At 53.3% G+C, this 223,053-nt stretch overlaps 8 protein-coding genes across 18 annotated transcripts; 3 read left to right on the forward strand and 5 right to left on the reverse strand.

The window, feature by feature from the left end:
• Positions 1-4,943: 4,943 nt before the first annotated feature.
• On the reverse strand, positions 4,944-48,966 carry GJC1 (gap junction protein gamma 1). 7 transcript variants are annotated; one of them, XR_009868483.1, is made up of 5 exons: positions 48,896-48,966; positions 13,142-13,217; positions 9,167-10,656; positions 7,840-8,947; positions 4,944-7,674 (listed from the first exon to the last, which is right to left on the reverse strand). XR_009868483.1 is itself a non-coding variant. In XM_062216515.1 (3 exons), exon 3 carries the CDS (start codon positions 10,634-10,636, stop codon positions 9,446-9,448), a length of 1,191 nt encoding a protein of 396 aa, XP_062072499.1. In that variant the 5' UTR covers positions 10,637-10,656; positions 13,142-13,217; positions 48,896-48,966; the 3' UTR covers positions 4,944-9,445. The 7 variants fall into 7 exon arrangements, 1 of the variants encoding a protein (XP_062072499.1); XR_009868484.1 differs by having other exon boundaries at positions 7,840-7,905; positions 8,791-10,656; XR_009868479.1 differs by having other exon boundaries at positions 7,840-10,656.
• A 12,204-nt stretch (positions 48,967-61,170) lies between these two features.
• HIGD1B (HIG1 hypoxia inducible domain family member 1B) lies at positions 61,171-62,599 on the forward strand. Its single transcript, XM_062175416.1, has 3 exons — positions 61,171-61,270; positions 61,775-61,909; positions 62,535-62,599. Exons 1-3 carry the CDS (start codon positions 61,171-61,173, stop codon positions 62,597-62,599), a joined length of 300 nt encoding a protein of 99 aa, XP_062031400.1.
• A 347-nt stretch (positions 62,600-62,946) lies between these two features.
• Positions 62,947-109,616, reverse strand: EFTUD2 (elongation factor Tu GTP binding domain containing 2). Of its 2 annotated transcripts, none has more exons than XM_062175412.1 (28): positions 109,219-109,301; positions 105,360-105,468; positions 91,226-91,391; positions 88,681-88,759; positions 85,788-85,863; positions 85,264-85,329; positions 84,513-84,548; positions 83,111-83,201; positions 80,989-81,071; positions 78,747-78,913; positions 77,171-77,295; positions 74,998-75,061; positions 74,309-74,399; positions 72,887-73,022; positions 71,630-71,757; positions 70,736-70,929; positions 69,744-69,855; positions 69,223-69,363; positions 68,180-68,281; positions 67,146-67,228; positions 66,144-66,230; positions 65,823-65,949; positions 65,573-65,660; positions 64,888-65,006; positions 64,684-64,778; positions 64,097-64,250; positions 63,822-63,929; positions 62,947-63,501 (listed from the first exon to the last, which is right to left on the reverse strand). In XM_062175412.1, exons 2-28 carry the CDS (start codon positions 105,462-105,464, stop codon positions 63,406-63,408), a joined length of 2,919 nt encoding a protein of 972 aa, XP_062031396.1. In that variant the 5' UTR covers positions 105,465-105,468; positions 109,219-109,301; the 3' UTR covers positions 62,947-63,405. The 2 variants fall into 2 exon arrangements, with proteins under 2 accessions (XP_062031396.1, XP_062031393.1); XM_062175409.1 differs by lacking the exon at positions 109,219-109,301 and adding an exon at positions 109,524-109,616 and having other exon boundaries at positions 62,948-63,501.
• Positions 109,617-109,629: 13 nt separating this feature from the next.
• CCDC103 (coiled-coil domain containing 103) lies at positions 109,630-117,320 on the forward strand. Of its 3 annotated transcripts, none has more exons than XM_062175415.1 (4): positions 109,630-109,725; positions 114,576-114,727; positions 115,036-115,168; positions 115,653-117,320. In XM_062175415.1, exons 2-4 carry the CDS (start codon positions 114,585-114,587, stop codon positions 116,091-116,093), a joined length of 717 nt encoding a protein of 238 aa, XP_062031399.1. In that variant the 5' UTR covers positions 109,630-109,725; positions 114,576-114,584; the 3' UTR covers positions 116,094-117,320. The 3 variants fall into 3 exon arrangements, with proteins under 3 accessions (XP_062031399.1, XP_062031397.1, XP_062031398.1); XM_062175413.1 differs by lacking the exon at positions 109,630-109,725 and adding an exon at positions 109,895-109,971; XM_062175414.1 differs by lacking the exon at positions 109,630-109,725 and adding an exon at positions 109,898-110,002.
• A 36-nt stretch (positions 117,321-117,356) lies between these two features.
• FAM187A (family with sequence similarity 187 member A) lies at positions 117,357-118,630 on the forward strand. Its single transcript, XM_062175761.1, has one exon. It carries the CDS (start codon positions 117,357-117,359, stop codon positions 118,599-118,601), a length of 1,245 nt encoding a protein of 414 aa, XP_062031745.1. The 3' UTR covers positions 118,602-118,630.
• Positions 118,631-119,197: 567 nt separating this feature from the next.
• GFAP (glial fibrillary acidic protein) lies at positions 119,198-127,658 on the reverse strand. Of its 2 annotated transcripts, XM_062215846.1 has the most exons (10): positions 127,198-127,658; positions 126,260-126,320; positions 125,964-126,059; positions 125,213-125,374; positions 124,154-124,279; positions 123,740-123,960; positions 123,169-123,212; positions 122,760-122,882; positions 121,221-121,306; positions 119,198-120,670 (listed from the first exon to the last, which is right to left on the reverse strand). In XM_062215846.1, exons 1-10 carry the CDS (start codon positions 127,656-127,658, stop codon positions 120,629-120,631), a joined length of 1,422 nt encoding a protein of 473 aa, XP_062071830.1. In that variant the 3' UTR covers positions 119,198-120,628. The 2 variants fall into 2 exon arrangements, with proteins under 2 accessions (XP_062071830.1, XP_062071832.1); XM_062215848.1 differs by lacking the exon at positions 122,760-122,882.
• A 3,887-nt stretch (positions 127,659-131,545) lies between these two features.
• KIF18B (kinesin family member 18B) lies at positions 131,546-157,700 on the reverse strand. The gene is made up of 16 exons (XM_062216179.1): positions 157,588-157,700; positions 146,294-146,620; positions 145,648-145,805; positions 145,250-145,354; positions 144,961-145,071; positions 144,686-144,883; positions 144,359-144,535; positions 143,766-143,840; positions 143,563-143,660; positions 143,039-143,204; positions 142,593-142,720; positions 138,998-139,203; positions 138,209-138,734; positions 136,875-136,964; positions 136,009-136,094; positions 131,546-135,795 (listed from the first exon to the last, which is right to left on the reverse strand). The coding sequence occupies exons 2-16, from the start codon at positions 146,604-146,606 to the stop codon at positions 135,689-135,691; spliced, it is 2,544 nt and encodes an 847-aa protein (XP_062072163.1). The 5' UTR covers positions 146,607-146,620; positions 157,588-157,700; the 3' UTR covers positions 131,546-135,688.
• An 18,001-nt stretch (positions 157,701-175,701) lies between these two features.
• On the reverse strand, positions 175,702-182,008 carry C1QL1 (complement C1q like 1). The gene is made up of 2 exons (XM_062216329.1): positions 181,378-182,008; positions 175,702-175,947 (listed from the first exon to the last, which is right to left on the reverse strand). The coding sequence occupies exons 1-2, from the start codon at positions 181,972-181,974 to the stop codon at positions 175,768-175,770; spliced, it is 777 nt and encodes a 258-aa protein (XP_062072313.1). The 5' UTR covers positions 181,975-182,008; the 3' UTR covers positions 175,702-175,767.
• Positions 182,009-223,053: the final 41,045 nt, after the last annotated feature.

The raw sequence follows: 223,053 nt of genomic DNA on the forward strand, positions 1-223,053 counted from the left end.
CCCATATGGTCACTGGTTCGAATCCTAGCTGCTCCACTTCTGATCTCTCTCCCTGCTTATGGCCTGGAAAGCAGCAGCAGATGGCCCAAGTGCTTGGACCCCTGCACCCATGTGGGAGATCCAGAAGAAGCTCCTGGCTCCTGGCTTCCAATCAGCCCAGCTCTGGCCATTGCAGCCATTTAGAAAGTGAATGAATAGATGGAAGAGCTCTCTAACTCTGCCTTTCAAATAAATAAACAAAAAAAAAAGTGGAACAGCCAAGACTTGAACTGGTGCCCATATGGGATGCCAGCATTGCAGGCAGCAGCTTAACCTGCTATGCCACAGAGCTGACTCCTGAATTTTCTTTTGAAAAAGGAGAATGTTAACAATGTCTTCATAACCAGAAAAAGTCATTAAAGTAAGAATAACCTCCCAAGGAGCTAACAGTTTGTATATTAAAAAACAAAAAGTCATTGAATTACATATACTGAAAACAGGTACATTTACTGTCTGTAAATTATGCCCTCGTAAAGCGAATGTTAAAAGCTACCAAAATCCAGGGTGGGCACTGGCCTAGTTATTAAGAGGTCCACATCCCATCGGGGCGCTCCAGGGCTGGATTCACAGTGTGGGCTCCCGACTCCGGCTCCTGCTAACACAGACCTGGGAGGCAGCAGAGATGGCTCAAGTGGCTGGGTTCCTGCCCCCTACGTGGGAGACCTGGATTGGCCCAGGCCTGGCCTTAGACCCTTGTAGGAATTTGGGGAGTGAACTAGGAGATAGAGCTAATAAATAAAAGTTTTAAAAGCTACAAAAGCCTTGAGATCTCTTACGTTCCACTTAAAGCCTCCATTTACGGTGCCTCAGTTACAATCTTTATGGAAATCTAACTCATGTGCTCTAGCAAACGTTCTTGTTAATTTTCTGAGTTTCAAGATAAAGTTTTCTAAATTTGGTCCCACCAGTTTTGGATTTGGGGTCTTGTAGCCTGCTTGTGCTAAAGATAACTATTTTAATTCTGTCGAACAAATGGTTTGCTATGGGAAGATCAGACGTACATATACCTCTGTAAGCACGTAAGTATTTCTGGAAAGAAATGGTAAACAGTGGCTACCTCAGGGGACAAGGGAGGGCACGTGGGGCACCTCTACTTTTGTGTATCTCTAGTATTGGCCAAAGCTCTTTCTAAAATAAACTTACCTTTTGATTCCATTTTCCACAAACCTTTAAAAATTATTCTCACTTCATTGGAAGGCAGAGAGACAGAGACCTTCCAGCCGCTGGTTCATTCCCCAAACACCTGCAACAGCCTGGGCTGGGCCAGGCCAAGTCAGGAACCTGGAGCTCCATTCAGGTCTCCCACGGGGCAGCGAGGGCTGAAGCACTTGAGATATCCCTGCTGCTTCCCAGGGTGTGCGTTAGCAGAGCTGGGAGCGGGGCCTCGATATGTGAGGTGGCCATTCCACGCACCACCCAAGCTGCTCTACCAAAAGCCTGCCCCAGTACAGCCCAAAGTTCTTTCATTATTGCTTTCATATCTTTTTAAAAAATCGAATAGTCATGAGAGAAAAACCAAAATTCCCCATTCATATCCAGGGGTGTGCAACCATCTGGGATTCTGCACACCCAGGAGTGGGATGCGGGGTTAAGGTGTGTAGAAGGCAGGCTGCTGCTGGCCCGAGTGTGGGTGGACAGGACATTAAGTTGCCAATGAACTCATGGGAGCAAAGTGTTTCCCACCAGACAGGGCTGCCATCAGCTGTGACGTGAGCATCTCCCTGGCGGCCTGGCCCCCGAAGCGGCTAAGTCAGCAGGAGGCGAGTGCCAGTGCTTACTGTCTAAGATTTGGCTACAGCCTGTCTCAGCCCCGCTGTGGCCCAGCCTTGGATTGCTGTCTGAGTCATCTGAAGACAGGGTTGCCAATCCTGGCAAATAAAAATAGGATACCCAGTTATGCTTGAATTTCGAATAAATTTTTGATGTTTCATGTAATACATTAAAAATGTCATTGTTGGGGTCAGTGCTGTGGCAGTGGGTTAACGCCCTGGCCTGAAGCACTGGCATCTCATATGGGTGCCGGTTCGAGACCCGGCTGCTCCTCTTCCCATACAGCTCTCTGCTATGGCCTGGGAAAGCAGTGGAAGATGTCCCAAGTCCTTGGGCTCCTGCCTCCTCCTGGCCATTTCTGAATACCCAGCAGGCTTGAGTGGTCGCTCACTACTGGCATTAAGCTGAGTCTGCACCCAACACCAGTCTTCCAGGCCACTGACCCCTACAAAACCACCACTGGACTCCACCAACACAGTCATGAGCTGGTACATAACCTGGTCCAGACCCTGCAGAGCTCTGCTGTCGTCTCCCACGTCTCCATCACTCCCCAGTCCCAATGTGAAGGAGCCACGGACAGCTCCCACTCAGTTTCCTGGGCTTTTGTGGATAAAGCATCTACAGGCACCGGGGTCCTCCTGCATACCCCTCCCACGGCCCTGAACAGCACCTGGGTACAGGACCCAGGGCAGTCGCCTCTGCCTGCCGGGCACAAGCCACAGCTGCAGCGTGCCGTCAGAAAAATGGGCCAGGCAGCCACAGCTCCTGTCAGTGCTTTTCAATGTTCCCGGCGCAGAAGATAACATTTCAGTTTCACAGGACTGCACATACTAAAAATAAAATGCTACAACAGCTATCTGGTTCTGTATCGCTTTCCCCATGGCCAGGTCCCATTCAGGTCACTGGCCACGTGCCGAGATGGGTTATGAACAGCCGCGTGGTTCCGCCTTGCCTGGAGTTCAAGGCTGTCAGCCTCCCAGGCCCTCCGGGGCAGGCCCAGGAGAGCAGAGTGGACAAGGATCCCGGTGGGCGGCTTGGCGGAGGTGGGAGAGTGGCCAGTTTTCCTCCAGATGCTAGCAGGGGGCCTCATTAGGTTCTCCTTCACGACTCCCGACTCCAGCTTCAAGCAGACTCAGCGAGTCAAGGACAGGGCAAGGAAGCGCTGTGCCACTTCCTCAGGACCACGGGGACTCAGGAAAGCAAGCGCTGTCCTGGCCGCCTCCCGTTTCTAACACGCCAGGGCTCACTCGCCCGCCAGCCGGGATGCTGCTTCTCACCTGGGGCCAGGGTCAGCTGTTAACCACAGCTCGCACCTGGAACTCCGGCGTCTACAGTTAGGGACGGCACACTCCTCCCAACCCCCAAATCACTCAGGGGTAATCTGGCTGTGCACTCTGCCCCCGTCACCCCCCGCCAGGCTGTCATCAACCATTCTGAGCTGGCAGAGGAGACGAAGCTCATGGGCTGTGCAAAGCCTAAACCTCCGCCAACCGAGCGTGAATCCCCAACACTTCCTTCCCCCCGCGTCCAGGCTCACGTTTCACAAATGGCCTTTTTCCCTGAGCGCAGTCTTCACACCGGAATGTAGTCGAGGTCTACCTAGAGAATGTTTGGGTAATGCAATTATTCTTTATCTTCTGCTGGTGGTTACTCAACTGCATGCATTTGTCACGATATGCTAATTAGGGTAGAATTTAATTATACCTCAATGAAAAACATGCTGCTTTTCAACTCAGCCACAGAAATTACTTCTGATTATGCAGGCCTCAGATGGGCGCAAGGAACTTGCATTTTCCCGTTACTTTTTAAATGATTTATTTTAAAGGCAGAGTGACAGGGAGCGGGGCAGCGGAGCACACAGATGAGATCTCTCACACACTGGTTCACTCCCCAAATGGCTTCAACGGCCGGGGCTGGGCCAGGTGGAAGCCAAGAGCTTGGAATTCCATCTGGGTCTCCCACATCAGTGGCAGGGGTCCGCTGTTTTCCCAAGCCCACTAATAGGGAGACGGATGAGAAGTAGAGTGGCAGGGACCGGAACGGGTGGGAAGCCGGCATAACAGCTCAACCTACCACGCCACAGCACCGGCCCCAGCCCTGTCACTTCTAACACAGGTGGTCTGGTGGCTACAATTCTGGAAAGATGCTCCTGACAGGTGCACCCAGCAAAGATGCCCCCAAACAGCTGCTTCTGGCCAGACCTCTCGGGCAAGCACCAAGGGTACTGGACTGAGCCCCAGGCAACGTGCAGGGCTGGCTTCCGTTCTCAGCTCTGCCTCTGCCTCCACGTTCTTTCTAGAATTGCTTCTGCCGTGAGACATCCGAAGGCAGCGAGCCCGGGAAGTACTGTATTGCATACAAGTCCTAAAGACCTGAAAAATAATTTTAAACTAAATAGCAGGAAAACACAGACTTAACTTCTGTGTGGATACTTTCTCCAGGTGTCACTCTGTTCTGAAAGCAAATGTGCCGAAGTATCAGCTCCCACATCCAGCAGAATTAGAGTAACCCAGTGCTCCAAAGGCTTACAGACAGCTCCCAAGTTTATGACCAAATATGGCCGCTGACCAGTCCACAATTCCTGCTGCTGAGGGTGGAGCCTGTGTGTGACCTGCCAGTCAGCCGTCCTTGTCTGTGGTAATGGGGTGGAGGGAAGTGGGAGCACTGGCCTGAGAACCGCTCGCCCTCCCCTCCCCTGGAGGCAGACATGGCTCTGTGATGCTCCACCCCTGCATCGAGCTTCCCTCCCACAAGACACAGCTCCAAAGCCTGGAGAAGCAGAGGGAGCCAGTGGCACGGGGGTGCTCCCAGCTTCTCAGTGTGAGACCCCAGCGTCACCCACAGGTCCTGGACTGTGGCACCATGAACATGCCATCCCACTGAGTCGCAGCAGTCCCAGAGGACCTGCAGGCCAGCTGTAAGACAGGGTCCTTCTGAGTCAAAGCTCTAGTGGGAAATGTTTCTGCCCATGGATTCCCGCGAAGAACGAGCGAGAAGAGCTTCCTATCACCAGTCCTGTGTGAGCCACTGAGCTCTTGGTGCTGTTTTATACAAAGGATGGGGTAACATCCTCAATGAACATTTCCTGGCAGCCACATTTCCAGCGGGTTTCGAGTTTTGGGAAAGGAGGCACAGAACACAGATGAATCTTCTAAACTGTATTTGGAACTGACAAAACCTTGCTGGAGACGAGGCCCTGAGCACAGAGTCTGACTCCACCACGAACGTTTGACACAAACCGTGCAGAACACAATCGGCAGTGAGTGGTCTTTGGCACTGAACAGGTGATTCCTTAACTGCTTCATGCAATAGCCAAACTGCACACCACGTGACATCGGATTGCTGGTTAACAGTTGACTCTTACATTTGAATTCTTTAAAAAAAAAAAAGTCGGAAGCCCTGGCTAAGTTTTTCAGTATCAATATGCTGACCATGTCGTAACGTTTAGTGCCTGAGGTAGAGACTTCTGTAAAAGATTTAGTAACAAAAACGCAATTCAAAGTAAGGAGAACCAGTCCCAACCTGGGAAGCAACCCTGAGCCACACAGCTCTGGCTTCACTTTCCCCAGACCGCGCTGCAGTGCCTCAGCCGTCTTCCACTCAGACTTCTGGGTGTTGGAATACCCAGGACTGCTGTTTTAAGAAGTATGAGTCTGTGGAATGCCCACGAACCAAACCCACTCAATAGCATTATTACAAACAACGGAACTACAACATCAGGGACAACAGCCAGTAAAAGTCTTCACACTCCGCATGATGTGTGGCTGGAATGAGCGGCCAATACGTGATGCGACCTTAAGATTCTAACACTCAGTGGTGGCAATGAACTATCACACGTCTATGACACAGAGCTGCGGCGGAATTTTACTTCCGGACTGCACCACACAGGCGCAGCTGTTTTCTTGCTTTGAGGTTGTCAGATTTTGCGAGATTACATGATTTTATGAAGATAAAATAACCTGGTACCCGGAACCTTCCAATCAGAATGACCTTCAACTGTGTATCTTTGACTCAAAAGTGTTTTTTCTGTTTTGTTTTTTATTACATTACAGCCAGGAGAGGCTCCGATTTATAAAAAGGTATTTCTTAAAGTAGATTCTAGAATAACCTACTTGCCTTTTACCAAAAGCTAACACAAAAAATTTATCAACTAGAGATGTTATTTTTAGAACTGCACTGTCTCTTAAAGGAGACAGAAAGCATAAAGCATGGACATCCTGAAGCCAAACGGCTAAGTCACAGGTGTGACTAATGGGAATGGCATTGAAGTCCCCGCCTGGGACCCAGCGCTGGGGCCGGAGTCTCACACCACCACAGAGGCCTATGCTGAGAGCACCGGAGGGAAGTGCCTCTTAGCACTGCCGGGGGTTCAACTGTTCCTGAAGCCCTAAGCCCAGACAAGTGCCCGACAGCAACAGGTGGGTCTCTAACACCTCTACCAGGGCTCTGTGACCTGGCACTTCTGAGAGGAGACTGGCTCCTCACACTTAGAAAAACAGCAGTGGTTTTACCCCCTAATCTCATACCATGAAGAAATGCTAGCATTGGGTACTAACTGCTGATTTTCCCCCTTTAAAGACACACTCACATAAGACCCAAATGTGGAACTCCTGGGCTGTGAGAACCAATTTGGATGGCAAAATTCATTTTTATCAATAGTAAATAATTCTAGACATTAATCAAGGAAAATCTCAGGGAAGGGGAGGTGCAAATGAATAATATACTTGTGGTTTTAAATGAACAAATACAGAAACAGGCAAACCTAGGTCACCAGTGAAGACAGAGCCACAAAATGAACACTAACGTCTCCTTAGGGGAAAAATGCCGTCTAGTTCTGCCCTCAGATTCAGACTAAGAGAAAAAGGCCTGAGCCTTCTGCAATCCTCCCCAGAATCATAGGACTCAACAAAGCAGCCCAAAGGACAGGGCACAGCTGAACGGACGCAAGAGGCTGCGCAGGAGCCCGGAGCGTAAGGGACTAAGCACTCACCCTCCGCGTGCAGGACAAGCAAGCATCATGCTGAAGCGCGCCTCACAGGGCGAGGCAAAACAAGGGGATTTGCTCAGGAGACAAAGCCTGGTGACATGCTTTCTACATATTCCAGAGCGGCGTCTACAGATTCCAAGCAGAGCCAATGAACAGGCGGACACTCTCAACGCGGCCCCTGATGGTCGTTAGGGGAAAATGGCTCTGGCACAATCATGTGTTCAAAGGCTGAAAAGAAGTGAGTTAGGGAGGCAGTGAAAGCTGGGAAGTTCTTGTCCTGATTCAACCTAAGAGAATGAAACAGACTTTAAAACTGTGTGCACGTGGGGAGGTGACAGGAGTATCTTTCTACATAATTTAAGAAGCTGAAGAACTGTCCAAAGATACCAGTCTCATGTCTGCAGAAGCCACGCAGATGCTTCGGGGCCTGACGCCGCGGCCTGGTTCTCTGGTATTTCTGCTCGAGTCCTTCCCTCTGCATCACTCTCAAGTCTCCATCTTTCCCGCCAGCAAAGTCACTCCTACCCACCAGGCTTGGAAAGGCCAGCAAAGTCACTCCTACCCACCAGGCTTGGAAAGGCCACGGGGGTGCACGTATTCTCTGTCCTTTCAGAAATCTGCTTGAAGCTCTGACGGAAGGATTGCGGCTCTGGGGCAGGCGTAGTGTCCCACCGCCGGGGCCCGGCCTGGCTCCTGACTCCAGCTTTCTGCTAATGTGGACTCTGCGAGACGACAGTGAAGGTGCCACCTACGACGAGACCTGCACTGGGTTCCCAGCTCCTGGCTCCAGCCTGGCCCAGGCTTGGCCATTGTGGGCATTCGGGGAGTGAACAGCAAACAGGAACTCAATATTTCTCATTCCTCCTCTCAATATCCATCTGTTAAAAAAAAAAAAGTTCTTTATCTTAGCTAGGCTGAAATGTTAAGGTCTTGTCTCATCTGTTTCCTTACTAGACACTTGGTAAGAAGGAAACTGTGCGTGTCTATTAATCATTCACAACACACACACACAGCATTTTCTGATGCTTCCCGTTCAGTCTCACCTGAGGTTTTCTTTCTTTCTTTTTTTTTGCTTAAGATGTTTAGGAATCCTGAGGAGCTTCTCTAGGCTAAAATTTAAAGATACAAAAGGAACAAACAAACAAAAAAGCAAAATGAACCGCTAAGAAGATAAGGTTACATCTCTGCTGTCTTCTTTTGTTCTCGGAGAGGAAAGGAACGCAGTGGACAAACTACACAGAGGTGCTAGCCTATTTTTCTAAATAATGACAAACAGATTTACAAATCGAGACACACAACATGATACTCTAGGAGTTTCAAAGTCCAGAGGCAGCTTGCATTCGTCTCCTGTTAGAAAAGAGCAAGACCCCCAACGCAAGGCTCCCTGGCCGAGCAGAGGCCCCTTACCCCTCTCCTGAGCTCTCACTCAGAGGCGCGTAAACTTTAAGACGAGCAGAGAGCAGAGCTCTCCGACGACGTAAGACTGAAAACGGCAGTGCAACACCGCAGATTACGGGTGTTATGAACGTTAATGCTTGTCACAAACGTCTGCCCACAGGTAACAAATACCGGCACCGGAGAAGGAAGGTAAATCACAGCCGTCCATGGTAAATTATAAAAATCCAGGAATTCAGACTTAGGCTCTCTGCCCTTTGCAGTACAAGTAGCCTTGAGTAGTCTAAGTCCACCGGGAAATTTTTGTATTTCTAATGTTACTTAATAAAGAAAATACTCATTTCTGGCTTCTTATGAAACCTGAGAGGGGCAGTTTCTGGATTGAGGCTTAAGGCAAATTAAACAGGTTCACAAACTAAACATCCTATCAGGGCTTATTCCTCAGGCGTGGCTTTGCTTTCTGACAGAAGCAGCTTGGCATCAGCACTGGCCAGGTTCTCTGGGCTGCCACTGGGTTGGGGGCTCCTTTGCAGATCAATCTTTAGAAAGATCAGAGCACACACTGGCAACACTCGATATGTAAAAGCATTCTACAGTACCGTACATACGCTTTCGAAGATTGGCTACAGCTCTGATCAGGCGATTTAAAGATTCCTCATGTAAACCAGAGATGACCTTAACATCCCTCTAGTGTGGACTCTCCTTCCAGCACTGAAAACTGATACTTCCTCCTCAGTCTCTCACCTCTGAACTCTCCTGCAACATGAGAGGCACTTTTATTAAGTGGAGTATCTATTTAAAACTGTAAACCCAGGGTAGAATTTGCTGAACAAATAACACTAGCTTAATAGTCATAACTTACAAGGATTTTTCCCCCTTTAATATAAAAAGTGTAACTACAGCAGTTCAATGTACAAATACAAAAAAAGTTCTCATACTAAAAAAAAAAAAAAAGTACCATAATACTGTACATACAAAAACTGTTCAACAAGGATGATTTAAATATATCTGTTTTTCTCCAGATCTGGAAGACACAAATGTAAGCTTCTGCAACTGTATTATTGCTGAGAACATGTGCCCGGGAACACTGTGTTTCCCTCTCTCCCCTCCATCCCAGCTCCGCCTTCAGTCCCCTGAGCTTGGACCGTGAGCCAACAGCACCCCTGAAGATAACCAGAGCCAAATGTTTACTCAGTGGAAGTCGTTACTCAGTGAGCCGTTGCTCACCATAAACTATGAAAAGCCCAGCCAAGATTAAATCCAGACGGAGGTCTTCCCCTCCCCTGATTTGCTACTCGCACTGCTTTTGTTGGACCCAGCTTTGGACCCCACTTTGGCCCTCTTGTCCCGGGGACCATGGGGGTTGTTCTGGTGGCTGTAGGCCTGGATTGCTAGATCCAGGCGCTCCTGAGCCATCCTGATCTCCCGCTGCAGGGTCTCCAGGTCGGCAGGGAGGTGCTCCTCGTGGCTGCCGTACTGCTGCTCCTGGGCGATGTTGGCCTTGTTTTGCTTGTAGGCGATCTTAGCGTTGGACAACTCGGTGTACTGGATCTGATCTGGTTTGACGGCAATGTTATAGCCAGGGGGAGCGGATGGTGTATTCCAAGTGAAAGGATAATTGTAAGCACCCGGATCCTCAAGCTCCCTCCTTTTACTGTTTAGTGAGTCTCGAATGGTCCCAAACCCTAAATGAAGCATCTCCCAAATGTTGAGCAACAGGCAGAGGCCTGTAACACCATACATTATCAGAAGGAAGATGGTCTTTTCCGTGGGTCTAGAAATGAAGCAGTCTATCTTATGGGGGCAGGGAAGCCTGCTGCACACATAAAACGGGTGGACCTGGAAGCCATACAGAAAGTACTGTCCGACCAGAAAGCCCACCTCAAACACGGTCCTTGCCAGCAACTGCAGCACGTAGATTTTCATGAGCCCGTCCTCCCGGATCCGTCGGCGGCCGTCATGCTTGGGTTTAGGTTGAGTCTGTTCTTTATTTTCTTTTTCACTTTCCAGCTCCATTTCTGGATACATCATGGGGTCCTCTTCATGGTCCTCTTCTGTTTCTTCCAGAGCCCGGTGCTGCTTCCAGCGCATTGTGTAGGGCTTGCTCCGGGCTGCCTTCTTGTCTGCTTCACCGTGCTCCATTTTGGCAATCTTGTGAATGGCATAGCCCAGGTACATCACCGATGGTGTGGCCACCAGGATGATCTGGAACACCCAGAAGCGCACATGGGAGAGGGGGGCAAAGGCGTCATAGCAGACATTCTCGCAGCCCGGCTGCTCCGTGTTGCACACAAACTTGCTTTGCTCATCGTAGTAGATGGACTCCCCGCCCACGGCTGTGAGCACTATGCGGAAGACGATGAGCACAGTGAGCCAGATCTTCCCTACAAAGGTGGAGTGGTTGTGGATCTCCTCTAGCAGGCGAGTCAGGAAGCTCCAACTCATGGTGATCGAGCTGGTTGGCCCTGATGAGTGGGAAAACGCCAAAGCAAAAATCAACAAACAGCAAAATCCGAACAACTTTAGTTTATGAGACCTCTAGGAACTAGTCCTCCGCATACCTAAATCTAACTTCAAGACTCAGACTGGAACAGATGTTAAGCAGCATTTTACACTCCACTCCCCAAACTGGGACAATTCCTCCTCAGCCCAGGAGAGTTAGTTTGGGCACACAACGTCCTCAGGGGCCTGCCTTGTTCCCACGTTTTGTTTGTTCACAGAGTATAACTGTAGTTGGCACTGGGATATAGTTCTGAGAAGCCATACACTGGTGTTTTACATAAGCCATTATTTTATGAGACTTCCGAACCCTGTGAGATGCAGATCAGATGGGTGTAGTCATTGAGACCACCACTGAGACACAGAGGAGACCCATGGGCTGAACTCCTTTGTGAAAAAGTGTTTTAGGAAATTTAAATGCTGGACCAGGTGACCAAATGTTGAAAGGAATTAAGGAGGGCACAGCTGATCAATTTCTGTTCACAACTGATCATAATGATAGGACTAAGAATCAAAGGGATCACATAATCAAGACTAGTGTCTGAAAATACTAACCAATAGAACAAAAAAGGGAGAGAACGATCCAACATGGGAAGCAGGATACACAGCAGACTCAGAATGGCGGATGTCCTAAACAGCACTCTGGCCTCAGAATCAGCCCTAAAGGCATTCAGATCTGGTTGAAAAGCCCATGAGAGTATTTCAGGCATGGAAAGCCAAGATATTCTGTCAAAAAAAAAAAAAAAAAAATGACCTAAATGAGAGATCTCCGTGAGTGAGATCCCAATGGAAAGAACAGGTCATCAAAGAAGGAGGTACCTTTCTCTGAGGGGAGGAGAGAACTTCCACTTTGACTATGACCTTGTCTAAATATGATAAGAGTCGGTGAACTCAAAAGGCTTCCATAGCTTTGGCAACTCATGACTGGAGCCTAGGGAGATTACTGATGCCAAAAACAAGAGTGCCAATTTGTTAAATCAACAACAGGAGTCACTGTGCACTTACTCCTCATGTAGGATCTCTGTCCTTAATGTGCTGTACATTGTGATTTAATGCTATAACTAGTACTCAAACAGTATTTTTCACTTTGTTTCTATGTGGGTGCAAACTGTTGAAATCTTTACTTAATATATACTAAACTGATCTTCTGTATATAAAGAGAATTGAAAATGAATCTTTTTTTTTTTTTTTTTTTTTTTTTTTTGACAGGCAGAGTGGACAGTGAGAGAGAGAGACAGAGAGAAAGGTCTTCCTTTGCCGTTGGTTCACCCTCCAATGGCCGCCGCGGTAGCGCGCTGCGGCCGGCGCACCGCGCTGTTCCGATGGCAGGAGCCAGGTGCTTCTCCTGGTCTCCCATGGGGTGCAGAGCCCAAACACTTGGGCCATCCTCCACTGCACTCCCTGGCCACAGCAGAGAGCTGGCCTGGAAGAGGGGCAACCGGGACAGGGTCGGTGCCCCGACCGGGACTAGAACCCGGTGTGCCGGCGCCGCAAGGCGGAGGATTAGCCTGTTGAGCCACGGCGCCGGCCTGAAAATGAATCTTGAAGTGAATGGAAGGGGAGAGGGAGCGGGAAAGGGGAGGGTTGCGGGTGGGAGGGAAGTTATGGGGGGGGAAAGCCATTGTAATACATAAAACTGTACTTTGGAAATTTATATTAAATAAAAGTTAAAAAAAAGGGCATAGCTACAAGCAACAGGCAATAATCACGAATTAAAATGAGAAGGCTGGCGCCGCGGCTCACTAGGCTAATCCTCCCCCCTGTGGCGCCGGCACCCCGGGTTCTAGTCCAGTCGGGGCACCGGATTCTGTCCCAGTTTCTCCTCTTCCAGGCCAGCTCTCTGCTGTGGCCCGGGAGTGCAGTGGAGGATGGCCCAAGTGCTTGGGCCCTGCACCCCATGGGAGACCAGGAAAAGCACCTGGCTCCTGGCTTCGGATCAGCGAGGTGTGCCGGCCGCAGCGCACTGGCCGCGGCGGCCAATGGAGGGTGAACCAACGGCAAAAGAAGACCTTTCTCTCTGTCTCTCTCTCACTGTCCACTCTGCCTGTCAAAAAAAAAAAAAGAGAGAAAGAGAGAGAGAGAAAAGGGGACGGGGAAGAGACTTTCATCTGCCTAAGCAGCTCACAGTGGATGCCTTGCAGCAGATAGGAAAACCTGCTTTCCACGAAACAGATTCTCTACTAGGCTACGGCAGATGTCAGCGAGGCTTGCTCAACTAATTGTGAGAGCATGAACTCCAATCAGCAGGCAGGTCCGCTGTAGCACAGTTTTTAATTTTGAGATTTCTTAGGTCCATGTCCAGAATCTGGGTGAAAACTACCTAAACAAGACAATCCACGTGAAATCTCAGCACAGCCCCTGACACAAAGCACGCCTGGCTTTCACCGGCCCTCCTCCCCCAGGTCCCCCTACAAATCACAGCACCTCCAAAGAAGTTTAAGTACACGTTACCTGTTATCCAGAACTGCTGCTACCCAAAACTTTCTTAGAGAAATGGTGTTGCGCTTGCGACTTTTCCAGATTTCCTCTGGAAGGGAAAAAGAAAGGAGCAGGTTGTAAGCTTCCTCCCGCAGAGGAAATGAATCACGAAAATGCCATTTCCAGAAAGAAGATGTGCTGTGCACCACAGGACTCAACCAGAACGCGAAGGACACAGGCTTGAGATTCAACACCACTGCTTTCTCCTCCCAGCACATGTGGAGACCAACAAGGCGACAGCGACTCAGAGACTCTTAAGTCACGGCAGCCTAAGAAAACCTGACGGCAAGATGTGTCACCTGGAGCAACCGGACGCAGACGGTCTGTGGCACTAGGGGAAAGAGCCCAACAGAAGAATCCCAGCAAATCTAACCGGGGTCACTGAAGGCCTTGGGACAGTCTCACCCTCTGTGCTCCACTCCTGGGAGCGGCCAGCACCTCTCGCTGGGGCTGAGAGCAAGCTGTTTAGCTCAACACCCGGCAGCTGGCTGTCACTGGGACACCTGCCTCCCCAGGAGGCAATTTACAGACTCACTGCTCAGTCGCAGAGAGGAAACAGCTGCATCTGCACTGTGACCGAGACACAAACTCCAGGCTGAGTTCTCGTTCATCACCAACTTCTGCCAACGCTGAACATTACAGCGGAAAGTCATCCCCGGGGGGCCAACTGTGTTCACCACTGTAATTTAACAAATAAATCCAAGGCAATCTCTTTGTGTTGTGTGTTCACAGTATCTTAAGATGCAGTTCTTTTTAATTTTTTCCCCTAAAGGACACAGGAGAAAAAACTGGAACAATTCCCAAAATCTCAATGAAGAAAAAAAAGTGCAGGCATGCAGGCGTCAAGATTTATATGAAGAGTCTGCCAAAGACTTTGCTTTAGGACTCCAAGTGCCACTCTCATTTCTAGCCCTGATCCATCTGAAGTCACTTCTCTCACTGAATTACACAAGTTTTATCAAACTAAAAAAACAGAGGCTGGCACTGTGGTACAGTGGGTAAAGCGGCCATCTGTGGTACTGGCATCCCATACAGGTGCTGGTTCAAGTCCCAGCTGCTCCACTTCTCATCCAGCTCCCTGCTAATGGCCTGGGAAAGCAGTGGAAGATGGCCCCAGTGCTTGGGCCCCTGCACCTGAATGAGAGACTGGAAGAAGCTCCTGGCTCCTGGCTTCCATGGTGCAGTCCCAGCTGTTGTAGCCATTTAAGGAGTGAACCAGCAGATAGAAGACTCTTCCTCTGTCTCTCCCTTTCAAATAAATAAATCTTTAAAAAATAAAAAAAAGAAAGAAAAACCAATATACAAAACCTCATAATTGCAGCTTCTTTGGTTTTCCACATGAACATGCTTTCCAAGTGTAAAACACCACTAATTTACAAAGGGACTTGGTACTAAAAATGAACTTGTCTATTTACCTTCATCTTTTTCGAAATCAACAGTGAAAAAAATGGGTGACGGCCAATTTTCTTTCTAAAATAAAGAACCACAAGCCTCCTAAAATGAATGGCAACATCCGTGCTGCCTTCATCTACAGAGGAGTCAGGAGGTTTTTCTTGGATTTGCTTTTCTCAAATCTCTTTCCTCTCCTTCCAAGTATCCATTCTTGCCTTCTGAGGAATGTCAAATAAACCCTGGGTGATGAGTGCGCCTGGGAAGCGCTCTGCAATGCTGCAGTCCTCATTTCTATTATGGGTCACTCATTCTCTAGGCAACGCTCCCCTCCCCACAGCTCTGCATGAACAAAAGCATAAAGGGAATGGCTCTCACTACTCCAACAGATAAAGAACAAAGTCTGTTCAAGAATGACTAGAATGGCGGGTTCCGGAATTAACATTGCTAAGCAGAACGATGTGTCACTGCCAAGTGTAATCTCTTTGTGGAAAAAAGTGCTCTTGGTCCACACTCCAGTCTCTTTTCCCTGAACTATTACTCTGGCCTCCATCAGATGCCTGTGAGCCAGGGCGCGGTCCTCGCTGACTCCCTGCTCTGCACAGACGTGGTGACAGCATCCACCTATGGGAGGCTCTCATGAAGAAGTGAACGAGTAAGTCCACATCCCATCTAGTAATGGACGATGACACGGAAGATAAGATCCTGACAAGTGGTGCTAGAGACAAGACGGGGGAGGCCAAACATCTCCAGGTTTGTTCGCTCATCAGCGGAGACTTAGCTGATTTATGTGTTTTAATATCGTCTCGAATGTATCCTTTACGCTTTGGTGGAGTTTGTATCTATACAGTCTATAAAAGGTGACATTATTGTTACAGGCAATATAAATATCCATGGTTTTTCACCTTGTACTATCATTTGATTTCCTAGTCACTAGCAATTTACAATGCCTGAGGAAGAATAATCTCACCATTCCCACCTCAACCTCACTATGCCCGTTACGCTGCTTTACTAGAAGAAAACAAGACTCCAGAATTAGGTGGCTCCGCACGGTTCCCACTTCCCTCCAACTCACCCGGTCACGGGGCTTCCAAGGTTTGTCCTGTACCTGCAGAATGCACTCTTGAAAGAGTACAGACACTAACCACATCACGTCTAACAAACAGCGTCTGTTTACTGTCTTCCTCCAAATTTCACTGTTTTTAATAGAATCACATCAGTAAATTTCTTTTTTTTTTTTTTTAAGATTTTTAAAAATTTATTTGAGAGTTAGAGTTACAGAGAGAGAAAGGTCTTCCTTCAGTTGCTTCACTCCCCAAGGGTGCTTCTCGGTCTCCTACGTGGGCGCAGGGACAGTAAATTTCTTGAATAAATTAAAATGTGAGAAAGTTCTTTTTTTTTTTCTAAAGAGGTTTAAAAACAAGCAACTGCAGTACATGGTAGCCCATAATTCAAAAGGACTCAAACATCCCCCAAAATCCCCACATTCTGAGGAAAATCATGTTTGTTTATGTAACATTTATTGGACACAAATCAAATATGCTATTTCTAGTCTATTTTCCAAATAGCGAAAGATACAGATCTACCTCATCTTGCACTAGAAAACAGAATTTTAAAAACTAGTTGGCATCAACACAGTAATAAATTATGCATTTCCCTCCCACATTCTTTTTATTTCATGTGTTTTCTATCATTTACTTCCTAACAAAATCAAATAAACACTGAGGCTAGTGTTGAGCCGCAGTGGGTAAGGCTATCACCTGCGACACTGGCATCCCATATCGGAGCACCAGCTTGAATCCTGGCTGCTCCACTTCCGATCCAGCTCCCTGCTAATGCACCTGGGAAAGCAGCAAAAAAATGGCCCCAATATTTGGGCACCTGTACCCACATGAGAGAAGCTCCTGGCTTCAGCGTAGCCAAGCCCTGGCTGCTGTGGCTATTTGGGAAGTGAACCAGCAGATGGAAGACCTTTCTCTCTGTCTCTCCTTCTCTTTCTTTGTAACTCTGCCTTTCAAATAAATAAAAAAAAATCAACTACACACACAAAAAAGCCCACAGATTTTTCTATAAAATACAATTCAGGAATTTTGAAGATTAAATGTAAAGTGCATTACTTGCATTATCAAAGTATATTCTATTATTAGAGCCATTGTGAAGATGAGGAAATTTTATATAATTCGCCTATGATGATTCAATGGCTAAGCGGTGAAGTCAGAATTTGAAGAGAGCCGGCCAGCGCCGCAGCTCAATAGGTTAATCCTCCACCTGCCGCGCCGGCACACTGGGTTCTAGTCCCGGTCGGGGCACCGATCCTGTCCCGGTTGCCCCTCTTCCAGGCCAGCTCTCTGCTGTGGCCAGGGAGTGCAGTGGAGGATGGCCCAAGTGCTTGGGCCCTGCACCCCATGGGAGACCAGGAGAAGCACCTGGTTCCTGCGGCGGCCATTGGAGGGTGAACCAACAGCAAAAGGAAGACCTTTCTCTCTGTCTCTCACTGTCCACTCTGCCTGTCAAAAAAAAAAAAAAAGAATTTGAAGAGACCCAGCCCTGGCTCTGAGACTCTACGTGAAGAGAGGGAAGGACCTTATTCCAACCTTTGGGGTCAAGAGTTGTAAAAGAAACAAACACCAGAGTGGGAGACTCCATAAATATTGAAGGAATTAAAAGTTTAAAAGCAAAAAACAAACACACAGAAAACAACCACCTCCAGGTGTCTCGGTGGCTGGGAAGGAAGGAACCAATGGCACCTCTAATAACAATGACAACTTAGGAGGAGAACTTACAGAGACACTGAGACAGGGACTGGAGAAGCTGATACACCCTATGAAGGGATGAGGAAGCTGAGGGGAACACTGGGATGACGCACGTCTGAAGGGCCGAGAGGTCTGCCTTGCCTCAAGACAAACACCTCTGCTACCAGGACAGCTAGTGCTGCTGCAACTCTGCCGGTCACTTCAGCTACGCTGGGAGCGCCCACAGGCCACACAGAACCTGGTCCAGGGACTCACACCCAAGTGCTAACTAGATGTTCCGCAAGCAAATGAAGAAATGCCCCCTAGAGAGTTTCACACCCTTTCTCACTCCTTTCCTCCCAGACTCTCCCGACATCAGCCTGTACCACCTAAGAATGAGCAGCCCAGGGGCACGGTCCCGGTTCACAGGACAGTTTAAGCAGGAGACAGGATGTTAAAGGGAGTCAGATGGGAAGCAAAGCACTGGCATTTCCTCTTTGCAGTTTTATTTTCAGGAATCCACTTGCTTCCTTTTCCCTAGTGGTTTCACTTTTCCATTTCCCATAACGGCTCTTTAACATCTACACCTCAAATCGCAGTCCAGCCCTTAGTGTTGCAGACGCTGCTCCCACATTCTTCCTCACTAGAGAAAATACAAGCAGGCAGAAATGCCCTCACATTTCCTCTCTGCTTAAAACTCAGACACAAAAGCCACCACTTGGGACACTGGCGTTCCGTACAGGACACAGGAGGGCCTGATTCCTCAGCACTTCCAATCCCGCTTCCTGCCTGTGTGCCTGGGAGAGCTCAAGGACTTGAGTTTCTGCCACCCATGTGGAAGACCCCAGCGGAACTCCTGTCTCCTGGCTTCAGCCTAGCCTCGGCCCGGCTGTTTCAGGCATCTGGGGAGTGTTATCAGCAGAAGGAAGATCTCTCTCCTCCTCTCAAATTCTGCCTTTCAAATAAACCTTAAAAAAATAAATAATCAGGGGCCGGTACTGTGGCATAGTGGGTAAAGCCACAGCCTGCAGTGCCTGCATCCCATAGCGGTGCTGGTTCAAGTCCCAGATGCTTCTCTTCTGATCTAGATCTCTGTTATGGCCTGGGAAAGCAATAAGATGGCTCAAATCCTTGGGCCCCTGGCACCTGTGTGGAAGCTCCTAGCTCCTGGCTTCAGACTGACATAGCTCCATCAGCTCCCGTTGTGGCCATCTGGGGAGTGAACCAGCAGATGGAAGACCTCTCTCTCTGCCTCTGCCTCACTGTAACACTGCCTTTCAAATAAAAAATCATTAAAAACAAAAACAAAAACAAAAAAAAAAAAACATGTAAGGAATATAAGGAACCATGGTTAAAATAATGATCACATCTAGTGCTAGCGAGGACACAGAGGAAATGGCATAATCCTGTACCACGTGGGAAGACAAAATGGCACAACCATTTTTGGAAAATGTTTTCACAATTACTTAAGAGTTAATGCTATATGCTACAGCCATTATCACGCATAAATGTTCATAAGTTTTTTTTTTTTTTTTTTTTGACAGGCAGAGTGGACAGTGAGAGAGACAGAGAGAAAGAAAGGTCTTCCTTTGCCGTTGGTTCACCCTCCAATGGCCGCTGCGGCTGGCGCACTGCGGCCAGCGCACTGCGCTGATCCGAAGCCAGGAGCCAGGTTCTCATCCTGGTCTCCCATGGTGTGCAGGGCCCAAGCACTTGGGCCATCCTCCACTGCACTCCCTGGCCACAGCAGAGAGCTGGCCTGGAAGAGGGGCAACCGGGACAGAATCCGGCGCCCTGACCAGGACTAGAACCTGGTGTACCGGCGCCGCAAGGCGGAGGATTAGCCTATTGAGCCGCGGCGCCGGCCTCATAACAGTTTTATGTATAATAGCCAAAACCTGAAAACAACACAAATGCCCACCAGCAGGCTGATGAATAAGCAAAACTGGTATATCCACACAACGGAATATTGCTACTTCACAATAAAAATTAAACTACTGATACATACAATATGGATGAATCTCAAAATAATTAGCCTGAAGTAAAGAAGCCAGGCCAAAAAAAAATTTTTTATGACTCCCTTTGTATAAAATTCTAGAAAATGCAAAGTAATCTATTGTGTCAGAAAGCAGATCAGTGGTTCTTTATTTCTGGATTGGAGGTGAGGTTCCGGGAAAGGCAGGAAGGATTATAAGGGGGTCGGAGGAAACTTCTGGATAAGATAGGTGAGATCATGCATTTAGTTGCGATGATGGTTCCACAGTATACACACATGTCCAGAGTCATTTTATATTTTCAATATGCACAGGGGTAGGCATTTGGCACGTAGTTAAGACACCACTTGGGACACTTGTACCCCACAGAGTACCTGGGTTCACGTCCTGGCTCTGCTTCAGAGTCTAGCTTCCTGCTAATGTGCACCCTGGGAGAGCCAGTAATGGTCTGTTGGGTTCCTGCCATCCACGTGAGAGACCTGGGTTGAGTTCTAGCTCTTGACTTCCATCTGACCCAGTCCTAGCTACAGCAGAAATGTGGGGAGTGAACCAGAAGAAGGAAGAGCTTTCTTTGTCTGCCTTTCAAATAAATTTGTAAAAGGTGGCACAGTGAGTTAAACCACCCCCTGCAACACTGTAACCCATATCCGAGGGCTAGTTTGAATCCTGGCTCCTCTACTTCCCATGCAGCTTCTTTTTTTATGTGTTTAAAAAAAAAAAAAAAGATTTATTTTTATTTATTTGAAAGACAGAGTTACAGATAGAGGTAGAGACAGAGAGAGTTCTTCCATCCGTTGGTTCACTCCCCAAATGGCTGCAATGGCCAGAGCTTAGCTGATCTGAAGTCAGGAGCCCAAGAGCTTCTTCCTGGTCTCCCACATGGGTCCAGTGGCCCATGCACTTGAGTCATCCTCTACTGCTTTCCCAGGCCACAGCAGAGAGCTGGCCTGGAAGAGGGGTAACCGGGACAGAATCTGGTGCCCCGACCGGGACTAGAACCCGGTGTGCCGGCACCACAGGTGGAGGATTAGCCTAGTGAGCTGCGGCGCTGGCCAAGTCCATTTATTTTTAATTCTCACAAAAGTTTATCTTATACATAAGAAATGAGTTATGAAAGGTTAAATTACTTTGTCAAAGTCACAGCTTCTGACTGGCAGAGATTATTCAACAGGTTGATTTAACTCCAAAATTCTCTATTTTCACGATGCCATATTTTATTAACTTCAATATCCAGTAAGCCATCAACCTATGCATTATTACTGCATAAAGCCTTCAAATATGTATACACGAAATACCTGAAGAACTGAAAACTACCTCAATGACATAACAACTGGTGATGAGTGCTGACAAACTGTAAATCCACATGTCGGAACACAACACACTTCTAAAGTCCCTCACGTGGCCATACAGCAAGACTGTCACTGGTAACCTCCGTACTGCTCATCACTGCCTAAGCCAGGACTGACACAGCTGCTAGCTCTGTCCCCCATAAGGTATGCCTAGCTCGATGTGGCGTCCTCTCCTGGGCGCCGTATTTCAGCCTCACTCCTCCTTGTCATGACTTGTATCCCATCTTACTAGCTTATCCTTTTCAGCATTCTTTCCTGGTTCCTCTATCACTAGTGAAACTGTAAATGATGTCTCCCCTTCATGAGTCCCCCCAAAAATTTATGTCTCTAGTTCCAACATCTCCTTTAAACTTCGGACCTGAAATTCAATGGCTATCTTCTTGCATGTCTCATAAGCATATGAAACCTGCTGTGCCCAAAACAAACATTCTTACCCTCCAAAGACCTAAGCTGTCTAGTTTTCCCAATCTCAGTAAATGGCTCTACATCCATACAGTTCTTCACACCAACCATCTACAAGTCAACCTCACTTCTCTTTGTCACTCCACAGTCAAAAGCATCAGCAAATCCCAACATATCTATCTGTAAACAGTCACCCACAATTCAGGGTGACTGGCACAGCAGTAATTTGCTCCTTAGTATGCCTGCACCCAACACCAGAGTTGCCTGGTTCAAGTCCTAGCTCCCCTCTAATGCACACTAGGGGAGGCCAAAGGTGATGGTGGCTCAAGTAGCTGGATCCCTTTCACCCACAAGGGACTTGGATTTGAGTTCCCAAATCCTAGCTTTGGCCTAGCCTAGCCCCGGCTGTTGCAGGCATTTGAGGAAAATGTATCTGTCTCTCTGCCTTTCAAGAAGAACAGCAGTAAATTCCATAATTCCATCATTTTTCCCACCTCAAATGCCACCAGTCTGATCCAAGCCAATTCTATCTCAGCAAGGTTATTGTAATAACAAATGCCTCTCACTGGTTCTGTAGCTTATGTTCTTATCCTCTCAACCTGCTCTCCGAACAGCAGAGTAAAGGTTTTAGAAGGTAAAGCAGACCATCTCCCTCCTCTCAAAACCCTCCAGTGGTAGCTTCCCATCACACTTGGGAAGAAGTCTCAGTCTTCCCAGGCTACAACTTCCTCTATCAGCTGTTTCTAACCTCATCCACCCCACCCCACCCCCGCCTCATCCTGATTCAGGAACACTGGCTTTGCCTCTGTTCCTCAGGCCATGATAAACACGCCATCCTTTTTGTCTCAGGACTTCTGCACCTGCTACTTGCATGGCTTGAAGCCCTTTACCTCACAGACAGGGGCAGGACTCTCTCCCTTCACTCCAGCCTTTCCCACGTCCTCTCCGTAACGCGGCTCCCCTGAGATGACTTCTATCCGGCTCCTGTCATTCTCTGCCCCTTCACTCAGCTCTAACTTCGGTCATAATCTGTAACCTCACATTGCTACATGTACCTATGTACACGTCTAACTTTGTTTTTTTGATTTTATGTTTTTAATGCCTAAATTCTGCCACTGAACTGGAAGCTTCCTGCGGGCAGAGACTTTGCTCTTTCATCCCTAGTATTTAAAACCCCAGAGCCTGGCAAATGGTTGCGAGTTCTCAGTAAATATTTGTTAAATAAACTCCATCATTTAGAAAAATGTTTACAAGGTATTAATTGAAAAACACAGGAGACAAAACAGAGGTATCCCAATTTTCCAAAAACAGATAAAATACATGCATAAAAAAACTAAAAGGAAACCAAAACTGAAAATCCTGAAAACCTGTAAACCAATACCTGCTCTACTTTCTCCCTTCTCCAGCCTGTCTTCTCCATTTCCACCAGAACCCTCTCTCTACAACAGATGTATTACTCCAGGCTGAAAAGCCACCAGTGGAGGTGGCTCCTCAAATCAGAGGGGGCAGGGCAAACATGGAATTTTTAATTAATGGTGTTTGGACAACAGGATTACCACCTAGAAAGAAAGATAAAAGGAAAATTCACATCTCAATGTGAGATATCTGGAAAACCCTAAATTAGGTATTTAAACAAAAAAATTAAAGCCAAAGAAGTACTACAACTGGCAAAACTGAAAAGTAAATATTTTTTATAAATGAGTTTTTATATTTTTGGTTTAAAAAAATAGAAAACACTGAAAAAACAAACACGGGGGTGGTGCAGGGGCACTGTGGCACAGCAGGGACAAGCTGCTGCCTGTGATGCTGGCCCCCCACCAGAGTGCTAGCTGCTCCACTTCTGACCAAGCTCCTTGCTAACGTGACTGGGAAGCAGCAGAGAATGGCCCGAGTACTTGGGCCCCTTTTGCCATGCATGTGAGAGACCAAGATGGAGTTCCTGGCTCCCGGCTTCAGCCTGTCTCAGCCCTAGCTATTGTGTCATTTGAGGAGTGGACCAGTAGGTAGATGGGAGATCTTTCTTTCTGTCCTTCCTTCTCTGACACTCTGCCTTTCAAATAAATAATTTTAAAACAAATAAACAATAAACTGGAGGAAAAGTTTCTGGTAATTCTTTTATAGGCAGAAAGCCAATCTCCTTACTATATAAAAAAGCTTCAGGCCAGCGCCGCAGCTCACTCGGCTAATCCTCCGCCTTGCGGCGCCGGCACACCGGGTTCTAGTCCCGGTCGGGGCACCGGATTCTGTCCCAGTTGCCCCTCTTCCAGGCCAGCTCTCTGCTGTGGCCAGGGAGTGCAGTGGAGGATGGCCCAAGTGCTTGGGCCCTGCACCCCATGGGAGACCAGGAGAAGCACCTGGCTCCTGCCATCGCATCAGCGCGGTGCGCCGGCCGCAGCGCGCCAGCAGCGGCGGCCATTGGAGGGTGAACCAACGGCAAAGGAAGACCTTTCTCTCTCTCTCACTGTCCACTCTGCCTGTCAATAAATAAATAAATTAATTTTTTAAAAAAAGCTTCAAATGTACAAGGAAGGGGGGCAGCACTGTGGTGCTGCCTGTAAAGCTGACATCCCATGTGGGCACCACTTTGAGTCCTGGCTGCTCCACTGCCAATCCAGCTCCCTGCTAACATGCCTGATGGAGCAGCAGAATATGGCCCAGGTGCCTGAGCCCCTGCCACCTACATCAGAGACTCAGAAGCAGCTCCTGGCTCCTGGCTTTGGCCTGGCTCAGCCATGGTCATTGTGGCCATCTGGGGAGTGAACTAGCAGACGGAAGCTCTGTCTCTTCCCCTCTCTCTCTGAATACTTCACATAAATTTAAAACACAAACACACACACACACACACACACTCTATAAGAAAATACACAAAAAACACCAGGCAACAATTCAACAGAAAACCAACAGGAGATAGGCCACAGGAAAAGAAACATAAACTCCCCCAAATATTTTGTACAACATAGGTGAATTATGAAAACCTAATGCTGCATGAAAGAAGACAGAAACATAAAAACAGCAATGATGATTACACTTTCATGAAATGTTCAGAACAGGCAAATCCATAGGCACAGAGAGCACATTCATGGTTGCCAGGAATTTAAGGGGATGAGGAATGACCGCTAATGGGTACAGGGCTTCTTTTTGGGGCCATGAAAGTGTTTCAGAATGAGAGTGATGATTATACAACTTTGTGAATATCTGACAGTACCTCAAAAAGTTTGTGGGAAAATAGAATTATCTTAAAAGAAATAGTTACTTTGATGCAAAAAAATTTTGAAATCCATACATAGTTTAACAATATCAATTTTCAGTGAACTTTCTGAAGACCCCTTTATACTAAAATCCAATTTATTGTATATTTTAAAAGGGTGAATGTTAAAGTATGTGACTTAAATCTCAAGAACAAGAAAGTAAAGTGCTTTGAGATTCAATTTTCCTCATACCACATTAGCAAAATTCCAAAATCCGGGTAAGCTATGGAGAAAGATACTCTAATACAATGCTGCTGGGAATAGCAGAACTTTTAAACACTGCTTTTAAAATGTTTATTTCTTTTTCTTTTATTTGAAGGAGAGGGAAAGAGAAAGAGGGAGAAATCAATCTTCCATCCACTGGCTCACTCCCCAAATATCTGCGACAGCCAGGATGGAGCCAGGTCGAAGCCAGGACCCCAGCAGGGTCTCCCACGTGGGTTACTGGTGGTGCTCAAGCACTAGCTGCTGCCTCTGGGGTGTGCATTAGCAGGAAGCTGGGTGGGAAGCAGAGCCCAGACGCAACCCAAGCACTCAGATGGGAGATGCAGGTGTCCCAGGCAGCATCGTAACTGCTGCACCAAGACCCTGCCACAGGGAGTGGTACAACTTTGATGGCAATTTGGCCACATCTAACCCAGTAATCTCCCCTCCGAGAATTGCATCAATAAATAGTCACACATGCATAAAGTCAGTCACCATAGCACTTTTTCTATAAACACTTCAAATGGCTACTGTCAAGGGAACAATTAAATGTACTACTTAATATCTATACCACAGGACGTCATGTGACTGAAAAACTGGGGACAAGCATTGTGAAACAGCGGACTGAACTGCTGATTGTGACGCCTGCATCCCACATCAGTGCCAGTTGGAGCCCTGGTTAATCCATCCCAGGGGGCAGCAGTGCCCGGGCTCCTTCCACCCACAAGGGAGATCCAGATGGAGCTCTCAGCTCCTGGCTTCAGCCTGACCCAGAACTGGCTGTTACAGGCATTTGGAGAGTGAACCACTGGGTGGAAGATCTCTTTTATGACACTCTCTTTCAAGTATATGATAATGTTTTCACTGTATATCCAAGATAATTAAGTAAAAATATCAACATAGTATATAAATGTATACAGCATGCATCTACCATGTAAGGAAAAAGTGTTTTTGATTATACTTCCATAATTATACACAGGAAAACATTTAAAAAATTTTTAAAAAGTGGCCGGCGCCGTGGCTCAACAGACTAATCCTCCGCCTTGCGGCACTGGCACACCGGGTTCTAGTCCCGGTTGGGGCGCTGGATTCTATCCCGGTTGCCCCTCTTCCAGGCCAGCTCTCTGCTATGGCCCGGGAAGGCAGTGGAGGATGGCCCAAGTGCTTGGGCCCTGCACCCGCATGGGAGACCAGGAGAAGCACTTGGCTCCTGGCTTCGGATCAGCGCATGGCGGCCATTGGAGGGTGAACCAACAGCAAAAAGGAAGACCTTTCTCTCTGTCTCTCACTGTCCACTCTGCCTGTCAAGAAAAAAAAAAAATTTTTTTTTTCAAAGTGATGCATGAAATGAAGGAGGATGGGACAGGACCAGATCTGATTCAGTATCTTTGTAGATGGTCTCTGTTTTTGAGCCAAATGAATACTATCTTCCTTTTTTAAAAAAAGGAATTTGGCCAGCGCTGCGGCACACTTGGCTAATCCTCTGCCTGCAGCGCCGGCACACCGGTTCTGTCCTGGTTGCTCCTCTTCCACTCCAGCTCTCTGCTGTGGCCCAAGAAGGCAGTGGAGGATGGCCCAAGTGCTTGGGCCCTGCACCCGAATGGGAGACCAGGAGGAAGCACCTGGCTCCTTGCTTCGGATGGGTGTGGTGCACCGGCCGTGGCAGCCATTTGGGGGGTGAACCAATGGTAAAAGGAAGACCTTTCTCTCTGTCTCTCTCTCTCACTGTCTAACTCTGCCTATCAAAAAAAAATTATTTTATTTATTTGAAAGACAGAGTTACAGATAGAGATAGAGCCAGAAAGAGAGAGGTCTTCCATCCACTCGTTCACTCTCTAAATGGCCGCACATTCAGAGCTGAGCTGATACGAAGCCAGGAGCCAAGAGCTTCATCTGGGTCTCCCATGTGGGTACAGGGGCCAAAGGACTTGGGCCATCTTCTACTGCTTTCCCAGGCCACAGCAGAGAGCTGGATCAGAAATGGAGCAGCTGGGTCTGGAACTGGCACCTATATGGGATGCTGGCACTGCAGGTGGCAGCTTTACCCACTATGCACAGCGCCAGCCCCTAAAGATTTTTTTTAAAGTTAAACATTGGGGCTGGCATTATAGTATAGCAGGTAAAGCTGCCGCCTGTGACGTCAGCATCCTATATGGGTGTTGGTTCCAGACCCAGCTGCTCCACTTCCTATCCAGCTCCTTCCTAATGCACCTGGGAAAGCAGCCGAAAAAAAAACAGTCCAAGTGTTTGGGTCCTTGAACACATGTGGGAGACTTGGAAGAAGCTCCTGACTCCTAGCTTCAGCCTACCCCAGGCCCAGCTGTTTGGCCATCTGGGGAGTGAACCAGTGGATGGAAGATCTCTCTCTCCTTCTCTGCAACTCTGCCTTTCAAATAAAGAAATATTAAAAAAAAAAAAAGTTAAATGTTTTATTATGAAAAGTATCTTAATTTGTTTTACGTCAAGGTTTTTTAAAAAAATTTATTTTATCTGAAAGGCAGTTAGAGAGAGAGAGAGAGAGAGAGCATAAAAGAGGTATTCCATCTGCTGGATAACTTTCCAAATGATCAAAATGCCTGATGCTGGGTCAGGTGGAAGCCAGGAGCCTAGAACTCCTTCAGTATCTCCCATCTGGGTGGCAGGGCAGCAGGTTAACTTTCTGTGCTACAATGCCAGCCCCAGCACTTACTCTACTAAATCAAAGTTAGTGGCAGCGGTTTCTTCTGCTAGAATATACGGTCCTTGAGGGTAAAGCCCATGTTCTTAATTTTTTGGGCTCCAGGCATCCATTATACTGTTCAGGACACTTAATAAACGTAGTGAATTTAAGACTGGGATGACTTTGTAAAAAGTAGAAAACATAAAACATGTTCACCAAAACAACTGTATTACAGGAGAGAACACAATGAATGGTTGAACAGCACAAGGGAAACAGACTGCCATGGATTAAACAGTGTAGGCTTACAGCAGGAGGTCTCTCTGAAGGAAGTGGTAAGGTTTCACCAGGCGGAGCTGGGGTGGGAAGTAGGAGCCAGGCAGGTGGAGAAAATGCTATGAGGGCAAAGCTGCGCAAGAAGTCTCTTTGAATGGAACATGATGGAGATGTTTGGGAAGCGGCTGCAGAGGTTAACAGAGGGTTAAAGACCAGTCTGCAGGGGACCTTAGCACACTGTGGAACCTGAAATCAAAGCATGTAAGTAACAGTAAGCAGACACTCCACAAATGTGTCCACAGATCACCTTCTTCAGAACTATCCAGAGTGTATGTAGAAATGCTGATGCCCAGGTCCTGCTTACCCAACGCCCATTCCCAGGCTGACTGAATCAGAATTTTACCAACCTTCTGTGCTTTGACATTTAACTTATTTACAACAGCCTGTTATACTGTTATACACACCCCCGATTACAGATACTGGTACATTTCTAAAAGGATTGCTGGGTCAACACTTGTATGAATTGTGACTTTATTTTTTGTGCTTGAAATAAGGTAAACTTCTTTGCTAATTAACTCTCCAAAGATCCAAAAGCTTTTCATATCTATTACCAAATCCCAAAAGCTAATATTGTACTTGCACTGACAGAGTGAGAATGCTGTCGTTCTCACTGTCTCGCTAACACCAACTCTGTTTTTGGAGGAAAAAAGGCATAGGTTATCTGGAACTTTAGATTATCATTAGGGAAACAGAAATAAACAACACAATGAGATGTCACTTGACACCCATTTGGACAAAAAACAAGAAGTGGTGGCAAACACACAAATTAGAACTCCTGTGCAATGTTGGTAGGCAAGTAGAATGGTACAGCTAATATGGGAAATGGTATGGCAACTCCTCAAAATATGAAATTACCAAATTATACAGCAATTCCACTTCTAGACATATGGTGGAAAGAATTAACAGTAGATTTTTTTAAAGAATATATTTGAGGGCCGGCGCCGCGGCTCAGTAGGCTAATCCTCCGCCTTGCGGCGCCGGCACACCGGGTTCTAGTCCCGGTCGGGGCACCGGATTCTGTCCCGGTTGCCCCTCTTCCAGGCCAGCTCTCTGCTGTGGCCAGGGAGTGCAGTGGAGGATGGCCCAAGTGCTTGGGCCCTGCACCCCATGGGAGACCAGGAGAAGCACCTGGCTTCTGCCATCGGAACAGCGCGGTGCGCGGGCTGCAGCGCGCCTACCGCGGCGGCCATTGGAGGGTGAACCAACGGCAAAAAGGAAGACCTTTCTCTCTGTCTCCCTCTACTGTCCACTCTGCCTGTCTAAAAAAAAAAAAAAAAGAATATATTTGAAGGGGCCAATGCTGTGGCGTAGGGGGTAAAGCCACCGCCTGCAGTGCTGTCATCCCATATGGGCACCAGTGCGAGTCCCGGCTGCTCCACTTCCCATCCAGTTTTCTGCTATGGCCTGGGAAAGCAGTAGAGGATGAGTCCCAAGTCCTTGGGCCCCTGCACCCACATGGGAAGACCCAGATGAAGCTCCTGGCTCCTGGCTTCAGATCGGCGCAGCTCCAGCTGTTGTGGCCAATTGGGGAGTGAACCAATGGATGGAAGACCTCTCTCTGCCTCTCCTTCTCTCTCTGTGTAACTCTGACTTTCAAATAAAAAAATAAATCTTTTTTTTTTTTTTTTTGACAGGCAGAGTGGACAGTGAGAGAGAGAGACAGAGAGAAAGGTCTTCCTTTTTGCCATTGGTTCACCCTCCAATGGCCGCTTCGGCCGGCGCATCTCACTGATCCGAAGCCAGGAGCCAGGTGCTTCTCCTGGTCTCCCATGCGGGTGCAGGGCCCAAGGACTTGGGCCATCCTCCACTGCTTTCCTGGGCCATAGCAGAGAGCTGGCCTGGAAGAGGGGCAACCGGGATAGAATTCGGCACCTCAACCAGGACTAGAAACCGGTGCGCCGGCGCCACAAGGTGGAGGATTAGCCTGTTAAGCCACAGCACCAGCCCCCAAAAAATAAATCTTTACAAAAAAAGAATATATTTGAGGGGCCAGTGCTGTGGTTCAGTGGTTTAAGCTGTTGTCTCCGCAGTCAGCATCCTGTATGGGTACCAGTTTGAGTCCTGGCTCTAGCCAGCTCCCCACTAATGGGCCTGAGAAAGCAGCAGATGATGTCCAAATGCTTGGGCCCCTGCACCCCCACAGGAGACCAAGGAAGAAGCTCCTAGCACCTGGCTTTGGCCTGGCCCACCCCAAGCCGTTTGTTGCAGCCATCTAAGGAGTGAACCGCCAGGTGGAAGATCTGTCTAATTCTGACTTTCAAATAAGTAAATAAATAAATCTTAAAAAAAAATATTTGAAAGGCAGAGTTGCAAAAGGGGTAGGAGAGGAGAGAGAAAAAGATAAGAGAGAGAGAGAGAGAGAGAGAGAGAGAGAGAGAGAGAGAGAGAGAAAGAGAAAGAGAAAGAGAAAGAGAAAGAGAAAGAGAAAGAGAAAGAGAAAGACCAAGACCTTCCATCCACTGGTTTACTTCCTCAAATGATCGCAACAGCCAGGGCTGGGCCAGGCCAAAGCCAGGACCCTGGAACTCCATCCAGGTCTCTCACATAGTGAAAGGGGCCCAAGCACTTGGGCCATTCTCAGCTGCTTTCCCAGGCACATTAGCAGGGAGCTGATTCAGAAGTGGAGCAGCTGGAACTCCAGTGCTCACATGGAAGCTAGCATCACAGTTGGCCTCCTAACCCCTGTGTTACCACACCACCCTTAAGAGCAGATATCTGGGATGGCACTGTGGCATAGCAGGTAAGGCCACTACTTGCAGTACCAGGATCCCATATGGGCACTGGTTCGAGTCCTGGCTGATCCACTTCTGATCCAGCTCCCTGCTGGGAAAAGCAGTGGAAGATGGCCCAAGTGCGTGGGCACCTACACCCAGAAGTTCTGGCTTTCGACTGGCCCAGCTCTGGCCATTGTGGCCATCTGAGGAGTGAACCAGTGGATGAACACTTCTCTCTCTCTCTTTGCCTCTCTGTAACTCTGCCTTTCAAATAAATAAATAAATCTTAAAAAAAAAAAAAAGCAGCAGATATTTGTACACCTAAATTAACAACAGCATTATTCATAACAGATGGTTAAACAAAATGTAGTAAATATAGTCCATGGAATATTACTCAGACTTTATAAGGAAGGAAATTCTGAAATATTCGACAAGGATGAACCTCAATAACCTGTGCTAAGTGATATAAGCCAGCCACAAAAGGACAAACATATGATTTCACTCCACTTCCAATCCAGCTTCCTACTAATGTGCCTAGGAAGACAGCAGTTGATGCTCCAAGTACTTGAGTTCCTGCCATCCATGTGGGAGACCTGGATGGAGTTCCTGGCTCCTGGCTTCAGCCTGGCCTAACCCTGGCTATTGAGGGCATTTGGGGAGTGAACCAGTGGATGAAAGATGCTGTGTGTGTATACTCGTGACTCTTTCAAATAAGTAAATCTGTGATAAATTATAAAATAGGGTACAGCACTGTGGTGCACTGGGTTAAGCTACCGCCTTGTACACCAGCATTCTGATACAGAATGCTGGTTCAAGCCCTGGATGCTCCACTTTTTTTTTTTTTTTTTTTTTTTAATTTTTGACAGGCAGAGTGGACAGTGAGAGAGAGAGACAGAGAGAAAGGTCTTCCTTTTGCCGTTGGTTCACCCTCCAATGGCCGCCGCGGTAGCGCGCTGCGGCCGGCGCACCGCGCTGTTCCGATTGCTCCACTTCTAATCCAACTTCCTGTGAATGCACCTGGGAAAGCAGCAGAGCATGGCCCAAGTACTTGGGACCCTGCCACCCACACAGTAGACCAGGATGGAATATCTGGCTCCTGGCTTGGGCCTGACCTAGCCCTGGCTATTGTGGCATATGGGGAGTAAAACAGCAAATGGAAGATCTGCGTGTGTGTGTGTGTGTTACTGCCTTTCAAGTAAATAAAATCTTTTTTAAAAATAATAAGCATTGGGGCTGGCGCTGTGGTGCAGTGGGTTAACGCCCAGGCCTGAAGCACCGGCATCCCACATGGGCGCTGGTTTGAGCCTCGGCTGCTCCACTTCCGATCTAGCTCTTTGCTATGGCCTGGGAAAGCAGTAGAAAATGGCCCAAGTCCTTGGGCCCCTGCATCCACGTGGGAAGACCCAGATGAAGCTCCTGGCTCCGGGTCGGCACAGCTCTAGCTGTTGCAGCCAACTGGGGAGTGAACCATTGGAGGAAGACCTCTCTCTCACTCTGCCTCTCCTCCTTCTGTGTAACTCTTTCAAATAAATAAATAAATCTTTAAAAAATGAATTAATAAGTATTGAATACCTATTGATTTATTTGAGACAGAGAAGGTACAGGGTATGTGTGAGTGAGCTCCATCTACTAGTTCACTCTCCAAACCTTGAAACTGTACTGTGAGATGGGAACTCAAATCAGGCTACCCTCCTGGATGGCAGGAACCCAAGTTCCTCAACCACTATCTGTTGCCTCCTGGAGTACCCCATTAGTAACAGCCAGGATTCAAACCCCATCACTCCTACACGGGATGCGGGTGCCCCAAGTGATGGCTTTAACAATGAACCAAGTGTCCAATCCCTCTGCTTGCTTCTAACTACTGCTCACATGTATTACCTCCTCCCATCTTCTTACTTTCACATGACTTTTGATCTCTAGAGAGTCTCTTGTACACAGCGCATGGTTGGATCACGGGTTGTCATTCATTCTGCTAGTCTCTGTTTTCTGGTCAAAGTTCACTCTATTACATTACACTTAAAATAATTACTGATAAAGGACATATTTCTGCCATTTTGTCATTTTCTGGTCCCTTGCTTCCTATATTACTCTCTTCTTTTGTTGACTTTTTGTATACATTCTAATTATTTTCTTTTTTTTTTAAAGATTTATTTTATTTGAAATGCAGAGTTACGGCGGCGGGGGGGGGGGGGGTGTCTTCCATCCACTGGTTCACTCCCCAGATGACCACAATGGTTGGAACTGCGCCTATCTGAAGCCAGGAGCTTTTCCACATCTCCCATGTGGGTGCAGGGGCCCAAGGACTTGGGCCATCCTCTTCTGCTTTCCCAGGCCACAGCAGAGAGCTGGATCAGAAGTAGAGCAGCCAAGATTCGAACCAGCACCCATATGGGATGCTGGTCCTGCAGGTGGCGGCTTTACCCGCTATACCACAGTGCCGGCCCCTATTCTAGTTATTTTCTTTGTAGCTAACATTATGATTACATTTAACACCCTTCAATTTATTTAACTTCCTAATTAGGATTTGTAACTGTTTAACTTCAGTAACATAAAAATCTGCTCCTTTAAAGCTCTATTCTCACCCTTTTTTTTTTTTTTAATTTGACAGGTAGAGTTATAGAGACAGAGAGAAAGGTCTTCCTTCCATTGGTTCACACACCAAATGGCCACTAAGGCCGGTGCTGCGCTGATCTGAAGCCAGGAGCCAGGTGCTTCCTCCTGGTCTCCCATGCGAGTGCAGGGCCCAAGCATTTGGGCCATTCCTCCACTGCCCTCCGGGGCCACAGCAGAGAGCTAGACTGGAAGAGGAGCAACCAGGACTAGAACTCGGCGCCCATATCGGATGCCGGCGCTGCAGGCAGAGGATTAACCAAGTGAGCCATGGTGATGTCTCCAACTCTTTCATTTGTTAGTGGTACAAAAACCACACCTTGTCTGGCGCCATGGCTCACCAGGCTAATCCTCCGCCTGAGGCACCGGCACCCCAGGTTCTAGTCCCAGTCAGGGAGCCGGTTCTTTCCTGGTTGCTCCTCTTCCAGTCCAGCTCTCTGCTGTGGCCCGGGAGTGCAGTGGAGGATGGCCCAGGTCCTTGGGCCCTGCACCCACATGGGAGACCAGGAGGAAGCTCCTGGCTCCTGGCTTCGGATCGGCGCAGCATGCCAGCTGTAGCAGCCATTTGGGGGGGTGAACCAAAGGAAGGAAGACCTTTCTCTCTGTCTCTCTCACTGTCTAACTCTGCCTATCAAAAAACAAAACAAAACAAAACAAAAAACACACAAAACTCAGGGACAGGGCAGGTGATGTGGCACAGCAGGTTAAAGCCCCATATGGGTGCTGGTTTAAATCCCGGTTGCTCCACTTCCCATCCAGCTCCCTGTTAATATACCTGGGAAAGCACAAGTCCTTGGGTCCTCTGCACCCACATTGGAGATCTGGAAGAAGCTCCTGGCTCCTGCCTTCGAATCGGCTCAGCTTCAGCCATTGTGGTCATTTGGGAAGCAAACCAGCGGATGGAAGACTTCATTCTCTCTCTGTCTCTACCTCTCTCTGTAACTCTCTTTCAAACAAACAAAACAAATCTTTAAAAGCAAAAACAAAAACTCGGGGGCAAGCATTCAACCTAGTGGTTAAGATGCCTGTGTTGGGGCCAGCACTGGGGTAAAACTACCACCTGCTGTGCCAGCATCCCATATGGGCGCCAGTTCAAGTCCAACTGCTCCACTTCAATCCAGCTCTCTGCTATGGCCTGGGAAAGCCCAAGCCCTTGGGTCCCCTGCACTCTTGTGGGAGAACCAGAAGCTCCTGGCTCCTGGCTTCAGCCTGGCTCACCTCCAGCTGTAGCAGCCATTTGGGGAGTGAACCAGCATGTAGAAAAGCACACGCACCCTCGCACTCTCTGTGTCTCTGCCTTTCAAATAAAAATAAATAAATCTTTAAGAACAATTAGGCAGAGTAAAATTCCCAAGACAACTGACAATTTCTGAGAATTTTAGAACTCTAGGAACAGGAAGGAAGCAAAGCAGTGAGGGTAAGCAAAAACAAGATGCCAAAATTTGAAAGGGGCATTTCCAAAGCATTCACCCCAGAAAACTTGCAGTTGCACTAAAGGAAAAAATGTGAGCGCTGACTCATCGTCATTCTAGTATTTACTATCTCAGCACCCGCTCACGGGCTCGGCAATCCACTGAGAATCACGCTAGTGACTCACATCCCTGAATGAGACTGCTTTATGCTCAGAGACAAGGAACCAATTAAAGGGTTTACAATGAACTTTTGTTTAACTGGAACGTTTTAAGTGGAAGTTAATTCCACACGAGTGATAATAGATGTTTAATAACTAGCTGGTGACAATTTTGAAGCAAAAGCACTATGGCAGTTAACTACAAACAGTAATCTTCCTGCTATAAACATGAAAACAACTTGTTTTCAAAAGAGCTCCTGGCTGTGGACAATATGCGAAAAAACATAATATAACTTGCTGTGAATCAAATTATAAAACCTTGTAGAAAGAGAGTAATTTGAAATCTTGGCTCTACCAACCAATGAGGAAATAAAACACAGTGCTGTGGGCTGAAGTGCCAATTTGTGCTGGCAGAGAGCCATTCTCCTTGAGTGTACGAACACTCAGGAACCAGCTGGAGACGGATGGGGAACCTGGGACAAGGCACTCACTCACCACGCATCACGAGTGGCACTGCTCTTGACGCAACAAGTGCTGGTGCATTGGCCCCAGACAGCCTAAGCGTAGGTCAAACCAACTGTTTGAAACAATGTTCAGTCTAGAAAATGAACATGTTTAAGGCAAAATAAAAAATAAATTTCCAGTATGACTAGGTTTACAATACAAATTCTCTAAAAAATATCATCATACACTGATGGCAAGTATGATTTGATACAACCTTTCTGGAATGTATTTCAACAAAATGTATTGAGAACTTTAAAATGCTGATATACAGGGCTGGTGTTGTGGCACAGGCCATCTGTGATACCAACATTCCATAGTGGAGCACTGGTTCAAGTCCTGATTGCTCTGCTTCTAATCCAGCTCCCTGCTAATGAGCCAGGGAAAGCAGGAAATACGAAAGGAGTCCCAGGTTCTGGGCTTTGGCCTGTCCTAACACTGGGTGCTGCAGCCATTTGGGGAGTGAACCAGTGATGGATGATCTCTCTCTCACTCTGCCTTTCAAATAAATAAAATAAAAATAAAATGTTTATATCCTTTGACTAGTAATTCCACAAGTAGTACTTTATCTTCAATAAGTGCAGAGTGTTGTTTACCCTCTATAATGAAATTCTGCATAATCATTATACATTTTGTTTTAGAACAGAGATCTCAAAATTCAAATTTTAAGGCAAGTACTGTGGCACCGTCGGTTAAGTGAGATGCGGGCTTCTTAACCACTAAACAGCAGTCCTCAAATTGATAGTTTTAAAATGAATCTGTAGTTGATCACAACAGCACTGCCACAACATTTTTTAATTTTTTTTTTCACAAAGATTTATTTATTTTTTTTTATTTGAAAGACAGAGTTACAGAGAGAGGTAGAGAGAGAGGTCTTCCATCTGCTGGTTCACTCCCCAGATGGTTGCAACAGCTGGAGCTGTGCCGATCCGAAGCTAGGAGTTTCTTCCAGGTCTCCCACGCGGGTGCAGGGGCCCAAGGACTTGGGCTATCTTCTACTGCTAACCCAGGTCATAGCGTACAGCTGAAATGGAAGAGGAACAACCGGGACTAGAACCCGTGCCCATGTGGGATGCCGGCACTCCAGGCCAGGGCTTTAACCCCCTGTGCCACAGCGCTGGCCCCCGCCACTATAGTTTAAAAGGTCATGCATAGGGGCCAGTTCTGTGGGTCAGCAGGTAAAGCCACTGCATGCAGTGCCAGCATCCCATAAAGGCACCAGTTCAAGTCCCAGCTGCTCTACTTCCGATCCAGCTCCCTGCTAATGCACCTAGGAAAGCAGCAGAAGATAGCTCAGGGATCCTGTACCTACATGGGAGAACCAGAAGAAGCTCCTGGCTTCAGTCTGGCTCAGCCCCGGCCATTTCAACCATTTGGGAAATGAACCAGCAGATGGAAATCTCTCTGTAACTCTGCCTTTCAAATAAATAAAGCTTTTTAAAAAAAATGAAGGTACTGGCCGGCGCCGCGGCTCACTAGACTAATCCTCCGCCTTGCGGCGCCAGCACACCGGGTTCTAGTCCTGGTCAGGGCACCGGATTCTGTCCCGGTTGCCCCTCTTCCAGGCCAGCTCTCTGCTGTGGCCCAGGAGTGCAGTGGAGGATGGCCCAAGTGCTTGGGCCCTGCACCCCATGGGAGACCAGGAGAAGCACCTGGCTCCTGCCATCGGATCAGCGCAGTGCGCCGGCCACAGCACGCCAGCCGCGGCGGCCATTGGAGGGTGAACCAATGGCAAAGGAAGACCTTTCTCTCTGTCTCTCTCTCTCACTGTCCACTCTGCCTGTCAAAAAATAAATAAATAATTAATTTAAAAAAAATGAAGCTAACAGAAAAAGTCCATGGAAAATGGAATTAAAAGTTTAGCAGCAGGTGTTCTGGCACAGTGGATTAAGCACCACTTGGGTTGCCCACATTCCACACTGAACTGCCAGTTCAAGTCTCACATTCTCTGCTTCGGATCCAGCTTCCTGGGAGGCAGTGAATCATGGTTCATGTGCGTGGGCCCTTATCACCCACATGGGTGGCAGTGACCCAAGTACCTGAGTCATCATCATTTGCTGCTTCCCTAGGTGCACATTAGCCAGAAGCTGATATTACGAGCACAGCTGGGACTTGAACCTAGGCATTCCAATATGGGATGTGGGTGTCCTTAGACAGCCCACCCCTATACACATCCTTTAATATAAAAATTCTTTTTTTTTTTTGACTGGCAGAGTGGACAGTGAGAGAGAGAGACAGAGAGAAAGGTCTTCCTTTGCCATTGGTTCACCCTCCAATGGCCACCGCGGCCAGCACATTGTGGCCGGCGCACCGCGCTGATCCCAAGGCAGGAGCCAGGTGCTTCTCCTGGTCTCCCATGGGGTGCAGGGCCCAAACACATGGGCCATCCTCCACTGCACTCCCGGGCCACAGCAGAGAGCTGGCCTGGAAGAGGGGCAACTGGGATAGAATCCGGCGCCCCGACCGGGACTAGAACCCGGTGTGCTGGCGCCACAAGGCGGAGGATTAGCCTGTTGAGCCACGGCGCCAGCCTGATGTATCAATTCTAATTCTCAACTTTTACCCAACAAATATGCTCAAAGACACACAGAGTAATACAAGAGAACATTCACGGCAGTATTGTTTTTTTTTTAATTATTTATTTATTTGAAAGTCTGAGTTACAGAGAGAGAGAGGTCTTCCATCCACTGGTTCACTCCCCTATTAGCCACGACAGCCAGAGCTGTGTTGATCTGAAGCCAGGAGCTAGGAACTTCTTCCAGGTCTTCCACATGGGTGCAGGGGCCCAAGGACTTGGGCCATCTTCTACTGCTTTCCCAGGCCATAGCAGAGAGCTGGATTGGAAGTGGAGCAGTTGAGTATCAAACCGGCACCTATATGGGATGCTGGAGCTTCAGACCAGGACATTAACCCACTGCACCACAGCGCCGGCCCCATGCAGTACTGTTGATAATGGGGCCAGCATTGTGGTGTAGTGGGTAAAGCTATCACTTGCAATGTCAACATCCCATAAGGGCACCAGTTTGTGTCCTGGCTACTTCACTTCCTATGCAGCTTCTTGCTAATGGCCTGGGAAAGCAGTAGAAGATGGCCCAAGTGCTTGGGCCCCTGCTTACTCACATGGGAGACCCAGATGAAGATCCTGGTTCCTGGCTTCTGCCTGTCCCAGCCCTGGCCGTGTGGCCATCTGGGGAGTGAACCAGCAGATTAAAAGATCTCTCCTCCTCCTCTCTTCAAATAAATAAATAAGTCTTAAAAAAAAAAAAAAAACTAACAGTAAGGAATTGGATAACTGGATAAAACTTACGGAGCATTAAGTAATCAAAAAGGAGAAGGAGGGGCAGGCATTTGGCACACAAATGAAGATGCCACCTGGGATGCTCGTATCTCATCAGAGGTACCTGGCTCAAGTCTTGGCTCAGCTTTTAACCCAACTTTCTGCTAATGTGAACCCTGGGAGGCAGAGATGATGGCTCAAGTGCTTGGGTCCCTGCCACCCAAATGAGAGACCCAGATTGAGTTCCTGGCTCCTGACTTCAGCTTGGCCCAGCACTGGCCATAGTGGCATTCGGGGAGTGCATTTGCAGACAGAAGATCTCTCTCAAATAAAATGAAAAGCAAAACCTTAAAAACTAATCAACAAAGATAATGAGGCAGCTCCATCTGTACTGATAAGAAACAAAATGTGATGTAAGGGGCTGGCGCTGTGGCGTGGTGGGTAAAGCCGCTGCCTGCAGTGCCGGCATCCCATATGGGCTCCGGTTCAAGTCCTGGCTGCTCCTATTCCGATTCTGCTCTCTGCTGTGGCCTGGGAAAGCAGCAGAACATGGCCCAAGTACTTGGGCCCCTGCACCTGTGTGGGAGACCCGGCAAAGCTCCTGGCTTCAGGTCGGCGCAGCTCCAGCCAATGCAGCCAACTGGAGAATGAACCAGCGAATGGAAGACCTCTCTCTCTCTCTCTCTGCCTCTCCTCTCTCTGTGTAACTCTTTCAAGTAAAATAAATAAATCTTTTAAAAAAAAATGTGATGTAAAGTACCAGTAAAGGGGCAGGTGTCATGGCACAGAGGTTAGGCTGTTGCTCGGGATGTCTGCATCCCATACTGAAGTGCCTGGCTCAAATCCCAGCTCTACTAATCCAGCTTCCTGCTAATGTGCATCCTGGGAAGCAGCAGATGATGGCCTGAGTACGGGAGACCTGGACTGAGTTCCAGCCTCCTGGCTTTGGCCTTGCCTAGCCCTGGCTATTGCAAACATTTGGGAAGTAAACCCGCAGATGGAAGATCTGTGTACTCCACCTTTCAAATAAATAATAATTTTTTAAAAAGATATCAGTTGGCCGGTGCCGCAGCTCAATAGGTTAATCCTATTGCGTCGGCACCCCGGGTTCTAGTCCTGATTGGGGCGCCGGATTCTGTCCCGGTTGCTCCTCTTTTAGGCCAGCTCTCTGCTGTGGCCCGGGAGTGCAGTGGAGGATGGCCCAAGTGCTTGGGCCCTGCATCCACAAGGGAGACCAGGAGGAAGCCCCTGGCTCCTGGCTTTGGATCAGCGGCCGCGGCGGCCATTGGAAGGTGAACCAACGGCAAAAGAAGACCTTTCTCTCTCTCTCTCTCTCATTGTCCACTCTGCCTGTCAAAAAAAAAAAAAAAAAAAAAAAGATATCAGTTAAAAAGGTAGGCTGAGGTGTGCGTATGATGCAGTGAATAAGATATAAGATACCGGTTATGGGCCAAGTGTTTGACCTAGCAATTAAAACACCGCTTGAGAAGCCTGCATACCATCCTGGAGTGCTTGATTTGAATTTGAACTTCCTGCTAATGCATATGTTAGGAGGCAATGCATGATAGCTCAAGTGTTTGGGTACCTGCCATACATATGGGAGACCTGGATTGAGCTCTTGGGCATTTGGGGATTGGGCCACTGGATAGCTGTGTTCTGTCTTGTAGGAACTAAGCAAAAAAAAAAAAAAATTTAGAAAGCAGGCTATAGAACAGTTTGTATAATATAGGCACTGTGGCACAGTAGGTTAAGCCTCCAACTCTGGTGCTGGAATGCCATATGGGTGTCGTTTTGTGTCCAGGCTGCTCCTCTTCCATTCCAGCTCTCTGCTTATGGCCTGGGAAAGCAATGAAAGATGGCCCACGCACTTGGGTTCCTGCACCCACGTGAGAGACCCAGAAGAAGCTCCTGGCTTCAGATCAGCCCAGCTCTGGCCTTTGCATACATCTAGGAAGCAAACCAGCAGATGGAAGACCTCTCTCTCTCTCTCTGTCTCTCCCTCTGTCTTTAACTCTGCCTCTCAATAAATAAGCCTTTAAAAAAAAAAAAGAAAAAGAAGACAGTATGTATAGTGTGCCACTATTTATGTGTTGGGGTTGGGGAAGAGAATGAAAAACAAGGGATATCACACAAAACAGAAAATAGAATTTGCCTCTGTAGGGAAAAAACGTGCAGTTAAGACAGCTGTTTTCTGCATCCCAGCACCTGGGTCTGAGCCCCAGCTTCTGCTAGTGCAGACCTCAGTGCAGCAGTGGTGGCTCGAGTAGTCGGTTCCTTCAACCCATGTGGCAGACCTGGACTGAGTGCCGGGCTTCCAGCCATCATGGGCATTTGCAGAGTAAACCAGAGGATGGCAATTCTCTCTGCAAATTTCTCAAGTAAAAATTTTAAAATGAGTAATTAAATTCTGTAAGGCAAGTGTATCATTTAAAAAAAAACTGTAATTTTTAAAAAGTCAATGAAGTGGAATTCTTAAGTACAAAACCATCACCTTCAGCCTCAAAGTACAAAAATCCCTTTCTTTTTTTTTTTTTAATTTTTTTTATTTTTGACAGGCAGAGTGGACAGTGAGAGAGAGACAGAGAGAAAGGTCTTCCTTTTGCCGTTGGTTCACCCTCCAATGGCCGCCGCGGTAGCGCGCTGCGGCCGGCGCACCGCGCTGTTACGATGGCAGGAGCCAGGTGCTTCTCCTGGTCTCCCCTGGGGTGCAGAGCCCAAACACTTGGGCCATCCTCCACTGCACTCCCTGGCCACAGCAGAGAGCTGGCCTGGAAGAGGCGCAACCGGGACAGGATCGGTGCCCCGACCGGGACTAGAACCTGGTGTGCCGGCGCCGCAAGGCGGAGGATTAGCCTGTTGAGCCACGGCGCCGGCAAAAATCCCTTTCTTGGGACATTATAATGTCCCTTGGCCCAGCAAATGGCAAGAAATCAATTATTACAGCTAGATACAGTGTGTCAAAGAAAAAGCCTCATCTTCAATTACTTTATTTCATCAATAGTCTGCCTGAACACCGCAGAGATAATCTTCCTAGGAGATAAGATTCACCAATATTGTGTATCTTATATATAGGTGATCATGTATTTTGGACTATTGAAACTACTGAAGATTGATCCAGTTAAAGCTAGCTAGTAGTAAGTTTACAATAATGAGGTTTCCACTAAAAGACACTACAAGGGCCAGCGTTGTGGTTCTGCAGGTTAAGCTGCTGCCTGCAATGCCAGCATCTCACATGGATTCTGGTTCAAGTCCCAGCTACTCCATTTCAGGTCCAGCTCCCTGCTAATGTGCCTAGGAAAGCAGCAGGTGTTCCAAGTAGTTGGGCCCCTGCCACCCACATGGAGTTCCAGGCTCCTGGCTTTGGCCAGGCAGCCTGGCACCAGCTGCTGTGGCCATCCGGGGAGTCAACTGGTGAATGAGAGCTCTCTCTCCCTCTCTGTAACTCGGCCTTTCAAATAAATATTCTTAAAAAAAAAAAAAAAAAAAAACTTCACTATGGGGCTAGTGCTGTGGCATAATGGGTAAACCCATCGCCTACAGTGCTGGCATCCCATATGGCTGCTCTACTTCCAATCCAGCTCTCTGCTATGGCCTGGGAAAGCAGTTGAAGATGGCCCATGTCCTTGGGCCCCTGCACCCACGTGGGAGTCCTGAAAAAAGCTCCTGGCTCCTGGCTTCGGATGGGCGCAGCTCCAGCTGTTGCAGCCATCTGGGGAGTGAGCCAGTAAATAGAAGACCTCTCTCTCTCTCTCTGCCTCTCCTCTCTCTGTGTAACTCTGACTTTCAAATAAATAAATAAAATCTTTAAAAAAAAAAAAACATTTCACTACAATCGGGAGCTTCAACTAAAAAGTAACCACACATATAAATGAATGACTGAATACACAGATGAACTACGAGCCAGATGCTGGGGGCACCAGGCTATTCGAGACAGACATCACTGCTCACTTTACAGAGTTTATAGTCAAATGTGAAATAGGGATTTCAGAAATGCCGAAAGAAAACTGTGATAAACACTATGAGAGGAAACTGCGAGGTACTAGAGGAGCATGCTGATCTGGGAGGATCAGCAGGGCTTCTCTGTAGAAGTGACATTTAAGCAGGTTCCAAAGACTACAGAGTTGCCTCCCAGGCAGAGGGATTAGAAGCATGCAGCATGTGCAAGGGCCCTGGGGTGAGCTTTGAACTTTCCAGGAATAGAAAAAAGATCAGTATGACTGAACCAAAGAAAATAAGAAAGAACGTATAAACAGATGGTTGTGGAGAAGTAGGCAACGCCAGATCACACCTTGTTAAGGGAAGATACCAGGCTTTCAAGGTAAACAATGCAAGTTTTCTGATAACTGACTTAATCAACATCCTTAAAAAGGTAATTCTAATGGCTATGAAAAGAACAGATGAGGGTGCACTGCTTAGGGATATGTACATATGCAGTAAAGTACTAAAAAATGCAAAGGGGGAAATAAATCAAGTTCACGATCTGGGAGGGGGTGCCATCAGACAGATCAAGACTCAACCGTAAGGGCACTATTTTATTTCTGAAACTGCAACGAGGGTACACGGGCATTTATGGTAGTATGACATTACTTTCTGTATTTCAAAGTTCTCATTTCTACATTTTCTCTTTTTAGTAAAAGAAAGTTAGAAACAACTATGATGATCTCAGGAAGCAGTGGCCTGGATCAGGAAGGGGAGAGGCGTGGTGGGGAGTTATTTTAGCAGTCTGATATTAGACTGTTTGAAACTAAGATTGAGAGCTCAGTTTGGACAACTAAATTCAAATTACCTGAATCTCAGTGGAGTCGCTGAGCAAGGAGCTGAGATCAACAAAGGGACCTGGAGCAGGCATTTAGGCTAGTGGTTGACTTCCGCAAACCACACTGGAGTACCTGGTTCCACGCTCAGCCCCAGCTCCCGACAATGCAGACTCGGTGATGGCTTAAGTAACTGAGCTCCTGCCAACCGACTCAACTGCAGGCCTCGGTGCCAACCCCAGTGCAGGCCCAGCACTGGTCACCACAGGTGTGGAGAAGCAACAAGCACATGGGAGCTCTGTCTCTCTGCCTCTCAAATGCAAAAATCAAAAAAACCAAAAAGGAGTCTCCAAATCATTACACACTGCACTCATGTATCCAGTATTAAAGTCAATTACACAGACATATATGTGGGCAGACATTTGGCCTAACAGTTATGATGCTAGTTAGGATGCCTGCATCCCACGCTGCACTACTGGGTTTGATCTCTGGCAATGGCTTAAGTAGCTGAGTTCCTGTCAGCCACGTGGAAGGCCTGGACTGTGTTCTTTGCTCCTGGGCAAGGCAGGCATTTGGTGAGTGAACCAACCAGTGCGTGACTGCACTCTCCTATGTTTCTCTCTGCCTCTCAAACACACACACACACACACACACACACACACTGGATCTAGGCTACAGATACTCAAAATATATATGGTAACTGAAGCCACAAAATGAATAAGATTAGAGTAAGAAAAGATCTTGTAGAATTCTTAAGACAGCTGGTGGGGCTCTAAGGAAACAGTCAGAGAAAGACGGAAAATTAGAACCCAGAAGAAAATAGAGTATTTCAGGAAGGAAAACTCTGAATCCAAATAAAAATCTACTCTGCCTTGATAACTAGGAATCCTAGGTCCAAGAATGAGTCAAAGGGCATTACTCAAAAATAAAATCCAGCTCTGCTTTCCCCTGAGTTAAAAGGAGTATTATAACTCATTAATGAGGAAACAATAAATTCAGCCACAACTAATAAATCCTACAAAGATGCGGATGAAAGCTATCTTTATTTAACTATCTGGGAGCTGGATGTAGTCTAGAAGAGTGGGATGCGTGTGGGGGTTGTGGTGCAGTAGGTTAAGCTGTCCCTTGGGACCCCTGCATCCCATACTGGAGTAGCTGGTTCAAGTTCTAGCTGTTCTGCATTTCAAATCCAGCTTCTTTTTTAAAGATTTATTTATTTATTTATTTGTAAGAGTGACAAAGAGAGATCTTCCAAATGGCCATCTTCCATCTGCTTCCACCTCCCCAAATGGCCATGACAGCCAGGTCTGGGCCAGGCTGAAGACAGGAGCCAGGAACTTCATCTAGGTCTCCCATGTGGGTGGCAGGAGCCCAAGTACTTGGGCCATCTTTCACTGTCTTCTCAAATGAATTAGCAGGGAGCTGGATCAGAGGCAGAGCAGCCAGGACTCAACACAGCACACGAGCAGCAGCTTAACCTACTGCACCACAACGCCAGCCCCAGACTAAGCTTACCAACGCACCTGGGAGGCAGCAAATGACGGCCCAGGTGGGCCCCGGCCACCCACATGGGAAACAAGGATGGAGTTCCTGGCTCCTGGCTTTGGCCTGGCTCAGCCCACGATACTGTGGGCATCTGGGGGAGTGAACTACTGGATGGAAGAGCTCTCTGAATCTCCCTCTCTTTGTCACTGTGCTTTTCACATAAACAAATATATCTTTAAAAAAAAATGGGGTATATGAAATTTATTCACTTTCTATAAAGGAAAAACAAACTTACTCAAAAACCCTATATGTCATTTGTTTCAAAGATCTGCAAGAACTTCCAATGGTTAAGCCTTTTTTAAAAATTTGAGGGGCAGAGAGCTAAGAGACAGAGAGACAACCCATCTGCTGGTTCACTGCCCAAAGGCCAGCTATGGCCAGGCTGAAGCTGAGAATGGAAGCCAAATTTATGTCTCCCACAGGGATCCAAGTGTTCGAGCCACCACAACTCCAAATAATTTTTAAAATGACATCATCCTTGGGGCTGGCGTTGTGGCACAGCATATTAAGCCATCGCTTGCAGTGCTAGCATCCCATAGGGACGCAGGTTCCAGTCCCATCCACTCCACTTCCAATCCAGCTCCCTGGTAATGTGCCTGGGAAAGCAGCAGAAGGTGGCCCAAGTGCTTGGGCCTCTGTCCCAATGTGGGAGATCCAGATGAAGCTCCTGGTTCCTGGCTTCAGCCTGGCCCAGCCTCAGCTCCAGCCATTGTGGCCATTTTGGGAGTGAACCAGTGGATGAAAGATATCTCTCTGTAACTCTTTCAAATAAACAAATCTTTAAAAAAAAAAAAAAGTATTTATTTATTCAAAAGGCAACATTACAGAGACAGAAGGAGACAGAGATCTTCCACTCGCTGGTTCACTCCCAGGTTGAAGCCAAGTGGCAGGAGCCCACCTTGAGCCAAGCACTTGGGCCTAACTTCTGCTGCTTTTCCCAGGCCATTAGCAGGAAGCTGGATTGAAAGTGGAGCAGCTGGGACTCCAAGCTGTGCCCGTATTGGATGTCAGTGTTGCAGGCAGCAGTTTTACCTGCTAGGCCACAATGCTGGGCGCCAAGAACAGGTGTCTTAATCACTAGGTTAAATGCCTGTCCCCAGACTTTTTTTAAAGTCTGTCAAAAATCACTCTGAGAGCCAAAAAACATGCAGTATTCATCTCTGTCTTCAGCATCTGAGTGCCAGACATAAATACTTAATTAAAAAAAGTACACTGAATGAGTGGACACTCGATACTTCTGTGCAAACTGCACTGGAGCTACAGCAATGCAGCCTCAAAAACAAGCTTCGACTGAGCGCTCCACTCATGAGTTCCTCACAAGACTTTATTTCTCTGGAAATAATACGCTCTCTGTAAAGACATTATCTCATGCTTGTCACAGGAAAACCCTCTAGGCAGCACATTCTACAGGTACGAGAAAGAAAATAAACCTCAAGGAGTGCGTGCTGTCAGCCAACCACACTCTGCAAAACTGTACGCCAGCCAGGATTGACGATCTGGTCATTCATGCTTGAGATCTGTAGAATATAGTGTTAATAGGTGCTTACTTCCACTCATGCTAAACTTAACAGCTGTAGCAACACATTCGAAGAGCAACTGCTGACACTTAACTGATACTAACAGTTCAGAACTGTTTTCTATGTCTGAATTTCAATCAAAATCTACCTTCTCATACCTGTTCTTAAAGAAATGGTCTTATAATCAAAAGAACAATCCTTTTATTTGCCTAATTTCTATCAGATTTTTTAAAACAGGAGCAACACGTTACTACAAGCATGAGTTCAGAAACACATAATTATATTCAGTTGCATTTAATTATCCAGATTAAAAAAAAAAAAAAGTAGGGAAAGGCGGCATTTTGGCATAGTGGGGTTAAGCTACCACCTGTGTTGCCATCGTCCCATATGGGCTATGGTTCAAGCCCCAGCTGCTCCACTTTTGATCTAGCACCCTGCTAATGTGCCTGGGAAAGCAATAAGAGATGGTGGAAGACTTGTATGAAGTTTCAGGCTCCTGGCTTCAACCTGGTCCAGCCCTGGCTACTGCATCCATTTGAGAAATGAACCAGAAGATGGCAGATATCTCTCTCTCACAGTGTCTCTCCTCTCCCTGTAATTCTGCTTCTCAAATAAAGCAAATCTTAAAAAGGGGGAGCAGGTAGGTAGCAGGGATTGGCACTCATTCCATGCAGAAGACCTGACCACATCCCATACTGGAATGTCTGGGTGTGAGTTCCTGCTCTGCTTCCAATTCAAATTCCTGCTAACGCCCACCACAGGAGGCAGCAGGTGATAACTCAAGTACCTTTGTCCCTGCCACCCACGTGGGAGACGCAGATGGAGCTCCTGGCTGCTGGCTTTGGTCTGCCCAGGCCCAGCTGTTGCTGGAATTTGGGGAGTGAACCAGTAGATGAAGAACTCTCTCTCTGTGTTGCTCTTTCAAATAAAAGCAAACAACAACAAAGAACACATCTCATTAATTTTGAAATGAGAACATACTTCACATACAGCAACAGTTATTTCAGACTTGTCACTCTGCACTGAATTAGGCATAGAACACTGTATTTATTAAGAGAATGATCTTCTGCATTTTAATTACATATATATATATATATATATATATATAAAATATTCCATGACCCCAATAACAGAATTGAGTCTGGAACTGGGGGCTAATCAAAGATAAAACTACACTCCACTCCTTTGGCTGCTTTATACAAATATGAGAACAAAAATTAACAAAGGATAACACCACTTATTGGCTTATGATTGATAAATCCTCTGAATTAAAGGCTAAAACTCAATTCTACCTTCATGCACAGAGAAAATTATTGGCTCCTTTTTTTTTTTTTTTAAAGAGAGAATTGAGGCTCTTTAGAGCCAAGTATTGATAGAAAACCAATTCTGAATTCAAACAATTTAAAAAGTTAAAAGTGCTGTCTGAAAAGCTCTGGAAAAAAATGCACAATGGTTTAGTACAATTAGTACATGATATCAAGTCATGACGAATCAGGACAAATATTAACAGTATTTCTGTATAACTTCTATGTCGTCTCTTGCTACAGCACTCTGTGGACAAAGATCCGGCAGAATTAAAGGCAGATTTGTTTACCAGAGCTTTTTACCTTTTACCCAAAGGAGTTTAGTTCATGTTTCTTTAATTCTGCTACTCTACAGCACCTACAAAATCCAAAGCAACTGCAATATACGTACAAGCTCAAAAACGAAATGAGCAAAGTTAACCACAATTCATGTATTTTTATAGTCATGGGCTCTGGAATTAAGTTTTTTTAATGGGGGAGGGGTATTTCAACCTTGTTCTGAGTTAACACCTCCGTCCCGCTTAGAGGGTTCCTCAATCTGTGATTCCAGTTATTTATGCTTTCTCCCTGCGGATTCTAATGCACTCGACAGTTTTCTGCTGAGCAGGAAATGAACAGCCCCGTTCATCTGTGTAGTTTTACGGCGCTTTCTCAGACATGCTCACCCGAATGTCCACACAACACCGACCTAACGATGCTAGATGCACCGGCACACCAGCTAACACGGCCCTGGAGCTCACCCTAGCCCGACGCACTCCACTCCACAGCCGCCGCTAACAAAATAAAGCACAATGAAGTCAACACCACCGCCAGTCCTCAAGCAACAAAGATTCCTTCAAACGATAAAACCACGCTCGCCCCAGGAAAAGCAACCCCAATCAAGACTCTGAGACAAAATCGCAAAAAAAAAAAAAAAAAAGGAAACACCACCCAAACTCAGGAGCGCACAGCGCCGTCAATCTTTTCGATCCGAAGCTCCAAGCGCAGCCGCCAAGCACAACTGCCCGCAATCGCCGCGTTAGCGCCTTTTCTGAATTTCGAATGCGGAGACTCGGGAGGAAACCACACAACAGTCCCCCAAAGTTTCACCAAGTCGGGGGGAAAAGTCCTTCCAAGTGGAGAAAACGCCGTCCAGCAAGGGGCGCCGAGCCAGCCCTCCGGCCCCCAGCCCGCCCACCTCCAGGGCGGCGGGCGTCCGGGCCCGGAGGTGATGGAGAGGGCGTCGGAGGAGCCGGCGCGCTCCGAGGTGCCGGGGGCCGAGGCCGGGCAGACAAAGAGCAGCCCGCGAAGCGCCCCTAACCGCCCGGAGTTGCTGAGAGCGCCGCCCCGGTGCGCGCCGCCGGAGCCGCCCCCCGAGCCGTTTCCCTCCCAATTTGGGAGCCGCGCGCCCGCGGACAAAGAGGGAGGGCGCGCCGGGGGCCGGGCCGGGACGCGGGCGGCGACGCCCCTCCAGGCGCGGCGGGAAGCCCTCGGCGGCGCCCCCCGTGGCTCCCCCAGCCCCGGCCGCGCTCGCCCCGCGCCCCGCGGCCCCTCGGCGGGCTCCCCCCACGAGTTCGCCCGCCGCCGCCCCCCGGGACCCCGCCCCGGTCGCTTCTCCTCAGCCGGCCCCGCGCTGCCCCCCTCACCGGGCGGCGAGTTTCCGCGGAGCCGCCTCCTCCGCCGGGCCTCGGCCCGTCCCGCCGGCCGCCGCCTCATGTGCCCCGCGTCGCCATCGCCGTCGCCGCCACCTTCGCTCCTCCTCCACCCGGCTTCGCGGCCGCCGCCTTCGCCTCAGTCTCCAGCCGAGGCTGAAGCCGCTCCCGCCGCCTCCACCTCCCGCTCCCGCCGCCGGGACCCGCGGAGAGGCGCCTGCGCACTACACGCCGCGGTGGGGGCGGGGGCGTCCCGCCGCGGCCTGGGAGCAGGGGGCGCGCGGCACGCGGCGCTCGGGTGGGAGGGGGCGCCCGGGGCGCGCGGGCGGCGGCGCGGACTGCAACTTTGTGCGGCGGGGTCCGCGCGCTCCCGGGCGGTCCCCGCGGTGCCTGTCGCGGTCGAGGCGCGGCGCGCGTGGCTCCCACCGGCGCGGAGACTGCACCCGGGATGGGAGCCGACCGCTCCCGGGCAGTCCATCCCTCCAGCGAGACTTGGGGGACAGGCGTCCCGACGGCGGAGCCTCAGCGTGAGCTAACGGGCTAACACGCCTCGCCTGGGGTGCCCTGGGTTGGTTCCTGGAGCCCTGGAGTTGCCGTGTGCGCTCAGCCTCTCCGTGGTCCAGCGGAACGTGGGATGCTGATGCCGCGACCTGGGCTCCGGTGTGCAGCTGCTGCACGACCCCACGGGCCCTGCGTGGGGCAATCGTCCTAGTTTCCGACGTCGTGGCTTTTAGAGGCATTCTAGGTACTTTTGAGGTCCTGGACTTCTGGAACTAGCAAGACCCTAATAGGCCATTTCCTCTTAACTCCTCGCATCCCAGCAGAAAACATTTCAAAGGGTTGTCTCAAAGTCTTCACGAATAAAATCTCCATTTTTAAACTGCCGATTAAGAAGCCGAAAACGACCCAAAGGCTTTAAGTAGAGCGGAAACCTGCGTTAACAAAGGAAGACTGAGGCGATGGAGCCGGTACCTGGTGCCCTCCGGGTCTGGCTGGAGCATCGCGATGCAGATGGGTAGGCTCTTGTGAGGCCCTTTGGATCTGACAGGGGCTGGCTCCCTGCGGGTCCGACTCGCCCGCGGAAGCCAAGCCTCCGGCCACTTCAGAGGTGGAAAACTCGAAGGCTGGGCATCTGGCCTGCTGACAAGTTTTGTTTGGCCAGAAGAATGTTTTCCAAAACTATGAGTTGTACGCCAAAATTTTTAAAATCTGGACTTCTGGCTTCTGTCTAAAAAAGCCAAAAAGTGTGCTCGGGCGGGCTGAGCCCCTGTGTCCCCGGGGGCAGCTACTTGGGGTAATGTTTGTTTATTCAGGGCGGACACCTGTCATTCTGTTGCTTGAGTCTTTGGTCATTTGTTTGGCCTGAGTATTTGTTACTTCTCTTTGTGCTTGCTGTGGTTCTGCCCCACCCCCACCCCCACCCCATCCCATTGCTCCTTTACTGATGTATTTAACTTGGCAGATATGGGACCAGGCATTGTGGAGCGATTGGTTAATCCCCCATATCGGAGTGCCTGGGTTCTGGTTCAAGTTCGGACGGATGGAATTCGTGGCTCCTGGCTTCAGCCTGCCCCAGCCAGGCTGCTGTTGGCATCTGGAAGTTTTCTAACACTCTGCTTTTCAAGTAAGTTAAAAATTTTTAAAATGACAAGTGTGAAGACCCTATAGATACATGAAAATACTAAGAACGTAATAACGAAAATAAACATGACATCTTTTTTACTAAAAAAAAAAAAGTGTATTTTCATTTATTTGAAACAGCAACAGAGACAGAGAATCTTCCATCAACTGGTTCACTCCCCCCAAATGCCTACAACAGCCGGTCGCAGGCCAATTCCTAACCAAGAGCCCAGAACTCAATCCAGCTCTCCCTGCGGGTTGCAGAGACCCGAGTACTTGAGTCATCATCCACCTGCTGCCTCCACTGTGTGTATTAGCGGGAAGCTGGAATTGGAAGCCAAGCCAGTACTCAAATGCAGGCACTCAGATATGGGATGCAGATGTCCCAAGGGTCGTCTTAACCAACTGCACCATTTGCCCACCCCAAGCTGGACACTTTTTTTTTTTTTTTTGGTCTGAAAACATTTATTTGACAGGCAGAGTGACAGGAGAGATCTTCCATCCACTGGTTCATTCCTCAAATGTCCTCAATGGCCATAGCTGGATCAGGCCAAAGCAGGGGAGCCAGGAACTCTATCTGGATGTCCCATTTGTGTGTCAGTGGCCCAAGCACTTGGACCATCTTCTGCTGCTTTTCCAGGTGTGTTAGCAGGGAGCTGGAATGGAAGTGGAGCAGCTGGGACTTGAACCTGTGCCCACATGAGATGCAGGCGGTAGCTTAAGTCACTATGCCACAATGCCAGCCCCAAGGACAATGTCATTTTCAAAGTTATATGGAGTTGTGATGGCTCAAACAGCTGGGTTCCTGTAGGAGATGTGGACTTAGCAACTGGTGCTCCTATGGGATGCCCAACATTGCAAGCAAGAGCTTAACCTGCTGCTGCCGCAAGCTGTATGCTATTAAAAATGAACTTTTTTTAAAAATTTATTTGAAAGTCAGAGTTAGAAAGAAAGAGAGAGAGAAGTTCTCCATCTGCTGGTTCACTCCCCTATTGGCCACAACAGCTGGAGCTGTGCCGATCCGAAGCCAGGAGACAGGAGCTTCCTTTGGGTCTCCCACGTGGGTGCAGGGGCCCAAGCGCTTGGGCCATCTTCAACTACTTTCCCAGGCCATAGCAGAGAGCTGGATCAGAAGTGGAGCAGCTGGGTCTTGAGCTGGTGCCCATGTGGGATGCTGGCACTGCAGGTGGCAGCTTTACCCACTACGCCACAGCGCCGGCCCCGACCTTTTATTTAAAGATGTATTTATTTATTTGAAAGGCAGAGGTAGAGGAAGGGAGCGGCAGAGGCAGAGAGAGATCATGAATACACTGTTCCACTTCCCAAACGGCTACAGGGGCCAGGGCTGGGCCAGGTCAAATCCAGGAGCCAGGAGCTTCATCCCAGTATCCAAGCAGGGGCCTGAGTAATTGGTGCCCATTTCTGCTGCCCTCCCAGGTATATTAGCAGGGAGCTGGGTTGGAAGTGGAGCAGCCAGGACTTGAACCAGACAGAGCCCATATAGGATGTTGGCACTGCAGGCAGAGGCTTAACCCATTGTGCCACAGTACCAGCCCCAGATAGTCCACTTAAAAAAAATTTATTTATTTATTTGAAAGGCAGAGTTAGAGAGAGAGAGAGAAGGAGAGAAAGAGATAAATCTTCCATCTACTACTTCACTCCCCAAATGGTCACAACTCTGGGCTGGGCCAGGTGGAAGTTGGGAGCCAGGAGCTTCCTCCAGATCTCCCACATAAATGCAGGGGCACAAGGACTTGGTCCATCCTCTGCAACTTTCCCAGGCACACCAGCAGAGAGCTGGATTGGAAGTGGAAGAGCCCGGACTCTAACCGACACCCCTATGAGATGCCAGCACTGCAGGCAGTGCCTTAACCTGCTGCACTACAGTAGCAGCCCCAGATAATGCACTTTTAAGTGGCATATTAAGACTTCAATTTCTCGTTAGGTATTATCTTCCTATAAATTCCTGGATGAACCTGCGGGGAAGACTTCCCATCTTTTGTCATTGCCCATTCTTTTTTTTTTTTTTTTTTTTTTATTTCTTATTTTATTTGTTTCTTTTTCGTGATTGCCCATTCATCATGGAGGTTAGGGGCAAACAATTTCTTTGTTTCTTTTTTTGGACAGGCAGAGTAGACAGTGAGAGAGAGAGACAGAGAGAAAGGTCTTCCTTTTGCCGTTGGTTCACCCTCCAATGGCCGCTGCGGCCAGCGCATCTCGCTGATCCGAAGCCAGGAGCCAGGTGCTTCTCCTGGTCTCCCATGGGGTGCAGGGCCCAAGCACTTGGGCCATCCTCCATTGCCTTCCCGGGCCATAGCAGAAAGCTGGCCTGGAAGAGGGGCAACCGGGACAGAATCCGGTGCCCCAACCAGGACTAGAACCCGGTGTGCCGGCACCGCAAGGTGGAGGATTAGCCTAGTGAGCTGCGGCGCCGGCTCAGGGGCAAACAATTTCTAAATTGTCACTACTGAGGCTGGCGCTGTAGCACAGTGGGTTAAAGCCCCTGTCTGCAGCGCCAGCATCCCATATGGACGCAAGTTCAAGTCCCGGCTGTTCCATTTCCGATCCAACTTCCTAATGTGCCTGGGAAAGCAGCAGAAGATGGCCCAAGCACATGGACCCCTTGAACCCACATGGGAGACCTGGATGAAGCCCTGGCCATTGCAGCCATTTGAGAAGTGAATCAGCAGATGGAAGACCTCTCTGTCTCTATCTCTTTAACACTGTCTTTCAAATAAATAAAATAATTCTTAAGAAAAAAATAAAGTCACTACCAAGTTCACCGCAATGTCTCTTCTAGCAGGAAAGCATTTAAAGAGGGTAAAAGTGCGACCCTAGGAAGCAGCTAAATTGTTTTACCTGTAGGTCGTTCAAGAAACAGAATCTCAAGAAACAGGTCAGAACCCAAGGCCAGAGGCCCTTGGGCCAGGTGGTCACCAGGAACAGAAGCAGACCTGGTTATCCACTGGAATGAGAGCTCCCAGAAGGCAGGAACGCCGCGTGCCTGCTCCCAGGACACAGCCGGCACGTAGCAGGTAACTAGGAAGCATATACATATGGAATGAATGAGTGAATGGAAAGCGTGCCATTTCTGGAACAAAAAAGGCAGGCTATAGGAGGGAAAGAAAGAAAAAAAAAAGGCCCAGTTTTAAACAAGGAAATGGGTCTTTCCAGCGCTTGGCAGGCAGCAGCACAGTCGGGAGCTATGAGAACCACACCACTTCGTATTCACATGGGACCCAAGCAGGAAAGGATCAAAACCCTGTTTGGGAACTCGAGAGTCGCCCTGGGGCTCTGTGGTTTTGGGGACAGTAGGGTCAACTTGAAGGCTGCAGTGTGTCACTGTTTCCATTACACGTTTTCCAGGGTCCCCACTTGGTGGCAAATGTAGAGCAGACTCCGTCTTGGAGGATGGGAGCAGAGGCCCGGGATGGTAGGATCTGGGAATGTTCCCTGTTGGCAACAGGCGTCCTGTCCGCCCCAGACTGGCTGGCTGGTGAGGAAGAATGGGTAGCAAGTTCCTGATTTCGCCCGCAAGTGGGAGGGGTATTAGCAGCTGAACAAAGCGCTCTCCGTCTCCATCTCCACTAATCCTCAGTGTCGGTTACCCAGTCTGATTCTCCCGGCCTTTGCCTATAGGAATGTGGGCTGGGGCAGATTTTTTTTTTTTTTTTTGAATAGGTAATACAAGGAGTACAGAAGAAGCAGTCCTCCCTCCCCCCATTCAGGTATCTCCTGGTTAGCAGTTTCTTTTCTTTTCTTTTCTTTTTTGACAGGCAGAGTGGATAGTGTGAGAGAGAGACAGAGAAAAAGGTCTTCCTTTTTGCCGTTGGTTCACCCTCCAATGGCCGCTGCGGCCAGCGCATCTTGCTGATCCGAAGCCAGGAGCCAGGTGCTTCTCCTGGTCTCCCATGGGGTGCAGGGCCCAAGGACTTGGGCCATCCTCCATTGCCTTCCCGGGCCATAGCAGAGAGCTGGCCTGGAAGAGGGGCAACCGGGATAGAATCCGGCGCCCCAACCGGGACTAGAACCCGGTGTGCCGGCGCCACAAGGAGGAGGATTAGCCTGTTAAGCCACGGCGCAGGCCCCGGTTAGCAGTTTCTTGTGCATTAATACTGGATTTTAAATTAAGGTTGGGAGCAGGCATTTAGACTGTTGGCGCCAGCTGGGATGCAAGCATCCTATATTGCAGTGTGTGGGTTCAAGTCCTGCTTCTGCTCCCAATTCCACTCCTGCTTCCTGCTAATGCAAACCCTGGGAGGCAGTAGTGATGGCTCAAGTTCTTGGGTCTCTGTCATCCACATGGTACACTTAGGTTATGTTCCTGGCCTCCACCCTGCTCAGATCCCATCATTAGAGGAATTTGGGGAGTGAATCAGCAGATGGGGGTTCTCTTTGGCTTTCCTTCTCTCTCTGCCTCTCAAATAAATAAATACTTAAATTAAGACTGGTTTCCTATGACCAGCACTGTGGCGTAGCAGGTAAAGCTGACGCCTGCACTGCTGATATCCCATATGGGCACCGGTTCGAGTCCTGACTGCTTCACTTCCCATCCAGCTCTCCAATATGGCCTGGGAAAGCAGTAGAAGATGTCCCAAGTCCTTGGGCCCCTGCACCTACATGGGAGACCCTAAAGAAATTCCTAGCTCCTGGCTTCAGATTGCCCCAGCTCCAGCCATTGTAGCCATCTAGGGAGTGTATCAGTGGATGGAGGACCTCCCTCTCTCTGCCTCTGCCTCTCTGTCACTCTGCCTTTCAAGTAAATAAATAAATCTTTTTTTTTTTTAAAAGATGGTTGTGGGAATGAGATGATGAAATATATGTGAATCATATGTAAATTTTAAAGAATTTTTATTTAAACATTTTATTTACTCACTTTCATTTATTTTTGAAAGGCAGAGTGAGAGAGAGAGAACATCCTCTATTGGCTGGTTCACTCTCCAAATGGCTGCAACAGCCAGGGCTGGGCCAGGAGGAAACCAGGAGCCAGAACTGTATCTGCTCTCCCACGTGGGTGGCAGGGGCGCAACTGCCTGAGCCATCATCTGCGGCCTCCCAGAGTGAGCGCTAGCAGGATGCTGAATCAGAAATGGGCCAGGACTCGAACCCTAGGAGTTTGACTCTGGGATGTGGGCATTCCAAGTGGGGGCTTAATCTGCTACGCCAAAACACCCACCACACACTGTAGGCGGTCATACATTAGTTTTGCATTATAAAGTGGTATATGGTTGTCACCACTTTTGAGTAGATGGTTTGTTTATTTGCTGTGTGATCTGGGTGTATTAACCTCTCTGAGCCTGGATTTCGTATAAAATGGAAATTGTGAGATGGACCTGTTGGGGCTGTGTGAGGATTAAATAAAACCTGTAAAGTGCCTGAACCTTGTAGGCTCTGCAGACAGTAGTCCCCTCCTGTGGTGCGCTCTAGAGGAAGCTGGGTAACTGGGATGTTCAAAAGCAACCAACTCAAGGACCTTCACAAACATTTCTTGTTTTCTTTTTTTAAAGGTTTATTTATTTATTTGAAAGGCAGAGTTACAGAGAGGCAGAGGCATAGAGAGAGAAAGACAGAGGTCTTCCATCTGCTGATTCATTCCCCGGATGGCCGCAAGGGCTGGAGCTGCTCTGATCTGAAGCCAGGAGACAGGAGCTTCTTCTGGGTCTCCCACATGGGTGCAGGGGCCCGAGCGCTTGGGCCATCTTCTACTGCTTTCCCAGGCCATAGCAGAGAGCTGGATCGGAAGTGGAGCAGCCAGGTCTTGAACCAGCACCCATGCGGGATGCTGGCACTGCAGGTGGCCTCCACAAACAGGTCACATTTGTCATCTAATACAGTAGTCCCTACTGTTTTCCTGTGTGGCTCAGAACTGCTCCTTCAAAGACATGATTCTGTAACATCAGTGACCACAGCCCAATTCTGTCTCCCACCACCCTACTCGTGCCCTCTTTTTTTTTTTTTAAAAGATTTATTTATTTATTTGAAAGAGAGAGAGAGAGAGAGAGTCTTCCATCTGCTGGTTCACTCCCCAATTGGCTGCAGCAGCACAGCTGCGCCGATCTGAAGCCAGGAGCCAGGAGCTTCTTCCACCCATATGGCATGCCGGCACTGCTGCTATACCACAGCGCCAGCCCCTACTCGTGTCCTCTTGACATGTTTTGTACAAATTTTTAATTTCTTGAAAAAGCCCTTGCTCCCAGCCACTGGTTCACTCCTCAAATGCCCTGCCTGTTGGCAGACACCAGGAATTCAATCCAGGTCTTCTCCCATGTGAGTGGCAAGGACCCAATCACTTCAGCCATCACTACTGCCTCCTAGGGTGAACAGTAGCCACTAGGCCAAACACTGGCCCTCAAGATTTGTGGGCACTGAAAGCACTTTCCTGGCCCTCAGGCTGCCCTTGGACAAATGCTACAAGGTCCTTGGAACCCAATGTCTTTAAAGAGAGGGAGTGATGGCCGGCGCCGTGGCTTAACAGGCTAATCCTCTGCCTTGCGGCGCCAGCACACCGGGTTCTAGTCCCAGCTGGGACACCAGATTCTATCCCAGTTGCCCCTCTTCCAGGCCAGCTCTCTGCTGTGGCCCGGGAAGGCAGTGGAGGATGGCCCAAGTGCTTGGGCCCTGCACCCACATGGGAGACCAGGATCAGCGCGATGCGCCGGCCGCAGCGGCCATTGGAGGGTGAACCAATGGCAAAAGGAAGACCTTTCTCCCTGTCTCTCTCTCTCTCACTATCCACTCTGCCTGTCCAAAAAAAAAAAAAAAATTAAAAAAATTAAAGAGAGGGAGTGTTGACACCCTCCCCACCCCAGGTACCTCCTAGAGGCTGCCTCAGCCTAGCCATGTTACCTAGAAACTTCCACTGCCCCCGCCTGTCCCTGTTACCCTGCTCTTTGTCCCTCAGATTCCCCTGGACAGGACACTCTGGCCTACTGTGTTCTCCAGCCCTTCTCACTCCAGCTGGGAGCACCCTCTGTGCTGCTAGTTCATTCTCCATCATCCCCAGGTGCAGCTCAGGGTAGACGCTCCGGGTCAATTCCCTCCTCTCTGGTGACTCAGCTCCCGTAGGCTATGCGGAACAGAACTGGGCCTTAGATTGTGTTCAGAGCCTCAAGAGTTAGTGTCCCCTTCCTGTCCCTTCCCCTTCAGTGCAAGAGGGAGAACAGGCCTGAAGCTTCCGGCTAGGATGCAGAGGCCCAAACCTGGGGCAGGGTGGCCAGGGAGGGATGGGAAGGGTGTGAATTTGGTAACGTTCCTGTATGCTGTCGGGGCTTTCTGCTTCTTTCCCAGCCTCCAGCCAGTGGACAGGGAATTCTAACAGCCATCCCTTGAGCCCTTACAGTAAGCACCCCCCTCCCCGGGGTAGAGCCTACCTTCAGCTTAACAGACACACTCACAGCTTCAGTGGCATAACCAGTATTTGGAGTGATTGGTCTAATCAATTCCACAGCTGACTCTGGCCTATGCTAGTCTTTCTGCGTCATTCATTTAGACCCCTCAAAACCGGAATTTCTTTTAATGTGACCTGATCTGGAAGAAAAAGAGATTTTCTAAGCAAATCACTAAATGTAGAAATATTTAAATGGAAACCATTATTGAAGACTTGGCATATTAACAAAAATGATGCTATCCCCATGTTATCTTATCTGTTTGCTAAAACAGGACTCTGGAAGTTTTAGTCACTGTATGTTCTCACAAGGTTTGAAATAGAAAGTAATCTTATTTCTCCAGTTTCAACACTTGCTCTCCACTTTGCATACAGTCCAACAGTCCAGAGTGGTTAGATTAGCCTTGGGGAATGGTTCGAAGTCAGGTCCTAGGGCACATGTTCGGTGCAATGGTTAAGATGCCACCTGGGAGACCAGCCTCCCGTACTGGAGTGTTTGAGTGTTCGAGCTTCTTGCTAACACACACCCTGGAGGCAGCAGGTGATAGCTCAAGTGGTTGGGATCCTGCCAACTCCATGGAAGATGCGGATTGAGTACTAGGCTCCTGGCCCAGCCCTGGCTGTTCTGGGCATTTGGGGAGTGAACCAGCAGACAGATCTGTGTGTCCTGCCTGTCCTTCTTCGCTTTAACTAAGAATAATTTGTTTTTGAAAAGTCTTGTCCTTTTTCTATCACTTACTGTAACTGAACCTCAGTTTTTTTTTTTTGTCTGTGAAATGGGGATAAAATAAGCAGTCTACATAAAGCAGTTAGCACACTGCTTGGCCCATATAAAGTGTAAGTCATAGAACTATAATGGTTTTCTCAGCCCTAGACTGATGGGAGAACCAACCTAGTCTCAACAGGGAGAAGTGGAACTTCGCTCTCCAGAGCCTGCTCCATTTTGGTTTTTTAATTAAAGATTTTTATTTATTTATTTGAGAGGTAGAGTTGCAGACAGTGAAAGGGAGAGACAGAGAGAAAGGTCTTCCCTCTGTTGGTTCACTCCCCAGAGGGCTGCAACTGTGCCGATCCGAAGCCAGGAGCCAGGTGCCTCTTCCCGGTCTCCCACATGGGTGCAGGGGCCCAAGGACCTGGGCCATCCTCCACTGCTTTCCCAGGCCATAGCAGAGAGCTGGACTGGAAGAGGAGCAACCAGGACTAGAACCGGTGCCCATATGGGATGCCGGCGCTGCAGGCGGAGGATTAACCTACTGCACCGTGGCGCCGGCCCCCGCCTGCTCCTTTCTTCAAAGGGCTTGGGAGTCTGCCACCCCTCAGTCTCTGGCCTGGACCCGTAAGCCCACGGATCACCCAGGTCCTGAGAATTCAGGCTCCGGCTGGGACCTGGTGTGTGTGAAAGGCTGGGAGGAGAGTTCCCATGGACAGCGGGGCTACGTGACGGCCCTGGGGAATCACTGTGACCCTGGGACTCTGCCTAGAGCCATGAGGGCTGGGGAGAGAAAGAGGCTCATCAGCTGCTGGACAAATCCCCCCTGCCAAAAAAGCCCGTGCAGCATGGACACATGGGCTGAGAGTCATCGGGGAAAGGACAAAGGCCTGGGATGGAGCGGGACTCTCCACAGGGCACCCCGATTGCTCCCCGCTCGCGTAGTAAGTACTCTTCTCCCGGCCTCCTCAGGGGAGCCATGATTGGCCAGCCCCGCGGAGGTGACGGTTGCAGTTGGCCAGATCTGAGTTCAGAGCACGGCGCTGTCACTTTCCTGCCGCGTGTTCTTGGGTGTGCCACGCAGCCTGCTTTGTGAACTACTTACCAAAGATAAGAGTTGAGGGATCTGAAATACAAATATTGACACCAGCCCAATGCTAATGCCAGTCACTGTCATCCTGTCACCAGAGTGGGCACTGCCCCCATAGGCGGGACAGAGCTCTGGAGCCCCAAGGGATTTCCCAGTGGTTTTTTTTTTTTTTTTTGACAGGCAGAGTGGACAGTGAGAGAGAGAGACAGAGAGAAAGGTCTTCCTTTTTGCTGTTGGTTCACCCTTCAATGGCTACTGCAGACGGCACATCTCGCTGATCCGAAGCCAGGAGCCAGGTGCTTCTCCTGGTCTCCCTTGTGGGTGCAGGGCCCAAACACTTGAGCCATCCTCCACTGCCTTCCTGGGCCATAGCAGAGCTGGCCTGGAAGAGGCGCAACCGGGATAGAGTCCGGTGCCCCAACCGGGACTAGAACCCGGTGTGCTGGCGCCGCAAGGCGAAGGATTAGCCTGTTAAGCCACGTCGCCGGCCCCCAGTGGTTTCTAATGCTGGAGCTCCCCGCCATCTGGTCTAATATGCCTTCCCAGGGCCCAGAGCTCAGCAGACGGGGGGTTAAGACGAATGTCCTGTCCTATCTCCTCCCCTTGCCTCTCTCACTTCAAAGTCTCCATAAAGTCCAAGCTGCTGCTTCCTTGACCCCATAGTGGCAGCTCCCACAACAGCTCTTGACCGGTTCAGAACAGCAGACGCTCGGTCCTGGCCTGGCTGTGCACTCTCCACTTTCTAGCCTCTCCTAGGGTAAGAACCAGCATGCTAGGACTGGGGGCCACTGGGACAGGAGGGGCAACCAGAAAAAGTTGACTCAAGCAGGATGGGTCTCAGAGGACCTCCCACTGGTATAACTCCTGGTCTCAGTCTAGTCTGAGCGAGAAGAGCACACGAGTTCCCAGCCCAGCGAGGGAGGTAGAGGACTGATAACCAGGGGGCTGGCAAGGAACAGGGAAGCAGTTCAAGGACTGAAGTGTGTCCCTTTAGTATCCATGTGCAGAAACAAGGCAGCTTATAACGAATCAATGTCCGGTCACTGGAATCTGTGGCTCTGGCTCCCTGGGGACAGAGCCTGCTCTGCAGCCCTCTTAGAAGCAGCTGTCACAGACCCGACTACGGGGACTCCAGGATTCAGGCCCTGTGCCTCCTGCTCTCATCTGTGGATTTTTCCAGCTGTTTTTCTTGGCTCAAGGATTACACCGAAGTGTAAAGTCAGAACAAGCAGGGAAGAGGCAGATGTTAGGAAGGAGACATGGAGAAAGTGGCTGCTGGTGGCCCAGCACCTGACACAGGACACCTGGGAGGGGCATCTTTTCAAGGAGAGGCTGAGTTGGGCACAGTATGGGTCGCAGCAATTAACCCCCTCCTTCCCACTCTGGAATTTTTACTGTGGGGTGCCTCCTTCCAGGACTGGGCTGAAACCTAGGGATCCCAGCTGTCGGCATCGGGGTCCACAATCATGTCTGCTAACAAAGGCTGGTGGGTGCCACCTGAGGGCGAGGAGAGTGTTTCTGGAAAGTTCCTGAGGAAGACCAAGGAGTCTCCGCTGGTGCCTATAGGTAAGCAGGGAAGGGAAAGGGGGCAAGGCGTTCATGCATCTTAGTCTTTTCAAATAAAGCAGAAGTCAGAGAACTCATTTGGTCCTACACACTGAGCAAGGCTACAGCAGAGGTGCCAGGGACAAGCCTGACAATGACATGAGGGAATCTGGATGGGCAGAGGTGGTGGCCGGCTGAGTGCATGGGACACAGGGGCCCCAACACCAGCCTCAGCATGGGCAGGCTCAGGTCCATACCAGGATGTGGGTGCCAGCAGAGGGTGAGGGCCCAGAGCAGAGCTAGGTGGGGACGTTGCATGACAATGATGGGCTATCTGTACATGGAGGGGGGAGTCACTTTGAAAATGCCAAGGGGAAGCTCATCTTCCAGGGGTGCTCCCCCACCCCGAACCTGCAGGAGAGTGGCTGTTTACCTCGATGGCCTGCCTACCTAGTGCCGCATTTCTCATCAGGGGAGCACTGTGCCTGGTGGTTGAGGCCAGGAGGTCTTGTGCTCTGCCCACAGGCTTAGGAGGCTGCTTGCTGGTGGCAACTTACAGGATTTATCGGCTGAAGGCTCGGGGTTCCACCAAGATGTCCATACACCTGATCCACACCAGAGTAGCAGCACAGGCCTGCGCTGTGGGTGCCATTATGCTAGGTGAGTAGGTTGGTGGGGTCCCAGGAGAATGAGGGCAAAATAGATGAGGCAAAGTCTGGCTCTGAGTCCTGACAGTGGAAGGGACTGCGACTTCAGTTCCTGCTCCTTGTACATCAGGCCTGTGGGGACAACCTGTACACAGAGCCATTTCCAGGGTTCCCTGTTCAACCTCCTATCCCTGGCCTAAGGTAAGGGTATGCAGCCTGTTCTGACAAGATGCCCCAGAGGGAGAGAGTCACGCAGCAGGATGTATACATTCCAATTCTCTTCCTCCTGGGATCAGAGAGAGAGAGCTACTCGTTGAGTGACAGTGGACAAATCCCGCTCACCAAGCCTTGGTTTTCCCACGTAAACCCTAACTGTGGTCACCCCTCGCCTGCCTGCTTCACAGGTTGCTGTGAGGTTCCCCCAGACAATACGCAGGAGCGCTCTGTCAGGTGGGCTGTTTGCCCGGGCTGCCTGGTCAGATGTTGGAGCAGCTGCTGGGACCTGGGGCAGAAAGACAAGTGAGGCAGCTGGACTCTTAAGGGAACGGCTGTAGACCGAACCCCAGGGACACCTGGGAGAACCAGAGCACAGGTGCAGGGCTCCATGCCAAGGGGCCTTTCTCCTTCTCCCTACACAGGCGCTGTGTACACAATGTACCGAGATTACAGCAAGAGGACAGCATCGGATGCTGGGGAGAAGTAGACTCACGGGCCTGGGGTAGTCAGACTCCTGCGGCAATCCCTGTGTGCTAATAAAGAAGTCTTGCGGAAAAGCAACAGTCTCTTCTTCATGGGCAGAGAACAGAGTAAGGGACCAATGGTGGTGGCTGGTGAGGACCTAGAAAAATGGCCACAAATCAAAGTGCTCTGGCCCCTAACTCCAGGGCAAGAGAGATTCTTAAGGGGTAGCAGTATCCTGAGGAGGTGCAGCAGGCCTCGGAACCCAGCAACCCAACCAGCTCATACACCTCAGGTCCCACCAGAGCAGCATGGCGTGGGGTGGGAGGGTGGGGGCATGCTCAGGGGACCATGGAGTTCGGAGGCAGGAAGGAGGCTACAGCTGGGAGCAGAGGCAGTGAGGCCTCAAGGGAGATGACGTACATCCAGAATGTAAGGGCCAGGACTGGACGGGACGAGGGGGTGGGGATGAAAGAGGCACAAGAAGGCAGAAGTCGGAATGTTCTGTTCACTTACAAACCATGGCTAAGGTTGAACTTGTAAAAATAAATTCCATGTTATCCAAAGACAGGGCCCCTTGGAGTTAAACACTTTCATCCTTCTTTTTCCTTGAGCCCAAGTTCCTCTTTTTCTTGGAAATGGAGCCAGGTGGAGGCCACAGAAGAAACCATGAAGGAAAAATGCTCCTCCCCTACTGGGGCTTGGGATGGAAGTCCGTGGGCACAGTGTTTCCAGGACACTTTCTGACAAGGTGAAGGTCAGGGCCCACCAGGCCTCAGCTTCAAGCCCAGGAGCTGCACCTGCGGCAAGCGGTGCCAGCAGTCCCCACACTCACATGGGGTAATTGAGCACAACATCCTGTTTGGCAAGCTCCAGCAACATAGGGTCGTCGAAGAACTTGCTGATGCTCACATCTTCACTCAGGCCCTGCAGAGAGTGGGAGTGAACGTGAGAATGAGGTCTACGGGGGCTGACTGGCTGGGGGCCATCCACGACCTATGCTTGCAGGGGAGGCTGCAGGGCTACAAGGGCTCATCACAGCTGAGGAGAAGGCCCTCCTTTCCTGGCCAGACTGGGCCCCAGGTCTGGCCACATGAGGAGTTTCCAGAACGCACCTGTCTACATGCAATAAACTGTTGTCAGTCTACAGGCCCTCAGGAAAGGGCTCAAGGGAAAAATGAAGAGACCCAGCTCCTGCTGAGCCCCAGGGGAGTTGAGGGTTGGCAATGGGCCTGAGGGACACACACCTTCCTCCGACGGGTTTTGATCATGAATTCTCGGGCCAGGTGAGGTGCTGGCTGGGGCTCCAAGGGGCGGATGACAATGCTCTTGTCCAGGGGATCACCGGGTACAATCTGAAAGGCAAGGGGGATTCAGGTGGTGTCCAGGCAGCCTTCCCAGAGAAGTCAAGCCCCAGAATTAGGGCTCTTCTCTAGGAAGGCAGGGCTTGCAAGGGGAACAGGGCAAAGGTTAGCCTTGCGGGGTGGGAGGCCACACCTGCTGGCCTGAACAGCTTTCTCACCTGCCAGTGGTGGAAGACAGACAGGGAAAAGGCCTGTCCCTGGGTATGCGTCCGGAGATCAGTTTCAAACCCAAAAGAATCAATGGCCGGGATGAAAGCTTTGATGGTGTAGAGTGGGGAGCCTGGGATGGGTGCATCCTGAGTCACGTGTCCCCTGTGATGGAAAAACAAAGGCTGAGGCCTTGGCTGTGCAGAAACCAAAAGCCAAACTGCAGTGTGGCTTCTGCTGCCCCAAATGCATTCCAGCTTGGAGCTCCCATAGTAATTCTCTGTGGAAGTCAAAGGGACAGCAACCTCTAGGCAGAACACGGGAGTGGGGACACTGAAGAGACAGGGTGCTACAGACTTGCTTCAGCACCCAGCACTCCCCACCAGGGACTCTCTGGGAGTGGGGGTGGGGGCTCAGAAGAAATCTCAAATTGTAACCTGGAGTAAAGCTCATCGCTTTCCTACTTTCTCCTAGAAAGTACACTCACTGGGTTTTTGGAGAGGGGAGTGGAGTTCCATCTCTCCCCCAGCACAGTAGCTGCTGTTTCCTGTGCCCTCTGGCTCCCAGCACTCCCCCTAAGACATCCAGAGCTACTGACCTGCGCCTGGCCAGGACAGTGTAGACAGCAGAGACACAGTCTGCAGGGGCCTGGACCTCTACAAAGTAGTAAGGCTCCATCAGACGAGGAGTGGCCTGCAGCAGAGCGAGAGATGGCTCTTCAGCTTGGGGGGTGTAGGCTTGAGGCCGCACCAAACTCGGTCCTCCACTTAATCCACTGTCCAGGAAAGCCCCAGTCTCTTACCATGAGGAAGGCGGAGTAGACGACTCTCCTGGCCGTGGGGATGATCTGGCCCCCACCCCGGTGCAGGGGCTCCTGGGCAACCACTGCATCCAGGATCTTAAACTTGACATTCCGAATCACTGAAAAGGAGATGCAGACAGCTGCCTGAGGAGGGCTCTGGGGCGAGTCTCCAGGACATCTAGACCAACAGTCTTGCTACATCACAGCTGTCTCACAGACACAGCACAAAGAGCAGGCCGTTCCAAAGAGACAGGCAAGGCCTGGCAAAGAGGTCTGAAGGTGAACCGTGCTCCTAGTGTTTGCCTCAGGCCATGCTCAGACATGCGGGGCTTTCCTAGACAGCACAAGACACTGAAATTTTTGGATAAAGAGTATTTATCCAATTGCTAACTTGGTCCTACAGTCTAATCTTTGTCAATAAACCACTCCAACCTCACTGCCCTCTTGGTATCTCTCCTCAAGCACACTCTGAGTCAAAGCCTTCCCAGGAAGGAGGAGCAAATGTCAGTCAGGATGCATCCTAACCGTGGCACCAGGGCAGGGAGAGGAAGGGAGGAAGCTGGCCAGCACATGGGATGGCCCTGGGTGCCCCACACTGCTTCACCTGCCAGGCCTCAAAGCTGGCGGGCCCACCCCAGCTGCAAGGTCCCTGAGAACTGGGGCGGGGAGGTGCTGACAGACTTACACTCATCACAGAGGGGCCCCTCTCGGGTTCCCCACTGGAAACCTTGGACGATGCTGTCCTTCACTGAGCCAAGAAGAGCCTTGTCCACCTGCACAGAAACACGGGAGCTCCTTAGCATGCTCCTTGTCAACAGCTCGGGATTTGAGGGAGAAGACATGCACACCTACTAAGAGGATCCCCTCCATCACCAGAGGACACAAAAAGCTTCTGGGAAGACAGCACCCCTAGGTTCCCATCAGTTCTGCTGTACCTCCGAGGGCAGGGTGTCATCCACCAGGATGTTGGGGCCGGTGGCATCAGGGCCGAAAGCCCAGATGGAACGGGCAGCCAGCAGATCCCAGTCGTACTTGGTCTGGAAGAACTCGCCCAGCTTCTTCCTGGGGGAAGGAGGGAAATGGGGGAAACTCAGCGACAGACAGCTCTGTGACTGTTGGCTCCTGGGGACCTTCCCTCTCTGCAGTCACCTCGTCCCACCCACGCCGTGCTGAGCAAACAGCAAAGGGGGGGTACGCGTGGCTTTGCAGAGGAGCTCGTGGGACTCGAGACCAGGCAGGTAAGCTGCATTCCCCACCTGTTCCACGTGATCTGGACCACCTCGTTCTCTATGTCCTCGGCAAGGCCCTTCTCCAGAGGCTCGGCTATCATGGTGATCTTGTTCCTGGCAGGAAGGACACGGGTAATGAGGGGTCATAGGACTGGCGCGAGGGGTAGCTAAAGGGTGGCAAAGTAGACAGCCGGGCAGGGATGTTCGTGAAAGCCAAAGGGGCAGGGAAGAGCAAAAAGGGCTCATCTTCTCTTTTCATTTGAATCTTTTTTATTTATTTACTTGAAAGGCAGAGTTAGAGAGAGAGGTGGGGCGGGGGAGAGACATCCATTCACTGGTTCATTCCCCAAATGGCTGCAACAACTGGAGCTGGGCCGATCCGAAGCCAGGAGCCAGAAGCCTCCTCCGGGTCTCCCACATAGGTGCAGGGGCCCAAAGACTTGGGTCATCTTCCACTGTTTTCCCAAGCTATCAGCAGGGAGCTGGATCAGAAAGTGGAGCCTCAAATTGGTGCCCATATGGGATGCTGGCGCTGTAAGTCAGGGCTTTAACCCGCTGCGCCACAGTGCTGCACCCCCTATCCGTTTTTAAAAGCCAAGTTTGGGGGCCAGTGCTGTGGCATAGTGGGCAGAACTGCTGCCTACAGTACTGGCATCCCATATGGGCACTGGTTCAAGTCCCAGCTGCTCCACTTCTGATCCAGCTCTCTGCTGTGGCCTGGGAAAGCAGTAGAAGATGGCCCAAGTCCTTGGGCCCCTGCACCCGTGTGGGAGACCCAGAAGCTCCTGGCTCCTGGCTCCCGATCAGTCCAGCTCCATCATTGCTGTGCATTCTTAGGTGAAGAATGCCACAGCATCCTGTCCAAAGGCACAAGCAGGCAGCAGGGGTGTGAGACACATGTACCCCAAATGTCTGCCCATCCCAAGACTCAGACGGCTCTGCCTCCACAGCCCTGTGCTGGGGTGGAGCTGGGGGGGAGGGTGTGCCCGTTAAGCCATCAGTCCCAGGGACGCTGAGCCCCCAGCTTACTTTTTATTGGGCGTTTCAGCAAAGCACTTGAGGGAGGATGTTTCCACCACTGTCTCACAAAATGTGACGACGGGGTCGGCCACCTGGGAAACAAGACAAAGCAGGGAGGTGAGGCCTATGTGTTGGAAAGACAACCACCCACCCTGGGGATTCTGAAGCTCCCGGCACTCCCTGTGAGAACCACTTCCTCCCACCCCCTGCCTTCATCAGCACGAGTGACAAGTAGTACAACAGCAGCTCAAACACTCATCTGCACTTTGCTGAAAGGTCTGAGAAAACCTAGTGTAACCAAGAAGTGATATTCCCATGCCAAGAGTAATTAGGGGACCAGCAGGGGCCTTCATTATAGTCTTCTGGGGGTAGCTCTCAATATCCATTTACCAGTCCTCCACCAGCACTGAATGACCCCTGTGGGTCTGACAGGACTGGTGCTGGGGACCCACTGGCAAGCACCCACTCCATGTTCACCCATCTTAATGCCTGTGTGCATAGCACCCCTAACACTCCCACATGATCTGCTGCCAGGAAACCCTCTGGCCAACGGCCTCAGCCCAGGGCACACCATTATGAAAGGGGTGTTAAGGGCATGCGTCCCCAGCACCACAGGGCCTTGGAGAGAACACGCATCTCAAAGCAGCAGATGGAGGCCAGCCAGTGCGTGTTTTCACTGCAAGGCTATGTCAGGACTGGACTCTGAATCCAGGGGAGCCAGTCCCCACTCTCTCCTAACCCACTGAGCTCTGATCACCAGACTGTGCAATGAATTTCCCAACAAAGCACCAAGAGTAACTCTGCCTTGGGAACCTTGACTTTAAACTTGTATGACACTGAGACCAAGCCAGCAGGAGGCAGCAAACCTTCTGACAACTTCCCACAGAAGGAGCTGCAGACCATGCTTTTCACCATTAGAGCTGCTCCGGTGGACCCCTCTCCTCTCCCTTGGAGCTTCCAGGGAGACTGATGGTTTGGTTATGGTGAAGTAGTCTGGATCTGTGAGCCCACCAGCTCCTGGCCAGGCGTGGGGACTACTGTACCTTGATGTCAATCTCTGAATACATCTTCCGCAAGTCATGCATCACACAGTCCAGGTAGAGCTCCCCAGTGCCCAGGATCACATGCTCACCAGACTCTTCCACCTGCAACACAGCAGCCCTGGTGGTTACAGCAGGAACTCTTTAGACCAGCAACAGCAGACACACCAGCATCAAGGCCAGGACCCAGAAGAGGAGGAGCCCACGCGACCGTCAATCACTGCTCAGCGTCAGTTCCACCCTCTTCAAGGCTTGGGGGGAAACATCTATCAGTCGGCCGTCAAGACTCCAGCACCACTCGGTGCGAGGTCACTCATTTAATTCCCATCTTACCTATTTAGGGAAAACCTTACCCTATGTCCATGGATACAATCTACTCCTTTAGTCCTGATCAACTACTCAAAACATATGCTGGCGGGCTTAAAGCTGTAGGATCAGAGGATCAGAGTAACTAATTTTCCTGTCTATCTTTTCTGGAAAATTAGTTCAAAAAGCAGTGTCCAATAAAGTTATTTTTCCTACGTAAAGATATTTGGGGGGACTGACATTGTGGTAGATGGGTTAAGCTGCTGCATGTGATGCTGGCACCCCATATAAGCACCGGTTTGTGTCCCAGCTGCTCCATTTTTTTTTTATCCCATTAGCTCCCTGCTAATGCATGTGGGAAGGCAGAGGAAAATGGCCCAAGTAGTTGGGCCCCTGCACCCACATGTGAGACCTGGATAGAGTTCCTGGTTCCTGGCTTTGGCCTGGCTGAGTTCCGGCTGTTGCAGCCATTTGAGGAGTGAATGAGCAGATGGAAGATCTCTCTAACTGCTTTTCAAGTAAATAAATAAATCTTTTTAAAAAAAAAATTATTTGGGGAAAACACACACACACACACACACATATACAGAGTCCTTGTCCTTCCTTTAAATGATGGTAAAAGGCACGGTCTGCTTCTGGTATAGGTGGCAGGAAGCAGTGGATCAGAAATACCTGACGACAGGGAAGTCGGGGACGGCACAGGCCAGTTAGCCAGGTAAGGAGTGCTCGTGCAGACCTACCTTGGTGGTGAGGGATGGATAGCTCTTGTTGACTTTGCGCAGGCCGTCGAGCATCTTAGGGAGCTCTGATGGGTTGACGGGCTCCACGGCAATCTTAATAACAGATGTAGTATTGAACTTCAAGGGCCGGAAAATCTGAGCCTGAAATCAAAATGCAGAGGAGTGAAGGCATCTGCCTGCACAGGCCCAGCAGGTGCAGACCTGAAGACTTGCTGAAGGCCAGACTGTTCCCCAGCCAGGAGTCACGATGCTGAGGGCAACCTGAAAGGCATTTATCCGCATGTATTTCAGCAGGAAGAAGAGAAGAAGAAAAGAACAAAGGCCACTCCTCCTAATCCCCAACATCTGAGCCGAGTACAGGGAAAATTCAGCAGGGTCAGATCTAGAATGCTGGGGCCTGGCACCAGGAAGCAGCAGTGACTCTGGCTTGGGCCCCTGTGAGTTCTGGTGCTCACGTGTGCCATGGTTCCTTGGGACATGACAGCTTAAGCCAGTCCAGCTGGACTTTTGAGAAACTCTACCTCCTCATTGCCTCGGGGTTCAGTTATGGTTGCCGTCTTCACAATTGGCTGATCAACACCTTCAATCAGAACCCAGTTGCCTGCAGGAACACGGTTCACCTCAATGTGGTACCTGGAGTAAAACCCAATAGTTAGCAACAGCATTCATTCCACCAAAACACACCGAGCACTTGTCACGTGCCAGCCACAAGTCAGGAGCAGGGGTCAACAAAACAGACACATTCCTGCAAGGGAGAGAACAAAAACTACATAGCTACACAGGTGCAGTAACAAACCCATACATGCTATGAGAGAAGACGGCAAAGTATCGAAGAGGATGCAACAGGGAACTCTAGTTCCAACTGGAAGTTCATGGTTAAGAGCTGCTGCCCAAGGTGATGGAGATGCTGAGAGCACGGCAGAAGGCTCTGTAACCGCCCCAGCTCTGCCTTCCAGGGAACAGGTGGACTCGGAGGAGGAACAGGTGGCCATGCTGGAGGCACAGCACCACATCAGGCAACAGGACTGCCTGGGTTCTGCCTGCCAACTGAGATGCCAACCGCAAACTGACAAGCTGCGCAGAGGCCCAAGCTAAGCTCAACTCTGCAGACTGGGATGCTCAAGGCATCCAGCAAAGACTTCTAATTTGGTCAAAGAATAAACAACGGAGGGTGGGAAACAATTTCTTTTGGGAATAAGCATGAAGGTTATAATAAGCCACATAAAAAAGGAAATGAGAGGATTAAGAAGGAAATCCTGCTACAAAGTTCACACAGTCACTTAAATCACAGAGGTAAAGCTTTTGGCATTATCCCAATAGTGGCTGCCTTTTAACCTAGCTAACTGGAGTAGTGACAGTCGAAGTCAAGTGGCCGGACGAAGGTGGGTCACCTCCTCCCCTAACTGTATGGAGCCAGGAAGCTCTTGTTTCCAAGGAGGACCACCCCGCGCAGCTCCCTGGAGCAGTCCCGGGACAGACTGAAGCCTGCTCTGTAGGTTCTGAATGGCAGTACCTGGCCACGGAGATCCACAGGCGGCCCACAGTGCATATCTGAGAGTCCTCCTCATCCTCCAGGGTATAGTTCTCCCCCAGCACCTTCACAGGCTGCCCAGCATGGATGGTGCCACTCAGCACCCGGCCAAAGGCGTGAAACTGAACTCCATCATCTGTGCTGTACATCTTGGTTGTGTGGCACATCAGCGGACCCTAGAGGAGGCGAAGGAGTGTAGCTTCACCACATACACACACACAAAGCCCTCTGAGTGGGCACCACCCTCTCATTCCCCTCGACAGTGATGACATGAGCTCTGAGACAGCAGCCCAGACCTATAGAGGAAGATGTGAGCTCCCAGGAAAATTCTAAACGTAGAAGACACAGGCATAGTAAAAAAGTATTTTTTCTCCCCGGGAAATGAGGCGATGAAGCAGGTTTAGGATGGCAGATTGGCACCACTGGCAAGATAATTTGCCCTAAATCCCCTCTGAAGGCGTAACTCCCAATTCTACACTGGCTGCATGATTATGATGAGTGACTTAAATTCACTAAGGAATGTCTCGGAAAGGGTTTTAGAAGCCATGGCTGATGAGATTATCTACTGCTGGTCGGGTATTCACTATCTGCCAGGCACCATGCTACACACAACTATAACCCTCCCTCAATCTGCTTAATTCTCCTAGCAAGCGCTCATTATCATTACCCTCACTTTACAGCACAAGACCTTGAGATGCAGGAAGTTCCAGCAGCACTCCCTAGGCTGCAGCACTGGGCTTGAATTCAGGCCTGACTATGCTCATGGCAAGGGGCAGGAAGGCTGAGAAAGAGGGCATTCATTATTCCTGTGACCAGAAATCAGCATTTCCATGAACGTGGGGGAAAAGCAGAGAACTAGGGGCCAGGTTCCCTTACGTCAGGGTCACAGTCACTCATGGCCTCGCCGAGGTCAGAATCCACACCCCCAGTATAGGTGTGCTCGATCTTGGGCTTGGCGCCCACTTTTGGAGAAGGGATATGCTGTACACACATGTCCACGAAGCCTGTGGAGGGAGAAGAGACAGCAGTTACTACACACTCTCACAGGGGAGTGAGCAAGAGCTACAGATCCACGCTGGATGGTGCAGCTCCAGAAACTATGAAACTACTAGGATTCCAGGAAGAAGTGATGTCTCTTTCCTGGGAATATGCTGCTGAGAGCTGGAGGCGTACTGATGACAGTGAACCGCCAGGGACCCCTCAGTTGTATATGGCTCCCAGAACCCAGCTTGCAAAAATCTTCAAGTATCTACATCACCCTGTGAGACTGGGCGTGAGCACTTCCACTGAGCTCACTAAGCACATTTGGTCTTCCCAGGCCTACTTAGATCAACCAATTCCTCCCCTCTGAGAAATACTACACACACTTCTGTTCAGCAGGTCACCCTGCCTTCCTAATGGATTATTCGAATAACCCAGGTAAGAGGGAGGCCTTGTTAGCAAACCAGAATAGGTATCCGATGTGTCACACTGATGACCAGGCCAGAATAAGTTTTAAAAACTAAACACCTGGGGGTCCAGATACCTAATTCCCACCAGACCTAGAATGAGACACAGCTGAGAGGACCCCATCACCTCTTCCCTCTCCCTGGTGTACAGATGAGAAATCGGAGCTGCAGAAGAATGCAGTGGCTGCTCTGGGTCACTCCAGACGGGCCGCAGCTGGGACTAGGGCTTTTTCCCGGCAATGCAGCACTCTTTCTACCCCAGCGCCTGTCTTCTGTGTCTATGATACTGGAGAGCAGTGAGGAGTGCAGGCAAAGAGAAACCTGGATTTGTAACCCAAGTCTCTGAGCCCCAGCCCAGTGCTTTCTCCACTATTCCACACACCCAGGCATCCTTTCCTGCTGCCCCTTGGAGACACGCAGAGCCTCTGAGACTCCCACCCCTTCTCTTTCACTTGTATATTCCTCCTGGTAGGGGAATTTAATTGCTCCTGGCTCCGAAGACAGAATTTTTGACACTATCTGCTAAGTAGAGGAAGTGGGAGAGGGTACAGATGTCTTGTCTCCTCAGCGTGGTTTGTGTAAAAGAGCCTCAGATCTCTGACTTTCACTGCAGGGTAAGAAAAAATCCCCCATGATCCGCACAGCAGGACACGAGGTGGGAAGCGAGGGGCCCTGCGCTCTTTACCTGTGAACTCGCCGAAGAACTTTTTGCAGACCAGCCTGAGCAGCGGGCGGATATTCAGCTTCAGCTCCTCCTTGGTCAGATGGATGCCAAGCTCGTCCAGGGTCCTTGGGAGGCTGGTGTCCACATCGCCCACGACCTGTGAGGGTGGCAGACACCATGCCAGCTATAGTGATACCCCAGTGAGGGGCTACAAAGGACAAGGGGAGGCTGGGGGCAATCCGAAAAGCCACAATACTCGGTTCTCTTCTACAGGGAGAAGACTATTGGCAACGACAACAGTTTGGCTTAGGGGAGTCTTTGATACCCACACTTCAACCCCTGGTGAAGCCAGCTTGGTGAAATCCGTCAGCCAACTGGCACTCAGCTTCCCTGCTGTCAGTGCTGCCCCCTGGTGTCTGAAGGGCAGCAATGCCTCTTACTCAGGAAATCCCCCCCACACCCACTACTTAGACTGCAGATTTAGAGGGTGACTTCGCTGGAAGGAACCAAAAAAGGTCACCTCGCAGTCCACCCTGTGGGGACAGGGCCAAGCTAAACCAGCAGCAGCAGCCTCGAGGTCTCCAGGGAGCAGAGCCCATAAACTTATTTTATTAATCCATTCCAGTCTGACAGGAGATACTAAATACTTTTTAGCACTAATAAATTTTAATTGCTATTTGTCTTGTTGCTATGCTTTGGTATTGTGTCCACTGGAACGGCCACACACATCCTGTGTAGGTTTGTGTGTGTCCACTGTGCACGGTGCTTATTAGATACCTGCATATTTCATTACTGTCTTGGGACAAGGTCTGTATGAAAATCCCCACATCACATTTCCACCCGTTTAGTGCCACATTCACGCTGCACAAACTCACATGTGCGTGTAACACCTCACTCTTCTCTTCTGGCACCCCACATGTTTAACTGACTGCATCCTTACATTCCTGCTCTGCCCTTCCAACTGATAAACACAGCTCCCACCGTGCCCAGAACAGGCACAACATTCACGCAGCCATTATTCCCATTACTTTCTTTTCTACACACTTCATTTCATGGGACAGTCAGCTTCTCACTGATGAACACAACTTGTTTCTTCCTGCAGTTATAATGTTATAAGCACACACGCACACACACACACACGTAAAAATAACCTGAAGACTGCCACAACGACACCTGTACATAAATCCCGACAACTGCAATGATTAGGCCTGAAGTGGCACATTCTGAATGGTTCAAATCTGCCACACACTTTCTCCAGGCTACGTCTTTTCTTTTGTACCCCTCCTTTTTTTGTGATTTGAACAGGCTTTGCAGAATTCTTAATAAGCAACCAGTGAGCCACTACCCTCCTATTCAGCAGGCTGGGGGCCAAGGGAAGTCCACACCCACCTGCTTTTCCACCTCACGCTTAGAACAGACTGAAGCTCAGAGCCTGCCACTCACCTGAGCAAGGATCTTATAAAGAGGTTCCAAGATGAACTCCACAAAGCTCCTCTGGGAGCTGCTGGTCGGGGCCTTCTTAGTGAATTTCCGCCTAAAAAGAAGAGGGATGGGCATTTGGCCAATGGTTAAGACCTCAGTTGAGAAATCTGTTTCCCTTACAGGAGTTCTTGGGTTCGAGTCCCAGCTCTGGTTCCCACAGTTGGCTCCCTGCTACCCCCATGAGACCAGGACTGAGTTCCTGGCTCCTGGTTCTAGCCCAGCCCAGCTCTACCATTGCAGACGGTTGGGTAATGGACCAGCAGATAAGGGCTCTGCCTGACCATCTCTGCCTCTCAAGTAAAAATGTTAAGAACAACAACAGAGTGGTGAGAGACCAGGAGGGAGAAGGCAGTGTCACTGAGTCCAGTGTATTGTGAATTCTGAATCTGAGCAGGAGCCAAGGGGAGGAATGTGTGTGCGACTGTAAAGTTCCCCAAGAGAGATTCCTGAGAGGACTCGTGGCTATGACTCCCCTGCACGCCTGTGCGGGGCCAGGGGCCCTGGGGAGAGACGGCCTCCTACTCAGTTACGCTCGTGAAGCCAACTCTGAGCAGGAGAGATGGTGCTTTGTCTTGGGAGTTCTTACATCTGACTGCTCTTACTGGGAACACAGATGAGCCCACCAGAGTCATATCCCATACTTTACTTACGTCTTAGGGTTGAAGTAGATGTCACCCCAGAGTCTCTTAGCGAATTCCTGGTAATTAATATCACCTATATGAGAAGCCAGAAAATTATAATCTATCTAGCAAAGTACTGTTCAAAATTCTGTTTCAGATGCCATAAATGGCTCACAGCTGAGGAATTCTAGCCCTTCCTTTCCAGGGTCCAGAAATCACCCTCTAACCAGGGAAGAAATGTGGACACTGAGGTACCAAGGATGGGAACGGCCCACGATTGCCAAGGCTGCGCTGTAGCCAAAACGGGAACTCAGCATCTCATTTCCAGCAGGCACTAGGATGCACTACGGACAAGGGCACAGTTCCCAGCCTTTCCTCGATGGGACAGGCTCGACTGCCCGTGCTCATCCTCTATCTACATCTGAACACATCCCTTCCAGCAGCGAAGCCTGTGGGCTCCTTCATTCTTTCCTGATCTACAGAGAAGCTCTCCTCTGCAGCCAGTAGGTGCCACCTTCCTGCTGCAGCCTCACCATCAGGCTCTGGCTTTAAGCTTCTTGTAAGCAATCACCCGTCCTCTAAAGAGAAAATACCAAAGCCACTCTTGGTCTCGTTTCTCACTTTTCTGTTTGCCTGCAACTGTTAATCCTGGTCAAGCTGAACCAGCCAACAGTGGCTTAAGTCAAGCTGTTCTGAGTGAAGAGCTCTTGATGCAGACCCTGAGAGGCAGCAATGATGGCTCAAGTAATTGAGTTGCTGCCACTCGTGGGAGATCTGGACTGTGATTCCAGCTCCCAGCTCCAGGCCTAGCCCAGCCCTGACCCAGCCCTGGCTGTTGCAGGTATTTGGGGAGTGAACCAGTGGATGAAAGTTCTCTATCTCTGCTTTTCAAGAAAATAAAAGAATAAAAAGGAGTAGGTGTTTGGTGCAGCTGTTAAGATGCCGCTTGGGAAACCTACATCCCATCCAGGAGTGCCAGGGTTTGAGTCCTGGTGGTTCTGCTTCTTATGCAGCTTCCTACTAATAAACACTCTAGGAGGCAGCAGATGATGGCTTAAGTCCCTGGGTCCTTGCCACTCATATGAAAGATATGGACTGAGTTCTGGGCTCTTAGCTTTAGCCTGGGCCAGCTCTGACGGTTGTGGGCATTTAGGGAGCAAACCAGAGGACAGAGGTCTATTTTGGTGTAAAGTATTTTGAAATCCATACATATTTTTTCATAATGTACATGTTCCATGAACTTTTAAGATCCCTTATATCAATCTAAGTAATATGATCTAATTTACATAAAACAACAGAGGAAATTATAACAAAGTACTAAAATTTGTTATGGTAATGAAGTTAGGTATGAATTTTGATTTTTTTCAACTAGGCTTTAATATATTTCCTACAATGCACATATAATTAAATAGCTACTTGTTTTTAAAATGACCCAGGTTTACCCACCCTTTCTCTCATGAGAGCAAAGGTGTCCACCTGCAGGGGAGGCAGGCTAACCAATGGGCAAGCAGCAGTGCTGGTGCTCCAGGCCTTACCAGCTGGGAGACCCTGCAGGGCCTGGCCTCTCAGCTCGGTAAACGGGTACCAGGGATCCCGCTCTAAGGCAGAACAGCACCTGACACACAACAGACTCTCTGTACGGGGTTTTTGTTGAAATCTGTGGTAACTGGGAGGCACAGGGATAGATAGCCAGGAAGCGGCACTGGGACTGGGGGTCACGGTTGCAGAAACCTGGGAAATCATTCAGCTGGGTCTGCAGCGGAGGCTCACACATGCTGACTGCACGTCCAACCTGAGTTCTCAACCAGGCCTTGCAAATGTGCATGTGCCTAGATAGGGCTGGAGAGTCACTGGCAGCACACACGGTGAGGGAGAGTCCACTTGTGAGCAGGAAGCCTGGGGGGCCTCTGTACGCATGGGAAACTTGTACTTCTCAGAATCTGTCTTGCTCTAAGACGTTTATGCTTAAGACAAGCCCCTTGTCCTCCTATTCGCTCCCAGTCACGTTCATCTTACTACTGTTCAGAAACCACTCAGCCCGTTTTGGTCTGGAGGCCAAAAAGAGGCTCATATGTAACTATAAAAGGCAGCAAAATGCTCTCCCCAGCAGGACACTGTGATGCGAAGTCACCTGTGAGGCATTCAGGGGAGAGGCACACAGGACTCTGGGGAGGCTGGCAAGACAGTGCCAGGCTGAGCTCACCAAAGGTGTCGGCGTAGATCTTGGCAAAGGAGCCCAGCGTGAAGCAGATGCTGTACTGGGAGCTGGAGAAGCAGACGTTGCCCAGGAGCGGGGAGAGGATCAGGTTCTCATCGGTGGAATACATGCTGCAACAGACACAGGGTGAGCGTGCCGCAGGCCCTGACCCTCTGCCACGGGGGACAGGCAGGGACGCCTACACAGCCGCTCGCCAGCCCTCAGGAGGAGCTTGCATAAGACACTCAGTCTGGCCAACAGCCTGGTCCAAGGAAGTGACATGATGGAGCTGTCCCCTAACTCTCAGTAACAAGCTGGCTTCTCAGAGCCGGGAACGTTCTGCACAACCTTGGAGAAGCTAACCACATCAGACAGACAAGGGCAAATGTGGAGGACAGAGACAAAGACCTTGGAAGGCAGGAAATGAATCTAATGTGATAAGAAATGAATACATTTGAGAGAAATCTCAATTTCACAAACACAAACATAAGAGAAAGAGTGAGAGAGACAGGGAGGTAATTTATCCTTCTACTCTTCTTTGTCCTGCAGGCTTTGGTTTTCTTTTAAACATCAATGCTAAACCGCAAGCACCTCAGAAGGTCACAAGCATTTGTAAGAAAATCAGCTGTACACAGGGATCAAACCCACAACTCCATCCTGACTGGCACATTATTTCATGGGATCCTCTCACTTGGAAACGAAAGCATTAGCTTATAAAGAACGGCCCCTTACCCATCCCCCTGCACCCCCCACTCTGCTCCCCAGCGGCAAGCGGCTTCACTCCGGTTTATAGCTGCCTGGAGTACTTACCTCCATATCCCTAAACACTGTTTTGCTACTTTCTGATTTCGAGGTCTCAAACATGCCCTCTTGATTTTCTATTCTGGTAGATGAGGATTTAGTTCCATCCCACCCCCAGCCTTCCTTTTAAAAAGCAGTGCTAACACTTCATCTTGTGGACCCATGACGCTGGGCTGGGCTCCAGGGATGAGGAGGAGACACTCCCGGCAGGCATCAGTGCTGCAGGCTGGGGCAGCTGTGGGCGGCGGTGCTATCACTGGCCCCCAGCCGTCAGACAAGCTCCCAGTGGCCGTGTCCTCGCCCACTTAGGGGTCTCAGGAGTCATCCAGTACACTTCAGCCTGCAGATAAGACTGGCTTTATTTAATTTCTTGTAACATCCCTCTAGGCAAATATTACCATCATTCCATTTTTTATAGACATGGAAACTGAGCTTATGTAATTTGCCTGACTCTATAAGAGAGCTTAAGTTATTTTCCCTACTTCATGTAGTTGGTATGCAGCTAGGATGAGACCAATCCTAGAGCTCAAGGTATTGCCCATGACAATAAATTAAAGATGCACGAAGGTCACAACCAGCTAAGGCACAGGTACTGAGGTCAAGGCCGTGGAGAAAATCTCTGTAGAGACCTGAGACGTACCTCCAGTCTTGCCCAACAAGCTCATCCACACACGTCAAGAAGTAAATCAGAGTTGCTCCCAAAGGTATTCAAGGGTAAAATTAAGATTTATAAAAACCAGCATCCCTGAGGACAGGAAATCCACTCCCAGCAGTTTCATACCTTATTAATCCATTGACCTCGTCCACAATGTGGCGCAGCTTGTAATAGGCATCGGTTGGAGGCAGCTTCAGCTCCAGGATCAGTCGGTCAATCTTGTTGATGCACACGGTGACCGCCAGCCTCTCCTGCACCGCGTGCTTGATCAGCCGCTCAGTGTTCAGCATCACCTGAGAAACACAGGCTCTGAAGGTGGTGATACAGCAAAGAGGACAGAAAGTCCAGAGCAGAGCCAAGAGGGAACCGCTTCCAAACATGAAGCAAGAGGGCAAACAAGAACCTGGGGAAACACACGGCTGGGCAGCAGCAGACAGCATCTCACCAAAGGCAGATGCGGGCACTTTAAGAGGACACCCTGTAGGACTAAGAAATGAATAAACACTCTCAGTGCTAGAGAAAGCACAGGGCAGGCCGGCAACAACTGTGGCGCTGGAAGGGAACTGGGGGATGTTAGGATGGACACATGATTTCTAAAAAACATTTATGTATATATTTATTTGCTTGTTTTATTTGAAAGGCAGAGGGACTGAGAGAGAGAGAGAGAGAGAAACAGAGAGCACTTCCATCTACTGATTCACTCTCCAGATGCCTGTGATAGCCAGGAGCGGAACTCAATCTGAGTCTCCCATGTGGCTGGCAGGGACCCAAGTGCTCAGTCCTCACCACTGCCTCCCAGCGTCCACACTAGTAGGTTGCTAAATCAGGAGTGGAGCTAGAACTCAAAGCCAAGCACTCTGAAACAGGTTGCAGGCATCTCAAGCAGTATCTTAACCAAGGTGCCAAATGCCTGCCTGTGGACAAATGATTTTGCATACACACGTGTAGAAATAGTTACACACATCCGTATGCATGTGTGCATGGATATTATCTAGTTGTACTCTGTGAAAGAACCTATAGGCATAGGCAATGTACCCCAGCAGCAATGAGCACACTCAGATACTTGTCTCTAAATACCAGTCGTCATTATAAGAAGTCAGAGCTAGGGCTGGCACTGTGGCACAGCAGATTAGGCTGCTGTTTGCGATGCCAGCATCCCATGATGGGGTGCCAGTTCAAGTCCCAGCTGCAGTGCTTCCAATCCAGTTTCCTGGTAATGTGCCTGGGAAGGCAGATGGTGACGGCCCAAGTACTTGGGTCCCTGTTGCTTATGTGGGAAAGCTGGAGGAGTTATCTGGCTCCTGGCTTTGCCCTGGCCCAGCCCTGGCTGTTCCAGGCATTTGGAGAGTGAACTAGCAGATGGAAGATCTCTTTCTCTATCACTCTGCCTTCTGAATGAATGAACAAATAAATAAATAAATAAAATCTTTTTTAAAGAAGAGGAGGAGGCAGCCAGAGCTCCTTGAAGAAGTGGCCGACCCAAGACTGAGGCTGGGATGGTACAAGAGGAGTCCAGAGCACCTTGTTATGCCTGAAAGTAAGGGCGTGCTCACAAAAAGATGGGACAGGTAAAGGAAGGAGCCAGCTGGAAGAGGAACCAGCCAATTCTGAGACAACTAGCGCATCACAATATAGAACACTAGTAATAGATTACAACCCTCTGAATAAAACAGAAATCCACATATCCACACTGATAATATAAGCCCGATGATGAGTGGAAGGGAAAGCTCTTTCTGACAACAGAATTCCGACCAATAAGTACAGGGGGGATGAGATTGAGAAACCACTTGGAACTACTGTAGAAATAAGCCGAGAATCATCAATGGATAATAAATCCAGCAGGTAAACTTTGATAAGAAGAGAATGACACCCCCCACCTCTGCCTCTTTGTAACTCTGCCTTTCAAATAAATAAATAAATCTTGAAAAAATTACTTCAAAATGAAGTCCAATTAAAAAAAGGACAACTCTGGCTCCCCCTGCTGGCCATCTCCTCAATGACAACAGGAACAAGGTCAGCCAATCTATCAATTCACAAATATAAAAGACATTCTGGCCTTTTAACAACAATCTCTTAGAAAAACTCATTAACATTTAAAATCCAATTATAGGAATGTACTCTCCTCCGCCCTTTATTTACATTTGTCATCTCATTTATGTTTCCTGAATCACAATGGATCCGATTATTTTGAGCCTTTCTAGGCAGGGAACAAGGAGACCAGCAATGAGAATTAATTTCGAACTTCAATTGCTGCCCTAACTTTAGAGCAAACCTAATCCCACAGCCTTTCCTGTCCTCTGCAACCAGCTCACTGAGTGCGCAGAGCACAGTGTGGGGCAACATGACGGGGCGGCGAGGGGAGACTCACCCCCTCAGCAGCGTCGATGAAAAGGACCACTCCGTCTGAGATGCGCAAGCCAGCTGTGACCTCGTCAGAGAAATTCACATGTCCTGAAAAAACAAAACACCAAGGAAGTCCCTACTGTGACACACAGGGAACGTGAAAGGCACTGAAAGCCTGTGAACCCCAGGTACCCGCCCCTCCTCCCCACAGCTCCCTGCGGTGTACAAAAGTCTCCCCTCAGAGTCACATCGCGGGACCCAGCTTTGATGCGAGGCCCCAGTGCATGAGAAGAGCTAAGTAGTTTACCTAGGAGAGCAGAGTGCGTTCACATTCACATCCCAACTCAGTCTAACCAGCGGCGAGCAAAGCTCCGCGGCCAGAAGACATCCAGGAGCAGAGAAGGGCAGAGAAGGCCTTTCTCAAGAAAGATGGCTCGTGGAGGGGCTGCGGGGCTGAGGGGCCAGGGCATTGGGCGCTGAGGCTGCGATGGAGGCAAATCCAGCAAAGTCCCACATTGTTCAGTTTCTTTTTTGTTTCTTTTTAAAGACTCATTTATCCGTTTGAAAGGCAGTCACAGACAGGATGAGGCAGAGAGAAAGAGAGGTCCTCACCCGCTGCTCCACTCCCCAAATGGCCACAATGGGCAAAGCTGGGCCAATTCGAAGCCAGGAGTCAGAAGCCTCCTTTAGGTCTCCCACGTGGTGGCAGGGGCCCAGTCCCGGGGCCATCCTCCATTGCCTTCCCAGGCCACAGCAAAGAGCTGGATCAGAAGTGGAGCAGCCGAGACTCAAACTGGGATGCTGGCACTGCAGGTGGTGGCTCCGCCTACCACGCCACAGCACATGCCCCAATTTTTCAGTTTATTTTTGCATGGGAGACCAGGAGGAAGCATCTGGCTCCTGGCTTCGGATCGGCATGGTGCGCCGGCCATAGCGGCCATTTGGGGGGTTAAACCCACGGAAGGAAGACCTTTGTCTCTGTCTCTCTCTCTCTCACTGTCTAACTGCCTGTCAAAAAAAAAAAAAAAAAAAAAAAGATTCATTTATTTAAAAGGTAGATTTACAGAGAGGCAAAGGCAGACAGAGAAGTCTTCCATTTGCTGATTCTCTCTCCAAATGGTTGCAATGGCTGGAGCTGTGCCAACCTGAAGCCAGGGAGTCAGGATCTTCTGGATCACCCACATGGGTGCAGAGGCCCAAGGACTTGGGTCATCCTCTACTGCTTTCCCAGGCCAAAGCAGAGAGCTGGATTGGAAGTGGAGCAGCAAGGACTTGAACCGACGCCCATACGGATGCCAGCACTGCAGGCGGCTTTACCCACTAAGTCAGCATCGGCCCCCCCAATTTTTCAGTTTGTAAACACTCTGTTCCAAATTGGTCCTTTCCATAAAGAGTCAAGAAAAAAAAAAGGTGGGGGTGGGGGTGGGTGGGCAGTATTGTGGCACAGTAAGTTAAACCTCCGCCTGCAATTCCAGCATCCCATAGGGCGCCAGTTGGAGTCCGGCTGCTCCACCTCCAATCCAGCTCCCTGCTGATGTGCCTGGGAAAGCAGAAGATGACCCAAGTCCTTAGGACCCTGCACCCATGTGGGATTGGCCCAGCTCCAGCTGTTGTGGTCCTTTGGGGAGTGAAACAGCAGATGGACAATCTCTCTCTTTCTCTGCATCTCTGCTTTTCAAATAAATCGATCTTTAAAAAACAATAAGAATAAAAAGAGGTCTCTTCCTCTGTTTCTCTGTAACTCTGCTTTTCAAATAAATGAATCCTAAAAAAAAAAAAAAAACAACCCACAAGGAGCGCAGGTGCTGCTCCCATGGCAGCCTGTAGGTGCAGCCTCCTGACGGGGGCCAGGGCAGCTGCACCTCTACCTCGCCAGCAGGCAGTACCAGGCCTGACACAGTCGAAATGAATAAACAGAACAGATTTCCTCAAATCTGCAGTCTAGAGGAGAGTGAAGAGAGGAGGGAAACAGAAGGCCTGCAGCACAGTGCTTGCTAATTAACTGGTCAGAAGCAAAGAAGATAGTTAAAAATGAAAATTAGCTCTAGGGAGGTGAAGAGAATGTAAAACAGGCACACTAATCCATTATGCTCTGGAAAGTGTGAGCAAAACCCACACAGGACAAGGTTCCCACAGCAGTGTCCTACCTGGGGTGTCCATGATGTTGAAGAGGTAAGATTTGCCTTTGGTATCTGGCAGGACCACCGTCACAGGAGTGCTTTTAATGCCAACGCCTCTCTGCAAGTCGCAAACAGAAAGTGCTCAGATGCCTTCATTCTGCTCTTAGGGGTGGCCACCTGCTGTGAATCACACGGACATTTCTCCTGGTCATACTCACTTTCTACCTTGGCTTCTAACCTGAGTGACCTTTAAGATGAAATATCTTGGTGGAAAAAACACTGTGTGTGTGTGTGTGTGGCAGTGGCGTTGGGGGCAGGGAGTCTGGTACAAATACAAAGTAATAAAAACGAACAAGCAAGCAAAGCAGTCTTAAATGTTAAGAATCCAGTGTCCTAGAATCGTATCCCCCTCATAAACTGGAAGCAAAAGTAACAGCTGACCATCTCAAAAGCAAAAAGAAACAATTTATAGTTTTTGAAGAAGAGAAGTAATCTGAAGTGCCAGCTGAAGCCCTGGCTACTCTGCTTCTGATCCAGCTTCCTGCTAGCGCACCTGCAATAAGGAGCAGAAGGTGGCCCAAGTACCTGGGATGTTGCCTCCCATGTGGGGGACCCAGATGGACTTCCTGGCTCCTGGCTTTGTCCTGGCCTAGCCCTGACTGTTGCAGTCATCTGGGGAGTGAACCAGTCGATAGACAATATCTACCACTTTCTCTTTCTCTTTGTCACTCTGCCTTTCAAATGAAAAATAAGCCTTTTAAAAAACAAATATTTTTGGGCCAGCACCGTGATGTAGTGGGTAAATGCCACAATGCTGGCATCCCATATGGGCACTGGCTTGAGTCCTGGCTGTTCCACTTAAAATCCAGCTCCCTGCTAATACACCTGAGAAAGCAGCAGAAGATGGCCCAACTCCTTGGGCACCTGACCCATCTGGGAGACCCGGGTGAAGCTCCTGGCTCCTGGCTTTGGCCTGGCCCAGCCCTGACCATTGTGGCCATTTGGGTAGTGAACCAGGGATGGAAAATTCTCTATCCCTCTGCCTCTGCTTCCTCTTCTCTGTAACTTTTTCAAATAAATAAATAAATAAATATTTAAAATAAAGATGTCATTTTAAAAATTATATGGAGCTCCTTTATAACTTACAGGATAAATCCAAATATCACCTCTTAGTATTCACCCTACTAAGGAAAATTAAATCCAGCCAAGAACACGAGGGTGCCCCTCCTAACTCTAGAGCTCACCTACCCAGCTCTTTTGAGTTATAACCCTAGGATGACTGGGCGGAGCAGGCAGGTAAGAGGTGCTGAGGCAGGCGTGACAGAGGGATGCAGCATGGACCAGAGCACTCCAATCCCTGCATTCCCTACAAAACTACAGCTGCTGAGTGTGGTGTGGGCAACAATGTGATTTCCCAGGACACGCTTACCTCTTGCTCAGTGAAGAGGATGTCAGTGTAGCACAGCTGAAAAAAATTAAACTGCCGTTACCTCCTGAATTCAGACTCCTCTCCCACATACAGACCATCAATCACTCCCCCTCCGCCCTTTCCTGCTCCAGGGCTTCTGCCTCAGGAGAAGAGACTGAAGACAGCAGTGTCCCCATGGCGACTGCAGACAATGAGACCGGTGCCCTCCCAGCTGGATGTGTGCAGCTGTTTTTGGGGTGGTGGTCACAGAAGACCAGGCATGGCTGGAGATTAAATCATATCAAATGCACTGCAAAGGGAGACACATGCCAGCCTTCAAGGAACCCCGCTTGTCAAAACAGCCAGTCTGGCAGTGATTGAACCTTTATTGCATTGAGACTTGCAGCCACACCTGGCCTCATTCACAGGCATTTAAATTTACCATGAAAACAACAAGGTCCAATTCTATATTTATAGAGCAGGCTATTAATACCATGACAGGAAGGACTAGAGAACAGAAGTCAGGATATATCATAACAGAGGAGGGATCCCTGGTGCAGAACAGATCTGCTAAAAATACTTCAGGCTAATGTTGCTGTGCTCTTGAGAAAATTGAAATTATTTCCTTACAGCCTATTAATAGAGATTACAATTATAAAGCAGAACTCAGTAGGTGTCATTATTTATAAAGAGGGTGGGAAAGGTGAAGGAAAGGGAAGCAGACATTCACAGAGACTCTGAACCTTAAACCCTCAACAGAAGTGCTACTTACATCTTGGTCGTAGCGCTTTCTGATTTCCGGGTGTGTCTGCTCTATCAAACAATCTACAAAACACGTCTGAAAGGGAAGAGATGGTTAAGACCTGACACACAGCGGCAAGTCTACCGTGCCCTTCCCCCGGCTCACAACATACCACCTAACTTAGGGATAAGGAGAGGGAGAGGACAGCAAAGAGGAGTATGGGACAGCAAAGGATTTACACAGAAGCCACAGGATCATTTTTAAATGAATATGGACTCTCTCTTGGACAGGCATCCCCCAGGAAATGAAAGTCATAAATCAGAGTTGGGCTCAACTTCCCTTTTACGTCCAGAAGCAGACGCAAGGCTCGGGCGTGCAGTGGCTTAGGAGCAGGCTCTGCCCACTGCTCAGGAACAGCAGATTCTCACAGCACAGGTTCATAGCCAGCATGCAGCACCCCTGGAGTCAGGTCTAGACTTCTGACCTCAAACCACCAGTGTCTCTAAGGGCTCAAACGTGAGATCTTTGTTCAGAAGAGCCCTGAGTTCTCTTACCTTGCCATGGTGGAGATGGCCACAAAGGGTCACATTTCTGATGAGCTCCGAATTATCCATCAGATCTGCCAAGAAACTGAAAGGAGAAAGGAAAAGAGAAAAGGGGTTTCGGCAGAAAGTTTTCAAACGGGGAGCAGTGCAAAGATGTTTCGGTTATTTTGGGCCAGGAGCAACTTTCAGACCAAGGGGAGACTGCTTGGAGGCAGATGTGAATGTCGGCATCTACACAGTTCCGGCTTTGGAAATGGAATAGACTTACCCATAAGAAAACACAGCCTGTGAATGAAATAGCATGGGCTTCAACAGTAAAATAATGAGACTATTAAAGAAGAAACACAAAATCAAGCACCTGAATGATTACCTGCACAAGTACATGAGCACTGTCCCTTTAAGAATTTTCAGCTATACTTAGATTCCATTGATGCCACATGGGCTTGCAATCACCTTGGTGGCTTCTCTCGAAACTGCTGTGGAGCCAGTCAGCAAGGCATTCAGAAAAACCCCATGTCACGAGGATGCTGAGGTCAGAGGACTCCCGTCCTGATCAGAACCAGCCCCGTCTCTCATGCTTATCAGCCACGTTACTTACAGCAAGTAGCCTTTCAACGAGTCTGGCTCTTCAAAACTCTGAGACCGCTCTCAGCGAATAGAGATTCCTCTTTGAGCTTTACTTAGTTAGTTTTATGTATTTTAATGGCAGAGTTACAGGAGGGAGAAACAGAGACAAAGACAGACAAATGAGACAGTTTCATTTGCTGGTTCATTCCCTAAATACCCACAACAGCCATGGCTAGGCCAGGCTGAAGCCACCATCAGGAAAACAATCCAGTTCTCCATGTGGGTGGTAGGATCCAACTAACCTGAGCCATCACTTGCTGCCTCCTGGGGTACACATTATTGGGAAGCTAGATCAAAAGTAGAGTGGGGTCTTGAATCCAGACAACAAACATCCCAATCCACTTTTTTTTTTTTTAATTCTTTTTTCTTTTACCTTCAAGTATTACATTAGCTATTAGCTGGTTCAAGACTTGGCTGCTCTACTTCTGATCCAGTTCTCTGCTATGGCCCGGGAAAGCAGTAGAAGATGGACCAAGATCTTGGGCCCCTGACCTGCAAGAAGCTCCTGGCTCCTGGTTTTGAATTAGTGCAGCTCCAGCCGTTGGGTTCATTTGGGGAGTGAACCAGTTGACAGAGATCTTTTCTCTCTGTCTCTCCCTCTCACTGTCTGTAACTCTACCTCCCAAATAAATAAAAATCTTAAAAAAACAAAAAGAAAATGACCCAGGGGCCGGTTCAAGTCCCAGCTGCTCCTCTTCCTATCAAGCTCTCTGCTGTGACCTGGGAAAGCAGAAGATGGCCCAAGTCCCTGGGCCCCTGCTCCCACATGGGAGACCTGGAAGAAGCTCCTGGCTTCAGATCGGCACAGCTCCAGCTGTTGTGGCCATTTGGGGAGTGAACCAGTGGATAGAAGACCTTTCTCTCTGTCTCTCCCTCTCACTGTCTGTAACTCCACCTCTCAAATAAATAAAAATCTTGGGGCCGGGGCTGTGGCGCAGCAGGTTAACGCCCTGGCCTGAAGCGCTGGCATCCCATGTGGGCGCCGGTTCAAGTCCTGGCTGCTCCTCTTCTGATTCAGCTCTCTGATATGGCCTGGGAAAGCAGTGGAAGATGGCCCAAGTTCTTGGGCCCCTGCACCCATGTGGGAGACCTGGAGAAAGCTCCTGGCGCTTGGCTTCAGATTGGCGCAGCTCTAGATCACTGCAACTCCGGTCGCTGCAGCCCAACTCTGACTTTCAAATAAAACAAAATAATTAAAAAAAAAAAAAAAAGGGCCAGCGCCGTGGCTTAACAGGCTAATCCTCCACCTTGTGGCACCGGCACACCGGGTTCTAGTCCCGGTTGGGGTGCCGGATTCTATCCCGGTTGCTCCTCTTCCAGGCCAGCTCTCTGCTATGGCCCGGGAAGGCAGTGGAGGATGGCCCAAGTCCTTGGGCCCTGCACCCGCATGGGAGACCAGGAGAAGCACCTGGCTCCTGGCTTCGGCTCAGCGCGATGAGCTGGCCGCAGCGGCCATTGGAAGGTGAACCAACGGCAAAAAGGAAGACCTTTCTCTCTGTCTCTCTCTCTCACTATCCACTCTGCCTGTCCAAAAAAAAAAAAGATGCCCACATCCCTGCAGTGCCTGGGTTTGCATTCCACAGCCAACTCCTGGTTCCAGCTTCCTGCCAATACAGCTCTGAGAGGCAGTGGTGATGACTCAAGCATCTGGGTTGAGTTCCCACGGTCCTGGTTCCCCGCTGTCCCGTGAAACAGCAGAAGGGAACACGCACACACTCTGTCTCAAATAATTTAAAAATAACAATAACAACAGCAAGCCTAAAAACAAAACAAACCAAGCAGTTTCAATAGCTACTGAGTCATAAGCACTTCCACATGTGAGGGGATTACATGTGCTTTGCATCAGTGAGGATGTTTTCAAGAACAGTTTGCATGTGAAAAGCTCGATGGTCTACACAGCTGGCTGTTTGTGGCTCCCTTTCAAAATAAAGAGTTGCCATGTTCCTAAAATACTCAGCAGTCTTAGAGTCAAAATCAGGCTTTGGTCTTCCTAAAGCTAATTATAATAAACAGTTCTCTCAAAGGCTGGCTCCCAACGCCAAACTAAGGCTTGGAGGAAGGGGAAACAGCTGAGATCTGGATGAAAGCCAAGAGAAAAGTCAAGATTGAGGCTAACTATCCCAGCAGCCATATAAGCTGAAGGAAGATTTTGGCAAATTATAGGGAGGGATTTTTGCTGCCAATTCACTGGCTATTCAGCCTCACACCACTTCCTGCCTCCAAGAAAAGATGAATTCACACAATTCCTGCAGAGAACTAAAACCTCACAACTTACTCCATTTCATACACCGTGACAGGTAATGTCTGCTCCATCAGAGTGAATTTCTTGGTCTTCACTGGCTTAATAATGGGTTCTAGGGGAAAAAAACAAAAACCAGAAAGCAGTGAAGTGCAGGTAGGCAGAGAACAAAAACACAGAGCTTTTTTTATTCCATTAGACCGAGCTTTTAGAATGCACGACACATATCCATTTACTCTGTTCCCAAGAATCACTTTTATGTTGACAAAATCCTGGGAATGTCGCTTGGCATGACACAGTGAAGGCTTCTGAACTAGAGTCTGAACTTCATTTTGTGCGAGGGTGAGAGGAAGAGAATGGATATAGGCTGAGGTCAGTACCAGCTCAAAACCTCTCCTGGGGCAGGCACAGGGTCCAGTGGTTAAGAAGCCACTGTGCAATGCCTGCGCTCACACTGGAGTGCTGAGGTGAGTCTTGGCTTTGCTCCTGATTGCAGCTTCCTGCTAATGGACACCCTGGGAGGCAGCAGATGATGGTTCAAGTATTTGGTCCCTGACACCCATGTGGGAGACCTAGATGGGGTTCCTGGCTCCTGACCTCAGCTGGCCCAGCCCTGGCTGTTGTGGGTATTTGAGGAGTAAACCAGCAGACGAGAGCACACTCTCTCTGTGTCTCTACCTTTCAAATCAACTTAAAATTTTTTTTTTTTTTGGACAGGCAGAGTGGACAGTAAGAGAGACAGACGGAGAGAAAGGTCTTCCTTTGCTGTTGGTTCACCCTCCAATGGCCGCAGCCGGCGCACTGCGCCCGGCGCACTGCGCTGATCCGAAGGCAGGAGCCAGGTGCTTCTCCTGGTCTCCAAGCGGGTGCAGGGCCCAAGCACCTGGGCCATCCTTCAGGCAGTGGTTTAACCAGCTACACCACAATGCCAGCCCCCGTTGTTTCTTTATCTAGTACTTGGGTACCTGAAGACCATTATTAGGTTGTCTCTGGGCTAATATTTTTTTCCATCCTAATTTCAACTCCTTTAACCAATCCGCAATGGCCATTTTGGGGGATGAACCAATGGAAAAGGAAGACCTTTTTCTCTGTCTCTCTGTCTAGCTCTGCCTGTCAAAAAAACAAAAACAAAACACACCACTGCCTGGAACACCAGCATCCCATATGGGCGCTGGTTGGAGACCCAGCTGCTCCACTTCTGATCCAGCTCCCTGCTTATGTGCCTGGGAAAGCAGTGGAGGACTGCCCAAGTGCTTGGGCCCCTGAAACCACATGGGAGAACTGGAAAAAGCTCTGGGCTCCTGGCTTCGGACTGGCTTGGCCTTGGCCGCGGCTATCTGGAGAGTGAAACAGCAGATGAAGATCTCTGTCTCTCCCTCTCTCTAACTCTGCCTTTCAAATAAATAAATAAATATTAAAAACAAAACAAAAACTGGTCATTCACTAAACTTTCAAGATTTGCTGAAGGGGGACCAGTGCTGTGGCACAGGGAGTTAAAGCCCTGGCCTGCAGCGCTGGCATTCCATATGGGCACCTGTTCAAGTCCTGGCTGTTCTACTTCCAGTCTGGCTCCCAGCTAATGTGTCTGGGAAAGCAGTGGAGGATGGCCCAAGTTCTTGGGCCCCTGCCACCCAGTGGGAGACCTCGAAAAACTCCTGGCTCCTAGCTTTGGGTTGGCTTAGCTCTGGCTGTTGTGGCCATTCGGGTTGTGAAACAGTGGATGGAAGACCTCTCTTTGTCTCTACCTCTCTCTGTAACTGTCTTTCAAATAAATATATCTTTAAAAAAAAAAAGAAAGAAAAAAAAAAAGATTTGCTGATGGCTATGAAATGAAGTTTTCTTTTCTCTCCTTTTTTTTTTTTTTTAAAAAAAGATTTATTTATTTGAAAGTCCAAGTTACACAGAGGGAGAGACCTCGAGATCTTCCATCCGCTTTTTCACTCCGTAAATGGCTGCAATGAGCCAGGGCTGGATCAGGCCAAAGCCAGGAGCCAGGAGTTTCATCCAGGACTCCCACATGGGGGTGGGGGCCCAAGGACTTGGGCCATTTTATGCTGGTTTTCCAGGCGCAGTAGCAGGGGGCTGGATCGGAAGTGGAACAGCTGGGACTAGAACTGGTGTCCAAATGGGATGGCAGCAGCTTTACTGCTACACCACAATGCCAGCCCTGAAATGGAGTTTTCTAGGTTTTTTTTTTTGTTTGTTTGTTTGTTTGTTTTTTTATAGGCAGAGTGGATAGTGAGAGAGAGAGACAGAGAGAAAGGTCTTCCTTTTCCGTTGGTTCACCCTCCAATGGCCACTGCGGCCGGCGCATCGCGCTGATCTGAAGCCAGGAGCCAGGTGCTTCTCCTGGTCTCCCATGTGGGTGCAGGGCCCAAGGACTTGGGCCATTCTCCATTGCCTTCCCGGGCCATAGCAGAGAGCTGGCCTGGAAGAGGGGCAACTGGGATAGAATCCGGCGCTCCAACTGGGACTAGAACCCGGTGTGCCGGCGCCGCAAGGCAGAGGATTAGCCTGTTAAGCCACGGCGCCAGCCAAGTTTTCTAGTTTTAATATCACAACTCAGTGCCTCCTGACTGACCTGTGAGAGGCTGGGTGTCTTCCTCCTGCACTATAGTCTCCACCTCCGGACCGTACACCTCCTCTGCTGTTGGGTAGTACTTCTTGTCCTCATGCAGTACCACCTCCATCCCAGGGTGATCATCATCATGGTCTCCTATGTCATCATCGTCCTCATCGTCATCCATCTGAAGGCAAGAGAGGGATGGAAGAAGCACATATCCCAACACTGGAAGACGGCCTAGGTTACATGAGAGCGCTGACTTCTCAGGGCGACAGCTTCTCGCTGTGAGTCCTACACCAGCAAGGCAGATCCCACTTCTGCAAGAGCTTTCCCAAAGAGAACACTGTGAGCCCAGGCTCCGACAGTTCTCCTGGTTCAACCTGCCCCTTCCTAACGTGGGCAACTGGTCACAAGTGAACCAGACCGGAGGAAACAAACGGCTCCTCACAACACATCCTTTTAAGGGTAAAAATAAACAAAACACCATTTTTATCAAGGACAGAGACCATGTGCCTCTACTGGGAACAAGCCAACACCTGCTGGTAGAAATGTATATGGTATAGTTACTTTAGAACTCAAAACATTAAATGCAGCCAGCAATTCCATTCTTAAATATATACCCAAGACAAATAAAAATGTTTTGTTCATACAGAAGCTTCTAAGTAAATGTTGCATTATTCATAATAGCCATAAAATGGAAACGGGGGCCAATGTGATGGCGCAGCAGGTTAAGCCAGCACTTGGAACATCAGCAACCCATACTGGAGTGCCAGTTCAAGTCCTGGCTACACTGCTTCCAATCCAGCCCCTGCTAACATGCCTGAGAGAGCAGTGACTGATGGCCCAAGCAGGGGACTAAGATGGAGTCTCTGGCTTCTGCCTGGCTCAGCTCTGGCTGTTGTAGCCATTTGAGGAGTGACACAGTAGATGAAAGACCTTTCTATCTTTGAATCTCTGCTTTCCAAACAATTAAATAAAATAAATCTTAGAAAAACAACAACAGGGCCTGGTGCAGTGGTACAGCAAATTAAAGCCCCAGCCTGCAGTGCTGGCATCCCATATGGGCACCAGTTTGAGTCCCACTGTTCTTCTTCTGATCCAGCTCCCTGCTATGGCCTGGGAAAGCAGTAGAAGATGGCTCAACTCCTTGTGCCCCTGCACCCATGTGGGAGACCTGGAAGAACCTCTTGGCTCCTGACTTCAGATCAGCTCAGCCCTGGCCACCGTGGTCATTTGAGGAAGGAACCAGCAGAATGGAAGAGCTCCCTGGTTCTACCTCTCTCTGCAACTCTTTCAAATAAATAAAATAATTCTTTAACAAAAATTTAAAGAAGTAAAAAAACAACAATGGTGGGAACAATCCAAATGTCGACCAACTGATGGACAGATAAATAAAATGTGGTACATTCATACAGCAGGTCATTCGGCAATAAGAAGAAATGTAATACAAAGATACGGCATATGTATATGCATGCTACAACCTAGATTAATTATTTTTTAAAAAGAGTTATTTATTTGAAAGAGTTACAGAGAGGGAAAGACAAGAGAGAAAGAATCTTCTATCCACTGGTTCATTCCCCAACTGATTGCAATGGCCAGATTGGGCCAGGCTGAAGCCAGGAGCCTGGAACTCCATCTAGGTCTCCCACATGGGTGCAGGGGCCCAAACACTTGGGCCATCTTCCACTGCTTTCCCAGGTGCATTAGCAGGGAGCTGGATCGGAGGCACAGCTGGGACTCGAATAGGCATCCACATGGGATGTCAGTGTGGCAGGCGGAGGTTTAACACACTGTGCTACAGGGCCACCCCTGCAGATCAGTCTTGAAAACATGACGCCATGTCTAAGAAGCTAGATGTAAAAGACTGCATATATGTATTATTTCCTGTATTCAAACTGTCCAGAATAGATGAGTTCATAAAGACAAAGTAGACTGCCCAGGGTTGGTGTAGGACAGGGAGTTGGGAGGGTGATGGGTAATTGGCATGGGGTTTCTTTTAGAAATGAGTGTTCTTTTTTGAAATGACGACAACATTCTAAAATTGATTGTAATGACTGCATGCATGACTCTGAATATCCTAAAAGCCTCTGCACTGTACCCTTTATAACTAAATGGTTTCTACAATTTGTTGAACTCTTTATTTAGTATAGAGTTAATCATATGTGTATAAAGTTAATAGAAAATAGATCTTGAGCTGGCGCTGTGGTGCAGTAGGTTAAGCCTCACCTGCGGTGCTGGCATCCCATATGGGCACCGGTTTGAGTCCCGGCTGCTACTCTTTCTATCCAGTTCTCTGCTATGGCCTGGGAAAGCAGCAGCAGATGGGTCAAGCACTTAGGCTGCTGCACCCAGGGGGAAGGCCTGGAAGAAGCTCCTGGCTCCTGATTTCGGATTGGCCCAACTCTGGCCGTTGCGGCCATTTGGGGAGTGAACCAGCGGATGGAAGACCTTTCTCCCTCTCTCTCTCTCTCTCTTTTTTGGACAGGCAGAGTTAGACAGTGAGAGAGAGAGAGAGAGAGAAACAGAGAGACAGAGAGAAAGGTCTTCCTTCTGTTGGTTCATCCCCCAAATGGCCGCTACGGCCTGAATGCTGCACCGATCCAAAGCCAGGAGCCGGGTACTTCCTCCTGGTCTCCCATGCGGGTGCAGGGCCCAAGCACTTAGGCCATTCTCCACTGCCCTCCTGGGCCACAGCAGAGAGCTGGACTGGAAGAGGAGCAACCAGGACAGAATCTGGCGCCCCAACTGGGACTAGAACCCGGGGTGCCAGTGCCGCAGGCGGAGGATTAGCCTAGTGAGCCGCAGCAACGGCCAGACCTTTCTCTTTGACTCTCTCTCTCACTACCTATAACTCTACCTCTCAAATAAATAAATAAAATCTTTAAAAAAAAAATTTTTAGTTAAAAATAAAAATGAGAATAGGAGAGGGAGGAGGAAGAAAGGTGGGAGGGCGGGTACAGTGAGAAGAATCATTCTTTACCTAAAGCTGTATCTATGAAGTGCATGAAGCGTGTATTCCTTCAATAAAAGGTTTCTGGGGGAAAAATAACTAAATGGTTTCAAATCCAAACCTGTACAAACTAATTCATGGAAATACGCCAACATTAAACAAAGCAATTCCTTCCACTAAAGAGTACTTCAATTAATCTGAGGTGACTACCACATCACCCTTTATGTTTTAAAACATAAAGCATCCTGGCCCACTCACTCACTCACTCACTGACAGGGGTAGGCATGTGGCAAAGTGGTTCAGTCCCCACGAGGGTGGTCCACATACCATACCAGGGCACCTGGCTCAACTCCCAGTTACTCCACTTTCGGTCCAGCTTCCTGCTGATGCACAACCTGGGAGGCAGCGAGTGATAGATCAAGCACTTGGTTCCCTGCCACCCATGCAGGAGATCCAGACAGAGTTCCAGGCTCCTGACTTCAGCCTGGCCCAGCTCTGCTGATGAAAGCATTTGCGGAATGAACCAGTGAGGGGAAGACCTCTATCTCTGTTTCTCTGTCTCTCTGCCTTTCAAATAAAATGAAAATATAAGATAAATAAAGGCTTCTGTAAGAATATCATTAATAACTCTGAAGAATAAATAAATATTTATTGAGGCACTATTCTAGGTGATGGTGATACAGCAATAAAAGGAAGTTACTCCTTACTGGAGTGCCTAGGTTCAAGCTTCCAATTCCAACTTGCTAGTAATGCACACACTTTGGGAGGCAGCAGATGATGGCTCAAGTAGTTGGGTCCCTGCCACCCAACAGGGATACTCAAGTTGAATTCCCAGGCTCTGGCTTTGGCCTTGCCCAGCTCTGCTGTTGTGGGCATTTGGGGAGTGAATCTGCAGACAGGAGAATTCTGTCTGCCTTTCAAATAAAATAAATAAGTAAAAATGCTTTCTTTTTTTTTTTTTTTTTTAAGATTTATTTATTTTATTTCAAAGTCAGAGTTACAGCGAAAGAAGGAGAGACACAGAGAAAGAGGAGAGAGATTTTCTGTCCACTGGTTCACTCCCCAGATGGCCTCAACAACCAGGGCTGGGCCAGGCTAAGTTCAGAAGCCAGTTTCATCTGGGTCTTCCTCATGGGTGCAGAGGCCTAAGCACTTGGGCCATCCTCTAAGCGCATTAGCAGGGAGATGGATTGAAGGTGGAGCAGCTGGGACTCAACTGGCACCATATATGAGATGCCTGTGCTGCAGATGGCAGCTTAACTTGCTGTGCCACAGCACCAACTCCAAAAATGCTTTCTAATGAATGGAAAGTGTGGGAACAAAGACCTGAGAAACTACAGAATAGCACTGTTCTTACTGAGATGAAAAAAAAAAAAAAAAAAGGTAACAGCAGGGGCAGGTGGGGTGGGGAGTAAGGAGCCCAGTAGTTAGGTTTTCTGCTAAATTTGAGATTGCCTGGTAAACAGCAAATAGGAAGTTGGGACATATAAACTTAAGGTGCAGGAGAAACGTCCAGGGGCCAGAGCTGTGTTGTAGCCAGTAAAGCCGCCGCCTACAGTGCCAGGATGCATATGGCCGCCGGTCAAGTCCCGGTTGCTCCAATTCCAACCTAGCTTTCTGCTGTGGCCTGGGAAAGCAGTAGAAGATGTGGGAAATCTGGAAGAAGCTCCTGGCTCTGGATTGGCCCAGCTCCACAATAGCCATTTGGGGATTGAACCAGCAGAAGGAAGACTGCTGTCTACCTCTGCCTTTCCATAACTCTCTGCCTTTCGAATAAATAAATAAATCTTAAATAACAACAACAATAACAAAAAAGACAGAGAGAGAAAAGTCCAGGGGCTGGCACTGTGGTGTAGTGGGTTAAGCACAGCCTATGATGCTGGCATCCCATATGGGTGCTGGTTCATGTCCTGGATGTTCCACTTCTGATCTAGCTCCCTGCTAATGCACCTGGGAAAGCAGCAGAAGATGGATTCCTGGATTCAGCCCGGCCCCAGCTGCTAGGGGAGTGAATCAGATGATGGAAGCGCTCTTTCTCTCTCTCTCTCTGTAACTCTGCCTTTCAAATAAATAAAATAAATCTTAAAAAATAAGACAAAAACAAAATCCATTAAAGTCCAAGGGCCAGTGTTTGGCACGGCAGTTAAGAACACACATCCGGGGGCCGGCGCTGTGGCATAGCGGGTAAAGCTGCCACTTACAGTGCTGGTATCCCATATGGGTGCCAGTTCGAGTACCAGCTGCACCATTTCCGATCCAGCTCTCTTCTATGGTCTGGGAAAGCAGTGGAAGATGGCCCAAGTCCTTGAGCCCCTGCACCCAACATGGGAGACCTAGAAGAAGCTCCTGGCTCCTGGCTTTGAATCAGCACAGCTCTGGCAGTTGCAACCATCTGGGGAGTGAACCAGCAGATGGAAGACCTCTCTTTCTATTAACTCTGCCTTTCAAATAAATAAATCTTTTTTTTTTTTTTTAAGATTTGTTTGATTTATTTCAAAGACAGAGTTACAGAGAGATGTATAGACAGAGAGAGAGGTCTTCCATCCACTGGTTCACTCCAGAGATGGCTGCAATGGCTGGAGCTGCACCGATCCGGAGCCAGGAGCTTCTTTCAGGTCTCCCATGGGGGTGCAGGGGCCCAAGGACTTGGGCCATCTTCTACTGCTTTCCCAGGCCATAGCGGAGAGCTGGATCGGAAAAGGAGCAGCCGGGACTAGAACTGGTGCCCATAAGGGATGCTGGCACTTCAGGCCAGGGTTGGTTTAACCTGCTGTGTCACAGCACCGGCCCCAGATCAATCAATCTTTTTTTTTTTTGACAGAGTGGACAGTGAGAGAAAGAGACAGAGAGAAAAAGGTCTTCCTTTTCCGTTGGTTCACCCTCCAATGGCTGCTGCGGCCAGCGCATCGCGCTCATCTGAAGCCAGGAGCCAGGTGCTTCTCCTGGTCTCCCTTGTGGGTGCAGGGCCCAAGCACTTGGGCCATCCTCCACTGCCTTCCCGGGCCACAGCAGAGAGCTGGCCTGGAAGAGGGGCAACCGGGATAGAATTTGGCGCCCCAACCAGGACTAGAACCCAGTGTGCCGGCGCCGCAGGCGGAGGATTAGCCTATTGAGCCACGGCACCAGCCAAATAAATCGATCTAAAAAAAAAAAAAAACCAAAACCCACATCCAACATCTGAGTGCCTGGGTTCAAATTCTGGCTCCGCTTCTGATCCAGCTTCCTTGGAGGCGGCAGGTTTTAGCCCAAGTACTTGGGTCCTTGCCACCCATATAGGAGACCCAGATTAAGTTCCTGGCTTTGGCCTGGCTTAGCCTTTGCTGTTGTGGGCAGCGGGAGAGAGAACCAGTGGATGGTTCTCTGTATATCTGTCTTTCAAGTAATAAAAAAATAAAACTTTTGGCCGGCGCCGCGGCTCAGTAGGCTAATCCTCCGCCTTGCGGCGCCGGCACACCGGGTTCTAGTCCCGGTCGGGGCACCGATCCTGTCCCGGTTGCCCCCTTCCAGGCCAGCTCTCTGCTGTGGCCAGGGAGTGCAGTGGAGGATGGCCCAAGTGCTTGGGCCCTGTACCCATGGGAGACCAGGAGAAGCACCTGGCTCCTGCCATTGGAACAGCGCGGTGCGCTGGCTGCAGCGCGCCTACCGCGGCGGCCATTGGAGGGTGAACCAACAGCAAAAAGGAAGACCTTTCTCTCTGTCTCCCTCTACTGTCCACTCTGCCTGTCAAAAATAAATAAATTAATTAATTAATTAAAAAAAATAAAACTTTTAAGAAAGAGGAAGGTCCAGGCTGAAGGTGTAAATCGAAGTCTCCAGGGAACAGAAGGTATTTGCTAGACTGGATAAGAGGGGCCAGAGGGGCCAGCAGTATGGTACAGTGGGTGAACGCCGCCATCTGCGACACAGGCATCCCTTAATGGCACTGGTTAATGATCTCACTACTCCACTTCCAATCCAGCTCCTTGTTAATGGCCTGGGAAAAGCAGCAGAAGATGGCCCAAGTGCTTGGCCCCTGCCACTCATGTGGGAGACCTGCAAGAATCTCCTGGCTCCTGGATTTGGCTTGGCCCAGTCCTGGGCCATCTAGGGAGTGAACCAGTGGATGGAAGATCTCTCTTTGTCTCTCCCTCTAACTCTTTCAAATAAATAAATCTTACCAAAACAAAACAAAACAAAACAAACAAACAAACAAACAAAAAAACAGGAGACAGAGAAGAATATGAGAATATGGAGTGAAATCCTGGGCCCGTTGACATTTGGACAGAAGGGAGATGAGGAACCGCACTGAAGCCTGAGAACACACGCCAGTGAGGTAGAAAATCGGGATTTTCTGGAAACCAAAGGACCAGAGAATTTTAAAAGCAGCCACCCACGTGGGTGCAGGGGCCCAAGTACTCAGGCCGTCCTCCATTGCCCTCCCAGGCGTATCAGCAGGGAGCTAGATCAGATGTGGAGCAGCCAGGACTCCAGCTGGTGCCCATATGGGATGCCAGTGTTACAGGCAGCAACTTAACTGGCTACACCACAGCACCAGCCTCCTTTTTCTTTTTTAAATTTTTTTAAATTTTATTTATTTATTTTTGACAGGCAGAGTGGACAGTGAGAAAGAGAGACAGAGAGAAAGGTCTTCCTTTGCCATTGGTTCACCCTCCAATGGCCGCCGCGGTCAATGCACCACGCCAATCCAAAGCCAGGAGCCAGGTGCTTCTCCTGGTCTCCCATGCGGGTGCAGGGCCCAAGCACTTGGGCCATCCTCCACTGCACTCCCGGGCCACAGCTAGAGCTGGCCTGGAAGAGAAGCATCCAGGACAGAATCCGGCGCCCCAACCAGGACGAGAACCTGGGGTGCTGGTGCCGCAAGGCGGAGGATTAGCCTAGTGAGCCGCAGCGCTGGCCTCCTTTTTCTTTTTTATAAAAACTTTCAAAGATTTATTTACTTATTTAAGGTTTATTTTATTTGAAATGCAGAGTCAGAGAGAAAGAGCGATACAAAGAGAGAGATCTTCCATGTACTAATTCACTCCCCAAATGGCCACAACGGCTTGGGTTGGGCCAGGCCAAAGCCTGGAACCAGGGGTTTCATCCAGGTCTCCCCCATGGGTGTAGGGGCCCAAGCATTTGGGCCATCCTCCGCTACTTCCCCAGGCACATAAACAAGGAGCTGGACTGGAAGTGGAGCAGCCGGGACTCAAACAGACACCCTAATGGGATGTTGGAGGTACAGGCGGAGGTTTAACCACTATGTCATTAACCCACTTTGCCACAACGCCAGCTCCTGCTCTACTTCTGGTTCAGTTCCCTGCTAAGGCACCTGGAAAAGCATGCAAAGAAAGCCCAAGTGCTTGGGTCCCGGCATCCACATGGGAGACCCAGATGAGAGTTCTAGGCTACTCTGGCCATGACTGCAGCTATTAGCGGGGTGAGCCAGTTGATCGGACATTTCTCTCCCTCTGCCTCTGGCTTTCTCTTTGTAACTATGCCTTTCAAGCAAATAAACCTTTTTTTTTTTTTTTTTTTTTTTGGACAGGCAGAGTGGACAGTGAGAGAGAGAGAAAAGAGAGAAAGGTCTTCCTTTTCTGTTGGTTCACCTCCCAATGGCCACTGCGGCCGGTGCGCTGCAGCCGGCGCACTGTGCTGATCTAAAGCCAGGAGCCAGGTACTTCTTCTGGTCTCCCATGGGGTGCAGGGCCCAAGCACTTGGGCCATCCTCCACTGCACTCCCGGACCACAGCAGAGAGCTGGACAGGAAGAGGGGCAACCGGGACAGAATCTGGCACCCTGACCGGGACTAGAACCTGGTGTGCCCATGCCACAAGCGGAGGATTAGCCTATTGAGCCGCAGCACCAGCCAAAGTAAATAAATCTTTAAAATAAGTAAATAAATAAAGAGGAAGGAATGATCAGCTGGGTCAGATGCTGCAGGCAGGATGAGTAAGATGAGGACTGGAAACCAAGCTTTGTATTTGGCGAGGCAAGTGTCTGGAGTGGGACAGGCAAAAAGATGGAAGCGGGTTTGAGTGAAAACAGGAGCAGGGACTCAGACAGTAAGTACCAGCTCCTGAGATGTGCTGGTCTGAGGAGCAGGGGAAAAGGGAGGGGATGGAGGAGAATGTGGAGTCCAGAGGGGAAGCTCTGTGCGGTCAGAGGAATGGGATCTGGGTTCCAGCACAGGAAGCAATCATTGACAAGAACAGGAGGGAAGGTACCCACACAGGAGCAGACGCAGAGGTAGGCCCTTGTTTTGCTTCAAATAGACTCCAGCAGGCCTGCTTCTCGAAAACACAGAACCCTCCAGGGGTTGAGCCAACTGCTACCCCCTGCCACCTAGCCACTCCTACTACAGAAACCACAGAGAGCCTACTGCTGGTGGCTCCAACAGCTACCAAGCCAGTTTTCTCCTGCCCCATATTGCTGACTGCATTGTGAATTCAACTGCAGGATTCTATGTAATAATCTCCTACTGCCTTTAATTGTCTCTGCGAATCCTGACAGTAGCTCAAACTTCACAACTCGAGAATAAAATAAACATCATTTTATCACTTCCTTTTGTCTGTCACAGTGTTCCTCTGGACACCCCAATTCTTCTCAGCCCCACGTTCAATGACACTGGCCCATCCTTCTCAGGTCTGGGCCCCCTGGCTTCCAGAACTGACTCTCTCATCACTGAAGAAAGGGCTTGCCGTGCTTGGATCACATCACCCAACTCTCAGTTCTCCACTCCAGCCCTTCCACCACCTTCCCCCGCCCGCAGATGTCTGCTAAGCACTGTGCTGTGCCATCTGGGGAGAACCTGCTGCCTTTACACACGACCTCTGGGTCCCTGCTCACTGCCTCCTTTTTCTCCAGCATGCACATCCTTCTTTCCTGTCTCCATTACCCAAACTTACGTATCTCTTTACATCAACAAAACAATTTTAAATATGGCTCAGGTAACTAAGTGGATTCAGGTCACCCACGTGGGACATCTGGATTGAGTTCCCAGCTCCCAGGTTTGGTCTGGCCCCTAGCTGTGGCACTTGGGGAGCAAACCAACAGACAAGAGCTTTGTCTCTCCTTGCCTCTCAAGTAAATAATTTACAAAAATAAAAATAAGTCTAGGTACTTCACATGGGCTGGGAGACCAGAGGGTCCTGATTCTGCTGGAAGGGACACAGGGCAGCACCACCCAACTACAGTCCACAACAATGAATGACACATTTCACAGTACCTAGAGGATGGTTCCCAACAAAGAAATGGCAACACTGAGGACATGGAAATGCTAATTACTTGGATTTGATCATTACACATCCTATACATGCATTGAATCACTCCATAAATAAGTACAAATAGGATATGTCAATTAAAGAAACTATCACCAAAATCCACTTTGGATCATTTTCATCATCCCCAAAGGAAATTGTACCCTTTAGCTATCATCTCCCAATTCTACCTCCGTCCCAGAATAGATCATTAATCACTGTACTTTCCACTCTCTGGATCAACTTTTGAATGTCACTTCCTGAGGTATCTTTCTTGGGTCACCCCAGGCGGGAATGATTCCTCCAAACCTACTGCTACTATGGTATTAATATCACTTAAATGGCATCTGTCCCTCTTGCTTCCTATGATAAATATCTCTATGCTTTGTCTCACCCTCTAAGCAACAGGTTCCTGGAGGACAGAAGCACACCCTGGGCTCTCTGCACATGGCCAGGGCTCCACAAACACGCAATGGAAAGGAGGCCAGCACCATAGCACAGTGGGTTAAGCCACCATCTGCAGCGTCAGCATCCCATGTGGGTGCTGATTTGAGTCCTGTCTGCTCTACTTCCCACCCAGCTCCCTGCTAATCCACCTGGGAAAGCAGCAGAAAATGGCCCAGGGCCCCTGTACCCACGTGGGGGAACCAGAAGAAGCTCCTGGCTTCAGCCCAGCCCCAGTTGTTTCAGCCATTTGGAGAGTGAATCAGCAGATGGAAGATCTCTTTCTCTCTCTGCCTTCCAAATAAATAAATATATAAATATTTTTAAAAATAATGAATGAATTACTGTGCTGTATTTAATCTGGTTTTCAGGCTTATTAGGATCATCTTGAATCTACATTTTGCCATCCAATATATCAGCTCTATTCATGTGCAAATTTTATAAACCTGCACTCTCTATCTTCCCCACATCAGTAGTTAAAAGGCTGAAAAGGACAGGACCAAGCTCAGATGCCTAGGGCATGTCACAAGAGCTCTGGCATGACCCATTAATAAACACTCTTTGGGTCCCATTGTTCAATCAGCCATGACCTCCTAACTGTACAATGACCTAGTCCATGTTCCTTTCACAAGGACAGCATAAATTATGGTGGCTAACTTAGGAACAGGAGTGAAATGGAGTGAGAATGGAGGAAGAGTCTTCTATATATATGGTCTGAATGAGAATGTATGCATGAGCTACTGACATAAAGAAAAACCTCTTTAGAAAAGAAAAAAAAGTTTCTTAAAAAACTTCAAATGCTTTGCCTAAATCAAGGTTCATCATATCCATAGTACACTCCTGACCTGAATCTCAGCCCGGTAATCCTAGCAAGACAAAATTATTTTTATAAAACTCATACTAGCTTCCTAAGTGGTACATAGTCATCTGTTTCCTAGTTCCTTCCATAATTTTACAATGGATGCACAGTTACAAATCTAGTTTCTGAAATTCAGCACCTTATCGCCACCTCTGGAAATTGGAATGAGTTGTCTAATTCACTTCTTGGCACCAGAGCTGCTTGCCATAGCTTCTTTGCTTTCTTTCTTTTTTTACTTGAGAGACAGAGAGACACAGACAAACAACTTCTATCTACTAGTTGACTAACCAAATGCTCACCAATGGCCAGGGCTGGGCCAGGGCAAAATCTGGAGCCAGGAACTCAATCCAGGTCTCCAGGTCTCCTACACAAGTGCAGGAACCCAACTACTCTTTTTTCTTTTTTTTAAAGATTTATTTATTTATTTGAAAGGCAGAGTTATACAGAGAGAAGAGAGAAAGAGAGAGAGACATCTTCCATCCACTGGTTCACTCCGCAGATGGTTGCAATGACCCAGCTGGGCTAAGCTGAAGCCAGGAGCTTCACCTGCATCTCTCACATGGGTGCTAGGGCCCAAGGTCTTGGACCATCCTCCGCTGCTTCCTCGGGTACATCAGCAGGGAGCTGGATTGGAAGTGGAACAGCCAGGACTTGAACTGGCGCCCATATGGGATGGCAGTGCTGCAGGCAACGGCTTAATCTGCTATGCCACAGGGCCAGCCCCGGAACCCAACTACTTGACCCATCACCTGCTGCCTCCTCGGGTGCTCATTAGCAGGAAGGAGCCAGAGCCAGAGCCAGACTCAAACCCAGGTACTCTGAATAGGACATGGGACTCTCTATCATTTTCTTTTCTTTTCTTTTTTTTTTTTTTTAAAGATTTTATTTATTTATTTGAGAGGTAGAGTTACAGACAGTGAGAGGGAGAAACAGAGAGAAAGGTCTTCCGTCCACTGGTTCACTCCCCAGTGGCTGCAACAGTTGCAGCTGCGCTCATCCAAAGCCAGGAACCAGGTGCCTCCCTCCAGTCTCCTGTGCAGGTACAGGGGCCTAAGCACCTGGGCCATCTTCCACTTCTTTCCCAGGCCACAGCAGAGAGCTGGATTGGAAGAGGAGCAGCTGGAACATAAACCGGCACCCATATGGGATGCTGGCACCACAGGCAGAGAATTAACCCACTTGCCACAGCACCAGCCCCTCTATCATTTTCTTAAAGGCTCAGTCAAATGCCTACCTGGGAGACCCAGATGGAGTTCCAGATTCCTGGCTTCAGCCTGGCCCAGCCCCAGCCATTGCTGCCATCTGGGGGGTGAACCAGCAGATGAAAGATTTCTCTCTCTCTAACTCTCCCTTTCAAATAAATAAATACATAAATCTTTAGAAGAAAATAAAAAAATAAAAGGATGCTGCTTGAGATATCTGAATCCCATATCAGAGTGCATGGGTTCAAGTCCCGGCTCTGCTTCTGATTCCAGTTCCCTGCTAATGAGCACTCTGGGAGGCAGCAGGTGATAACCCAAGTACTCAGGACCCTGCTAGCCACATGAGCTGGCCTGGTTCAGCCCTAGCTGTTATGGATATTTTGGATGGTATGGATATTTGGAAAATGAACCAGTAGATACACAATCTCGTTCTGCCTGTGTTTCTCTGCCTTTCAAGTAAGTAAAAAAATAAATAAAACTTCACAAAACCAACAAAAGCCAACCTGAGCTTGTGAGGGAGCCCCTGATGCAGCTGCATTAGAAGTTAGCTACCTCTTCTAAGTCAGAATTATTCATGACTGCCAAAAGACACGTAAGCCCAAGAGAAGAAGGCATGTTACCAGACGAACTAGAACTCAGAAGACAAGATGACCTCATCCATGAAATGATCTGATACCCCCTTTTGGAACTTTAGTAGCTAAGCTACCTTGGGGGCAGTAGAAGACCCCAATAAACCATAAAAAGAACAATGTTAGAGATGTACACAGGGTATAAAGGGAAGAGAGAGGATTCAGTACTTTACTGTTAATTTTAAAAAGAGAAGGGCAGGGGCTGGCACTGTGGTGTAGTAGGTTAAGCTTCCCATATGGCAGCGGCATTCCATATGGGTGCTGGTTTAAACCCCAGCTGCTCCACCTCTGATCCGGCTCCCTGCTAATGGCCTCGGAAAGCAGTAGAAGATGGCCCAAGTGCTTAGGCCCCTGCACCCATGTGGGAGCACAGCTCCAGCCATAGTGACTATTTGGGGAGTGAACCAGATGGAAGATCTCTCAGTCTCTGTCTCTCCCTTTCCCTCTAACTGTAACTCTTTCAAATAAAATACATAAAGCTTAAAGAGAGAGAGAAAGAAAGAGAGAGAGAGTAAGCTTTTGGCACAGTGATTAAGACAACACTTGGGATGCTCACATCCCACTTCGGGGTACCTGGGTTTGAATCCCAATTTCACTTCCAATTCCTGCTTCCTGGGAGGCAGCAAATGATGGCCCAAGTAACTGGGTCCCTGCTACTCACATGGGAGACTCACACTGGGTTCCCAGCTCCTAGCTTCAGCCTGGCCCATCCCTAGATGCTACGGTCATCTGGAGAGTGAACCAATGGATGAGAAGTATCTTCAAATAAATAAATACATAAATAAAATTTAAAAAGACAGACAAAAGAACTCAATATTTTTTTTTTTTACCTCATCAAGATCTTTGGTCTCTCTGCCCAATTCATCATCATCTTCATCAGAATCAAGCTCGGGTCCAATATAATTTCCAAACTCATCATACAAGTCAGTATCCATGGTGCTAAAATTCAAAAAGAAGAGAAGAGTGAAGACTCTGACAAAGTATAAGGGCTCCACGACATAGTCCCCGTCTCCTGGCTTCATGGTCCACCAGACCCCTGCACACACCTCCTCTCCAGTTACATCCATCCCTTGACTGCGCCCCTCAAAGTCCAGTACTTTCCCCACCTCTCTGGCCTACTCGGCATTACTATTTAAACATTGTTCCCTCCTCTTCTTTAATACTGAAAGAGATTCAAAAATAATATAATACCAAAAGTGCCAGCACAAATAACTTTCCGTTGCCTAACTTACTGAGAGCAGCCTGCTGACACAACATCCCACCACCTTGTAATACTTCAGGACAGGAGCTGGCAAACTGGCCTGTGGCCCCTCCACCTGCTTTTGCATTGCCCCCAAGTGAAGAATGTTTTTCTTAAAGTTAAAACAGTTCATAACACATTAATTAATGACATTCAAGTTCAGTGTCTATAAAAGTTTCACTGGAACACAGGCATGTTCATGCACATGTAGCTGTTTTCACACTGCAACAGCAAAGTTGGGGAGTTGGGAATGAGACCATATGGTCCACAAAGCCTAAAATATTCTCTGGCCCTGAACAGAAAACTTGCCAACCACTGTCTCAGCGTGTGTGACCTCCACAAACAAGGACACCTCCTACATACCACAGTACGGTCATCCAAACCATAAAATTACTATGGACCCATTACTACCACCTAAACCACAGAGCTCACTCAGGTTTTACAAGTGGGCCGCAGTACCCTGCACAGCCAAGGCTCCGAGCCAGGATCACAAGTTCAGTGTCTATAAAAGTTTCACTGGGGCTCTGCCTTTTGGGCAGGAGTGCCACAGCAATGAGGCTGTGTTTTTCTCAGCGCATCTCCTATCAGGTGGTCTGTGACTTCAATTTGTCCCATTCATGGTGATATTAACTTTGATTCTTGACTAAGGTAGTATCTGCAAGTTCTTCCATTATAAAGTGCCTCATTTTCCACTGTAATTACTACTTTGTAGGTTTTTTCTACTTCAAAGATAGAAACTACACTCAATAGCTCAAGAGGCAGGTGTTTGGGCTAGCAGTTCAGATGACAGGAAGTGCCTGGGTTCCACACCTGCCTCTGGCTCTTTACTTCAGCCTCCAGCCAATGTAGGCCCTGAGAGGCCAAGGTTACAGCTCAGGTAACTGGTTTCCTGCCACACACGTGCCTTGGCCTGGCCACCGTAGGCACCTGTGGAGTGAAAAAGTAGATGGGAGCGCCTTCTCTCTCTCTGCCCCTCAAATACAAACAAGAAAACGGATGGGGTGGCATTGTGGTGCAGTGGGCTACGCTGCTGTTGGAGATGTCTGGGATAGAGTTCCCCCTCCGCTTCCAATCCAGCTTGCTGCTAACGCCCCTGGGAGGCAGCAGATGCCAACTCAAGCACTTGAGTTTCTGTCACCTGTAGGGGAGGTCCAGATGGAGCTCCTGCCTCCTGGCTTTGGTCCAGTACAGGCCCAGATGTTATGAACAGCTGGGGGAGTGAGCCACTGAATGAAAGATCTCTTTCTCTGCTTCTACTTTTCTGTCACTCTGCCTTTCAAAACACACACACAAACAAACACACACACACACACATTTGGCAGAGCATTATGATGTTGCTTAGGGTCCTGCATCCCAAAACAAAGTTCCTGGGTTCAAATTCCAGCTCCACTCCTGATTCCAGCTTCCTGTTAATGAGCACCCTGGCAGGGAGGCCCGGTTTGGTTTCCTTGCTCTGTGGCTTTGGCTTGGACCAGCTCCAGCTATTGCAGGCACTTGGGGGAGTGAATCAGAAGATGGGAGGTATCTGTATCTGACTTTTAAATAATTTTTAAAATAAGAATAATTCAAATGCTACCTCCTTCAAGCTTTCCTAGATCTCAATTTCTTATTCCCCTATGCTGCTGCAGTCTTTTGGATTTACATCACTGTTCAGCGTTTTCCTGGATGGCGGTTCACTGTACTAATTACCCTCAACAACTCTAGTTCACAAGCACAACACCAAGCCTCTGGAGCTGGAAGACCTAGATTCAAATCCCAAACTCATCACTAGCAACTATGTAACTTAAAAAAAAAAAAAAGATTATTTATTTATTTATTTATTTGAAAGAGTTACAGGGAGAGAAAGAAAGACAGAGGGCTCTTCCAAGTGCAGATCCACTCCCCAGATGGCCACAATGGCCAGGGCTGGGCCAAGCTGAAGCCAGGAGCCAGGAGCTTCATCCAGTCTCCCACGTGGGTAGCAGCATCCCAAAACTTGGGCCATCCTCTCTCTGCTGCTTTCCCTAGGCCATTAGCAGGGAGCTGGATCGGAAATGGAGCAGCCTCCGGGAGATGAAGTGGTGTCACAGACAGCTTCGCCTGCAAAGCCACAAAGCCAGCCCATGTACGTCTCACTTCACCTCTGCACACCCATTTCCTGAACTGGAAAATGGAGTGATGAAACCTCACTACATAAAATGGTTTGGGGATTAGATAAAAACCCTGCAACTCCATCCAGGCCTCCCACTGAGTGGCATGGGCCCATGTGCCAAAACCTGCTACCTCCCAGGATGCATTAGCAGGACGCTGGATCACAAGCAGAGAAACCGGGACTCGAACCTCTGCACCAAGATGGGATGTGGCCTTCCCAGTGTCTCAACCCACTGTGCTATAACGCCTGTCATTCTATCTCTGGTCATTCTTGACTAGAAGAACCTGTGCTCCTTGTGCTCCCCTCCCAAAGCCCAAGAGCACCCTGTGTACGCAGGAACTGGATAGATGCAAATGGAATGGAATATCTGATACTGATATTTCTTGCATTGAGCTAATACCTCAACCTCCCTCAATGCCACTTGCTGAGTGCTGATTGTAAATAAAATACATAATTGGAGAACCCAAGAAGAGGTAGTTACCGGGCTGGCGCTGTGGCACAGTGGTAAAGCCAGCACTGCCCATGTGGGCGCCAGTTTGAGTCCTGGCTGCTCCACTTCTGATCCAGCTCTCTGCTATGGCCTGGGAAAGCAGCGGAAGATGGAACAAGACCTTGGACCCCTGAACCCACATGGGAGACCCGGAAGAAGCTCCTGGCTTCAGATCGGTGCAGCTCCAGCCATTGTGGCTACTTGGGGAGTGAACCAGTGGATGGAAGACCTCCCTCTCCCTCTCTCTCGCTCTTGCTCTCTGCCTCTGTTTCTCTCTGTAATTCTGACTTTCAAATAAATAAATAAATCTTAAAAAAAAAAAAGAAGTGGTAGTTACGTGTACATTATTAGAGAATATCTTATATGCATAAAAACTCTTTTTTTACTTCCAAAGAGCTATCAAACTGGGCTTATTCATTCTCCCAAGACCTCCAGCCAACAAATGCAGAGATTTCTATAGATGGCCGTTCGTGGAACAAGTCAAGCCCAGCCCCAAGGCCACTGCACCTGCCATTCTGTCTGAAATGCTCTTGCCTGAGGTATTCGTAACTTTGCCCTCTAGCTTATAAAAGTCTCTTTTTACTAAAAAGCCCCTCATTCACGCTCTCCGACCCTCACTTTCACCGTTTTCCTATCATGACATGAATCTACTCGTTTGCATCCCGTTCATTCTTCCCGCTACAACTTAAGCAAGGTCTCTTGTTCACTTAGGACAGCGCCTGGCACAAAACAGGCCCTCGGCAAGCATGTGTTGAACGCGTGATCGGACGACTCCAGCAACGCACAGATAGCTGAGTTGCCCCAAACTAGCGACCCCTGGTTACGAACCTCACCGCAGCCCCTGGCTATCTTAGCTTCTGGAAAAGAATCCCAAATGAAGACAAAGAGCCTGGCAGAGAAGAGGTGATGGCGGCACAGATGGGAGAGCGAGGAGACGCGGCAGTGAGAGCTCAACCCCTGCCCAGGAACGGGACTTCAGGGATGGGGTCGGGGGGCTCCTTCCGGCTCCAGGCCTCAGCTCACTCATCCGCACCGGGCAGACAGCACCTCACGCCTCTTCCAGATACGATGCTCTGTAACCTCCCGCCGTAGCCCGATCAACCTTCCCACGCCACGGACCCGCGTTCGCTCACCTCCTGCCTGCTCAGCCCAGAACGCCAAGTCCGCCGACGGAGCCCGCGCGGCCGCCTCGCGTCACTGCAGCGCCTGCGCCCGCAGCCAAGAAGGACCCCGCAGACGCCGAGGCCGCGTTTCTGCCACGGAGGACAGCCCTGCGCCTGAGAACCGGCTCTGAGGAATGCCGACCGCAGACACAGGAGCCGACCGGGTGGAGTTGTGAGTCCCACGCCCAAGCGTGGGCTGCTCCAAAGAGAGTGAGGCCTGAGCATGCATGAATGGGTCAGGCACCGCCAGGCCACCTAAAGGGGCTTTCGGGCCGGTCACGTGGGCAGGCCGTTGGCGCAGTTGCTAGGCAACCGCGGATGCTGGGCGTAGTGGGTGCCGAGCCGCCGTTGGGTTCCAGTACACCAGGGAGTCCCCAAGGAAAGCGAGGGAACCGAGGCCGGGACTGCGGTGGTGAAGGTCCGGGCGGCTGGGTCGGGAGGACAGACGGGTTAGTTCTACTCATTGGCTGAGTCTGCAGGGCTCAGGGGCCGGCACTCCTGAGTTCAGCTCCTGGCCCGCCCAGTCGGTTCTGGCGTTCAGCTTCGCTAGGTTTGTCCGTGTGGGGAGCTAGTTGCGGACCGCCTGCTTCCCTGCCTGGACTGTTCGGTGTCTCTGCCGCACAATGTAGTTCAACTCCCCAGAGAGGTCTCACAAGTACGCGGGCACTTCTAAAGCTTGTGGGAAATGGAGTTAAAAGATACGCTTATTTCGATGCAGATATTCCAAGTCCATGCATGCGATACCCTCTATCGTACGTCTCCAAAACGTGCGTGAAAATGTGTGTTATGAAAAAACTATGAGGCGGGAGTTGTGGCGCAGCGAGTCAGGCCGCCGCCGCAACGCCAGCATCTCAGGTGAGGGCAGGTCCAGTGGGCACTTCGGCTCAAGGTCGCTGCTAATGCATCTGGGAAAAGCTGGGCTGAAGTGCCTGGGCTCCTGCCCCCACGTGGGAGGCCTGGGTGCAGTTCCAGGCTCCTGATTTCGGCCTGGCCCAGTCCTGGCTGTTGCCGCGATTTGGGAAGTCAAGGACTGGATGGAGGATCTCTTTCTGTCTCTCCCTCTCTCCCTCTATCCCTCTCCCTCTGCCTTTCAAATAAATAAAACATTATTTTTAAGTTACATGGATTTCAAAATGTTTTTGCACCAAAATAAACTCATTTTTAAACAATACTTACTACCTCTAAATATTAAATTTATATATATAAATATATATCTTCAATTTATTTAAATTCAGAGAGAGCAGAGAGGGAGATCTTCCATCTGCTGGTTCACTCTCCAAATATCCACAAGAGCCAGGACTGGGCCAGACAGAAGCCAGGAGGCCAGAACTTGATCTGGGTCTTCTGTGTGGATGGCAGGGACCTGAGTACTTGAACCATCATCTGCTTCCTCCCCGGGTGTACATTAGGAGAAAGCTGAATCAGAAGCTGCGACATGACCCTGTCTTTTATATGGGGTGCAGGTGTCTCAGGTGCCACCTAACCACTGAGCGTCTGCCCCTAAACTTATCTCTTTAAGATTTATTTATTTATTTGAGAGGTAGAGCTATAGACAGACAGACAGGTCTTCCATCCACTGGTTCACTCTCCAAACTGCCACAATGGCCGGAGCTGGACTAATCCAAAGCCAGGAGCCAGGAGCTTCTTCCAGGTCTCCCACATGGATGCAGGAGCCCAAGCACTTGGACCATCCTCTACTGCTTTTCCAGGCCATAGCAGAGAGCTGGATGGGAAGAGGAGCAGCTGGGACATGAACTAGTGGCCACGTGGGATGCCAGCACCACAGGTGGAGACCCAGCCTACTGCACCACAGCACCAGCCCCTAAACTTATCTTCTAATTGCATTTTTTTCTGGGAACATATTGAAGTACGCTTGTAAATGCCAGCACTAACTAGACTCTGTGTAATAGACCTGCTCCTCGTAGGAAAGGTCACTGAGCTTCCTGTTGGCAGGGGTTGTAGAAGCACACTGGTAGAGCTGAACACTGCCCAGGCACCTAAACCCCGTGCCCAGGCCTGGGCTGGACGGGGGTTTGGGGATGGGGACCACTGAGTTCCTTCTCTGTCACTTCTGTTCAGTTCCCTGCCCAGTCATCGCATCTGGCTTGGCCGCAAAGTACTCTTCCCCATTGAAGATCTTCAACAAAGGATAAAGTGGTTCCTGAGCTCAGGAATAACGAACAGGAGTTGTGCCTTGGGGATGGGCACTGTGGCACAGCAGGTTAAAGCTGCTGCGTGGGACACCCCCGTCCCATATCAGAGTGCCGGGTGGAGTTCGGACAGCTGGGAGGCAGCAGATGAGGTCCAAGTACTTGGATTCCTGGCTCCCAGCTGCAGCCTGGCCTAGACCTGGCTGCTGTGGGCATTTGGGAAGTGAACCAACAGGCAAAAGATCTCTCTCTCTCCCTCTCTCTCTCTCACATAAATGTTTTTAAAAAGAGACAGCAAGTTCTGCTTTTGTGCAAAGGCTTCTCTTGCAACAACTGTCTGTCGGCGTTTGGGGAGCGAACGAGCAGAAGAGAGATGTGCGTATGTGTGAGTACGTACGTGGTGTTTCCCTCTCTCACTCTTCCTTTCAAAGAAATCTTTATTTTTTTAAAGATTGATTTAGTTTTATTTGAAAGAGTTACACAGAAAGAGAAGGAGAGGCAGAGAGAGAGAGAGAGAGAGAGAGAGAGAGAGGTTTTGCATCTGCTGGTTCACTTCCCAATTGGCTGCAGTGGCCAGAGCTGCATCGATCCGAAGCCAGGAGCCAGGAGCTTCCTCCAGGTCTTCCCACACAGGTGCAGGAGCCCAAGCACTTGGGCCATCTTCTGGTGCTTTCCCAGGCCATAGCAGAGAGCGGGATCAGAAGAGGTGAAGCCAGGACTCGAACCGGCACCCATATGGGATGCTGGCACTGCAGGTGGTGGCTTAACCAACCTACTATACCACAGTGCCGGCCCCTCCAAAGAAATCTTTTTTAAAAAGAGTTCTGCTTCTGTTTGAGGGCCTCTATTACAACTTGCTGTAGGGGGCCAGTGCTGTGGCACAGCAGGCAAAGCCACAGTGCCGGCATCCCATATGGGTGCCGGTTCGAGTCCCGGTGGCTCCACTTCTGATCCAGCTCTCTGCTGTGGCCTGGGAAAGCAGCAGAAGATGACCCATGTTCTTGGGCCCCTGCACCTGTGTGGGAGACCCAGAAGAAGTTCCTGGATCCTGGCTTTGGATCGGCGCAGCTCCGGCCTTTGTGGCCATCTGGAGAGAGAAACAGCGGATGGAAGACTTCTGTCTCTACCTTTCTCTGTAGCTCTGCCTTTCAAATAAATAAAATAAACCCGGCTGGCGCCGCGGCTCACTAGGCTAATCCTCTGCCTGTGGCGCCGACACCCCGGGTTCTAGTCCCAGTTGGGGCGCCGGATTCTGTCCCAGTTTCTCCTCTTCCAGTCCAGCTCTCTGCTGTGGCCCGGGAGGGCAGTGGAGGATGGCCCAAGTGCTTGGGCCCTGCACCCGCATGGGAGACCAGGAGGAGGCACCTGGCTCCTGGCTTTGGATCGGCACAACGCCAGCTGTAGCAGCCATTTGGGGGGTGAACCAACGGAAAGAAGACCTTTCTTTCTCTCTCTCTCTCTCTCTCACTGTCTAATTCTGCCTGTCAAAAATAAATAAGTAAATAAATAAAAATTTAAAAAATGAATAAGATGCCTGAACATTCATCTTTATAAAAAATATTTTTACAGGCCCAGAACAAATTTAAGGCTGGGCTACAAACTTGGGGCTGCTATTGTGGCACAGTGGAGTAAGTGATCACACATAATGCTGGCGTCCCATACGGGCGCCAAATCAAGTAGCGCCACTTCCACTCCAGCTCCCTGCTAATGTGCCTGGGAAAGCAGTGGAAGATGCCCAGGTGCTTGAGTCCCTGCCATCCCTGTTGGAGACCACAATTAAATTTCTGGCTCCTGGTTTTGGCCTGGCCCAGCCCTATCTGTTGCGATCATCTAGGGAGTGAACCAGTGGAAGGAAGATCTCTCCTCTCCCTTTCTCCCTACCCATCATGCAACTCTGCCTTTCAAATAAATAAAATTTTTTTAAAAAGACTAGGCTCCAAACTGAAAGAACTCTATTTTGTTTTTCTTTATTTTTTTTAAAAAGTGGGTTTTGAGTATTTTTTAAAGATTTATTTATGTATTTGAAGGAGTTAGAGAAGGAGAAGCAGAGAGAGAGAGGTCTTCCATCCACTGGTTGACTCCCTAATTGGCTGCAATGGCCAGAGCTGTGCCAATCAGAAGCCAGAAGCCAGGAGCTTCTTCCGGATCTCCCACATGGGTGCAGGGACCCAAGGACTTGGGCCATCTTCCACTGCTTTCCCAGGCCATAGCAGAGAGCTGGATCGGAAGTGGAACAGCCTGGACTCAAACCGGCACCCATATGGAATGCCAGCACTGCAGGCAGCAGCTTCACCCAATACACCACAGTGCCAGCCCCTCTTTATTTTTAAAAGATTTATTTATGTATTTGAAATGCAGAGTTACAGAGAGAGAGAGGTAGAGGCAGAGAAATCTTCCATCCACTGGGTCGCCTCCCAAATGGCCACAGTGGCTGGAACTGTGCCAGGCTGAAGCCAGGAGCTTCTTCTGAGTCTCCCATGTGAGTGCAGGGGCCTAAGGACTTGGGTCATCTGCTGCTTTCCAAGGCCCATTAGCAGGAAGCTCCATCAGAAGTGGAGCAGCCTGGACTCAAATTGTTGCCCACATGGGATGTCAGTGTCGCAGGAGGTGGCTTTACCCGCTACGCCACTGCGCCAGCCCCAGGACTCTATTTTCAATGACAAGCCTGTGTAACTTGTACACAGTACAACTCAGCTGTACAACTGTACAACTCAGCTCCCCTCTGGAGAGAACTAAACTTTCATTGCGTGCCCCGAGGTGAGTGACACGCTCTCCAGGGTGCTCTTGGGTGTGTCTGTGTTCCGGCAGAGGTTCCCGAGGTGCCCTCTGTCCCCAGACACACCCTCGACGTGCACACCCTTTGCTCTTCCAGGCGCGGGCCATGGACAGGAATGACGCCATCGACTTCAAGGCTTTGGAGAAGGAGCTGCAGGCAGCGCTCGCAGCTGATGAGAAGTACAAGCGGGAGAACGCGGCCAAGTTGCGGGCAGTGGAGCAGAGGGTGCCTTCCTATGAGCAGTTCAGGTCGGGCCTGCTGTGACGGTGGAGCCCAGGGGCTGGCAGCGGGGCTCTGGCAGGAGGCCACGCCATTGTCCCTCTCCCTCAGCCCTGGCTCCTTGCTCCCCTAACTTGTGCGATCATGTGCGAGTTCCCTAATTCTCTGAGCGTGGCGTCTGCCGCAGGAGCAGCGCTCGGAACCCGGCGGCCCGGTCCGTTGTTGCCGTCACAGTGGGTTGGGTCTGCAGTGGGTTTGGCCTCCATCACAAAAACCTCGGCTGCCTCACACCCACCGGATGTGAACATCCGCCCCACAGTCTCTCCTTTGCCCACAGGGCTATTGTCCTCGCGTCACATCTGAGGCCGCTGGAGCGGAAGGACAAGGCGGGAGGAAAGAGAAGCGTGCCCTGGAACTGTCACTCCGGCCAGGGAAAGGCTTCCCACGACGTGACCCCTGAAGCCCTCCAGGTGGGCCGGTCCCACTTCCGTGGCCTCCATTCCCTGAAGGAAAGCCACTAGCAGTTGGTGAGGCTGAGCTGAGCGGGGTAGAACTGACCCCATTCCCAGATCAGCTTTGGCTCGCTCTTTCTCCGGGTAGGGGGCGCGGATGCAGGGTCAGGACCCACTCAAAGCCTTGACACTCGTTTGGAGTTCCTCTCCTCCTCCCCTCCGCCCTTCGGGGTGAAGGCTGGCTGCCTCTTGAAGACCAGAGCTGTGAGTCTGTGTTGTGCATCCGTGGGAAGACCCGGGCACAAGTGAGACTCTCAGATCACAGCCTGGATTCCTTGGGGCCCTCCTTCCCTGCCCCATCCCCAGTTCTTTCATCTGAAAAATGAGGCCCACGGGAAACAGCCTTCCCAGAGCTCAGAGAGCAGTGCCAGCGTTAAGATGCAACCCACGGGCGCCCCTCACTCTCGCAGCTCTGAACTCCCCCTTCCCTCCTGTGACCCAGGAGGAAGCTGCCGTCCGGCCCACGACCTCAGCAGAGTTCTACCGCAACTGGCGTCGCCACCTGCAGAATGGACCTGAGCGCTACCAGGCCCTGCTGCAGCTCGGGGGCCCAGAGCTGGGCCACCTGTTCCAGGTGGATGTGGGATTTGGGCTTCTAGGGGAGTTTCTGGTGGCCCTGGCCGATCAGGTGAAGCCGACAGACCGTGCGGCAGTGCTGGGGATCCTGCACAGCCTGGCCAGCACGGGACGCTTCCCCTTGAACCTGAGCCTGTTGAGCGCTGCAGAGCGAGAGAGCTGCAGACGCTTGTTCCAGAAGCTGCAGGCCATGGGCGCGCCTAGAGCCGCGAAGGAGGGGCTCAGGCAGGAGGAGCAAGGCCCGGGGCTGCAGTTGGAGGAGGAGCTCCTGCAACACCTGCGAGGGCTCTATGGGGTGGACGGGTAGGACCAGCTCCCCTCAGAGGCCTCCGAGGGCTGTACGGGGTGGACGGGTAGGACCAGCTCCCCTCAGAGGCCTCTGAGGGCTGTACGGGGTGGATGGATAGGACCAGCTCCCCTCAGAGGCCTCCGAGGGCTGTACGGGGTGGATGGGTAGGACCAGCTCCCCCTCAGAGGCCTCCGAGGGCTGTACGGGGTGGACGGGTAGGACCAGCTCCCCTCAGAGGCCTCCGAGGGCTGTACGGGGTGGATGGGTAGGACCAGCTCCCCTCAGAGGCCTCCGAGGGCTGTACGGGGTGGACGGGTAGGACCAGCTCCCCTCAGAGGCCTCCGAGGGCTGTACGGGGTGGATGGGTAGGACCAGCTCCCCTCAGAGGCCCCCCATGGTCTCTGGAGGCACTTGGGGGTGTCACCTTCGGGTCTCTACAGGACTGCCATGAGAAAGCCACACCTGCCCACCTTCTCAATGTGGAGTTTTTAGAGCAAAAGCAGGAACTGAGCCTCCCCCTCCTCTCTAGCCGCTCCAGCCACGGGACAGTCAGGGGCCCAAGAAGTTGAAAGCGGTTTTGCTTCCCAGACTTGTGCCAAGTCTCTAGCCTACAGGCCCTAAACAATAAGTACGTGTCCAGCCAAACGCTGGGCGCGCCAGTTACAGCCTCCACTCAGAGGAAGGAAAAAGCAAACTTCATCGTCTTCTCCGGGAGGTAGGCACGGACTTCCACAGTACTTAACGAGACTGCTTACAACCAGTTCCAGTGAGTGCCCACTGACCCAACGACGATCAAATGCTCTAGTGTTCCCCTAGGGACCAAGGCCTGGGAGTGGGCCTGGGCAAGCCCCAGGCCATCAGCACAGGTCCGGCCAGCTTCCCTGGTGGGGGGAGGTGGGCTCCCTCGGTGTCCCCGACTGAGAGAAGGGAAGAGTTTTCCACGAGGCAGCCATGCAGAACCTGGAGTGGGGAGGCCCTGCCCGGGCGCCTGGGCCCCTCTCATTCCGGCCACCCTGGACCCATTCTTGGGTGAGTGCCAGGGTTCTAGAATGGCCTTCCCTGGAGCTCACGCCTGGAACACTGGAAGGGCATCTTGTACACAGCTGGGAATAAACCGCCTTGCTTCTGGCTGCTTCCTCTCTAGCGCCTCCTCTTCTTCCAGCCGCTGACTCCTTTTCTCCTACAGAGAACTTTGGGCAGAGGTTTTGTTTTCCTGGAAGCCACTCGGGCCTTCAGTGCCTCAGCTTTGCCGTGCCCCGCCAGCCCCTGCCTCCCGCAGGCATGAGCCTGGCCCCGGCCACGCTGCTCCTGTGGGCGTGGGGGCGCCTCCAGGCCTTTGAGATTGTGGAGAAAGAGAATATTTTTCAGAAGACGCCCTGCCCGGCTTTCCTGATGTTTGACAACGCCGCCTACCTGGCGGACATGAGCTTCGAGCTCCCTTGCCACTGCAAGCCGGAGGAGGTGCTGGCTGTGGTCTGGTACTACCAGAAGCACCTGGGGAGCAGCCACACCACGGTGCTGACCGACTTCGACGGGCGCGTGCTGACGGAGGCGGCGCACGTGCGCGCGGGCAGCGACGTGCTGCTGCGCTTCAGCATCCGCATGTTCAGCCTGCTGGTGTTCCGGGCGCAGCCGCAGGACTCGGGCCTGTACTTCTGCGGCACCCGCAAGGGGGACTACTTCTACGCCTACGACGTGGACATCCAGAGCAGCGAGGGCATGGTGGCTACCTTCCAGGACAAGGGCGAGGAGCCCCTCGCGGACGAGTCCCGCGGCAGCCTCCGCGTCTTCACCACCTTCTGGGAGTGGACGCCGTGCGACCGCTGCGGGGTGCGGGGCGAGCAGTGGCGCCTGGGCCTGTGCTACCTGCAGAGCCCGGGCCTGTCCCCGCGCTACCGCAAGTCGGTGCCGGACGTGGTGTCCTGCGGCTCGCGGGCCGTGCCGCGGAAGCTGCGCGCCGCAGCCAGGGACCACACACCCGAGGTGCTGGTCCGGAGCTGTCAGGAGCCCTGCACGATGCGGAAGACGATCCGCGGTGGGGTGCTGGCCATCTACAACTACGTGTCCAAGCTGGGCAGCCGGCCCTGGGTGCCCCAGGTGCCCATTCAGTTCCACCAGCAGAGACTGGGCCACGGGCTCATCATCTCCTGCCCCGGGGCCCGGCCTGAGCACGCGGTGGCCTGGGACAAGGACAACCAGCGCCTCTACCGCACGGAGTACCTGAAGGGCGTCAACAGGTCCATGAGGGTGTTCATCGACCACGGCAGCCACCTGCACATCCGCTTCACCCAGCTGAGTGACCGGGGCATCTACTACTGCTGGCGGCAGGGCGAGCGGGTCGCCGGCTTCCGGCTGGGCGTGACCACCCGCGGGCGCTCCCCGGCCTCGCTGTCCGACCCGGAGACGCGCGCCGCGGTGGAACTCACCCTGATAGGCTACGTGCTCATCACGCTGGTGTTCGTCAGTATCCACCTCTGCCGCTGCTGCTGCTACTTGCTCCGCTGTTGTCCCAGCTTCTCCCCCTAGGCGCCCCCGCCCTGAAGACCGGCTGTGCTCCCATGTGCTTGTTAAATGATACCAGGAGCTCCTGGGCGGGCTCTGTGGGGCTGCGACACGGGGGTGCCCTGGGACCCCAGGCGAGGAGGTGTGGCCAGATCTGTAGGTTACCGGGCAGGTCTGGGGCCTGGTCTGGAGCGGGAGATGGGGCAGCCAGAGGGCACAGGTGTTTGGATCTGCTCTCAGGCCGGGGCAGAAGGGTGCTGATGTGCCCAGGGGGCCTGGTCAGTGCAGGATGGCATGAGAGGTGCCGGAACTTCCTGCTGTGGGGGACTGTCCAGTGGCTGTGGGTTGGGCTGGGCGATGCAAGGGGAGGAAGCAAGAGAACGGGGAGGGAGCTAGTCCGTGTCCCCTTAGGCTTCCTGGCTGGCCCTCCTCTGGGGTGGGCAGGCAGAAGGAGTGGTGTGGGGAAGACATGCAAAACCTCGGACAAGGGAAAGAGGTGAGGCGAGCACAGCGGGTGGAGCAGGTCTGGCCTGGGACTGGCGGCTCCGTGGGGGAGGGGCTCCAGGGTGATCCGTGAGAAGCAGCCAGCCACAGGCCCGCCCTCTCGTGCACAGATTGTAGTCCACTCTGGGCAAGGCCGCAGAACTTATCTTTATTTTTCCCTCAGTGACTAAAGGCTACAGCAGCAGTGGCAGTGGCAGGAAGTGGGGGAGGGGACACCAAGTCTTGGGAAGGGGGAGGGGCCCCACCTCTGCCTCCTTCTGGCCTTAGAAGGGAGAGGAGGACCCTGGGGTGGGACCTTAGCCCCCCACCTGACTGTGGGCACAGATGCTCACCCCATGCCCGCCGGTCTGCCCCAGGAAAGCAGAGCAGGTGCTCTGGGGCGGGCGTCCAGGCTGTAGGAACACAACCGGATGTCTTCACCGTGCTGTGCCTCAGTGTCCCCAGTTACAAAACAGGGAGCTGCCAGCTACACTTTGTGTGTGAGAGGGACTGCAGGGGTCCTCGGCGTAGGGAGAAGCGGGTGCGGGGTGGAGGTGGCTTCAGAGGCCAGGCTGGACAGGGGTTATGTAGCAAGGAAGGCGTCTCAGGACCGGGACAGCGTTGTGCCCTGCCCCTGCGGACAACAGCCCCCCTCTCTCCTCCTCCGTCTTCCAGAAGTTGTCACTTCCTTGAATTCCACAACACAGATGCCCAGTGTAGCTGGTCAGCCACACCCACCCTGCTCTGATGTCTAGCATTGCCCCGACCACCGCCTCTACCCTCTCTCCTAGCACCCCCCTCCAGCCTGTGGGGGGGGTGTCCTCATGGGTTTGACCTCTCTGCACTCACGCCTAGGGGCCACGCAGCCCCTCTACTCCCTTCTAGCACCCCTTCCCTCTCCACTTCACTGTAGATCCCCCAAGTGCTGCGCACCAAGCTCCCACCTGCCCACAGCCCGGCTCCCTGGAGGGCAGCCCAGGGGGGCTGAGACTTGTGAGCCATCACACAGGAAGGCCCATCTGGGATCCGGGAGGCCGGCACTATGGCCCGGGGACTACCCCAGGTGGGGGACAGCTCTGCCCACTCTCAGACTGATGAGCGTCAATGTAGAACAAGGAGCCTCTGGCCAGGGCCACCTTGCCTGTGGAGGCTTCCCCGTCTCGGGTCTCTTTCCCTCCAGCAACCTAAGGGAACCCAACGGCTCGGAGGGCCTCCGGCTCCGGCAACAGTTGTCATAACAACAGGGATCCAGGATGTGTTCTGTTAGGTCCTCTGCCCTCCCCGACTCCTCTCCTTCCTCCTTATTCTAACCCGGGCTGCTGGCCATACCCCTCCAGACTGCCCCTTAGGAGGGAGGGCCCTGTTAGTTGGAATCGCTGGGTGCAGGGTGGGTGCCGTCTGGCTGAGCTACTGCAGATGGAGCCTAGGGCAGCAGGCTGCTGTAGGGACAGAGCAGGGAGCGCGGGCAGCCGGGCCGGGTGGGCTTGCAGGTCCGGGGGACTGAGCTAAGCGAGGAGGGGCAGCTCTCTTGCACCTGCTGTGGGGCAGGGCCACCAGTGGGCCACGCCTCACATCACATCTTTGTGCTCCTGCTTGGACTCCTTAATGACCTGCAGGGCAGAAGGAAGGTGCACAGTGTAACAGTTAGGAGCCCACCCAGGCTCACAGACCCCCAGCTCAGGGCCGTGGCCTTGAGCCAGAACCCAAGCTTCCTGAGTCTTCTCTTGGTAGTGACTTCAGCGGCCACACCTGGCACCTGGTGAGCTGTTGTGGCTGGGGAGGGCGTGTGCCATAGCCCCCAGCCCCATTCCTCCGCTGCCACCTTTGACCAAGCTGGACGGGAAAGCCCTCCCTCTCCCCACTGTCCTGGCTACAGTTGTGAGTGACACCTGCCAACTTTAAATTCTCTCTCTCTGCCCTCAGGCCTGGCACTGGGGGCGCCGGGGTCTGAGGGTGAGAGAGGGAGACAGCTGGAGCTAAGACCCCATCAGGTGGCCCGGGTGCCCAGCAGGTACCCAGGCCTCCCAGAGCGGCCCTTGGAGGAGCTGGGGAAAGGGAACTACATTTGGGCCCCTCCCTTCCTTCTCAGCTCCCGGGGGCTCCTTGGCATTGTGGGGACCTGGTAGGTGTCAGTCTATGGCAGCCAACATCGCTGCTCACCTCGCCGTCCCGCATCTCCACGGTCTTCACCACAATGTTCCTTTTGAGGTGGCCTTCTGACACGGACTTGGTGTCCAGGCTGGTCTCTACAGGTGGGAGGCAAGGAGACCTCCCGTGGGCTCCCAGAACACTGCGCCTCGTCTCCCGCTCCCACCCTGCCCATCACACACCCTGATCATGAGCGGAAGAGCCTCATCAGCCAGCCAGGGAGAATCAAGGCACTCCGGAGGGGCCAGGAGCCCCCGATGCCTACGGTGCTGGGCAGGCCCTGGCGGGTGTGTCTAGTCCTGTTCTGGCTCCAGCCCTTCACCAGCCCTTGCCTGGCACCTGGCTGCACCGAGGAAGGAACACACGCGGGGGTGGAATCGGCGACCAGAGCTCAAGTCGCAGCTCAGCCACTCGCAGGCACCAGCTGCAGGCAAGTCAGTGGAGCTCTCCAGCCTCTGCAAAGTGGGGACGATAGTGCCTGCTTCTCCAGGTGGGACTGAGGAGCCGATGAACTAAAACGATGTGTGGTGGGGATGAAGCCACCACTTTCAACGCCAGCATCCCATATCAGAGCACCAGCTTGAGTCCTGGCTGCCCTGCTGCGGATCCAGCTCCCTGCTAGTGCACCTGGGGAGCAATGACGCATGGCCCAAGTCCCCCAGGCTCCTGCCCGTGCACGGGGGACACCTGGATGGAGCTCCTGGCTCCCAGCGTGCGTCTGGACATTGTGGCCATTTGGGGAGTGAACCAGCAAATGGGAGATCTCTCCATTTCTTCCTCTCTCTCTCTCTCTCTCTTTTTCTCTCTCTCTCATTCTGCCTTTCAAATAAATATTTAAATAAATAAAATGGATGCTAGAGATGTGACGCATGTTAGTGCTCAGTGTATGGGTTCCTTTCCTGTCCCCCTTGTCCCTTCCCTACTTCTCTTTGCCACTTGTCTGGGCCCTGGCACTTGGCAGGCACTTGGCAGCAGGCCCTCTGCCTGTTGGCCTGAACGCAGCCTGGCACAGGTGTCTCTCATATTCTAAACATGCCAGCCCCAAGGAAGAGGGCTGCTTTTTCCTCTCAGCCAAGAATCATTTGAAGGCCACATACAAGTAAAAGGCAATTGAGTCCCCTGCTCCCCCGCCCCCCACACAGAAAGAGAACATGTCACAGTCATTTTAAAACCAAGAGCAAGGAAAGCCTTATTCCCAGCAAGAATAGCAGCCCTGTGGGAAATAACCACGTGAGCCAAACAACTGAGCAGGAGAGCCTCGGGGCCAGACGAGCCAAGCGGAAGGCCAGGCCACCAGGCACAGCAGACTCAGGGCGCTTCCGGGGAAGAGAGGTGCGGCAAGGGCTGGCATCTGCTCAGAGGCCCCCGAGCATCTCAGCCTTGACATTGACCAACTCATTTACTCCCCCACCACCACCGAGGAGGTGGGGAGATGACCTTATGCCCCGCCCCTCTAGGACGAGCCTGGGAGGAGGGAGTGGAAAAATGGGTTTGGTGAGGCTTCCTCCCGTCCAGCTGAGCAGGGCAGTACGGGAGAGGCAGGCAGCTAACCGAGCGCCGGCGGGGCTCCGTTTACAATCTGCTGGTGAGCCTGTATTGGGACAACTTGTATTGTGAGGCTTTTGAGATGTCTGGTGACCTTGTGACTTTCCCCTTCTTTGCTGCTTTTGCCCCCTGCAGTGACAAGCAGTTAAAGAAAACAAACACACAAAACACTCAGAAGGGCAGAGCATGCGTGTCCAGGGCTTGCACAGGGCAGAGGTTGAATTCTGCAGTGGAGGGGGTAGGATGCAGGGCGGGCACAAGCCCCGGCTGGAAATGCCTGGGTGAATCCTGAAGTCCCCCAAGGACAGCCCCAGCCCCTCTGTCCTAGTGGTCAGCACCAGGCCAGAGCAGCCCACAGGCCTGGGGGAGGGAGTGGAGAGCCAGCCCCTACCCCACAGGGCCAGGCTCCACTGACCTCGGATCTGCAGGTTGGAGAAGGTCTGCACGGGGATGGTGATGCTGAAAGAGAGCAGAGGGACTGGGTGACCCAGCTGGTCCTCGGACATGGCCGTCACCACGACCCCGAGGCCTTGATCCAAGCCAGCAAAGTCTGAAGCCACTTCTTAGCTTTCCCCAGCAGCCAAAGCGGTCTTTTTAACTCCAAAAGTCTGCGAGGGACTTGGGCGTGATCTGCCAGAGTGGAGGCTTGGAAGACCGCAGTGGGGAGGGGAGGGTGCAGAGAGGTCCACAGAGGCAGAAGAAATCAGTGCCGGCTTAGCTGGGTGGGTGGCAGACGAGCCCACCAGTCCTGGGCCCATCCAACCATCCATCCATCCATCCAATCATCCATCCATCCGTCCATCCATCCAACCATCCATCCAACCATCCATCCATTCATCAGACGTTCACGGCTTGTCAGGCCGGCCCCGGGCTGGGCACTGGGGTGGCAGAGGGCTGGGCGGGAGGCGGAAGAAGACTCCGCCCCAGGGGAGAGCAAAGTGGTCCCTTTGGAGGGAGACCCCGCCGGGGCCGCGCTCGGGGCTCACCGGTTCTCTTCGCCCTCCAGCAGTTTCCTGTAGGTGGCGATCTCGATGTCCAGGGCCAGCTTCACGTTGAGCAGGTCCTGGTACTCTTGCAGGTGGCGGGCCATCTCGTCCTTGAGGCTCCGCCCCTCCTCCTCCAGCCGGGCCAGCGCCTCCTGGTAGCCCGCCGCCTCCCGCGCGTGGCGCTCCTCCTGCTCGCGCATCTGCCTCTCCAGGGACTCGTTCTGCGGGACGGAGGCGGCGGGTCCCATGGAGCCCCCGACCGACCCCCCAAGGCTCCGCCCTCAGCCCCGCCTTCAGCCCTGGTCCCCGCCCCTGGCCCCGGCCCTAGAATCTCCTGGAGTTGGCCGCTCCGCTCCGCTCCGCCGCCCCGCCAGCATCCCCTCGCAGGGCCCCGGCCCGCCCACCCGCGCTCACCGTGCCACGCAGGGACTCCAGGTCGCAGGTCAGGGCCTGCAGCTGGCGCCGGTAGTCGTTGGCCTCGTGCTTGGTCTGGCGGAGCAGCTCCGCGTTGCGGGCAGCAGCATCCGTCAGGTCTGCAAACTGCATGGGGAGACGTCCTTGGCTGAACGGCAGACCACAGTCGTGCCTGGTGGCCAGCTGCGTGGGCCCATGGGCAGGCCGTGGGCAGGTCCCTCCTTACTCTCAGCGACTGTGACCAGTGGACAGGGGGCAGGGTGGCCACTGTGCACCTCTGCACCCAGCACAGTGCCAGCTCAGCGAATGAGCCAAGGACGGGACACTGCCCCAGAATCCAGAATCTTCTGCTCTGGCAAGTGCACCTGCAGGACTGAACCCCGGTCCTTGTGCAGACAGCAGGGCCTGGCAGGCAGAGGGCTGGGTTCTGGTAGCCTTTCTCCCCATGCAACTGGGCAGCGGGGCCTCCCAGCTCCCTCGGGCCCTGACTCTGCTCAGACCATGGCTGGCTTCTGCTACTCCCAGTCCCCAGTCCGGAGCCCAGGTCAGCATCTCTGGGCCCTGCTCTCTGCTTTCTCCTCCAGGCCTCTACACTACACAGGCCCCACCATCCACTTGTCCATGGCCTGCTTGTTCCGAATGCCCCAATGCCACCTCGCCATGACATCTCTCCCGGTTCCCACACTGCCTTGAAACACTGTGCTGTGGTCTCTGTGGGGTCATATTTGGGTCCACATCCCATCTCCCCCCCAGGCTCCTCTGTGTATCCCAGGAGGCTCCGGTAAACACTCAGGAACTCGGGACACTGGCAGGAGAATGCAGCTCCTGAGTGGCCTGGCATGCCACAATGTTGGCTGACAGTAGTAACAGCAGCAATAATAACGTGAGTACTTTTGGAGTAATTGTGCCCATGTCACCCTAGGCAAGTTATCTCGCTTCTCTGATGAAGGCCAGTCCCCCAGAGGGCACATCCACCCAGTTTCCTCTACCCTCCTTGCTTCATTCTCTTGAACAGAACAAGGAGGGCTGCCTGGAGGAGGCAGGCCGGCTTCCAGCTACCTTGGAGCGGTACCACTCCTCGGCCTCATGCATGTTGCTGGATGCCACTGCCTCATACTGCGTGCGGATCTCTCTCAGGGCTGCTGTGAGGTCGGGCTTGGCCACATCCAGCTCCACGTGCACCTGCTGTTGGGCCAGCTGCTCCTGGAGTTCCCGCACCTCCTGGCCAGGGGGAGAGAAGGGGTCCCCGGCTCAGCACCCAGGCTGCGGCTGGGGTTCCGCACAGCATCACACCCGCTTCTGCCTCTCAGCCGTGGGCGTTGGTCAGGGGAAACCGGGCAGCCCTTGTGGGAGGAGGTGGCCCAGCCAAGGCGTAGGGAAGTCCCTGAGGGTCGTCAGGTCCCCTGGGGCCAAGGATTCTGATGCGTGGCTCCGAGATGCGTGCAGAGGGATTTTTGTTTTCTTTAAATATATGATGGCTCTCATTCTCACGGAGTCAGAGGCAGAGGGACTGACCGTGTGACCCTGGCATGTTCTTTAGCCCCTTGGGTCCCACTGCCCTCGGTGAAAAGGAGTTGGTTCTGGAAGGGCCCTGTCTCACGGGGCTGTGGTGGGCCTGTTCTCAGACATGGAGTGTACCCGTGTACAGAGGCTGGGATCTCGCTCTCGCTCTCGTTTTCTTACTCCTGCCCGTCTGCTTCCCTCCCCCTCTGTCTGCCTCCGTCTGTCTGTCCCCCAGCTGCAGGATCCGTGTTGGACCCTTCCCACCGCCCGTCCTCACCTCCCCCCCACCGCCACCGCCCGTCCTCACCTCCTCGTGGACCTTCCTCAGGAACCGGATCTCCTCCTCCAGGGATTCAATCTTCCTCTCCAGATCCAGGCGGGCCAGGGTGGCTTCATCCGCCTCCTGGAGAGCGGAAGGGCAAAGGGCCACTCTGACCCCAGACTCCTTTTCCCTATTCCCCAGCCCTCCTTCTGGGATGGGGAAACATCACATGGTTCTGGGGGCTGGGCTGGGCTGGGGGCTGCGTTCAGGCCCGCCCCGCCCCCTCCCCTCTGATGCCCCGCCCCCCTCTAACACCCTGCCCCTCCCCTCCCCCCTCTGACCTGTCTGTAGGTGGTCAGGTTGTTCTCAGCCTCCAACCTCAGCTCAGTCTCATCCTGGAGCCTGGGGTAGGGGAGGGGGGGGACAATTCCTGGGTCCAGGCTCTTCAGAGGACTCTTGGATCCCTGCCCCAATCTCCCTGGGGTGACTGGCTCAGAGACACCCTCCCAGCCCCAGAGTGACAGGAGGAGGAAGGGCCACCACGGCCTCCGCAGAGGCCTTGGCCTTGGCCTAGAGGGTGAGCAGCCAAGGGCTTTGGCTTTAACTCATTACTCAAGTGCCTTGCCAGGGTCGCTGCACCTGCTCCTGCTCACACAGCCACATCCAAGAGCGTCCACCTGCTCCGCATGGGCAAACACATGCATCGCCCTGCCCTCGAGGGCACACCTGCCCTGTCAGCTCAGCAAGGCCCATGCCCCTGGCCCTGGGGTTTCCTCCGAGCCTGGGGAACTGCCTTTGCAAATGGGGTTTCTGATACTCTCTGCTTCCCAGCTGCAGGGGGGCAGAGCAACTCGACTGGGGTCACTAGCCCGGGCCAGGGCAGTCACCTGTGCTCCCTGCCCACTCTTTCCTGTCCCCTAGACCCGATCCTCCGCAGGGACCCCAGCTTCTCCTCTTCCAGTTCCTTCTTTAGAGAGACACACACACACACACACACACACCCCGGTGGGGGTAGAATAGATGAGCTCCACAACTGCAGACCCAAGGCCCAGTGAAGGAACCACACAGTCCGGGCCCCTGACTGCTGGCTCGGCTTCCCCAGTGGGGAGGTGCTGAGGGTCCCTGAGACCCTGGGCCACCTCCCTGTTCCTCACATCGGCTGGAGAGCAAAGGGGGGGGAACTGAAGGAGCAGCGGGGCAGAGCCCCGTCTTCCTGGACTCTGCAGGCGGCAGCCGCTCCCTCCCCACCTGCGGCCCAGTCCCTGTGCCCAGTCCTCACTTCTGCCTCAGGGTGCCCAGGTCCTGCGCCAGATTGTCCCTCTCCACCTCCAGCCGGGCGCTGCTGGCCGTGAGCTGATCGAGCCGCAGCCGCAGCTCCCGCAGCTCGGCCTGGTAGACGTCGGCCAGCTTGGTGGGCTCCTTGGCCCGCAGCTGGTTGAGCTCGGCAGCCAGCGCCTTGTTTTGCTGCTCCAGGAAGCGAACCTTCTCAATGTAGCTGGCAAAGCGGTCATTGAGCTCCATCATCTCGGCTCGCTCGCTGGCCCGGGTCTCCTTGAAGCCGGCGTTGAGCGCGCCGGCCAGCGAGAAGTCCACTCGGGCTGGGAGTGGAACAGACGTTCGGGCCAGGGAGAGGCGGGCGCCGGGCCCCAGGCGGCGCCCGGGCGCTGAGCCCCCCAGCACCATCTCGGCGGAGGAGGTGTAGGAGCGGCGAGCAACAGAGGCGATGCGTCTCCGCTCCATCCTGGCCCAGCTCTGCGGGCTCCTGGGTTGCAGGCTTTATGGAGCCTTGGCTGGAGGGGCGACGCCCCCTGGCATAGCCTGAGGGGGTGGGGCTGGGCTGCAGCCCAGCCATGGGGGGGCTCCTCTCTCCCCACCAAGGGTGAGGACGCTGCTTCCTGGCCGGGGCTGTGCTGCCTGGGCCTGAAGCCCTGACTTCTGAGCGGGGAGACCCTCTCTCTAGGAAGGTGGGTTAGGAAGGGGCAGGACCTGCTTTCCAGTGATCTGAGCGCTCACCCAGGCCTCCATCCTAGAGGGCCTGCCTTAAGTTTAATGAAGGACAGACGGGCCGTGCCGGCCCCAGCACGCACCTGGCATCCCGCATCTGAACACGGCCGCCCCATGTTCCAGCCTTTTCCCTCTTCCTGGGATCCGCCTGCAGGCTCGCCCCCCCCCCCCCCGGCTCTTTGTCTGCAGTGTCTCATGGAGGGGGGGACGAGCGAGGGAGTGAGGGAGTGTGGCCGGCGGGGGCAGATGGGCAGCCCCTTTCCCGTGGTCTCGCCCCCCTCCCCTGGCCTCCCAGACAGCTCTACAAAGCAGTTACGAATGAGCTGGCTGAGCCTGCGGGAAGCTCTGTTTCTGTTTCCCTGGTGGCCCTCACCCTCCCACTCGAGATTAATCTCCTTTGCGTTCCCAAGCATCAGGCAGAGAAGATGGAAAAGGCGTCCCAGGCTGGGTGGCTCTGGGGACCCAGAAGCCACTGGGGCATGCGGGGGGGCTGGGGCCAGGACCCCGCTGTCCTTGAGCTTCAGGTCCATTCACCCCTCCACTCTGCTCCCACAGGGCCGGAGCGCGCCAGGCCCCTCGGCTGTCTGTGTCCTGGGACTTCTGGGAAGCAGACCCCCCCTGCAGCCTCCCCACCACCCCTGCCCCTCTGGCCTTTCTTCCGGGCACTTGCTGAACAGAGCCTTGTTCTCTGGCGCCGGGGAGGGCGCCGCACGGCAAGGGCGGCCCCCAGGGGGCTGTGCTGCTTTTATCCCACGATGCCAGGCTGTCAGGCCGGGCGGGGGGGGGGATGGCAGCACAGCCCCTCCTCATTGCACTTCTCGGAAAGCATCTGCGGGGACTTGGGGTGCAGCGGGGAGCAGGCCGGGTGCCCGCCCTGACCATTGTGTCTGTGCCAAGGTGAGTCAGCGGGCAGGGAGGAAAGGCCCCACTTGCAGAAAAGCCTGGCTGCTTCCCTGCTCCCCCCCCCCGCCCCCCGCCAAGCCCTCAGCGCCAACTCAGTCCCCCGCCCCTCCCTCCCAACACACAGGGACGTGTGGCATGTGGCAGGCTGCTGCTGAGGTCCCCCCTGTGCGTCCCAGAGCAAAGCTGTCTCACATCTGACCCCGGTCCCTGAGCAGTGATCGGAGGAGCAGGATCTTACGGAGGGGACACGCAGTGACCTTGGAGCCTGCTGGGGGATGGACAGGGGACCTGAAGGGAAGAGCCAGTCCAGGGAGCAGCCCTGGTCCCCGCGCTCATCCCTACGCCTGGGTGCCCTTCCAGACCACCCCGCAAGTCGGAGCGCGCGCTTCCCTCTTGTTCAAGTCATGACTGAACACGGATGAGGCACAGAAAGGACTTGTTGGCAAAGCTCAGTGGACTCTGCACGGGACACCAGTGTGTGTCAGCCGCCGCCCTGGGCCACTGTCCCGGGCCCCGGGCCCATCCTCCACCCCACGCTCAGCCCCAAGCTATCTCCAGGTGTCTACGCTGAGACCCGAAGAGGCAGACAGACTTGCTTGTGGTGCTTTTCCAGACTTTCATTATATTTTTGTTACATAGTCACTGTAGGAAAAATTCAGAAAATACAGATAAGCAATACAAAAAAATTAATTGGCCATAATTTCGCCACCTGGAGATAAACACGATCAGATATTTTTCTCTCTGCACGTAGAAACTCATGCTTTTCAAAGTGACTGCATGCTGTACAAATGGTTTTGTGATTTGCTTTTTTCATTGCACAATATGTTGTGAACATCTTTCCATATCAATAAATATTTATCTCCGTCATCATGTTAACAGCTGCATGGTTTTCCACTATTTGTGTTCATTTACCAAGCCCTATTTTTGGGTCCTCTCTGCCTCTCGCTCTGTCCCAAACCACTCTGATGCACATCTGTCCCAGGCAGACACAGCCAGCAGAGAGGGGCAGGCCCTCTGCACTCCCAACCCCCACCCGGCCCCCATCTTCCCAGCCTGGCTCAGGCTCCGTTCTCTGGGCCACCTCCTCTCCTGCTTTCCCATCCAAAAGGGCCCCAGTGTCTGAAATCTCAGACTAAACTCTAGGCTGACATCTAGAATACAGGGCAGCAGGCTGCCAGCCGTGGAGAGAGGTGCCTGGACATCCCTCCGCAGAGCCTACAGCCAAGCCATGGCCCGCTCAGGCCGAGGTGGGAAGATGATGACCTCCCCATGTCCCTCTCCTGCATCAGAATCTTGCAGATGACCTCCTGTCTGTACAGCAAAAGCCCAAATGCCTCCCAGGACAGACTGACCCCACCTCTGGCTTCAAGCCACACCCCGGGTGCCTCGTGGTTTCCAAAGATGCCAGCCTGGGGTCAGGTGGCCGTCCTGCCACTTTACTGCAGCCACTGGCTCTTTCTATATCCTCCGACCCCTTGCCCAGTGCCTGGCACAGCCTGGCGGTCAGCAAGCTGGGAGGGATGAAGAGAACAGGAGTCTCTGGCTGACCCCTAGGTGACATCCCTGAGGAAGTGAACTGGGCCCTGTGGCCACTAGATGGCAGTGCTCGGCTGCCCAGGTCTGAGCGAGAGCAGCAGCTGCAGTTCAGAGGCCGGGAGAACGTGGGTCCCATAGCTGCAGGAGGGTTTGCTAGAGCCCACATCCGTATCACCCAGAGGGATCACCCCTTTCTTTCTAGACTTGCCTCTGACTGCCATGGCCGTGCCCTCTAGGGGAGAGAGTGAGCTTGGCCTCTCGGCAGCTGTGCGAAGGCTTGCATGACTGCGGGTAGCGTCTCTCGGTCTGCATATCTACATCTGTCAAGTGGGGACACGATGCCTACCTCCAAGGTGAATCTGGGGATAGAATCAGCGCATGTTGCACACAGCAGGTGTCTGGCAAGTTGGGGGGCTCTCATTTAAACACTCAGCAAGTGCTTTGCTTATTGGCAGGTGGCGTGTTAGTGCATCTCTGATGATGCTGGCCCCATGGCAGGAGTGGGAGCAGGGTCTCTTGGGGGGTGTCCTGTCCTACCGACTCACTAGTGTGTGTGCAAGTTGCCCTCCCACACACGCACACACAGGCAGTTAGTAACCTGGCAGTGTGGACAGGACAAAGGGGCTGCAGCCAGTGAAGAAAGGGTGGGAGTCAGCACCATTTGCCCCCAGGAAACAGGCTGTTGTGACTTCAGGCCTCCCAGGGGACACGTGCAAGTTCTCTCCAACTGCCCTGGAGATGGAGTGGAGGCTGTTTCCTAATGCACTTTCTTTTAATTTGTTTTTTATTTATTTAATTTATTTATTTTTTTATTTTTTTGACAGGCAGAGTGGACAGTGAGAGACAGAGACAGAGAGAAAGGTCTTCCTTTTTGCCGTTGGTTCACCTTCCAATGGCCGCTGCGGTTGGCGCGCTGTGGCCGGCGCACCGTGCTGATCCGATGGCAGGAGCCAGGGGCTTATCCTGGTCTCCCATGGGGTGCAGGACCCAAGCACTTGGGCCATCCTCCACTGCACTCCCTGGCCACAGCAGAGAGCTGGCCTGGAAGAGGGGCAACCAGGACAGGATCGGTGCCCCGACCGGGACTAGAACCTGGTGTGCCGGCGCCGCAAGGCAGAGGATTAGCCTAGTGAGCCGCGGCGCCGGCCTTAATTTTTTTTTTTATATTATTTAAAAGGTAGGGAGGAAGGGAAGGAGAAAGAGGAGAGAGAAAGAAAAAAAAGGAGAATCATCCCCTAGTTCCCTCCCCAAATGCCCAACAGCCAGGGCTGGGCCAGGCCGAAGCCAGGAGTCTGGAACGCCATCCAGGTCTCCCGCGTGGGTGGCAGGGCCCAGCGCTGCTGCCTCCAGAGCATTCCTGCCTCCCTGACTCCCCCGATGCGCTCTGCTCCCTCCGTTGCTCCTCCCCATCCCCAAACGTGAGGCCTACAACTCCGTCCAGTCTGCGAATTCCTTGTGGGGTTCGCCACTTCCCAGGAAGAAGAGCTTCCTGATGCTAGGACCGATGTCTTCCCCCTAGAGCTGGGGTCTCTCCAAGGATAGAGTCTGCACCCCTTAGGCCAAGAAACCACAAGATAAGGACAAGAGCCAACCTCTCCCCTGCTACTGGAAAACCCGTTTCCCTGTCAGATGGATACTCTTTGAGGGCAGAGTTGTTCACCCTGGGCTAGAGGGCTGCCTCAGAGTGGGTTCTGCTGGCTAGAAACCCACTCTTGTGGCTACAGAATCATTCTTGCTGACCCCAGGCTGCCTGCTCCCTTACTGCCCTGGTCCCCCTTGGTCTGTAGTTGGAGGCATCGGCTCACTCGCTCCCCAGAGCCTGGCTGCTGTGCAGGGGTTAATAAGCTCAGGTCCTTCCTCCCTGGCTTCTCCCCATTCGGCCCACTGCCCAGCCCGCCCCCACTCCCAGCCTCTAACCCTGAGATCGCCTTTTTAATTGCTTTCCGCGATCTGCTCTGTTCCACGCTCCCCTCCTCTTCCTGCCTGATCGGTCCCCCCTCTGGGAGGGCAGGAGGCGGGGACCAGATGTGGCCCTGGCGGGAGGAGAGGGCTGGCGGACAGCCTGTTATTTCTAACCCAGCAATCCTGCAAATGGACAGAAGGCACTGGAGAATGGGGGTGGGAGGGCTGTCGGCGAGCTGAGGGGAGTCCTTGGGGGGAGCTGGAGAACACAGCCATGCACATCGGGTTTCAGGGGCGATTCTGGTCCCTTCCTGACCCCCACAGCCTTCATCCAAGGCCCTCCTGGCCCCTCTTCACCAGAGATCCATAGAGGAGGAGGGAGAGGACCCTGAACTAGATTCTGCCTGGGGACCAGGCCCCCTGAACTTAGGCAAGAGCCAGAGGGACACTGCTGACATCGCAGGGCTCTGGGCAGCAGGCTTCCCGAGCAACGAGGCTCCCCAGGTGGAGACGAAGTCCCCTGATGGGCACCAGGCTGACAGCTGGGTGTAGGAGTCCCAGAGAGGAAGCCCAGTCCTCTCGTCGACAGGTCCCAGTACTGGCAGAGGTTTTGGCTTACACTCAGGCACCAGGGACAGGCACTACCCATTTGCCGCACTCAGGGACTGTCTTGTTCTTGGGTTTTCAGCTCCTGGCACTGAGGTTGGTTCTGTGAGCCGGGCAGGAATTTGGACGCTAGGGTGGGGGTCGAGGCAGAAGCAGGAAGTGGGTGTGAGGACTTCCAAACTCAGCGAAGTGGAGTGAGGGGCAGGAGGGGGGAGGAGCGAGGGCCTGGGGCCAGGCTGGACCTGCAGTGCCCATCGATCGCTGTGGCCTGCGGACGACTCTGTCTGGGTAAGAACAATCCAATCTCAGAGCCCAGCACAGTGTGGAGGTCAGCTGCGAGCTGGCTGTCGGCTCCCTGTGAAGCTCAGAGCAGCCAGGCTGTGTCCTGGGTGCGCAGGCCACCCTGCAGTGAGCTCTCGGCCTGACCTCCCATGATTGAGGGCAGGAGTCAGGCGTGCTTAACTCCATCAGCACCGTCTCTTTGTACAGTTAATGGGTTGCCTGGGAGCACATTTTGCACCTCGGATGTTTGCAGAGTGAATGGCTGGCTGCAGAACCTCCTTGGTGGGCGCGACCTCTTCTGCTGGTGGCTGCCCCGGCCCCAGCCGGCGCTGCCCTGCGTGCTGGACCCCACTGTGCCGAGGACGCCCTCTTGGCCCTTGTTACCAGCCGCCTTGCTCGTGCCGGCTGCCTCTGTGCTTGCGGGGGTGACGATGATGATCAAACGAGATGATAGATGTGAGGGCCCCAGGAAATGGGGAAATTATTCAATTTGAATCCAACCAACGACCCAGCGAGGCCTCCTGAGGTCAAAGGCACCATGCCAGGCCGCCAGGGCTGCGGATGTGAAGCCGTAGCGGGAGTCACAGCACACAGGGGAGAAAGGCTCATTAAGACTAATTGGAGAGGAGGGGACCCCAGGCGTGTGAGGAACGAGGTCTGCTCACTCCCGAAGGGAAGCACTTGGTGCCACGCAAAGAACTAGACCGGGGTCGGATCCCGAGCAGGGCTGTGTGACTCTGGGCGAGTGTGGGGAGCCTTCTTGAGTCTGGCTCCTCATTATCTACCCAGAAGGCTGTGCAGCTTCGGAAGGATGCCTGGCAGCCGGGTAGACGTCCAGGCTTCTCCTTGTCTTCTCTTTTCCTCCAAAAATGCAGTGGAAGTGGGAGTGGAGGGGCCCAGCAGGTGGAGGGGAGGCCGCCCCCTGGAACAGCTAGGACTCCTTGGAAATTAGCAGCATTGTTTACTTGCAACCCACAATGTGCTAAATACCCTTAACATGTTTGTTTTCAGAAACAAGTTAAACACAGATTCTTGTAATCTGACATTATTAATTCATTCAGTCACCCATGTCTTCACAAGAGACCAGAGAGAAACTGTGTTGAGCTGTCACACGTTGCAAGTGAGTGAAGACAAAGGTCACGAGCTGGGGTCGGGGCAGGAGCGGGTAGCACTGGGCTCACGCTAGTGGAGGCTCTGCTTGGAGCCTTGCTTAAGACTTGGGGGCCACAAAAATTGCCCTCCCCTGGGGACAATTTAGCTCAGCAGCCAATATGCCAATTAAGATGCCCATGACACCTGGCTCTGGTTCCTGACTCCAGTTTCCTGCCAAAGCAGACCTTGGGAGGCAACCGTGAGGATTCAAGCAGTCAGGAGCTCAGAACTCACATGGGAGACCTGGCTGGAGTTCCTGGCTCCCAGCTTCAGCCTGGCTCGTGCCTCACTATTGTGGGCATTCAGGGAGTAAACCAACATATGGGAGATCTGGATTTCTGTTCTTTCTAAATAAATGCAAATTAGGAAAACAAACAAACAAACAAAAAAACCGCCAAAAACATACCCCTAGCAACCCACACCCAGGATCCTGCCTCTTGCCTTTAGGTGTAGCAGCTCCTTGCCAACCCCAGAGCAGAGGCCCTTAGGAGAGGCTGGGCTGTGAGGTGAGGCGTGGGGCTGTGGGAGCTGCAGGAGTTCCCTGCGGGAGAGCAGGGAGGTAAGGAAGAAGCTTGCTCTCCTACCTGAGGGCAGAGAGGGAAAACCACGGAGGACGGAGAAGGTTTATTGGTCATTATAATAAAAACTCCACCTGTGCACGCATATACACACAGGTGCGCTGAAGCACAAGCTCAGAGCAGCACACACCCGAGCATTGACAGCATTTGTATCGAGGTGCAAGTCAAGGCTGACTTCTTCCTTTTTCTTTTTCTTTTTCCTTTTTTTCTACACTGAATGTAGATTCCTTTGACAATGAGTGAAACAATAAAGCTGTCTGACTGGGAACCAAGGCACCATCAGGAGCTGCATCACGGCCAGGATAGCAGCCGGACTGGGGCTCCTGCTCCAGGCTGGGGGGAGTGGGGCTAAGTCACCCCATCTTTCGGAAACCAAGAGCAGCCAGGCTGGGACTCCCCAGCACACCCCCAGCGCAAGCTCATCCTTTGGCCACCATGAAGCGGCCATCTCTGTACAGAGTGCTGTTAGACGCTGGGGGTGGGGGAAGAGGCTCAAAGAGCTGCCCGCCTGCACCAAGGGCGTCAGAAAGGGGTGGTGGGGAGGGGGGCATGGTAGCACCCTTTAAAATAGCAACACATTAACACTCACCAACAAATATGTGCTCACTGAGAAGCTGAGTGTGACAAGGGATTGCAGGGTGAGCAGCCGCGGGAAGGGCTTGGCAGGGAGGGCTGTTAATGAAAGAAAGGCGTGGGCATCGATTTCTTCCAGGTGAAGAAGGCAGACGGGGCTCTGGTACAGGTGGCCCCAGGGACAAGCAGGGCCGTCCAGTCCAGAGAAGCTGGTGGGTCAAGGCGGCCTGGTGGTCAGGACACCTTGGCGATGCAGCTCCCGGCTGACAGCACTCCCCCAAACCCAGTGAGTTCCTTCTGGCTCCTCTGGTCGCCAGGGCAGCGGGGGCTCAAGGGTGGTTCTGCAGGCCAGGGCAGGGTGCAGGAGGAAGGAGAAAGTGAGGCTCTGCCTGCGGGCCCCTGCCCCTTCCCAACTCCCACGTCTCTCGCCAGGGCCCTTGAGATGCTTGGAAAGATCCAGGTTCTCCTGTACCTGCGTCTCAACCCTGCCCCCACCTCGGTCCTGTCTTCATCTTACTGTGGCCCAGCCCATCCCTAGCCCCAGTGCCAGTCACCTGGGATTGCAAGGGGCCCAGCTGGCTTCTTCAAGGTGCTGCTAGGGAGGCGGGCAATGCGGCTGCGGCCCCGGGAGGCTGAGGAACTGAAAGGGAAGGAAGGAAGGAAGGTGGAAAGGTTACAGGGCTGGCGCGGTGGCGTACTGGGCTAAGCCTCTGCCTGTGGCGCCGGCACCCCAGGAGTGCCAGTTCAAGTCCTGGGAGCCCCATCTTCTGATTCAGCTCTCTGCTATGGCCTGGGAGAGCAGTAGAAGATGGCCTAAGTGCTCGAGCCCCTGTACTCATGTGGGAGACTCTGAAGAAGCTCCTGGCTTCAGATCGGCTCGGCTCCGGCTGTTGCTGTCATTTGGGCAGTGAACCAGTAGATGGAAGACCTCTCTCTTTGCCTCTGCCTCTCTACAACTCTGCCTTTCAAATAAATTAATAAATAAGTCTTTTTTTAAAAAAGGCATGGTTCAAACTATTAAAAAAAAAAAAGAAAGAAAGAAAAGAAAAGTTACAGCCAGGCCTCTGGACCAAAGGTGTGCATATGAGTGGGGGGAGGTTCCAGACACCAAGCTTTGAGTACGGTGGGGTCTGAGCACCAGCAAGAGCTCCTGAGGCTAGATCTGGACCCGAAAGAGGCCAGAAGCGGTCAGGGATGGACAGTCCAATCACAAGATCAGTTGATTCCTGCTTGGTGTTTCCCTGGTGGACAGGGACCCATGGCCCCCTTCGCCTCCAAGGACGATCCTGTAATAGCAAGCTGGGGGCAAGGCGCCTTGGCCAGAGAACCAGGGCTGCCCTGTTCACAGCCCTCGGTGCCTGCAGTTGCTGGGTGTCCCCATCCTGGTGAGAGCTGTGCCCCCACACTGCACACACCTCACCTCACAGTGCGCCTCTTCTTGCAGGCTGAGGTCCCAGGGAGGGAAGACACGGGCTTGGGGCCCTTCATGGGGAACGGCAGCTCAGGTGCACTGGAAGGGAAGTGGGGAGGGAGGAGGGTCAGGAGGGAGCCAGACACGGTGCCGGCCACGTCCTCCCCAGCCCCAGACACGGTGCCAGCCACATCATCCCCAGCCCCAGACTCGGTGCCAGCCACGTCCTCCCCAGCCCCAGAACGGTGCCGGCCACGTCCTCCCCAGCCCCAGACTCGGTGCCGGCCACGTCCTCCCCAGCCCCAGACACGGTGCCGGCCACGTCCTCCCCAGCCCGACTCGGTGCCGGCCACGTCCTCCCCAGCCCCAGAACGGTGCCGGCCACGTCCTCCCCAGCCTCCAGAACGGTGCCGGCCACGTCCTCCCCAGCCTCCAGAACGGTGCCAGCCACGTCCTCCCCAGCCCCCAGCTTGGGGGGGGGGTGCAGAGGCTGGGCACGATGACCTCGAGTTTTCTCCTGCAGAGCGGACTCTCCCTGCCTCACTCAGCCTGGGCTGACAGCTGAGTGACAGTCCTGTTCTGGGAGAACATCCAGATGTCAGCTTCAGGGCTGTCCAGGGAACTGGAGTTCAAACAATTTCACCCTTGCACCTGCCTGGCTCTGCGCTTGTTACTGAAGCTGGTTCAGGACTATGGAAGGGGTGGGGGTGCAGGTGGGCAGCCTGCTGGCCCCTGCCTCACGAGTCCAGGTCAGTCTGCCACTTGTTCTTGGCCTCCAACTGTCCTAGTTGCTGTCGCTCTGCCCTGACATGTGGGTGCCAGGGGAGGGTGCTAGCCTTGTGTTTTCACCAGAAAATGCTGAATAAAGTTTCCTGCAGACCCTTCTAGAGAAAAATCTCTGGGTGGAAGTGGCAGAAGTATTTCCCAGTGGGGCACAGAACTCAGATGGGGCCACAGGGTCTAAGCAAAGCAGAAGAAGGGGCAGAGGTCGGGTAAGACACCTCTGAGGTTCCCTCCGGTTTAGAGAGCTTTTCTCCCTGCCTCACTCAGCCTGCACCTGCTGACTTCCCTAACTGGACTTCCACTAGCTACTCCTGAGTGTGCCACAAACCAGGACACAAGCTGGCAGATCTGAGGCAGGGACAGACCAGGCAGGACCCCCGAGAAACTAGGCAGGACCTCCACAGAAACTTCTCCGCTCTTCTGGCCTGGGGAGTGAAGCTGATCATGGCCAAAGGGAGACAGGGCAGTGTCCCGGCTTGGAGGGTTAGGCTGACCTTCCCCTTCCCGCCAGCCCCACCGCTCTTCACTGACCCTGGCCCCCTGCTGGGAGGGAGACCCACCTGGGAATGAATGGCTGGTCCAGCCTCTTCAGTTCTGGGGGAAATTTTTCCCAGCCAGTGTATTCATGGAAATCAAGTTGTGAGGGGGGCTCCTCAGAGAGATCAAAGGTGACGTTGAGGTCCCGAGCAGGTAGGGCCAAGGGGGTGGAGCAGTTCTGCAGGGCGGAAGGGCCCAAGGGCACCCGGCTTTTGATGACCGTGGCTGGGCAGAAGCGAGGGGAATGGCAGGGGGAGGAGGCCCTTTGCCCTTTCGGGGTGCTGGGTCCGAACGAAGGCTGGGCCTTAGGCAGAGACCCCCTCCTAGGGCAGGGCAGAAAGGACTGGCGCTGGCGCTTGGTCTCCAGCTTTGGGGCTGGGGGACTGTCTGGCTCTGAGGGACTTGGTCTCCTCCTCTTCTTCTCTGCGGGTCCCCGGGATGCTTGGGTTGGGGTGTAGTCAGGCCTGGATGGGATCCCCAGTGTGTGCATGAGGCCGCCCCATTGCCTTGCCATGGTCCGGGTCACAGGGCCAGAATATCCTGGAGACTCTGGGCAGAAAAACAGGGGTGTTGAGGGAAGATGAGGGGCTGCCAGAAGGAAGGGGAGCGTGTAGCATGTGGGAAGCCAGACACTGGAGGCATGAAGGAGTCCCTAACCCCGTGGGTCTCCTGGGCCTTTCTGAGTGCAAAAGTCCACGATCTCGGGGGCTCAGCCTCCTACTGCAGCATAACCCAGACCTGGAGCCCCCGGCCACCCCCAGTGCCAGCTGGGGACTTGGTCCAGCACTGACGAGAAGAGGAATGAGACTCACCTAACTCTGAACACAGCGCCTGAGGCAGAGCTACCTCCCTGGCCAGGCTGGGAGTCCTGGAAGTGTAGGTCCCAGGCTCTGTCTTTTCCTCCTGCACCAGCCGCTGCAGCCTCTCAAACTCAGTGATCATGTCGGGGGTCAGGAGGTTGGCTGCCTGGAGCAGGGAGTACTGCCGCTGGGCCAGGCGCAGCACCTGCAGGGCCAACCTGCAACAGAGGGAAGGGCATCCCCGCCCTACTCAGGTCCAGCCTGACCAGTTCTCCCGCGCAGCGCACCTGTTTTCATCATTCCAGGTGAGATGAGCACACCTGAGCTGGTCCCCGACTCCCTCCTGCCTTGCCTCACACTGGCTGGCTGGTCTCACCATCTTCCCAGCCATGACTTCCGCTGTCATACCTTGCTGAAAGCCAAGGCTGGCCAAGATGGCCACAGGTGACTGTGGGAGATGTCACCCACTAAACATGCCTATAACAAAGACAGTGGCCTGGGAAGTAGGGAAGAGGCACTGGGACTCGGAAGGTCTGAGCTTCCTCTCAGGCCTGCTGTGGGATCACTAGTTCATTTGCCCCCAGGGCCATGTAAAGCAGCAGTTTAGAACCCAGCTCAAGGGGCCGGCACTGTGGTGCAGCAGGTTATAAGCCCTGGTCTGAAACGCCAGCATCCCATATGGGCGCCAGTTCTAGTCCCAGCTGCTCCTCTTCAGCTCTCTGCTACGGCCTGGGAAAGCAGTAGAAGATGGCCCCAAGCCGTTGGGCCCCTGCACCCGTGTGGGAGACCCAGAAGAAGCTCCTGGCTTTGGATTGGCGCAGCTCCGGCAGTTGCAGCCAGTTGGGGAATGAACCAGCGGATGGAAAACCTCTCTCTCTGTCTCTGCCTCTCTCTGTAACTCTTTCTTATCTTTTCTTAGGCAGAGTGGACAGTGAGAGAGAGAGACAGAGAGAAAGGTCTTCCTTTGCTGTTGGTTCACCCCCCAATGGCCACCACGGCCGGCGCACTGCGCTGATCTGAAGCCAGGAGCCAGGTGCTTCTCCTGGTCTACCATGCAGGTGCAGGGCCCAAGGACTTGGGCCATCCTCCACTGCACTCCCGGGCCACAGCAAGAGCTGGACTGGAAGAGGAGCAACCGGGACAGAATCCGGTGCCCCGACCGGGACTACAACCCAGTGTGCCAGCGCCACAGGCGGAGGATTAGCCTATTGAGCCGTGGCGCTGGCCTCTCTGTAACTCTTAAAAACAAACAAACAAACAAAAAAAAAACACACCTCAGTCTCCACAACTTTTAAATGGAGATGACAAGTACACAATAGCCTCATATGGTCATTGGAAAGATTAAATGAGTTATTTCACATGCAAAATGTTTAAAGATTGCTTGGCACATAGCAAGCACTGTAATGTAGCTAACTATGGTTTTATGTGAAAATAGAAATAATACCAGCTACCTAGTCAGGATAAGAGATTAAACAGGCTATGTTCACCTTGGTTCTCAGAAGTCCCTCAAAAATGCATTCAGTCTGCGCTTTCTCTAGTGGCTGGGACTCTGAAAGAGTGTGTGTGAATCAATGCATGTTTCACATGCACGGGGGACTACTTAAAGGAAATTCAGAGGATAATATGATTATCGATGTTGTAAACTTAGATTCTAATAGAGCAAATTTTCTTTCTGCAAGGCATACCTATGATAAAAGAATAAACACAATTATCTCAGTGGGGATTATTCATGGCAAATGATTTGTCCTCAGGAAGCTCCACCTGCGTGGCCATTTCTGAGCCCTCCTGATGCCCTCAGTTGCTGAGTGCTCAGGGAACCCAAACTCATTTTGTAAAGCAGCCTCTAGGCCTTTAGAAAAGAAGGCAGGAGATAAATTAAAAAGAACGCAGCAGAAACTCATTCTCCATCTGCCCGAGCCACACATTAGAGGAAGAGTGACGCTTGAGAAGCAGGGGGACGTCCCCCTGCTTCTCAGATGACTACTGTCTGGCTCAATACCCGCCCCACCCACGGGGAGCTGGTCGCAATTCGGGGGCTTCAAATTAGGTTTCAAAACCCACAGGATGCAGCAACTGTTTTGTCTGTACTACGTATTAGACTTTGGCATAAATTTCATTTGAAGAAAGGACTTTGCAGCTAAAAGAGTTCTGAAAAAACCATCAAGCTACAAAATCTAAGATCTGCTCAGTGCCCTGGTGGCCCAGGATTCTAAATTCTAAAATAAAAGAGGTTATTTTTGATTATCTGGTTCTTAGGATGTTCCCAAATATGGAGACCATCTGGAATGTCCGGCAACCTCTAAGACTTGGGATTGCCTGTCGTACTCCTCTCCCAAGTAGGGACGATGAGGACCACCACCCATAAACCATAGCTGAGGTTGAAGCTACTCATCAGAGACCACCAAACCAGAGGTCAAGCAGAAATAGGGGCCCTGGTGTCCTCTCTCCTCACAATGGGGGACGCCAAGCAGAGACGCTGAGTCATCAGGGGAACTCGCGGCTGTTCCCTGGGAGGCCAGGGGACACCCGCCAGTGCATCCCTGCCTCGCCATGGCCCCAGGGAGTCGGCAGCAGGAGATAGATAACAGCCGCTGATTATTCAGGCTGCAGCGTTTTTGCTGAGTCGGGAACAGACACTCCCCAACAAGAAATAAAATTAAACAGGCCCTTCTGTCCAGAAGCTTTAAATACATTGCTGGCGCGAAGCGTGCTGGCAGGGGAAGGGGAGGGAGCCTGGTGGTAGCAAAGCTAAGTGGCAAGGGATTTATATACTGGGGGCCAAGGAAAAAAAATACTAGCGGCACCTCTCTATTAAGCACACAAAGAATGGTCCCAAATCCACCTCTCCGTGGCTTTGGGGGGTGGTTTATGTTTACTTCTGAGGAAAAAACAGCCCCAGTCAAGCTGTTGACGAGGACACGTGCTCAACACCTGACTCAGGAAGGTGTCCCTTGCCCAGCCTGATGGGCAGCTTCTCTTGGCTGCTGCCTACTGGCTGAGAAAGGGTAGCTTTGCCCTCAAATGCAAAAGCAAAGCATTGGCCCAAGCAGCCCTGTGCTAGCCTGGTACCTGCTGGCTGTCTGCACAGGCTTGGCTTCCCTCTCCTGTTGGGCTGCCAACCATATGGAGGAATCAATGGAGCAGGTGATTATAGCAAGGAGTTGACTGCACATAAGGGACAGTGTCGACAAAAAGAGACTTGATCTGGGAGTAGATGTTTAGCCTCAGCAGCTGTGGTGCCCATGTCCCACAGCAGAGTGCCTGGGTTTAATTCTGGGCTCGCCCCTGCTAATGCAGACCTGGGAGCCAGCAGTGATGGTTCAGCTTATGGGGTTCCTGCTTCCCAGGTGGGAAACCTGGAGAGCATTCCTGGCTCCTGGCTGTGACCCAGCCCTGGCCATTGCAGGTATTTGGGAATGAACCAGTGGATGGACACTCTGTGTCTCTTGTATTTCTGTCTGGCAAATAAATAAATACAAATAAATTTTAAACAGAGAGACTTGATTCTTAGCTAGACAGAACCAGGGCTGTTGTGAAGTGCTTGCACCAAGGGCTGAACCTATCGCCTCCCATCTCGGACTCCAGAGTAGAGCAAGACGACACCTACCGCTGAGAACCACCTCTGTCTGGTTTCTGTGGTGAGAGGTGGTCCACGGCTGGCCTGGGCTGCAGGATCAGGCTGGGGGACTCCGGCAGGGGGTGTCCGAAGCTCCGCTCTGGCATCTGGCTTGGAAGCTAAGGAGGGAGGAGGCACAGGTGGAGGAGCCAGGATTCCTTTTACTCAAGCTGCTCTAAAACCCTTCCCTCCTGCGGGAGTGGAATGACAGCTTCTAGAACACTCAGCTCCTGGGGGAGGCTTCCTTTCTCTTAGGCATTTCCAGACATGCAAGGATCTGACTACTTCTTGCACAGGATGTGAACCTCCTAATGACTAAGACAGGTGGGTTGGGTACCAGGGCCAAAGGGACCCTGGGTCGAGGGGAAGCATTCCTTCTCATATTCCTCCAGCTCCAAGCTTCCCTGATGCCCATGCTGCACGCACCCAAGTCCTACCTCCTTGGCTGGGCCTTCGTCCTTGTTCTTTGAGGGCCGCTCCTGCCCTTCCCCAGCCCTCTCCTCCTGGGCTGCTGTCTCCAGACTCTCATCTTGAAGGGCTCCAGACCCCTTGTGGAACTCTTGGGAGCAGGACTGCTTGGAGGGGTGGGGGGGCACGGGGGAGCTGGGAAGAGTTTGAGAGACAGGATGAGGGGGCAGGTAGGGAAAGCAGGGAGCAGGCTGGCGCTCTTATAGCCCCCCCCCCCCCCCCAGGTTTACAGAGCCCATGAGAAATGGATGCTTGGGTAACAATGGGCAGCAGCTGAGGGCAGAAACAACAACCCTTAGGTAGACACCCAACCCCTAGGTTCCTCTTCTTTTGAACTTCGGATACTACTTATATGGGTTGGGGGTAACTCGTGATGCAGAGCATTTGAGATAGCTTGCTGGGCACTGGTGGGAACCCGACCCCGGGTCTCCAAACAGCAAGGAGTCCTACTTCTCTAGAGGCTGGGGGTGGGGCAGGCATGGGCAGAACTCACTGCTGTGGTGTGCCGGGTGCAGAGGATGCTGGGAGGGAATGTTGTGAGGCCCGGGCTCCTGCCTCATACACTTGGAGCTTCTTTCTCAGTGCGGCCACCTAGAACAGCAGCAGCCCCGGCCCAGAGCCCCGGGTGAGCACAGGTGGCGAGGGGCAAGCACAGAGCCCCAGCGACTCAGCTCTGCTCCCGGGCGGGCTCCTCACCTCAGCCTGGAGCTTCTGGCAGATGGTGGCGTACTGGCTGAGGTGACAGTCTAGGCTGACCACGTTGCTCTTCAGCTGATGAGGGCACAGAGAGGTTCGTTTGCCCACACTAAGCGGTTTCCATGGATACCTCCATGGCAGGCACTGTGCTGGGCACCTTGCTCACATCACCCCGACTCACCCTCCCGACAGGAACCAGACCACAGCAAGAAGCTGAGGACTGCCTCTGATCCCTGGCCCCGACTTCCTGACCAAGACATTCTCACTAGGCAGGGGCTCCCGGAGGAGGTGGGGAGGCCGGGCGGAGGGCCAGAGTGAAGCCCTGCTGCCGTGCAGGCTAACAAACTCGTACATGGGTATTTTGCTGAAAAGATGGTCCCACTGTTCAAAACCATTCTGAGCCAGACCACTGTGGGGCCGTGGGTGTTGGAGACGGGCCTGCCTCTGCTGGAAACTTCCCCCAGCATGGGGGCTGTGTTGCTTCTGTCACAAAGGCAGGCACAGCCTAGGGAACTCCTCTCCCCTGCCTGGGTAGGGACCACGGCTCCTGAACCCTCCTTCTCCCAGGCCAGTGGGCCCTGGTTGGCACGCACCGTGAGTCGAATCTCCTTGGCGCGGTCAGCATACTTGAGGGTGTTGTAAGTGTCCTCGTAGGCCAGGCTGGAGGGGCTGACAGCGGCAATCATCACTGTGCGGCAGTTGCCGCCGATGGAGTCCTTGAGCAGGCGTGTCAGCTTGCTGTCCCGGTAGGGCACGTGAGACTTGCGGCCCTAGGTGCAGGGAGCAGGTGGGCACAGGTAGCTGGATTACACCTAGCTAGGCCGGGGCCTGGTGGTCTCTGGCCCAGGGCTAAAGGGAGGGACCGTGGTTCAGGTGCTCAGTGGCCGTCTAGGGGAGGATGCTGGCCCACACTGCTTTACCTTTGCGTCGGCCAGGGCATTGAGGACATTGATGAGGGCCAGCAGGGAGCGGTTGATGTTGGCACCTTCCCGCAGCCGCTCCCCCTTCGCACGGGTGTTGGACGCCCGCTCCGAGCCAGCCAGGTCAATCAGGCTCATCTTGGCCACCTGAAGGGCCTGGGTCAGTCCGGGAACCCGGTCCTGCTGCTTCACAAAGATCTGGGGGCAGACAGCAGGGGTAAGGGGGGCTGGGCACCAGAAGCCCTAACTGCAGGCTCTGCCCCATGACCCCTCACCTGGAAGATGGCATGGGAGCGGGAGGAAGTGGCATTGGCATCAGTGGGGTGCTGCGTGCGGTTACGGTTGCCCCGGGTCAGCATCTCCAGCAGCTGCTCGGCTGATGTTGGCTAAAGAGGAGATGCCCAGGGAGGGGACTGTGGTCTCCAAAGGGACTGCTCCCTGAACAGGGAGGGCCGCTCTTCAGAACCAGCATCATCCCCTGGGCATCCCCAAATGTCTTGGGAGGGAACCCCAGAGAGTCAATGGGGCCGTTTGTCTCACCCAAGCCCAAGCCCAAGCCCACACCTGGTGGAAAGAAAGTCCTGGGACCACCACGCCCTTGTCGGGGTCCTCCCGAATGGCAAGGGGCCCCTTGGGCTCCAGGAGGTCGTGGATCTGCTCATTGTACACCTGAGGAGGAAGGAAGCCAGGAAGAGACCTGAGGAAACTGCTCTGCAAACAGCCTAGGAGGGCTGAGGTGCTGCATGTAGGGGAGGGAGACAGGTGCCATGAGTGGCACTTTGCAGGGCACTGTCAAACGTCATGAGAAGGGAGGGCCATGTCCATTCTGTTCTGTACATCACCCCCTCCCCTGGCTCTCACTGGGCCCAGTTTTCCACCTCCCACCCCCAAGTCCCCTGCCCCAGCAGCTCTCTCCCTTTGGGTGGTTGCAAGAATGGGGGCGGGGGCAGGAAGAGCCTCACCTCCTGGTAACTGATGAGCACCTCGAACTGCTTCTCTTCCTGGCGGGCCTCTAGCCGTCGGTATAGCTCCATGGTGGTCAGGTACATGATGCCGGGGTCCCGCTCCCTTCCCAGCATGGTATGTGTCTTCCCAGCCCCAGTGGCCCCGTAGGCAAACACTACAGAGGGCAGTGCAGGGAGGAGGGTGGCAGTAGGGCCAGGGCTGCTCCCAGCACAGCTCAGCCCTGCTGGCCTCCCCTCCCGCTCACAGTCACGATGCAGCATTTGCGCTCTCCGTGCCTGTGCATTTGAGGGCAGAGGGGTCCCCCTATGGGTGGGCAGGCCCCTCCTTCTCCGGTCCAGATGGCTTGCTCTGTTGAAGGCCCACAGGTCTTCCCCTCACGTGACTGAGCTCAGTTTATAACCCACATTTGTGGGTGGGATTTTGTGACATGCGTCTTCTTCCCCACCAGACCATAACGCCAAGAGGACAGGCACCATGTCTGTCTGACTTGCTCTTGTCTCCTAGGATACAGTCGAGGCCTCACACACAGCAGAAGAATGAGTGGGGGCTGCAGAGCTCTCCCCGATACGTGGTGCCCAACTGCAGGGGCGGCCACCCTCAGAGGGCGGCAGGGAGGCAGGCCACCCCCCGGCAGGTGCTCACCTGAGCAGTTGTAGCCCTGGAGGAAGCTGTCCAGGATGCTGTGGGTGGTGTGCTGGAACACGTCCTGCTGGGTGGCCCCCTCACCAAAGACGCGGTCAAAGACAAACGTCAGGTCTTTGCCCTTCTTCTTGGGGCCGTCATGGGTGCTGCTTAATTTCAGGCCTGGGAACCCCACCTCAGGCTCCTCAGGATCAAACACCAGCACCCGTTCGTCCACCACCTGAACCACCGGGCGCCGCTGACTCTCCAACTCCCGAGGGTTGGGGGGCCGCACCCGGACCACCACCTGCACTGTGCTGTCCTCCACCGCCATCTTCCCGGGAACACCTGGGTACAGACAGGAGGGCAATGAGGACCAATTCAGACTCCAGCAATCAGGACATCCTTCAACCCCCTTCCATATATATATATATATATATATATATATATATATATATATTTTTTTTTTTTTTTTACCAGCTGATACTTTATTTTTTCTTTTTCTTTTTTTTTGTTTTTGTTTTTGACAGGCAGAGTGGATAGTGAGAGAGAGAGACAGAGAGGAAGGTCTTCCTTTTTGCCGTTGGTTCACCCTCCAATGGCCACTCTGGCCGGCGCATCTCGCTGATCCGAAGCCAGGAGCCAGGTGCTTCTCCTGGTCTCCCATGCGGGTGCAGGGCCCAAGTACTTGGGCCATCCTCCACTGCACTCCCTGGCCACAGCAGAGAGCTGGCCTGGAAGAGGGGCAACCGGGATAGAATCCGGCGCCCCAACCGGGACTAGAACCCGGTGTGCCGGCGCCGCAAGGCGGAGGATTAGCCTGTTAAGCCATGGCGCCGGCCGATACTTTATTTTTTCACATTAATGTAGTATCAATACAAAGAACAGATTCAATGTGGTTCACAAATACAATTTTAAGAATATAATGCTATGGGGCTGGTGTTGTAGCATACTGGGTTAAGCCACTAGCTGGGATGCCAGCATCCCATGTGGCCATTGGTTTGAGATCTGACTACTCCACTTCTGATCTCTGCTAATCTACCTTGGAAAACACCAGAGAATGGCCCAAGTTCTTGGGCCCCTGCACCCACATGGGAGACCTGGAAGAAGCTCCTGGCTCCTGGCTTCAGTCTGGCCCAGCTCTGGCCATTGTGGCCATTTGGGGAGTGAACCAGCAGATGGAAGATCTCTGTTTCTCTCCCCCTTCTCTCTGTGTAACTCTGCCTTTCAAATAAAGAAATAAATCTTCAAGCCCTAGCTGCTCCACTTCTGATCTAGCTCCCTGCTAATATACCTGGGAAAGAAGCAGAGGATGGCCTCACTGTCTGGGCCCATGCACCCAAGTGGAGACCTGGATGAAGCTCCCGGCTCCTGGCTTCAGCCTGGCCCAACTTTGGCCATTGTGGTCATTTGGGAAGTGAACCAGTGTACGGAAGATCTCCCTCTCTCTGTTTCTCCCTCTTGGTCACTTTCCCTTTCAATTAAATAAAATAAATCTTTAAAAAGTTTTATTTATTTGAAAGGTAGAGTGACAGAGAGAGAGAGAGAGAGAGAGAGAGAGGCAGAGACAGAGAGAGAGCTCTCATCCACTAGTTCACTCTCCAAATGGCCATAGCAGCCAGGGCTGGGCCAGGCCAAAGCTAGGGGCAGAAACTCTACCCTGGTCTCCCATGTGGATGGTAGGAACCCAAGTACTTGGGCCATATTCTGCTTCCTCCTAAGTACATTAGCAGGAAGTTGGACGGGAAGCAAAGCTGGGACTCAATCCCGGGCACTCGGATACGGGATGTGGGCAATTCAAGCAGAAGCTTAACCCTGCTGCCGTGAACACCTATGCTGACCTCCAGCTTATGCCTTAGAGTAAGAGCAGGGGCTGGCATCATGGCACAGCAGCTCAGCCGCCTGCTACAATGCAAGCATCCCATATCAGAGCCCAAGTCCAAGTCCTGGCTGCTCTGCTTCACAGCCAGCTTCCTGCTGATTTGCCTAGGAAAGCAGCAGAGGATGGCCCAAGGACTTGGGCCCCTGCACCAATATGAGAGACCTGGATGCAATTCCTAGCTCCGGCTCAGCCTGGGGCCATCGCAGCCATTTGGGGAGTGAACCAGTGGATAAAGATCTTTTTTTCTGTCTCTCCTCCTTTCTGTCACTCTGCCTTTCAAATCAATCAATCAATCAATCTTGAGAGAGAGAGAGAGAGTATAGTGGTGCCAGCCAATTATTATTTATTTCTCACTTGAAATACCACCTTAGTCGCATCTAAATGAATACATTTTCAGAGAACTATTGCTAGGCTTTCTATTTTAAAAAAATATTTCTTTCTTTCTTTGAGAAACAGAGAGCCAGACACACAGATAGAGAGTGCTCCCATCTGCTGATTCATTCCCCAAATGGCCATGATAGCCAGGGCTGGGTTGAGGTTGAAGCCAGGATCCAGGAACTTAATCCAGGTCTCCCAGGTGGGTGGCAGGAATCAATCGAGCTATTATCGGACAGTCTACACTTGCAGGAAGCTGAGGCGGGCATCAGGCCCGTGCACTCTGATATGGGATGGAGGCATCTTAACACTAGACCAAATGCCTGCCACTGACTTAAAACAACGACAAACAAGCAAAAAAAATCCTTTTAGAATTACAGTTGGAATTGCACTAAATTTACATATTGATTTTATTAAAGCCTTTTAGGGGGCCAGTGAGTGGCACAGCAGGTAAAGCCACTGCCTGCAGTGCTGGCATCCCATATAGGTGCTGGTTCGAGTCCCGGCTGCTCCACTTCCTATCCAGCTCTCTGCTATGGCCTGGGAAAGCAGTAGAAGATGGCCCAAGTCCTTGGGCCCCTGCACCTGCACCTGCATGGGAGACCCAGAAGAAGCTCCTGGCTTCAGATCAGCACAGCTGCAGCCATTGTGGTCAACTGGGGAGTGAACCAGTAGATAGAAGACCTTCTCCCCACCCCCGCCTCTCCATCTCTGTGTAACTCTGACTTTCAAATAAATAAATAAATTTTTTAAAAAAACAATAGGGAATGAGTAAGGGTGGTGGGAGATGGAATTGGGCTGCGGTCATTGATGTTAAAGAATCATGTCTCTGGGCCGGCACTGTGGCTCAATAGGCTAATCCTTCGCCTGTGGCACCGGCACCCTGGGTTCTAGTCCCGGTAGGGGTGCTGGATTCTGTCCTGGTTGCTCCTCTTCCAGTCCAGCTCTCTGCTGTGGCCTGGGAAGGCAGTAGAGGATGGCCCAAGTGCTTGGGCCCTGCATCCACATAGGAGACCAGGAGAAGCACCTGGCTCCTGGCTTCGGATCAGCACAGTCCGCCGGCCGCAGTGGCCACTGGGAGGGTGAACCAACGGCAAAGGAAGACCTTTCTCTCTGTCTCTCTCTCACTGTCCACTCTGCCTGTCCAAAAAAAAAAAAAAAAAAAAAATCTATAGAATCATGTCTCTGAAGGAGCAGTTCTGAGCCACTCAGGAAAACAGCAGGGACTACTGTGTCAGATGACAAATGGGCACTCCGGAGATGTGAGGCCGCCTGCAGTGCTGGCATCCCATATGGGTGCCTGTTTGAGACCTGGCTGCTCCAATTCCAGTCTAGCTCTCTGCTATGACCTGGGAAAGCAGTAGAGATGTTCCAAGCGCTTGGGCCCCTTCACCCGCATGGGAGACCAGAAGAAGCTCCTGGCTCCTGGCTTCAGATCGGCACAGCTCTAGCCCTTGTGGCCATCTGGGGAATGAATCAGTGGATGTAAGACCCCTCTCTCGGCTGGCGCCGTGGTTCAACAGGCTAATCCTCCACCTAGCGGCGCCGGCACACCGGGTTCTAGTCCCGGTCAGGGTGCCGGATTCTGTCCTGGTTGCCCCTCTTCCAGGCCAGCTCTCTGCTGTGGCCTGGGAGTGCAGTGGAGGATGGCCCAAGTGCTTGGGCCCTGCACCCCATGGGAGACCAGGAGAAGCACCTGGCTCCTGGCTTCGGATCAGCACGGTGCACTGGCCGCGGTGGCCATTGGAGGATGAACCAACGGCAAAGGAAGACCTTTCTCTCTGTTTCTCTCTCTCTCACTGTCCACTCTGCCTGTCAAAAAAAAAAAAAAAAAAAAAAAGACCCCCCCCCCTTGTATCTTGTAAATGATTTATTTTTTAAGTTTTTATTTATTAATTTTGAGAGAGAGAGAGAAAGATCTTCCATTCATTGGTTCACTGCCCAAATGCTTGCAACAGGTGGGGGTGGGCCAGGTTGAAACCAGGAGCCTAGAAGTCTAGCCAGGTGTCCCATGCGGTAGTAGGAATCCAAGTACTTAAGCCAACACCTGCTTCTCAGGGTACACATTAGCAGGGAGCTGAAATTAGAAATGGAGCTGGAACTCAAATCCAGGCACTCGGATCGAGAATGCAGGTGTCCCCAGTGGTGTCATAATCACTAAACCAAATATCTGCCTCTGCAAATGATTTTTGAGTCAGCTTATGAAGTTCTATTAAAAAAACATACAAAGATTATAATTTGAATTATTTTTAATTTTTATGTTAATATGAGGAATATTGGCATCTTGATAATATCAAGTCTTCCCATCTAGGAACTGTTCTCTCTCTCCATTCATTCACAACTCATAATCTTCGGTAAAAGTTCATAATTTTCTTCACAGGAGCATTGTGCACTTCTCAATGTTTATTACTAGTTGTGAATTAGCTCCTTTTAATGGTCCATTTTCTAATGCCTTTTTGCCAGAATCTAGGAAATCTGCTGCTTTTTGTATGCAGAGCGGGTATCTGGCCACATTGCTAGCTTCCCTATTAGTTCTAATAGATTGTCATTGATTCTGTGAGTTCAATTAAATGATACAGTTTGCACATGACAGTTACTTTCTATTTTTAGCTCTTATTTAGCTCCCTGCCTTCTACTGTCCACTAGGACTGTAGGAGTGGGAAGTGAATTTTATCAAATGACTTTTGCTACTTACTGGAATGTTCACACCATATGTCTTCTTTATTTTTTTTTAAAGATTTATTTGATTTATTTGAAAGAGTTACCCAGAGAGAGAAGGAGAGGCAGAGAAAGAGAAAGAGAAAGAGAGGGCTTCCATCTGCTGGTTTACTCCTCAGATGGGCGCAAGGGCAAGAGTTGTGCCAATGTGAAGCCAGGAGCCAGGAGCTTCTTCTGGGTCTCCCATGCGGGTGCAGGGGCCCAAGCACTTTTTTTACTGCTTTCCCAGGCCATTGCAGAGAGCTGGATCGGAAGTGGAGCAGCTCGGAACTTGAACCAGCACCCATACGGGATGCTAGTACTACAGGCAGCAGCTTTACCCACTATGCCACAGCGCCAGCCCTATGTCTTCTTTAATCTATTAATGTAGCAGGTGACACAAAGATTTCTTAATGTTGACCTGGTAATCCTCCAAACACTTACTTGTCTGCTTCCTCTTGTATTTCTCTCAGAGCTCTTCCCTTGGTTTTTCATATCTTGTTTGGATCAGTTTACCACAAGGGAAGGGTGAATTTTTTTGGAATGCAGGAGTCACAGATATCTTAAAAAGTTCAGCCCAACTCTAGCGATACGTGAACAGGGGTAAGGAACAGGAGGTGTTCCTGGAGGGATTTGAATGCTTTCCCAGTAAAGACTAAGCCTCACTGATGGTCACAGTGACCAAGGTCCTTCAGCAAAGAAAAGTGGGGGTGTCAGGGACCTCAAAACTTGAGCCATCAGTGATGTCTCCCAGGTGGACACTAGCAGGACGCTGGAACTGTAAGCACAGCTGAGACTTGAACCTAGGAATATCTCAACTGGTGCCCTAAAAAAATTATAGGGCTGGTGTTATGGAAGCAGGTTAAGCCACTGCCTACAATGCTGGCATCCCATATCAGAGCACTGGTTAGAGTTCCAGCTGCTCCACTTTGGATCTAGCTTCCTGCTAATGCGCCTGGGAAAACAGCAGATCATGGCTCAAGTACCTAGGCCCCTGACACCCACGGGACAGCCAGATGAAGTTCCTGGCTCCTGGCTTAAGCTTGACCCAGCCCAAGCCTGGTTGTTTCAGCCATTTATGGTGATAACCAGAAGATGGAAGACCTCTCTCTCTCTCTCTCACTTTGCCTTTCAAATAAAGAAGTCAAATTTAAAAAAAAAAATTTTCCCCACAAAAAAATAAGGAAAAGACGTAAACTCACAATATTCTTTAAAAAAATTTACTTTTTTATTTGAAAGGCAGTTATAGAGAGAGAGAGAGACAGAGAGATCTTCCATCTGCTGGTTCACTCCCCAAATGGCTGCAACAGCAGGGCTGGGCCAGGCTGAATACAGCAGCTTCTTCCAGGTCTCCCACATGGGTCCAGAGGCCTAAGCGCTTGGGCTATCCTCCACTACTTTCCCAGGCACATTAGCAAAAAGTTGGATCAAGGCCAGCGCCGTGGCTTAACAGGCTAATCCTCCGCCTTTCGGCACTAGCACACCCGGTTCTAGTCCTGGTCGGGGCTCCGGATTCTATCCCGGTTGCCCCTCTTCCAGGCCAGCTCTCTGCTATGGCCCGGGAAGGCAGTGGAGGATGGCCCAAATCCTTGGGCCCTGCACCTGCATGGGAGACCAGGAGAAGCACCTGGCTCCTGGCTTCGGATCAGCACGATGAGCCAGCCGCAGCGGCCATTGGAGGGTGAACCAACGGCAAGAAGGAAGACCTTTCTCTCTATCTCTCTGTCTCACTATCCACTCTGTCAAAAAAAAAAAAAAAAAAGCTGGACCAAAAGTGGAGCAGCCGGGACACGAACCAGCATACATACGGGATGCTGGCTAGCAGGGAGCGGCTTACCCTGCTACATCACAGCACCTACCCAACAATGCTCCTTTACACATGTATAATTCCATTCCTGCCCAGCAATCAGATTGCTGTATAAACGTGTTAGCAAAGTACTTACTATAGCAGGGACTGCTCAATGTACCTTACATATCAGCTCCTTTTATCCCCATTGTAATCCCACAAGATAGATACTATTATTATTATACTCATTTTTCAAGGAGGAAATTGAGACAGAGAGGGTTCAGCAACTTGCCTAAGGTCCCAGTGCTGGTGAGTAATGGAGCCCTGTTCCCACCCAGGCAGCCTGGCTGCAAAGCCTGCTCTGCTGTCTAATGATATTACATGCTATGTTGTGGTGATCCCATTGTTCTAACAGACCCTTGTGTTTGTATAATAGTTATAATTCCTTTTATGGAACGGTACCATGCATTCTGTAAACACTGTCAGATACACGGACTGTAGCTAATTTTCACCACTCGGAGTTCCTGTCTCACCCTCAATTTTCATCCCTCGGCGACCCGGCTTGCGTCCTGGGGGGAGTAAAGGCAGAGGGGACCGGGTCTGCTTGGGCTGCCTTCCTGGCAGTCATAGCTGCCCACGGGAGGGTGTTGGCTGAGGAGAAGACACAGAGCAGTCTAACATTCTAAGCAGGAAATTAAAAAGGGCACTGGCAGAGGAGTGCGCATAACCTTTACAGTTCTCCCCTCCCTGCCTCCCGAGGGCCAGTGAGGCCAAGACTGTTTGCCTAATGAGATGTTTTCCTTCTTCCTGAGAGAGTGCCAGGGGCACAGGGTACAGGATGCAGTGACACTTGGTGTGAGCCCCCCCCCCCAAGACACCTGGGTCCTGTCTGGGTCCTGCATCTGAGGAGGGAGGAGGTCTTTACAGGAGCCACACCATGTCAATGTCGCATCAGCATCCCCCTTTGAGAGCCAGTGAGAATAGCTACCAATCTGCTCTCGCCCCACGGGGATGGGGAGATTAATGAGAGAACGTTTGTCAAGTTTGCTTTGATCCTCGGTTGGAAAGAGCATTTCAGCCCAAAGTACAAGGGAGATGATTCTTTAATAAGATCTTCAGGGTTCTCAGCCAGCCACAGTCACGTCGTGTTTCTAACCCAGGGCAGCTCATTAAAACCCAGAGGCTAGTACGCTGCCGAGCCGGGGCTGGGAAGCCAAAATTCAGTTGTTTGGGGGCTGGCCTCCTCTGCTACAGTGCAGGGCCAGGTCCCACAAGTCCACGCTCTTTGAAGTCCCTAGAGAATTTTTGAGGACTTGAAGGGATAGACACTGGGAGCTGGGGCAGGATAGACACTGGGAGCTGGGGCAGGCAGGGTCTGGAGCCCAGCCCATGGATGTTCTGCTTTTCCAGGGGTCACTGGAGCCCCTTCATTAACTCGTGTTTCTTGTCCTTAAGCTCTTCCGACAGCCTGTGTACCCCAAGTGCCTGGGCACCTGGTGCAGCATGCAGCAGGTACCAAACCGTACTTGTTCTATGAATAAATAAGGGCCAGAGAAAAGCAGAGACTGCATCTAAAAATCTGAGCATAATGACCCCTATAGGGAACATTGACTGCTGAGAGCTCAACTGAGCGAGCAGACAATACTAAGTGCTTTAACCAGAGCGTTAGGGACTGGCATTGCGGTGCAGCAGGTTAAACTGCACTTCCAACACTGGCGTCCCATACTGGAGTGCTGGTTCGAGTCCTGGCTACTCCACTTCTGATCCAGCTTCCTGCTAATGTACCTGGGAAAGCAGCAGAGGATGGCACAGTATTGGGGCCCCTGTCACCCATGTGAGAGACTCAGATGGAATTCCCGCCTCCTGGTTTTGGTCTGGGCCAGTCCTGACTTTTGAGGCCATCTGGGGAGTAAACAGCAAATGAAAGCTCTCTGTCTCTCTGTAGCTCTGCCTTTCAAATAAATAAATCTTTTAATCTAATAATCTTGGTGCTGGCATTGTGGAATAATGGGTTAAGCCACTGCCTGCACAAAGGCTGCCCATACGGGTGCTGGTTCGAGTCTCAGCTGCTCCACTTGCGATCCAGCTCCTTGCTAATGTGCCTAGGAAAGCATCAGAGGATGGCCCAGGACCTTGGGTGCCTGCATCTACATGGGAGACCGGATGAAGCTCCTGGCTCCTGATCTTGGCCTGGCCCAGCCCTGGCCATTGTAGCCATTTGGGGAGTGAACCAGTAGATGGAAGATCTCTCTTTCTCTCTTTGTATCTCCCTCTCTATAACTCTGACTTTCAAATAGAGAAATCTTGCCTTTTTTAAAAGTGGTATTAACTTTCAGGACAATTCATGATGGGATTATCGACATAATAGTTACATTCCTATTCTACAAAGGAAAGGACTTCTGGAGCAGGTGCTAAGTAGCAAGGCTGGAACTTGCCCTGTTCTGTTACTGGAGGCGCTGGTCTATCTGGGGGCTGCCCTCCCCTGCAGTTGGCCTCTGGCCTCTCTCCACTCCCTCGCCTCGGTACCCACGGAAGAGCAGCGGTTAGTGCCCACGGGTTTTTCCCACAAAAGATCTTGCAGAGGAAGAAGCTATGTCTTTTGTTTTTTAAATAGACAACCCCAAGTTTGTAATCAGTGCTGGTTTTGTTTATTAATTTCTAATCTTATCATTTAAATTTATTTTTCTTGTCTTACAGTCCTGGCTAAGACTTCCAGTTCAATATTGAGCAGAAGTGGTAATACTGAGAATTTTTGTCTCCTGATTTTAAAGGGAGCATGCCTACTACTTTACAATTTGTTGGCTTAAGGAAATGTATCACCCTTTCCAGTTAACAAATATGAGTGTATTTCTAAAATCTTTTCTAGGGGTCAGGAATTTGGCCTACCAGTTAAGATGCCAGCTAAGAAATTTGCCTTCCACAGAGGATTAAGCCTTGGCCTATGACACCAGCATCTAGTATTAGAGTGCCATTTTGAGTCCTGGCTACTTTATTTTTGATCCACTCCCTGCTAATACACCTAGGAAGGCAGCAGATGATGGCCCAAAAGCTTAGGCCCCTGTCATTCACATGGGGGGCCAGAATGGAGTTCCTTGCTCCTGGCTTCAGCCTGGCCCATGTCTGGCTGTTCCAGCCATTTGAGGAGGGCACCAGATCTCGTCTCTCATACCCTCACTGTTGGTCTGCTTTTCAAGTGCATAAATCAAGAGAGGAAGGAGGGGGGAGGGGAAGGGAGGGAAGAGAAGAGGTGGGGGGAGGAAGAAAGAAGAAAGGGAGGGAGGGAGGAAGAGAGAGAAAGAAAGGACAGAGAGATGGAGGGAGGAAGGAGAGAAGGGAAGAAATCTGCCTTCCAAATCGGAGTTCCTGGGTTCAGTTCTCAGCTCTGCCTTCTGAATCCAGATTCCCACTAACACAGTTCCTGGGAGGCAGGGGGATGACGCAGGTAATTGGGTTCCTGTCACCCACACAGCTCCAAATTTGGCACAGCCCAGCCCAGCCATTGTGAGTGTTTGGGAGCGAACTAACAGATGGGAACTCTGTCTATATTTCTGTCTCTCAAATAATTAAATTTCAAAAAATTATGAAGGTATATTGAATTTCAATGAATTCTACTTCTGTGCCTAATGGGATACATGTTGTCTTTTATTTTGTAAACATGTATATTGTGCTAATAGATTTGATGGTGTTAAATCATTCCTGCATTCCTGGGATAAACTCAACTTGATCATAATTCTTTTTTTATACATTGCTGGTTTCTGACTGCTGGACCAGGGTGAAGCCCGGAGCCTGAACTCCAACTGAGGCTCCCATGGGTGGCAGGGACCAGAGTATTTGAGCCACCACCTGCTGCCTCCCAGGATGGGCAACGGGAGAAGAAATAGAACAGGGAGACTGGATCAAGCAGTGTAACACTGAGGAAAACATGCTTCCTCCGCCCGAGCCTTAACTTCTCTGTGCCTGTTTTCCAGTCTGTAAATTGTAATTAATATTAATTACTATCCGGCTTGCACCCCATAAGACTTGCAAAGATTGCATGAGTTTATTCAAAACTAAATATCTGCCTCGATATCAGGGTTATATGACATACAGCATCTCCCCCATGAATGCCAGAATAAACAGGATTCCCTAAATCCAGCGGCGCAGACCCCTGACTTCAGGGAAGGAGGGTCAAGGCTAAGAGGAGCAGCATCCCCGGGGCGCCTTGCTTCCTTTAACCACGCCAGTCTCCCCTGAGTGCCCAGGACCTAAGCTGACACGCGCGAGCGACCCTGACACGTGTGGAGAGGGGCCTGGCCACTCGGCGCTCCGGCGTGGGGGTGGTGGTGGGGGTCTTCTCACTGCGCCGACGTCCGGAGCGGGCCAGGCCCCGGTGCACCAGCTCAGGGGTCCCGATCTCCCGAGCGCAGGGGTGGAGAAGCGCCCAGCTCCCCGCCCGGCGGGGCCCACCCAGAGCTCGGCCTCGGCCCTGCACCTTCGCCCTCCGCACAAGAGGCCTGGCTCAGGGGCCCGCCGTGAGGCGCGGGGCCCGCGCGACCGGAGCCCGCGGGGACGGCCGCGCCGTGGGGCTGGGCTTACCTTTCGTCGGTTCCCCGCCTCCGGTGTGGACACTCGCTCGCGGGTCCCGCGGCGCAGACGGGAGCCCTCTCCCACCGGAGAGCGCGCCCCACACCGGCCTCCGCCCGCGCCAACCTCCGCGAGCTTTCAAATTAGCCGGACCAGCCCGTCCGCACCTCCCATTGGTTCCCACCCGGACCGCTGATTGGCTGTTTCCTAAGTAACAAAGGCGCCCGAGGTGCGCATGCGCACTTTCTCTTCCGGCTCGCCGGCTCTGGCAAAGCCGGACGTACCCGCCTGGCAGCAGGCAGAAACCAGTTCGGAGCACCGTCTCGGCGCTGCCTGGCGCTGGGCGCTCATCGTCAGTTACGTCAGCCAGACGTCCATCAGGACTTTAAAGCTGTTTCCGTGGCGTCCTCTCGTCCAAGGGAGGATTCTCAGCCGCTGTCCGGCGCCTCCTCCCTCTCCGGGACCTCAAGGACAGCCTTGAGGTGCGAACGCCAGAACGGCGATGCCGTCTGCTTGGCTTGGCCAGTTGTCAGGCGCCTCCTGGCTGGTGGCGCCTCGGACGCCGGCGGGCCGCGCGGGGCCGGTCTCCCGCACCGCGGTTTGAACCTCGCACTGGGATCGGGAGCGCTTGGACGTCCCGCACTGCTGGTGCTGAGTGTGCCTCAGTCACTCCGGGTCTCTGAGGCCGTGTTCTTACCTGTAAATGGGACAAGCAGGCCGCCCTTCCGACTCGCCTAGGAAAGCCCCAGCATCTATGAATGGATGGCCGTCTGCGACTCCCATTAGCAGGTGAAGGCTGCCAGGAGCCAGCCGCTCGCCACCTCCATACACCTGCTCTGTCCCCGCACTGAGTGTGAGCTGGACCGGAACAGGTAGGACGAGGGGGAGGCAGAGTTCCTCATCAGACCGCCATCCGGCCAGTACAGTCACAGTGAACACCTGCTGGACTTGGCCGAAACCCATGCATTCAGCGTGGGCCTCGGCTGCCCTCTGCACAACGCAAGAGCACTGCTGGTTTTGTGAGAAACTCCGTGCAGGTACTGTCGCTGTGGAGGCACAAGAGAGTTGCGGCCCCTCGCTGTCTTCACTGCCCCAGAGTGCTAGGGCTCCAGGGGCCCCTCTTTATTATGGGGATGTGCATTGTAGCAGAAGTTTGGAGTGTGTGGGGAGCCGTAAGCCAGGTCTTACCCTGTCCCATTCTGGGGCAGATAATTATATGGAGGTGAGGTGAGCCCTGTTGGAGCAAGGGGCAGAGGCGTGTCCCGTTGTGGGCAGTGGGAAGGGAACACTTGGGCTGGCTGGAAAATCTTGGGTAAGTCTCTTTTTTTTTGACAGGCAGAGTAGACAGTGAGAGGGAGAGACGGAGAGAAAGGTCTTCCTCCAATTGCCGCAGCGCACGCACCGCACTGATCCAAAGGCAGGAGCCAGGTGCTTCTCCTGGTCTCCCATGCGGGTGCAGGGCCCAAGGACTTGGGCCATCCTCCACTGCACTCCCGGGCCATAGCAGAGAGCTGGACTGGAAGAGGGGCAACCCGGACAGAATCTGGCACCCCAACCAGGCCGCTAGGCGGAGGATTAGCCTGTTGAGCCATGGCGCTGGCCTCTTCTTTCTTTCTTTCCTTCTTTATCCTTTCTTTCTTTTATTTTTAGGATTTTTATTTATTTATTTGAGAGGTACAGTTACAGACAGTGAGAGGGACAGAGAGAGAGGTCTTCTATCCCCAAATGGCCACAACGGCCGGAGCTGTGCCGATCCGAAGCCGGGAGGCAGATGCTTCTTCCTGGTCTCCCACGTGGGTGCAGGGGCCCAAGGACTGGGGCCATCTTCTACTGCTTCCCCAGGCCACAGCAGAGAGCTGGACTGGAAGAGGAAGAGCTGGGACTAGAACCAGCGCCCATATGGGATGCTGGGGCCACAAGCGGAAGATTAACCTACACCATGGCGCCGGCCCCTCTTCCTTTCTCTCTCTCTCTCTTTAAGATTTATTTATTTGAAAGGTAGAGAGAGAGAGGTCTTCCATCTGCTGGTTCACTCCCCAAATGGCTGCAATGGCAGGAACTGGGCCAATCCAAAGCCAGAAGCCTGGAGCTTCTTCCGGGTCTCCCACGCAGGTGCAGGGTCCCAAGGACTTGGGCCATCTTCCACGGCTTTCCCAGGCCATAGCAGGGAGCTATGGAATAGCACGCTGGCCGGGATCTGAAGGAGGATGGAGTGCTGGCGAAGGGACAGCTGTTCCTTGGATCTCAGAGGCCTAGGGAAGAGAATTTCACAGGGGAGTCAACTGAGAGGACGCTGAGAGGCCTTGGTCAGGTGGTCAGGTCTGGCCTGCTTTAGTGGACACAAATGGGAAACTCCTGGGCCCTATTCTGTAGATGCTGAAAAAGGGAGATTGTCTGGAACAAGACAAGAATTTTAAGGCCTAGAACTCAGACCAGAGGGCTGGTTGCAGATTTTTTTCCCTGTGTGTAGGCAGAAAGTATTTCTGGACTGATGTGGCTATGGGTATGAAAGGCAATAGGGGCCGGCGCCGCGGCTCAATAGGCTAATCCTCCGCCTTGCGGCGCCGGCACACCGGGTTCTGGTCCCGGTCGGGGCACTGATCCTGTCCCGGTTGCCCCTCTTCCAGGCCAGCTCTCTGCTGTGGCCAGGGAGTGCAGTGGAGGATGGCCCAAGTCCTTAGGCCCTGCACCCCATGGGAGACCAGGATAAACACCTGGCTCCTGCCATCGGATTAGCGCGGTGCGCCGGCCGCAGCACGCTACCGCGGCGGCCATTGGAGGGTGAACCAACGGCAAAAGGAAGACCTTTCTCTCTGTCTCTCTCTCACTGTCCACTCTGCCTGTCAAAAATTAAAAAAAATAAATAAAATAAAATAAAATAAAATAAAATAAAATAAAAAAATAAAAAAAAAAGAAAGGCAATAGGCTGTGTGTGCCTGTGAGCATCTCACTGCGTGTGATTGCCAAGGCCACCAACTCTAGATACTTGAACTAGGCAGGCAGACGCACATCTCCGCCCTGCAGGCACGCTTTCACTGCACATCCCTTGCACTGAGGTGTGGCATTAGCTGCTTCAGAAATGGCCCAATGTAGAGTGGTCCTTGAATCAAGTCCAGGATGTCCTTCTTGCCATCTCTAACCCAGGTGAAACTTCAAGGTCTGGTCCAGCACAGAAGCAAAGCATGATAAAGACTGAAAAGAGGCCACGTGGTTTATCAACAGAGAGCTCGATGGGTGGGCTTGTCAGGAGCGGGCCCAGAGCAGCACCAGACCAGGGTGGGAAGTGAGGAGCCAACAACTCTTTTAAGGCATCTGGCTGTCAGGGGAGCAGAGAAACAGGTGGTGGCTGGAGGGGAGGTAGGGTCAAGGGATGAGGGGTGGGTGATGACCAGGAGCTGGTGTAGGGTGAGCAGCTGAAGATTAATCAAGAGGTGTGATTGTCAGTGAATCAAAAGGTGGGAGGTAAGACGATCAACAGTCCCAGTTTGCCCAGGTGGGACCGAGGGGTTTTGTGGAGTGCTGGGCAGTCCCTGGCAAACAAGGACAGGCTGGTTATGGTGGTGGAGGGCACCGGATGCAGAGCAGGAAAGAAGGGGGTGAGGAGGGACACAGGTGCAGGAAAGTGCACGCTCGTGGTGCTAGGGTGACGGAGTCTCCTCTGTGAGATCGTAGCCACGATCACCCACTGGACAATTAGCTTCTCATTCCGCCTCCTGCCCTTGCCACTGGGCCCGATGCATAAGTACTCTATACATACTGGCTGAGAGGCTCAGTGGATAAAGAAGACAGGGTACTGTGGGCAGACCGGGGCAGAGAGCAGCGAGCAGGAGGGTTTACTGGGGAGTGCTTGGTCTTGGGATGGGCACCTGTGGAAGGGAAGAGAAGGAAGTGGAATGGGGCAGAGGGAGAGGTCGAGCTGGGAGCTCCGAAGCTGGGCAGACCCTCCAGATTGTCTCGAGCAGGGCCAGGGGCCCGAGCCTTTAACCCCCGTGCTTGTCAGTGGTGGGGGTAGGCTGCCCTGAGAAGGGAGCAGGATGGTGAACGAGGATGGATCCTTTGGCCTGGGGCAGCGCATCACAGCATCCATGGCAGGAGGAGAAGGTGGAGGCTTCAGGAGCGGTCTGCAACGGCTGCTCCTAGTGTGGAGTCGTTAGTAGGTGGCAGAGACAATGTGAGACATTGTTCTACTTGGAAGATGGGCTAGGGCTGGCCAGAGAGACAGGCAGATGACTGCCAGGGGAGTCCAGAGAGCCTTCACGAAGAGCAGGCAATGGACCCAGGCTTTTTTTTTTTTTTTTTTTTTTTTTTTTGGACAGGTAGAGTTACAGACAGTGAGAGGGAGAGACAGAGAGAAAGGTCTTCCTTCTGTTGGTTCACCCCCTAAATGGCCGCTATGGCTGGCGCGCTGCGCTGATCCGAAGCCAGGAGCCAGGTGCTTCCTCCTGGTCTCCCATGTGGTGCAGGGCCCAAGCACTTGGGCCATCCTCCACTGCCCTCCTGGGCCACAGCAGAGAGCTGGACTGGAAGAGGAGCAACCGGGACTAGAACCGGCGCCCATAAGAGATGCCGGTGCCACAGGTAGAGGATTAACCTAGTGAGCCACGGCGCCGGCCTTGTGGACCCAGGCTTTAAATAATGAGCAGGGGTTCTGCGGGTGGCAAAAGTAGCTAAGAGCCTAGCAGATCCACCTCCAGCTCTGCTCAGGCAGGGAGACTCCGGAACTCTCTTGGCCTGGGCAGTTTTCCTAGTCCAGGCTGGGGCTCCTCCCACAAGGAGCACAGGTACCCTCAAATCTGTCCTCCTTCCGCAAAGAGGCAGGAGCCCCAGCCCCTGCACAGGCCGCTCGGGCAGCAGGCAGCGTGGGAAAGGGTGCTCCGACTCGGAAGGAGTGAGACTCAACCCTTCCCCTGCCTGCGGGCTACAAACGGCGCTCACAAGGGCTGTGCAGGAAAGGGCAAGCAGTGTGACCCTGGGCAAGTTAGCAACCTCTCTGTGCCACGGTTTTCTCATCCAAGAAATGCAGGTGGTGATCCTAACTCCTCGTGGGGTCAGAGTGAGGCTGAAGTGAGTGAATACCTGCAGGACTCGGAACAGCCTGGGTACATAAGCTGCTATGACAGCCAGCTGTGAGGCAGACGTGAGCGCGGGCCTTGTTCCTGTAGCTCCAATAGTCCCAAGCCCTTGGAGAAGAGGCGAGGAAACGCTCAGCTGCCTGGGTCCACCCTCACCCCCACCCCCACAGGGCAGTTTCAGCAACAACTCTGGGCATGGGGGCTCAGATTTTGGAGGGAAATATGCTTGTCATAAAACTGCAATTATGAGCTAAAAGCTATAGGCCCCACTGTGTTAGTAAAATGGTGCTGTCTTATCTGTGGCTTATCTATACCCCAGACACTCTCCTCCCACCCCCCTGCCATTGCTGGAAGCCGGGTGACCAGATGGCCCAGCCACAGGTGTCAGCTCCACCCCTACCCTAATGGGATTCGATGCTCCTACTTCCCTGCCCCTCCCAAAGGTATTACGGGACCTGCTTCTAGCACACATGCTCCTTCCCTCCCGAATCCTCTCCCCCACCCCAAGTCCAGTGGGCTTCCCCCACCCGACAATAAACCTTTTCCTTAACTCCAGTGTTTGATGTGTTTTGTGTTGGCTTTACATTGGTGCTATGACTCGGATCCAGGCTCTCCCATTGACCTCACTCTCCTCCCAGGGACCTGAGCAGCTTTGGGATCCTGGATTTATGCCAGCCACAAAACACACCCCCGACCTCCTTCCATGATCTCCATTCACAGACCAGCCTTTCAAATTCCTGAGGTAAGACAGAGTGGGCAGAGGATCCTCCCAGTGTGACTCTCTTGGTCCTACTTGACTTCGCACTGAAGTCCTGGTACCTGATACCACAACTCCTATGGCCTCCTTCCTCTATGGACTCTGTGTCCAGGAAACAGAGGGTATGGGTAACCACTCAACCCCCTGTTTCCATTCTACCAGCTAAGCCCTGGGCTCCAGTGAGTGTGTGGGTGACAGCCTCTGTCCTCTGTTCCCATATCCTCCTGTAGGATGGCCATGGTCTCCGGGACACCCGATATCCACCCAGCCAACACTATGGGTCACCATGGGAGCTTCTCCGTCCTGCGTTCTGTCCAACCTTCCCCTCGGTCATCTCCTACCTGGACAACCAGTCCATGTTTGACCCTGACACTATTCAAGATCTTTATCACTTCTGTGAGCGTTTGGGAAAGTGGAAGAAAATCTTCTATGTCTAAGCTTTCTCCTATCTCAGCGCTAAACCTTCTCTGGCTCAAATTCTCTTAACTTCCAAAGCTCTTGCTAAAAAGCCAAGACCCCTTTCTTCTACATTCGCTGCTCCAGCTCATCCCGGGAATTCCAGCTCTATCTCAGAACCAGCTCTTGTCCAAAGTCTACTCCCCTTGCCTTACCTATGATCCTCTCTAACGTGGGAATGGGCCTTCACCCACCCCCTACTCTGCCCTCATCCTCCTCATCCTCCCACTGGTCTTTGCCCCTCCCCATCCTGTCCCAATTTTACCATAAGAATAGTGAGGGAGTGATGAGTCCACCCTTCTGTGCTCCCGGTTTACTGCAAAACAAATTAGGTATCCCGGGGCTCGCCTGCAGTGCCAGCATCCCATATGGGCACCACTTTGTATCCCAGCTGCTCCACTTCTGATCCAGCTCTCTGCTATGGGTGGGAAAGCAGTAGAAGATGACACAAGTCCTTGGGCCCCTGCAACCATGTGGGAGACTTGGAAGAAGCTCCTGACTCCTGGCTTTGGATCGGCACAGCTCCGGCTGTTGTGGCCACTTGGGGAGTGAACCAGTGGATGGAAGACCTCTCTTTCACTGTGCCTCTCCTCTCTATGTGTAACTCTGACTTTCAAATAAATAAATAAATCTTTAAATTAGGTATCCCACCCTTTTGATGCCTCTTGTTTTCTCATGAGCAAGCCAGACAGGACGGGCCTTGTAGCTGAATGTCAAGCTGACCTCACCAGGTCTCCTCAGTTCCTACAAACTTGATTCCTGGCCCATCAAACCAGCCGGCTCACCGGGTTAACTACTATTTCCAGACATATCTCCTTTTCCCTATTTGCCCCTTACTCTGTTGCCTATCAGATTCTCCCCCCTAGGAATCTCAGGAGGGGTGCCCATCTGCTCTGGTGGATGCCCTCTCCCATTAACCTAACACAGTGGTGAACAGCCTCCAGTAGACTTCTTGTCCCTGGCACATCGGCCCCTATCCCACAGTCACCTTTGAGACCTGTCTGGCAGCTGCCTGAACATTTTGTTTCAGAGGCTGTCCCAAGTAGCTGACTGCTGACCAGGGCATCATTGGCCTAAGGTGTTCTTTGGGTAAAAAGAAAAGTAGACTCAAATGTGATTAGACTCTGAACGATGTCCTTGGTAACTAGCAATCTCATGCATGAGAATTTGGTTCAGCCATAGCTAGACATTGTATTTAAAGGAATTTATCTCTTTTGAATCTAGAATGATCACTGCCTTTAAGAATATTGCTTTGTAACTCGCTAAACTTATTTTGCAATTTGTTTTAGCAGGTTTCTGATGATATATCAATGGGTAATCACTACTTGATGAAACAGCAATGGGTAATCAGTACTTGTTATAGCCCCTAAGGTAGATTTTGCAATCTCTGGTTTAATGTCACTGGTTTATAGCTAGAGGTTTATAAAAGGAGTAGAATTCCATATGAATGTGATTTTGACCTTAATTCAGATAGAAGTATGGTACAATATCAGCATCTTCAGTCATCCAGGTGTTATTGCTAAATGTAAATTGGGTAAAGGAAATGAGATAAATGTGTCTAAATATAAACTTTTGTACTCTCAGCACCTTACATTCTATGGAAAAACTACTTGAGTTTGCTAACATGTTTTCATAAATTGTCTACATAAAAATAGTTTGGGGCCGGCACCATGGCACAGTGGGTTAATCCTCCGCCTGTGGCACCGGCATCCCATATGGGTTCCAGTTCTAGTCCCGGCTGCTCCTCTTCCAATCTGGATCTCTACTGTGGTCTGGGAGGGCAGTGGAGGATGGCCCAAGTGCTTGGGCCCCTGCACCCATGTGAGAGACCAGGAAAAAGCACCTGGTTCCTGCTTTGGATCAGCACGGCTCCGGCTGTTGCGGCCATTGGGGAGTGAACCAATGGAAGGAAGATTTTTCTCTCTGTCTCTCCTTCTCACTATCTGTAACTCTACCTCCCAAATAAATAAATAAATAAATAATTTTTTAAAAAAATAGTTCAACACTGCTTGAAAGTAGCTAAGGTTAAAATTCAATGTGTTATTTAGAAAATGTCTGAATTTGGAGAATTCTAAAGGGTGATTTCTTTCTTTTTTTTCTTTTTTTAAAATTTTTGACAGGCAGAGTGGACAGTGAGAGAGAGAGACAGAGAGAAAGGTCTTCCTTTGCCGTTGGTTCACCCTCCAATGGCCACCACGGTCAGCGTACCACGCTGATCCGAAGGCAGGAGCCAGGTGCTTCTCCTGGTCTCCCATGGAGTGCAGGGCCCAAGCACTTGGGCCATCCCCACTGCCTTCCCGGGCCATAGCAGAGAGCTGGCCTGGAAGAGGGGCAACCGGGACAGAATCCAGCGCCCCGACGAGAACTAGAACTAGGCAGAGGATTAGCCTATTGAGCCTCGGTGCCGGCCTATGATGGTTATCTTAATGAGAAAGGCCCAGAGGCCTAAAAGGGTTAAATGTTTTATATAATCCTACAGGTGCTTTCAAAAATATTGTATGGAGTAAGCAAGTGCCTCTTCTTGTTGGCTAATGAGTTTATAATTTTAAAAGTTAGCTATTTAAAGTCTTTTGTCATCCACAGCTTGTGTTCTCCTCCAAACACTAAAAATCAGATTTGCTGTTCATAAAACTAAAACATTGTTGGTCCTGTGTTCTGCTGTGTCCTCCCATAGGTTCTGATGGATTTTTCCAGTGACTTCTATTGTATTCAGTACTTTGGGATGGCTCTGTAAGCAGATGAAGCCAATAAGGCACTACAGGTTCCAACTGAGAGAAAGTGTGGTTAGTTGAGGTTACTAAGAGCAGAAAGTAATTCAAATCAATTGGTAATTTAAAAAACAGTTAAAGATTTTTTTAAAAAGATTTATTTATTTGCAAGTCAGAATTAGAGAGAGGAGAAGCAGAGCGAGAGAGAGAGAGAGAATCTTCCATCCAGTGGTTCACTCCCCAGTTGGCCACAATGGCCAGAGCTGTGCTGATCCAAACCCAGGACCTAGGAGCTTCTTCTGGATGTCCCATGCAGGTGCAGGGGCCCAAGGACTTGGGCCATCTTCTACTGCTTTCCCAGGCCCTAGCAGAGAGCTGGATCAGAAGTGAAGCAGCTGGGTCTCGAACCAGCACCCATATGGGATGCTGGCACTGCAGGCCAGGGCATTAGCCCGCTGTATCACAGCGCCTGCCCCAAACAGTTAAAGGTTTTAAGACTATTACTGAAACGGCTTTATTCTATCTTGTGTGTCATGTTACACATGTGCACATATTGTATGTCTATATGGAAAAAGCTTATTAAGCACTCTATTTTAATTGATTTATAGATTAAAAACTGCTCATAGATTTAAACTGCTAAGTTAATCAAAGATACATTTTGGTTAGTGTGACCTGAATCTCTGTATCAGATGTTTTAAATTTATTGGTCGAAAGAAACTAAAACTGCTTAAGCCGTTGACATGTTTGTACTTGAGTTTGCTGGTCAAACAAGTTACACCATTTTATATATTTAAGAGATGTTTCTAAATACATGTATTCTTGTCTTAAAACTTATAGAAGGCATTGGACCTTCTGGTAAATGGTTCCGTAAGTTGTTGTTTAATGGTTGAAATTGCTTGCTAAGTTTTCACTTGATATTGTTATTGTCAGTAAGCGATCTGGGAAGCCTGACGTGTTCCCTCACTTCTCTATTCTCTTCAAGATGCGAAACTGACTCTAAACTGAAGGACTCTCCAGGATGTACAGTTTGATCTTTGGATCTTATAAAAGGGATGGCTGGTATTTTCCCATAATAATAGTGTAGCCAAAACGAAAGCTTAAATTATGATTTCGTGGCTAGATTTACTTTGCCATGGGCACAGTAAACAGGCAAAACCTCCCTTTCAGACCAAAAAAAGGGAGAGAAAGTTTTCAAGTGAGGACATAGCTTTCCTCATGGGCATTGTCTACCTCAGAAAAACCGCTCTCAGAACATGCCTGTGACTGTAGACGTCTAGTTTAGGCCACAAAGATCAGCGATGGGGCTGAGCACCCCCTTGACTTGCATCCACTTGAAGGTTTCCTCTGCTTTGCTTTGCAGGGGGTGGAAACCCTGGGGACTGGCTTTTTTCAAACTGGTTTTATTTTCCTCTTCTCTGCTTTAACAAAAACCAGGAGGAAAAGAAGGCTGGGCATCAGAAGCAATGTAAAGATAGGTGGCAGGCCAATTAATGGCTGCTCTGCACAGCGATCTGCCATCAGGGAGACCCAACAGGTCAGTCCACTGCAGTGGCTTTCGATGTGGAAGGCCTGGGCTTCAGCAGAAGGCAGCTTATGAAGAGCCCTGGCCGCTCTGCCAGCCAAGAGTTGGATCACTGGAAATGGACCTGCCCTGGAGTTGAAGGGCACCCAGGTCAGAGCCACAGATCTTGCTGGCTCTAAGCTGAAAAGCCCTTCACTCAGCCCAACTTCCAAAGTGACCACCGCCGCTGAGGGGATGGCCAAGTAGGGTCAGCAACATTGCAGGCAGAATTGCAGAGATGTTAGAGATGCCCCTTGCCTGTACCTGGCCAGCTCTCCTCCCAGGCCAGCTAGGTAATGGAAGTCAACAGGGTGCGTTCCCCAAGAGGTTCACACCTCCCTTAGGATGTACCCCGTGTGAAGACATAGACAAGCTTGATCCTCATAACTGACAAGGCCTTGAGGCCCACCGGATTATTTTCAAGCCCCTTCTGTCAATTTCTGTTTGCATCTCAATCAGAAAACTAAGTCATGGTTCAAAAGCAGCTCTCTTAGGTCCTCCAATAATGACTCTGCCCTTTGTTTTAGACCCTGTCTAGCCCACTCCGGGCCTCATTCCTTTGTAATCACACCCTCTACTGTTACATCAGTGGCCCTACTCCTGACCCGTGTGTATTGATGGCCCTCTCCCCCACTTACTGTATGATTGTCCAGACTCGTTCCACAGACAAACCCCTCTCCCCAGGAGAGACAGCGGCCTTTCTCCCAGTCCTGGCTGGGATCAGCTTTGCAGCCTCCCTCTCCCCGGTAGTGATGCCAGGAACAGCTTTGGGCCACCACGTGATCTCGACCAACAACTCCAAACAACTCCAGCAGCTACAAGAGGAGGTCCCTAGTCCACTGAGACCCCCGCTGGCGCCATCCGACGTCCCCAAAGCCGAATCACCTCACTAACAGGCGTGGTACTGTGGAACGGAAGGGCCTTAGCAGTGTTATTATTATTATGTTAGCCAATCAGGCCACGCAAAACCACATCCATCTAATAGTCTTCACCAGGGTCCAGAGACCCCCTCATTTCCTCTCTATAAAATCCTCTCTTTACTTGGTTAATGCCACTCCTAGGACCATTGGCTGCTATTCTCACCCTGGCCTTTATACTACCTTGTCTGTCTAAGTGTTTACAGGAGGTGATAACGGAACAAACCAAAGCCTTCACCAACCAGGCAGTCAACCAAATGCTGCTACAGGGATATACTCAGCTCCCCACCCAGGAGGTTGCGGCTTGAGACATCGCCCCTTGCCAGCAGAGAGTAATTCGTCACCTCATGTCAGCAGGAAGTAGCTTTAAAGACAGATCATTGTCCCTCCACCCCTCCTGGATTTTGGGGGCTGATATAACCCCATATAACATTTGCTTTATAAAAAACAAAAGGGAGGGCTGGTGCTGTGGCATAGCGGGTAAAGCCGCTGCCTGCAGTGCCGTCATCCCATATGGGTGCCAGTTCTAGTCTTGGCTGCTCCGCTTCCAATCCAGCTCTCTGCTATGGCCTGGGAAAGCAGAAGAAGATGGCCCAAGCCCTTGGGCCCCTGCACCCGCATGGGAGACCCAGAGGAAGCTCCTGGCTTCAGATCATTGCAGCTCCAGCTGTGGCTGCCAATTGGGGAGTGAACCAGTGGATGGAAGATCTCTCTCTGCCTCTCCTTCTCTGTGTAACTCTGACTTTCAAATAAATAAATTTAACAACAAAAAAAGGGGGTGGGTGGGAATGTTAGTAAAATGGTGCTGTCTTATCTGTGGTGCAATCTATGCCCCAGATAGCTCCTTGGTTCTAGCTCCCCTTTCCCCTCTCTCCACCATTGCTGGAAGCGGGGTGACCAGATGGCCCAGCCACAGGTGTCAGCTCCACCCCGACCCTAATGGTATTCAATGCTCCTATTTCCCTGCCCCTCACCCCCGGACTGCTTCCAGCACACGTGCTCTCTCCCTCCTGATTCCTCTCTCTCACTCTCCCCTCCCCTCCCCGGGCCGTCAGGCTTCCCTGACCCGACAATAAACCTTTCCCTCAACTCCGGCGTTCAGTGTGTTTTGTGTGGCCTTACACGCTCAGTCCAGCTCCCTCAGCAGCGAGCCCCGTGGGTGGTCTCTGAAGCCCTCTCTGCACTCCAGTGCTGTCCTGTCCCGGGTGTATCTGTGTGACCCCCCAGTGCTGTCGTGTCCCCGGTGTATCTGTGTGACCCCCAGTGCTGTCGTGTCCCCGGTGTATCTGTGTGACCCCCAGTGCTGTCCTGTCCCGGGTGTATCTGTGTGACCCCCAGTACTGTCCTGTCCCCAGTGTATCTGTGTGACCCCCAGTGCTGTCCTGTCCCCGGTGTATCTGTGTGACCCCCAGTGCTGTCCTGTCCCGGGTGTATCTGTGTGACCCCTAGTGCTGTCCTGTCCCCGGTGTATCTGTGTGACCCCCAGTGCTGTCGTGTCCCCGGTGTATCTGTGTGACCCCCAGTGCTGTGGTGTCCCCGGTGTATCTGACCCCCAGTGCTGTCCTGTCCCGGGTGTATCTGTGTGACCCCCAGTGCTGTCCTGTCCCGGGTGTATCTGTGTGACCCCCAGTGCTGTCGTGTCCCCGGTGTATCTGTGTGACCCCCAGTGCTGTCGTGTCCCCGGTGTATCTGTGTGACCCCCAGTGCTGTCCTGTCCCGGGTGTATCTGTGTGACCCCCAGTGCTGTCGTGTCCCCGGTGTATCTGTGTGACCCCCAGTGCTGTCGTGTCCCCGGTGTATCTGTGTGACCCCCAGTGCTGTCCTGTCCCGGGTGTATCTGTGTGACCCCCAGTGCTGTCGTGTCCCCGGTGTATCTGTGTGACCCCCAGTGCTGTCATGTCCCCGGTGTATCTGTGTGACCCCTAGTGCTGTCCTGTCCTGGGTGTATCTGTGTGACCCCCAGTGCTGTCGTGTCCCCGGTGTATCTGTGTGACCCCCAGTGCTGTCGTGTCCCCGGTGTATCTGTGTGACCCCCAGTGCTGTCCTGTCCCCGGTGTATCTGTGTGACCCCCAGTGCTGTCGTGTCCCCGGTGTATCTGTATGACCCCCAGTGCTGTCCTGTCCCCGGTGTATCTGTGTGACCCTCAGTGCTGTCGTGTCCTGGGTGTATCTGTGTGACCCCCAGTGCTGTCGTGTTCTGGGTGTATCTGCGTGACCCCCAGTGCTGTCGTGTCCCCGGTGTATCTGTGCGACCCTGGTGGCCATCTCTGGATGGCTTTCCATCCATCTCTGGAGGCTCCACACCAAGCTGGGCCTTGCCCACAGGAAATGTCAGCAACATTTACTGAATGAATAGAGCAAATCGAGACAGCAGCCGGTGGCCAGCACCTGGGGGGCGTCCCTGGGCCCTCATCCTACACTGGAGGCCCCAGAGCAGAAGGGTGAGGGAATCCAAGCGGGAGAGCAGGGGGCTCGGGGAGCGCCCTTCTCAGCACTCAGCTCCATATCCTGGTGCCAAAGGACGAGTCTTCCCTTAGGGCCCCCTCCCTTTGGGGCTGCCAGGGTCGGAGAACACGGATGTCTTTGTCTTCCTCGGCGATCACCATCTCCATCCCAGGCACTGACCTGCCGTCAGAACCTGAGTCACCGGGCTCGGGAGCCTCGGGTTGTAACCACGACACATGTGCATTTTATTTCATAGCTCACAAAAGAACTTACCGTCTTCCCACCTCACAACATCCTGCAGGTAGCCATGTTATGATCCATTCCCATTTTACACATAGCAACACTGAGGCTCAGAGAGGTGATGTATCACACAGATACACCCAGGACACGACAGCACTGGGGGTCACACAGATACACCCGGGACACGACAGCACTGGGGGTCACACAGATACACCGGGGAGCTTACATCACTCTCTGATGCTTGGTGAGGACTTGAACCCAGTTCTTCTTGTCTCCGTGTCCTGCTCTCTCTGGTTCTAGTTCTGCCCTGGACCAACCATTCCTCTCTGGGCCTTAGTTTTGCCAGCTGTGTAATGGGACTTGCCTATTACGTGGCTTTGAATCTCAATGTGGACAAATGAGTAGCGAGTGGACTGCACAGCGTAAGTGGGGGGTGAGGCCTCGTGTCCCTTTCTGCTCCACCCCAGCTGCCACCTCTCAGTCACCCTTCAACCCCCTTCCGGTTCCCAGCACGTGTAGACTTTTCACATCCACATTATTATCACCTCATTTGTAGGATTTAAGGTTACCTGGCAGGGAGCGAGGAGCTCACACCTCCAATTCTGCTTTTCAAATATACCTTCACAACTTGTGAAAATAACCTTATTAACAGCATCTAACCTGTGCCAGTTTTATCTGAGGGGCACCCAGGTAAATTCAGGCAGAGGGATCCAGGACATGGCACACAACATGGCTGACTGGTGGAAGGAAGCCCCGGGACCCCCTGGGATTTTTCTCCCAGACTTTGGGGGCCCTGGAGCTATTGTCAGGGTCAGCAGAACTCGGATGAGGCCCAGAGCAGCCTTGAGCGATTGGCTTCTCTCCTTGGGGCTTTGCTTCTGCCTGCTCCTCTGGCGCCTGGAACTCTGCCGGGAAACAGCCCCTGTGCCCCCTCCTCCCCCAGGTCCCCTGTCTCCTGGACGCTTGTCCGGGATTGATTCTCTGGACAGCTCCCCCTCTGAGCAGTAAATGAAATATCGGTTACCAGGAGTGAGATGGGAGGCAATTAACCCCGAGACCTGCCGGTGGCAGATGTGTTGTGGCACACCTGCCTGGCCTTCCTGCAAAGTCATCCAATTAGGGCAGCCCCCAGCGGCGGGCCCTGCTGTCCCTTCTGGTCCCCATAACCCCAGAAACCAGGGCAGCACCAGCCCCTAGGGCTGGCCGCTGCCTGGGCACAGGATGGCTTTGCCATTCTGGGTGTGGGTGAGCGCCAGGGGCACCTCTGTCCTCACACCCCTCCTGGTGTGGACATTGTTTGTTAATCACACTTGTCTTAAAGGGGGAGACACCAGGCTTCCTTTGTCCAGAGTCTTCCCAGCATGCCTCACTTTTGCCATCCGCCCAGCCCTGTCCCCAAGAATGTTCCAGTGCCAGAGAAGCCCCTGACTGAAGAGGAGGGGGAGACACAGTTTTCAAACTCCTTGTTTTCAGGGAGCCTCCAGTCCAAGGGCAGAGACTCAGCCCCTGCTCCGAGAGCCCCCAGCTGGAGGAAACAGGGTCCTCCTTCAGGGAACCCCCAGGCTAAGGGGGAGACCATCCCTGGGGAGACCCTCAGACCCTTCATGGGAGCCACGGGCTTTGCTGCTAAGAATCCTCAAATCCCTGGCGTCAGAACAGACACCCCTCATTCTCAAAGAGATGACAATTTGAGGAAGAAACACAGTTTTATCTGTGAGGTCTGACGGGAGTCACAGGTCTTGCCTTCGGGAAGCTTTCCAATCTGACAGCAGACAGCAGACGCAGTCCTTGCCCTCAAGTGTCCCAAGCCTGGGGGGAATACAGACTTTGCCCTTGGGGAGTCCCTGTGTGACGGGGAGACACTGCCCCACCAGGCTGCCCTGCAGCTGGGATGTTGCCCGCGCGACAAGCAGCTGGCACTGCAGGACACTCCCAGTGCTCTGGAAAGGTAGAAAAAGTCCTTGGCTTCAGTCCAGCCCCAGCTGTGCCACAAACTTATTGCATGACCACGGGCAAGTCACGAATGTTCTTCAGGCTGATTTCCTCATCGGCAAAATGAAGATTTTAGTCCCATCTCTCAAAGTGACAAGAGGATTGTCAAGTCACCAGACAGAAAAGCAAGCCAGCTAGCCAGCCAGTGAGGCGCTCCCTACAGAAATGATTAGCATGGCTTTATTGTAACGCAGGTCTTGCATCAGCCCCTGTGGGCCCTGGGGAAGGGTGGGGACGCTTACCCCCATACACACACAGGTGTAGTGGTTGGGTAATACCAGTCCAGGGTGGCCATTAAGGAATCACAGGGAGCAGTGGGTGGTACTGGGGATCAAGGGGGAGGGGGCTGCCTTCTAATCTAATCACTCTTCCCCCGAGACGCTAGTTGCAGCCAGACCTGCCAGGGGTTTTATTGGGTTTGTGGGGACCTGCAGATTTCAATCTCCAGACCCCACAGGGAAGGAACAAGCATTAAGCTAATTTTATTAAATGGCCACAGCTGGCAGTGGGGGGAAGTAGGGGAGAGAAGGGAGGATAAAGAAAGTCATTCAAGTCCGCTAGCCACGACAAGGGTCCATACATGGGGCCTGGCCAGGAGGGAGTTACCCCTCCTTCCTGTCTCTCCAGCTGAGCCAGGCCGGGGAGGGGAGGCCAGATGGGACCTTCCGTCAATGGAGAGCCTTGGATTCTCCGGGAGGCTCAGCCCATGGCTGCTGCCCAGGGCACATGTTTGTGAAGACATCAGGCCTCTGCAGGGCTGCGGTGGGAGGGGAAGGGCAGGACCAGGCTGTCCCATTGCCACCCTCAGTTCTGCTTTGGGGATCCCAGGTCTTTATGGAACACAAGAATACAGGCTAAGAGTGTGGTCTTTGGTTCGAATAATGACGAGTGCCTGTTCCTAGCTGTGCACTGCTGGCACGTTACTTAGCCTCTCCGAGCCTGTTTCCCCATCTACAGTGGATGAAATAACAGCACCCACGTCAAAGGGCATGAAAGCATTGTCTGCAAAGCTACTCCCCAAGGACATGCACATGGTGGAATAACACGAAGTTCTACACAGCATCTATTCATCAGCTATAACTACTTAGGAATGCCCTAACTGTGCGACCAGACCTTAGCCCCAGTTCCAGGAGGCGAGGGAGGCAGTGTGCCTTGGATTCAAGAGCAGTCACAGAACTCAGCAACCATGTCACAACAGGCAAGCTAGTTAACCTCCCTGGAGGACTAAGATCCACCTATCCAGCCTCCTAGGACATACCCGAGAGCCTTCTGAAAGCTTGAAAGGGACGTGCAGTCAAAGCTTTGTTTATTGAGCACAGACACAGTACCTCTTTAACCCTCAGTCACATGAGCTAGGTCTCCTTTAGTGATGAGAAGACTGTGACCTAGAGGCGAAGCCCCCAGACAAGCACGTGGCCGTGCAAAACCTGTTCCTTTCCGCGGTGAACGCCAACCCAGAATTCAGTCTGAGAGGAGCGACTTGCCCAGGACCACACACACACTAGTACAGGGACCAGATGCAAAGCAGGGACCTCTCAGTGGAAGATGACCTCATCCGGCCCGCTGCGGCTGTGGGGGGCATTGGGCCTTTTGGGCCATCTCCCCCAGGAGCAGTTCTCATCCTGGCACCTGCTCCTCCTCTTTCCCTTGGAAGTTCCCCCCAGGCCCCTTCCCCTTCTGGAAGAGGGCAGGATCCAGGGTGCCCTCCCCAGGGCACAGACTGAAACCCCCGCGGGGTGCAAATGTTTTTATTATAGCTTTGGTCAGACCCCCGGGAGCCGGAGGGCAGCTCATCAGAGCACAGGAAGCAACTCTGCCACGACCTCTCCCCGGGCGGGGTGGCACTGGCAGGCAGGGGGGCGAGCAGTGAACAGTCCTATCTGTACAGATAGACAGCGCAGGCGGGCGGGCGGGCGGGTGGACGGGGCCGGGCGCGCGCTGGACCCGGCTTGGCAGATAGCGGCGGCCCAGGCGGTGGTCAGCGCTGGCCGAGGGCGGCGTAGCCTGGGGGCGTGGCGGGGCGGGGGCGGGAGAGCGCGGGCGCTCAGTCGGAGTAGATGATGAAGCCCGAGAATGTGCTGTACTTGTTGCTGTTGCCGCCGTGCGCCTTGCCGCCGTCCAGCTTGATGAAGACCTCGTCGCCCGCGTCCAGGTGCAGGATCACGCTGTTGCTGGCGTAGTCGTAGTTCTGGTCTGCGTCCTGGGCGATGGCGCTGGCCCGCACCTGCCGGGGGGTGGTGGGGTAGGGGGTAGGGACGTGAGGGGGCCACAGGGGGACACTGAAGGCCTGGGAAGCCGACCTCCAGCATCGCTGCACCCTGCGTCTTGGCAGGTGGGCATGGAGGAGCCCCGGGTTCCTGGGGCGGGTCTAACCTGGGCCTGAATCCAGAGCCACGTGGAATCTTGCTCCTAATTCCTCTGGGTCATACAGTCTGGCCCACCGGGAACCCCAGGGGTCCCAGGACACCCAGCCAGGAAGTCTTTCCTTGCAAAGAGGAATTCCCTGAACTTCTGCAGGATGGAGAGCCTACACTTCTCTCCTCATTCCTCTCTGCTTCTTCTTTTCTTTCTTTTTTTTGACAGGCAGAGTTAGACAGTGAGAGAGAGAGAGAGAGAGAAAGGTCTTCCTTCCGTTGGTTCACCCCCCAAATGGCCACCCTGGCTGGCACGTTGTGGCCGGCGCGCTGTGCCGATCTGAAGCCTAAAGCCAGGAGCTAGGTGCTTCTCCTGGTCTCCCATGCGGGTGCAGGGCCCAAGGACCTGGGCCATCCTTCCCTGCACTCCCGGGCCACAGCAGAGAGCTGGACTGGAAGAGGAGCAACCGGGACAGAACCAGCGCTCCAACCGGGACTAGAACCTGGTGTGCCAGCACCGCAGGCAGAGGATTAACCTAGTGAGCCGCGGCGCTGGCCTCCTCTCTGCTTTAATACGAATAATGAGGGGTGGACATTCAGCAGTCCAGACGCTCACAACCCACATCCGAGACTCTGGGTTTGATACTCAGCTCCAGCGGATGGGAGCTCTCCATGTAAATCCGTCTCTGCCTCTCAAATAAATGAAAAGTTTGGAAAAATCATGGTGATGCCTTACACTTTAGTCACCCATGCAACCATCAGTGATAGACACAGGGGGATCCCTGGCCCCACACGGGTCTGGCAGCTGGGCCTGGTCTTTGCACTCCTCACCTGAAGTCCACTGGAGTCTCTCACAGGAGAGGCCTGGTATTTCTTTCACCTTCCGTGGTTTCAGTGGGACTCAGGTGCCAGCCTCCAGGGAGGGGTTGCTATGGCCCTGCGCCTACTATGCTGCCTGATGAAAAGGACTTCTAGCCCCTCCCGTCTCGCCTCAAGGGTGGTGCAGAGGAGCTGGGCGGAGGGAAGGGAATCAGGGCCTTACAGCCCCCTGCCATCCTCGGGCTGATCTGCCATCTCACCTCGATGGGCAATGGGCAAGGACAGGCAGGACCATGAGTCGAGTACCAGCATTTGGGCTTGAAGCCTGCTGTCACTTTTGAGAGCTCTGAGTACATCATAAGAAATTGGAGTGTGCTGTGGAGATGGAAACATTTCCTCCAGGCTTTCTTCTCTAACAGCTGAGGTCTGGGGCCTCCCCAGGATATCAGAAGAGCCACCTCCTCCAGGGTCAAGGCTCGGGGATGAGGGCACTGCTTTGAGGGGGTTCTCGCACAGCCTTTGCATCAGCCCCTCTCTATCCTGACCCTCCCTGAAGACAGCCCCCCCCCCCCATCCCAGGACTAGCATCTGGGCTGGACCAAGCCAGATGAGGGGAGGGGCCTCTCCTCCCTCCTGGGCTGGAGGCAGAACCGCAGGGCAGCTGGGCCAAAGCTGCTGACTCAGCAGCGATGCCGCAACCGAGAGGACCCCACGTATTTGCACGCAGTGCTCCCTCTAAAGCCCAAATCCCCCCAGTCCTGGCTCTCCTCCCCTCAACCTTGTCTTCCCCAACCTGGGAGGGCACTGCTTGGGGACTTCAGCTGGGAAAACCCCTGGGCTGGGGAACAGAACGAGGGAGGATGCTGTCCGTGGAGCAGCTCAGCTTTTCGATGTGGGAAGGAAGGAGAAGCCCTCGCCTCACCACTGCCACCTTCGTAAAAGCCTTCTCTGATGGTGGAGAGAAACATTCCAATCTTGATGGGGCTTTGAGCCACCAGGGAAGAGCTGGCTGCAGGCAGCCAACTTCTGCCTAGTTCCCTGGGCTCTAATCCTGGTAGTATTTATTATTACACATGCATTTCATTATCCTTGCTAATAAATTACTACTAATAACAATTATTTTTATTGCCCGGATTAATTTAGCCTTAACTCATTAAAACAGTGTGCTCCTTAATAGCGAAACCCATTAGAAAACAGTCATCCGTCATCAGGAATCTCCTGGTGATGTGACAGCCATCAGAACTGTTATGCTTATATTTATTATTTATTCATCACCATGATTGTTGCTGTAATTATCCTAATTATCCATGGAGGCAGGGAGAATTAATGCCCTTCCATCTTTAGGCGGTGGGGGTCCAGGAAGGGAACCCAGGACTCCCAATTCTTGGCCCAAGACTGGAAACAATGGAGGCAGCCAGCTCCTCCCGGGGGCCAAGGGCAAACCTGGGGACTTGCAGTTGCCATGGAAGCAGGGAAGCAGGTCTGTCCTTGTCATAAAGGGGTACCATGGAATCACCACCTTAAAGGCTGTCAGGAGGGGAAACTGAGGCAGTGGTCTGACCAGGGGAACTGGGTGGAGTAGGGGGTATTCAGGAAATGTGTCCATGCCCCCAGATCAATGCTGGGATCTTGGCTGTGCAGGTGTGACTCCCCACGCAGCCAGTCGGGACCACAGGGAACACTTGCTCTATGCATGTACCAGGAGCCTACTGGCCAGGCACTGTGCTCTGTGCTGTGAAAGGTATTAGGGGCCAGACAGGCTAGCCAGGGGCCCTTCCCACCATCAGGTGAGAGAAGGATCTCAGGTCTTTATACTTCAGCCCTCAATTTATATGTGCCACCAGCTTCCTCTCGATCAGCCTGTGTTGTCCAAGCCCTAGCCCACTTGGCACACCCCCCCTTTCCCAAAGCCCCCTCCCTGGACAAGCAGCACCCTGGCCAGAGGCCCTGCATGGCCGACACAGCCCCTGCCCCCAGCCCAAGTTTACTGGGTTTTGTGTCCTGCCTGATCCGTCTGAACTGTGGATCTTAGGGGCAGCTGCCGGCAGTGCACCTCGCCCCGGGCAGCCCAGAGCCCTTTCCTCAGGCTCCGCACGTCCTAATGACCAGGGCTCGGTGCCAAGCTGAGGGGCCTCGGAGAAGGACAGAGAAGGGATCTCCGCACCCGGCACGCAGGCGGCCACCCCCACAGCCCCTCTCACCTGGAGAAGGGCCAGGGCCCAGATTCGGCTCTGCCTGCCCCTGAGAAATTCTGGAAGCCCCTCTGCAGGCAGGGAGCCAGGAAGAAAGGCACAGAGCTTGTGGTGGGCCTGGTTCTCAAGGCCTGCAGGCACAGCTCCTCTCCTTCTGTTCCCACCCACGGTCCCGCCTGTGCTCATCTCTGCTCACGTGAATGTCCGTGTCCACCTCTGTGCCAGCCTGTCCCTACACCTGAGCTTTTATTTCCTCCCTAGCCAGGTCTCCTCGCCTGCAGAACCCAAGCTCACCAACGTCTCCCCCAGCCAGGTCGGTGTGGGCCAGGGTGGAGCCACCTGGGAACAGGAGCTGCCCATTGGCGTCCCAGCCTCTTCTTAACAAAACACTTGTGTGGAACCGCACAATGACTACTGTCCCCCTGCATGGGCCATGGAGACCTAAAGAGCAAGTGCATGGAGCCCCCGGTACCAAGCCCAAACCTGGCTCCTAGCAGGGGCTCCGCGAGGAGCGGCTGATAAGTTGAATGAGTCTCCCAGGACAAGGAAGGGAGAGACTGTTCCTCTTGGGTTCTTTTGGGTGAGGCCATCCGGGTAGCTGTGAAAGAGCTGGGTCCTTGAACCCCTAGTTACAGCCACCTCCTTTTTTCTATCATCCTTGATTCTACCTCCACTGAGCACCCCTTCTTCAGGCTCAGCAATGCCCTATCCCTGCTGGAGGGGAAAAAGGGGGTTTTGGGGAGTGGTTTCACCTCCCCGTGATTGAAGCAAGCAGCCCCACCCCAAACAAACGCCATCATCAAGGCCTCCTCTTCCCTCATTTCTGGGACCCCACTGCGCCCTCCTGAGGTGGCGCAGGGTCTAAGGGCACACGGGTGGCCTGGTTATTGCCTTTATATCCACACGAGCCCCTGTGCCCCGAAACCTCAGCTTTGTGCCAGCCCAAACTTTCTTCAGGAGGGGAAGAACTTCCACTGATGAAGGTGACATTGGTGCATCCCTTATTGATGACTGATAAGGGGAATTGTGGGGCCGTCTGCAGAATGCGCACTTGCTGGATACTGGGGGCCTCCCATTTGGTCAGGAACCAAGGACAAAGAGGAGAGACACAGGAGCCGCATAGACACAAGTGAGACAGCAAGAGACAAGGAATAGACGAGAAGGGGGTCAGACCCAGGGAGAGGGGCCAGAATCCCAGAGAGGGACAGACAGATACAGAGATAGAAGAAAAGGCAGAGGAGAGGCAGCCACTGGGGTGGGAGGACTGTCAAGGGGGCAGGGGAGAGGGGAGAGGGGACAAACTTCTGAGCACGTGGTGGCCTTTCTGCTAACTCCCCTGCCTGCTCCTCCCCCACCCCCAAGCCTTGCAGACCCCAGGCCAGCAGAGCCTCAGGGTAGCGCTGCCATGGGAGGGTCTGGGGTCCCAGTCTGAGGCAGATTCCTTCCAGCCCCTGTCAACCCAGCTGCAGTTCTGACCAGGGCTCATCTTCTTCCAAGAGAATGCTCAGCCTGGCCACACCCCCCCTCCATGGTCCCACACCGTTGAAGGGGAGGTAGTATCCAGGAGCTGGGTGGAGGTTGGTCTCAGGGCTACTGTTCCAAGGGGAGTGCACACCGTTCCCACACACTCAATGCCTTCCAGCTCTGGTGTCTGGAATGGGGACAGGGAACGGGGGAGATCCACCCCCCTCCCAGAGGCAGAATGGGTTGGGAGACCAAGAGGAGGAGTTCCCATTCCTGCCCTGTCGCAGGAGGAAAAACTTTCCCCCTGAGGCCGCCTGTTTGCAGTGGGTCGCTCTGACACAGTAGGAGGGAGTTGGCACTCCCAGATTTTGCTAAGGGTGTAAGAAAGATCCCACGGCCCCTAAGGCTCTGCACACCAGTCTCGCTCTGCCTTTGTGCCTTAAACAATTCCTGCAGTCCGCTTGCACGCATAGCGCCCCGCGGCGCCGCGGCTGCTCTCCCACCCCCTACCCGGGGCCCCAGAGCCCTTCCCTGCCCTCCTCCCCTTACCGCCCGTTGTGGCAGTCTGAATCCCCCTCCCAGGGCCAGGACCCAGCAGCCAGGTACGCGCCCGCCCCTGTGCTCTGACTAGATGCGCCCAGCACCATCTATCTGCCTCGGAGCCAGGGCCCGGTAACCTAAGACTCGGGGATGCCCGCTGGCTCCGCCCGTCCCGGCTCTCGGGGCCGCGGTGAGGTCTCCATCTGCCCTCGCCGGACTCCGATCCCGCACCCGTGTGCCCAGGGCGCCCTGCCCCCTGCCAGCCCCACGCCCCGCCTGGCCCACCTGGCCGTTCTTGCACAGGTCCGCCCACATACTGGTGCCGTCGCCGCCGCGCATAAGAACGTGGTAGGTGAAAAAGTAGGTGCCGGGAATGTTGCACGTAAACTTGCCGCTGGCCGCGTCGTAGTTGTTGCCCAGGTTGGTGACCACGTCGTCAAACTTGAGCACCTCGTACCCCTCGTGAGGGTTCTTGAGGCCAGCGTAGAAGGCCACGCGCGGCACCGTGGTGTAGGTGGCTGTGCTGATGGCGCCGCTGCCCCCGGCACCTGGCAGCCCGGGAGGACCTGGCTTGCCTGGCTCACCCTTCTCCCCTGGCGGCCCCACGGGGCCTGGAGGACCGGGGTCCCCAGGAGGCCCCGGGGGTCCCGGCTTGCCCGTGCGACCCGGCTTCCCCTGGGGGCCCTGCACCAGCGTGGAGGGCGGGGGCGCGCCGCTCTGCTCGCTCAGGGCGTCGCCGCCGTCGGGCCGCGCGCCGGCGCCGGGGCCCCGCGCGGGGTACGGGTCGCACACCATGCGGCAGGTGCCCAGCATCTCATAGTGGCCGTCCGGGCCGCCCGAGCTCACCAGCACGGGGATCAGCACCACCAGCACCAGCAGCATCACCACGCCCGCGGCGGCCGCCAGCAGCGTCTTCCGGCCGGCGCGGAGCCTGGGGAGCGCCGGGCCGCCCGGCCGCGCCGTCGGGGCAATGGTGCCGGCGGGCGGGGGGCGCGGGCGGGAGGCCCGCGCTCAAGGGCGGTCCGGCGGGGCTGCGGGCATGGGGCCGGGCCCCGGGCGCCGCGCTGCGCTCGGTGCGCTGCGGAGCCCAGCCGCCGGCTCCTGCCTCGCGCCTCCCTCCCGCTGCGCGGCCGGACTGAGCCCGGCGGCCGCCGCCTCCCGCCTCGCGCCTCGCTCCTCCCGCCTCCTGGCGCAGGGGCCACCGCCCCCCCGCGTGGCCCCGCCCACTCGCTCCGCGCGGCTCGGCGAGCGCGAGGGGTGTGGCTGCGGGCGGGGCCGGCGCCTAATTGGGCCGCGGGCGCCTTGGTGGGCGGGGCTGCGGGGCGGGGGCGGGGCCCGGAGGGGCCGCGGGAGACTGAGACGGGGCAGCGGGGATGGGGTTGGAATCGGAGAGACAGGGAGGGAAGGGCAGAAGAAGGAATGGAGAGTCGGGCCACAGGGAGAGCTCGAGAGCGCCGAGGGGAACCGGGAGAGGCGAGGTCTCGAGGCTCGGTCACGAGGAAAAGGCAGGGCCGGCGGGGTGCCCCGAGGGGCCTCGATGCGCAGGAGGCGCAGGGGGAGGGGGGGACCAGAAAGAAGGTTCTGAGCGGGAAAAGCTGGGGAAGGAAAAGGAAGGGTCTGGAGGAAGCCACTCCGCCCTCCGGCGTCCAGGGTCGGGGCGCCCGGCGGGATGCGCCTTCTCCCAGGAGGGGCAGGCTCGTCAGTCCCTTTCCTCACTGCGCTGCTGGCCCCCTTCCGCCATCTCCCTGAGGACCCCGAGGAGATGGGCACCCACGTCATTCCTGCGTGCTGACCGGCAGCCGCAGTCCCTCCGCTGCTCCCCCGCCCTCCCTCCGCCAGGGCCCCCTGACTCCTCTCCCGTCAGGTCTTCCTTGAGCTCAGCAAAATGTTTAGGTTGCATAAACTAAAACGCGTCTGCTTCCATCAAAGTGTGTGTCACCTTATTTGAGGCCCAGCTCCCGAGGCGCCACGGCTGTCACCCTCCAGAGTCCGGCCCACCGGGGGAGGGGGTCCTAGCCGGCGGCCGAGGAGTGGCGCCCGGGCCCTCTCTGTTCTCGGGATCTCGCTGGGCACCCTCCCACTCGCGCTCGTCCCCGCTGACCGCCGGCCGCCTGGGCTCTCCCGTGGTAAGGTCCCAGGAAAGGGGCGCGGCGGCAGCCCGTTGGGGGCTATGACCTTGAGAAGGCGCTGCGAACGCTGGCGGCTGACCTGGGTGGCGTGACCCCCGCCACCGAGGAGGGAGCTTGCAAATACTCGATAAGGAGCATTATCCGGGGCTTACTGCGCGCCAGGCCCTATGCCGAACGCTTCCCAGCCATGATCACTCCTGATCTTCGCAACCGTTCGGGAGTAAAAAGCTCCTAATGATTCTCACTTTACAGATGAGGAGCTGAGGCTTCGGGAAGTTCAGAGATTTGTCCCAAGTCGCACAGCTCGTGAGTGGAAGGGCCGGGACCCCAGCCCGCAGCCCGCTCCAAGCCCTTCCAGCCTCCAGGTGGTGCCGGCTGCCCACGTGCCTCGGAGGGGGCTCAGGGCGGCCCGACCTCCCCCCGCTGCGGAAGACCCGGGCCCGGCGCTCCCCCACGGCGGTCTCCTCGCCGTGATTTCCCGAGGGGCACGTACGCGGCCACCCGCGCGGGACGCGTCCCGCCCCCGACCGGGGCGCAGCGCAGTCACCCACTCCGCGCTCGCCTGCCCGCGCCGCGCCCCCGCCCCGAAAGCGCGCCCGCTCCCCCGGCGCCGCGCGGCGTCTCTGTCAGCCCAGCCGGATTCTCCCCGCTTCGCTGGAGTGGAAAATAACGGCTTCAAACTTTGCGGCGAGAAGCTGGTGCCAGCACTTTAATTAACAGCCATCTTGGCCTGTGAGCCTGGGCCACCGGTTGGGCACCTCCCCAGGGCAGGCAGGGCCCCTCCCCGGCCCCGCCCACCCCACGCCCCACTCCCCGTCGTCCGTCGCCCCCTTTCCTGGGAGATGAGGGCCTGGCAGACTTGGGGGGCGGATGATGCCTTGAGGGACGTATCCCCAGCTTATTACCTGCGGGCCTCGTCCGCTCTCCAAAGCCTGGAGATGGCAGATTCTGGAATCGCAGGCCAATCCCATCAGGCGCTTTTAGGTAATTCTCCTAACCCGTGTCGCCCAAATGTCGTTCTTTGGGAAAAGGCTGGTTATGAGAATTGGATGAGACTGTGTATCTGACCCCTATTATGCACCCAGTAAATCGCCTCGCTACCGGGGGGCCTCTCCCTTTGGAGCCCCTGGCCCAGCCCCTCCTTGCCTACCACCTGACTTGGCCCTGGAGGCGGCCCATGGGCCTGGCCTTGCAGGTTGAGAGATGGGACCCAATGAGAGAGGAAGGAACCCTGGAGTTCTGGCTCCCCCGCCTCCTCAACAGTCTGCTGAGACCCGGGCCCAGGTTTTCAGAAAGGGGAGGAGTGAGCCCCAGTAGGAAGGGGGAGTAGCACGGTCTGCAGCCAGGCGCTGCTGGGGCGGGGGCTGATGTTCCAGGTTTTGTTTTGTTAAGATTTATTTATTTACTTAAAAAAATCAGAGTTACAGAGACAGAGAGAGAGGAAAGATCTTCCATCTGTTGGTTCACTCCCCAGATGGCTGCAACAGGCTGGCCAGGAGCCAGGAGCTTCATCTGGGTCTCCCACGTTGGTAGCAGGGGCCCAAGCACTTGGGCCATCTTCCACTGCTTTTCTCAGACCTTTAGCAGGGAGCTGGACCAGACGTGGAGTAGCCTGGACTCGAAACATTGTCCATGTGGAATGCTGGCGTCACAGGCGGCGCTTAACCTGCTACGCCACAACGCCAGCCCCTGATGCTGTGGTTTGAGTTCAGTCTTGTGTGTATGAGGGGTGGGGTTGGGGTGCTGGGTGTGCGGGGGTTTGTGGAGGGTACAGGGAAGGTGGTAGGTAAGGCTCTTATGCATGAGTGACTTTAGTGGCTGCTCCGCGGTACTTGGGGGTCCTCTGACTGCAGGTGTGGGGTGTGGATGTGTAAGAGGCCGCGTTAGCGTGTGCCTGGTGTGGGAGTGGTGAAGGAGGGTGCCCTGCCCGACTCCTGAGCTAGCAGTCCGCATTCCTTTCTCTTGCACTCACGGACAACACCCAGCCAGGCACTGTCCAGCAGCCGTGGGGGTGCCGCCAAAGCTAGGGCGATTACTGAGGGCAGCATCCTGCCCTGAGCAGCCTCTGGATTCTCTGAGTCAAACTGAACGAACTGTTACTGTGGCTCTAAAACTGTTACATGGGACCGGCACTGTGGCACAGTGGGTAACGCTGCCACCTGCAGTGCCGCATCCCATATGGACACCGGTTCGAGTCTTGGCTGCTCCACTTCCGGTCCAGCTCTCTGCTGTGGCCTGGGAAAGCAGTGGAAGATGGCCCAGGTCCTTGGGCCCCTGCACTCATGCAGGAGACCTGGAAGAGGCTCCTGACTCCTGGCTTTGGATCAGCTCAGCTCCAGCCATTGTAGCCATTTGGGGAGTAAACAGGCAGGTGGAAAACTTCTCTCTCTCTCTCTCTCTCTCTCTCTCTCTCTCTCTCTGCCTCTACCTCTCTGTAACTCCACCTTTCAAATAAATAAATTAAATCTGTTTAAAAAATAAAATAAAGCTATTCCGTGACTTAGGCTATTTATTCAAAGTTTGACACCATGATGTAGGTAGCCTCATTTCCCCAGTTCTAGAGCTGGGGGATCAGCCTGGGGTAGAGGTTTGAACCAGGCACCAGAAGGCACGGACCAAGAATGCCCTGCTCAGAGGGACCATGAGGCTCTACAGAGGAGGCGCCGGCTCTTCCATCCATCTTCTGCCCGTCTGTAAACCTGTTAATTGACTGCCTGCCACTCCTGTTGTTATCACAGGAGGCAGTGATGAGCAAGAAAAGGCTTCTGACCTCATGTAGTTTATGGGATATCATTGGAACCTGAACATCACTACCTCTTCTGACAAGCGCACTGCCAGAAAAAAGCAGAGTGCAATGGGAACATTCAGCAAGGTCACCTCCATTCTTTAGGAAGCAAGAATCATGGAGAACTTCCTGGAGGAGGTGATGTTAATTTACTTTTAATGTCTATTTATTTTGGGGAGGGGCATTCCCATCCACTAGTTCACCTCCCCAAATACTGAAGCCAGGAGCCAGGAACTCAGTCTGGGTCTGTCACATGCGTGGCTACTTGAGCCATCACCTGCTGCCCCCGCACCCCCAGAGAGCACACAGCAGGCAGCTAGAAGCAGAAGCAGAGCTGGGACTGGAACCCAGGCACTCTGATATGGGAGGCAGGTGTGCCAAGTCAAAGCTTAACCCTAAGCCGCCCGTCCGCCCGAGGAGGCGGTCTCTAAAGTAAGCCATACTCTGCTTCATATGCTCCTCACTGGAGGCCCGAGGAATAAGGATCATGGTCTCCAGGCTGGAGGTGAGGATGCCGAGGCTCCCGGAGGTTAAGGACCTTCCTCCCGGATCAGGCAGCGGATAAGAGGGGTTGGGGCTCGGTGTGCTTGACCCTAGGTAGAGGCTGCGAAAGAGGAGGAGAGGCCCTGCGGGGTCAAGGCCCAGGAATATCAAAGGCGGGTTTTTTGTCTTCTGGTTGAAACCACTGCTGTACAGCCCTGGCTTGGGCAGGACCCAGAGCTGGGCACCAGGAGGCAGAGCCGGGCCACCAGCTTGCCAGGTGTGCTTGCCGGGGGACGTCGTGTCGCTTTTCAGGGCGTCCGTTTCTTTCTCTGGGCTGTCATTGTCGGGGCGGCCCGACTCTCAGCTGAAAGACGGCTCTCCATGGGCGAACTTTAGAGCATTTTAAATCCACCACAAGGTTTTCATTCAGGCACTTTCAGGCCTCCTGGGGAAGACCCTCCATCGTGCAGCCCCCTTTATGGAACTCGAGTTGCGACGTGGGGTGAGAGCGGGGCACACCCCAGTGCTGAACCAGCCCGGCTCTCTCCGAACTGCTCAGTAAGGGGCCCTCCCCGGCCCCCTCTGCTAGGAGGGGAGGGAGGGAGTCCCCAGGTCATCGAGGGGTTCCCAGGCACCCCCCCAGCCTCCCCTCCCGCCATGGTGTGGTCAGTACCGCCTGCTGCTCATCGTCCATGCACTTCCAGCGAGGCGGTCTGCAAAGGCCCTGGCTGCGGGAGGGGACACCCACCTCCCCCCGGCACAGCCAGCCTCTCCCGGCTGCATGTATAAGTGATGAGGCTCCGCAGCCCCAACAGGAACCAATATAATGGAGGGTGCACGGGGTCAGCTGTGGAGACAGATAGCGGCTCGCGGGAGTGACAGGCAGTGCAATTACAGGGACCCGAGGCAGAGCAGGCCCCGCCCGGCCAGTGTGGTTCCCAGGCTCCCCACCCACTGCCCCCAGCCCCACCAAGCCCCAGCCCCAGCCCCCAGGCAGGCTGGGGAAGGCACTGGAGGAGCAGCTACTTTTCCCAGGTCCTGCCTCTGAGGCTGGACGCGCGAGGGAAGAAGGGCCAGGGAGGCTTCCTCTTGGAAGCCCCGTCCCCTCTGGCCAAAACCTCCCACCTTAGGAGACTGCAGGGTGTAGAGTCTGACAGGTGGGCATGAGATCAGAGCCGTGGCTGCAGCAGTGTTCCTGGGAGAGCTGGGGGCGGCCCAGCCCCCCGACCTATGCAGAGGGAGGGCTTTGAGCGTCTTGTCTCCATCCATTGAGGGGGCAGTCACCGAGGGGACCTCCGAGGCGGCGGGATCTGCACAGCGGGACAGTGAGTGCTTGCTCAGTGCCCGTTAGAGGGGCCCTGAGAGGCCCGTCCTCACCGGGACACACAGCCTGGGCCGTGGTGGTTCTTGAAGAATAGTTAACAATTTTTATTTGTTTATTTCTACTTGAAAGGGAGAGGGGGAGAGCGAGAGAGAAGAGATTCCATGTGCTGGTTCACTCCCCAGATGCCCACAACAGCTGGGCAGAGGTGGGCCAGGCCGGTCTCCCATGTGGGTGACAGGGACCCAAGTACTTGAGCCATCCATCCCCTGCTGCCTTCCAGGAGGCGCCTCGGCAGGAAGCTGGAATTGGGAGTGGAGCCAGGACTCAAATCCGGGCACTCGGATAGGGGATGCAGGCCTCCCGCGTGGCACCTTCACCACTGGGCCCAATGCCTGCTCCCTTTTTAACAGTATTTGAACAGATGGCTCACTTTCATTTTGCACTGGGTCTCACCAGTCATGTAAGCCATTCCAGCCCCTGAAACAAAGATGTGGTTTGTTCTGGGAAGGGGTCGCTGGCCCCTCCCTGCCCTAATCTCACCCCTGGATGCCCCAAGTGGTGGGAGACACAGGTCTAGGAAAAGCTGGAGTTTGAAGCGCTTCCGGTCCCCACCTCCAACAGTGGCTGTCCACGCAGTGTGGAGTTGCAGGCACATGGCCTCAGTGTCCCGTCAGCCTGGATCTCACCCGTGGCCTGCCCTGGGCCTCACCGTCCATCTGCGTGCCTGCCCTTGACTCCAGCCGTGGGTGCGTGGGGAGGGACCCTGGGCCACGGGACAGCTGTCTTTTTAGATGACAAGACAGGGGCCCCTCCACTTCCTCTCATCCCCACGCCTGCCAGGACAGGAGGGGTCGGTGGGGGTGGGAGTGGGGCCGAGGGGCTCGGAGCAGGCTGACTTTTCCCACTGTGGATCCTGCTCTGCTCTCCTCTCTGGGAGAGGCACTGGCTGGCTGGCTGGCTGGGGCTCTGGCGTGGCTATTTTAGGAATATTCTTAACCCTTCCTGTGCAGCTGCCATCCCCAGTCCTGTCTTCCAGATCACAGGCTCGCTCCAGACTGCCCCTCCCCTTCCTCCCTCCTCTCCAGGCCCTGCCCCCCTCCATGGCAGTGGGGAAGGTCACGGGTCCCTCAGTGGTGGGGCCAGTTGACTTTGGCCAAGGGATGCTCCCTCCTGAGCCCACTTCCTTGCCCTGCGCCTTCTCCGCCTCCACCCCCTCACACTCCAGCCTAGGGTGATGGGCGGCTTTGAGCGTCACCCCCAAACCTCCTCCTTAGCTTATAAAATGGGACCGGTCAGCCTCCTCCAGGGGAGGAAGCAGCTGGCCTGGAGCCCGGAGGGTCAGAGGGGAGGCCTCGGCCCTGGCTTCCACCCTCTGGCCTCCTGGCTTTGCTGCCCACCTGGGCCCGGCCGGTGCCACACACAAACCGCCAGCATCCTTAATGGCATGGTTTGTTCCTCCCATTCCAGGTCCTTCCTAGTGTCTGGCTTCCTGGGAAGCCTGGGCCAGGATGTAGGACATTGCCTGAGGACCAAGGTGGGAGGGGAGCCCGGTGTCCAGGCCGGGCTTGCCCGAGCTGAGAGGCCCCAGACATCTGGGCCTTGTGGGGCCACCCCCGGCACCTGCCATCTGGGATGAGGGGTTAGAGTTTGCCACCCAATGCAATTAGGAAAGCTTGACTTGGAGACGCAGGCATGGGGTGGGGCCTCCGCGGGGTGTGACGCCGTGCAAGGCCTGGGTCGAGGGTGGCCAAGTAGTAACCAGCTCTGCCAGCCAAGGGAGGTGTCCTGGCTCACCGTGATGCCTGACCTCCGACCTGGGCCACCGTGGGCCCTCTCACTCCCCTTCCCCAGGTCCTCACACCCAGCCCTCCTGCAGGCTCGGGGCAGAGGGTGAGGGGGGGTGCCGATGCTTGAGCCCCCTTCAGAGGTTGCAGAGGACGGTTAGGTGATGGGGTTCACTGAGCCACCTGTCCTGCAGCCTCCCATCTGGGAGGAGCCTAGGACGGGATCTGCCACGGTAGCCTGGGAAAGGTTTAGAGTTTGGGAGGACAGTGCCCTGCGAGGGCCCCCAGGAGGATTTCCTGTGTCATTTGAACCCTAAGAAGACCCTTCCTTTGCCCGTGGTGGGGAGCCGTGAGTAGGAGACAGAGGCTGGCTGTAAGGGGGCTCACCCTGCGGCAGGTGCAGGTGAGGCAGGCTTCCTGAGGGTGAGGGCAGGACAGACACCCAGACCAATGCCGGCACGAGCTTCCTGGGAGCTGGACTCAGGAATCCTGGCCGCCTGCACCTCCGGCGCTGCCTGCCCGCTCTTCTCGCTTGCTGGTGCCCTCCCCGCCGGCTCCCAGGCTGGGAGCCCCAGCTGGCAGAGGATGTCTTGCTCCTCAGCAGCTGGGATTTGTAAATATTTATAGGAACATGGAACAGATCAGGGGCGGACAGACTGAGGGAGCGGGCAGGGGCCCTGCTCAGAGCTCTGCAGTGTCCCCGGTCCTTCCCCACACCCTGGCCTGATTCGAGGGAGCCCAGGATGACAGAGCGGGAGACGGTCGGCCAGGGCACCGGCCCAGCCACCCCCACCTCCCAAAATAGGCATCCACAGGATGCGTCACGCATTTGTTTGTCCACCAGCCCCTGGGCCGGGCTTCCCGCATTACCCAGTGCACCTGGGGCTTGCACGGCCAAGGCCACACTGACCCAGCCCCTCACACACAAGCTTTCAGCCCTCGGGTTCTGTTGCTGTCAGTGTCATGCGTATTCGTGGGTGCCTCCTGACCCCACATCCACACTGATGCACACTTGCACCTGGGCACGCCCCTTCCCCCCCCCCCCCCCCCCCCCCCGTCTCACATGCAGACCCTGCCGGGGCCTTGCTGAGACAAAGGCAAAGCCAAAGAAATGGAGACTGACAAGGGTCGAGGCAGAGGGGGCAGGAACTGGGGATGCAGGTGCCCCCCCCAAACAGAAGCTGTCACATCGCTGCTTCAGTGGCCTGTGAGACCAGCGCCGCCCCCAGCCGGAGCCTTTCCCCTCTGGATCTTGTCACTGTGGCTTTGCTTTGCTGCTTGGGCAGCCGGGAGTGGTGACAAGCAGAGGAGACAATGCCCAGGGCGGCTGGCCCCGCCACTCCAGCCCGGCTGCCAACTCACCCATCAGTGCCCATCTCGTCACCCACAGGGACCAGATGCGACCAGTGATCAGCCAGGGGAGGGGACTGAGTCTCCCCTCCCCCAAGGCCAATGTTGGTCGGACTTTGCCCAGGGACCCCGACTTGGGGAGCATGGGCCAACTCTGTGCTCCTGGACACCCTGGACCCACCAGACATGGATAGAAATCAGTGCACAAGACGGGCCGGAGGAGGGGCTTGGACGAGAAAGCCATGAGCCCAACTGGCGTTTGGCACTCACTTTGTATTTCATCTGCTTTGCTGTGTGCAAGAACGGTCCTCCTGCAGCCCATGCCCCAGGTGCTGGGTCAAGTGACCACCTCCTCGCCTCGGGTCTGTCTCAGGGTATTAGTTCAAGGGCATCAATCTGTCCATTTGTGCTCTGCGAGCTGAGAACCGGCTTCTTTATGAAGTCAGCAAGGCGACACAGGAGCAATAATGAAAGGCAGGGGAGGTCGCGCTGGCTGCTGTGTTGCTGCGTTTTAATTGGCAGCACAGCTTTCCGCCCAGGTTTTCACGTCCTGATTGATTCATGCTTTCACAGGTTCATTCATGGATTTGCTCTCCAACCACTACTCATCCCAGTGCCGGGCCCTGTGCTGCAGCCTGGAGCCAGTGACAGAGCCACGCGAGCTCCCGGCTTGCGTGCCACCCAGAGGTGATGGAAGACCGGGAAATGCGCCACAGAGTGGGATCCCCCTGAGGGCTGGGAAGCAGGGCGCCCATCCTGGTGACCCAGATGTCCTGCTCTTGCAGCTGGACATTTGAGAACGACCCAGAGTCATCCCAGGATCCACATCTCCCCGCCCCTCCCTACAGAGTCATCCTCCGGTATAGTCAGGCCAGCTGGGAATGGGGGCGAGAGCATGGATGTGATACTCTCGACTTGGACACACGGTGCCCAGGTAACCTTAGCCCAATCAGCTCGTCCCGCCAAGCCCCAGTTTCCCTCTCTGTAGAGTGCAGTCCCTCATGCCCGTCACCAGGGCACTGTTGGCTCATGCAGTCTACGGGGCCCCAGAGAGTGGCCTGCCCAAAGTAGCATCTCAGCTAACACTAGCCTTTCTTTTTTTTTTTTTTTTTAATTTTTTTTTTTTTATTCTTTGACAGGCAGAGTGGACAGTGAGAGAGAGAGACAGAGAGAAAGGTCTTCCTTTTGCCGTTGGTTCACCCTCCAATGGCCGCCGCGGTAGCGCGCTGCGGCCGGCGCACCGCGCTGTTCCGATGGCAGGAGCCAGGTGCTTCTCCTGGTCTCCCATGGGGTGCAGGGCTCAAGGACTTGGGCCATCCTCCACTGCACTCCCTGGCCACAGCAGAGAGCTGGCCTGGAAGAGGGGCAACCGGGACAGGATCGGTGCCCCGACTGGGACTAACACTAGCCTTTCCTTGCCCCTTTGCCAGTGGCACGCCTGTGGCTGGCAGGGGTAAGAGGCTTCGGGAGTGCTGGAGGGACAGGAAGACCCATAATTCCAGGTACCACGGGTCTGTGCTCCACCCTGTCCTCCCAGGCAGTTGGAGTTTGCTTTGGGGGTGGGGGGCTCTTATTTGGAGGGAGGGGGTGGAGAGGCCTTGCTGTGCCGCCTGGCCTCTCTGAACTCTGTGTGCTGGCGGCGGTGGTGGAGGCGCCGGATTCTGTCCCGATTGCTCCTCTCCCAGTCCAGCTCTCTGCTGTGGCCCAAGTCCTTGGGCCCTGCACCCACATGGGAGACCAGGAGAGGCACCTGGCTCCTGGCTTCGCATCAGCGCAGCACGCCGGCCATAGTGGCCATTTGGGGGGTGAACCAACAGATGGAAGACCTTTCTCTCTGTCTCTCTCTCTGTCTCTCTCTCACTGTCTATAAGTCTCTCTCTGTCTCTCTCTCTCATTGTCTAACTCTGCCTGGAAAAAAAAATAATAATAAATAAGTAAATAAATAAATAAACCAACCCTGGGGCCTGTGACTGCAGCCCATGTTCCTTCCCTGTGTCGTCACAGCAGGGAGCACAGAGACCCAGGGAGGGGACACGATTTGCCTGGAGCTATGAAGTTTTGGAAGCAGGACACGGCAGTTTGCTTTGCTTTTTAAAGATGTATTTATGCATTTATTTATTTGAAAGGCAGAGTTACAGAGAGAAGGAGAGGTGGAGACACCTTCCATCTGCTGATTCATTCCCTAACTGGCTACAACCAGGGCTGGGCCAGGCAGAAGTGGGAGCCAAGAGCTTCTTCCATGTTTCCTACATGGGTGCAGGGGCCCAGGACGTCAGTCATCCTCTGTTGCTTCCCCAGGTGCATTAGCAGGGAGCTGAATTGGAAGCGGAGCAGCCAGGACGCAAAGCGGCGGCCGTGTGGGATGCCGGCACTGCAAGCTGTGGTGCCAGCTATGGCTGAAATGTTCTCTGTACTTCTGGGTCCCAGCAGCCTCCCAGTGCCCAGGGCCTGTGGTCTCGCTGAGAAGGCGGGAGAGGCCAGCAGCACATCCCTGCTCACAGCCCTGCCAGAGCCCAAAGCCCAGAACTGCTGGGGTCCCTGGGGCAGGCTCTGTATCTGCCGTCCTGCTGACCCTGTCTACTGTCAGCTCCAATCTCCCCTCCGGCCTCGGAGTGAATGTGACAGACAGCCCGGCTGCTACCTGACTCATTAAACATGACACCTCCTCCCCCAGACCTGACTGTGGACGGCGCTGCAGCATCCCGTCTGGGCTCTGAGGGGAGCCTGGGGGTCCAGCCAGCTCGTGCCCCTGGTCCTTTTCTGCTCTTGAACATTGGGTAGGTGCCCCAAGACTCCCCAGCAATCAGCATAAAGGGGAGAAAGAATTGTGCCCAGGTTGCACATTGTCCACAGGCTTCCTCCCCCAGGAAGCCTTCTGGGATTCACCCATGTAGTTCCGCTATGTAGTTCTGACCCCTCTACACCAACCCCTCAGCTCAGAGCTCTGATGATGGTAGAGGTAGTGCCAGAGGTGGTAGTGGTGTCTCTTGGATGGTGTGACCAGTGCAGGCCTCCTGCAGGGAGGGAGATGGGCTCCCCTTCTCCCCCCAACATCTCCCCTTACTCTTTAATCATAGCTACTGAATGTGTCCCACAAAACAGGAGCATGCTGGAGCCCGTGCTGTGGTGTGTGGGTAAAGCCGCTGCCTGCAGAGCCGGCATCCCATCTGGGCACCAGTTTGAGTCCCGGCTGCTCCACTTCCGATCCAGCTCTCTGCTATGGCCTGGGAAAGCAGAAGATGGCCCAAGTGCTTGGGCCCCTGCACCCGTGTGGGAGACTTGGAAGAAGCTCCTGGCTCCTGGCTTCGGATTGGCGCAGCTCCAGCCGTTGTGGCCATCTATGGAGTGAACCAGCAGATGGAAGACCTCTCTCTCTCTCTGCCTCTCCTCTCTCTGTGTAACTCTGTCCTTCAAATAAATCTTTAAAAAAAAACAAACCAGGAACATGCTAAGTACATGTCATCATGCATTCCCTCCTCCCAACAACCCCATGAGATGGGTGCTAACCAGAGATGAGACAACTGAGGCACAGAGAGGCTAAGTAACTTGCCCAAGGTCACACAGCTCACAAATAGCAGAGCCTAGACAGCATAGCCTCACCTGGGGGTCTCGCCTCTTGCCGTCTGCTTCCGCCGGCTGGGGAGAGCTGCGGTGAGTGAGGGGGCGCTAGGGGGGCTCCACCATCTCAGGGCCTGGCGACGCCCTTTGGGATCGCGGGTGTGGGGGAGGAGGGCAGGTTTCACCTGGAGAAGCCGGGCTGGCGTGGGGGCCCCGGAGGCGGCTCACCCCGGAGCGCGGGCTGGGGCTCCCGCCCTTGGGCGCTCCCTCCTGCCGGCCTCCCTCTCTCCCTCCCTCCCAGGATCTCATTATATCCCTAAGAGAAACTGACAGCCTCAATATCTTACTTTGCAAATATAGTTTATTCCTTCAATAAAGCCGCCTGCGCAGGGGAATGTTTAAGCCCCGCTCTCCCCCGAGAGCCTCATTTGAATTTCTGAGGTCTTCAGTCGGCTGCTCCGATGGGGCGGCCGCGGAATGGAGGCGCGGCGGCCGCCTGCCCGGGATTCATTTCCTGCCGGGGTCTTCGGGAGAGCGCCCGGGCAGGGGGCGCCGAGGCCCGGGCGGGGCCCGGGCGCCGGGAGCGGGTGGGGCCCTGTCACGCCCACAGGGAGGGGCCTGTCGGTTCGTCCCGGGCCTCCCAGCCTCCAGCCCTCCTCGCCCAGGGACCCGCCGCAAGGTCCCCTGGAAGCCCAGCCCAGCAGTCCCTGGGGATGGGGTCTCGGGACCCCTTCGCTCCAGGACAGCCCCTCCCCCAGGTCCCCCGGGAGTCTCTAATTAAAGGGCCGGCACGCCCCTCGGGGACTCATTAGGCCCGCTGTGCAGAGAGCATTTAATCATTGCTCAGAGCATCGATTGGAAAATCAATTTCTTTGTCTCTCCGCACGCGGCGCTGGAGAAGTGGGGGGGGGGGCGCTGACCTCCTTCTGCTGCCGTGCAAAGTGCTGCGCATTTAATCAGGGAACAGAAATCAATTAGCCACTTACGAGCTGGGCTTTAGTTACCGTGCAGGCAGCGCGCGCGCCGCAGCGCAGCCGCTCGCGGAAGCGCATCTCTGTACCCCGGCCAGCCCGGCGGGGCCCCCACCTCTCCAGGGTCCCCTCCTCCCCACGCGCGGGGCACCTGTCATCCATGTAGAAGCTCGGGGAAAGCTGCCCAGACCCCAGCTTTGCTTCCTGCTGGCTTCCCAGAGGTCAGAGGGTCTCAGTCGCGTTGTGCCCATTTTGCTCACCGGATGGGGATGCTGTGTGCCTGCGTTCCTGACCCCAGCCTCCCGCTGAGGCACACCTTGGGGGCCCAGGTCGTTGGGCCTCTGCCCCCCATGCGGGAGACCTGGACTGTGTTCCCAGCTCTGGGCTTCAGCCTGGCTCAGCCTTGGCCATCGCAGGCATTGAGGGGGCGATGCCCTGTCTGTCTCTACGTCTGAAATAAACATTTTAAATGGGGAAGATAATAGTACCTACTTCACTGGAGATTCATGGAGGTCACTGCAGTGCAGCACATGCTACACACTGTGGGAACTTTGCACTCACACCAGTGGGGCGGGGCCTTTCGCCCCCACGGTCACGCAGGGTGGAGGAAGGGACAGTGGGTGTGGGTTTGAGCTGGAGAGGGGTCTTCTGCCTTTGCGTTCTGGACGAGGACAGATGGGCCCTGTGCCTCCTTCCTCTGCCCCTGCTTCCTCATTGCTGTCTGGGGGTCAACTCCCAATCTCTCTCCCCTCCTCTTTGGGCTGCACGCTGGGGCTGGCTGCTCCCACACCTGTGACTGTCCCCACTCCCAGCCCCGGGGTTCCAGCTTTCCAGCAAAGTCTCACGCACTGGGAGCCACACACACCCAATTACACAGTGCTGTACACATGCACACGCCCCATTACACACAGTTTCGCAAGTCCCTCCCACAGCTGCACACACACACACACACACGCTACTTGCTCGCACGAGCACCCTCGCCCAGGGTCACACAGTGGGGCTCACCCATGGGCCCCCACCCACGCCCGCAGAGTCGCGCACGGATGGCACCCGCACTCGCGCACGCCGTTCTGTAATAATATTAGACATGCCATTTCTTTTGCATGACAGTTCCAGCGGAGATGCTCAGAGCTGTCACTTGGATGAAAAATAATGCATAATCCTCGTCTTCCTTCCTTCCCTTCCCTTTCTTTCTTCCCTGTTTAATGAGCTCCTAAAAATATTCCTTGCTGTCTCGACGAGGATGTGGGCTAAGTGTGAGTCAGGTCTCCTACCCCCTCCCCATCCCCCTTGCCTCCCTCGGCCACGCGAGTGGGGTGGAGGGCGCGGTGCGGCTCGGTGAGATCAGACAAAGGGCCCTCACCCAGGCCTCCTGCATATCTCTGCCGCCTGCTCCCCCTCTCCGCAGGCCAGGAGAGAAACAGCGCGACACAGGGGAGAGCAGGAGTGGGACCCCTCCCCGGCTGTGGTGCTCACCACCTTGGGCACCCCCCCCCCCAGAGTTCCAGAGGGAAAAGGAGGGGGTGGGACAGAGCTTCTCTGGCACCTGGTTCCACTGAGAAAATTGTATTGGTTCCAGTTTCCTCCTGTTCATTTTTTTAAAAATATTCATTTATTTATTTGAAAGGCAGAGTTACAGAGAGGCAGAGAGAGAGAGGTCTTCCATCTGCTGGTTCACTCCCCAGATGGCCACAATGGCCAGAGCTGGGCTCATCTGAAGCCAGGAGCCAAGAGCTTCTTCCAGATCTCTCACATAGATGCAGGGGCCCAAGCACTGGGCCATCTTCTACTGCTTTCCCAGGCCATAGCAGAGAGCTGGATCAGAAGTGGAGCAGCCGGGACTCGAACTGGTGCCCATGTGGGATACCGGCACCAAAGGTGGCAGCTATACCAGCTACGCCACAGCACCACCACCCCATCCCCGCCGCCACCTGTTCATTCTTTAAGCCCCCATCACTTTCTCCCTGAAGCCTTCCTGTTCACGCAGCAGGAGATACATGTGGGTACACTTCAGTAATGACTGAAGCAAAACACTGTGTGTTGTTTTCTTATTCACATGGATCGGACTAACTGATCGGAGATGGGGACTTGATTGCCTATCCAGCTCTGGCTGACAGAGCTGGTGTGACTGGGTGGATGGGTGGGTGGGTGATGGATGGATGGGTGTATGTATTGGTGGGTGTGTAGGTGAGTGGATGTTTGGATGGATAGATGGGTAGTGGGTGGGTGGGTGGGTGGGTAGATGGATGGGTGAATGGGTAGGTGAGTAGGTGGATGGATGGATGGGTGGATGGATGGATGGGTGGGTGGATGGGTGGGTGGATGGGTGGGTGGATGGGTGGATGGGTGGATGGGTGGGTGGATGGGTGGATGGGTGGATGGATGGATGGATGGGTGGGTGGATGGGTGGGTGGGTGGATGGGTGGATGGGTGGATGGGTGGGTGGATGGGTGGATGGGTGGGTGGGTGGGTGGATGGATGGATGGGTGGGTGGATGGGTGGGTGGATGGGTGGGTGGATGGGTGGATGGGTGGGTGGATGGGTGGATGGGTGGATGGGTGGATGGGTGGGTGGATGGGTGGGTGGATGGGTGGATGGGTGGGTGGATGGGTGGGTGGATGGGTGGATGGGTGGATGGGTGGGTGGGTGGGTGGATGGGTAGGTGGCGGTGATGTAGGAGGAAGAGCTCAGGGTCCAAATCAGGGGCTTGAAAGTTCACCTGTTTCTACAACATTCATTGCGACTTTGGGAAAAGCAAAGCTCTCTCTGGACCTCAGTTGCTCCATTTGCAAAATGGGAGCACTAGAGCAGGTGGTGCCAGAGGAAGCAAAGCTCTAATAGCCTTGAACTTCCCCTCCTACTGTGTGCAAGGGGCCGAGGGCACCATGTTCACAGGGCAGGGTGCCCTGCACCCTGACTGGGCCTTTTCTCTTCCTCCTGCTCCTCTCCATGCCGCTCTCTGTCTTCTCTCCCTCTCTGTCCCTTGTCTTGCCTGTGCTGGCCTGCATCTTTGCTCAGAGCCACGCCCCCTCCACTTCTTTCCCTGCCACCCTCCCCCTGCCCACCTGCTACAGGACCCCTCCCCACAGGCCTCCCCTGTCCTCCCAGCAGCTCCAGTCCCGAAAGGTTAAGCTAATAGCAACTCCTTTCTCATCAGCTGTTCTTGTTTGCTCTACATAATTGCAGGAGAGGGGCTGGGAGGGGAGGGCCTGTGAGTGGTGGCAGGTGTAGGGCTGGGGGATGGTGGCACTGACAGATAATAGGGGGTGGTAGGCTGTTTGGAAGCTGACCATATGAGACGAGGATTGAGTAGAAGGTCATCTGTGGCGTGGTTGCCAGAAGGGGGAGGGGGACCCAGAGAAGGGCTGCCGTGGCTGTGTCAGCTCCTGGCAAGAAAGGACAAGGACGGCCATGAGCAGCGCGGAGCAGGCAGACCCCGGGTGCCATGCCCTGTGCTGGCCTTGCCTCACCGCCTCTTCACAACAGTCCCAGGAGGCAGGTCCAGCTCTTGTGCCCGTTGCTTATTTTGTGCCCATTTTCCAGGAAGCTGGGGCTCTAGGAGGTTAAATCGCTGCCTAGGGTCATCTGGTTCCCCACAGCAGAGCCTGCTCTTAATCACTCCTGCTCAGAGCGGGGCGGGGTGTGCAGGGCCCCTGGCGGCGATTCCATCCAAGCCACTCACTGTCCGGAGGGAGAGGGACGGGACTCCAAGTCACAGGGCTGGCTGTCCCCACAGCTGGGCTTAGGAGCCAGCTCCCAGGCACAGGGGGTTGCTCATCTTCCAAGCGAGGGAGTGGGGTTGGGTGCGGGGTGCCAGGTGGGCAGGCAGCCTCCCTGGAGGGCGGCATGCAATGAGTACCTGGGCAGGGGGCCACCTGGAGACCTCCGCCCGTGCCTGGGAACAGCAGCCCTGGCCTGCTGCTGCCTGAGTGTCTTCAATAATTCATCAGGGACTGAGCGGAGCCCAGAGCAGCGTGCAGGAGGTGTGGGGGCAGTGTCACAGCCAGCACTGGAAAGCTGGGGACCGGAAGTCAGCGTGCCCAGGTCTCAGGCCTTCTCTGCTTCGGACCTGGGGCCAAGCTGGCCATGTATCCCTGCTTCTGTCTCAGGGCCCAGCTCCCAGGCACATCTGTTCCTATCAGGACAACCGACTCCTGTTTCCTCCCAAGCAATGGGCACTCTTGGGGAACCTCTTTAAGATTAAAAAAAAAAAACAACATTTATTTATTTGAAAATCAGTGTTCCAGAGACAGAGGGAAGACAGAGAGAGACAGTCTTCCACCTGCTGGTTCATTCCCTGAAATGGCCACAACAGCCAGGGCTGAGCCAGGCCGAAGCCAGAAGCCAGGAGCTTCTTCTGGGTCTTCCACACAGGTGCAGGGGCCAAAGCACTTGTGCCATCTTCTGCTGATTTTCCCAGGCCATTAGCAGGGAGCTGGATCTGAAGTGGAGCAGCCGGGTCTCAAACTGGCGCTCATCTGGAATGCCGATGCCACAGGTGGCAGCTTTACCACTCCACAACACTGGCCCCAAGATTTTTTTTTTTTTTTTTTTTTTGAGCGGCAAAGAGACAGCGAGCACGCTTCCATCCATCCACTTGTTTACTCCCAGATGCCTGCAGTGGCATGGCTGGGGCCAGGGACTCAACCCAGGACTCCTACATGGGTGCAGGAGATGCCTGCAGTGGCATGGCTGGGGCCAAGGACTCAACCCAGGACTCCTACATGGGTGCAGGAGATGCCTGCAGTGGCATGGCTGGGGCCAGGGACTCAACCCAGGACTCCTACATGGGTGCAGGAGATGCCTGCAGTGGCATGGCTGGGGCCAGGGACTCAACCCAGGACTCCTACGTGGGTGCAGGAACCCAGTTACTTGAGCCATCACCTGCTGATGCTGCCTCCCAGGTGCCCTGATATGGATGCAGGTGTCTTAATTGATGTCTTTTTTTATAAAAAGATTTTAGTTATTTATTTGAAAGTCAGAATTACAGAGAGGCAGAGGCAGAGAGAAAGGGATCTTCCATCTACTGGTTCTCTCACCAAATGCCTGCAATGGCTGGAGCTGCACTGATCCAAAGCCAGGAGCCAGGAGCTTCTTCTGGGTCTCTCACACGGGTACAGGGGCCCAAGGACTTGGGCCATTTTCTACTGCTTTCCCAGGCCATAGCAGAAAGCTGGATCAGAAGTGGAGCAGCCGGGACTCAAACCGGCACCCATATGGGATGCCGGCACTGGAGGCGACGGTTTTACCCACTATACCACAGTGCTGGCCCCTTAACTGGTGTCTTAAGCCAAACACCCACTCCTGTTTTCCCCCAGATGAAGACTTGAGGGCTCCCTAAAGCAAGGATCATGTCTGTTACCCCACTGGAGATCCCAGGGCAGGGACTGAGTCTCCCCCATCAGATTGTACAGGGACCCAAGGTGGAGACAGTACCTTTCCGATCATCCGGCATCCGGCCTCCCTCCAGCCTCTGCTCCGTGATCCGAGGAGCACAGCAGCTCATGCTGAGCTGCCCTCTGCCTGGCTCCCACCTGGGGACCCACAGGGTGTTCCTTGCTGTGACCTGCTCCCAGCCAGGGTCAGCTCTGCCCAAGTGGACCCCCTTCCCTCTGCCTGACCCCTTAGCAATGGTCATCCCAGCAGCTACTGCCTTGTCCTTGGTAAGCGTCCACATACCCTGACTGGTTCTGGCCCTTTCCCACCTGTCACACCACTAAGGCTAAGGCCACCCTCCTGGTACCCTCCATTGCCACCTGTCTTTTCTTTCTTTCTTTTTTTTTAGGTTTATTTATTTACTTATTTATTTGAAAGGCAGAGTTACAGAGAGCCAGGAGCCAGGACCTCCAGCCAGGCCCCCCACGTCGGTGCAGGGGCCCAAGCACTTGGGTCACCCTCCACTGCTTTCCCAGGTGCACTAGCAGGGAGCTGGATTGGAAGTGGAGTGGAACCACTGCTCATATGGGATGCTGGAGTCGCAGTGGCCTCACCCACGGCGCCACACCGCCAGCCCCAGAGGGCACCTTTCTCTAGAAAGGTCTTCCAGGCTCGGGATGGACACTCACAGTTGTCTAGGGCAGTCACTACCTCTCTCGTGGAGAACGACCTGCTTTCTGGGCAAACTGTCCCCCAGGAAGCCAAATCCATCTCCCTGTGACTGTCCCAGGAACACCTGCCTGTCCTGGGAAAACCCAGCGCCAGTGCTCCATTCAAGAGCTGCCGCCCCTGCCCACCACGGGTCCCACGACACCCACTCCTGCACACTTCATTGCACGCCCAGGTGCGTGCCCCACCTCCCCCAGCCCCGCCGGGGCCCCTGGGAAGGAGCAGGCAAGCAGACGGTCTCATTTGTATTCTGAGTGGCCAGGATGCGCCTTGACTTTCTCCGAGAGAACCCTATCCTCTCCCTCAGCTCCGTCTTTCAACACTTCTCCTAGCAGCATCAATAATGGGAATCGATTCATCAATGAGCGTCCTGGCCTCCCGGCCCCCACCTCCTGTGGTGCTTTGCTGCATCCCCAAGCACTTCAGCTCCCTGCGTGCTCCAGCCCCCACGCCCGAGGCATCACCCTACTTTTCCACCTGCCAGGAGCCCAGGAGGCCCCGCCTCCCCCCCCCCCCCCAACCGGGAACAGCTCTGCTTTGGCTGAGCAGAGAGAAAGCCCGGGACTTTGGGGCAGGGAACCTGGGGCTGGGCTCAGCCTTACCGGGCATCACACAGACTGGGAGAGGGGTGCTAGAGATCTGGAGACTGGTCCCCTTATCCCAACTTCCAAATAGACTTCCAACGTCTACCTCTTAGCACTGACTAGCCAAGACTGACCCTCCCCCAAAGTGCTGACCACCCACTGACTTACCCCAGCCCCCCAACCCAGCCCATGCAGTCAAGGATGCAATGTCTACCACCCATCCGTCATTTTTTTTAAAAAAGATTTATTTATTTATTTGAAAGGCAGAGTTACAGAGAGGTAGAGGCAGAGAGAGAGAGAGAGAGAGAGAGGTCTTCCATCCACCGGTTCACTCCCCAGTTGGCCACAACAGCCAGAGCCATGCCAATCCTAAGCCAGGAACAAGGAACTTCTTCCAGATCTCCCAAGTGGGTGCAGGGGCCCAAGGACTTGGGCCATCTTCTACTGCTTTCCCAGGCCATAGCAGAGAACTGGGCTGGAAGTGGAGCATCCGGGACTCGAACCGGTGCCCATATGGAATGCCGGCATTGCAGGTGGTGGCTTTACTCGCTACACCACAGTGCTGGCCACCAGCTCCCCAGCCATCCATCATTGACCAGCCACCCTGATGGCTCAGCGCAATCACCCATCACCCAGCACGACCACATGTCACCCACATGTTCCAGCACCCAGCAAGGACTGTCCCCAGAATTAACCATCCCTCACCACTCTCCACTGGCCACCTATCCAACAAGGACTCCCCCAGTCACTGTGCATCCCCTGTCACTTTCTGTTGGCCCCCTTGGCTCTATCTGCTGCCCTGCAGATGGCTGCTGTCACACCTGGACTTCTCTGGCCCGAATGGGGCTGACCTGGACTTCCTCCAGCTCCTAGGACTTGTTCGGTTGGCCAGCAGTGCAGCTGTTGGGGCTCTAGTCCCTCTCCCTCTGTCTGACCTGGCCTTGATGACTGCCAGCCAGCACCGACCAGCCGCACTGGAGTCTAAGTGGGAAAGACTTGTTCACTGCCTCTGTGGGGCCGGTGGACTTTTCTAAGGGCAGCAGCCCACCGGCCCCGCCCCCAAGCCAGCTGTGACTTTCGGAGAGTGACAGGCAGGGGAGGTTACGGCTCTGGGCTGAGCTGCCCTCCCAGGGAAAGCCCATGGTCGCTGCCTTTCCTGTGAGCGACAGGGGGAAGGAGGCCCCTCCGCGCCTGCTCCCCTCCTGGAGCCACGCTAAGGCTGGGGTGCAAGTTTCAAGGTGAAGGAGTCAGGCAGGGGAGGCCCCGAGCCGAGAAAGGGACAGAGAGGAGGGGGAGGAGGAGGGCAGGGAAGGAGCAGCAGCCTGGGGCAGGTACAAGAGGGAACAAGGAGCTAAGAAGTGCGAAAGCAAGTGAGGGTCTAGGAGCCTGGGCCCCTGCTGCACACTTGGGAGACCCGGAGGGAGTTCCTGGCTCCTGGCTTTGGCCCGGCCCAGCCCCAGCTGTTGCAGCCATTTGGGGAGTGAACCAGTGGATGGAAGAACTATCTGCCCTGCTCTGCCTTTCAAATAAATATAAATAAACAAACAAGCTTTTTGAAAAAGGAGTGGCAAGGGAAAGAAGGGGGACAGAGCTGGGGAGGGGGTGCAGGTCGCGGGGGGCGGGGGTGGGCCCCGCCGCGCTCTCCAGGCTGCTCCCGCTCCATGGAAAACTCCGCGGAGACGTGCGCAGAGCGGCGGCTCATGACCCCCTTCATCAAGGACTCAGAAGCAGGGCCATTAATTAGACGAAGGAGCAGCTGCTCAGAGCCCCGGGGCCGAGTGACAGGAAATCACTGTGTCCCTGGAAGCTCCCGCCTGGCCCTGGCCTTGGGGTTGGGAGGCTGCCTGTCCACCCTCGTCCATTGCGCGGGCCGCTGGGGATCTGCACATGCCAGCTGTGGTCCCCTGCCTCCTGCCAGCCTGGAGCCAGGCTCAGGAACACCCATGCTCTGGGTGGAAAGCTGGCTCCTGGATTCGACCCTGACATGCTGTGGTCCACCCCTTCCCCAGGCCTCAGTTTCCCCATCAATCCGTTGAGGAGGCTCAGGTCCTCCTTTGAGGAATGCTGCTGCCTTCAGCTGCCCTGAGCAGGATCTCTGGACTCCGCCTCACCCTTGTGGGCACTGTCACAGGGCCCTAGGCTGTGCCCAGAGCTGAAGCAAGGCTAAGCCTGAAGGCAATGACTTCTCCTGGACTCTGGACCCTGCTCTCTGGCCCCACCCTGGGGATCCAGGGAGAGTCCTTGTCTGCCCAGATGATGGACAGGAGGTCACGTACACCCAGCATGAAGGCAGTGGACTCAGGAGCTGGACAGCTGTCCAGGCTGATGACACAGGACACAGGATGGACAAAGAAGCACAAGGGACTTGGGAAAGCTAAAGGTGGAGGTGGAAGGTAGACCAGTAGTCAAGATGTCAGCCAGGGGGCCTGGTGTTGTGGCATAGTGGGCATAGCCGCTGCCCGTGACACCACATACCATATGGGCACAGGTTCGTGTCCCAGTTGCTCCACTTCTCATCTAACTCCCTGAAAATGGCCTGGGAAAAGTAGTGGAAGATGGCCCAAGTGCTCAGGTCCCTGCCACCCATGTTGGAGACCTGCATGAAGCTCTTGGTTTCGATCTGGCCTAGCCCAGGTCGGGGAGTGAATCAGCAGATGGAAGATCTCTCTTTCTCTCCTGTCTCTCTCTCTGTGTAACTCTGCCTTTCAAATAGATATATAAAGCTTAGAAACAAAAACAAAAACAAAAAAGTTGGCCTCGTCCAGATAATGGGGCAGGAGCTCCTGGAGTGATGCCTGGCCTTAATTTTGCCATGAGAACTCTCAGGATTGGAAGGAAGGAGAAATGGTACCCTGGGGTCTTCTCCCAGCTGCAGGAACCTCCGGGGCGTGGGTCTAAGGCAGAAACTGTGCACTGTGCTGTCTGCAACAGGGGTGGGGCTGAGGGCACTGGTTTGGGTGTGGCTCCTGAGGCTAGACCCTCACTGTCCAGTGGGGGAGAAGGGAGCGTCGCCCAGGAAACCTCAGGAGTGTGGCATCCACTGAGCCAGCACAAATCATTTACGCTGAAAGGAGACAGCAGAGTGAGCTGGTGTGGGACAGGCCATGGGAGCTCAGGGAAGGAAGAGCCCAAGAGGCTGTGGACAGCAGAGAGCTTCCAGAGGGAGGCAGGTGCTAGTCAGGCGGTCGGCGTGCCCAGGGCGTGGATGCACGCAGAGGAGCTGGGAAAGGTGTCCTAGGCAGAGGGATGCGCTGTGCCGCGGCCAGAGGCAGGAGGAGGTGTGGGGAGCAAGTGACCAGCTCCAGGGAGCCGAAAACGCAGGCGGGACATGGAAGAAACTGAAGGCCAAGGTGGCTAGGGGCTGCTCCAGTGGCTTTTCAAGGCCTGAAGATGATTTTCTGATCCCAGATCTGAGCATACGGCATGGCTGGTTGTGTGTGCCTAGGGAGGCGACGGGGCAGGATGTCTGATGTCCGGGTGAGCCATCCTGGAAAAGCAGACCCCCTTCGGCAGCGGAAGCTTCTTCTCCAGTGCTCTCCCACCTCTTCCCCATTTGCAGGTCACCTTCCGGGAATCCGCATCCCCAGGGGCGGGTGGGGGAGGGGAACCACACCCCCAGGCCCACAGCCTCTGCTGTGGTACCTAGAGGCACCGGCCCAGGTGTACCCCTCCTGACTTTGTCTGCCTGCCCTGGGTTCAAACCCAATCCTGTTCTTGCTGCTTCCAGAGCTCCCCGACAGGACAGAAATCAATGAGCAATTTGCTGCTATTTGTAGATCTCATTTCCCTGCCGGCCCCCAAACTCAGCTGGCCCTACCCGCTCTCCCTAGGCAAACGGACTGGCACAGTACCCAGCCACCTGGAGCCCAGTGCCCAGTACCGGGTGGGGAGCCACACCTCCCAGGGCACCTGCAGGGAGCAGGGCTTAGCCTCTACCCGGGTTAACCCCAGGAACCCAGAAGACCTGAGGACAAAGCTAAGACGCAGGAATCTATGCTTAAAAAACCCTCCGATGGGGGCAGGCGCTGTGGTACAGCAGGGGAGGCCAACGCTTGGGATGTTTGCATCCCACGCTGGAGTGTGGGTTTGAGCCTCGGCTGTTCCCCTTCTGATCCAATGTCCTGCTAACAAGCGTCTGGGGAAGCAGCTGATGAAGGCTCAAGTACTTGGGTCCTTACCACCCGCATGGGAGCCCAGATGGAGTTCCTGGTTCCTGGTTTTGGGCTAGCTCAGCCCTGGCTGCTGTGGATGGGAGAGATTTAACTATTTAATTATCTCTCTGTGTCTCTCCTTGCCTTTCAAGCAGATGAAAATATACTTAAAAAAAAAAAAAGTTTATTTGAAAGGCAGAGTTACAAAGAGGCAGAGGCAGAGGCAGAGAGAGAGAGAGAGAGAGAGAGAGAGAGAGAGAGATCTTCCATCCACTGGTTCACTCTCCATTTGGCCGCAACAGCCAGAGCTGAGCCGATCTGAAGCCAGGAGCCAGGAGCTTCTTCCAGGTCTCTCACATAGGTGCAGGGGCCCAAGAACTTGCACCATCTTGCACTGCTTTCCCAGGCCATAGCAGAGAGCTGGATCGGAAGTGGAGCAGCCAGGACTGGAACTGGTGCCCATATGGGATGCTGGCTCTGCAGGCAGTGGCTTTACCCTGTACACTACAACACTGGCTCCTAAATAAACATTATTTAAAAATCAAGGCGTTCAATGGAGCTGGTGGGAAGACTGCTGGGAAATCTGCAAGGCTGGCTCTGGCCAGCGTCTCCCCGCTTGCTGTTGTGTGACCTTGCTTGTCTTGGCATGGGCATCTGTGCCCTTGGGCAGCCATAGCTCAGACCCCACCGGGCCTCCTCCTGGACCATTTGCACAGGAAATGCAGGCTCAGGGCTGCACAGAAAGCCTAGCACTTACCACAAATGAGTGACAACTGGGAGTGAGCCTAAGGGCCACAGCACCTGAACATTGGTGCCTCCTGAACACCCCGGGGCCCCTGGTGCCTGCCCCAGAGCACTGTGCCCATGGCCCCCACTTCCCAATCAGCTGCCCACTGCCCCTGGGGTGGGGGAGAGGTGCACGTGGGCTTGACTCTGTACAGTGGAGGGAAACAAAGCTTGCACTCCCTGGAGGTCCCTGGCCTGCTTGTCAGCGTACTGCTTGAGGAAGCTGTGAGATGTGAGGGGTCAGGGAGAGGCCCCAGGAGGAGGTCAGACTCCCCCAGGAGTGTCAGTCCCTCAGGTGACAGGGACAGCCACAGAGGGCCTGGGGTGGCAGAGCACAAGCCCTCCTAGGAAGCCCAGGAACTCCCCCACGTGCCCACTCCACACCTTCCACTGTCCCCAGAGACACAGGGCCCAGCAGTCCCAGGTGCAGGCCTCAGCTCGGCTCGCCGGTGTTTCTTTTTCCAACTTTATTGAAGTGTAATTTACATACAATAGAATGCATACATTTTAAGTGTTCAGTTTGATGATTTTTGACAAATGCACGCATACACAGAAACACCACTGCATTCGAGATGTAGAACGTGTTCATCATCCCCAAAAGCTCCCTCGTGCCCCTTCCCAGGCAGTCCCCACCCTTTCCCCCGCCCCGAGCAGCCACTGATCTGCTTCCTGTCACTGTAGATTAGATTTGTCTTTGCTGGAGTCTCATATAAATGGAATTACGGAGTATGTACTCTCGGCGTCTGGCCGCCTTCAGCGAGCGTAATAATGTTTATGAGCTCCGTCCGTGCCGTACGTCAGTGGCTTACACCTTTCTGTCCCCGAGTGGTGCTCTGCAGTGGGGGCACAGGGCAGCCTGGTCACGCGGTGGTGGGCGTTTGTGCTGTTTCTGGGTTGCGGCTGTTGTGACTAAAGATGCTATGATCATGCTGCCAGTCTTTGGGCGAACACGGTTTCGTTTTTCTTAGTCACACACCTAAGGGCCAAATGGATGGGTTCCATGGTCATTGCACACGTACATGTTTGAGAACCGGACACACGGTTTTCCCTAGCTGCACCGCTGTCCATTTCTAGGATGAGTGCAAGAGAATTCTGGTTGATTCGCAGCTTCACCAACACTTGGCATGGCCGGTCTCCCAGGGAGGGGGTTGTGCCTCTCACTGTGACTTTAATGTGAGTTTCCCAAATGATACTAAGTATCTTTTCAGGTGCATATGAAGATACTGGCCATTCTATGTCTTTTGACTCTTTTAAAATAGGATCGTGAGGCTGGCGTTACCGTGCAGGTTAAGCCACCAGTTGCGACACCGGCATCCCATATCAGAGTGCCGGCTCAAGTCCTGGCTGCTCTGCTTCCAATCCAGCTCCCTAGTGATGTGCCTGGGAAATCAGCAGACGATGATCCGAGTGCTCAGATCCCTACCACCCATGTAGGAGACCAAGATGGAGTTCTTGGCTCCTGGCTTTGGCCTGGTGCAGCCCTGGCTATTGTGGCCATTTGGGAAGTGAACCAGCAGATGAAAAATTTCTCTGTCTCTCTCTCTCTCTGTTGCTTTGCCTTTTAAATAAATAAATAAATATTTTTATTTTATTATTTTTAAAGAGTTATTTATTTATTTTAAAGGTAGAGTTACACAGAGAGAGGGAGAGACAGAGAGAGAGAGATTTTTCATCCGCTGGTTCACTCCCCAGATGGCCACAATGGCCAGGGTTGGACCAGGCCAAAGCCAGGAGCCAGGAGCTTCCAGATCTCCCACGTGGGTGGCAGGAGCCCACGCACTCGGACCATCCTCCACTGCTTTTTCCAGGCTATGAGCAGGGAGCTGGATCGGAAGTGGAGCAGTCGTGACATGAACCATTGCCCATAAGGCATGCCGGCGTTCCAGGCGGTGGCTTAACCCACCACACTACTACATCGGCCCCAGTAAACCTTTTTTTTTTTTGATTGGATTGTTGCCTTCTTACTGAGTTGTCAGAGTTCACTGGATACAAGCCCTTTGTCAGACACATGGACTGCGAATGTATGTGTCTTCCAGGCTGTGGCTTGCCTGCTTCTTGGCTGTCTGAATGTGGATTGCACTAGTTCCATGTTTTGCAATCTTGAGCATGTTACTTACTTTGCCTTTCTAGTCTTTAATTCCCCCGTCGGTGAGACAGGGATGACGGGACCTGCTGTACAGGGGCTATGCCATTTAACACATGCCTGTGTGTAAAGGCCCAGACCCAGAGGAGGGCCTCGCCTCCCGGACACCACTGCCGCTGTCACTTGCAGGCAAGGCTTCACCTCTGCTGGGTCTGGCCCGGCTGGGTCACGTCTCCAAAGTCCCCTCCATCTGTCTCGCTCCCAGGATCCCACAAGCAACCAAGGCAGGCGCAGGATGACCGCGACAGCATCCCTCCTGCTCAGACACACAGATTTGGGGACCACAGGTGTTGGGCTCAGGAATTTACCCTCTCGGAGCCTGAGAGGGGTAGTGTCTCTGGGACCCCATAATTCCTACCTGAGGACCTGTAACAGTTCACATGCACCCACAAACCCTCACTCACGAAAGCTACGCCAGAGCTCCATGCCACCCCCTCGCACTCCGCCTGGCACCTGCACAACTCAGACGCTTAACAGTGCGCGTGAAGCACAGTGGTCATGCGCGCCCCAAGCCCCTTTGCCACTGCTCAGCAGCCCCAGGCGCCCTGGCCAGACCATGCATAATTCAGAGGTTTTGGCCCGAAATAGTTCTGTTCAGGCCCAGCCTCTCAGGTGAGGCAGGAGGAGCGGGGGTAGCCAAGAGAACAGAGAACCAGACCTCAACCCGGTTGGAGACGGGGGCCTGTCTCCTGCTCTGGGTCCCTGGACAGAGCCCAGAGCCCAGGGGCTTCCAGAGTGGCCTCTTCCCAAGTGCCCCCTCCCGTGCTCACATCGCTGAGGTCTCCGGCCCTGGGGAGACAGGGTCAGCTGAGGGCAGCAGGCAGTGTGGCCATATCCGGCCATGCGCACCTGCTGGAGCCTGCAGCCCCTCCTGCTTGCCGGCTCCCACGAGAGGCTCTGTGCAGGTCTCAGGTATCTTTAACCCAGGTCCCCCATGTGTCTCTCACAGTCAGCGATAAGGCCACACAAATTTACTGAGCAGTGCCCAGGCAAAGCTGGGCCTAGGGTGTCATATGGCAGCACCTGGCTGGGCACGGAGAGGCCAGAGACTTGCTGACAAAGCATCAGGACCAGGCCAGGGAGGAACAGGCCCCAGACAGGGACAGGGGAGGAGAAGGCCCCCAGCGGAAGGGCTGACCTGAAGCCGGCCTGTGCGGGTGGAGGCTCAGACTCGGGGAGCTGGGAAGGCAGGCAGAGGCATGGCGTGAGCTGGCTGAGGATGACGTGGAGCGGCCTGGCACATTCCTCAGCCTTTGGTGCTGGGACAAGGATAGGGACTGCACCGTACACACGCCCCTGGGGAGTCCCCCTGGCCGAGATTCTGTAGTGTAAGGCGCTATGCTTTGGGGTCGGTCTGTGCGGGTTCATTCGCTGCTGCACGGCCTCGGGCAAGTGACTTACCTGTGTCTCCTCCTTCACCGAGCGCGGGCAGTGGCGGTGCACACCTCGCAGCCTTGTTGAGGAGGTGCGGAAGACTTGCACCTCCCATGCTGCGCCCAGCAGCTCTCCCCACTGCCTCATCTCCCCGCACTGTGCCCTCCGGTGTAGAGACAGGGGCAGTCCCAGTGTCTTCCGGCCCTGGGACGGCCAAACAGGAGGAGGGCTTCCTGGTGGAGGAAGTCTTTGGGCTGTGATTTGAGACCAGATGCCTGACTCCAGAGCACCCACAGGTGCAGTGGGTTGGTGCACCCAGAGGCCTGAAGGCTTGGTAGTCTGTGGGACACAACACTCCCTGTGACACTGTGGGAGGCTCACGGGGTTTTGGTTTTGGTTTGCTGGGTTTTCTCTCTGCACCCGGTCACTGTGCTGGGTGCTTTGGCTCTGGCTTCTGGAAGTTTCCTTTCCTCCTCTGCTGCTCTCTGCGTTCATCTGTCAGGCGTCTGGCTCTCCCTCCATCACTCTCTGCCTCCACGTCTGTCGGTCTCCCCAGTTTTGTCTCTCCCTGGCCTCACCCGTCCTCCCTTGCTCCCTCGCAGTCTCCTCTCCTGTCTTTGTGCTTTCTCTAGTCCCCGGTGTTCCTCCTGTCTCTCCAGGGACCTCCCTGAAACTCTCTTCCTGGGACTGGAGGCAGCTAGGGGAGCGGGGAGGGCATCCCTGCCCGGGAGGGGCCCGCACCCCAGGCCCAGTCCTATCGATTGGGGCTTTATTCCGAGGGCGGGAGACATCAATGACTCCGCTCCAAGCCTCGCCAGCGCTGCTAATATTAGCCCAGGCAGGCAGCTCACTGATGGATTAGGAGAAATTAAGAATTCAAATTCTGTAATTTGAATTGGAGGGCCGCAGCATGCTGACAGCTAATACTTCCCCCGAAATTAATGAGTGAAGGAGGGTGGCGGCGCCTGCTTGCCTCTTTGACAATGTAATTTTCCCCCGTGATCTGCGCCTTGGGTCCCCCAGCTCCAGGCAGGCGCCTGCCCTGACGGCTGTGGTCCTGGTTCTCCCTTGTAGAGCCCAGAAGTTCCCAGGAACGGCCTCCTTAGTCCCCACCGGGCCCTCTGGCTGCGGTTAGGACGGGGTCGCCCCCACCTGCCTGCGAGGGACCCTGAGAAATTCTGAGGTTGTCTCCAGCTTGGGACTCGAGGCTGGGCGAGAGAAAGCAGAACCTCCGCGTTCAGGAAAGGCCGAGGGGCCCAGCAGAGTGTGACGGCCGCCCTCTCCCCTCCGCCTCTTCCCGTGCTTCTCCGCTCTTTGGGCCACAGCAATGCTCAGCAGCTTCCCCACAGCCAAGCTGCCCCCTGAGCTCCTTGAAGCCAGCGCCTCCAGGAAGCCTGCCTGGACTCTATGCGCTCAAGACCAGCTGGTTCCTGAGTGCTCGGGGCCTCCTTTCTGATCCAGTCTTTGTGCCACGTCCTGGAGTTCCAGGTCATTCCTGGGAAGAAGGGTCTGTCCCCAAGACCAGACTGCCGGCATTCCTGAGGTGGCCTTGACCCTGCCCAGCATCTAGATGGTCCTCAAACGGGCCCTCACCTTCACCCCCTTGTTCCTTGTGCTGGCCTTGATGTCCCTCTACCCACGGCCTCCAGGTGCCCAGGAAACTCTTGCCAGTGGCCGGCAGATGCCCAGGCGTCCAGGGCCCAGCCGGTCCTCCTTTGGCCCCGGAGGGGCTGGTGTCTGGGCGAGGCTGCAGTGGGGGTGAGGCAGACACAGTCATTCCTGCCGTGAGCAGCTCCTTGGAGCACCTCCCCAAAATGGCACTTTCTAAGCAATTTGTTAAGAAAAAACGTTGACACGGTGTTCGCTAAAGCAGTGGGGAAGGGAGTGAGAGCGAGCCCCAGAGGGCTGGATTTCGAGATAGAGTCGCAGGTGGGCCGGTCACAAGCCCTGCCTCCTGCCCACTCAATCTCTGGGCACACTTGCTCCCAGCCTCTGCCCAAAGCCCGGGCCCACCCTCTCTGTCTGGTGCCCGCTAAGCTCTGACTCAGAGGTGGGGGGCACCCCCTTAGCTGCAGGGGCTCAGGTCCCCCAGGGAGCTGGCACGGCCTCCAACTTCACAGGGGGAGCCAGGGCACACCGAGAATAGTCTAGAAGGCCTCTTCATTGTCGGGAAGGGCTTTGGGGGTCACCCAGGACCAGCTCTTTGGCAGATGGGGAAATTGAGGTTCAGAGAGCTGAGCGTGTGATCAGTCGCTAATCACCTGTCTGCACAGCCCCAGGGTGTTCCCCAGAGCAGATGATCCTAAATGCCCCTGTGAAGACTCCTCAGGCTGGCGCTTGGGCGAGGCTGGAGGCGGACAGGGAGATGGGAAGGAAAAGTAGTTTCTAGGGAGGCTGAGTGGTACTGTCCAGGGAGGAACAGGCCACTGGACCTGTCCCCCCTCCTGTCTGCCCTCCCCAACCCACTTGCCTGGGCAGACCCCCCATGGCCAGCCCCCAGTGGCGCGTGTGACACTGCCCGGGCACCATCGCCCCTTCCCCGCTGTGGCTCACCCTGGCTCCAGACTGAACGCCGGGGCCCTGGGCTCCCGCTCCGCTTTCCCAGGCTGCTCCCGCCCTCGCGTGGCCCCTCTGGTGCACAAATCGCCTTTTCCCAGATCCAATTAAAACGGTGTTTGGAGCAAGGTTGAAATAATCACATAATCATTTTCTCCAGTGAAGTTACTGGCTGGAGCCCGATGTGAAAGCCAAGCCGGTAATTGAATCTGAGGGGCAGTGGCAGCCGAGGGGCTCTTGGTGGGACCAGAGGCTCCGGGCTGTGAGCAGCCCTCCCCGCCCGCAGCCCCCCATCCATCACCGCCTGGCTCCTCCCTCTGCTCACAGTGGGAAGTGGTCTCTGCTTCCCCCATAGGTCCTGGGGGGCAGTGCTGGGAGGGGCCGTGGGCCTAGAGAGAAGAGGCCCTGAGGTCATCTGGGGGCGCGCCCTGGAAAGTGGTCAGGTATTTCTCCCAGGACTGCTATGGCAGCCAAGCCCCGCCCTACCCAGTTTCCACCAACTTCCTGTCCGGCGATGTCATCCACTGCTCCCACATGCGTTCTGCCACGGTCATCCACCGGGACGTGGCACTCCTCCGAGCCGCACCAATGCCAGCTCCCACCCCTGGAGCCTCAAACACGGGGCATCCGTAAAGCCCCTCACAAAGCCAGCAGAGCTGCCTCTGCTTCTTCCTTATAGTGACGCCAAACCCAGGGCATGAGGTGACCACAGGCCCATGCTGTCAGCCACACTGGGCCGGGAGGCCACACGCCCGGTCATCCAGCCAGGCCTCTGGCTCCCCAGCCAGTGCTCTGCCTCCATGCCCAGGTCCTGTCTCCCCTAAAGGAAGCCCAGTGCCGCAAAGCCACGCCTGTACCCCCTGCTCCCCCGCTACCCGCCCCACTGCTGCCTCCCCCGAGTCTGCATCTCCCGAGTCTTTAAGCGGCTGGCACCCCACTCTGCAGAGGGGAGGAGAAGAGGGACCTGCCTGACCTCTGGACCAATAGCCTCACCCGGGGAAGTGGCCCAGCCCTTCATCGTGTCCTGCTCCCTGCACAGGACTGGGGCTCGGAGTGGTGCGGCTTCCCTTGTGCCCTCTTTCCTTCCCCTCTTCCCTTCCTGCTGTCCTTACAACGCAGAAGGCCTGAGCAGGGTGCAGGGCACCAGCAGGCAGGGAGGGGCGCCTGCCCTGAGGCCCAGGGCGGACAGGAGCGAGTGAAGAGCCAACCCCTGCCGCAGAGAGCACAGCCCCAAGCTGTGTCCTCAGCAGGTGCACTGATGCAAAACCTGGGACGCGGGAGGGAGCCGGGCAGGGCCCTGGGCCAGGTGCCGTCTGTGCCCTTGTCTCCAGAGCACGCTGCACGTTCCGGCCTCCCAGGACCCCGGGGAAGGGTGGGCGCCGCTGCACTTTTTGAGACGAGAACTTCTGCTTGATGGCTTCTTGTTGCTGATGAGGGCGTTTGCCTGCCTGGGACCAGGGGTGATCCATGGCTAGGGTTGGGTGCAGCTGCTGGCACCAGAGGGCCTGAAATTGAAAACTCAATGGCAGAGCCCCTGGCTTACGTGGGATCGGGAGCTGCCGGCTAGGACTCTCCGACCACAGGCCTGGCAGTGGGGCGGGGGTGGAAGGAACCACCAAGCTGGCAGCTGTGGGCAGGGCTATGTCTGCCCCTGTGGCCAGTGCCCAGCTTCTGCGCAGCTAGACTCTGTGGGCTTGGGAGCTCCGGGCCCCAGGAGTCAAAGAGGAAATCTAGTCCCCTCCCTGTACCTCTGGGCCAGTCCCTGTCTGCTATGTCTGCCCTGTCTTTAGCAGGGTGGGCTCCAGACATGTCAGCGACCCTTCTCCCAACCCCACAAAACCCAGCTCCCGCCTTGGGCCCCGGAGGAGAAGTAGCCATGGGCAAGCTTTGTGCCTCTTTTACCGGCTAAAGGCACCAACCTGAGCCTCCTGCCTCCGGGCCTCCCTAATACCACGCCTGTGGCCCCCCATGCCCTTGCTGGCACAGCTGGCCTCCCGGTCAGCAGCTGCAGGGGTGAGTCACAGCTCTCATTAGAGCTTAATTAATCAATTGAGTTAATCAGACAGCCGGGATGTGCTGTGGCTGCAGATGGGGGCAGGAGAGGGAAAGCCGCACACGCGAGGCCGGTTGGGGGAGCTGGGGCCAAGGCCACCCGAGGGTGCTGGGAACAAGGGTGAGCCAGCTCGGCCTGTGCAGGGGCCCAAGTCGGAGGTGGAGGAGAAGGCAGGGCCTCCCCGACCCCGGCTTCCTCTCACATGGGTCTCTGAATGCTGCATGGAGTCCTCGTTTGAATGGAAAAGGGGGAAAAGACAAAAAGGTAGGTCTTCCGTTCCCCAAGACCCCAGTCTGACCAGGAGCCCAGCAGTGCGCAAGCAACCGGACGGGGATGCAGGCTGAGAGGTCAGAGAGCTACCCGGGTGGCCAGCAAAGATGCCAGGAAGAGGGGAGCCCCGGGGCTCCGGGGAACGTGGTGTCAGCTCTTCTCTCTCTGATCTTGTTGTCACCTTGAGGTGGGGGTGGGAGATGGACACTGAGACAACCAGGGACGCCCCCCGAGAGCCCTGCCTCAAAGGCGTGCCATTGCTACAGGGCAGCCAGACACTGAGGCTGGGAGAGAGAAGGGCCCAGGCCCGGGACAGGCAGGGCCCCGGGCAGACAGAGAGCAGGAGGGCAGGGCTCTCTAGAGAGGTGGCATTTGAGCCAGGCCTGCAGGACGGAGGAGGAGGGTGGGCCGTGGCAGGCAGGGCCGGTCCCGTTGTGTCACACAGAAAGGGTTCCGGGACGCCCAGCACCACACGGGCTGAAGCCAAGTTCCAGCTGGGAAGAGTGGGCTTGAAGCAGCTGCGGCCAGAGTCTGGGGAGCAGCTCCGTGGGGACGGAGGCGAGGCGGGAGGAACCTGAGATGGGGAGGGAAAGGGTGCCAGCGGTGCGTCTGTGTGTGTGCACGTGTATGTGTTTATGGAGACGTGTGTTTATATCTGTGTGTATACATGTGTGTGTGTGCATGTATATATTTGTAGAGGTGTGTGTCTATATGTGTGTATACATGTGTATGTGTGTGTGCATGTATATATTTGTAGAGGTGTGTTTATATCTATGTGTAAGTGTGTACACGTGTGTATGAGTAAGCATGCATGTACACACATATGCATGCACATATGTACATTCGTATATGTGTATGTGAGTATGTGTGTGCTGTACATATCTGTGTATGTGAGCTTATATGTATCTCTGTGTGCATGTGTGTATGTGTATGTGTATATATGTATGCATGTGTGAGTCTGCATATTGGTGTGTATGTGTGTCTGTGCATATATGTGTCTGTGTGCATATGTGTCCATGTGTGTGTATGTTACATATCTATGTGCATGTGTCTAGGTATGTGTTTGTGTATATGTGTGTATGTATTTGTGACCAAATGTGTGCATGTTTGTGTCACATGTGCATTGCTTGCATGTGTGTGTCCATGTGTGCATGTGTGAGGATATGTGTGTATATGAGTATGTATGTGTGTCTGCATGTGTGTGCATGTGTGTATGTATCTGTGCACACGTGTGTGTGTGTCTGAAGCAGTTCTTAGGGTTCACAACTCTCTAAGGTTTGACAAAAGCTTAGAGCTATAGCTTGGAGAAAGGCGCCCACCACAAGGTTTGCCTTTGGGGACTATGGCTCTCCAGCAGTTTGCCCGACTCTGCAGGGTTGAGAGCACCTAAAATTCCAGCTCTCCCCCTTGGTTGCAGAGTTCCCAGGAACGGCCCTGAGAGTCAGCATGCAACCGACAGGTGTGCGGGGCCTGGGGCCTGGAACAGCCACTGCCTTTCCCCACTCCCTGGCCCTGGGAGAGCGACTCAGCGACCAGCATAGGAAGACTGGGGTGAGGGGGCCAGGCTGTGACCACACAGGACCAGCTGGCTGGGGGTGGGTGCTCCAGGCTCTCGGGCTCTCTCCTCCCGCCCCCAGCATGGGCAGGCAACGTCAGGCTGAGCCCCCGTCCCTGAGCCAGCCCTGCTCCCCCCGGCCCGCCTGCAGACCCTGGCAGGAGAGCAGCTGGGAGCTGAGCCTCAGGGCTTGCTGGGTGGCCCTTGTAGCATCACTCCCTTTGGGGGCCTCCCCTCCTGCTCCCCCAGAAGCCAGGGGTCCCTGAAGACCCGGGTGTGGTGGAATGAGAAGGGCAACACCCAGGAATTCATCCAGCAATAACTGCTCGGGGATGGGGCTCCTGCACCCCCTCCCTCTGCCATGGCTGAAGTGGGGGTGATCATGGCTGCTCTCAGCGGTGGGCGGTGTCACTTAGAGCCCACAGTCAGACGCAGGGGCCCCGAGAACGCGTGTCGGAGCCCGATTGCAGGACTCTTCCTGCGGAAATCAGGCTGCTCCAAGGGGCTGCTGGGAACCAGAACTCCAGGTCCTGCCCAGGGAAACCGGGGGCCTGCAGGGGGCCCGCCGGGAGGAGACCACTGCAGTGCACCTGCCTTCCTCCCAGAGGCCCTGCATTTTCCAGGCCTGTGTCTGCCCACTGCGGTAACCACCACCCTCGGGTGGCCACTGAACACTTGAGGTGTGGCTAGTGCCAGGTGCTGTACTGGGAACATTTTAGATATATTAGCTTGTTTTAACACATCATTTGAATTAATTGCACATTTTTAAATGTGGTTACTAGCACATTTGAAAGCCGTTTGTGGGGGCAGGCTATGGTGTGGTGGTCGGGACACCCTTTGGGATGCTGCGTACCTGCCAGACTGCCTGGGATTGATTCCCAGCCCCGGCTCCGGTTCCAGCTCCCAGCGGATGTGCACCTGCGAGGCTGCAATGACGGCTACTGAGTCCTTGTCGCGTACATGGGAGACCCGGATGGAACTCCTGCTCCTGACTGCTGCAGGCTGTTGGGAGCAAACCAGCAGATGGCAGATCTCCCTTTCTCTCTCCCTTTCAGATAAGTCAAAACTAACTAGATTAAAAACAATGTTTTAAGTCACTGGTGGTTCCCACTATGTGTGGGTGTTTGCAGAGGGGCAGGTGCCGGGGTACAGCACGTTAAGCTCCTGCTTGGAATACCCACTTCCCATACTAGGGAGTGCCTGGGATGGAGTCCCACCTCTCATCTGATCCAGCTCCCTAATGTGCCCGGTGGTGATGGCTCACGTACCTGGTTCCTGCCACTCAGGTGGGAGATTCAGATGAAGCTCCTGGCTCCTGGCTTTGGCCTGACCCAGCCCTGGCTGTTGGAGGCACCTAGGGAGTAAACTAGTGGATGGAAGATCTGTCTCTGTCTCTCCCTCACTCTCTCTTTGTCTCTCTGCTCCTTAAATAAATCTCTTTTTAAAATGTATGGAAAATGAGGCCGGTGCCGTGGCTTAACAGGCTAATCCTCCACCTTGCAGCGCCGGCACACCGGATTCTAATCCCGGTTGGGGCACCGGATTCTATCCCGGTTGCCCCTCTTCCAGGCCAGCTCTCTGCTGTGGCCCCGGAAGGTAGTGGAGGATGGCCCAGGTGCTTGGGCCCTACACCCGCATGGGAGACCAGGAGAAGCACCTGGCTCCTGGCTTCGGATCAGCGAGATGCGCCGGCCGCAGTGGCCATTGGAGGGTGAACCAACGGCAAAAAGGAAGACCTTTCTCTCTGTCTCTCTCTCTCACTATCTACTCTGCCTCTCAAAAGAAAAAAAAAAAAAAGAAAAAGAAAAAAAATATGGAAAATGAAATTAAAAGATAACTTATTTTGGTGCAAAAAAATTTGAAAGCCATTAATACAAAGAAGCTTCACAAAGCCCACAGGGTAGGCATTTGACCAGTGGCTAAGACACCTGCATCCCACCTTGGAGTGCCCGGGTCCAATATCTGGCTCTGGTTCCCAACTCGTTTCCTGCTAATGCAGACCCTGAGAGGCAGCAATGGTGGCTGAGGCGGTTGAGTTCCAGCCACACAGGATTCCTGGATGGAATTCCCAGCTCCCAGCCTCAGCCCGGTCCAGCTTTGGCCACTGAGGGCCCTTGTGGAGTAAGCAATGGATAGGCGCTCTCTGTCTACTTCTCAAATAGTTTTTTTTTTTAAATGTTCACTAGGGGCCAATATCGTGGTATAGTGGTTAAAGCTACCACCTGTGATGCTGGCATCCCATATGGGCACTGATTCAAGCCCCAGCTGCTCCACTTCTGGTCCAGCTCCCTGCTGATGCACCTGGAAAAGCTGTAGAGGAGTGAGTGCTTGGGCCCCTGCACTCACCTGGGAGACCCAGAAGAAGCTCCTGACTCTTGGCTTCGGCCTGGCCCAGCCCTGGCCCAGCCCTGGCCCAGCCCTGGCCATTGCAGCCATCTGGGGAGTGAACCAATGGATGGAAGATCTCTCTCTCTCTCTCACTCTCTCTCTCTCTCCCCCTAACTCTGCCTTTCAAAAAAAAAAGAAGAAGAAGAAGAAAGAAAAAAACTATGGATTTCATATTTCTGTACCAAAATAAGTTTATCTTTTAATTGCATTTCCCATGAACTTTTTAAAGTCCCCTTGCATTTTATGTTTGTTTATTTTTTAATTTATTTTTTGGCTTTAAATTTATTTCAATCTACCTGAAAGCAGAGCAACATTGAGAGAGAGAGAGAGAGATCATCTACTGCTGGTTCCCTTTCCCAAATGCCCAAAACAGCCAAGGCTGGGCTAGGCCAAAGCCAGGAGCCAGGCACTCCATTCCAGTCTCCATGTGGGCGGCAGGGCTCCACGTGCTGGGGCCATCATCTGTGCCTCCCAGGATGCATCAGCAGGCAGCTGGACTGGAAGTGGAACAGCCAGGACTCAAACCGGCACTCTGACATGATATGTGCTTGTCCCAGGCGGTGGCTCAGCCCGCTGCGCCCCAACTCCCTCCCCATGCCTCACTGCTGCCCTGCAGTGCCTTGTGCAATCTCTGAGAGGCATTGTGTGGGGTTCGTCCCCAAGCTACAGGTAAGGAAGGTGAGACTCTTGGTCAAGGTCACATAGCCAGGAAGGGATGGAGCTCCAGGTTTTCCAGTCTTCAGATCTTAGACAACAGAGAGAGGCCCCTCCCTCCTTCTGGCATTGACCCACTCTGGGCCACCCCCTCCCCCCAAGTCCCTGCAAAAGCCACTTTCCCCTCCCTACGACCCTCCCACCGGGGATGGCCTCCTAACAGCCCCACTGGGACCCGGGCCTCTGGGTCCCTGCCCCCACCCCCTGGAGCCAGAGTCTGAGCTCACGTTGGACACTGCAGCTAGCGCCCGTGCCCCTGATGCCACTCACAGACCAGGCTCCTGGGACACACCCACTCCCTCCCACCCTGGCCCCTGCCCGCCCCTCCCCGGGAGATGAAGCTGGGGACTGTTTCTTTAATTTCGCCCCTGTCCATTGCTGGAACGTGATAAAAATACCCAGCATTGATCTTTTTTTCTTCCCCTTCTGCCAGGATAATGTTTACCCAGATGTCAATCAGGGGAAGAATTTGGCTTCCTAATTTCTCCTCTCCTCCCTGGGGGCGGCGCGTCTCCCTGGCTTCGCATGGACACTGAGCTGGAATCAAGGTTACTAATAATCCCCCAGCACACAGAGACACCGAGAGCACATATATTAAAGTCACATATTGATTTATATTTTCGGGTCCCTCTGCCTTTCTGCCCAGCCTCAGCCTTTCTCTCTGCCAAGGAGAAAGAAAAATTACACAGCTATATTTATCACCGGGCTGTTTAGTGTAAGGAGCATTGTGTCCGAAGGTAATTCCCGCCCACCCCCGACTCCCTTTGGGGGTGTTTGTATAAAGTAGTGTGACATCAGCTGTCCATCATCATCTATCGTTTTGCTGTTCACGCCTTAAATATTTCCCTGAAAGACAGCAGTGAGTGATCTAAGGCAGACAGTCAGAAGGACTTCCTGACTTGACACATGGTGGACGGCCCTCCCCACAACGAGGCCTACGGGGCTGTTTCTGCCAGCAGACAATTCTGCCCCAGGTGGGGGAAGGGGTAGGCAAGAGCAGGCATGCAAGGCAAGACGCCCTCTGGAGGTCACCCGCTGTGCCACATAGCACTTCACACTTGGTGGCACATGACCTGTGGGCCCATTTCACAGCTGGGAACACTGAGGAAGAGGACTCTGCTTCCTATCAGCCAGGAACATGATGGGAAAAGAACTGTCCACAGACCCCTGCCCTGAGGCCTGGTGGGCAGGTAGTGGTGTGGCTGCAAAGGCCCACAGAGCCTTGTCTTGGAGCACAGCTCTAGAGCATGAGTCCCCACAGCTCCCCACCCACCAGAAGCCCCTGTCACTGTCAGGGCAGCCAGCTGAAGATGCCAAACTGTCTCTCAGGCTCCTGCAGGGGATTCTTGGAACAGAAACTGCTCAGAGCCCGGGGAGGCAGGGAACTCGCACACAGTCTCCACTGCCTTCCCGAGGCCCGCCGGTCATCTGGACTCCTCACCGGCCGCCAGGACGGTGGGGTCGCTGAGGTCAAGGAGCCTCCCCACAGCCACACAGCTGGGGAAAGGCCAAGCCTCCAGCACAGCCTGGCATGCCCGGTTCCCACTCCTGCTGCCCGGGTGCAGCCTCTGCTGCTGCTGCCAGGGGTCAAGAGCCTCTGGCCACCTCCTCAGATGGGGGCCTCCTTCCCGGGCCCAGCCTTGGGGTCACCCCCTGGCCCAGCCCCCGGTCCTCAGGCAGGGGAAGCAGCTTCTCTTCTGACCCGGGTCCTGGAGCCGGGCTGTGCTCGGTCCCAGGCTCCTGCTGCCTGTCCAGCCCCTGCCAGGACTCGGGCTGGTGGGGGTGGGGTGGGGGCGGCTGCCTTCTGTGTCCCCTGTGGAACTTTTCAGTGGCTGATTAAGCTGCCGCCCACCTAGTGTCCCGCGGCTTGTCCTGGATCCTCCCTCCCTCCCTCCTAACATCTGGGGAAGGTCACTGTCCCTCCCGCTGTTGGCCCTGTATCCCTGGGAACCGGGGCAAGCGGCCCATAAAACACTGTCCAAGGTCACCCTGGCAGTGAGGAAGGAGTTCCTGCGACGGGGACAGGTCCGTAGGACCCCAAGTCCTTGCTCTGGGGCACACCGTGCCCACCCCATCGGATAGGCCGGGTGAAGGCGGGGGGCCAGACGGCGCGGGCACGGCCAGAATCAGCAAGGAGGACCCTCGCGGGGAACTTTTCCCATTGAAAGTCTGTCCCCTCGCGGCCACGGGTGATGTATGGCTGGAGCTGATGAGAAACGTGCGGCGGAGCCGAGGCGGGCGGCATTGTGATTCCGCGGGGCGCGGGGGGCGGCGCGGGCCCCGACACGGGCCGGTAATTGATCTGGAGGTGCCAATTTGCAGCAACTAAATATTTGGTTTCTGCTTCTGCCCGCTCCGCGCTCTGCTCAAACAAACTTCAATTAAAAGCGAAAAGCGAGGGGTGGGCAGGCGGCGCGCCCGGGTCCCCGCGGCCCGATCGATGGCCTGGAGCCTCAGGCTGCGGAGAGCGGCGCGCCAGCCGGGGGACCCGGGCCACGGCCCGGCGGGCGCCCTCTTCCGGATCGCCGAGCTCCGGGCGTCCGGCGCAGGGTGCGCGGGGGCGGCCCTAGCTCGGGAGCCTCGGCTTCCCGAGATCAGACGCGCCGACTAGCGCTCCCGTGGGCCAAGCCGGGGACACGCGTGTGCTGGGAGGGAGCCCCGCGGAGGGTCCCGGGACGCTGACCCTGCTCCCCTGATGCACGCCATCAAAGCACTCTGACGGCGGCCTTGTCCCAGCGCTTTCACTCCGCAGTTATGAGCGCCGCTGAGCGCCAGGTGCGCCGGGCACCAGGTCCACCTCCTCTGGCAGCTGGAGAGGACGTTACAGCCCGGAGAAGAGGAACAGGTCATCGGATCACGGCTGCCCGCCTTGGGGTTCCAGGCAAACACGGCAGCAGC

This window comes from Lepus europaeus, chromosome 18 (genome assembly GCF_033115175.1).
Source record: "Lepus europaeus isolate LE1 chromosome 18, mLepTim1.pri, whole genome shotgun sequence".
Classification (NCBI taxonomy): domain Eukaryota; kingdom Metazoa; phylum Chordata; class Mammalia; order Lagomorpha; family Leporidae; genus Lepus; species Lepus europaeus.

Excerpts from the sequence above, each read along its gene's own strand:
- GJC1 (XM_062216515.1), bottom strand. The coding sequence starts at position 10,636 with ATGAGTTGGAGCTTCCTGACTCGCCTGCTAGAGGAGATCCACAACCAC.
- HIGD1B (XM_062175416.1), top strand. The coding sequence starts at position 61,171 with ATGTCTGCTAACAAAGGCTGGTGGGTGCCACCTGAGGGCGAGGAGAGT. Across the intron at positions 61,271-61,774 it reads GTCTCCGCTGGTGCCTATAG|GCTTAGGAGGCTGCTTGCTG; the intron begins GTAAGCAGGGAA and ends CTCTGCCCACAG. Across the intron at positions 61,910-62,534 it reads TGTGGGTGCCATTATGCTAG|GCGCTGTGTACACAATGTAC; the intron begins GTGAGTAGGTTG and ends CTCCCTACACAG.
- EFTUD2 (XM_062175412.1), bottom strand. The coding sequence starts at position 105,464 with ATGGATACTGACTTGTATGATGAGTTTGGAAATTATATTGGACCCGAG. Across the intron at positions 71,758-72,886 it reads GTTCTTCGGCGAGTTCACAG|GCTTCGTGGACATGTGTGTA; the intron begins GTAAAGAGCGCA and ends CTCCCTCCACAG. Across the intron at positions 66,231-67,145 it reads GCTGAAACGCCCAATAAAAA|GAACAAGATCACCATGATAG; the intron begins GTAAGCTGGGGG and ends CCTTCCTGCCAG.
- CCDC103 (XM_062175415.1), top strand. The coding sequence starts at position 114,585 with ATGGACAGGAATGACGCCATCGACTTCAAGGCTTTGGAGAAGGAGCTG. Across the intron at positions 114,728-115,035 it reads CCTTCCTATGAGCAGTTCAG|GGCTATTGTCCTCGCGTCAC; the intron begins GTCGGGCCTGCT and ends CTTTGCCCACAG. Across the intron at positions 115,169-115,652 it reads TGACCCCTGAAGCCCTCCAG|GAGGAAGCTGCCGTCCGGCC; the intron begins GTGGGCCGGTCC and ends CCTGTGACCCAG.
- FAM187A (XM_062175761.1), top strand. The coding sequence starts at position 117,357 with ATGAGCCTGGCCCCGGCCACGCTGCTCCTGTGGGCGTGGGGGCGCCTC.
- GFAP (XM_062215846.1), bottom strand. The coding sequence starts at position 127,658 with ATGGAGCGGAGACGCATCGCCTCTGTTGCTCGCCGCTCCTACACCTCC. Across the intron at positions 125,375-125,963 it reads TGAGGAAGGTCCACGAGGAG|GAGGTGCGGGAACTCCAGGA; the intron begins GTGAGGACGGGC and ends CCCCCTGGCCAG. Across the intron at positions 122,883-123,168 it reads CTCCAACCTGCAGATCCGAG|GGGGCAAAAGCAGCAAAGAA; the intron begins GTCAGTGGAGCC and ends TTGTCACTGCAG.
- KIF18B (XM_062216179.1), bottom strand. The coding sequence starts at position 146,606 with ATGGCGGTGGAGGACAGCACAGTGCAGGTGGTGGTCCGGGTGCGGCCC. Across the intron at positions 145,806-146,293 it reads CCAGGGCTACAACTGCTCAG|TGTTTGCCTACGGGGCCACT; the intron begins GTGAGCACCTGC and ends TGCCCTCTGTAG. Across the intron at positions 143,205-143,562 it reads GCACCCGGCACACCACAGCA|CTCCCCCGTGCCCCCCCACC; the intron begins GTGAGTTCTGCC and ends AACTCTTCCCAG.
- C1QL1 (XM_062216329.1), bottom strand. The coding sequence starts at position 181,974 with ATGCTGCTGGTGCTGGTGGTGCTGATCCCCGTGCTGGTGAGCTCGGGC. Across the intron at positions 175,948-181,377 it reads ACCTGTGCAAGAACGGCCAG|GTGCGGGCCAGCGCCATCGC; the intron begins GTGGGCCAGGCG and ends ACCCCCCGGCAG.